General features: G+C 42.3%; 1 protein-coding gene and 1 long non-coding RNA gene across 2 annotated transcripts; one reads left to right on the forward strand and one right to left on the reverse strand.

Moving 5' to 3' along the window:
• Positions 1-20,687: 20,687 nt before the first annotated feature.
• Positions 20,688-139,767, reverse strand: LOC149458144 (uncharacterized). The gene is made up of 4 exons (XR_016313499.1): positions 139,384-139,767; positions 48,443-48,508; positions 45,529-45,581; positions 20,688-20,707 (listed from the first exon to the last, which is right to left on the reverse strand). It is a non-coding gene; the product is annotated as an uncharacterized LOC149458144 (long non-coding RNA).
• On the forward strand, positions 139,735-206,046 carry CYGB (cytoglobin). Its single transcript, XM_089682659.1, has 3 exons — positions 139,735-140,077; positions 195,020-195,251; positions 204,874-206,046. The coding sequence occupies exons 1-3, from the start codon at positions 139,935-139,937 to the stop codon at positions 205,036-205,038; spliced, it is 540 nt and encodes a 179-aa protein (XP_089538785.1). The 5' UTR covers positions 139,735-139,934; the 3' UTR covers positions 205,039-206,046.
• The last annotated feature ends 82,312 nt before the right edge of the window (positions 206,047-288,358 follow it).

Here is a 288,358-nt window from a genome sequence, read left to right on the forward strand (position 1 = left end):
GACTCCAATCAGTGTGATGATATTGGATGTGTTGCTGACACCTGTCCTGCCCTTAAAAAACACACACCTGTTTTGGGTTTACTGGTTTCAAGAAGCACTGTCTGATGTGAACCATGCCTCGCAGAAAAGAGCTCTCAGAAGACCTACGATCAAGAATTGTTGACTTGCATGAAGCTGGAAAGGGTTATGAAAGTATCTGCAAAAGCCTTGATGTTCATGTGTCCACGGTAAGACAGACTGTCTACAAATGGAGAAAGTTTAGCACTGTTGCTACTCTCCCTAGGCATGGTCGTCCTGTAAAAATGACTGCAAGAACAGAGCGCAGAATGCTGCATGAGGTAAAGAAGAATCCCAGAGTGTCAGCTAAAGACCTACAGAAATCTCTGGCACATGCTAACATTTTTGTTGACACATCTACAATAAGGAAAACATTAAACAAGACTGGAGTACATGGGAGGACACCACGGAGGAAGCCATTGCTGTCCAAAAAGAAAATTGCAGCACGTTTGAAGTTTGCAAAAGAGCACCTGGATGTTGCACAGCACTACTGGCAAAATATACTGTGGACAGATGAAACCAAGATTGAGTTGTTTGGGAAGAACACACAACACTATGTGTGGAGAAAAAAAGGCACAGCACACCAACATCAAAACCTCATCCCCACTGTAAAACATGGCGGAGGGAGCATCATGGTTTGGGGCTGCTTTGCTGCCTCAGGGCCTGGACGGATTGTTGTCATTGATGGGAAAATGAATTCCAGAGTTTACAAGACATTTTGCAGGAAAACATACGACCATCTGTCCGCCAACTGAAGCTCCGCAGAGGATGGGTGATGCAATAGGACAATGACCCAAAGCATACAAGTAATTCAACAAAACAATGGCTGCAACAGCACAGAATACGCCTTCTGGAGTGGCCCAGTCAGAGTCCTGACCTCAAACCGATTGAAATGCTGTGGCATGACCTTAAGAGAGCGATTCACACCAGACATCCCAAGAATATTGCGACACTGAAACAGTTTTGTGAAGAGGAGTGGTCCAAAATTACTCCAGATCGTTGTGCAGGTCTGATCTGCAACTACAGGAAACAATTGGTTGAGGTTATTGCTGCCAAAGGAGGGTCAACCAGTTATTAAGTCCAAAGGTTCACATACTTTTTCCTCCCTGCGCTGTGAATGTTTACATGTTATGTGCAATTAAACCATGGCAACATCTAATGTTTGTGTAGTATTATGTTCAGCAGACTGTGTTCTTCTATTGTTGTGACTTAGATGACGTTCAGAGCACATTTTATGCCCAATCCATGCAAAACTCCACGTAATCCCAAGGGGTTCACATACTTTTTCTTGCAACTGTACATCCCATAATAGTTTGCTCCCAAGCAAGCCACACAATAGAACAATGGGACCACATAGCAGTAAACAATGAACAACCCCCACACCAATATTAGAATATTTCACCCTGTACCCCTAACAAGCACAGGGTGACTTACAAATAATAGGGATATGGTGAGCTGAGACAGGGGTCTCCCCACCCCTCCAAAGAGGGCTGTGTTCCATACCCCCCCCAAAGTGACAATGATCACCAGTACAAATAGAGGGGTGAATCATGAGGGTCTAACCCTTCCCCACTCTATCCAACACTAAAAAAAAAGATGTACTTTAATATGGATGTATTTATAAATCATTTTCAGAAGTTAGCCTATGCCTTTGAACTTATTTGTTTACAGGTCCGTTTTCAGTGTGATCATTGTACAGGATCACAAACTGATCTGCTGCCAATAGTATGCACTGATGCTGAGAGCCAGCAAGTACTCCATGACTGGAACGAGCTCCGATTCGCCAGCATTCAATTTCTAGAAAGGTTCCAGATTTGTCAGGCTGACCCAGATTTGTGAATAAGAAAACTGCAAGTTCCATCCGTCAGCTTGGGTGAGAATAATAATTCTCAATGGAGCACAAGTGCGGTGACGTCACCACATTTGTAGTCAATTGATACCTCCTCCAGTATGTAGCTGAAGTGGAGGAAGAGTCTGCAGGAACCAGAGCATTGCACCCACAATCCTCTTTTAGGCTTTAGAGCAAAAAAATTAAAGCACACATTTTTGCTTGTGCAGTATGGATTCATTTATTTATTTAGTTAGTTATTGCAAAAGGTGGAATTAGCCTTTAAGGCCCCTTTCACACGGACGTTCCAATCGGGTCCACCTGCCTGTGGACAGGCGGACCCAAGTGAACCTCTATTCTGCTCTATGGAGCGGTGGGTGAAAACAGACGTGTCCATTTACACCCACCAACATGCAATCTGATCCGATCTGCCAAAAAGCGATGGATGGAGATCCCATCCGTCAGATTGGATCAGATGGCAGTCGGATGGAAATGGACAGGCGACCACCCATAGAGGACGCCTGTGTCTGTGTCCACTCTGCAGCATCTGGTGATGGGTCTTCCCTGTGTGAAAGGGGCCTAAGTGTCAGTGAGTGTATCCAGAAAGGTAAGAGATGAGAGGAGCAGTATTTTGTACCTGCTAAGACATGTTGGAGGGTATTCACTTTCCTCACTCTGTCCTTCTAACATCTCTGTCTATTTATACTCTGTGGTGATACCAGGGAGGGTGTGGGCGGTGAAGTAGACCATGTGTTGTGCCAACAACTGTGTACTACAGTGCCATGGTAAGTCTCTTCAGGACGCTGGTGCCAGCCTTTGCCCTGACAAACACAACCTCACTAAAAATGTCTACCATAGCGAGATGTGGAAGGGCTGAGGTGGACCATCATTATAAATGCAAAACAAGTTACATTAAATCTTTTATAATAAACTCTTATTTAAATGTTATTGCAATACACAATTAATGTATATGTGGGGCATTGTGTCATAGGATGTTATCTCACTCATGTACAGGAAGACCTTGGCAAAAGAAAGAATAGCCAGCAATGGACTGTCAAAATGATGGATCTCGTTGACAGATGAAAGAAGATAAAGGTTACAATCACATTTTCTTTATTTCATCACCCTTCACATTAACCTTTTGGGTTGGGTCGACCTTTAACTTATTTTTATGTTTCCAGTGAAAGGCAGTAAAGTGTATAGTCGTTTATACTTTAACTTACCAAAAATATTTATTGAAGCTCTTGTTTTTCCTATGTGAACTTAAATATTGCATTCCATTTTGTTGCACTGTCATGATGATACGCATCAACACTGTAAATTAATGCTATACATACCAGCTGATATATTTTAGGGCATTTAGCAAAGGTCATAGTAATAAAGACTGGTAAATCTGCAACGGCACTGCCCCCCACCACACCCAAGGCCCTGCCTACCGTAACCCCCCCATCACTGCACTCCTTCAGCCCTACTACCACTGAGGAAGTCACCAGAGTCTTCTCAGAAGCCCGCCTCACTACCTGCCCCCTGGACCCTATCCCCTCTCAACTCCTCCGGTCACCCCCCTCTTCCCTCATCCGCTCCCTTACCCACATCTTCAATCTCTCCCTCGCTACTGGCGTCTTCCCCTCCCCCCTAAAACATGCGCACATCACCCCCATACTCAAAAAGCCCTCCCTGGACTCCACTGACCTCAACAACCTCAGACCAATTTCCCTACTGCCACTCACGTCCAAGCTCCTTGAGCGCTTGGTCTACGATCGCCTAAGCGCCCACCTAACTGACAACAACCTCCTTGACCCACTACAGTCCGGCTTCCGTCCCCTACACTCCACCGAAACTGCCCTCCTCAAAATCACCAACGATCTACTAACCGCCAAAGCCAAAGGCGACTACTCTGTCCTCCTTCTCCTAGACCTCTCTGCGGCCTTTGACACAGTCGACCACCCCCTCCTCCTTAATAAACTACTCTCCCTTGGCATCAGAGACACCGCTCTCTCCTGGTTCTCCTCCTACCTATCCCAACGCTCCTTCAGCGTTTGCTACAACGGCGCCACCTCCTCTTCCCTCCCCCTCTCTGTTGGGGTCCCCCAGGGCTCTGTCCTTGGACCCCTTCTCTTCTCCATCTACACCTCCTCCCTTGGCAAACTCATACACTCCCACGGCTTCAACTACCACCTCTATGCTGATGATACTCAAATCTACCTATCCACCCCTCACCTCACCCCCACATTCTCCGCCCGCATCACTCACCTCCTAAACGACATCTCTGACTGGATGTCGCTCCATTTCCTCAAACTCAACCTCTCCAAAACCGAGCTTCTCGTCTTTCCCCCTTCCCGTGCCCCCCCCCCATCCTTTCCATCACTACCAACAACACCACCATCAATCCCGCCCCGCAAGCCAAGGTCCTTGGCGTCATTCTGGACTCAAACCTTTCCTTTCAACCTCATATCAAATCTCTCACAAACTCATGCAGGCTCCACCTCCGGAACATCTCCAAGATACGCTCCTTCCTTACCCCAGACACCACTAAACTACTCGTTCACTCCCTGATTATCTCACGCCTTGACTACTGCAACTCCCTCCTCACCGGCCTACCCCAGTGCAAACTCACCCCGCTTCAGACCATCCTGAACTCAGCTGCCAGACTCATCCACCTCACCAGCCGCTCCACCTCTGCCACCCCCCTCTGCCTCTCCCTCCACTGGCTCCCCATTGCCCAACGCATTAAATTCAAACTGCTCACTCTGACCTATAAAGCCATTCACAACACTGCCCCTAACTACCTCACCGACCTGATTCCCAGATACCACCCTACCCGTACCCTTCGCTCTTCACAGGACCTCCTTCTATCTTGCTCCCTGGTCTCCTCCTCCCACGCACGACTGCAAGACTTCTCCAGGTCCTCCCCCATCCTCTGGAACTCACTACCCCAACCCATCAGACTGTCACCTTCCCTCCTCACCTTCAGGCGCTCCCTGAAAACCCACCTCTTCAGGGAAGCCTACCCCACCCTCACCTAACAGCCGCTGCCCTTCCCTCCTCCTTCCACTCCATCCCCCACAGCCATTTCCTCCTGTACCTCTACCCCCTCCCTCCTAGATTGTAAGCTCGAAAGAGTAGGGCCCTCTTACCCCTTGTGTGCTGTTTGATGTTACTGTACTGTTTCATGTATTGTCCCCCCTCTGTACAGCGCTGAGCAAACCCTTTGGCGCTATATAAACTCGATAAATAAATAAATAAATAAATAAATCTCATCATCGTAGTATGAGATACACTATATGCTAAATGAAGTTCTGCACCGTAGACCCATCTTAAAGCAGCAACACTATCGACAGAATCAGGGAGATCATCCAAACTACTGGAGGCTATATGTGATGAAGATAAACAAAAGGACCAGATCTTATTAAATGTATTCATTCAACCCCTGTGCTTATAAATACACTATATTGCTAAAAGTATTGGTCCAGCCCTCCAAATCATTGGATTCAGGTGTTCCAATCACCTCCATGGCCACAGGTGTATAAAACCAAGCACCTAGGCATGCAGACTACTTCTACAAACATTTGTGAAAGAATGGGTCGCTCTGAGGAGCTCAGTGAATTTAAGCGTGGTACCGTGATAGGTTACCATCTGTGCAATAAGTCCATCCGTGAAATTTTCTTGCTACTAATATTACTAATATTCCACAGTCAACTGTTAGTGGTATTATAACAAAGTAGAGACAACTGGGAACAACAGCAACTGAGCCACGAAGTGATAGGCCACGTAAAATGACAGAGTGGGGTCAGCACATGCTGAAGCGCACAGTACGCAGAAGTTGCCAACTGTCTGCAGAGTCAATGGCTAAAGACCTCCAAACCAGGAGCGGACTGACCATTTGGAAACTCAGGCACTGCAGAGATGCCCCTGGTAACTTTTTCATAGGCTTTTTTGAGTTTGGGCAAGGACACAGGGGCCCCATGATCCCCTATTGCCCGGGGGCCCTATGAGTTGTCAGTCTGCCCCTGCTCCAAACTTCATGTGTCCTTCAGATTAGTACAACAACAGTGCGTAGAGAGCTTCATGGAATGGGTTTCCATGGCTGAGCAGCTGCATCCAAGCCTTACATCACCAAGTGCAATGAAAAGCGTTAGATGCAGTGATATAAAGCACGCCACCACTGGACTCTAGAGCAATGGAAATGTATTCTCTGGAGTGACAAATCATGCTTCTCTATCTGCAAATCTGATGGACGTGTCTGGGTTTAGCAATTGCCAGGAGAACGGTACTTGCCTGACTGCATTGTGCCAAGTGAAAAGTTTGGTGCAGGGGGAATTATGGTGTGAGGTTGTTTTTCAGGGGTTGGACTTGGCCCCTTATTTCCAATGAAGGGAACTCTTACATTTTTACTAAACCCACAACAGTAAAATCAGTCTTTATATGCAGTAAAGTATGCTTATTATACTCACTATGAAACCTAAAGGGTTAATCCTCTGCATTGTGTAAAAAGGCTGTTTGATCTTTTCTTCTCTGCCCCTCCTCTTGTTCAAATGCCCACACTGATAAAACAGACTGAATCATGCCCTTCTGCACATGCTCAGTTTAGTGTGTATTGCTAGAGAGGTTTTTATTTTTTTGGGAGAGTGCATGTGATCAGCACAGGGCCAATCAGTCTGGTCAGGGGATTTCAATCCTCCTAGAGAAAACTCCTCCTGCAAGCTTTAACCAGTGCTTAGCTGAACTCACAAGACTGCTCAAGCTGCTGATGAGAAAAGGTATTTAGCAGTTTATATTTACTAAAATAAGTGCGCTACCATGTTCTGTGTACAGTGGGAGACCAGATAGAGTGAATACAGGGTCCTGGGTTTAGTAACACTTTAAAGCATCAGCATACCAAGACATTTTGGACAATTTTATGATCCCAACTTTGTGGGAACAGTTTGGGGATGGCCCCTTCCTGTTCCAACATGACTGCGCACCAGTGCTCCCAAAAAATAAAACATGGTTTACAATGCTTCAGTTACAAATGAACACAGTGAGTGATCAGTAGTGATCACTCGTGTTCATTCAGCAAAAAAGGGTCTTGTAACATATTTAACTGAACCTTCCCCCCCACTTCATCCTGATGGATCCTATTGTGTGCCTGCAGCTGCAGGTATGAAGAAGAGGAGGGAGGCCAGTAGCACTGCGGGGAGGGGGGGGGAGTTGCACATAGAGGGGCCTGGGCAGCAGGAGGAATTGTATTGTGCATAGAGAGGGTGATGGATGAGGCTAGGGGGTGATTACTGGAAACAACCCCCTGTATGGCTCTCTCTACAGCAGCTGAAAGCCAGTGGGAGTGAGAGGAGAGGAAGCCAGCTTTCAACTGCTGCAGGGGGAGCCATACATGGAATCGGTTCCAGTAATCGCCCCTACAACCCTGCCAATAACCCTCCCTGCCCAGATCCTATTCATCCAGCTTCCTATGCTCTCCTGCTGGCCTGGGCCCTGTACAGAAGTACATGTGGTACCCCCTTATCCACGTCTTGAATGGGAGTAATAAATACTCCTGCATCTGGGCTCAGTGGTAGTAGTAAATACTTCTGTTGCAGAGGTCAGTTGGGGGGTAATAAATGGTTCTAAGTCAGTGGTCAGTGGGAGTAATAAACACATTTGTTTCAATGGGAGTAATACATGTGCCTGTGTCAGAGGTCAGTTGAAGTAATAAATGCACCTATGGTAAGTGGGAGTAATAAATGCAAATGCGCCAGTAGTCAGTGAGAGTAATAAATGCACCTTTGTCAGAGGTCAGTGGGAGTAAAGTTCTCCTGTGTCAGTTGTCACTGGGAGTAATAAATACACCTGTGTCAGAGGTCACATATCTCTTGTGGCCATCAGAATGTGACAATTGCACTCCCATCCTCCCCTTTCACTGGGTTCACTCTGTACACTCAGTTCACTCCTCGTTTAACCCGTTACACAATCAGTGGCCACCACCATGTTTTACCAAAACATTCATCTTTCACAAAATATTACAATAGCAATTCTAACCTTTAAGAAATGTCTATGACACTTGCAGCCACACCAGACAGGAATAACACAGAGTTTAAAATATGGTAGCTTTCTTCAAAGAGACATGGGTTCTTTTATTTCTGATTGGGGCATTTAGAGAATCAGTTTTTTGGGTGATTTTTAAAAGTTGTTTTAATTAAAAGAAAAATGGTGCAAGACAATATTTCCAGAAAAAAAATTACAAAAATGGACAATAGCAACAGTAAAAGGGATTGAAAGTGAAAAGTTCAGGTTTGCCTGGTCTTTGGTTTCATGCAGAGTAAGTTCAATCAGTCATTGGCTCTCATAAATTACTCTTCTAGTATCAGCAGGAGTTTTGATGGCAATCAAGAACTTCAGCTGCCAATTGCAGCAGCTTTATGTTGACCCTCCATAAGGTGTCACTGAGTAAACCCACCCAATCAAAAGAGCTGAAGAATGTGATATTGGATTGCTGAAGTGTTTTATATTACTTCCATAGGCCCTCCCTTATTGCCAAGTATTCGATCTATATCCATATTCTAGATGGCACAGGTTTACAATCCAACAACCAACATATTACTGAACAGAATGAAATTATGACTTGATAAAGACCAAATATGTCTTTATTACCTAGAAGATTTAATGTGACCAATCTGCCATCCGCACATTATAACATATACACTTTTTTTTATCAAACTGATTTTTAAACCCTTGTTATTAATGTAGCACAATCATAACAATTAGAGATGAGCGAATCGAACCAGGCGAAGTGGAATTCGTTTCGAATTTCAGGAAAAATTTGATTCGCGTCGAATCCGAATATTTGCATAATTCGGGTGCGCGAATCGGATTTTTCCCGATCAGCCGGCAAAAGTGTCCCTGCAGAGAGCTCCGCTATTTCTGACAGTTCTCTGACAGTTCCTTCACATGTACAGCGGTTGAAACATTGTATCTATTTGTTTCCATTTAGGATACAGATGTTTTTATTCGGAAATAAATAGATACAATGTTTCAACCGCTGTACATGTGAAGGAACTGTCAGAGAACTGTCAGAAATAGCGGAGCTCTCTGCAGATACACTTTTTGCTGTACTGGAATACTTCTTCTTTTCATTCTTCTTTTCATTCTTCTCATTCTTCTTTTCATTCTTCTTTTCATTCTTCTTCTCATTCTTCTTTTCATTCTCATTCTTCTTTTCATTCTTCTTCTTTTCATTCTTCTTTTCATTCTTCTCATTCTTCTTTTCTTCTTCATGAAAAGAAGAATGAGAAGAAGAATGAAAAGAAGAATGAAAAGAAGAAGAAGAATGAAAAGAAGAATGAGAAGAAGAATGACAAGAAGAATGAAAAGAAGAATGAGAAGAATGAAAAGAAGAATGAAAAGAAGAAGAAGAATGAAAAGAAGAATGAGAAGAAGAATGAAAAGAAGAATGAGAAGAAGAATGAGAAGAATGAAAAGAAGAATGAGAAGAATGAAAAGAAGAATGAAAAGAAGAAGAAGAAGAATGAAAAGAAGAAGAAGAATGAAAAGAAGAATGAAAAGAAGAAGAAGAAGAAGAATCTTTTCATTCTTCTCATTCTTCTTTTCATTCTTCTTTTCATTCTTCTTCTTCTTCTTTTCATTCTTCTTCTTCTTTTCATTCTTCTTTTCATTCTTCTTCTTCTTCTTTTCATTCTTCTTCTTTTCATTCTTCTTTTCATTCTGCTTCTTCTCATTCTTCTTCTTCTTCTTTTCATTCTTCTTCTTTTCATTCTTCTTCTTCTTCTTTTCATTCTTCTTTTCATTCTTCTCATTCTTCTTTTCATTCTTCTCATTCTTCTTTTCATTCTTCTTTTCATTCTTCTTCTCATTCTTCTTTTCATTCTTCTTCTTCTTCTTTTCATTCTTCTTCTCATCCTTCTCCTTCTCCTTCTCCTTCTTCTCATCCTTCTCCTACTTCTCATCCTTCTCCTTCTCCTTCTTCTCATCCTTCTCCTTCTCCTTCTTCTCATCCTTCTCCTTCTCCTTCTTCTCATCCTTCTCCTTCTCCTTCTCCTTCCTCATCTCCAAGGGCATTTAAATTAAAGGTACAGTGTTCTGCACTAATTTAAAGGCTCTCTGAAGCCTAGAAACCCTTTTTATAAGTTAAATTCGTAGCGAATAAATTCGCATCGAATCGAATTTCTTCCTCAAATTCGGCGAATCAGCCGAATCGAATTTTTGAATAATTCGCTCATCTCTAATAACAATCATTATGAAATTGATCAAACGTAACCCTGTGGAACTCATCTTTATATTAGTATCCCTAAATCACTAACCCCAGCCTGACAGATGAGTATTCCTCTACTGTTCATGATTGGGCTGTATTAAAGGTCTTTGGTTTTCTAGCCTCTGCTAAGTACTATTTTAGATAGCCAAAGATTTAAACTAGTAGTAATAAATGCCCCAATGTCAGCAGGAATAATAAATGCCCTGGTGTCTGTGAGAGTAATAAATGAATCTTGATTAGTGGTCAATGGGAGTAATAAATGTACTGGCAATTACAGATGTGGTCATCTTAGTGAAATCCACAATGTTTTAATTTTCTGTCTAAATTGTATCTGCTTGGTTGTGGTATAAACATGATGAAGAGTAGGAATGATTGGGATGATTTCAACAAAATTACTTATTTTACTGTCAGAACATTTTTTGGAAACTCTCACTTTTGCTCATTGAGGTTCTTAGGTAAAATATGCTTGAAAGAAAAATGATCTACTCATTTTTTTTTCTTTATTTAGGGAGAGTGTTGGTGGGGGTTAAATTTAGAATGGTTTATTTTATTTCATTAAGAAGCTTTTTTTCACTTTTATGTTCTGTGTGCATTATTTTGTGAATTAACATGCAATACTTTAGGCCAGCCTTTATAAATTAGTGGGTTGCCAACACACCAGAACTGACAAAAGAAAACACACATTCAACATGTTTTTCTGATGAAGCACATAACAACATGTAGTACAATACCGGGGGGGGGGGGGGGGGGGGTAATAAAACTGGTGCACACAGAATCTGGGGCAGCTGTGCATAGTAACCAATCAGCCTCTAACTTCAGCTTGTTTGATTAAGCTTTGCCAATAAAACCTAGAAGCTGATTGGTTACTATGCAAAGCTACAGCAGATTCTGTGTGCTCCAGTTTTAGTAAATCTCCCCCCATGTATTTAAATGTGCTGCAACTTATGTGCATCAGAGGTACGTTGCCTTAGTGTGTTGGGATTCCTTTGAAAATTAATGGCACTAGCAATGTATTAAAGCATTCATGGTGCATTGCTGAAACGTGCACATTAACAAGTTGAAGGCCCTTAGTGTTTTCTGTAGTTGTGTTTTTTTTCTTTTTTTGTGTGTTTTTGTTTATTTGTGTGCTGTCACTTTACAGAAAAGAGGTAAAAAAATTAGGCTAATGATGGGCTGTTTTTGGCACAAAAACAGGTCTAGGGTAGTTTAAAGACCATTGCACCCTTCACCATTTAAAGTGTTACTAAACCCACAACAGTAAGATCAGTCTGTAAATGCAGTAAAGCATGCTTGTTATACTCACTGTGGAACCAAAGGGATTAATCCTCCGCATTGTGTGAAAAGGCTGTTTGATCCTGTCTTCTGTCATCCTCCCCTTCTTCTACTGTCCCCAATCAATCTGCTGATAGTACAGAGCTCTAGGAGGCAATCTGCACATGCTCTGTTTGGTGTGTATTGCTAGAGAGTTTTTATTTTCTTTGGGAGGGTGCATTTGATCAGCACAGGGTCAATCAGCGCTGTCCAGACAGAGGGTCAGGGGTTATGCAGCCTTATAGGAAAGTCAGAGCAGAATGAAAACTCCTACAAGATTTAACCAGTGCTTGGTTGGTCACAGATAGATGTCACATGACTGCTATATACTGCTGATAAGAAAGGTATTTAGCAGTTTATATTTACTCCCGCTGCTCATACTGAGTCCTGTGAGGAGAGGAAGAGAAAGCAGCGCTGCTGCACTCGGGCACTCCACTGGATTGCGATAGGACTCAAGCAAGTATAAGGGGGGGTCCAATGGGACATTTTTTTACCTTAATTCAGGGAAAGCATTAAGGTAAAAAACATTATGCCTTTAGAGCCATTTGAAAGATTTTAAACAAGATATGCTGTAAAAGAAGTTCAACAAAGTTTCTAGGGCTTATCTCATATGTTCAGCCCCTCTTTCCCAACAATATTATTGGCAATTACCAGCTGTCCAAATGACAGTCAGGAATTGCTACATAATGCAACCCCTGGCAAAAAGTATGGAATCACCACTCTTGGAATATGTTCATACAATTGTTTAATTGTGTAGAAAGAAAACTAATCACAGACATGTCTCAAAACTATTTTCATTTTACATTCCAACCTTCTGGCTTTAAGAAACACTTAAAAAAATAAAAAAAGAAAGAAAACTGTAGTCAATTGCAACTTTTTTTTTCAGGTCAAGCAGAGGAAAAAAATATGGAATCACTCAATTCTGAGGAATATATTATGGAATCACCATGTACTTTGTGGTTCTAAAACAAACATCTGCATCACTTTACATCTGCTAATTAGTCTTTAGTTAATAAAAAGAGTGCTTGCACACCTTGGTGAGCTGTTGCACCAAGCTGATTGACATGGATCATGGCTGCAACACCAGAGATATCAGTTGAAACAAAGGAGAGGATTGAAACTTCTTCAAGATTATGGTGTCCGTTCATGAACCAGCAGTAATAGATCGCTGCTCAGTTCTCCGGCATTCTCGGAGAACACAGTTCTTCTGTGAATGCAGTTTATGAAGCAGTTCTCCGAACGAAGGGAGAACGGTCTCCAAACGCTGGATAACGGTCTACAAACTCTGGAAAACGGCTCATTTTACTATAATCTCGCGAGATTACAGTAAAAGATCAGTTTACTAAGCAGAGGTAAATTATCTCTGCTTAGTTTTCGGTCCCTCTGATTCTCCAGCTCTGGGCTGGAGAATCTGGAGGAAGAACACAGATCTCCAGAGAAGGGCTGACATGATCTCCTGAGTGTCATAAACTGTGAATGACCAGAGAATAGCTGAGATCTGTTGAATCGCAGCTATTCTCTGTGTCATAAACGGACACCTATGTTGGAATGATTGCAAAAGATGTTGGTTGTTACTAGTCAGCTGTGTCTAAAATCTAGACCAAGTACAATTCAAATGGGAAGGTTGTAAAAGGGAAGTGCACTGGTTGACCAAGGAAAACATCAAAGCATCAAGATAGATAACTTAAAGCAGTATGCCTTGAAAACAACAAAAAATGCACAACAAAACAAATGAGGAACAAATGGGCAGAAACTGGAGTCAATGTCTGTGAATGAGCTGTAAGACATCATCTAAAAGAAATGAGATTTACATATAAAAAAGCCAAATGAAAACCATCATCAATACCCAAACAGAAAAAAACAAGATTACAGTGGGCTAAAGAAAAACAATCATGGACATTGGATGACTGGATGAAAGTGATATTCAGTGATGAATCACGAATCTGCATTGGGCAGGGTGATGATGCTGGAACTTTTGTTTGGTGCCGTTCCAATTACATGTATAAAGACGGCTGCCTAAAGAAAACATGAAAATTTCCACAATCATTGATGTTATGGGGTTGCATGTCAGGTAAAGGTACAGGGGAGATGACAGTCATTACATCTTCAATAAATGCACACATTTATATTGAGATCTTGGACACTTTTCTTATTCCATCAATTGAAAGGATGTTTGGTGATGATGACATCATTTTTCAGAATGATAATACATCTTGCCATAAGGCTAAAGCCGTGAAAACTTTTCTTCAAGAAAGACATTTGGGGGTTTATTTACTAAAGCTGGAGAGTCCAAAATCAGACTCCCTTCTGCATAGAAACCAATCAGCTTCTAACCTCAGCTTGTTCAATGAAGCTTTGTCAATGAAACCTGCAAGCTGATTGGTTTCTGTGCAGAAGGGAGTCTGATTTTGCACTCTCCAGCTTTAGTAAATAAACCCCTTGATGTCACTGGCATGGCCTGCAAATAGTCTGGACCTCAATCCAATTGAAAATCTATGGTGGAAATTAAAGAAAATGGTCCATGACAAGGCTTCAACCTGTAAAGCTGATCTGACAACTGCAATAAGAGAAAGTTGGAGCCGGATTGATGAAGAATATTGTTTGTCGATAGTTAAATCCATGCCTCAGAGAATTCAAGCTGTTAGAAAAGCCAGAGGTGGTGCAACAAAGTACTAGCGATGTACTGTAGTGTTTGTTTTTCATGATCCCATATTGTTTCCTCTGCTTGATCTGCAAAAACAGTTGCAACTGACTGCAGTTTTAGTTCTTTTTCATTTTTTTAAGTGTTTCTTAAAGCCAGAAGGTTGGAATGTTAAATGAAAATAGTTTTGAGGCATGTCTGTGATTGTTTTTTTTCTACACAATTAAACAATTGAATGAACATTTTCCAAGAGTGGGGATTCCATAGTTTTTGCCAGGGGTTGTACAAAGCTTTGTAAAATTGCATATAGTCTGCAAATGTCATTGAAATACACAGTTTAACAAAGTATTGTTACATTGTATTTACCATTTTATTCATACAGAAATCAAAGGTGTGACTTGAATCTGCATTTGAGATTTGTTAAAGAACCCTTCTAAGAAAAAAAAAAAACATTAATAAAGTGTATGCCTATTTAACCTCGTATTAACCCTTTATTGTTCCTAATAAATGCCTTCTTTCTCTTCTTTCCTTAGCTATTATTTTTTTGCAGATTTTACTTTTGTTTTTTTTTTACCATTATCCTTTACAATTTTTTTTTATATTTCAATTATTATCAGTCAATGGTTATTGAGCTTTTCAGAAACGATAGTTATTGTTTTGTCATTATCCTTGGGGTCTGTGTATAAAGGCTTTCTCACAATGTTCTCCAAGGATCCTCACATTTTTCCAAATGAATCCAATTATAAAAATGGGAAAAAGCTTTGGGAATCTTGTGTGAAAACATTTATAAATAGATCCTTTAGTCATTATCACAAGGAAAGCTCAGATGAGTCCGTAGTTGCTAACATGGTAACATGGGTCATGCACGAGATGAATGAATTGGCCTGATCTTCCACAATGATCAACCCATATACACACTCCTGTAGCCTTTTATCATGCAAGTGTGTGTTTTATTCTTTGTTATTGGTGGTCTTTTGATGCTGTGTATTTATCCTTATTTAGTACTTCCCTGCCATAGATTCAAAGCTCCCTACATTGCATAAATTAGTTGTAGATTTTGTCAATGTGATGAAATGAATTTAATTGCTGCCAAATGCCTGGCTGAGCAGATGTGTTGGAGACTTCTTTTGAACACTTCCAGAGAAGGGTGTCTCTCAACTGCTGCCACACAGAAAATTCGATAGAGCTACTCCAGCTAAGGACAAGAGGATCACAGCATCACATACATCTTGCAGTCCTGTGAGTGTCATTTGCAGCCATTTAAGTTGCATGTGCACTTGGTGTATAACACTGGTGCATAGGGCTCTGGCCTTTAGCTGTGGGTGGAGGGCACAAGTGCACAGTTTAGCACTGCTGCTGGCAGACTGGCAAACTATTTGAGAGGCTGACAACTGCTACAGCTGGTAGGAACATTTTGGGCAGTATGCTCTCATGAAAGAATGCTCGAAATGCAAGAATTCTGCCTTCCAGGCATGTGTCCCTAGATTCATATTGCCCTAAACACTTGTACCACTGGGTGCACTGTCCAGCCGCAGCAGCTGTCAGCATTCCTCAGAGATTGACAGCCTGCTGGCAGTGGGACTGTCAGTGTATCTGTACCTTCTACCTGCAGCTAAAAGCCCAGGGTACATGGGGCCTTAGATGTAGAGACAGCAGTTTTACAGGAATGAAAATAAAGGCCCATTGCCTTCCATCCTCAACTAAAGGGTTGACATTTAATTAATATTCTTTTCAATGGAAGGTAGCAGTAAAGTGTATCTAAAGCCAATTTTTTTTCTCGTTTTTGTACAGAGAAGGGAAAGGTTAGACGCTCTGTCAAATACTGCCTGCGTCCCTGCTGGGGAAATCCATTCTTTATTTGTATTGGTGATCATTGTCACGGAGACTGAGAGAGAGAAAAAATCATACATTTGAGCTGTCATCAGTACAGGAACAGAGGGAAAATCATACAATGGAGACAAATGGTTTAGCAACAACTATCTAAGGTGGGATTTCCCTCACTTTGGAGAGGTTCCCTCTGACATCCTGTTGTGTCTGCATGAAAGGATTAAAGGGAGATCAAAGATTCCAAAAAAACATGAAATTTGATTTTGCAAAATACTAGATTTGCTTTTTTAACCTTTGCATTCTCCCCAAATGGACTATTAGAAAAGCTATAAATCTAACTCTCTACCACTTCATATGTATCACTTCTCTCTTATATACAGGTCTCTTTTTATAGACATATTGCTTTTGGCCAGTTTATTGCTCATGTAAAAAAAGTACACTTTAATGTAATACTAAAGCTTTACTTCTTTTTCTAAATGTCATCTGCTAAGACTTTACATGCTGCATCTTGATAATTACACGTTTCTCTTTCTTCTTGATTCAGCAAGTCTACTCAGCACGTGCCCCTCTTTCTGGTTTCAGGGTGGCTTCTTTCCCTTGCAGGGTCCTATGGAATTACACTTGCATGTGTATTTCTATCCAGAACTAGAGCCATATCTCCTTCACTGTGTGCGTCACCATAAATACAAGATCAACGTTCATATATGCCAGCACACCACGAATCCCCAATGTCATCCGAAAGGCTATTTTTATTGCAGAATGCTCACATCACAAAGAAAAGACACAAGGTTGCACCTTTTCTTTGTGATGTGAGCATTCTGCAATAAAAATAGCCTTTTGGACGACATTGGTGATCAGTGGTGTGCTGGCATATATGAACATTGATCTTTGATGGTTCCAGTTTCCAGCTGGATGTTGCTGCAGCACACGCTGCTTCTGATCCTGACCCAGGAACGTGTGCGATGGCAATATTGGCATGACCATAAATACAAGAACAATAAGTTACTCTCCTACTCCCACCTCCTCAAAGCTAATTGATAGACAACTGCAGGAGACTACACTGTCCCTTACAATATATTACACAGTGAGTGTGCTCTCCAACCGTAAATTCAAGATCTGGAACCTGTGCCCGTGAACCATGAAAAATGAAAGACTTTTGGGCACCAATTATGAAAACAAAATTGTACAGAGAAATGTTGCCCTGGTCAATGGGAATGGGTTTTTGTAAGTGGAGCATTTAATACTACTTTAAGATTTCACCTCTGGAGGGAAAGATTTGATGAAACTGGTCAAAACACCAAAGTTTATATTTTGGAATATCAAATTCTTTGAAAGACTATAGAAATCAATTTAAATAATGCATATATTACATCACTTGTAACAGGTATCTTTGTTTACTCGTATAAACTAATGTCGGCCATATATGGTTCGAATCTCGGCCAGTTCAGCAGGGACCGGTCGATATTTTAACCATCTATGGGCAGGCTGATTGTTGTACAATGGTTGTACAACCAGTATGTCAGATGTTTCATGCGATTATTGCCATACTATAGCTGCTAGCAACAATTACTGTATTCACCCAGCAGGGATGCCCAGCCCCCTCCACTCCTGCTGGGAAAACACAATGGCTCCACGGGAGAGATTCCCCCATCAACACTGAATGTGTTGATGGGGGGATCGAGCAATTTTCTTTCCTGGAACCTGTGATTGCAAGAAAGAAAATCACATTGTCTATGCCCTGCCTTAGTGCTGGGTTGGTGTTGTAGTACCTTCATGATAACATATCTGTCCATTTGTGTATGGACACTTGCTGAAATAGTTTTCCATTTGTTATAATGCTGTTTACATACCACTGATAAGGTAGTCACATGAGTAGGTCTCCTCACCTGATTAATCAAGAAATCCACACAAGCAGTTTTAGTGCATGCAAAATCCTTTAATCTCTCTGCAGACAAAGCCATCTGCTACTTGTCACCAGGGTGAGGGACCTTTGTCCTTGGCGCCTCTTGTATGCCTGTTTGCAACAAAGATTGTGCAGTGTCATGCTGAGATCTGATCATCGATCCCCTCTGTCCTGCATCAGGATGGGCTTCAGGACTGTCAGAAATGAGCCTTCAGTTGGTGTATAGGTTACAGTCCAGGTCATTGCACTGTAGAAAGGAATTTAAGGTTACACACTGAACTGAGTTTACAGCTTCTAGGGCAACATTTTACAACTTTACATTTCAGTATATATCGAATTTACTTGTCAATAATTAATGGACTTGTTAATACTTTGAAAAAGATTAGCTGAGCCATGCTATCAGTTTTAAAGGCCTGAATTGACACCATTCCAATCACTTATTAACATTCATAAATTGGAGCAGGCGCACATTAAAATGTGCATTCATATTTATGTAAATATCTACCCCTTGTGAAGTGACAATATTGTTTTTTAATAAAAAAAACAATTCCAGGAAAGTTCGGGTGCTAGATGGAGCAACCATTTTTCCTGGCATATATTCACACAGTTACTGCTGATGAAGCTGAAAAAGACAAGTTAGAAACTTCTAACCATATTGAATGGTGTCAGTGTGGTGTTAAAGCCCATGATGCTGATGTATTGTTTAGTGAGAAGGCTGCAGGTGGAGAGGTGTCATAGGAAGCTGCATTGCTGAACCAAAGTGTGTTAGCTGCATGGAGACTGACATGTGTAAATCATAAGATTGATTTTCTGAATTAAAAGTAAGTTCACCTTTTGACCAAAAATAATAAATGCACAGGGAGTGTCCCTTTCGCAATACACATACCTACCTGCGTTTTCTATTGAATGTACTTCAAGCTGTGCATATGCAGCTCAGCATGTATTCCCAGCACTGACTGATGCCCATGTGTATGTGCGGAATGTTTACATTTTTTGTCAGCCAAAGAATTTTTAAAGGATAAGTTTACCTTTAGGGACATGTTACATGCTCCACTCATTTCTTAGGGTGGAACATGTAACATATTACATGTTCCACCCTAAGAAATGGGTGAAGCATGTAACATGTCCCTAAAGGTAAACTTATCCTTTAAAAATGCTTTGGCTTACAAAAAAAGTAAACATTTAACTCTTCAATGGTCTATATTTGTTTCCTGGAAAGGGGCGGACTGACCATTTGGAAACTCGTGCACTGCCCGGCCCGGGGTCAGTAGGGGGCCCCATGAGATGTCCCTGGTACCTTTTTCATAGGCTTTTTTGAGTTTGGGCAAGGACACAGGGGCCCCATGATCCCCTACTGCCCAGGGGCCCCATAAGTTGTCAGTCCGGCCCTGTTCCTGGAGAACCTCTGTAATAAAATGCCATATGTGTAAAACCTCAGCAATTAAGATTTAAGCTGCACATATTTCCTATTGTACCATTCATAAAATGGAAAATAAAAAAAAAATTTAAGCTTTATTTATTAAACTTGTGCTCAAAGCAATCATTTGAAGACACATAGTAATCATTTTGGTATTCTGCAGACTATGGGGACCAGAATAGTGAAAAGAAAACCATTGTGTATGCAAACCATAAGGGCTTTTTCACATGGTTGGCCAGGGTGTGGCAAAAACAGGTGGTTGCACAACAATTTTACTGCCCTCCAACCACCTACCTAAATTCTAATATTACAAATGGGGGTGTACATATGCCACTGCCATAATGCTTTGCTTTGCCTCCATCGTGCCTGCCCACACCTCCATTTACAAAGCTGGAGGATTTGCCAATGAACTTCAAGAGCGCTCATCAGCACCCTCACAGTTCATTGAGATCTACAAGAGCCTTGTAGTTCATTCATTCATGAAATGCTGTGAATGAATGATGTGGCTGGGTGGGCAGACCTTGAGCATATTACACAGTATACCCCAGGGGCAGACTGACAACTCATGGGGCCCCCCGGGCAATAGGGGATCATGGAGCCCCTCTGTCCTTGCCCAAACACAAAAAAACCTATGAAAAAGGAACCAGGGGCATCTCATGGGGTCCCCTATTGACCCCAGGCTCTTGGGCAGTGCCCGAGTTTCCAAATGGTCAGTCCGCCCCTGGTATACCCTATATATGGGTGCAATGTATAACATGCTCCAAAAGGTTAACCTGTCTTATTACAGGTACTTCTATAGCACCATCAATTTATGCAGTGCTTTACATACATATATTGTACATTCACATCAGTCCCCGACCCTCAAGGGGTGTACAATCTAAAGTCCCTAACTCACATTCATACATACACATACTAGGACCAATTTAGACAGGAACCAATTAACCTACCAGCATGTCTTTGGAGTGTGTGAGGAAACCAAAGTACCTGGAGGAAACCCATGCAGTCACAGAACATACAAACTCCAGGCAGGTGGTGCTGTGGTTGGGATTTGAACCAGTGACCCTAGTACTGCCAGGTGGAAGTGCTAATCAATTAACCTACCAGCATGTTTTTGGAGTGTGGAAGGAAACCAGAGAACCCGGAGGAAACCCACGCAGTCACAAGGAGGACATGCAAACTCCAGGCAAGTGGTGCCATGGTTGGAATTCAAACCAGCAACCCTAGTACTGCCAGGCAGAAGTGCTAACAATTGAGCCACTGTGCTGCCCAATTGTTTGAGGGCCTTTTTAAGAAGATAGAGAAGTCACTACTGGTCTTGTTTTCTGCATATAATAGCTGTATCCAAGTGTAAGTTGTTATTCCAAAACACATTTTAATAAACTATGATCTCCAAAAAACCTTCAGTTATTAGGCATATATCAAACTTACCAATTCACTACTCATACTGAACATGGGGTACAAACACCTAATGACAAGACCTGCAGAAACACAAAGCAATGTGTAAATATATGAGTGATTTTTTGGTAGATCCAAGTACATTCCTGAAAAAAAAATTACAAAGTAATATCTAAGTTTTCACTACAAGAAGGGGAAATCTACTGTATTTTCAGTGAACACATATTACTGAGCTGCTACTGCAGAGTTTAGAATAAAGTGATAGTAAACTCTTCTTGAATAATTTCTTCAGCAGGGGATCCATCCAGACATGCTGTGTCCCTTTTGCCATAACACATACCTACTTGAGTGCTTGCAGATTTCTATTGAATGTAATTTGAGCTGTGCATATGTAGCTCAGCCTGTATTCCCAGCAATGATTGATGCCAATGTGTAAGTGCGGAAAAACACCCCTCAAACGCCTGCATAAAGTCTACTTACAAAGCTAGTGTGAACTGAGCCTTAGACAATAAAATGCAACAAAACTAAACAAAACACACTTTTTCTTTTTTTGTTGAGCAGTGTTAGTTTTAAAATAAATAGTGTTACTGCAGATAAAAAGTGCACATTGTATTCTGTAAGTTGTCCTGTTTAAAGCGACACTAACATTATAATTCTGGTACAAATTATTCACAAATTTAAATTTATGTTAAATGTGTAAAAATATTAACAAACAAACAAAACAAAAACAAAAATAATATTAATGGTTAATAAAACAGAAGCAAACAAAAAAAAGTCAGTAAGAAACCAATAGTTGAAGAGAGAATGAGACTAAGGAGTTAATTAGGGCTGCTTAGAGTATACTAATATTAGGGGTTGAATAGAGGAACATTTAAACCTTTCTTTTACTTGTCAGGTTGCTTTAACTGTGATTATTAGCAGATCTATGGTCATCTATTTGATCTGCTGATGAATGAAGAAAAAGATACAAAAGTAACATTATGCTACATTGTATCTCTCTATATTCACATCTGAGCAATTGTTATTTATAAAAATGGAGTCCGACTGCCGTTTTGACAGCTACAGCTGCCAACACCTTCTCTGAGTATACAGTAAAGCCAACAATTACTGGATACTGGGGTTTAAGCTAAAATTTCAGTTGGGTTTTAAAGCTGAACTCAAGGTAAATAACTGTTTTACCTGTCAAAGGATTTGTATTTACATCCATCCTGTCTTGAGATTTACATAGCTCTGCCCCACAGCACAGCCCTGTATAGCAGGGAGTAGACCTGATCTTTCTCTGTTGCATTTTGAATTACAAGTGACCTCTCCATTCCCAGCTTGTGACTGGACAGTAAAAAGAAAAGCAGCAGCCTGATAAGCTCATCCCTCTGTCACTCTGTTCTCCCCTCCTTTAAGCAAGGCTCCATGTAATGTAGTACACCCAACTGGTTCTTTGTGCTGCTTCTCTCTCACACTCTCTGGGCTCTGCTTTACAGACTGTACCATTGATTGCAAGTTCAGCTTTAAAGTAATTTTTGATACAACATTCACATTTTTTATTATTTTCTCTCTTCTATTTTTGTTATTGTATTAAATGTAGATAATTGTAGATTATTTTTTAGAGGAAGGGCAAATTTGCAACTGCAAAAATTCACCAACCTCTCTGATTTTTTGAGCTAAGATATCAGCCACAAATGGAGTGCATTGTTTTTAGTGAGTCAGCCAACTAACAGACTTGAATTGTGAGAAGGAGCAGTAAAGCACAACCATCATGCAGAACTGCAAAGCAGAAAGCAGAGCCACATGTATAAAACAAATATATTTGTTCCTCTGTAATATACTTGTTCCTCTGTATACGCACAATTGCAAAATGCACTTCTGCATATCTAAAAAACATTGAAAAGACTATATACAGCAGCCTTTTGAAACCTATTTACTGTACATAAAAGGAATCCCTAAAATAAGTCCAATTCTTAGGAAACCCTTACTAAAACAAATTGGTTGGGTGTGAATGGGCAAAATGCCCCTTACATTGGTGGTCGGTAGGGAGAATCCCCCCACTTACATTGGTGATCAGAATGCCACCCTTAAAGACAACTAGAATGAGCACTGGTGTCATGCTGCTGGCTTTGCCAAGTTGCATTGGTCCCGGATCTATGTAGGCACTATGAAATAGGAGGTCAATCAGTTACAGCTCAAGGAACCCCTAACAACCTCTGGAGTAACTCTGGTTGAGAATGCTGATATACAGTATTGACTTTAAAGGGACACTCCAGTGAAAAAACTACTGATGCATTTAATAAGACATTTGGAAATACAAGAAGAAGTCCTGCATTTCAGTTTTCCACCACTCATCCTTAACCCCTTGGCGCCGGTGCCTCCAAGCCCTTTAAGGGTTTCAGAAGCCAGGAGGCGGGAGTTTAGGGTCATGTGACCACCGTGATTCGCCATCACGGCGGTCACATGATCAGGAAAGGTCCCGGTCGAAAGAAGAGATCGGGACCTTTCCGTAAGTACTGGACATGTGTGCTGGGAGCGCGCAGGGCGCACGCTCTCAGCACATATGTTCTTCTTAATTGCACTCAAATGGCGTTAAGGCCCAGACGCTGGGAGGCCGCACATTTGCGTGCGGCCGGCGTGAAGAGGTTAAGGGACCGTTCACACCCCAAAAATGCACTCTGGATACATTCCAGATGTATTTTTACTTACAGTTCACACCACACTCCATTCCAGTGCATTTTTTATGTATTTTGGTGTGTTCCATTATGGTTGTGAGCAGAAAAAATGCAGCATGTTCTACTTTTTTCTGCTCTAGAGACTAACTGGAACTGACTGCACTGTTGTGAACTAGTGCATTTGGAATATATGGAAAACACTGTGCATGCATTTTTGAAGCAGAAAAAAAACACACTGGACTGCATCTGGTGTGAACCGGTCCATAAAGAAGAAGTATCAGTAAAAATGTTTTTCACTATTCTGTCCCCTATGGGACAAAATACATGTATTTGTTTGTGTCATGGTGGTAGATGCTTCCACAGTGTAGTTGAGGTCTGCCTGGGCCTCCTGCTCCCCCACCCCTACATATTCCTAGCCAGTCCAACAACATAGCTAGGAAGGAGACGGCTACTTTTCTAATAGCCGCTTGTCCTGATTCCAAGCACTTTCCGAGACAAACAACATTCAGTGGAATGCAGAGGGATGGGAGTCTGACCCGGACCCTCTTTCCTTCTCTTGCTGTAGCTTGTCTCGGGAAAGTGCCAAGAAATAAGACAAGGAACCATTATAGAGATGCCATCTCCTTACTACCCACATTGCCATAATGGGGTGGGGGTACCCAGTCCGTCCTCACAGCTACGTTTAGTCTAGGTTCACACCTACACATTTTCCATTGTATTTTGCAGAAATGCACAGCAGTCCATTTAACATGATTTCCTATGGGACAGGTTCACATCTCCACCCGCTGCATTTTTTGGAAAGGGCCAGGAACTTTTTTAAATGCAAAACATTGCATTTTTGGTTGTATAGACTTCAATTAAGATGCTGCAGAAAAGCATGTAGTGCATTTTTCATACATTTGTGATGCATTTTTGATGTGTTTTGCATTTTAATCTGCCCAACAACAAGTTGGAAAAAAGAATGCAAAATGCGGCAAAAATGCAACAAAAATGCATGTGTAAAAACACAAAACAAACCGCAAAAAGCACTGAAGAAACGAATCAAACACAAACTGCATAGTTGTGAACCTAGCCTTAGGAAGCAAATTACGAGTTGTACATGTACTTGGTTCCATTTGGGACAGAATAGTGAAAAAAAATTAATGATACTTCTGTTTAATGTGCTTTTATCAAAACCCATGTAAACTTGTAAGAAACTGTGATTGAATTAATCAGAGGATTCTCTATAATATTTATGTATATATTAAAGGTGGCTTTGCAAAATAAAACCCCTTCTTTTAATTATTTTTCTTACAATTCTATTGTAAGATATGTTTATTTTTGTAGCATTCAACCTAGACAGTACAATGATTTTTTTTTATTTCAGCCCAGCTTTACAGACCTTTGATCTTTTTTTTATTTGATAACTATCCAAATATTCTACTGTGATTTAAAATTTATTATAATTTAACAGGCAGGAGTACTTGCTAGCATGCTAGCCTATTTTTGTGATACACTGTGATGGAGCTTCAAATATTAGTGAGCATCACACATTATGTATGAAAATTGATAAACATGATATTACATTTTGAAGTCTATTTATAAATGTTTTCACCCACGTATCACACAGTTTTCACCAAGGATTTATACATTTTCCAATTAAATCCAATCAGAAAAATATGTGAATCTTGGAGGAAATTTATGTAAATCTTGGAAAAAACATGTCTAAATAGACCTCTAGGGGCGTATAAAAAGCTTCTAAAGCCAACATTTTTTCTTTAGTTTTGGATACAGTGGAGATATTTTTTAGTGCTGTGTTTTTGTTGTTTTGGAGATATTCCTTCACTTCCTTGCCATAGACACAGCAGGAAGTAAGACAAGATCTCTCCAAAGTTAGGGGATATCCTCTAACCGCTTGCCTGCTGCCCTATAGTAGAACTACTGCTACAGGGCGGCAGGACTACGCAAAATCACCTATATATACGTGATTTGCATTTCCAGGTAGGTGGGCGCCATTGGCGGCTATGGATGTCAATCACCAGATCCTTTGCATTTCCAGGTAGGTGGGCTCCATTGGCAGCTACGGGTGTCAATCACCAGATCCTGACCAAAGATTCCCCGCCAGCACCTGGCATTCGTTGTGTAAAGCTGACAGGGGAGAGACCGGTGTGTAAACAACACAGGTCTCTCTCCTGCCAGCAAGAACATGCTGCTTTGTATTTCTCTTCCCAGCAGAGAAATACAAAGCAGCATATCTCCCTAGTAAAACACACACAGCACTTTATGTAAAACAGCACACAACAGACAGATGGTTGATTGCCCCAAATGTTAACCCCTTCCTGCCCAGTGTCATTAGTACAGTGTCAGTGCTTTTTATTAGCACTGATCACTGTATTAATGCCATTAGGGTGTCAGTGGCAGTTAGTTAGTTCCGACCCAGTGTCAGAATGCCCACCGCAGTCCCGTAGTCCCACAGCCCCACTATAAATCGCTGATTGCTGCCATTACTAGTATAAAAAAAAAAATTCTAGTGTATATATACCACCATTTGTAAACGCTATAACTTTCATTTAAACCAATTAATATACACTTATTGTGATTTTTTTTTCACAAAAACATGTAGCAGAATACATTTTGACCTAAATTTATGAAGAAATTAGATTTTTACACTTTTTACTGGATATGTTTTATAGCAAAAAGTCAAAAATATAGTTTTTTTCCCCAAAATTGTCAGCCGTTTTTTGTCTATAGCGCAAAAAATAAAAACCGCAGAGGTGCTCAAATATCACTGAAAGAAAGCTCTATTTGTGGGAAATAAAGGACATAAATTTTCATTTATGTACAGCATTGCATGACCATGCAATTGTCAGTTAAACTAAAGCAGCGCCTTATCGCAAAAAATGGCCTGGTCAGGAAGGGGGGTAAATTCTCCGGAGAGCAAGTGGTGAAAGCAGAACTAGACTCTCTCAATCAACATTACCTGTTTTTATTCTTTATGCTCCTGGTCTTAGTAAATAGATAGAAAGGTATATCATATTTATCAGGGGCGGACTGACCATTTGGAAACTCGGGCACTGCCCGAGGGCCCGGGGTCAGTAGGGGGCCCCATGAGATGCCCCTGGTACCTTTTTCATGGCCCAATGAGTTGTCAGTCCGCCCCTGATATTTATATGTCTTCAGTTGCTTCCTGGTTTCTGGCCTAGGCCAAAATTATATCATACATTCCAGGAGTCTTCATGGGTTGTTTTTTTTTCCTTCATCTAGTGGAGGGAAGGAGGAGCTTTCTCAGCTAAGCACACCCTTCTGCCTGCATGTTTGAACTAGGGGCAGATCGATTCCAGTACGTAAATGCTACATTCATCAGCTGCCCTTATTTAAGATGGCCACAGTTAGAAATGCCAGGGGTGGTTTTCAAAGTGATTTCTCAACAAAATAAAGCATGAAGACATGGATGGATGGGTGAGTGTGCATTGAATATTAAAAATGAATTGAATAGCATTTTCACTTTGTGGAGCTCAGATACAGTTAAGTTCTGCTTTAAGCTGGCAATACGCACATAGATTTTTCTTGTTCAGCACGCAAGCTGAACAACAGAAGTCTAATAGATTCCTACATCCAGGCTAAAACAGAATGGATGGAGGAATCTCCCCTGCCAGCTGTTGTATTCAGACAGTAGCAGCACCTGCATTTGTCTGAATACCCAAACAAAAGCAGCATCTCATAGGATATTTAAAAGAAAACATCAACTAACATATGTTTTTATCTATTTTGAAAAAACACAAATGGCATACTTAAGGCAGTATATGATTATCTTCTAAAAAAAAAAGCATAAGATTCAGCAGACCCCGCCCACTACAGGTTCCCTGCAGAGAACTACAGGAGGGGCGGATACAAGACCAGGCACCTTGTACATGAAGAGGGAGCAGCAGTAACTGGTCTTTATTACAGGAAGCTGCCACACAGCTGCAAAGTTTCACACTGGATTGCTTCACAGATATAGAAGAAATGCCACATGTCTCTGCAATGTAGCTAAAATGAGAGCTACAAGACCCACACTGAACTTTGTTCCTTTGCTTTCCATTTGCCATCTTTTCTTCTCGATTACCTACCCAGAAATGTTAGGGCTTGCCCATTGCTGGCACACCTGCACAGCTGAACAAACAACCCCTGACATGGAACCTAAGTAACGCTCATGGTGCTATGGACAGAGTGCTTTAGTACTCACTTGCTACAACACCAATTGGTCTCACCATTCTATAGCGGCATCTAGATTCACATCAGAGGAACTGAAAGAGTCTGGACCAACTAGTGAGTTTTGGAATGAAAATGCAGCTTCTTGGTGCACTATATGTCCAAATGTTTGGGGACACCTGGCCATCATACCTATATTAGTTTTTAGTCCTCCCACACTAAATCTGTGGGTATTAATGGAGTGTCGTCCCCATCTTCCCTTTATGGCTATATCAACCATTACTCTTCTAGGAAGGTCTTCCAAAGGTTTAGAAGTGTGTCTGTCGGAATCTCTGCTCTTTCAGCCAAAAGAGCATTTGTGAGACCAGGTACTGATATTGGATGAGAAAACCTGAAATAAAATTGGCATACCAATTTATCCCTGCTGGCATGAAAAAGAGTTGTCGGCCTTGCCACGCCCACTGACATAACTTCCTGTTTCAACACTTCCTGTCCTTGCCTATGCTCCATTGATCACTTCTATTGCTTCCTGCTTTCTGCCCTGGGGCTGCCTGGTTACCCCTGCTACCACAATCCACCCTTTGCAACAGCAGCTCCATCTTGGGATTCTGGATGCCTCCTCCTCCCAACTGCAGATGAACCAATGACTGTAATGCATGAGATCATCCACACAATGTGAGTTGCCAATTATTGTGTGCTGTGTCCACCTCTTCACCTTGCTGCACTTAGATTGGCGCCCCCTTGCTGTATCTCTTAGCTATTAAAGGTGCCATCCAGACCGTATCCAATGTATCTATTGTGGCAGTTTCCTTGATGTCCTCCCCAGCTGGGAATCCTTTTGAGAACCATAATAAGCATAATTCATCTTTCTTTATGTGTGTTGCTAATTGTCTTCCTTTTTATAAATGTTCACACTCTCACTACACTGTCTGTACACTTTACTCGTTTTGTTTGTATACCAATTTATCCCAAAATATATTAAGTTTGGTTGAGGTTAGGGCTCTGTGCAGGCCACTCAAGATCCTCCATATCAAACTCTTCAAACAATAGCTTTATACATCTGGTCTTCCCCAAACTGGTACCCCAAGGTTGGAAACACAAAACTGTCTAAAATGTCCCAATATGATGTAGCATTAACAGTATCCTTCACTGGAAAACTGAACATAATAATTTGTAGGGGTGTCTACATACAGTATTTTTGGCCATGTATTGTAGGTGCAATGGTCACTTGTCCTCAAACCTTTGCCAATATTATATATATATGTATATATATATATATATATATATATATGTTGTGTTTAGTCTCAGCATATAAAATAAGTTAACACTGGTAACTTCAGTTCCTCTCATCTTGATGGCCACAAAAGGGAATAAAACAATCGCATGTGGCCTATAAATCACTATTATGCCATGCCTGCTTTAGGCACCTATAGAGAACAGAATGAGTAAGAAGAAAATGTAGATGCATGCAATATCTTCTCTGTGTATGCTGTGCTGTCAGTTGGTAGAATGTACTTATTGGGTAGAAGAGGCACCATTCTGACTCCAACGTTGTATTAGTGACTTATCCCTTGCGGAGACCTCTATGGCTGGCTTGTTTAAGCAGATACAGGCACTGCAGACTGAGCTGGAAGTGGGAGCGGGTACCTGTAAAAACCAGGTATCTACTTTCCCCTCCCCCTCAAAAAGTGCCACATTTATTACAGGTATTTATATAGCACCATCAATTTACACATATATTGTACATTCACATCAGTCCTTAACCCTCAAGGGGCATACAATCTAAGGCCCCTAACTTACATGCATACCTACACATACTAGGACTGATTTTAGACAGGAGCCAATTCACCTACCAGCATATCTTTGGATTGTGGAAGGAAACTAGAGTAAACCCATGTAGACGCAGGAAGAACATGCAAACTCCAGGCAGGTGGTGCCATGGTTGGGATTTGAACCTGTAACCCTGGTATTGCTAGGCAGAAGTGCTAACCATTGAACCACTGTGCTTCCCAAATACAGTTGTGGCCAAAATTATTCAACCCCCACTGAAATTGAGTGTTTTGGCCAGTTTGACATTGCTTTTGATCATTCAGTCATCTTGCTTACATTTACATTAAAGAGGCACTTGTAGGTCAGACAAATATAACATAACAGTTATAATGAAATAACCACAAATGTCTTTTCTGTGCTCACAGCATTATCAGTTTTATTCAACCCCCAAGTGACATTCAATCTTAGTACTTAGTACAGCATCCTTTTACAGTTATAACAGCTTTTAAACGTGAAGCATAGCTTGACACAAGTGTCTTGCAGCGATCTACGGGTATCTTCGCCCATTCTTCATGGGCAAAGGCCTCCAGTTCAGTCACATTCTTAGGCTTGCGCACTGCAACTGCTTTCTTTAAGTCCCACCAGAGGTTCTCAATCGGATTTAAGTCTGGTGACTGCGATGGCCACTCCAAAATGTTCCAGCCTTTCCTCTGCAACCATGCTCTAGTGGACTTGGAGGTATGCTTGGGATCATTGTCCTGTTGAAAGGTCCAACGTCTCCCAAGCCTCAGGTGTGTGACGGACTGCATCACGTTTCCATCCAATATCTCCTGGTACTGAAGAGAATTCATGGTACCTTGCACACGCTGAAGCTTCCCTGTACCTGCAGAAGCAAAACAGCCCCAAAGCATGATTGACCCTCCACCATGCTTCACAGTAGGCAAGGTGTTCTTTTCATCATAGGCCTTGTTCTTCCTCCTCCAAACATAGCGTTGATCCATGGGCCCAAACAGTTCTAATTTTGTTTCATCAGTCCACAGAACACTATCCCACAACTTTTGTGGTTTGTCCACATGGCTTTTGGCATACTGCAGTCGACTCTTCTTATTCTTTGGAGACAGCAAGGGGGTACGCCTGGGAGTTCTGGCACGGAGGCCTTCATTACGCAGTGTGCGTCTTATTGTCTGGGCTGAAACTTCTGTACCCACATCTGACAAATCTTTTCTCAGTTCCTCAGCAGTCACACGGGGACTTCTCTCCACTCTACGCTTCAGGTAGCGCACAGCAGTCGAAGTCAGCATCTTCTTTCTGCCACGACCAGGTAGCGTTTCAACAGTGCCCTTTGCCTTGAATTTGCGAATGATGCTTCCTAAGGTGTCTCTTGGTATGTTTAACATCTTTGCAATCTTCTTATAGCCATTGCCCTTCCTGTGAAGAGAAATCACCTCTTCTCTTGTCTTCCTGGACCATTCTCTTGCCTTCACCATGTTTGTAACCACACCAGTAAATGTCTAGAAGGAGCTGAGTATCACAGTCATTTTAAAGCTGCCTAATTGGTGCTTATTATGCTTGATTGCTGCTCGGTGACATCCACAGGTGTTTTCAATACCTGATGGAAAGCACCTGTATGAACCTCTGTTCTTCAGAGTGGTAGTCTTTAAGGGGTTGAATAATTGTGGCAATGAAGAAACCACATAAGAACCATTTACTACTGTATTACATAAACAATTGATGTCATTTTAGTTGCATTTGGGTAGTTACAACGTCCTTGTAGGATTTGATTCTGAATACAATTCCAAATGTACACTATAGTCCCTAAACCCCTTTACAGCATTGGGGGTTGAATAATTTTGGCCACAACTGTATAGAGGCAAGCAAGCAGAGATTCCACTTTTGGGTGGAACTATGCTTTAACTATATAAATCCTCAATTCACAGTAATATGAACATTGACCATGACTATGCATTGTGTTATATTTTCACACAAGTGTAACAGCGCAGGCATGCTATAGTAGATGGTGCTGGATTATAAATTATTTGCTGTACTATTTAAAGCTAGGAAGCAAATGTAAGAATTGCTTATATTAAATGACATAACATGACATGAACTGCCCCTTTTTCTTATTAAAGAACAGTGTTTTTCCAGGAATGTTGGAAATCAGGTAACTATGATCTAAATTTAGGCACCCAAATGTTCCTGCAATTTCTAGAGTTTTATAATTAGCCCCAAGTGGCATAATCAATGCTTGGAGTTACAGCAATGACCATATCCTGTCCCTACTCTCCATCCAGTTAATTCCAGGTGGCATCTTTTCAGGTTGAATAGGAATTTATATGGTCATCATTACCAATGCACTAAAATTAAGCAAAACCATATGTATTTTCTTTTGTTCCTTATCTTGTGTTTGCAGAGCATTTGGCATCAATAAAACTAGAATGTATAACTGGACGGGTTATGGTAAAGTGGCCCAAATTCAAACAAAAAGACATTCACCGAACCAGTCCTGTACGCCGTGACAGGACTTCCGGTGTGCGGTGACGTCACTTCCGGCGCAGGCGCCATATTGGGACACCAGGAAACCATACAGTACACCCATTATATGAGGTGAAAGGCTGATTAGAATCCTTTATTATGTGAGTGGGCATTCTCTGGCGTTTTTTGCTTTACTAAATTACTGATTTACACTATGGAGGATCTTTTTTGTTTCTATTATGATCCTTTGATGTGAGCGGCATTACAAGATTATCCAGTGGTTGGAGGAATATTGGCTCTACTGAGGTATCCAGTGCGGTCATCTTTCTAATGACGTGGTAGTTCCTGTGCGGAACGTGGTTGATCCATTAAGCGAGCTGGCCCGTGTGGTCACTGTAAGGAGGTGAGGGGGCACTCATGCCACTTAAGGATTATCATCATGATTGTTGGCACAAGTTTCACTTTCACGATTTGCTGTTTCATTCCTGTTCACAAGAGTTTGTCAGAGTGGACTTTTTATAGACTGAACAATATTTATGTATCACCTATTGTTTGTTGTGCTGTGATTAAGTGTTGTAACACACATCAGTTTGTATTGTATTGAATTGTTTCCCCAATAGGGGTGCATCTTTAACTTATATGTGTATTGTGTTCCCCAGAGGAGGGAGTCACTTTATTCACTGACATTATATTTGTGATTTGATCCCCCAGTTGGGGATAAGGGGGGTTTTGCCTGTGCATTCACTTTACAGGTTTGTGGCATTATTCACTTGTTGTGTGTCACGTGTGATTTATTATTAATATATTATTTTTTTATTTACTTCTCGGAATTTATATGTTTGTGTTATGCACTCGTATTAGTTATTTATTAGCGATACACCATTTAGTTATTTATTTGTGTTCACTTTTTGGTATAAAAGGTGGGTGTGAGCAGCTTAGGTTAGGGATTATCCATTGAAGTGCAGGAGGATTTTTTCTTTACAAACACTGGAATACACTCCTATACTGGGAACCCCACTGCACTTGTGGTTCCTATGTTGGCTGTGGTTCCAGAAATGGTTAAGGGACCTTTTCCCTGCATTTCGGGAGGCATGGCAGCCCATTCAAATAATTAGCCTATTGTGACCGAGCAAAACACGTCTCACAGAGCCGCAGCAATGTGAACCTAGTCTAAAGCAAAGAGAACTGTGTCAGATGCTGTAGGCTCCTCACTGGCCTGTATTTTAGGAATGGGCTATTAATGGATACCTTAGTAGATGCAGATTAGTATTTTTAATGGTTGCACGCTGCAACACATGGAATCTGCAGGGTCTAAGCAGAGTGGAGAGGATGGATGACAGGTCTGTGTCTGCTCCGCCCATGCAGAGTGAACATGGACACAGCCCACACTGCTCTATGTGGGTCAGATGTAAATGTACCATGTGTCCATTTACACCCAATTGCTCTCCAACCCACCCAGATGGAGGGGAACTAGTCCCCTTCATTTTTTTTTTCAGTGGATTGGATGGGATTGGAGGTAGGCAAATTTAATCCCAGAGGAAGCCATTTTTGGAGAAACGCGCGTCGGGTGGAGCATTCTGTGACGTCACTTCGTTCCGGCCAGTGGTCTGACACTGCGGGAATTTTAAATGTTTACACTGCCTTTATGCACCTTATCTATGTAAGTGCAATACTTTAATAAATTCTTTGCTGGTTTATGGGGTCACAATATGAAGGTTTCTTCTTCTGTTTTAAACCTTTCCTTGCATGAGGTGGAGAGCTCTCCGATGTGATGGATTCGTTCAAGTGAACCTGCAGTTGTCCATTCATCTCCTATTCATCTCCTTGATACGGCTAACTAGGGTGTCAGTGTGGGATCTGAACACCATCTGCTCATTTGATCTCTTGATTGGAGATCAAAGTGTCTGGTAAGAGGCTGATTTATTGTTTTGTGTCAAGCATTTGTGGACACGTATGCACTTTACATTGGAGGATTTCTTTAGCACACAGCACTGTGTTATTGGATTTTGGGACTTTTAATTATATAATATATGAATGTGGATTTATAGAATTTCAATTAATGTATGCACATTTTTATGTAGCAGTATTTATTTGACTGATTAGTGTTTATGATTATTTAGTGTACAGCGCATTCATTTTTTTATATGTTTTGTATTTTCTGGTGTTCAGGGAAAGAGTAGCAGCAGTTCACTAATTGTTTCAATATTGTTTCAGAATATATATTTTTTAACACATTTATTCACATATTGAATTGTCTGGGGTGCACCCTTTTTTCAGGTGTAAATGTACACAAGTCCGTTTACATCCGCCACTTCATAGAGGAGAATGAAGGATTCAGCTGTAAAACAGACAAATGAACCCAATTGTGTGAAAGGGTCCTAAATAAGGCAAGCAGAGGGCACAAGACTAGTCACCAGTGTTGCCTGTGCTCTCCCTGCAGCTGATCTTTTTCCCATCACTCACCTATAATGGCTTGTTCTGGTAAGTAATTTATACAAAACTCTGGTACTGCACCAGATTTTGCACTTTCCAGTTTTGGTAAATCAGCTCCACAAGGTGGAACAAGCCATGGTAAGTCAGTCTGCATAAAAAACAATCAGCTTCCAGTTTTGTCTGAAGTTGGGCTGGCCATACACTATACAATTTTCTGTCCAATTTCTGCCCAATTTCTTTTAGATTTACCTTCAACTATGTAGGGCAAGAGCCTGCCTAATTGGATACAATTGAAAGTGTTATTAGTTTTGACCTCCTATTATATGGTTTTTGGTTAATCTAAACCAAAAATCTCAAGAAAATTATATAATGTATGGCCAGCCCTAGAAGCTGATTGGCTACCATGCACAGCTGCACCAGATTTTGAACTCTCCAGTTTTAGTGAATCTACCCCAGTGTATGTGGAGGCAGCCATCTTGGTAGAGGCAGGGCTTTACTTCCACATTTCAGAGCCCCCAGCAAGGAGAACAATGAGCATCTCAGAAGTGACACTCAGTGATAAGTGGTGACTAACAGTAAGGGGCAGCAGCGCCTTGTTCTCACATTGGAAACATACAGCTAAGAAACTGTACACACAGGGTGCCTAGGCTCACTCACATACCAAGACATTTTTTTTCAAGAGGAATTTAACAAAACAGGATGCTGCATGGGCACAATAAACATTTATAAACATAAATTGGGTCTAAACATTTTTTTTCTTGTTCCTATACATATACACACAGACACATTGTTAACAGCATTTTGTTGATTAATGGGGCCCATCCATTTAAGATATGTTGTAGAGCAGCTGTACAGTGAAGAAGCCTTGTGTCTGTTTATACCGATATGACTATATGTGTATGAAAGGAAACAGTTGTCATTCCTTGTAAGACATCAAAAGTGTGTGGTTCCAGTTCATATGTGAATTTGTATATTATTTATTATTATTATTATACAGTATTTATAAAGCGCCAATAGTTCGCTCAGCGCTGTACATTACAAAGGGGGCAGAACATGTGACAGAACAATACCAATACAATGCAAAACATGAGGGGATCGAGGGCCCTGCTCTTTCGAGCTTACAATCTAGGAGGGAGGGGATAGTGGTACAGGAGGAGATAGCTGTGGGGGATGGAGTGGTAGGAAGAGTGGAGGAGGTCGGCAAGTTAGCAGGGGGTGGGGTAGGCTTCCCTGAAGAGATGGGTTTTCATGGTGCGCCTAAAGGAGAGGAGAGTAGGTGATAATCTGATGGGTTGGGGCAGGGAGTTCCAGAGGATGGGTGACACCCTGGAGAATTCCTGGAGGCGGGTATGGGAGGAGGAGACCAGGGAACTAGAGTATATATATAGAATATAGTATATAGAATATAGTGCGGGTGACCATATACAGGATATACCCCCACACATATAGACATGTGTTAACTGCCCCAAACTACATCACCGACCTGATATCCATCTACCACCCAAAACGCTCTCTCCGCTCCACACAAGACCTCCTTCTCTCTAGTTCCCTGGTCTCCTCCTCCCATGCCCATCTCCAGGACTTCTCCAGGGCTTCCCCCATCCTCTGGAACTCACTACCCCAATCCATCAGACTGTCATCTACCCTCCTCACCTTTAGGCGCACCCTGAAAACCCATCTCTTCAGAGAAGCCTACCCCGCCCTCAGCTAATTGCCGATCTCCTCCACTCTTCCTACCACTCCATCCCCCACAGCTATTTCCTCCTGTACCACTATCCCCTCCCTCCTAGATTGTAAGCTCCAAGGAGCAGGGCCCTCAAACCCCTCGTGTATTGTATTGTATTGTTACTGTGCTGTCTTGTGTACTGTCTCCCATTATAATGTATAGCGCTGAGCAAACTGTTTGAGCTACATAAATCCTGTAAAATAATAATAATAATAATAATGTGTTAGGCTGGCCATACCTTATACAATTTTCTTGAGATTCTTAGTTTAGATTTACCAAAAATCATATAATGTGAGGTCAAACCTAACAATTCCAATTGTATCCAATTAGGCAGGCTCTTGCACTACATGCTTGAAGATAAATCTAAAGGAAATGGGGCAGAAATTGGACAGAACATTGTATAGTGTATGGCTAGCCTTAGGGTTGCCACCTCATCCCTTTAAACCCGAACACATATTAATTACACAGCTTCTGAGGCTAATTTAACCACTTCCAGTCCACCCTATAGCAGAAGTACTGCTACAGGGAGGGACGTGTGTGCAAAATCACATATATATATATACACTTGATTTTGCATTTCCGGGTAGAGGGTACATGCTAGGCGGGTGCGTGCCCTACCCGCGCCACCATTCGCGGCCGCAGCTATCAATTACCGGGTCTCGGCCAACAATTACTCATCAGTGCCCGGTGATTGCCAAGCATCTCCGACGGGGAGGAGAACTGTTAGTAAACAAAACAGTCCACCTCCCTGTCAGCTCCTGCACACTGCTTTGGATGGCTGTGCACAGCACAGCCATCCACAGCAGTGTACTTACAGTGAAGCACACACACAGCTCCACAGTGAAGCACACGGACAGCACACGGTTAACCCTTTGATCGCCCCACATGATCAAAGCACTGATCACTGTATTGGTGTCACTGGGGATGTCAGTGACACCAAGTCAGTTTCCCCCAGTGTTAGAATGCCTGTTGCAGTCCTGCTATAAGTCGCAGCCATTACTAGTAAAAATATCAAACAAAATATAAAAAATCCCAGTATCTATACTGCCATTTGTAAACGCTATAACGTTCCCATAAACCAATTAATTTACACGTATTGGGATTTTTTTTAGCAAAGACATGGAGCAGAATACATTTTGGCCTAAATTTATGACGAAAATTGATTTTTGAATTTTTTTTTACTGGATATGTTTAATAGCAAAAAGCCAAAAATATTGTTTTTTCTCAAAATGGTCAGTCTTTTTTTTTCTTACAGGTGATCCAACCAAAGAAAGCTCTATTTGTGGGAAAAAAGTATGTAAATTTCATTTGGGTGCAGCGTTGCATGACCGTGCAATTGTCATTTAAAGTTTAATTAGCACCTTAATCAGCCCCAGAACCTGTGTCATTGATATGTGTTCCGTTTTTAAGGGATGAGGTGTCAACCCTAACGTGTGTGCGTGTGTGTGCACATCTGAGGTAAATCTCTGGACACACAGCCACCCCCCTCCTCTTTGCAGTGAAGATTTATGCTGTGTATTTGTAATCTGCTGTAGCACACAGCTCCCTGCTGCTCCCCATCTCCCAGCATGCTCTGCCTCCACAGGCAATGCGCTCTGGAGCTCAGCCTCAGCGTGACTGGACTGCAGAGTTCCCTTCCCCATCTCCACACCTCCCCCTGCAAGGCTTTGTTGTGCAGAGGGGGAGGAGGGGGCCTTTCGTCCCACTCCTGTCATACACCTGATGTACACAGCTGACAATGGCACACAATTTCTGTCAATAAAAGTTGCAGTTCAGTAACTGAAATATGGCACATTATCCAGGAAGCAGTCTGAGAATCCTGGGGACATCCACAGAATCGCTGTAATCTCACCCCGCGTCTCTCAATAGCTGTTCTGTAATGACAGAGGCAGGCTTCACCAGTCTATGACGTGATGCTTCGCTGACATTTGCAGGCCGCAACTTGAGCTGCCCAATATTTTCATCTGTTAGCTATTCGTTATGGTTGTAGAAATATTAATTGCTCACAAAAGGGCCTTTCTGTTGCACTGCCTGTTGTAGCTTGCAGCTAAACTGCATGAAGAGCAGTCCTCATAGAGGCTCCTACATGGCCACATACAAGCTCTGTCTTGTAAATCCCAACTGAATGGCACTTACTTTGCTGCAGCACTGTGTATCGTAAACAACTGACATTTTAATCGATTAAAACACACTGTTGTCACCTTGTTTCATCCATGTTGTATATCAGTACAACTGATCTGCTGCAGGCTCTTTGAAGCCACTTCCTGTCTCCATGCATAGGCCTCTGCGAATAGAGTTGTCACCTCATCCCTTTACAACTGAACACATAATAATTACACAGGTTCTGGGGCTGATTAAGGTGGTGAATAAACTCAGTGCCTTATCTGCATTAAATTTGCCTCAGAACCTGAAAAATGAATATGTGTTCGGGTTGTAGTGATGAGGTGGTAACATGGATGAAACAAGGTGACAACAGTGTATATTATTTTATAAAAATGTCAGTTGTTTACGATACACAATGCTGCAGCAAAGTAAGTGCCATTCATTTTGGGATGGTAGGGGTCTCCAAACTTTTTAAACAAAGGGCCAGTTTACTGTCCTTAAGACTTTAGAGGGGCCGCACGGTGACCATCGGGAGTAGAAAATGTCCCAGCATCAGTTGGCATAAACAATGCCCCATCCTTGGTGTCATTGGGAGGAATTGTGCCCCTTCATTGGTGTAATTGGGCCCCATTGTTGGTGTCATTGGTAGGAATAGTGCCCCATCACTAGTGTCATTGGTAGGAATAGTGCCCCATCATTGGTGTCATTGGTAAGAATAGTGCCCCATCACTAGTGTCATTGGTAGGAATAGTGCCTCATCACTAGTGTCATTGGTAGGAATAGTGCCTCATCACTAGTGTCATTGGTAGGAATAGTGCCCCATCATTGGTGTCATTGGTAGGAATAGTGCCCCATCACTAGTGTCCTTGGTAGGAATAGTGCTCCATCATTGGTGTCATTGGTAGGAATAGTGCCCCATAATTGGTGTCATTGGTAGGAATAGTGCCCCATCACTAGTGTCATTGGTAGGAATAGTGCCCCATCATTGGTGTCATTGGTAGGAATAGTGCCCCATCATTAGTTTCATTGGTAGGAATAGTGTCCCATCATTGGTGTGATTGGTAGGAATAGTGTCCCATCATTGGTGTGATTGGTAGGAATAGTGCCCCATCACTGGCATGATTGGTAGGATTAGTGTCCCATCATTGGTGTCATTGGGAGGAATAGTGCCCCATCGTTGATGTAAATGGGAGGAAAAGTGCCCCATCATTGATATAAATGGGAGGAATTGTGCCCCATCGTTGATGTAATTGGGAGGAATTGTGCCCCATCACTGGCTTCATTGGGAGGAATTGTGCCCCACCATTGGTGTCATTGGGCCTCATTGTTGTTGTCCTTGGGAGGAACTGTGCCTCATCATTGGTATCATTTGGAGGAATTGTGCTCCATCACTGGTGTCATTGGAAGGAATTGTGCCCCATCATTAGTAGGAATTGTACCCCATCATTACTGCCATTGGGCCCCATTGTTTGTGTCATTGGGAGGAACTGTGCCCCATTGTCGGCGTCATTGGGAGGAACTATAGTCCATCATTGGTGTCATTGGGAGGAAAATGAAATAGTGCCCCAAGGGCCAGTTAAAAGCGAACAAAGGGCCACAGTTTGGAGACCACTGCTATATGGCATTTCTCAGGACAGGTTTTCTGATCCTGACAACAGTAGTCCACCTATGCAATGTGCATTGGCATCACAGCTTACAGTCTGCATTGTCATGGTGTGCAACAGGGAGACAACACATGGAACAATTGGGAGGCAATGACAGAGTGTTGTCACCCTGTAACAGGAAGTGTCTAAAAAGATAATTTCATGTATTATTTTATGAAAGCTGAAGATTTAAAAAGAAAATGAGTTTAATATATTTAAGCTTGCATAAGATTTTAGCGTTTGGGTTTACATCTTTTTCAACCTCTGTTTTATTATAGTGTATCTAATGTGTCAACCCCATCTGAAAAGAAATGTCTGAATTGGTTTAACCACCAATGCAATTGCAGCAATCAATTTTCCAAGGGCAATGTTTCAGCTTCTGGAACCTGATTGATTACTATGGGTAGATACAGATATATATTTTTAGTTTGATACATTAGATCTCGTGCTTTTATGGCATTTCACTGTGCAGTCCCTCAGATCTATGTTAGGTTAGGCACACCCTACTGAGTATTTGTAAGGAAAAAAGCCTTGTACAGTCTTTTCAGTCTGGTCAGGTTTTGATTGTGTATGTTTCATTCATTGTCACCATACTGCACAGAAAATGTTTTCTAATAAAATGCTAAGGCTAGCCCATGCATACACATCCTTAATACACATAAGTATTTTTGTTGATTCATACATACATACAGTGTTTGTAAGTTACGTAAAGCAGATTTCACGACTTACCCCCTGGACACATCAAAGCCGATTTTGAAATTGCGCAACTTACAGTGAAGTCGCACAATTTCAAAATTGGGTAACCTGCCAATTTCATTGCGATTTGCATAGACATGTCTGTGCAAATCGCACCAAAAGTAATGCATGCACTACTTCTGGAAATCAGTGCGGCTCTGATCAAGTCAGAACCGCACTGATATGACCGCTCTGATAGCGGACAATAGGGTGAGACTTGGCATACGATTTTCAAGTCGCAGGGCATACAAATCGCATGCCAAATCGCACCCGATGTGACCAGGGGCTTACACACAAAAATATGCATAGATCAGGCTTGATCTGCTTGGTGTAAAAGTGATGTAAAATTTATAAAATTAGATTTTTGTACTTACTATAAAATCATTTTCTTGAAGTTTTCATTGAGGGGCACAGGAATTGTAAAAGTTCTTAAACAGTTGGGTTACACTGCCACATTCAGGAGGTGGGACACTGGCAAACAAAAATGCTATAAGCCAGCCCCCATAAAGCCCCACCTCTAAATGTCATGTCTACATTTGTGAGCAGTACATAAGGTCAATAATAAAGAGGGGTGGGACCTGTGTCCCTCAATGGACATCAAGAAAAAGATTTTACGGTAAGCAAAAAGGGGAAAGTCAGAAGTGGTAAACTGAAAGAAAGTTTCTTGACTTTTCGGAAAGACAGCGTAGTTACGAATGACTCACTCAACACTGTCTAGTATGGGGAATAGGTTGTCCTGTCTGTAGCAAGGACTGATTTCAAAACTTTCTGGAGGTGAAGCCTCCAGAAGCTCAGTGGAGATCAGATCGACCAACAACTTGGGAACTGTATGTGTATATCAATCCTGATGTACTAACATCATTTCTCGAGGCCCGAAAAAAAAATGCCAGGATAGCACAAATAACCCCCAGATGACCGCTTTTTGGAAAGTACACAGTCCAGGGTATTTAGTAAGAGGCATAGTGAGTTTTTTAAGTTGTCATTTTATGTCACAATTTTTGGGGAAAAAAAAGAAATACATAAAAATAGTTTTTTTCCCATACTGTCACCAGTGCAGTACAGCATCATCACATACCTGGTCTGGCGGTGACCAGGAACACTGACTGGTGACAGTATGTAAAATAAAAAAAGTAATAATCTTTTTATCTATTTATTACATATTTTTTTGATGATTTGATTATTACTATTATTATTATACAGGATTTATATAGCGCCAACAGTTTGCTCAGCGCTTTACAATAGATTAACTTTTTATTGATTTTTTTAAATACTGTGACCAGGGCAGTACAGTGTTAACACAGTGACACTCTACTACTCTGGGGAGGTGATCAGGATGGTTTTTTTTTACACATTATGATCGATTATAACAGTGATAATCAATCATTCATCCATTTTTCTGGTGCCTACTGTTGTGATTAGCTGTGATTGGCCACAGATATTTATATGGTACAGATGGGCTTTGATTGACCCTGTCTGTACCAAAGGCAGGCACACTGATCTATCTTCCACAGTGTTTGGTGGACACAGAATCACAGATCATGCTGCAGTGAGGTTTATGGGGCATGCATGAGGCATGATCCTGGGAGGATATCATATGACGTCCACGCAGGATGGCAGCACCCCCACTCAGTCATCATTTTATTATAAATGGGTCGAGAAGTGGTCAAACATTAAATTATCATCATGTTGACTTATGGAGTATTGATGTGAAGCTGGCATACGGGTATCTAAAGCCAAAATTTCTTTTTAGACATTTTAAAGTGATTCTAAAGCCTCCTTTTTTAACCTAAAATAAAAAAGAGCTTTATACCCACCTGTTCTGTGCACTGGTATTGCACAGAGTGGTCCCTGAACCTCCTCTTCCGAGGCCCCCCGCCAGTGCTTTCTGCTCCCCCTCTTTTCTGTCTGCTTATTTTGCAAGCGACTGTGGGCTCCCTCCCAAGCCAAGCTGTGTATGTTCATTGTCACTCACAGCGCAGCTCGAGCCCGCCCTCCACTCCCTCCTCACTACATTTGATTGACAGCAGCAAGAACCAGTGGCTCCTGCTGCTATCAACCTGAAACCCAGGAGAAAGAGCAGTGCTGCTGCAGACAGGCACAGTGCTGGATCAGGAAAGGTGGGGGGAGGGAACAATTACTGAAAGGTTTTTATCTTCATGCAAGCAATGCATTAAGGTAAAACTCTTTACCACTTTACAGTAAGAAGCGATTAAAAAAAATCGGTGTTTTTTGGCATGTGTTCCATTCTAGAATTTCCTTTCACTTCCTGTCCTGTAGACACAGCAGGAAATGAGTAGAAATTTCTCCAAAATAAAGAGAAATTTCTTATTAGATATTTGACATTGGAGCAGGTATCCTCATTGAATGATTTTCTCAAGCCTTTTTTTTTTTTACTAATTTTTAGTGAGTAGATTTGTAAAGTTACTGAAAGGTCTGCTAAAAGATATTGTATGTGCAGTTATTTATTGTAATCTGTAAGCACATTATATGTAGCTGGGAATGTATAAACTGTACAGTGTTGCTTAAAAAAAAAAAGTAAATATTTTCAAAGTACACAGCAAAGAACTTTGCAGCAGCCAACCAAAATCCAGGTTACAACAGTCTAGACTGGGCAGGCTAATAACAGCTGATTTCTGATTTGTCGCTATGGATTACTTTTCTTTATTGCTCTTATTTGTGTGTTAAAAGGGGTAACTCTACATGGCTCAGAAACAACTCAGAGGATTTCATGTGCTTCCAAGAAAAAAGGGCTTTTATTCTTGCATGTGGGATCCTTTTGGATCATGCTTGAAAACTATGGAGATGCATAACAAAGCAACAATTAATGCAACTTTGCAGAAAAACTCAAATGCCCATGTTTATTTATGAATAATGGCCATACACATAACACAATGTGACAGTGTAATTCGGAACTAAACCCTCCTATCCTTTTCAGCCACGAAAGCTGCCATCTTAGGGCTCCTGTACACGGGGCATTTGGAAAACTCTTCTGAACGATTGAAAGTGACTGCTGGAAAACGTAGGTAAAAAACATCAGTTTAGCCACGCTAGCATACCGTGTTTATGTACGTTTATGTGCGTTTGCGTTTAGAAGCGTTTTTAAAAGATAACCTCAGGATATCTTCTCAAATGCCCAAAATGCACTGAAAAATAGTAACAAATCAACTATTTCAGACATTTTGAGAGGAATAGAGAGAGCAGTATGTGTTGAGATTACCTATCTTTTCTGGTTGTATTCACTATGGATCCCATCATGAGCATAATGTGGCACGTTCTACCATTTTTTCCTTCACGCGAAACCTGGAACTGACTGCACTGGTGTACTGGGTCCATTTGAATACATGGAAAATGCTTTGCATGCATTACTGATGAAAAAAGGCTCTGGACAGCATCTGGACATGGAACAGTTAAAAAAAGCTTCTAAACACAAACGCTTATAAACACAGTTAACTGCATTTACAAGCGTTTACACGCGTTTACAAGCATTTGGCATTTGAAACGCCAGTAAAATCTACTCCCATTCACAAGTTTGGGGCATTAAAAAAAAAGACTGTAAACTCAACTGTCTGTAAAGGATTATGTGTACATGGACACATAGGAAAACATAAAGGAGAGTTCAGGGGCTGCTGAAAAAAATGCTGAACAGCTCCTGAATGTCAGTTTAGGAGCTGCAGTGTACATGAGCCATTAGCCTCTTTTTGATCTGCAACTGCCATGGTGCTGCACATGTGACATGTTTGGAATGTAACTATTTTTGGAAACTGCTAAATCAATGGTTTAGTTCCGCTTTACTATGACAATAATTTCAATAATAGTTAATAAATTAATAGACTTAAACCCAAGACATTCCCCCTTACCACTCCTGTCCAACACTCACACTCTCTGCTCAGGGGGACACCTGAAGTGTACCGTTCCTCTCCAAACCTCCGACACACAGGGGCTCCAGAATCTAAAATGGCTGCCGCGGCACTTCCGGGAACGTCAATATGTCACGTGCTCTGGACGCGTTTCGTCACTTCCGGACTTTGTCAACAAGAAACGGTACACTTCAGGTGTCCCCCTGAGCAGAGAGTGTGAGTGTTGGACAGGAGTGGTAAGGGGGAATGTCCTGGTTATCGGGAGACCTTCTACACATGGAAAGGGAATCGTTAGGAGCTGGATGCTGATTTGCTGATTTTATTGGTCTTATATGTAAGTGGCTACAATAAATTTTTTATATTACTGAGATTCATATACTGATTCCTGGTCTGTTTATGAGGTCCTAAGGAACAAGAGGATACCAATCTATGGACACTCTGTATACATGTGGTTGTTTACAAGCTGAAATTTTCTGACTGAGGGTAATTATGCACTTGGTATAAGGTGTGCAGTGACATTTATTTAGTAATATACTTTTCACATGAGTGCTGTGACACTGGAGTGTTCTCTGTGCATGATACACGTGTGGCACTTTGGGGTATATTATTTAAAAGGTAATATACTATGTCTAGATTTTGTTTTTTTTGAGGGATTTGAAGAGCACCTGTGATTGATTTGCATCTTCTTCAGTGGAGTAGGAAGCGTCTTCCTATCAAGATTTGATCCTAGTTTGGACTCATTATTTGGACACTTTGTGTTTTGGGACTTTATTTTATTTCATTTTATTTGATTGATGTATTTATATTTTTAGATTATTTTATTTTTGCATAATTTTTTGGGAAATTACTTTGGGACTTGATTTTGCACTGTAATTGTGAATTTTGAGTTTAAGTCTATTAATTTATTAATTATTGGTACTTCAGGGGAAGGATATTGATATGACTTTAAGGGATTGTTGAGGATTTTTTTTATTTATGTGTGCTGATTTATATTTATATAATTTCAATAATAGAGTCAACTCTTTAAACAAAAACTTCTTCTTAAAATGGGCAATTTGATCAGTAAAGCATCATCTCAATTGAAAAGGGAAAATCAGTACTGGTGGAAATTCCAACTTAATTCAAACAAATCAATCTTTATCTATGTTATTCGAACAATTTATAATTTACAATTTTAAATTGATCATACTGTATATTTACTATTACATGTACAGCCAGTGTCAGCCTACCTACAAACAGACTATGATAAAACATGCACGTTCTCATTGGAATTTTTTTCATTATCTGCTGGTTCTTTTTATATAATCTTTAAAGTCATTTTTCTCACATGGTTCCTACCTTTACAGCTTCCTGAGAAGAGCATATCTTCCAATCAGTGTCGCCCTGTAACCCTGCATACAACACAGTACACATGTTACATCACTTCATATGTCAAGCTGAAGCACAGCAGGTCTCTCAAACGTTGTACCCTCCCATTTTGGTTTTCACTAAGCTCTTGCTACATACGTAAAGGGTATGTGACCCCTAACAATGAATGTCTCCCATTTGGTCTGTTAAATATACAATTGAAAGCATTTTATTATATCTGTTTCATAAGTGCAAAAATATCCTGTTGATTTTGCTAAAAATCTTTTAATCTGGTAACTTCATGTTCCCTTTGCCTGTGCTGTTACCAGTTCTGTTGTTCTCAGCTAAATCTGAGGACTACAGAACCATGCCTCCCTATGTTATGGGCAATAGAAGAGGGGCAGAGTTTTGTAGTCCTGCTTTGTTTCTGTTGTGCTGATACAGAAATGTAGGGCTTCACGCACACTAGGGGCATACAACATAAGACTGTCTGTTTTGAGTGCCCACAGAGCCCAGGTGCTGATGAATGGCTGTTATATAGTTAGTCTGGCTGAAAAAAGGCAAAAGTCCATCCAGTTCAACCATTAAAAAGAAAAAAAAAAGTTATAATCCTACACCCACAGTTGATCCAGAGGAAGGCAAAAAAAAAAAAACCCAGCAAAGTATGATCTAATTTGCTTGTGCAGGGGAAAAAAATTCCTTCCTGATCCCCTGAGAGGCAATCGGATATTCCCTGGATTAACTTGACCTGGACCTGGTAATGAGTGGCTGTACATAGGTACTTTCTGTATTCGGGTAATATGTCCCACTTAGGATGACAACACTAAGCGTTGTATTGCAAGGACTTGAATAAGTTACTGACAGGATCCTCAGGTGACAGTAAAGGATACAAAACTTAAAAAAAGAAAACTAATATACAGCTACCACATCTAAGCTCTGGTAAGCTTTACGATTTTAACAATTTAAGGTTTCTAGAAGTGAGACAGAGCAGAAAAAAGACCAAGTGGTCCTTTGAGTCTGCCCCATCATCCCATTATATATATATATATATATATATATATATATATAGTGGGGAGTAAGCCTGGGGCAGGTTTAAGAGGGGGTTATTTGTAGAGGGCAGGTAGTTTCCCTCAGATCAGAGAGGCTGGTTGAGGTCAGTTTTGCTGTTTGCTGTGAGGAGATCTGGATGCAGCCTGGAAGTCTCCATAGCCTGACTTGACCTGCTAGGTGAGCTTGCCTCTAACAGTGACTTTGAAATACTATGTGTGCTGTGGTTGGAACGCTGAAAGTTATTCATATAACACTGTGCTGTACTGATGGGAAGATTTACCTGTCTTACTTGAGCTGAATCTGATGACAAAGCCTGTTTACTCCTCAGATCCTGACTATCTATCTATCTATCTATCTATCTATCTATCTATCTATCTATCTATCTATCTATTGTCTTTTGGTAAAGTAATACTTTCTAAACATAGTTTTGAACGTTCCTCCTACTGGTTTGAAGGCATGTCTTTAAATCCACTTTCGTGTTTTTAAATCCACTTAAAAACCCAGGCAAATAAACATTTTTAGGACTATCACCTCTTTACTGATATTCAATGCTTCTGAGAGCTCTCCTAGAAGATCTAGTAGTTTGGATTTAGTGTCTGATAATGGTCACAGAACACTGTACAGAGAACTATATTAAAGTAAGCATCTCTGGAGACCCTTGAGATGCCTCCTGCAGGAATAAACAATAAGCAAGAACAGCTAGAGGAAAGTCAGGATATTAGAACTAAGGGTGGTTTTTATCTGCTCTCGCTCCACTCAGAATTTTCTTCTCTTCAACTGTTTTCTTGCTAACACTCCTCATCCAATTATGATTTTCAAATTGCAAGCCTATGGGCACACCTCAGTTATGTATGTGAAAAAAAATAAAAAATGTTTTCTTAATTTAGACAAAGGAAGGCTTAGATTGTCTGTTGGTCTTCTTGCCGGTTGGGGAGATTTTGTCTCAACTTTATCCTTATGACAGCAGGACACAAAGCAATGAAACCGTTACAGGAATTCTAACCATTCTCAACATTGCTACAAAAAGTGATGGCTCTGTTCCCATTGGAGAGATTTCCATTTACTTTCTGTCCTTCAAGACAGCAAAACCCTCCTCTACTCTATCCAAAACAAGAAAGTATTGTGTGGAGATGGGCTTCTAATAAATGCAACAGCTATGGTATACTTCCACTTGCTGTAGATTGTGTACCTTGTGCCTCCATGCATACTAGGTTAAAAAACACTCCTAACAGCAGTATTATGTGTGTAACTGATAAGACAGCACACTTAAACAAAGAAAATGAGTCAAATTGGGTAAAATTAGATAGTCTGTACATTCTCAGTCATGAAACTCTGAAAAAACCCTGCTTTATGGACCTCTAAAGACCATACACAATACTAGATATCATCATTATCATATAATATAATAATAATAAAATTGAACTTGGAACCCTATAGAAGGTCTGTTTTAGTACACAATTTAAATCATATAGCATGGTATTGTTGTATATGATAATGATGCTATCTAGTATTTAAGTATGGTCTTTAGAAGTCTGAAAGACAGGGTTTGTCTGCATTTTTTTTAAGTACTCTAGACTATGAGGGGGTTCAACAACTTTCAAATAGAGAAATATTGACTGCAGGGATTTTTCTGCATTTTTTTTGGAATTATTAATACCAAGGACTCTAGACTATGAGGGGGTTGAACAACTTTGAAATAGAGAAATATTGACTGTCATATACATATGTGTAAGATGTCTATTTAACAGTAGATATACAAGCCTACCTATGGCTAGTTTCAGATACATCAATATAGTAGCCATGTGTTTTTGGAAATTATTATAAAATGCCAGCCAAATTATGTGGTTTAACTCACCCGCCTGGTGATGCTGATGCCACATGCGGCCCTCGAGTTGGGTTATCATCAGCTACTTCAGCAAGTCTAAAAAATACCAATAAATTAATCTCAAATACCCATAGCACAAGCTTAGTTTAAAAACAAAAAGTGTGAAAAAGGCCCAAAATGTTATCAAGATGCCAAGAGAAGATGTTTATGACTTAAAAGAGCAACATGTGTCCACCTTTGTCAGATAATCACAGATAGTTGGTACATGGGGTACTTAAAGTATAACTAAGGAAAAACTTTTTAAAATTTGGATAGAGTGGTGAGGGGTTATAACTCTGTTCAAGTTTTAATTGCTGTCCCCTTTAGGGAGATTTACTCTCTCTAACTCTCTCCATCAACAGTCTCACCAAGAAAGTAAAAGAGGGTAAATCTTGAGTTGCCACAAAATAGGCATATTTGGAAAATCTTCCAGTGGGACACCTGTTCTATGAAAACTGAATATCCTTCACATTAGAAAGATATCTTTGCCTCCTGTTGACTCTCTAGGACAGGAAGTAGAGGGGAATATCCCTAATGAGACACAGAGGGCAAAAAACTAACCCAACTCAACTCTATCCAAAAATGGCTTTAGATATAGTTTGATTTATTGCATTGCAAAAGATGCAATACTGAAGGAGCACTGATACAGAAGGTAAGGCACCCAGAAGGTTTGCAAATATTCAGCACAGCAGGGTACCTATAGGATGATTTAGAAGCTAGCTTGCTGCCAGTATAGAATGCTGGGTGCCAGTTTCTCAGAATACGTACGGCTGCACCTTGTTGAAGAAATGCCGTCGCAGTAGCAGAGCAAGCGTACTGATCACCATAATCGTGGTACACATTCTGCCAGGAGCATCACCGGCATGGCACAGGATGAGTGAGGAAATTACTGCATGGCTACCAGGACGAGAACCAGTGGAGAGATAAGAGTGGCAAAGTTCCAGGTGTATTGCTTGAGGATCCCCGAGCTGAGCCCTGTGGGCAGGCAGAGTTTCCTGCCACCCTCTGTCCCTGTGTGCACCTGTCAGAGGTTTTTAGAGAGGATTATGGATCAGCAGAGATTAGAGACCTTCATCACGTACACTGACCTCCACAGTGGCGTGAGTGACAGGGCGTACACATGCTCTTAGAAGACACTGTAATGTAAATATTCTGATTATCAGCGTCTGGCATCCTGATAATCAGCAATCTTGTGCAACCAGCCTTGTAAATGAGTTGATCTGTGTTCAGTTACATTCTAAGGCTGGTATAAAGAAAAAGGTAGTCTTAAATTGAATATTTTTGTCTCAAATAGATTAAGGAAAAATTATTTGTTCCAAACATCTTTTGTAAATGGACATGATCAGAAAATTGGTCAGTACATGTCTATCTCAAGACAGTAAAACTATGATACATAATACATATGTAGATTTTTTTGTACCAGGATCATTTCAGTATTATCAGGTACTCTGGTTTGTGTATTTGACAAGTAAAATCTTTCCAGTGTACAAGAACATTACGGTTTGTAAAATATTTTTCTTAAAATCCAACAGGTTTGGTGAGCAATGTCATATATGTATTATACAGTTAGTATACAGTAGGTAGTCTCTTTTCATAGATCAGGCAGATGTTTTTGTCTATTGTATATGCAACCATAGAGTGTGATGGCAGCACAGTGGTTCCATAGTTCTTCATCTTGACTTGCATCAATGGAGTCCTGGATTCAGTTCACACCAGGCTTATTGTTGCCATCATGCATAATGGCTATATTCCGGTGCAATTATAAGCTGTTCTTCCTCATCTTTTAACCCTTTGAGGACCGTAAGGTTGTGGAACGCCAAAAGAATCAATTTTTTTGTTTTTAAAGTTTGTACACTTCAGTTGCTGTAACTAAGCCATTTCATGAAATAATTGGCAAAAAGTTAGATCCATTTGTTGTTTGTTGATGAGAACTAATATTTTGACTCAAACCAAAAAAAAAAAAAAAGAGTTTTAAGTTCCTAATCAGATGATACACGTAATTACAAACATGGGACAAATACGTCCCTTGGTCCTCAAAGGGTTAAGGCTAATAGCCAATTGGGGGGGAACTTTACTTACTAGAAGAATGAAGGGTCTTAGGGACACTAGACACCATCCAAATGCCTGACCTGTCTATCCTTTATATACTATACACTCACTGGCCACTTTATTGGGTGACCCTCTTTTACCTTCAGAACTGCCTTAATTCTATATGGCATCAATTCAACAAAGTGTTGAGAACATTCCTCGGTGATTTTGTTCCATATTGACATGAGTTACTGTTGCCTTTCTATCATCTGGAACCAGTCTGTCCATTCTCCTCTGACCTCTGAAATCAACAAGGCATTTTCGTCCACACAACTGCCGCTCACTGGATATTTTGCTTTTTTGGACTATTCTCTGTATACCCCAGAGATGGTTGTGCATGAAAATCCCAGTAGATCAGCAGTTTTTGAAATACTCAGACCTGCCTGTCTGGCACTAACAACAATGCCATGTTCAAAGTCACTTAAATCCCCTTTCTTCCCCATTATGATGTTTGGTTTGAACGTCAGCAAGTTATCTTCAGCACGTCTAGATGTCTAAATGCACTGAGTTGCTGCCATGTGATGGCTGCTTAGCAGTTTGTGTTAGCAAGCAATTGAACAGGTGTACCTAATAAAGTGGCCGTTGAGTGTATATTGTATACTGTGTATATGTATATGTTTGTGTAGAAATGTTATCAGTAAATAGTTCGTAAAATCCATATGACAGCCTTCTGTCACCATCATACATCTGATTTTTGTATTGTCATCCTTCTAGCCAAGGTATGAAAGCACAAATGCCCCCAGTAACATAACACTTATTCTGGCTTTTATAAATGGCTTTAACCTGGCTTTAGTAACACCTCATATAACCTGTTTATTATATGTATTCTATCTTATGAACATTACAACTAAAAAATAAAAATAAATTAAAACACAAATTTTGTTTAGTCAGGTATATATTAAAGCCCAATTTGGGCTGTGCCCCCTAGTGCTCCTTCTTCCCGCTGTATTTTTTACATTTTTACTGGTCATATAACGCACAGGGTTCTATTTATCTTCAGAGCCTACCCAACAATTCCTCGGTGTAGAGAGCTTCACCAGCATGATAACCCACTTCCTGCATCATTACAGTGTGAGTACAGGTTGCTGTTGCAATTCTCCCTTTTTTGGAATGGATTCATGATGCCTTGCACTCACAGTATTACCTCAGTCTTCCAGGATGAATGACGCTCAGTGTCATTCAACTGAGGACATCTAGTGTCATAACGGAACTGTAGGGGGCAGCACAGGAGAAGAGAAGAGGTAAGTATTGCAGCCAGAGTTACTTTTTTTAAACTCCTGCTGGGGGCTATTTAGTTAGGTATGTGATTTAACTAACAAGCAATATTTGGTAATTTTAGCAAGTGATGGACAAACTAATTTTACCCACTTTGCTAAAAAAAAGTACTGTTAATTACATAACTCAGTAGCTCAAGTCTAATTTACACACACAACTGTATGAAGCAGACCGGTGTTTCATCCTCCTACCTCCCTCTTCTTCTAAATGTATACAGATGGCCCCTTATAAATTTACAATAATAGGTAGGTAGCCTGAAGACAAACAGCTTCTTCTCTCGTTTTATATACGCAAAAGAAAAACAAGTGTAAATTTGTACAAATCAAAGTCAAAGAAACAGAGGTAACAGAATGACAAGGTGCTCAAATGACATTTCACAAAAAGTAGACTGGCTAGGACTCTAAGAAGACTAGCTTCTTCAGAGGAGAAATAATAGTCCCTCTCCAGCCAAATGGTCTTACATTTTTCCCATGAGTCAGTCTCCCATGCCAAAAGCTCCTCCATCTGCATAATATCATTGATGATGTCGACCCATTAAGCAATGGAAGGAATGGAAGAGGACTTCCAGCAGGAGGAGAGCAACTGACGGGCAGCAAAAAGAAAATATCCCAGCAAACTTGAATTTTAAGATTGATATGATCCTGGCAAGATAGATAATGAAGCTATGTCTGGCACCGGAGCCAAGGACTCACCATAGATTTCGTTATAGATTGTGAAAACTGCACCAAAAGGGGGAAAGCTTGCCGCATTCCTACTACACATGCAATGACACACTAAAAATTCAAGACTGGGTTTCTATACCACCTACTTTATAATTTTTTTCCTGAGCATAACCAGAGATAGACAATTCATGAGTAATCGTAAAAGCTGTATGCCAGTCCTCAGGGGTGATCTTGTGTCCCAAGTCCCTACACCACTCTCTGGTGAATGTGGGTAAGGTCCCATGAGATTTAATTTGGATTCATTTATGCATGGTAGATAGAGTATGGTGGGGCACCTCTGAGAGAGCGCACAGCCCCTCAAGTGTAGTGAAGGGTCTATGTATATGATCAGTGAAATGGAAAGATTTACAATAGGAAGAAAGTTGAAATCTCTTGAGCCAATTTAAAGAGCCCCGGGCAGAGGTCACCTGGGGTATGAAAAGACTGGTGGAAGAGTGGACGCAAGCTTTGGGCCATTTTCTGCTCTCATTTTAAATAATCAATAGAACTCTTTCAATCCTGTATCATGGGGGCACCGTTTACTTGTAAAATTATTTTTTCTATATAAAAACATATTTGAGATATATGTTAAAAACCTTTAAAATAACAATTATGAATATACAAATTATAACCCAAAGCTATTACAGTTTCCCTTTAAGGACAGACTGACAAGGTTTTCTTGGGGAGCTTGTGGTTACTTGTGTTTGAGCTTTAGTAACAAGTTTACAACATGTGCATTTACTCACGTAGATTTGTTTCCCATCTGAAGCCAATTTCAAATCATTTGTTGATTCCTAAGTGTTTCACACCCACTACAAATCATCCTGATCACTCCTCACTAATCTTTTCATCATCTACCCACACACACTATTCCAAGGATCCACATTATTTGTGTAAATTGGGAATTTGCTTGTTCTACACACCATGGGTTCGTCTGTAATCCACATCACTGCAGTAGGAAGCTTTAATAAAAAAATATAGGGATTGTAAACTGAGTAAAATAAATTATCCACTGCATTTTTGGCATGGAATACATTTACTGTCATACTGTTTGTTTTCTTGTTCCGCATACTGAGTGCCTCTCAACATTTCATAGACATATTCCACATATTTCAAGCTGTAACGACTGTTTAGATTACGCAACACCAGGTCTTCGCTGAATCTAGAGAACTGGTGGGCAGACATTGCAATTCACAGGAAACCATAAGCATTAACGGGCACAAAACAATTTAATATGTTACTAACTTAGGGCTTTGCCCTCTGAAAAGTGATCCATAGCAGATCACGTTTTAAAGGGCATTTGACAGGCAGTAAGGAAGCGTTATGTTGCCTCCTCACCACCTGTTTACTCTTAAAACCCCTCAGCACCATACCACAGCCAATTTCGGCATGGCCCCATTCACTTGAATAAGTTGCGCTCAGCAGACAATACTGTCTGCCAACACATTGGGGGGAACATTTCTGCCACATGTGTGCATCTTTGCATCTGTACATCCTGTGCCTTTGCTGCCTAAGGGGGAGCAGTTGGGGAGTGATAACATAATGCACCATCCATGTGTTTTTACCCCCCAACCACAAGAGTAAACATAGCCTTAAAAGTGTATGTTACCCAACCCAAATTCATATTCCTGATATGTGTCTGTCTTACCATGTACTTGTATGAAAAAGTGTCCTATTCTCTTTGCATTGCTTCCTTTGTGTGAAATACCTTGTAATCCTGCCAGTCCCCTTGCTTTTCTATTTCAAACTGACCACACCAGACATGGAATCACATCCATCACAGCGTGGCCAATTTTCCTCTTTGCATTCTAATTGGGAGCACAATCTGCCTGTAATGCAGTGGTCAGACATTTCCCAGCTCATCTCTGGGAAGATCAGTGTGCTACTGTTTCTCTGTCTACATGTTGACACGCCTCCTACAGTCTCCACTCCCACCTCTCTAAGCCCCTTTATGCAGCTGAGAACAGAGATCGTGTGATCTCTTATAAAAAAAGGATAAAAAAATTATTTATAATTTTGTAATATATTTTTTACACAAATGTTTTGCCTTGCATTTCTATTTTCACATCAGGTGAAAACGCGGAGATGTGAATGTGTCCCATACGAAATCATGCTAAATGGACTGTAGTATGTTTCTGCAAAACACAAAATGCTGCGGAACACACTTAGGTGTGAACCTAGGATAAAGATGAGAGTTTAGACCACCGGTAGTGCCTGCCTAAACTACTGTGTAAAGCACTGGAGTGGGGACAATGCTTATCTTTGCAGTTAAAGCTGGTCATACACAGTTAGAAAATTGTTAAACACATTCAATACACTAGATCAGGGGGGTCAAACTCCATTTAATCGTGGGACATATCAGCATTATGGTTGCCCTCAAAGGGCCGGTTGTATCTGTAAGACTAGATTTCCAGAACACCCCACCCCCCAAGAATCCCACGCCCTCCCTAACATAAGCATGCACCCCTTTGGCAGCAGAGCTGGAAAGCAGAAAGTGCAGGGTCTGGAGGAGGACCAGAGGAGGAATGGAGTCAGTTACCAGAGTCTGCTGAATGTGGAGACCAGGGGAGGCAGAAATGAGGGGGTGCTGCAGCTGCCTTGAGAGGTGCAGGATTTGGCAGAGGAGTTCTACTCTTTCTGCTGCCGACTGCTGAGACAGGGTGGGGGCAGAGACAAGGGGGTACCTGCAGAAGAGGTGCAAGAGCCACATGAAATGGTCTGGAGGGCCAGATTCGGCCCACGGGCCTGTATGTGACACGTACACTAGATCTTTTAACATTCAAAACTTTAGTGGGTTAATTTTCGATTATCGAAATGCAAAGTTTTCTGGCAAAAGAACGAACCATCATTTCAGCTTTTGAAGCCTAAATGATCGATTTTCTAAACATTAGTAGTGGAATCAATCGAAAACTGTTTGAAAAAATCTACAGTGCATGCACATGTTAAAATGTAACACCATAAGTGTAATTGAACGACAAAACGTTACTATTTTTGTTGGTATCGATCGATAATATGTCAATAATTGGGGGTTGAATATTGATACAACGATGGCGTTACTGCATGCATATTCAACAGAGCTTTATAAATTCAATAATTTTTTTCAAATTATTTTCTAACCATGTATGGCTGGCATTATTCTGGGCATGTAGAGCATGCCAGAGTTGCAAATATTAGTACAAGGATTTCTTGTTGAGACCAAACTCAATCTGTAGTGGGTAAAATGATTTCAGAACACCCTTGTCATATTGTACAGACACTGTTGTGATCTTAACCCCTTACCACTGTGACACATTTCTGAGCTTGGATACCTTGGGGGGATTCATTTAGCCACAAAAGGGTATATTTGGAGAGGTTTCTAACACTGAGTAGGAGCTTGGCAGCATTCCACATATTCCCCATAAGATACATGGTGGGGCAGCTGGCATGTGCCTTGGCATACTATAGCTATTTGTTTCCAGGCATAGTAGTGTATGCTAGCCCTGGAGTATGAGAACAGTTGACCCCCTCCCAGCCCATCCAGGGGAGCTGTGAGGCCTCCCTAATCTTTAGGGGACTGCCGGATCATAAGGTTAAAGTGGTTGTAAACCTAAAGAAAAAAATGCTCCTGTTTCTTTAACCACTAGCCTACAGGGCACTTATACCCCCTCCCTGCCCAGGCCAATTTCCAGCTTTCAGCGCTGTCACACTTTGAATGACAATTGTGCAGTCATGCAACACTGTACCCATATGAAATTTTTATCATTTTTTTGAGACAGAGCTTTCTTTTGGTGGTATTTAATCACCTCTGGGTTTTTTATTTTTTCTTAAACAAACCAAAAACCACTGAAAATTTTGAAAAAAAAAAAGTTTTTTCTTAGTTTTTGTTATACAATTTTGTAAATAAGTGATTTTTCTCCTTCACTGATGTGCGCTAATGAGGCTGCAGTGATGGGCAATGATAGGCTGCACTGATGGACACTGATAGGTGGCACTGATGGTCACTGATGAGGAGACACTGGTAAGTTGCACTGATGGGCCTCGACAGGCATCACTGATGGGCACTGAAAGGCAGCACTGATACATGACACTGATACATGACACTGATAGGTTGCACTGATAGGCGGCACTGACTGGCACTGTTAGGCGGCACTGACTGGCACTGATGCGCACTGATAGGTGGCACTGATTGGCAGCACTGATAGGCGGCACTGACTGGCATTGATAGGCGGCACTGACTGGCACTGTTAGGCGTCACTGACTGATGGCACTGACTGGCACTGATGTGCACTGATAGGTGGCACTGATTGGCAGCACTGATAGGTGGCACTGATTGGCATTGATAGGTGGCACTGACTGGCACTGATGGGCGACATTGAAAGGCAGCTCAGATGAGCACTGATATGTGGCATTGATGTGCACTGGTATACACTGATATGTGGCATTGATGTGGCACTGATGGGCACTGGCACGTGGCACTGATAGGCACTGGCATGTGGCACTGATGAGCACTGACAGGTGGCACTTCTGGGGCCACACTGATCATCAGGGCACACTAATCATCAGTGCCCTGATGATCAGTGTACATGTCCCCTCCGTGGAAAGCCGATTACCGGCTCTCCTCTCCTCTCAAGCTGTCAGCGTGACAGCTCGAGAGGAGAGAAATGCCGATAACCGGCATTTCCGTGTTTACATGTGATCAGCTGTGATTGGACAAAGCTGATCACATGACCGAGCCGACATCTTCGGCTCTTTCCGTGATCCGCTGCGTCCAAGGGACACAGCGCACCGGCGATCGCTGCGCGCTTCCTGAGCCGCGCATGCGCAGTGAGAATGGTAGGACGTCATATGACGTCCTATCAGAACGAGAGAACCACCTTGCGCCCGTCATTGTACTATAGGGTGGGCGGAAGGTGGTTAAAGCATGATAAATCAAACAGTGCTTTTGCAGTGTCATTCATCCTAAAATAGTTGATCCTGCCTTTTCCTGTATTCCCCTGTGTGTACTGACCACACTAATCATGGCTGCTGATCCATGATAGAGTGGTCAGTGTACATCCTTCCATTATCCCGCTATGTGTTCAGAACCCCTGCCGGTCATTTCTGTAGTCAGTGTTGTAAGCCAATCTCCTCCTTGCCCCCCCCACCACTATTTCCCTGTGACTATATATATATATATACAGTTGTGTTCAAAATAATAGCAGTCAGACATCACTAACCTGATCAATCACTGTTTTTGGTAGAAATGATATTTCTACATGGCAAATAATTTACTATCAGGTGTAGTAGAGTAATAGAAATCCAACAGACCCAACAGTCATGACATGCATGCTGCTGATTCTGTGTAATTGAAACACTAATTGAAAGGGGCATGTTCAAAATAATAGCAGTGTGGAGTTTTATCAGTGAGGTCATTCATTCTTTGAAAAACAGGTGGCAATTATTGCCCTTATTTAAGGAAGGAAGGCAGCAAATGTTGTACATGCTGGTTACAATGTATTTCTCTCTGAAATTCTGAGGAAAATGGGTCGTTCCAGACATTGTTCAGAAGAACAGCGTACCTTGATTAAAAAGTTGATTGGAGAGGGGAAAACATATAAAGAAGTGCAGAAAATGATAGGCTGCTCAGCTAAAATGATTGCAAATGCTTTAAATGGCAACCATTATTTTTGGGTCTAGTGGCCAGAGACAGTTTGTCAGACGACCCCCAAACACTGAATTCAAGCCACAGTACACTGTGAAGACAGTGAAGCATGGTTGCGCAAGCATCATGATATGGGGATGTTTCTCATACTACGGAGTTGGGCCTATTTATCGTATACCAGGGATCATGGATCAGTTTGAATACATCAGAATACTTGAAGAGGTCATGCTGCCTTATGCTGAAGAGGAAATGCCCTTGAAATGGGTGTTCCAACAAGACAACGACCCCAAACACACCAGTAAACGTGCAACATCTTGGTTCCAGACTAACAAGATTGACGTTATGGAGTGGTCAGCCCAATCCCTGGATCTTAATCCAATAGAAAACTTGTGGGGTAACATCAAAAATGCAGTTTCTGAGGCAAAACCAAGAAATAGAGAAGAACTGTGGAATGTAGTCCAATCATCCTCGGCTGGAATACCTGTTCACAGGTGCCAGAAGTTGGGTGACTCCATGCAACACAGATGTACAGCAGTTCTCAGAAACAGTGCGACTACAACTAAATATTCATTAAGTGATTCAAAGGAAAGCAAAATCTTCAAACATTTTTCAGTTTATATAGTGAATGTTTGAGTTTGTAAAGAAGAATACAAACACTGCTATTTTTTTGAACAGTCTAATATTCACTTTTCTTCAATTTTTTTAGAGGAACAACACAAATTTGATATATTTTTCTTCATGTTTTGATTTGGAATAGAATGTGTAGTGTTCCCAATGTATTTGTGTGTATGGAAATAAAAGCTATTAGAAGGATTTTGAGCTTTATTCACCTTTTTCAACACACTGCTATTATTTTGAACACAACTGTATATATATATATATATATATATATATATATATATATATATATAATTATTATTATTATACAGGATTTATATAGTGCCAACAATTTACTCAGCGCTTTACAATATAAAGGGAGACAATACAGAAAATCCAGGATGATGCAGACAACACTATTGATGGTAGCAACCCTCTCTGCATCTTTACACTATGAGTCCAAGGTGGCTTGGTGATGCCCCCTCAGTGGCTGTGCTTATGATGCACTGCAACCACAGGATACCCTCAGTCTTTCAGGTTGAATGGCATTATTCAAACCAGAAGATTCAGGACAACGTGTGAATGAAAAAAGTACTGTGGAGGGGAAACAGTATAAAAAAGATTTAGAGTTAATAGAGTTATATTACAAATAATGCAAATGGGGAAATGGGGACAAAATTTGCATCATTAATGCTGCAGGCTCCAAAATCTTTAATACTGTCACGTGACCCATAATATTTAACCTTTAACTGAGATATCAGTATCTGTTCAAATGTACACAAATGGAAGAAGCTTGTTAAAGACAAAGCCAGCTATGAATTTTTCTGGAACAAATAAACTAAAGAAAGAAAACTAAAGACACTAAAAAATGCAAGTGTTTCTACTAGGCAACCATGGCTCTGCCCACAAGATATCTACCATTGGTACCACATGACTGACACACTTTAAGCAATGAAGACAGTGAGTTGTATATACAGGGAAGAGCTGGGAAGCCATACCACTACTGGGCAATGGAACATACTTTCTATAATGCAGCTAATTAAAACTCTATTTAATAAAAACAACATTAATGTGAAATACTAAACAAATCAATCCATTTTGAATTTTGCTTAGCGTTTTCAACATTATAAAAAGTTAGAATCCATAAAAATATCTGACAAAAGGCACGCTATGAATAAATTATGAAAAGTTATATATATATATAACTTTTATTCCCTCTGTTTTCTGCACCGCTGTGTGGTCACGTGTCCTCCTCTGCTAGCTTGTATATATCTGTACACCTTAGATTGGGAAGGAGAATGGAGGGAGGACACATGACAGGTATTTACAGCATTTTAAAAAAGGTGAAAGTGATGTGCCAGCACCTTAGCTGTAATTTTAACATCAATGTTTAACAGGGAGATTGGCCTATATGAGCCAGGCAGTAGGTGATTTGTATTTTTGTTCAACAGTACAACTATGACATCCTAATTTATGCGTTGCAAAAGCTTTGCCCAGCTCATATAACATTAGAGAAGAGTCTAGTGAATCACGGTCTGTCACAGGGGCGGACTGACCATTTGGAAACTCGGGCACTGCCCGAGGGCCCGAGGTCAGTAGGGGGCCCCATGAGATGCCCCTGGTACCTTTATCATAGGTTTTTTTGAGTTTGGGCAAGGACACAGGGGCCCCATGATCCCCTATTGCCCGGGGGCCCCATGAGTTGTCAGTCCGCCCTGGTCTGTCAGGTTCAATTGTGGAAGATCAAAGCTACACAAGTAGGCTTTCATCTTATCTGGGTAAAGTTAACCTTAGACATAAATCACCAAAGGCCTCCAGGACAGTCAAGGAATCCTTAACCATTGACTCTTCAGCAGCACTCATAGCCCCTACCATTGTTTTTCCTTCTTAGAGTGAACTGTTTGGGCAAGAAGTATGCCCCTGCATTCCTGTTCAATTCAGTATGTATGCTTTTGAAAAAACTGTTCACCATGTGCTTTCTGTAAATATATATAATAATAGTAGTAGTAGTAGTAGTAGTAGTAGTAGTAGTAGTAGTAGTAATATAAAGGTAGTTTGAAGGGTTAGCCAAGCAGCTTCCATATCAGGATTGAGGTTTGACAGCTAGAGAATTGTTACAGTAAGGGCCTAATGGCTGACATCCTTCTCCATTATCCTACTTCCAGACTTAATTGAGCCTACTTCTTATAGAATAATACCCTAAAAAAGGCTATAAGAGTATGCCATACTATGCCCTATGTGAAGGTTGAGTTACAAAGTTGGTTAAAGAAGGTGAGCTGGAAGTTGAATTTGTGGGGTGCATAGTTACTAAGGACAACATGAAAGGATTTCTTTTCCACTAGTTTCCACAACCCAAAGGCAAGCATACTGTGGCCTGCATCTAACAGCCCAGTTTTAAATTCAGACCATTAGATTAGAGCCTGCAGTATGTCATGATGGGGTGTACCTGGTTTACATGACTGGCTGAGCAGATATCCAAATACTTCAAAAAAAGGCTTCATTTACATAGATATCAGTTACAGTATACCAGGTTTACCTGAAGGATGCCACATCTCTGTCCTATGTCCCTATGATGCTATGTTTTAGGTTGTGGTCTGGGATCACATCATCACCCCATTCGAGTTTTTACAGAATAATTTAAAAAAGGGTACTGAGGGAATGGTGACTCTGAGTAGCAAATGTCTGAATAATTAGAGTGATAACACCCAGAAAGTGGGTATTATTTTGGTGGGACCACCCAGAAAGTTGTTGTGATCTATGCGGGACTGCCCAGAAGGTGGGTGTATCAAGTATGGGCCATTAACAGGAGTGACAATGTCCGAGGGGACTGGAATGAAGATGTTGAAAAGTATGCATTTATCTGTATAATATATAAATGCATAGCATGCTCCATATTAGCAAAGTGTAGACCTGATAAAGGCTGAACTTAGATGAAACGCATCAACAGATGTGAGATAATCAGCCTGGGACCCCAAATGCACCGGGCAGATGTGCATACATGATTGATCAAACTAAGAAGGCAATTGCCAGTTAACAACTCTCCATCATGTGTGCTGAAATGTATTATTCTAGACACCTTTTGTTTTATAAGTGGACTTAGTGGTTTAAAGAGACCATGTTATCAGACCATTCATTTCAACCAAACTTTTCCCATAAGATCATACGTATATTTGATGTACCATATTTACTGCATGTTTTTTAACCATCGAAGCCTCTCTTGTGTAGAAATTCAAAAGCCCGAGACTGCTACTGAGCACCAGCTTCTTGGATTGATGTCAGCAGCCCCAACAGAGACAGAGCTGTATGTGGGTAGGTGCAGCATGGTGTGGGCAGTAAATACGCACAGTCCAGTTGCAACAAAACCTAAAACTTGTACTCAACAGAATGAAAACATCCAGACACCCTGGCAGGAGAACACCACGAGGGAAATGACTCACAGTTCAATGGAGCCAGAAGTGTAGGAGGAGAGGTGCCAACAACAAGAGGGAAGCTCCTTTCCTGGATAGCGAGTCCCTAATCTTTTCCCCCTTACCAAGAACCTTTCCCCATTGCTAGTTACTTTCCCTAACATGCTGGGTCTCTCTCCCTACACTAGCCACAAGCCAGAAGCACACCAAAACCCAGGGACAGGGACTTACAGTGGGGCAAAAAAGTATTTAGTCAGCCACCAATTGTGCAAGTTCTCCCATTTAAAAAGTTGAGAGAGGCCTGTAATTGGCATCGTAGGTAGACCTCAACTATGAGAGACAAAATGAGAAAAAAAATCCAGACAATCACATTGGCTAATTTGGAAAGAATTTATTTGCAAATTATGGTGGAAAATAAGTATTTGGTCACCTACAAACAAGCAAGATTTCTGGCTCTCACAGACCTGTACCTTCTTCTTTAAGAGGCTCCTCTGTCCTGCACTCATTACCTGTATCAATGGCACCTGTTTGAACTTGTTATCAGTATAAAAGACACCTGTCCACAACCTCAAACAGTCACACTCCAAACTCCACTATGGTGAAGACCAAAGAGCTGTCGAAGGACAGCTGTGAATGCCACCTGCAGTGGAGACAACAACTACACCTACCTACAGGTCACTCAAGTGCCCCTTTACTCATCCCACGCAAGCTACATAAAAGCTTATGTAGAGAGGTGAAGGGAGGAGTGCGGGCGCTGGGACAGAAGAGTAATTAAAGTGGAACTTCACCCAAAAGGGGAGTTCCACTGTTCCTCCTCCTCCCCCCCTCCTGTCATATTTGTCATGTGTTTTTTTTGGGGGGGGAAGGTACCCGCTTCCACTTCTGCTCAGATCGCCTAGGCGATCCAAGCAGATGTTCTTCTCCCCTCCCTGCCCGCAGCTTTCTGGGATATCTCACAGGTCCCAGAAGATTTCAGGACCATTCACAAAGTGCAGTGTGGCTCACGCATGAGCACTGGGCAGCTGGCTCTGAAGTCGCAAGTAATCAGAGTTGGCTGTCCACAGTTAAGATGCCAAAACCGGGAACTGAAGACCGATGATGAAACTGGCTCGGGTGAGGATAGCGCTGGATCCCTAGACAGGCGAGTGCATGTTTATAAAAAAGCTACAGTTTTTGCAGCTGCTGCTGACATTTCATTTTTACACAGGTGACTGGAGAACCACTTTAAGCTGGCCATACACATGACATCCTTCCTACTGGTATATTGTAATCTGACAGTTGGACCCGCCAATCAAGAAAACATGTTCAACAGTGTCCCCTTGACAGATGTCTATTAAACCATCAACATCTGTTTAGCAAGGATGGCCACGCACTGTCCAAGGAGGGAGGGAGAATTGACTTGTGCAGGAGTAGGCAAATGTGCTAGCAATTTCAGGGACACATCATTTATGGAAAGGAAAAACACTACAAGAACATATTTTTTAAATATTCCATTTTTCTGTGTTTTTAACCTGCTGTTTTTTTAGTTGGTGACAGAGTCTCTTTAAGTGTTGGATTCACATCTGATGCCTTAATACACACTAATGCTAATTTTACACAGGTAGCAATGAAAACTTGACAGGGGAACTAATCCTTCTCTACATTATTCTATATAAAAAAATGCCTCAAACTTGAGAAATTCAAGAAGCCTATAGTGTTTAAAAAAAACAAAAAGCTCAGGGTTTAAAAATTTACAGCTGTTAGTGCTTTGGTTGTAGAATTCTTGTTTTTATGTTCTTCCAGTGTGTATACCCCCCCACGCGTTGAGCTACAGCCACAAATTATACCATTTATGCACGAAGCCCTAGGATGGCGAGAACTGTGCTTTAACTGCCAAAATCACTGGGAGGACTTTGTGTTCCATGTGTTAAAAAATACTTTTATGCTGTTCATGTGGCCTAGTTAGATTCACTCTATAAAACCATACAGGCATAGCTTTAGTCTCATTCACACAAGATTTTATTACAAGCTGTGACAAGAATCCTCTGGGTTCCTGTGACTGGATTGACAGGCTGGAAGGCTAGTTCCAGCTGCTTAGTTTGTACAAAGCAATGACAGGCTGACAGCTTTCCTGGGTGTTCAGATGTAATCGCACATGGAGCAATTACATGCAGTTAGGGACAGAAAATCCTATAATAATGCTGTTATGGACTACAGTCTACCAAAGGATCCTCTGGGTTTCTGTGACTGGATTGACAGGCTGGAAGGCTAGTTCCAGCCACTTAGTTTGTACAAAGCAATGACAGGCTGACAGCTTTCCTGGGTGTTCAGATGTAATTGCACATGGAGCAATTACATGCAGTTAGGGACAGAAAATCCTATAATAAAGCTGTTATGGACTACAGTCTACCAAAGGGTATATACGATCCGTATCTGCAAAGTTAGAAACAACTCTTTGAGGCCTTATTTATAAAAGCCTGAACTAAAAAACAAATTCTATCTTTTATCTCACTCGCTCACAGGAGCTAAGGTTGTAAAGGCCATTAGTCCTCCTCCCCTTGATCACAGGCTCTAGGTCATTTTCTACTCCCACTTGCCACCAGGCAAGAAATTGTTTACTCCAACTGGCCATTGATGCTGGGGAATTTTCTACTCCCTCTGGCCACAGCCTAGCCACCTAAGGACAGTTAACTGGCCCTTTGTTTACAAAGTTTGAGGACCCCTGCTCTATACCAATGTTTCTTAACCTTTTTTCAATGAAGTAACACGTTACAATTATGCAAATGCTCGGGGCACCAGAGTCTAAATTGTAAAAAATTAAAATGTTTCTTACCATCAGCAGAAACCTAAGCCAGAGATAATGTACACAACCACCCTCTTCTGGCAGACAAAGAGCTCCTGGTCCACAACCGTAAATAGCTTTCTGTAGCAGTTTTTGTAACACAGAGTTCAATGGACAGTATTTTGTAAAAGAGAAAACAGGAGGCGCAAACCCCTAGTGCATTAGCCAAGGTTTCTTTTAAGTAAAAAAGATGAAAACATACAAACATAGCATGTATGTAAAGCTTAGTAGGTAGAGATGGCCATAACAAAGGCGGGGTTTCTGACTGTAAGTATGGTCGGCCCTCTGATGCGTTTCGAGGACGATTCCCTTTCCTCAGAGCTAGTGACCAGCCTGGATGTAGGACAGTATTTTGTAATGCAGAGTTTAGTGGACAGTTTTTTGTAATGCACAGTCCAGTCCAGAGGTTAGTAAGTAACCTGGAGTGCAGGGGTTAGGAGTAGGTAACAGAGTGCAGAGGTCAGTAGTTTGTAATACAGAGTTACAGTGGATGTAAAGGCTGAAGGTTTTTTATCTTCATGTATTCAATGCATGAAGGCAAAAAACTTTCTGTGTGCAGCGCCACCCCCCCTCCCCCCAGCCCCCTCAATACTCAACTGAGCCTCATCACGATCCAGCAATGTGAATGACAGCCTCAGCTGTCCCGGGTCTCTGCCTCCTCATTGGCTCCCGCTGCTGTCAATCACAGCCAGTCAGCCAAATGAGGAGGGGGTGGGCTCAAGCCACGGCTCCGTGTATGAATGGACACACAGAGCAGCAGGTACCCCTATAGCAAGCTGCTTGCTATGGGGGCACCCAACAGACAGGTGGGGCCATGAGAGCTTGCGGGGGACCCGAGAAGAGCAGGATCAGGCTGCTCTGTGCAAAACCACTGCACACAGCAGGTAAGTATAGACATGTTTGTTATTTAAAAAAAAAAATGAACCTTTAGAATCGCTTTAAGTGCTCGGTTTGTAATGCAGTCCAGAGGTTAGCACGTAACAGGAGTAATGAAGTGCAGGGGTCAGGGGTAAGTACTGCAGAGTGCAGAAGTCAGTAGTTTATAATGCCAATTTAGTGCAGTTAGAGAAGTCATGGAGGGCTTTACTGTTAAACTATATAAAACGCTACACAGGCCCGAAAAAGGTTATCATTGTACACAAGACGTGTGTAGCGCTCTCAGTCTATTTGCCTGATTGCCAGGGTTCCCCCTTCCCCCTCCAGTAAACAATTGTTGGCTTTGATTGTGCATTGTTGTGTAGACAGAGAAGGTCAGCAGCTTCATCTATCAAAAAAGCAGTGTGACAGTGTTCAGAAATAACACTTGCTCAGATGCTACAAAAAGATACAATGTAATATTGTTACTTGCGTATCATTCTGTTCATTCATCTGCAGATCAAAGAGATTAACTTCTATCAGCAGATAATGTCAGGGAAAGCAACCTTTTTTAAAAAAAATAAAAGGTTCCTCTGTTTATCCCCTTATTAACCCTTAGTTTACTCTAATCAGCCCTAGTTAAAGTGGTTGTAAAGGCTGAAGGTTTTTTATGCATGAAGGTAAAAACATTCTGTATGCAGCAGCCCCCCAGTCCCCCTAATACTTACCTAAGCCCCCTTCGTGATCCAGAGATGTGCACAAGATCCTCGGCTGTCCTGGGTCTCTGCCTCCTCATTGGATGAGTAAACAGCTGCAGCCACTGGAGACATTAAAGAGAATCTGTCACCTTGCCCAGAATAGTTCTCTTGTGAGAACAATTCCCCCAATGATACTTTTGCTGTACCCCCATAACCCATTCCATTGTGCTGTTGGAGCCCTCTGTAAATACCCAGTACTTCCAGGTATGAAGGAGCATGTGAATACCTCCCAGGATGCAGTGTTTGTGCCTCCCAGGATGAATGCTAGACTCCAACGTGTCACATGAGCAGGAAAAAGTTAACCCTATGTAAGCTCCAACACCATCTTCTGACATAAGGAATGTTTCAGTGAGTGTGGAGTTATTCTTATAAGACTGTCACTTTGCCCCTAAATGACCAAAGTGGCATGGTAAAGTCCATGGGGAAATCTTTAAAGTAGGACTTTTACCTTACATTAATATATGCATTTATTGCTAAGCAAAACAAATGAGAATTAATACATACACTATATTGCCAAAATTATTGAGACACCTGCCTTTACATGCACATGAACTTTAATGGCATCCCAGTCTTAGTCCGTAGGGTTCCATATTGAGTTGGCCCACCCTTTGCAGCTTTTACAGCTTCAACTTTTCTGGGAAGGCTGTCCACAAGGTTTAGGAGTGTGTCTATGGGAATGTTTGACCATTCTTCCAGAAGTTAATTTGTGAGGTCAGGCACTGATACCAGATGAGAGAGCATGGCATGCAGTCTCTGCCCTAATCCATCCTGATGGTGTTCTTCATGCAGGCCAGTCACATTCCTCCACTCCAAACTCACTCATCCATGTGTTTATGGACCTTGCTTTGTGCACTGGTGCGTAGTTCTGTTGGAACAGGAAGGGGCCATCCCCAAACTGTTCCGACAAAGTTGTGGGCATGAAATTGTCCAAAATGTCTTGGTATGCTGATGCCTTAAGAGATCCTTTCACTGGAACTAAGGGGTCAAGCCAAACCCTTGAAAAACAACCCCACACCATAATCCCCCCTCCACCAAACCTTACACTTAGCACAATGCAGTCAGGCAAGTACCATTCTCCTGGCAACTGCCAAACCCAGACACACCCATCAGATTACCAGACAGAGAAGCGTGATTGATCACTCCAGAGAACATGTCTTCACTGCTCCAGTGGCAGCGTGCTTTACACCACTGCATCCTACGCTTTGCATTGCACTTGGTGATGTAAGGCTTGGATGCAGCTGCTCGCCCATGGAAACCCATTCCATGAAGCTCTCTACACATTTTTGCTGTGCTAATCTGGCAACACAAAGTTTGGAGGTCTTTAACTATTGACTCTGCAGACAGTTGGTGACTTCTGCGCACTGTGCGCTTCAGCGTGTGCTGACCCCGCTCTGTCATTTTACGTGGCCTATCACTTCGTGGTTGATTTGCTGTTGTTCCCATTTGCTTCCACTTTGTTAAAATACCACTAACCCCTGGTTCACATCTGTGTGGTCGTGCGGGCCACAATTTGCGTGGGCACAAGAGCCCATTCATTTGAATGGACTCCCGTGCCCCAGGACATGCAGGGAAGAAGTCCCTGCACTATTTTGGAAATCGCAGACCGCATGGGAACTGAGGTTCCCAGTACAGTTGTGATTTCCAGTGCGGGCGGCGTGCCATTAAAATCAATGGCACATGTTTGTGGGTCCCGCATTCCTCTGTGTGGGTGGCTTCGGCTGCAGGTATTTGTGCGGGTCCCGTAGCGGCACCACCCACACAGATGTGAGCCAGGGGCAACAGTTGACCGAGGAATATTTAGTAGCAAGGAAATGTCACGGATGAACTTGCACAGGTGGCAACCTATCATGGTACCACACTTGAATTCACTGAGCTCCTGAGAGCGATCCATTCTTTCACAAATGTTTGTAGAAGCATCCTGCATGCCTAGGCACGTAATTTTATACACCTGTGACCATGGAGGTGATTTGAACATCTGAATGCAATGATTTGGAGGGCTGGCCCAATACTTTTGGCAACATAGTGTACTTGTATGTTAAAAAATGTATCAATGGATAATGTTGTTGCAACTTGCCAATCTTTTAAACAAATGCATTTGCTTTGTACTTTACATTATATTGTGTTTTGAAACTGCCGCTTACCACCTTGATATGTCTCTTCCTTTCTTTCTGCTGCTTGTGGGAGGGATTGAGAGCAGAGGGAAGTGACATCAAAAGTGGAAAGCTACAGGGTGTGACTGGAAGGATTTTCATTGGTCTACGCAACAGCATGCACTGCCCCTGCAGAGAGCTGAGTATCCTGCTGTATAGAGAGAGAGGGGAGGAAAGCCCATGACCCCTGAGCCAGGGACCTAGAACAGAACAGGCAGAGAGGTCATAGAGCATATAAGGCTGTAGTAGCACATTCATGTAGCCTCTGTGAAGACAATATTGCAGGTCTAAATGAATGCAAATGTTTTTCTAAGCACTAAATGTATGTGCAAATGGCAAGACTGTAATTCTGCTATTTTCTCTGAGCCCCTTATGTTTCCGAATCCCAATTGCCTGCCTACTGACCACAGTAGAGATGAACTCCTGTTGCTGCAAATAAGCACTTTCAGACCTGGAATGTGCATGTGGGTCTGTCCTTCATTTATGTACACCTTTGAAGTTATGGAATATATTATGCCAAGCATAATATATTCCATAACTATATTCCATATATTCCATATATATTCCATATATAAATAAGAAAAGGTACATTTTTTTTAGAGATAACCACTAACCAGAACAAATCTGTAAACCAGGCTCAGTCACTCAAGCTGAAGCTTCAGATATAAACATAGATAAAGAAAAAAATTGATTCAGTTGTATAACAATAAAAAATCAAGTATTTTTAAATGTAACTAGTGTAATAACCTGACTTTGTCTTGAGTAAGGGCAGGAGCCCAGATGCGTTCCAGATGTGTTTCTGCATGGGCATTTGTGACTCGTTTTTGGCGCATTCCAGTGCGTTTTTGATGCATTTTTGAAGCATACCAGTAACATTTTGTTCCAGTTAATTTTTTCCCCTCTTTTCTTCAATTTAAAAATAGAGACATGTATGTTCTAGTGCATTTTGGTGTGTTCCAGTGCATTCCAGTACATTTTTAATGTGTTTTACCACAATCCAGTACAGTTCTGTGCAGGAAAAATGCAGCATGTTCCACTTTTTGTTCTGCAACTGGAACGCACTGGAACTGCAAGCACTGATGTGAACTATGACATTGACAACCATATAACCTACTTTCTGTGCATTTTGGAAGCAGAAAAAAGCACACTGAAGTTCATGTAGTGTAAACTGGCCCTAAAGCATCATGTTTCCCCCTATCCAGCTGAACTCTTACCTTAGGTTCACACCTAAGCCTTTTCCGCAGCGTTTTGCAGAAACGCAGTACAGTCCATTTAACATGGTTTCCTATGGGATATGTTCACATCTCTGCGTTTTCACCTGGTGTGTTTTTTGGAAAGGGTCAGGGACTTTTTTGAATGCAAAAAGTTGCATTTTTGGTTCTATAGACTTCAATGGAAATGGTGCAGGAAAATATGTATTTAGCTTTTGCTGAGTTTTTTTATGCATTTTGGGTTTCAAATCTGCCTAGAAAAATTTGAAATAAAAAAAAAACCCTCAAAAAATGCAAAACGCATCAAAAGCGCGGCGAATGAGTCAAAAACGTACGTGAAAAACCACAAAACGCAATGCAGAAGCGGCTCAAACACAACATGCATAGTTGTGAACCTAGCCTAACAGTGAAAAGGAGAGCCAGCACTAGGAGCCATTCATGCTCAACTGCAGTGCACATGTACTGAAAATAAACATGCTGAAATGAAGACAGAATATATGGGGGTTGATTTACTAAAACTAGAGAATGAAAAATCTGGTGCAGCTCTGCATAGAAACCAATCAGCTTCCAGGCCTTATTGTCCAAGCTTAACTGAACAAGCTGAAATTAGAAGCGGATTGGCTACCATGTACAGCTGCACCAAATTTTGCACCCTCCAGTTTTAGTAAATCAACCCCATGGACCAATGGCAATTAGATATCTTCACCAGTCCACAGTTGCTCCAGCATTCTTCATTCAGCAGGCTGGCATGTGTTCATTAGCAACAGGGGTGGACTGACCATTTGGAAACTCAGGCACTGCCCGAGGGCCCGTGGTCAGTAGGGGGCCCCATGAGATGCCCCTGGTACCTTTTTCGTAGGCTTTTTTGAGTATGGGCAAGGACACAGGGGCCCCATGATCCCCTATTGCCTGGGGGCCCCATGAGTTGTGAGTCCGCCCCTGATTAGCAATGTTCCTTATCAAGCTGGTACATAATCATAAATCCTTCTCCAGGTCCGTTCACACCTATGCAGTGTGCTTTTTGTCCATTTTGCAGTGCTTTTTCCAGTTCATTTTGCATTTTCTACATGCATTTTTGATGGTTTTTAACGTGTTTTTACTGCGTTTTGTGTTTTTTTTTTTAAGTAGAATTTTTTTTTTCAGAACCAAAAACGTGGTAAAACACCGCAAACCGGCATTTTTGGAAAAAATTTTTTACCCCCAAAAAATTGGGGGGGGGGGGGGGGGGTAAGAAAGTGCTAAAAATGCAAACGCAGGAAAAAGCCGCTAAATGCCAATGCAAACATGCTTAAAAAAGCTGAAAAACTCACATTTTTAAAGTGACTTTACACAGCTAATGTTACCAGCATTATCAAAACGTCCCGAGTGCATGAGGACTAATCACACCTGAAATCGCATCTAATGAATATGAATGTCAGTGTTTTAACATTTATCTTAAAGTAGTTCTTGCATTTCCTTTTCTGCAGTTTTGTTGCAATTTCACATACATAGAATATAATAAAAATCGCATTGTAAATTGCAAGAAATCGTTGAAAATCTTCACAAGTAGCAATAAAGTGTTCAGAAATCAATCTGAAATTGCACACAAATCGCACAATTTTAAACCACAGCGGTGTGACAAGTGCCTTAGTGCCTGGTCATACCGGTACAATTTCAGGTGCGATTTGGGTATTGTAATCGAACTTGACACTGCATCTAATGAATGTGAATGTGAATGTCTTAACATTTGTGATTTGCTGCAGCTTGATTTCTAAAGCAGTTCTTGCATTACTTTTTCTGCAGTTTTCTTGCGATTTCACATACATAGACTATAATGGAAATCGCACTGCAAACTGCAAGAAATCATTGAAAATCTTCACGAGTAGCAATAAAATTGCACAGAAATTTCACATAAATTGCCCGATTTTAAATTGCAGTGGTGTGACCGGTGACGTAATAGTAAGAGGTGGCTCAAGCTGCATGAACAAGCCACTCATTCAGACGGCCAGAATATCTCTTTGAATGAGTCCTTAGGGCTCATTCACAGTTGAGGTTGGGGAGATAAAAACCCCATGACTTAGATGCGCTTTTATTGCCCACCAACCACTACCCCCTTTATCAACAGAGGCAGTGGCCAGGACTGTATACAAGCAACGGCCACAGTGTTATGCTTCACAGCCATGGCAGAAATTATAGAGCATAGAGCACATGTGAATGAGTCCTTAATATTTTTAAATTATTTTTTTAAATTGAAATTTTTGGTTAGACTTTTTTTAAAAATGTATTTTAACATGTTTTTAACTGACCTGTTGGGGGAAATACAATGGATCTAAACAGAATATTTGAGACAGAGATTCCACAATCCCTTTCTCTGCAGCTACAGCTGCACTGGAGAAGAATGAATAGGAAGTTATCTGAGGCTTGCTGGTTTGTTTTACAAACTAAAGCATAGTAAACACAGTTTACTATGCTTCAGTGATGGATGGATAAAGGAGCGACTGATACTGGTCATGACATATTTGAAATCTGTACTTGTTTCTCCCCCTAAAAAATAAAAATTTAAATTACTCTTACTGATTTCCTTCAATTCCTGTTTTATTTCCAGGGCAGGAAGAAAAATCTTCAATTCAAACAGCCAAAAAAAAAAAACTTGAGAGAATTCATAGGTAGTGCTGGAACCCTGAAAATATTGTTAATTATTTATACCGTCTAGTATTATGGAGGTGGTGTTGGTATAGGGTGTCTGAGCCCTGGTTCACACTGATGCGGTGCAGAATTTGCAGCGTTTTCTGTGTGAATTCTGCACTGCATCAGAATCGCACCCTGTTCATGTGAACCACTGCGGGTGTGTATGATAAGTTAATGATATGCAGAATCAGATTTGAATGTGCAGAATTGGATCACACAGGTGTGAATACCCATGTGATCTGATTTTAGTGTGGACCAAAAAAAGGGTCCTGCGTGTTTTTGGTGTGGGTGCGGTGCGATTAGAGCCATAAAAAATGTATGGCTCCAATCGCACCACACACAAATCGCATGTGATTTGCACAGGAATGCGCTGCGGTTCCTGTGCGAATCACATATGATATATCGCACTGCATATATGTGAACCCAGGCTGAATGTTCAGCTGGTGGATTCTACTCACTTTGGTCTGGTTCGTGTCTGCATTCCTGCTGGTGATGACTTGGGCTTTTATTTATTTCAGGTACTTATATAGCGCCATCAATTTATGCAGCACTTTACATATATATTGTACATTCACATCAGTCCCTAACCCTCAAGGGGCGTACAATCTAAGGTCCCTAAACTTACATTCATATATACATATACTAGGGACAATTTAGACAGGAGCCAATTAACCTACCAGCATGTCTTTGGAGTGTGGGAGGAAACCGGAGTACCCGGAGGAAACCCACACAGGCACAGGGAGAACATGCAAACTCCAGGCAGGTGGTGCCATGGCTGGGATTTGAACCAACGACCCGAGTACTGTCAGGTGAAAGTGCTAACCATTTAGCCACTGTGCTGCCCATATTAAAGTAAAGAGCAGTGGCGGACTGACAACTCATGGGGCCCCCAGGCAATAGGTAATCATGGGGCCCTTGTGTCCTTGCCCAAACTCAAAAAAGCCTATGAAAAAGGTACCAGGGGCATCTCATGGGGCCCCCTACTGACCCAGGGCCCTCGGGCAGTGCCCGAGTTTCCAAATGGTCAGTCCTCCCCTGGTAAGGTGCACTGTACACTTGCAGGTGAACTTTGGTGTCCCGACAGGAAAAATTATGAGATGTTCTAGATTTCTGCACCACAGCTCACCTGTAAGCTATGTTTAACCCCTTGACGCCGATCGCACACAAATATGAGGCCTCTCGGCATCTGGGCCTTGACGCCGAGCAGCTACATATTTGCGTGCAATTAAAAAATACATATGTGCTTAGAGTGCGCGCCCTTCGCGGTCCCAGCACATATGTCCGCCACTCCCAGAAAGGTCCCGATCTCCCCTTTCAATCGGGACCTTTTCCGATCATGTGACCGCCATGACGGCGAATGACCCTAAAACCCCACCCCGCCTCTCGGCTTCTGAAACTCTTAAAGGGCTGGGAGCAGGGGCGGACTGACAACTCATGGGGCCCCCGGGCAATATGGGATCATGGGGCCCCTGTGTCCTTGCCCAAACTCAAAAAAGCCTATGAAAAAGGTACCAGGGGCATCTAATGGGTCCCCCTACTGACCCCGGGCCCTCGGGCAGTGCCCGAGTTTTTAAATGGTCTGTCCGCCCCTGGCTGGGAGGAGCCGGTGCCAAGAGGCTAAGTGTGAACAGGGCATACTGAAATATTTGTTTTCTAGTACAGAAAAACGCAGATCTCTGCACAGGTGTGAATGAGCCCTAAAGGATTTCCATGTCACTTTGAGTTGTAATAGGAATGAGTTAACCTTGAAGTGCCACACTGTGATATGAAAGTCCAGATACAAGTGTATTTCAATGTAAATAGGAAAGAGTATAGTACACAAAGCCAACACATTTCACAGGCTACAGCAGGGGTAACCAACCTTGAAGAGGTGGAGATCTACCTGAACAACATGGAAGAATCCAAAGACCACTGTGCACAGTGCCACTCAGTGTTGCCTCCTCCCACCTGATTTAAACCTCTAATTACTGTATTGCAATCGCATGGCATGGCAATCATGGGTTTAAATCAGGTGGTGAGGAGGCAACATAACGCCTCCTCACCAGGGGCGGACTGACCATTTGGAAACTCGGGCACTGTCCGAGGGCCCGGGGTCAGTAGGGGGCCCCATGAGATGCCCCTGGTACCTTTTTCATAGGCTTTTGTGAGTTTGGGCAAGGACACAGGGGCCCCATGATCCTCTATTGAGGTCCCAGGGTCAGTAGGGGGCCCCATGAGATGCCCCTGGTACCTTTTTCATAGGCTTTTTGAGTTTGGGCAAGGACACAGGGGCCCCATGATCCCCTATTGCCCGGGGGCCCCATGAGTTGTCAGTCTGCCCCTGCTCCTCACCACCTGTCAAACACACTCTAATCACTTTTCAAAGGAGTGGCAGTGCCTGCTGCACTTGTGAATGAACCCTTAGTTGCATTTGGCAGCTGCAACCTTAGGACTTGTTCACACATAAAGTTGGGGGGGGGGGGGTGGTAAAACCCTGCAGTAGCGTTAAGGTTACACCCCACCCAATTCCTATCCCCTTTAGCTGCTGAGGCAGCAGCCAAAGGTGTACACATGCCACAGCAGGAAATTAATCTCCTGTTGCTTTTGGTGGCTGCCAATCACAACCCATTCAAGTAAATGGGGTCACTCTGCAAGAGTACTGCAACTGCATGCTTCTGTGGGGTCCAAAGGGTTCAATCAGGTGGTGAAAAAGCTACACAATTCTGCCTGCTTTAACCCCTTCTTTGCTGTACTGAACAAGGTTGCAGGGCACTTGCAGATCAGCCTCATTCACTTGAATGGGTCTTGCTTGGCAGGTGCTGCACCCACTAACCATGACAAAGCGTAATCTCCTGCTGCGGCTGTGACATATGTACACCCCTGGCCACTGCAGCTAAAGGGGGTGTGGTCGAGGTGGTAAAAACACGTCTTAACTATGTGGTTTTACCACCCCCCAAATTGCAAACCTAAATGAACCCTCACTGTTCTGAGCCCCCTATAAGGCTGCTTTCACGCTGATGGGGCTGTGGTTGACCGTTACCGTGGGTGCAGTGCAGTGCATCCGCGACTTTCTTGGGTTGGCTGCACTTAGCCATAGACTTCTATTATATCTTGCAGATGTGGTGTGCTTTCTGAAAGTGCATAAAATTTGCAGGATATAATATAAGTCTATGGCTAAGAGCAGCAAATCCACAGGAAAACTGCAGGCACACTGCACTTCACCAGTGGTGTGGGTAAACCGCAGCACATCAGTGTGAAAGCAGGCTTATACTATTATGCCCAGTGTATTGCTTCACACTGACCTAAAGGTCTCTTTTTTTCCTGCTGCTGGCACCACTCTGGAGAATGCTAGCCAGGAGAAGGGGTGGAATGCAATTGGTATCACTCCGCATGGGACAGGAGCCAACACTACAGAGGAGGCATCGGCTTATGCGACTCTTGTTCTCTACTACAACTCCAACTTTACAAGTAGTTCCTCTGCACTGCACTTTGTTTGATGCTCTGGAATGGCGGGTCAGAAAGCCCAGATCGCAATCTACCAGTCACCTGGTCACGATCTATGGGTTGCTGACCCCCCAGGCTACAGGTTTGCCCCTTTCTAATATCGCCCAATTCCCCAATCACTAACCTAATATTTTTACAGGCACCAAGCAGTTCACTTATTACCAAGTCCACATACACTGTTTCATTTTAAGGTCAACATTCTCTTTTTATTTTACTTAAAAATGAGCTGTCATATTGTTTCAATCCTGAATACTATTACTAGCATGTTGTAGCCTGTATCTGCTGGTTTTGTGAAATTATTGGAAGCCTATACTATATCATTAGTGCTCTTTTATTATTAATTCTTAAACACTGACTGTATTGTATTCTGCTATTTTATTGTTGCATTTCATTATATGGCAATTAAGAAGCCTACTAGCATGTAAAGTCTTTACTCCAAATACACAGTATATTTAGCCGTGGCCCACATTTTTATTGGTTTAAATGTATGTGATCTATGACCCTCCATTTTCAAGAGAGGGGTTTTAATTTTTCACTTTTGTATTCAAGACCAAAAATAGTTTTGGATACACATTGTGCATACAGTTTAAAAGAGAAGTTTAGGTTTTTTCTTTCTTTTTTTTTAAAATGATACTTACATACCTAGGTGGATGCAGCATTGGTCCGATCGGCTCTAACACTGAGAACTGAGCAGTCAAAAACCGCTGATCTCTCAGTGCTCTATAAGCAGAGATTGTCAGTCACTGACTCTCAGCTCTACCTCCTCCCACACTCACTGGAGTGCAAGGCTGTAGAAAGGGAGGGAGCGGCTGGCACAGGCTCTCAGCAGATTTCTGAGATGCAGAACCAGGTGCCGGTCCAGGGGCGGACTGACCATTTGGAAACTCGGGCACTGCCCGAGGGCCCGGGGTCAGTAGGGGGCCCCATGAGATGCCCCTGGTACCTTTTTCATAGGCTTTTTTGAGTTTGGGCAAGGACACAGGGGCCCCATGATCCTCTGTTGCCCGGGGGCCCCATGAGTTGTCAGTCCGCCCCTGTGCCGGGCCATGGAACTGGGTTTAAAGTTTGGATCTTTCCCCAGTCTGGACCAGCTGAATGACGTCAGCTGACAGTGAACTTCAGCCCGCTGTCAGCTGAAAATGGATCACAGGAGTGCAGTGCAGTGCAGTGCAGAACTAACTGTGATCCATAGGAGACGTACAGCCAAAAGAGCTTTGACTGTACTTTTCCTTTAATGATTCACAAGCATTGGTCTTGGCCGAACTATCTTTTTAGGAAAATATCATTGTTCAGTTATGCAGATTCTCATCAAATTATAGAGATGGAAAAATTAAAGGGGAACATGCCCCCAATGAGACTCAGCACTCAAAGGACAACACAGTCATAAAAGCAATAAATATTTATTGGTATACAAAAAATTTTTGATCAGACGTACATAAATCTGTTCTGAAATCGCAGCAATTTAACAGCAAATTCTCACAGGTCACATAAATTGTGGTTGTTACAGCTCCACCCTTTATAGGCGATAATAATGACTCCACTACACGTTTCGTGGAGATAATCTGCTTCCTCAGGAGGAAAAGTCAACACTTACTCTGAAACAGAATCATAACAATCAGAGTACAATATCTCATAGCATTATCAGTATTACGTTACATACAGAGATCTCAAAATCCTCAGACAATTTGCTTGCCAATGTGAGCTCATGCTAGTAGAAATAGACCAGACAAAGGAACCAACTTGTCTCCCCCACGGTGTAACATGTAATAATTGTAATGCTATGTGATACTGTACTCTGATTGTGACCTGACTACTGCGATTTCAGAACATGTACATGTCTGATCAAACTATTTTTTGTATACCAATAAAAATGTATTGCTTTCATGACTGCGTTGTCCTTTGGGTCCATTTTTCTCATTGGGGGCATGTTCCCCTTTAATTTTTCTATAGTCACATGGGATGATGGCTCCCCCATTTTTATAATGGTGTTTACTAATATGAGGCTTGTCATTTAATTTAATTATAGAGATGGAAAAATCCAACCTGGCTGATGATTTTTTTTTTCCCCAAGAATGTCTGCAGGTATCAAACGCTGACAGTAATATTATTTATATTTTTGATTTATTACAGGTACTTATATAGCGCTGACAATTCATGCATTGTTTATATACTGTATATATGTATTATACATTCACATCAGTTCCTGCTCCCCAAGGAGCTTACAATCTAAGGTCCCTAACTCACATTCATACATACACTTACTAGAGCCAATTTAGAAAGGAACCAATTCACCTACCAGCATGTCTTTGGTGTGTAGGAGGAAACTGGAGACCCAGAGGAAACCCATGCAGGCACAGGGAGAACATGCAAACCCCAGGCAGGTTGTGCAACAGTTTTTCTTTTTATTTATTTATTTCAGGTACTTATATAGCGCCGTCAATTTTACGCAACACTTTACATATATATTGTACATTCACATCAGTCCCTAACCCTCAAGGGGTGTACAATCTAAGGTCCCTAGCTTACATTCATACACATGCTAGGGACAATTTAGACAGGAACCAATTCACCTACCAGCATGTCTTTGGAGTGTGGGAGGAAACTGGAGTACCCGGAGGAAACCCACGCAGGCACAGAGAGAACATGCAAACTCCAGGCAGGTGGTGCTGTGGTGGGGATTCGAACCAACGACCCTAGCGGAAGTGCTAACCATTTAGCCACTGTGCTGAGATTAAGGTTTTAAATGAATAAATAAAAGTTGATCATTGTAGTGGTAAAATAGTTTGTCTCAACCCTGGATGACTTAGTTTGTTAAAGGAAGTTGAAAAACAACAGACTTACTGGCTGAATCAGGTGAAAAAATTAAAAGAAGCCTAAAAAAGAAAACGAATACAGCCTCACATCTAAGACCAACATATTACATGTTCTTTTGGGTTTAGATGCACTTTAAGCCCAGGTATTTTTTTTTATTTCAGGTACTTGTATAATGCTGTAAGTTTTATGTAGCGCAGTACCCGGAGGAAACTCACGCAGGCAGAGTTCCATGGTTGGGATTCAAATATCTATTGTTTCCTATAGATCTTCCCAGACATCATAACTCTGGGAAAGGGTATTTATTACAGGCTTTTATATACCTCCAACAGAGCACATTTACATATTGTACACTCAAATCAGTATCTGCACTCAAGGAGCTTACAACCCAAAGTCTTTATCACACATGCATACACAGCATGCCTTTGGAGTGTGGGAGGAAACCAAAGTACCTGGAGAAAACCTACACAAGCAAATACTATCTCTATTCACTCTTAGATTGTAAGCTCCAAGGAGCAGGGCCCTCCTATCCCTCTTGTATTGAACTGTGTTATTGCTGTATTGTCTCCCTTTACATTGTAAAGCGCTGAGCAAACTGTTGGTGCTATATAAATCCTGTATAATAATAATTCAGATAGTGTCCTGGTTGGGATTCAAACCAAAGTCCCTAGTTCTGCGAGACAGCAGTGCCAGGAATATGTCCAGGTCTCTCATGCTAGTACAGAGGCTTCCAGTCACAAGCCCAGTTCCATTTAAACCGACAATACAGGCTTAGTCCAGGAGATGTCTTTTTAGAATTTAGGCCCCTTTCACATTGGGCAGACCAGTCAGTGGGGGATTGATCCACCGATCCCTGCTGAGAAAGTGGATGACAGGTCTGTATCCTGCTGCAGAGCGGACACAGACACAGCCCGTTGTTTTCTCTGGGGAGGTTGGATGGAAATGGACCGCCTCTCCATTTCCACCCAACTGTCATCCAATCCAATCCACCAGACAGATGGGGATTTCCATCCATCTGTTTTTAGCGTACAGGATCAGATCGGATGCCGGCGGGATAGTGGACACATATCTGCTAACACCCGCTGGGCTATAGATGGTCTGATCGGGTCCGTCTGAAAAACTTACAGGCGGACCAATTGGACCGTCAGTGTGAGAGGGGCCTTATTGCTCAGTAACTTGATGCAAGAGAGGGGTTTAGGGGTTCAGGATACTCCAAAATGATTAATTGAAGGACAAAAGTCAAAATTAGCACAAAGCATTATGACTGCAGACACACATGAAAGTGCCAAACATAGGTCTTACTTTCAATCTCCTACGAGCTGTCTGTCTCAAAGCTTTCACAAATAGATCTTCACTGAGGGAGCCAAATGATCCTTCTCTGGGCCAAGACTTCAGGACAGTGCCCTCCAGCAAAAACCCATCAGTGATCTTCTCCAGGTCCTCTGCTCAGCACCTACTGAGGCCCAGACTCCAATCATTGACTCAGTATAGCTGCCTCCCGGAGACTGCAGCCTCAGCAGAACATAAACCCTCCTTGAAGAGGAAAGAACACCCCAGAAAGGCCTCACAGATATTTATCACCTCCCTAGCCACCTTCCAGACTCCTTCTTCCAGGGATTGGCTGGGGTCTGATACAGATTCATTAATCAGTGGTTGACCTTGTTCTATTTTGAGGTTCCTTCAGAAGCAGACAGGAGCAATCAACCACTGACCTTAGGGAAACCCTGACCAGACAAAAAAAACTTAGATCATTGCTCCACTGAGCACAGTGGAGCCAAAAATTAAATTTAGCCTTTATGGAGGCAGGGTGCTACAGCTATAAGCCAGTTTGGACTTTGGAACTAATTTGGAGGGAATGGGGCATTTTAAATTAACAACAGATCTAACAACTGTGAGATTATATATTTGTCTCTTCCTCTGTTGTTGTGCTATTGCTTCTTCCACACCTCTGCTGGATTTCCCTTGTTCCAGCAGTGAATGAAGCTATATTTGTATGCAGTCATTGCTAATACACTGAATCAGGGGCGTACTGACCATTTGGAAACTCGGGCACTGCCCGAGGGCCCGGGGTCAGTAGGGGGCCACATAAGATGCCCCTGGTACCTTTTTTCATTGGCTTTTTTGAGTTTAGGCAAGGACACAGGGGCCCCATGATCCCCTATTGCCCGGTGGCCCCATGAGTTGTCAGTCCGCCCCTGCACTGAATAAACCTTGCATTTTTTTCCTAGCCAGTTTCAGTCTTTACCGGTGACCCTGTCCTGAAACCATTCTATTATTATTATTATACAGGATTTATATAGCGCCAACAGTTTGCGCAGCGCTTTACAAAATGAAGGTAGACATTACAGTTACAATACAATTTGGAATTGGAGGAAACAGAAGGCTCTGCTTGTTAGAGCTTATATGACAAGGGTAGAATATACACCTCCCAACTTAACCAAGCCTGCTAGGCCAATGCTCCAGCATTCCAGCTATACAAAATACACAAACCAAGTTTTTGGAGTCAAAATGGCCATAGCAGCTTTTAATTAACCAATAAATTATTTCAACATAACAATCCAAATTATAAACAGAGGAAAAACATGGTGGTCATTTGAGGGCCATAAACCCAACTTCACTTTTGCGGAAAATATTCCTTCAACTTAGGCCCCCAGCCGCAACCCACTGGCTAGGGGACAATCCTACTTATCCCCAGCCGCAACACACTGGCTCGGGGATAACCCTACTTATCCGCGGTGACCACCATTTTACCTATTCCAAATTAACCCCTTGTTAACTGGAATGTACCAAGGTCCCTATACCTCTGATGGGTCCCGAATCTGTCTCCATACAGAATTCTTTACTCCTCCAAAGACCAACCATCGCCAAGGCCGCCTTGACAATCCAAACCAAAGCACGAAGGGGAGGGAGGGTGGGAAGCTTCTTCTTCTTCCAACTTCCCCCACTGGACCTCCTGAGATCAGACACTCCTTTTCCTCCATGTGAGACCCTCAACATCCCCCCATCCAATAAGGTAAGCCATAATCCCAAAAACGTCTTATCCATCCTTTAACCCTCTGTTGTCCCTCTATTCCTCCTATACATGTTGTCCCTGCACTTATTTTTTTCTTGCTCCGGGCCTACCTTTCTATCCAAGTTCTTGCTGTTGGTTGCTTTTGTGTTTTCCTTTCTGCCAATTTTGAGTGTCTGATTACTTCCTCTGTGGCATCACCAGTTCTCTATGCTATAGTCTGGGTCCTAGCCTCTGCCCTGGTTGTCCAGAATTCTAGATAAGGCCTTTTTTTGGTTACATTTAGATTGATAGCTTACTATTTGCTGTCTATTCTGTCTCATCTGTCTGAGGCACTGTATGCCTATGCCCTGGTTCACACCAGTGCAACTTGTCATGCGATTTGACAGTTCGCACCCTATTGTCAGCAATGGAACTGTTCAAATCAGTGTGACTCCGACTTTGCAGTGCTGCACCGATTTTCCTGCACTATTTTTTGTGATTTCATGTCGACTTGCATAGACATCTGTGAATGAAGTCACACAGCTGTCAGGCAAGCCGCACCTAAAATCGCACTGACCTGCAGCTTTGAAATCATGCGACTTCAAGTGAAGTCACACGATTTCAAAGTTGGATTCAGTGTGAACCAGGGCGCATTCATAGTTTTGTAGTCTGTCTGCCTGTACTGTCCTGTTGGTCCATTGTTTGGCTTGTGCTGGTGCCCTTCAATTAATCCCTTGTGTATCTAACTTGCTGTTGCTTGCTTTCAACCCCAGTGTTAGCTAACATTAAGCGTGCTTTTATTTACGTTCTATCTAGTCTCTTTAGGCCATAGACTATTACCTGCTATGGGTCCAGTAAGGGGTCTACTGAACACTAAGAGGTCTATTTATGAACAATTTCATGTGGGGATGCCTCAGTGTTTGCACATCAGTTGCAAATAATACCCATCATCTGTCTAATACAGTTGCAAGAAAAAGTATGTGAACCCCTTGGGATTACGTGGAGTTTTGCATGAATTGGGCATAAAATGTGCTCTGAACGTCATCTAAGTCACAACAATAGAACACAGTCTGCTGAACATAATACTACACTAACGTTAGATGTTGCCATGGTTTAATTGCACATAACATTTAAACATTCACAGTGCAGGGAAGAAAAGGTATGTGAACCTTTGGACTTAATAACTGGTTGACCCTCCTTTGGCAGCAATAACCTCAACCAAACATTTCCTGTAGTTGCAGATCAGACCTGCACAACGATCTGGAGTAATTTTGGACCACTCCTCTTCACAAAACTGTTTCAGTGTAGCAATATTCTTGGGATGTCTGGTGTGAATCGCTCTCTTAAGGTCATGCCACAGCATGACCTTACTTACTGGACCCCTTACTGGACCCATAGCAGGTAATAGTCTATGGCCTAAAGAGACTAGAACGTAAGTAAAAGCACGCCTAATGTTAGCTAACACTAGGGTTGAAAGCAAGCAACAGCAAGTTAGATACACAACTTGCAACTCTATGTGTATTTCATGTGATCATCAGGTCCATCTAGTGACCCTAATGCAGTATTATCCTAAAATACAGCAATCAGGAAAATACTGCATTATGACCACTATATGGAGCTTATGATTAAAGGAGATACACATATTAACCACTTTCCGACTGCCCTATAGCAGAAGTACTGCTACAGTGTGGCAGGGCTGTGCAAAAATATATACAGCAATACAAAGCACCGTGCTACACAGTAAAGCACACGCAGACATTACAGTAAAACAGCACACAGTTAACCCTTTGCCCCAGATGTTAACCTCTTCCTGCCCAGTGTCATTAGTACAGTGGCAGTGCTTTTATTAGCACCGATCACTGTATTAGTGTCAGTGGGGATGTCAGTGGCAGTTAGTCAGTTCCCCAGTGTCAGAATGCCCACCACAGTCTCGCAATCTAGCTGATCGCTGTTGCTGATCGCTGCCATTACTAGTATTAAAAAAAAAAATTCCAGTATACTGTATATACCGTGATTTGTAGACGCTATAACTTTCATGTAAACCAAATAATTTACACTATTGTGATTTTTTTTTTAGCAAAGACGTAGCAGAATACATTTTGGCCTAAATTTATGAAGAAATTTGATTTTTTTTTAATATTTTTACTGGATTTGTTTTATAGCAAAAAGTAAAAAAAATTGGGTTTTGTTTTCAAAATTGTTGTTTTTTTTGTTTACAGCTCAAAAAATAAAAAATGCAGAGGTAATTAAATACCACCAAAAGAAAGCTCCATTTGTGGAAAAAAAGGATATACATTTCATTTGGGTGCAGTGTTGCATGACTGCGCAGTTGTCAGTTAAACTAATGCAGCGCTGTAATGCAAAAAATGGCCTGGTCAGGAAGGGGGGGGGGGGGGAATCCTCTGGAGGGCAAGTGGTTAAACACATTACAGAGATTATTCACAATGGTTGCGAGATTGCTGAGGCATTCACACAGCACATTTTTTATAAATAGACCCCAGAGACCAAAGCGCAAACAAATACTGTTGCACAGTAATTTTGTTTCTAAAACATGTCAGCTATCAGGGTAAGATCTCAACTGTTGGCCCTACTTGAACCATGACTGGGTTCCAGGTCTGCCTACACTCCCCTCTCCTATGTTCTAGCATCAAAAGGTCCGATAGGAGTCCTGATGGATTTGTACACATACGCCAGAGTGAGGAACGCAGAGTCAGACCACTGCCACCTTTCACCAATTTGTGACAAATGGCTGGTCAAACTCACATCTTGCTGTCACTGAAACGTGACAATGACACTCTCAGCCTCACCCTGCACAAAGGATTTCCAGCTCACGGGACCACAATCTAATTGTCAGCAGACTGAGAGGGATTGTCCCTGGGTATAGTTAACTACTCAAATAATCCTTTAAACCTCAAACTGTCACCAGATACCTTTCACCCCATCAACCCTTAATGACTTTATTAAGCGTCTGTAACACACACTATCACCATAGACAGGTATGTCCACAGATTTACACTAAAGTAGGGATTCTTTCAGTTCTGCGTTAGTCATTTTACCACTTTTGAAAACATTGTTTAATAATGTAAAGGTAAAAATGGTGCAAATAAAATATTTACATGAAAAGGGTATTTCAAAGGAAACAAAGAGACAATGCAATTGAAAACAAAAAGGGTTGAAGAATCAAAAGTACTTATCAAGCCATGGTTCAGCAACGTCCAATAAATGGACATGATGAATGCGGCTCTCAAGACTTTGCAGATGTTCCCTGGTTTGATGTTAAAGCTGAACTCCACCCAAAAGGGGAAGTTCTGCTTGTCTGGCTCCTCCCCCTCCACTGTCACATTTGGCACTTTAACTGGTTTTGACAGGTACCCGCTCCTACTTCTGTGTCAGTGCACTGCGGCAAAATGAGCCAGATGTTCGCCTCCCCCCCTTCTGAGCCCCACAGTCTTTTGGGACACTTCCCAGGTCCCGGAAGACTTTGGTCCCTTCACAAAGTGCAGAGCGCTTCACGCATGCGCATTAGGGAGCTGGCTGTGAAGCCTCATGGCTTCACTTTCGGTTTCCCTTACTGAAGATGCCAGCACCATAAGCTGAAGCCAATTAAAGAATCGACTCGGGGTGAAGATATCACTGGACCCCAAGACAGGTAAGTGCCCTTATAATAAAAGTCAGTATTTGTAGCTGCTGTGACTTTTATTCTTTTTTTGGTGGGAGCCAAAAGTTTGTTGATTGTATAAACTGAAGGGCGGGGGGAAGTCACTCCAGCTCTCTCTCTTATCTGACAAAATTTTATGTGTTCTGGGACTACATATTTCCCACACACAGCTTTTTTGTGTGCCCAGTATGCATTACCATTACAGCTGAGTATATATATATATATATATATATATATATATATATATTTAATAATAGAGATACTTCCAGATGAATGTTGCACCAAAGTACAGTTGCAGGGACTCCCGAGGATGATGAACATAAGTATTTGAACACCTAAGAAACAGCAAGAATTCTCGCTCTCAAAGACCTGTTACTGTGCCTTTAAAAGGTCCACCTCTACTCCACTCATTAATCTAACTTAGTAGCACCTGTCTGAGCTCTTTAAAGACACCTGTCCACCCCACAGTTAGTCAGATGCCAACTACTACCATGGGCAAGACTAAAGAGCTGTCAAAAGACACCAGAGACAAAATTGTGGACCTCCATGTAGTATATTGTGTAAATGAAGACACCTCCATTTTCAGCTCTTTCAGTTGCTCCATAAACTGATGTCTTTCTTGCTTTAGCTGACTATTCTCAGATTGTAACCTTGTTATTTGGGTTTTAAAAGAGACTTGGTTTTGTCTACTATAGCCTACATGCCTGGGAGAGTTGCCCCACCTTGCAGAGTAAACTTCTTTACATCTTGGTAGAGTTTTGGGGTACCGAGAGTTCCTTTGCTTACCACTATTACCATTAAAACAATATCGTGCAATGTGCCCCAACCTTTTACAAGCAAAACATCTCAGAACTGGCTTCCCTAAATAAGCCCTTCTCTGAGCACATGAGGACTGAGACACATTACAATGGCTGGAGTCCTGAGACTTCACACTCTCATTGTCTGAGGAACATTCACCCACAACAGACTTACTGGATGTGGTCACTGCTACTGCATTACTATTATCCTCAGACCCATTCTCTATTTCCAAGCCAGAGTCAGACTCAGCAGCTGCTACTAAACAATTGTCTAAACACCCATCATAGACCTTACTTGCAGCAACAACACTCTGCTTCTTCAGAGACATTATCTCTGCTAAACATTGAGAATGGTCAACCTTTGCACGTTTGGAACCTATCTCCCGTATAGCACACTGGGCATTCTCCAAACATTCTTTAACAAACGTAATCTCATTGCGTAACTTTGTATTTTCATTAGTAATATGCTTACTGTCTGCATTAAATAAAGCAGCCTGCTGGGCAAGAAATTTGACATGTTCAATTTCAGCTTTTAAAAACTCCACCTCAGTTTTTAATTTTTGCTTCTGCTGAAAAACAGATTTGTATTGCTCTGCTATCCAGCTAGCAGCAGAAATGAGTACATACTTAGCCTTATGCTTATTTAGCTTTTTGCTATAAAGCTTTTCATCCACCCATTTTTGTGCCTGCAACCATGGGTCAGCAGATCCTTGTATAGCATGAACAATAGCCTCATTGTCCTTTACTTGTGCCACCTTTTTCAAAATTCCCTCCATTATAGAGATACACAAGTACTGTATACTTAGCTCAAAAAGCAAGATTAATGCCACCAAACAGTGCTGTTTGTTGCACAACACACTTTAACTAGCAATCCAAAAAAAATTTATACTCAACAAAAGTAATGACTATCCATAGGACAATTAAAAAAACAAAACACCCATCTATTAATAAGGAACAAGGTACACTCACCAACTACTTTGGCTCCTAGACTTATGATCTTCTCCAGGTCCTTCTTGGGTCCTCACGGTCTTCTGTCACCTCATAGGATCATTGGATTCTCATAGAATTCGTCTGGTACACAGCACAGTCCTTTCTTTGGTTTTCCAGTCTCCAGATAATAATTCTGGGTTTCAATTTGTGAATCGGACCCCTTAAGTCACCACCAGACTTTTGAGTCTTCTGGATCCACCTCCCAGGATCATTGGATTCTCATAGAATTTTTCTTCAATTTGTGGGTTAGACTTTTAAATCAGAACCAGATTTTAGAGTCACAGCACAGCTTCAAGGTCTAACTCACAGAACTGTTGTCATCACCGACTTCTGTTACTAAATCCAAAAATGCTCTTCTGGTCACTTGGACGGCACCAATGTTGTCTTAAAATAATGAAGTCCACACAGAAACAGTTCATAAGACAAATCTGTTGTCTTATATCAATAATGGAGGACGTATGACCAGTGTATATTTATATATGTACTATTCCCGCAGCAACCAATAGTCCTTTTCCAGAGAGATGCTGTCAGGGCTCCCAGGTATGACCAGAGGTGTGTGACTGAAGCAGGGAAACGCAGACTTCAGATATGTTATAAACAATATAATTTATTAACACTAACAGTACAAACATAAACGCAGTGCAATACTAAACATAATACAGTGCAAACAAACCCAACCAACCACCCACAGATAACAGTACATACAAGCAAGCGTCGTCAGGCAGGCCGGGTCAATATCAATTGGGCAGGTAGGTACAGGGGGAGCAAGCGGAGAATAGTCGGGGTCACAGGCCAGGTTCAGCAGGTAGCAAGCAGCATAGTACAGAGGGTCAGACAGAGGAATGGTCAGGGTCACAAGCCAGGATCAGAGCAGGAGAAGTCAGCAAAGGAACAGAAACAGGATGCAGGACAGATACAGGGCCCAGGACAAACACAACACCAAGGCAGAGTCTGCAAGTCTGGCCATCCTTTAAATACCCCAGCATCATCAGTTCCAGGTGTTAGCTGGCTGAAAGGTTGAGTCTCTGATTGCTGGGAGCACCCGCTGGCCAGCCCTGGTACTGCAGATCAAAAGGCAGGTGAGTCCCACCATTGCTGGCCAGTCCATTCCTAACAGTACCCCCCCCTCAAGGAGCGGCCTCAGGACGCTCCAAACAGTCCTAGCTGGGCAAAATGTTCCACCGCCCGGGTCTGGCAACTGGCGGGATATCAAAGACTGGCACACCGGGCAGGACTCCGGGCAGCGGCACACCGGGCTGGACTCCGGGCAGAGGCACATCGAGCAGAGGCACACCGGGCAGAGGCACACCGGGCAGAGGCACATCGGGCAGAGGCACATCGGGCAGGACTCCGGGCAGAGGCACATCGGGCAGGACTCCGGGCAGAGGCACATCGGGCAGGATTCCGGGCAGAGGCACATCGGGCAGGACTCCGGGCAGAGGTACATCGGGCAGGACTCTGGGCAGAGGCACATCGGATTACCAGGCGAAGCAGCAGGCAGCGGGCCACCGGGCGGAGCGGCAGGCACCGGGCCCCCGGGCGGGGCGGCAGGCACCGGGCCCCCGGGCGGGGCGGCAGGCACCGGGCCCCCGGGCGGAGCGGCAGGCACCGGGCCCCCGGGCGGGGCGGCAGGCACCGGGCCCCCGGGCGGGGCGGCAGGCACCGGGCCCCCGGGCGGGGCGGCAGGCACCGGGCCCCCGGGCGGGGCGGCAGGCACCGGGCCCCCGGGCGGGGCGGCAGGCACCGGGCCCCCGGGCGGAGCGGCAGGCACCGGACCCCCAGTCGGGGCGACAGGCACCGGACCCCCAGGCGGGGCGACAGGCACCGGGCCCCCAGGCGGGGCGACAGGCACCGGGCCCCCAGGCGGGGCGACAGGCATCGGGCCCCCAGGCGGGGCGACAGGCATCGGGCCCCCAGGCGGGGCGACAGGCATCGGGCCCCCAGGCGGAGCGGCGGGCACCGGACCCCCAGGCGGAGCGACAGGTCTCGGGCCCTTAGGCGGAGCGGCGGGCGCCGGACCCCCAGATGGAGCGATAGGTCTCGGGCCCTCAGGCGGAGCGGCGGGCGCCGGACCCCCAGCTGGAGCGACAGGTCTCGGGCCCTCAGGCGGAGCGGCGGGCGCCGGACCCCCAGGTGGAGCGACAGGTCTCGGGCCCTCATGCGGAGCAGCAGGCGCCGGACCCCCAGCTGGAGCGACAGGTCTCGGGCCCTCAGGCGGAGCGGCGGGCGCCGGACCCCCAGGTGGAGCGACAGGTCTCGGGCCCTCAGGCGGAGCGGCGGGCGCCGGACCCCCAGGTGGAGCGACAGGTCTCGGGCCCTCAGGCGGAGCGGCGGGCGCCGGACCCCCAGGTGGAGCGACAGGTCTCGGGCCCTCAGGCGGAGCGGCGGGCGCCGGACCCCCAGGTGGAGCGACAGGTCTCGGGCCCTCAGGCGGAGCGGCGGGCGCCGGACCCCCAGGTGGAGCGACAGGTCTCGGGCCCTCAGGCGGAGCGGCGGGCGCCGGACCCCCAGATGGAGCGACAGGTCTCGGGCCCTCAAGCGGAGTGGCAGGTGCCGGACCCCCAGGCGGAGCGACAGGTCTCGGGCCCTTAGGCGGAACGACAGGTCTCGGGCCCCCAGGCGGGGCGGCGGGCACCGAGTCACCAGGCACAACAGTGGGCTCCGAGTCAACTGGGATGACCGCTGGCACTGGGTCAGACATTGGATCGTCTGGCTGGACAGCGGGCATCGGGTCACCAGGCATCAGGTCATTTGGCTCGACAGCGGGCACCGCGTCATCTGGCAAGGCGGTGGGCTCCGAGTCAACTGGTATGACCGCGGGCACTGGGTCAGACATTGGATCGTCTGACTGGACAGCGGGCACTGGGTCACCAGGCATCAGGTCATTTGGCTCGACAGCGGGCACCGCGTCATCTGGCAAGGCAGTGGGCTCCGAGTCAACAGGCACGACAGTGAGCACCGGGGCATCAGGTACCGGATTGTCTGGCTCGACAGCGGGCATCGGGTCACCAGGTATGACAGCGGGCACTGGGTCACCAGGCATCAGGTCATTTGGCTTGTCAGCGGGCACCGCGTCATCTGGCAAGGCAGTGGGCTCCGAGTCAACTGGTATGACCGCGGGCACTGGGTCAGACATTGGATCGTCTGACTGGACAGCGGGCACTGGGTCACCAGGCATCAGGTCATTTGGCTCGACAGCGGGCACCGCGTCATCTGGCAAGGCAGTGGGCTCCGAGTCAACAGGCACGACAGTGAGCACCGGGGCATCAGGTACCGGATTGTCTGGCTCGACAGCGGGCATCGGGTCACCAGGTATGACAGCGGGCACTGGGTCGCCAGGCATCAGGTCATCTGGCAAGGCAGTGGGCACCGCGTCACCAGGCATTGGATCGTCTGGCTCGACAGCGGGCATCGGGTCACCAGGTATGACAGCGGGCACTGGGTCACCAGGCATCAGGTCATTTGGCTTGCCAGCGGGCACCGCGTCATCTGGCAAGGCAGTGGGCACCGGGTCACCAGGTATGACAGCGGGCACTGGGTCACCAGGCATCAGGTCATTTGGCTTGTCAGCGGGCACCGCGTCATCTGGCAAGGCAGTGGGCTCCGAGTCAACTGGTATGACCGCGGGCACTGGGTCAGACATTGGATCGTCTGACTGGACAGCGGGCACTGGGTCACCAGGCATCAGGTCATTTGGCTTGCCAGCGGGCACCGCGTCATCTGGCAAGGCAGTGGGCACCGGGTCACCAGGTATGACAGCGGGCTCTGAGTCAATTGGCACGACAGCGGGCACTGGATCAGGTACCGGATCATCTGGATCAACAGCGGGCATCGAGTCAACTGGCCTAATAGGATCGTCGGGCTGGATCAGTTCATCCTGCTGAGTAGCGGCATCAGGCTGAATGCAGGCATCAGGCCGAGTAGAGGCATCAGGCCGAGTACAGGCATCAGGCCGAGTACAGGCATCAGGCCGAGTACAGGCATCAGGCCGAGTACAGGCATCAGGCCGAGTACAGGCATCAGGCCGCGTAGAGGCTTCAGGCTGAGGAGAGGCTTCAGGCCGCGTAGAGGCTTCAGGCCGCGTAGAGGCTTCAGGCCGAGTAGAGGCATCAGGCCGAGTACAGGCATCAGGCTGAGGAGAGGCTTCAGGCCGCGTAGAGGCTTCAGGCTGCGTACAGGCATCAGTCTGAACCACGGAAGGCAGGCTCACCGGTTTGGATACTGGCAGGATGGTATTGGTTGGAAAGAATTTTCGCTTTTTTCTGGTTTTAACTACTGGAGCACTGAAAGTAAACGCAGGTCTGCAAACGAATGGAGCAGCTGGAGACAGAGAAGAACTGGAGGATGGAACAGGAGAGGGAGCAGTTGCTACAGAGGGCTTTTTTACAGGGTTAAAGGCAGGATAGGTGCAGCGAGTGGGAACAGGGTACTGACATGCGGTAGATAGCCAAGTATACTGGGCTGTAACTGGAGGAGCTGGTGGGAATACAGGAGTAGAGTTAGAAGCAGGACTGGGTCTTTGTAAGCTGACTGAGGCTGGGTGCAACAAATCTGTCCATGTCTGCAGTAGGGGTTGAACAAAGCTGAGTTTACACAAAGTCTGTCTGGTCAATGACTGCACTGCGTTTATACAATCTCTCAGTGTCTGTGGTGAACATGTGGAATAACGCTCCAGAAAGTAACCCACATCATCCTCTAATAACCACACCAGGGACTCTACCTGGTCTGCACTAAATGGTGGCAAAAATTCATCCCTGCATTCGGGGAAACCAGATGAAACCAACTCAACACAAACCTGAATCAATGGCTGCACCATAGAGAAAACTGTGCCCTGATCTACTAGAACATGAGCGAGCCGTATACATTCTAGCAGTTCATCCCGGGTATACTCCTTCAGAGTCTGATAAGCATACTCTCTGTCATCAAGCACTAGCAGAGATAAATACTCAACCTCATCTAGATCCATCCTTCCCATCAACAAGCCAAGATGGCTTCCCTGTGCAGCCACTTCTGGTCAGGATTGGCCTTGGTGTAATGTCAGGGCTCCCAGGTATGACCAGAGGTGTGTGACTGAAGCAGGGAAACGCAGACTTCAGATATGTTATAAACAATATAATTTATTAACACTAACAGTACAAACATAAACGCAGTGCAATACTAAACATAATACAGTGCAAACAAACCCAACCAACCACCCACAGATAACAGTACATACAAGCAAGCGTCGTCAGGCAGGCCGGGTCAATATCAATTGGGCAGGTAGGTACAGGGGGAGCAAGCGGAGAATAGTCGGGGTCACAGGCCAGGTTCAGCAGGTAGCAAGCAGCATAGTACAGAGGGTCAGACAGAGGAATGGTCAGGGTCACAAGCCAGGATCAGAGCAGGAGAAGTCAGCAAAGGAACAGAAACAGGATGCAGGACAGATACAGGGCCCAGGACAAACACAACACCAAGGCAGAGTCTGCAAGTCTGGCCATCCTTTAAATACCCCAGCATCATCAGTTCCAGGTGTTAGCTGGCTGAAAGGTTGAGTCTCTGATTGCTGGGAGCACCCGCTGGCCAGCCCTGGTACTGCAGATCAAAAGGCAGGTGAGTCCCACCATTGCTGGCCAGTCCATTCCTAACAGATGCATTTATTCGGATAAAGATATTTGTTACAGATGACAGAAATCCAGCTGAATATTTGTAAAGGTTACAATGAACAACAGCTCTCAAAGTCCTATTCAAGATACCTCATATCAAGCATAGAGATACTACACCATCCAGCATATGTCCAATCTATAATATGCACCTAGGTAGCTGCCATACAACCTGTATTCTGTCCCATGTATCCTGACCTGTGCTCTATCCCATGTATTCTCTTATGCTCTGCCATCTTTGTATTCCATCCTGTGTTCTGTGTCCTGTGTTAATATACACATTTTCCCCATTCAGTACAATGGCAAGCAGTCTGATTGGCCACTTTTAGTAGCATGTTTGATCTTATGTGTCTAGACCTAGAAACTTCCCCTGACTCTCCATATATTTACCCAAAAACAGGTTAACCCAACACAACACAGGGAAGGTAATCACCTCCTGCATACATTAACATAGTAAGGTGTCCTTTTGGTGTGTAAAGTGGTCTTATCACTGGCCTGTCAGTATGTGTTTCAATGTCTTCAATATATATATTACACACAATATACTACACTCCACAAGGCTGGAAAGGGCTACGGGGCAATTGCCAAGCAGCTTGGTGAAAATAGATCAACTGTTGGAGCAATTGTTAGAAAATGGAAGAGGCTAAAGACGACTGTCAGTCTCCCTCGGACTGGGGCTCCATGCAAGATCTCACCTCGTGGGGTATCACTGATAATAAGAAAGGTGAGGAATCAGCCCAGAACTACAAGGGAGGAGCTGGTCAATGACATGAAGAGAGCTGGGACCACAGTTTCAAAGGTCACTGTCGGTAGAACACTACGCCGTCATGGTTGCAAATCATGCATTGCACGGAAGGTTCCCCTGCTCAAGTCATCACATGTCCAGGCCCGTCTGAAGTTTCCCAATGACCATCTGGATGATCCAGAGGAGGCATGGGAGAAAGTCATGTGGTTAGATGAGACCAAAGTAGAACTTTTTGGTCTAAACTTCACTCGTCATGTTTGGAGAAAAAAGGATGAGTTGCATCCCAAGAACACCATCCCTACTGTGAAGCATAGGGGTGGTAACATCATGCTTTGGGGGTGCTTTTCTGTGAAGGGGACAGGACAACTGCACTGTATTAAGGAGAGGATGAATGGGGCCATTTATTGTGAGATTTTGAGCAACAACCTCCTTCCCTCAGTCAGAGCATTGAAGATGGGTCGTGGCTGGGTCTTCCAACATGACAACGACCCAAAGCACACAGCCAGGATAACCAAGGAGTGGCTCCGTAAGTAGCATATCAAGGTTCTGGAGTGGCCTAGCCAGTCTCCAGACCTAAATCCAATAGAACATCTTTGGAGGGAGCTGAAACTCTGTGTTGCTCAGCAACAGCCCCGAAACCTGACAGATCTAGAGGAGATCTGTGTGGAGGAGTGGGCCAAACTCCCTGTTGCAGTGTGTGCAAACCTGGTCAAGAACTACAGGAAACGTTTAACCTCTGTAATTGCAAACAAAGGCTTCTGTACCAAATATTAACATTGATTTTCTCAGGTGTTCAAATACTTATGTTCAGCAGTGCAAGACAAATAAATTCTTTAAAAATCATACAATGTGATTTCCTGAATTTTTTTTAAATTCTGTCTCTCAGAGTGGGAATGCACCTACAATGTGAATTTCAGACCCCTCCATGATTTCTAAGTGGGAGAACTTGCAAAATCGCAGGGTGTTCAAATACTTCTGTTCCTCACTGTATCTTTAGCACATATTCCAGAAGGCTGCAGGTGTAGGGACACACAGCGGCCAGTAGGCAGTGCTGCCTGGCACACAACATCGGGGGGCGGCTGCCTGAACTCCAAAGAGGAAGTGGGATTCTGATAACTGAGGAGGACAAAGATGGCGGCATGGGAACTGGGCTTGGCACCTGAGCAGCAGAACAACTCTGAAACCACTAAACAGGTGAGAAAATCAGGGACAATCCAGCATATTAGGTAAGGGGGGAGTAAAAAAAAAAAAAAAAAAGTGAGTAAAGTTGCTTATTGATAAAATACTACAAACTACTACAACTTCCACCGACTCAAACTTACAGTAAAGAATTTCCACCTGAGTATTAATTACAGTGCCTCGAAAAAGTACTCATACCCCTTGACATTTTCTACATTGTGTCATGTTACAACCAAAAATGTAAATATATTTTATTTTTCAAGGCACTGTAGTTCTTACATCACTGAATGAACATCCAGACTCCAGAATTTTCAGTGGAACCCATTGGCTCCCCCTCTGTTCATTCCATCAATTTGTTAGCTGATTGGTGGAGTTTCAACAAATCAACTAACAAGTGGACAGGACCAACAGAAGGGGATGTGGGTGGAGTGAGGTTCTCAGGTGCTTAGAATGCTGGGACTTGTAGCACACAGGAAAGTATTTTCCTTGTACTTTTTCCTGATATCAGTGGCCGCCATTTTGTTTGATTTCAGTAACAGAGTTAAGTTATGTAGACCATGGCAAAATTTTAGAGTATGTTGGAAAATGGTTTAGAATTGTAAAGGATAGTTTCACCTTTTGCACAGAAATAATAAATGCACATTTTTCTCCAGGTAAAAAAATGTGCATTTATTATTTTTGTCTGCAGGAGCCTGGAAAGCATTGCAGCTGTGATCAGCAGATCACTGGTGCCATACAGGTCTCCTGAAGACCTGTCCGTGTGTCTGCTTGCCCAAGACAAGAAGATTCAGTGACCTACCACGCCACTCCACAGCGCCATGGTAGTTCATTGAAAACTACAAGCTGACAGCTGCTAAGGCCCTTCCAGTTCATTAATTCCCAGAACTCTGTGAATGAATGACGTGGCCATGTGGGCGAAGTCTCACAGGGACGCGCTGTTTTCAAATCTGATGTTACATGTTCCCAAAAGTGAACTTATCCTTTAATGCTGATTTTTAAAAGTAATCATTAACATTTAATTTAAATGTATAGCTGAAAGTCCATTCAGACACAAATACCCTCATCAAAGGGTGTATTTCTTGAACCCTTTAACGCTGGGGGTTTATGATCACCTGACCACAGTGATTGGCTTTCACAACAGTCATATGATCTCAAAAACTCCTGATCACAAGGTTGCATGTGCCGGTAACTGTGCCAGGAGTGTGCAGGGCGTGCACTCTCAGCACAGGTTTACTTACATTTGGGTATACAAATATGCAGCCTTTCAGCGTCAAGGCCCACCCACCAAGAAGCTGCATATTTGCGTTCTCTCGGCACAAAAGGGTTTAAAAATGTTTAAAGCTGAAAGTTAACTGGTCTATATTATGCTTTCCCTGGTTTATCCCATCAACTTGTTAATAACATTTTTAAATAAAACCTTTCATGACATACCTTATTTTAGACCTAGTAAAGCCATCACTGTGTCTTTGTACTTCTCTATGCAATGCAGACAGATCATGGCTGGTGGAAGGGGCTGGTGGGGTGCTGTACATTCCAGCTCCTTGAAAATATTACAAGCCTTGCCTCAGTACCCTCCTCAAGAGCCCTCAGCTCCAATGCAACCAGTAGGCTGGCTCTTGGAAGGAGTTATGTAAATATCAAAATGCCTTGATAGGTGGATGTCAGTCTGGCGGCATTGGCGCTCCTAGGCTGCATGTTTTTTTATTATTTTGAAGCATCTTACCACTGCTTACCTCCTGAAGCCTTTTTGCAGTCACTTGCTCTTTTGCACTTGTCTACATGCTCACAGTCCAACAATGGCTGCATGGCAAAACAAATTTCCACATAGCGACAACATTAGACCATGTCTGCATAATGTATGTGGAAATGGTCACTTGTCTTCCCCTGAGGCCTATGTGACAGGGTGACAACTCAGGAGCACAATTGGGAGATAAGGAAAGAGCGTTGTCATTCCATAACAGGAAGTCCCTAAACAAAGACCTTTGTGGCAGGAACACTAGGTATTTTTTTTATGAAATATGTAGATTTAAAAAAAATAAATAAATTACACAAATGTATTAAATGTTATATGAGATTTTATTAATTCTTTAACTGTAGGACACAAAGTTCAAATCAATGGTGGTCAACTTTTTAAATTTTCCTTAGAAAACCAACTTCTTTCAGTAGATTTTTATTGAAGTATTTCAAAGTACAAGTTGTAACAAAGAAACATGGATATAAACAATGCACTATTTCCAGAACGGTAGCCATCAGCGATATGAGTCCATGTATGACTATAACAGAAGTGTGTAAATGTTCAGAATGATAAGCTACTGATACAAGGGTGGTCTGTATGTTGGCAGGTGCAGTTAGCTCACCTGCCACTAGGTGGCTCTGGTCTCCCACTACTGTATAGTATGGTAAAAGGAAAGTGGTAATTTGGTCTTATGTCCCCTTATAGAGGAGTCCCTCCTTTGTGACATTGTGGGTATAGCTAGTGCCCATATAAATGCCAGATGTGAGGGGGGCATGGGAGCCAAACACCTCAAAGCTGCTAAGATGTAGTCCACTACAGAGTTAATCAAAAGAGCCCATTGCAGGGCTGAAGTCCCGGGTGAGGTGGCACAGAACACAGTAGGAACAGCTGTAGTCACCCTATCTCTCCTGACCTTCCTTTGAAGGTTCTGCAGCAAGGTGCATAAGGCCTTGGAGGTCAGGCTAGAGTCCTAGGGCTACCACCTCATCCCTTTAAAACTGAACACATTAATTACACAGGTTCTGAAGCTAATTTAATGCAGATAAGATGAGTTTAATTACCACCTTAATCAGCCACAGACCGTGTCATTAATATGTGTTTTAAAGAGATGAGGTGGCAACCCTATAGAGTCCTCTGATGTGAGTACTGGTGAAGCCTTGGAATGAGCGTGTCATCTGTGAGCGTGCATGGATTAGTGCTTGTATTCTGCACAAAAATGACAACTGCAGAATGTTTGTTCCTGTGTATGGCATTTCATGCTGAATAATTCTGCTGGTATGTCAAATATGACATCCGATGTCATGGAAATCTTTGTGAAGTTACAGTAAAGTGCGGAAAAGGCAATAAGGACTATGACTGGGGATGTCGAGAGTGGGCTTGTGGCCAGGAGTAGGACACAATATGGCTGAGGGTACCATCAACAACAGGTTGATAGTTGTCCTATCAAAGAAGCAGGGGGGGGCTTACACAATCTGGTGCCAACAACTGCCCAATCATAGGCTGATACACGTAGGTAGCTTGTGAGGTTTTAGATGGCTAGCAAGACAATGACCAGGATGTGCTGCTGAATCCAGTTGGAAAGTTAAGCCCGTTTCCAGGTTGAGATAAAAGTAAAAGAGCCTCCACAGTGGGGAGGTTTGAGGAGGTATCAGATGGGAGCCTACAAAGACAAATATCTTGCTATGGGCATCGAAGGATGGCCATATTGTATTCACAGATTCTATACCACTAGAAAAGTGTCTAGAAGAACACTGGTAAGTGTTTCATTAATAAAAGGGTGTTGAGGCATCAGCGAACTTCCACAAAGTAAGCAAGCAACTTCTTCCAAGCTTTTGCTTTAGTCTATGTTGCCACTAATAGAATGTAGGTCACAAGTCTGAAATGGCATTTAGCGAGACCTGGAAGTTTAAGATGGAGCAGACCATACTAGGTGTGGCAGGCGCAGCACCCTTTGGTGCCTTGTGCGCTGTGGCATTAGAAAAATTATGCAATTGCTGTTTCTTTGTTTAATTAGACTGACTTTACTCTGTAATTCCTCCAATGCCACTCTATGGATGCAGTAGGTTTAAAGAGCACACCGAATACTTTAGTTAACTTCTTTAATAACTTCAATCTTCTTCATATAACTGCTTACAATGGCTTGTTTCATTTATCATACAGTAGCTTATTTCTTTATATTACAGTGGTTTGATTTGATAGCTTGATAAATTTGTTAGATTCGGTAAATTCGTAAGTTCGATTCGATTCGTTATATTCGATAAATTTGTTCGATTATGATTACTCTACAGTGACTTGATTCGTTTAATTCGTAAATTCGATAAGTTCGTAAGTTCGATAAGTTCGGTGGAACTACAAGTAAAACACACACAACAGTTTCAACACACAGATCTACCTGCACTGTTAAACAATAGAGGAAAACACAAGTGCATTAAATACCTATTTGGCCTGCTCTGCTTCCATAAAGCTTTTCTGATTGGAACTGTCTGTTTCCTCTTCTGTCTGGTGAGCATGTGTCTCTAGAAAATCCTAGCAGGGAGTTTTACACAGGCATAAATGTGAAACTGGCTGGGATTGGTTAAGGCTCTGTACAGTGTGAGGCTGTCTGTGATTGGCTCATCTTTAACTAACTCTTAAAGGCATATTTTCCTTTTCTGCTTCTGCTAACACAATGAATATATAAATGTCATATAACAATCAAAGACATAAATTACAGCAATGATTTTGCTTTTGGCTTTAACATATGCACATATATACTATACTGAGGTTATTGGCAGGTTTGGTATACACATATATGTGAACCATATTAACAACCTAGGACTGGTCTTAGCTGGCCAGCTACACTAGGAATCTCTAGGGAAGTGGCAATTGAGCAGAGACTGCAGACGTTTGAGAACTTTGGTCCCGAACCTTGTGAGGATCGGACAGGCCCACCATATGTGTAAAAAAATTCTCCTGAAGCAGGGCAGCCATAGAAGTATGTGCCAGGAAGAGATGATTGAAGATACACAAATCAAGATGGAACCATGTACAAGATACATGCTTGTTTTCATCACAGACGACTTATTGGTTCTAACTAGAGATGCAAAATTTCTGGAGATGTTGAGTAGAGATGAGCGAATCGAACATGGCGAAGTGGAATTCGTTTCGAATATTGGGAAATATTCGATTCGCGCCGAATCCGAAAATTAGCCAACTTCGGATGCACGAATCGAATTTTCCCAAAAATGGCGGCGACATGTGTGGCGACGGAGCGGGGATGTCTGGGAAGGCGCGCAGACAAGGCGTGCTGACCCATAATGCATTAATTCATGACATGTGATCGCATTAGCCAATCAGCAGCCAGCCAGCCAGCACTGTGTAATGGTGGAGCTATAAATTGCGGCCATCTTACAATTCTCCATTAGCCTCCGGTCATTCAAGAGAGACAGACCTGTCTGTTTTAGGGACAGAGTTAGGGCCAGAGAGACTTTAGGGCCACAGAATCGTTACTTAGGGCCACAGAATTGTTACTTAGGGACACAGAATCGTTACTCAGGGACACAGAATTGTTACTCAGGGACAGACACAGAATTGTTACTGAGGGACACAGAATTGTTACTGAGGGACACAGAATTGTTACTGAGGGACACAGAATTGTTACTGAGGGCCACAGAATTGTTACTCAGGGACACAGAATTGTTACTCAGGGACAGACACAGAATTGTTACTGAGGGACACAGAATTGTTACTGAGGGACACAGAATTGTTACTGAGGGACACAGAATTGTTACTCAGGGACACAGAATTGTTACTCAGGGACAGACACAGAATTGTTACTGAGGGACACAGAATTGTTACTGAGGGACACAGAATTGTTACTGAGGGACACAGAATTGTTATTCAGGGACACAGAATTGTTACTCAGGGACACAGAATTGTTACTCAGGGACACAGAATTGTTACTCAGGGACAGACACAGAATTGTTACTGAGGGACACAGAATTGTTACTGAGGGACACAGAATTGTTACTGAGGGACACAGAATTGTTACTCAGGGACACAGAATTGTTACTGAGGGACACAGAATTGTTACTCAGGGACACAGAATTGTTACTCAGGGACACAGAATTGTTACTGAGGGACACAGAATTGTTACTCAGGGACACAGAATTGTTACTCAGGGACAGACACAGAATTGTTACTGAGGGACACAGAATTGTTACTGAGGGACACAGAATTGTTACTGAGGGACACAGAATTGTTACTCAGGGACACAGAATTGTTACTCAGGGACAGACACAGAATTGTTACTCAGGGACACAGAATTGTTACTCAGGGACACAGAATTGTTACTGAGGGACACAGAATTGTTACTCAGGGACAGACACAGAATTGTTACTGAGGGACACAGAATTGTTACTGAGGGACACAGAATTGTTACTGAGGGACACAGAATTGTTACTCAGGGACACAGAATTGTTACTCAGGGACAGACACAGAATTGTTACTGAGGGACACAGAATTGTTACTGAGGGACACAGAATTGTTACTGAGGGACACAGAATTGTTATTCAGGGACACAGAATTGTTACTCAGGGACACAGAATTGTTACTCAGGGACAGACACAGAATTGTTACTGAGGGACACAGAATTGTTACTGAGGGACACAGAATTGTTACTGAGGGACACAGAATTGTTACTCAGGGACACAGAATTGTTACTGAGGGACACAGAATTGTTACTCAGGGACACAGAATTGTTACTCAGGGACACAGAATTGTTACTGAGGGACACAGAATTGTTACTCAGGGACACAGAATTGTTACTCAGGGACAGACACAGAATTGTTACTGAGGGACACAGAATTGTTACTGAGGGACACAGAATTGTTACTGAGGGACACAGAATTGTTACTCAGGGACACAGAATTGTTACTCAGGGACAGACACAGAATTGTTACTCAGGGACACAGAATTGTTACTCAGGGACACAGAATTGTTACTGAGGGACACAGAATTGTTACTCAGGGACAGACACAGAATTGTTACTCAGGGACACAGAATTGTTACTGAGGGACACAGAATTGTTACTCAGGGACACAGAATTGTTACTCAGGGACAGACACAGAATTGTTACTCAGGGACACAGAATTGTTACTCAGGGACACAGAATTGTTACTCAGGGACACAGAATTGTTACTCAGGGACAGACACAGAATTGTTACTCAGGGACACAGAATTGTTACTCAGGGACACAGAATTGTTACTGAGGGACACAGAATTGTTACTCAGGGACACAGAATTGTTACTCAGGGACACAGAATTGTTACTGAGGGACACAGAATTGTTACTCAGGGACACAGAATTGTTACTCAGGGACACAGAATTGTTACTGAGGGACACAGAATTGTTACTCAGGGACAGACACAGAATTGTTACTCAGGGACACAGAATTGTTACTGAGGGACACAGAATTGTTACTCAGGGACACAGAATTGTTACTCAGGGACACAGAATTGTTACTGAGGGACACAGAATTGTTACTCAGGGACAGACACAGAATTGTTACTCAGGGACACAGAATTGTTACTGAGGGACACAGAATTGTTACTCAGGGACACAGAATTGTTACTCAGGGACAGACACAGAATTGTTACTCAGGGACACAGAATTGTTACTCAGGGACACAGAATTGTTACTGAGGGACACAGAATTGTTACTCAGGGACACATAATTGTTACTCAGGGACAGACACAGAATTGTTACTCGGGGACACAGAATTGTTACTCAGGGACACAGAATTGTTACTGAGGGACACAGAATTGTTACTCAGGGGCAGACACAGAATTGTTACTCAGGGACACAGAATTGTTACTGAGGGACACAGAATTGTTACTCAGGGACACAGAATTGTTACTCAGGGACAGACACAGAATTGTTACTCAGGGACACAGAATTGTTACTCAGGGACACAGAATTGTTACTCAGGGACAGACACAAAATTGTTACTCAGGGACACAGAATTGTTACTCAGGGACACAGAATTGTTACTGAGGGACACAGAATCGTTACTGAGGGACACAGAATCGTTACTCAGGGACACAGAATTGTTACTGAGGGACACAGAATTGTTACTCAGGGACACAGAATTGTTACTGAGGGACACAGAATCGTTACTGAGGGACACAGAATTGTTACTCAGGGACACAGAATTGTTACTCAGGGACACAGAATCGTTGAATTAAAGAGTATGTCAGACAACACGCAGAGGAGTGGCAGAGGAGGCAATGTTTCAGGAGCGAGCAGACGTGGCAGCAGAGGAAGGGGTCGAGGCAGCACTAGTCGCAGCCAGAGGCCAGTGCTCCCGGTGTCATCCAGCGGTCGTGTCTCCACCGACAACCCTGCCGTCATCGATTGGTTGGCTCGGTCGTCTTCCTCTTCCCAGGTCACCTCTGACACCTACAGCCAACGGTCGGTGGGTACGTCAGACACAACCGTTAGTTGGCATGGCCCGGGAGCAAGCCCACTGAAATCACGTGTCCTCTACCTGCCCCTGTCCTTTGGTGTTCCCTCACCAAGCGAAGTATCGCATGCTGTGGGCTCAGCCCCACTGTACAGTGAGGAAGAGCTAACAGAGGGCGGTCAGGAACGGGGGGAGACATCCGCCTCTTCAGCAGCCAGGCGAAGAAGTACTGGCGCGGAGAGTGGCTCGGTAGCCGGTCTAGAGACAGGTTTGTCTCCTGACCCACACGCAGCCGAGGGGGCTAGTAGTGAGGCAGAGACCCTAATTGATGATGATGAGGCTGATCGCACTTGGCAGCCTCATCGTCATCTGCCAGGCCCGTAATCTGCCATGGGCCCCCGTACCGACTCCTCATGCTGCTGCCAGGCCTGTAATCTGTCATGGGCCCCTGTACCGCCTCCTCATGCTGCTGCCAGGTCCAGAGTGTGTCATGGGTCCCTGTACGGCCTCCCATTGCTGCTGTCTCCATCGCCACACTCTGCCATGTGCCATTTTCAGGTCTCCTCACACTGCTGGTGGGTTCCATTTTGTCATAGGGTGCTGGCAGATTACGGGCCTCCCATTGCTGCTGCCAGGCCCGTAATCTGCCATGGGCCCCCGTACCGACTCCTCATGCTGCTGCCAGGTCCAGAGTGTCTCATGGGTCCCTGTACAGCCTCCCATTGCTGCTGTCTCCATCGCCACACTCTGCCATGTGCCACTTTCAGGTCTCCTCACACTGCTGGTGGGTTCCATTTTGTCATAGGGTGCTGGCAGATTACGGGCCTCCCATTGCTGCTGCCAGGCCCGTAATCTGCCATGGGCCCCCGTACCGACTCCTCATGCTGCTGCCAGGCCCGTAATCTGTCATGGGCCCCTGTACGGCCTCCTCATGCTGCTGCCAGGTCCAGAGTGTCTCATGGGTCCCTGTACGGCCTCCCATTGCTGCTGTCTCCATCGCCACACTCTGCCATGTGCCACTTTCAGGTCTCCTCACACTGCTGGTGGGTTCCATTTTGTCATAGGGTGCTGGCAGATTCCGGGCCTCCCATTGCTGCTGCCAGGCCCGTAATCTGCCATGGGCCCCCGTACCGACTCCTCATGCTGCTGCCAGGCCCGTAATCTGTCATGGGCCCCTGTACCGCCTCCTCATGCTGCTGCCAGGTCCAGAGTGTCTCATGGGTCCCTGTACGGCCTCCCATTGCTGCTGTCTCCATCGCCACACTCTGCCATGTGCCACTTTCAGGTCTCCTCACACTGCTGGTGGGTTCCATTTTGTCATAGGGTGCTGGCAGATTACGGGCCTCCCATTGCTGCTGCCAGGCCCGTAATCTGCCATGGGCCCCCGTACCAACTCCTCATGTTGCTGCCAGGCCCGTAATCTGTCATGGGCCCCTGTACCGCCTCCTCATGCTGCTGCCAGGTCCAGAGTGTCTCATGGGTCCCTGTACGGCCTCCCATTGCTGCTGTCTCCATTGCCACACTCTGCCATGTGCCACTTTCAGGTCTCCTCACACTGCTGGTGGGTTCCATTTTGTCATAGGGTGCTGGCAGCTTACGGGCCTCCCATTGCTGCTGCCAGGCCCGTAATCTGCCATGAGCCCCCGTACCGCCTCCTCATGCTGCTGCCAGGTCCAGAGTGTCTCATGGGTCCCTGTACGGCCTCCTATTGCTGCTGTCTCCATCGCCACACTCTGCCATGTGCCACTTTCAGGTCTCCTCACACTGCTGGTGGGTTCCATTTTGTCATAGGGTGCTGGCAGATTACGGGCCTCCCATTGCTGCTGCCAGGCCCGTAATCTGCCATGGGCCCCCGTACCGCCTCCTCATGCTGCTGCCAGGTCCAGAGTGTCTCATGGGTCCCTGTACGGCCTCCCATTGCTGCTGTCTCCATCGCCACACTCTGCCATGTGCCACTTTCAGGTCTCCTCACACTGCTGGTGGGTTCCATTTTGTCATAGGGTGCTGTATGGCCTCCCATTGCTGCTGCCTCCACCGCCACACTGTGGCTCCACACTCTGGTTTTGGCCCCGTGACTGCCCAAATGAGTGAAGTGTGCGGTGATTCTAAGATCGACGGCACTCATCTGCATGTCATACTGACTGACAGTATTATTTCTCTTCCCCAGCAGACTCCAAGGGCATTTAAATTAAAGGTACAGTGTTCTGCACTAATATAAAGGCTCTCTGAAGCCTAGAAACACCCTTTTTATAAGTTAAATTCGCAGCGAATATATTCGACTCGAATCAAATTTATTCCGCGAATTCGCCGAATCAGCCGAATCGAATTTTTGAATACTTCGCTCATCTCTAATGTTGAGCCATGGGAAATAACATTTTTTCTGAAAAAAAAAATGGAAATTCAGAAAAATGTTTTTAAAAAATTCAGTGTGGAGTAGTCCTATAACTTGAAAGTCATTTTGTTACACTGCAAATTGCAGCTTTGCTCTCAACAGAAATTGCACTGTAGGAATGTTTCCAGATTCTAGAGCAGGCTTTCTCAACCCTTTTACCTTTGAGGAACTCCTGGCAAAAAGTCCAAGATCTCGGGGAATCCCTGAAATCATTTTCATATGTACAGCTCACACAGCATTGATGTGATCACCGAACTGTAGATATAACAAGTTTTCTTAGAGCATTAAATAACAGAATAAATATTAAAACATACAGCCTTAATGTGAACCGTATGTTCCTTCTTTTTTTGCACAGATGCTCAATTTTGGGTCAAACTTGACTCAAGCAGTGTACAGAGGTTCAGCAGGGCAGAGCACAGGAGATCCAGGAGGGAATATTGCAGGGGGACCAGGAGAGAACTGTACAGGAAGGGGGGGGGGCAGGAGGGAACAGTACATAGGGGTGAAGAGCACAGCACAGAGGGGCCACGAGAGAAAAGTACAGGGGGGACATTATGGGGAAGCAAGAGGAAACAGTACAGGGGAGGCAACAGTGAACAGTATCGGGGCACCAGGAGAAAACAGTATAGGGGGGCCAGGAGGGAAGAGTACAGGGGAGACAGGAGAGATCCATATGGAGGTGCAAGAGGGAACAGTATAGGGAAGCCAGGAGAGAACAGTATAGAGGAGCCAATAGAGCACATTACAAGGCGGCCAGGAGGAAATAGTAGTGGAGGACACAATACTGGGGTCTGTAGCAGTTCCTCATGCAAAGTAGCTCAGGAAAGCTTCTGGATCATAGCTGACGTGCTGATCCCCACCTGCCCTCCTCCTCCCTCCCAAGTGATGTCACACACAGGCACTTGGGGCAGACAAGAGGGGAGAACTGGCTGAGATCGGCACAGGACACTGATGCAAGTTGTTTCCCTCTGCGGCTCTGCAGCTTGACTGTCAGCTATGTGGGGATGCGATCTACTCATCTTCTGCTTGTGATGAACATGCAGATATTGGTGGAACCCTTGGGGACCTCTCATGGAACCCCAGAACACTGCACTAGATGTTGGTCTCACTATTTTACCATTAGAGAGGAGGACAAGAAAAAAACTATTTACTAAGCAGACTGTAGGTAAACATTATGCTGTGATGGTGGAGAGCATTAATAGGATATTTTAAAGATTATAAAGATAAACTAATTTGTTAAATTGTTACTCTCTCGCCTGTCAGTTAAGGCCTGAGAGGAGGGCAGAAACTACTAATATCTAATACGATCTACTGTATCCCAACAATCACCCAGTTGTAAGAGGTACAAGATGGAACCCACAAGCAAACTAAATTGGAAGCCTTTCTCCTGCAGTTCCCCTAGTGGCAGAAATGCAGATTTCTCATGTCTGAGAACTGCATTGAGAAATACAGTGTTACTTGAATTGTATTCTAGGATTTGCTTGTCTTCCGTTGAGAGAACTTTACATAAAGCCTCAGAAATCTTTCATTAAGGTCTTCATTTTATACAGTTTGAATACCATGGCAAGAACCGAGAACATATTCCACACTTTTTTTTATTTTTTATGTTTTCCAATTTATCCGGGAAAAAAAAACAAAACTGGCTTTGGAAAAAAACAAAAAAAACCCCTTTTTTTCAAAATTTTCTGTTTTGTTTACAGGCCTCCCATCTCTAGTCCCAACACATGTCTAGAGGACATAATGTCCTTGTGCATGAGGCCCAAAGTGATTGTTTTAGTCCTTTCTTACTTTGTAACCATTTCCATAAATTAAACAGATAGCAATATTAAAATTAGTTTAAAATACTTTCAATGTATTTAGTATATACTGTATATTTTAAACAATGATGCAGTTTCACTTAAAGTAGAACTAAATATTAAGCTATTTTTCTTTTTATTGTGAAAAGGGTAAGGAAGAGTTATAATCCCTGTAGGTTGTTTTTACTATCTGTGTCCTGTTGGGAAGATTTTCCTTCACTTGTTCCATAGCCAAAACAGGAAGTGAAAGGAAATCCCTGTCAACAGGGTCACCAGAACTAGTGTGCCCACTGAAAGATTACCATTTATTTTTGTTCTGGTGACAACTTAAAATTTGGGATTTTATTTTACTTTCAAAGTAATAACTGTAAACAAGACAAACAGAGAGGGTAAATCTCTCTATTGGGGACACAGACAGCAATACAAATTTGACAGGGGTTCTAATCCTTTTCCAGCCTTTCTAGAACTAAAAAAAAAGCTTTGCATTTACTTATACTTTAAAGTTAACCATAAGATGTACCATAGAAAGACTGTGTAGCACCCTCCTAGATAGGTGCTAGGAGTAGATAGATTTAGTTCTCTGGCTCACTGTATCCAGTGGAGCTGCATTTCTGTTGTTAGGTAAATGTAGCTTGTCTCACTGTGCTCAATGTGGCTACAATCTGGGTTAGGCAAATGTAGTTATAGCTCACTGTAGTCAGTGCAGCTACATGTGATTATTTAGGGTTTGCTCTGTGTCTCACAGGCCTCAGATTTAATTGCTCTCGCTCTGTATTCCCAGAGCGACCTAGATGGAACATGGGCAGCATGAATATTTATACAGTCCCAACCAATCTTTGTGGGCCCTGCACAGGTGGCTGCTGGGAAATCGGTATGAATACCTGAGATCCAGAGTCTCCTTGTCTTGTCCTGGAGAGGAGGAGTCCAGCCTAATGGGCCTGCTTCCATCTGGGCAGTCCTGCTATATGCTTGCTGTTCAAGGAATGGAAGCTAACTGAGGGATTGTCTCTTCTTGGATCTGGTCTGGGATCACTGGTACAGATGTCTGGAGGACATTGGAAGGAGGCATCCATTCATCTGAAGACATTTGTGAGTACAGACAGTGTGAGAGATCCTAGACACTGTGAACTGTTGCTACCCCTCTGGTGCTAAAGAGTCAGCTGAGAGTGCAGGAAAAGAGGATACCAGCTGGTATCCTGAGGAGCTTAATCCATATTGTTCTTTGTTAAAGAGACTCTGCTCAAGTTTATGCCTTTGTCTACTTCAACTAAGCTAAGTCCATTACAGGCCCCTACAAGGACTGTGCTTGTAAGGGTGGTACCTCCTTCATGTTTCCCATCTCATTGGGCACCAAGTATAGATCACATAGGAAGCCTACCCCAGGATGGATTCTTCTGCAGGGCTGTCTTACCAAGTGGGCACTCCTGGGTACTGCCGAGGTGCTCCAGGTGCATATGTGGCCCCATCAGGACCGGCTCCATTACTCCAATGATCTCCGGGGGGATGCAACAGGCCAGTCATGCTGAGGTCAGGTGCTGACCCTTTTATTTGAATGGGTTGTGTATGGTGAGCGGTAGTGCCCACAAAATGCAATTGCAAAGCATCATGATTGCAGTATGTGTACACCCCCAGCTGCTGCCTTGCCAGCTAAAGTACTCTTCACATGGGCGGGCTGATCTGCCTGCCTTTTTTTCAGGCAGACCCGATCAGATCGTCCATTGTCTTCTATGGAGCGGCGGATGTAAACGGACTTGTGTCCGTTTACACCTGCTTGCATCCGATCCACTGAAAATAGATGGATGGGGGATCTGCTCCCCATCTGTCTAGCGTAAAGATATTGAATTAAAATTCAAGGAGGTTCAGTTAGTAAAACGTTCTTCCAGCAGAGGTCCAAGTACAAAAAGTTTGTGCAAGGACTCAGATCCTTCACATCACAGCCCTTCTCTCTTCTTAGCCTAGGTTTACATCTCTGTGGCTGGGGAGCATGCACAAAATTGCATGCGTTCTGACCCACAGAGAAATACACTGCACTTTAGCAGATTGGCACCCCACACATCAGAAGTTATAGCACATTTTGGTGCACACCAAATCACATGGTGTTGCAGCACCATGTAGCTTGAAGTGGTGTGATTTAAAAAAAAAAGTGTCAAGACTTCTTTCGCTTCGTTTCGTGCAGGTAGGGGAGTCCATTAAAATGTATGGACTGCTCTACCTGTAGCGTGTACGCACAAATACACCTGCACAGATCTGAACCGAAGCCTCATATTACAATCCCCTTCTTACATCCCCCCTTCTTACATCCCCCCTTCTTACAGTACCCCCTTCACATCACAGTCCCTCTTCTTCACATCAAAATCCCCCTGTCCACAGCCCCCCTCACATTACTGTTCTTAGACACCTCATTACTGTCCTCAGCCCCGCCTCACATTACAGTCTTCAGCAGCCCATGACAGTCCTCACCACCACCAATACAGTCCTCAGACCTCCACAATACAGTCCTCAGCCACCCATTACTGTTCTCAGGATCCCCAAGTACTGTCCTCAGCACCCCCATTAAAGTAATCAAACCACTCATTACAGTCATCAGACCCCCCCTATTACTGTCCCCAGACACCCCATTACTGTTCTCAGCACCCTCATTACAGTCCCCGGCACCCCCCATTACTATCCCCAGCACCCCCTATTACTGTCCTCAGACCCCCCATTACTGATCTCAGAACCCTCCACTTGCAGTCCTCAGACCCCCCCATTACTGTCCTTGCACTTCCCCATTATTGTCCCAGCACCCCCATTCCAGTCCTCAGACCTCTCCCCATTACAGTCCTCAGCACCCCCATTACAGTCCCTGGCACCTCCGATTACTTTCCCCAGCACCCCCTATTACTGTCCTCAGACCCCCCCATTACAGTCCTCAGACCTGCCCTGTTACAGTTCTCAACCCCCCCCATTACAGACCTCAGACCCCCCCATTACTGTCACAGTACCCCCTTATTGCTTTCCTCGGATCCTACATTACAGCCTGCAGACTCCCCCATTACTGTCCCAGCACCCCCCCCATTACTTTCCTCAGACCCCCAAAAGACCTCCCCGGCAACAATAAACTACAGTGCAAAAAAAATTCCCCTCCAGCAACAATAGATCCCCCATCAGCCAGTATCAACTGACCCTCCAGCACACCCCAGCACCCTTTGCCATTACATACATTCAGTGCTGGAGGTGCCGGAACTTCATTACCCCACCTTCCCGCTGAAAAAAAACCCTGTGTGTGTATATATATATATATTTATATATACACATTTTTTCATATATGAAGCACCAAGAATTTTGAATGCACTAAGCAGAATCTTACTTTTTAGAACATATGCCTATTTTATCTCCAGTGGGTAGCCCCGTTGACATCAAAGCTGAAAGGGCTTCTATGGGATACGTGACAAAGTGTAACAGAATGTTCGGGTCGTCAAAAGAGATGGAATTATCGATCACCTCTCCACCCCCAGCTTGTAACTGAACAGTGAAGGAGCAACCCAAAGACAAAGTTACCATTCTTCTCTTCCATCCTGTCAGCATGTTGCTGATCAGCACACATGATTAGCTCCTAGTGTTTCTCTTCCCTTTCTCACATACACATAGACTACTTCCCACATGGGTCAAAATTCAACCAATTTTTCATCCGAAAATCAGACCTAAGAATAATCGGCCGATTTTCACTCTGTTAGTGGGTCAATGGTACCGGACGATTTTTGTGGTTCCTCCCCTTTTCAGTGATCGGGCATGTTGTAAAATTCGTGAAAAATGACCGATTTTCGACTCAATGATGGTCAAATCGTACGCTCGTTGTTCCGAAAAGAACATGCGCATGAGCCGTGACCTGGAAGGAACAGAAGTTTTGCCTGTTATATGGGGGGAACTTTTGACTTGGTGGGCCAATTTTCGAATCATTGACGGCACCATCGGATTACCGAGTGAACAACGTTTTCGTTTTTCGGATGAAAAATCGTTCGGAAATCAAACCATGTGTGGCGGGCATAGGGGTCCATGCACACTGGGCTTACAATTGCTGCTTCTACAGGAGTTTTGCATTTTTCCTGTAGAAGCAGCTCAATGTTATCCTATGTGACCATGCACATAGGGATTTTAGCAGTTTAGGGGCAAAAAAAAAAAAAATGCTCCTAAACTTTATACAAGTATTTTTTTCTGTCAAAAGAACTGGCATTTTTTAAGCCCAGAGTGCATGGACCCTTATGCTAGCTGTATTTAAAAATATATTCCTTTTTTTTTAATGAAAACAATACAGTATTCATTGGTGTCTTTTCTACTCTGTTCAGAGTTTAGCTTTCAGTTAGGAAATGCATTTTAGGTTCATAACTATACTATAATGTGTAGAGGCCCAGTGACCCTAGAAGCTGACTTCCCCTTTTTTCATTCTTGGCTTCCTTTTAGAAATTTTGATAGACATGATGTTGAACTTAAAGCTAGTAAGTTCGGTTTGCTGCTGGTTTACAGCCACAAAATATCGTAAACATGCTTCTGAAGACATTCCATGTTACTCAATTGTAAACTGAGCCCAAATCTCCATCTGTCCTGTCTCTTAGGACCCAGAGACACGATTGGTGCCACAAGCGTTCATTTAAAGTGACCCTGTTGGAATAGTAACGTTTTAAAATAAATCCATACCTGATAAAGAAGTTTGTAAATAGCTTTTTTTCTCAGAGAATAGGTGCAGGTACTCCCCCCCCCCCCCCGCTCTTCCGAGTCACTCCTCAATTCCCCACCTCCCCACCTCTGAGTACTGTCCATTGGTCCTACCCCCTACCCACCTACCAGTACAGCCCCTTTTAGAGAACCAAGTATCATTATTTGGTGCTAAGTGATTTGTCTGGATTTTGTTATTTGATATGTAACAACCAAAAAAAACTGTAAAATAGATCCCCTACAGCCAGCAAAAATAGATCTTCCAAGCAACAATAGACCCCCAGCAGCAATAGATCTTCCCACCAACAATTGATCACCCCAGCAACAATAATCCCCCAAGACACAATAGGCCCTCCCAGCCACAAGAGACCCCCCTTGGCAACAATAGACCTCCTGCAACAAAATACCATCCCAGGAACAATAGATCTTCCAGCAGCCAGCATCAATAGAACCTCTAGCAGCCAGTAACAATAGGTCCCTCCCTCAACAGTGAATCCCTCCCAGAAACATAAGAAACCCCAGCAACAATAAATCCCCCGGCAACTAGTATCAATAGACCCTCCAGCACACTCCAGCACCCATTGCCATTACCAGGGGTGGATTGACAGCTTATGGGGCCCCCGGGCAATAGGGGATCATGGGGCCCCTGTATCCTTGCCCAAACTCAAAAAAGCCTATGAAAAAGGTGTAACAATCCCACGATCGCTGCCACCAATATGTCTCGATCGCGGCGTCAGACCCCAGACCTTCTCACCAAACTCGTGACTGAAAGACTAGCCAATCTAAAACCGCGATGTGATGTGTGTAGCAATGCCACACCCAGCTGCACCCTGCACAACGATTTTCCAGCTAACGGACCACAATCGATGCACGGCAGCCTGGGTGATTGTTACTGGGTCAGGTTAATTACGCAATTACCCTTCACACTGCCACCACCTCCTTTTTGTACAGAGAAAGAGGAAACTCGGCGTTATCAGCTATAACGCTATAATGATTGAAATAATCGACTGCACAACACAGTCATAACACAGGCCTGTTATACAGAGGGTTACACAAACAGTAGTGTTCTCTTTAGAGGCAGGGATTCGTGCGTTGCAATACAGAGCTATAGAAACAGTTCAACACTTTCAGAAAGAAAAATTTATTACTAAAAGGTCAAACGGGTACAATAAAAATATTCACAGAAACAAGATGTAACTAAGATATATATATATATAAATATACAAAGAACCATAGCACAGCAAAGAGATATCAGAGAGAGGTGAAAGGGTTAAGGTACTTGCCAAAGTCCTGGGTTAGCAGATCCAAGTTTCAGAGCAAGAGGGCACGTGTCTCCCCAGGTGGTATTGATGTTAAAAATGGGAGACATCTTCAACTTCTTACACTCTTAGGTCTGACAGCCTATTTTGTAGTCCCCAGCAGGGGGTGTCTCTTAAGTCAAGGCCCAATAACACGTTAGGGCGTGTAGTTATGGGCGGGTGCCTCAATTAGAGCAAAAATCTCCCATAACTCATATTGTGGCCCATAACTGTCCATCTGCACAAGGGACAGTCCACCCACGGGTAGATTACTATGCAGACACGTCTGAGGATTGATTAGATATGAATTATGAAATTATATACTGCAAGGTTCACGAGATCTATGTTTCTGCGTTCCTATGTGTCCGAGACAAGGCAAGTGATCCATCAAACTGTTTGCCTGCTCGTTGGCCATCTGACGATATGTCTGGTTTTTATGTCTCTCATATTTCAAGATATGAGACATAGGGGAAACAGGGATTTTAACAAAGGTTATCTGATTCTGTCACCTGCGCTGAGTTAGGTTTATGAGGTCGGAATCTCTTTCAACTCTTGGGAAAGCTTGCCTTATCTCTTCCGGGGTGTGAAATTGCACAGGTTCTTGGGACAGTGAGGCACCTCATGACTCCCTGCTGGGATCTGGCCTGTGACACTTTTAACACATGCACATCTGTCACTGTGCCTCTCAGAGTGAGAGGGGGGAAGAATGAGGGAATAACATGGCTACTCTTAACAAAATGGCAGACTGCGTCAGTCTCTGGTGCGCACGTTTGTGACAAAAGGTACCAGGGGTATCTCATGGGGCCCCCTACTGACCCCGGGCCCTTGGCAGTGCCTAAGTTTCCAAATGGTCAGTCCACCCCTGGCCATTACATACATTCAGTGTTGGATGTGCCGGAACTGCATTCCCCCAAGTGCCTGCTGAAAAAAAGCCCTGCTTTTAAAGCTGAAGTCTATCCACTATCTTTGTTGCAAAATCAGCACTTATCCAGCTTGGACCAATGTAAAGCTCCATGTACACTGCAGCTGGTAAACTCACGTTTAGGAGCTTTTCAGCAGCCCCTGAACTCTCCCTAATGTTTTCCTATGTGTCCATGTACACATCGTCATTTACAGGCAATTTTTACAGTCTTTTTTTTGAACGCACCAAACTTGCGTTCAGGAGTAGATTTTATCAGCGTTTCAAACGCCAAACGCTTGTAAACACATGTAAATGCGGCTAAACGCGGCTAACCGCGTTAATAAGCGTTTGCGTTTGGAAAATTTAACTCTTCCATTTCCAGATGCTGTCCAGAGCCTTTTTTCATCATGCAAAGTGTTTTCCTGGTACTCAAATGGACCTGGTACACCATACTTTGACGTTTCGCATGAAAGAAAATATGTTAGACACTGCTGCAATAATTTGTGCACATAAATGAGCTGGAACACATCCAAACACCACAAAAAAAAGACAGCTAATCTCAAAAAATACTGCTCTCTCTGCTTCTGCTCTCTCAATTCCTCTCAAAATAGTTAATTTCTTACTGTTTTTCAGTGCATTCTGGGCATTTGGAAGGTCTCCTGATGTTATCTTTAAAAAACGCTTCTAAAAGCAAACACACATAAACGCGGTATGCAAATGCAGATAAACAGACGTTTTTTAACCTACGTTTTCCAGCAGTCAGTTTTCATCGTTCAGAAGTGTTTTCCAAACGTCCCTAAACATGGAGCCTAAGTATGCTTATCTCATACCTGTGGGACCACCATAGAAGGTGATAATCACTGTAGTAGACAGCACTATTAAAGTGATTGACAAAATCTTCCAGGTCCAGTGCCGAATGTCTGTAATTCTGCATAGTGACCACTGGGGGTCACTCACTCGTTGCTGCTGCCATTCACAGAATGCCTTGCTTTTTTTAATGTATATGAGGCATTCTCCAATTGGACAATGTAAAGAGGCAGGGTGGTGATGTCCCAATCTTCACTTTGTCTGCCCTTCATTTGCCATTTCTCTTCCCAGTGTTCATGATGTTACTTTCATAATTATTACTAAAAATATTTTTTTTCATTCAGCTTGTGGACTGAGCTAAAAAAATTCAGAGGATTCCTCCATTCACGCTAAACTACACCAGTGGACGAATCTCCTGCTACAGTTATTGTATTCTGACATTTAGGAAAACCTACACCAAGCAGTCTACTTACAGAAACAGATGACACAGTAGTTAAGTAATGTTCCTCACTGAGCGGTATACATGTCACACATCCTGGGATAAATAGTTATGCAATAAACAAGAGGATCAGAATTTAAACCACAATATTCTTATGGGCTTAGTGCAATAGAGAGATGCAGCACTCAATACTTTTGTATGCAGGAAACAAACTTATATAAAAAGTGCAAAAACCTTTAAAATACAAAAGTGATTTAACACCCTAAAAAAAAATATATTTTCTATCAGAGATCCCAATTACTAATGCTAAAAAATCCTCATAGTATATATAAACAAAAACAGTGAAGATTAAAAAAAAGAGCATTAAAGATGAAAAAAATTAATGAAAAGTCCACTCCCTGTGGCCAAATAAGGCCTCACAGGGCAATGCAAACTATATGATCTCTGTATATATCAACCTGCAGTGCTCCCAGACCATCAGATAGCCAAAAGTGCCAGCTCCTTACTGGATTCCATTGATCTCTAAAGAGAAGAGCTCAAAAGTGCTTCATCTCATAAATAGAGTCACACCACGATCCACTGCCACTTTTCAACCGCGTCTGATCCACTGCCACTTTTCAACCTCGTCTTTCCAGTCACGTCTCAATTTACAGGGATAGACAACTCTCCTCAGGAAACTGGAAAAGAACAACAAGAAACCAGAGGGTAATATTGCTAAAACTCCCAGTTTATTACTAATAAAATATACTTGCAAGCCTCACAGGGCAAACAGAGCATATAATACCATGCAAGGACATCACAGGCCATAAGCCCCATCTGTCAAGTTTCGTCTACAACTGGATGTCTTACATGTTCCCTGAAACAAAGTCACATCAAGAGGAGTCTCTGTCTCTCCTCCCCACCTACCATATCCAACCACCTAGACCAGCCTTTTCAACCCTTTAACCCTAGAGGAAACCGTGAAATAACTTTCAGGTCTTGGAATACCCCTTCCAAAACAATTACTTTGAAGGTCAGTGGGAAAGTCCCTTTACATTGGTAGTCAGTAGAAAGAATGCCCTTACATTGGTAGTCAGTATGAAGTATTCCCCTTAGATTGTGGGTCAGTAGGAAGAATGCCCCTACATTGGTAGTCAGTAGGAAGCATGCCCCTTACATTGGTGGTCAATAGGAAGAATACACATTACATTGGTGGCCAGTGGGAAAAATGATCATCACAATGGTGGTCAGGGTGAAGAATGTTCCCTACATTTGGGGTCAGAGGAAAAATGCCCCTTACAAAAGTGGTCAGTAGGAAGAATGACCATTACATTGGTGGTCAGTAGGAAGAATGACTATTACATTGGGGTTCAGTGTAAAGAATGTTCCTTACATTGGGGGTCAGTGGGAAGAATGCCCCTTATGTTGGTGGTACGTAGAAAGAATGACCTTTACATTGGAGAAGAATGTTCCTTACATTGGGGTGTCATTGAGAAAAATTACCCTCACATTGTTGGTTAAAAGGAAGCATGCCCCTTACATTGCTGGCCAGTAGGAAAAATGCCCCTTACAATGGTGGTCAGTATGAAGAATGTCTCCCTTACAGTGGTGGTCAGTATGCCATCCTTACACACAGCTAAAAAGATCTTTGGTGTCATGCTGCTGGCTTTGCCAAGTATTTTTGGTCTTAGACCAATGCAGGCACCATTAAATGGAAGGTGAATCAGCTAGGTTTCAAGAAACCCCTAGCAACCTCTGGAGGAACCCTAGAGTTCTACAGAACCCTGGTTGATCAAGGCAGACCTAGATCATAAAAAAATGTGTTCCTTTAAGGAGAAGTATAGCCAAAGCTATTTTAGCTTTACATCTCCAAGGATCATAGGAGTTCAGTTAGCTGACATCACAGAGCTGGTCTAGGCTCTGCAAAGATCCCGACCATATGGTCAAGATCCACCCAGATGCCTGGACCAGCAGCTGGTTCAGCCTTTCAGGGATCCACTGAGAGCTTGAGCCAACCCCTTCCACCTCTTCTACAGCCCAGCACTCCAGTGAACGCTGGAGGGGCAGAGCAGAGAGATCATTGACAGTCAACGGCTCTCTGCTCAAAGGGAGAGAACTAAGCGATTGTAGTGTTTGATCACTCAGTTCTCACTGCAGAGCCAGAGAAGGACAGATGCAGCATTAGAATGATGCTGCATCTGACTAGGTGAGTATAAATTTTCTTTTTTAATAATGTCCATAATTCTCTTTTAATTGCACAATGACTTTCATATGTTACTTCTTTCATAGAAAATTAATGTATTAGGTTCAGAAATTAAGTCTGTTATGGAGTGTGGTGTATTTGAAACCCATATCAGGATTATCACCCCATGTGCTGCAGGGCAGTGTATCTAAGTTTAGTGATTGAAAGTATCCCAGAATGCAAGTTAAAGGATTATTGCTAAGGTGTTCTCCAAATGCACGATTAATCATAGTAAATACATTTTTTCCAGTATCTCACTAGCTGAGGGCATTTCCACAATAAATGAAGGAGGTTTCATTGATGTGAGCTACATATGACACAGCTAGTGGAATCTCATATTCCCTATCTTGTGTAGGAATTCAGAAACCTTGTAACCTGTCCTAAGATTAATTTCTTATAGAAAAAGTCAATAAATAAAAAAGCAATAACTTGGGAACTATTAATGCCTGCTCACACTATGGTCTTGGTGCATTATATGTGTTGGGGCAATGAGGCACCTTGCTGAGGGATTGCAGCGCAAAGCATGCAACACGCTAATGTAAGTTGCAGTGTGCACTATTTTTGGCAGGGCAACATATGTGCAATATACATTACGCATGGCGCATTGCAACAACACATTTAACGTATAATAAAACAAATTGTAGTGAGCGCTCTTAAATACATACAGCAGCTAGAACACTCCAGGTAACCATAATACCTTCAAAATATATGTATATAAATGTAAACAGTAAACAGTGCAGCGCTCAAAAATGAATTAAAGGCAGTATAAAGTCTATGCGATATCCACGGTGTTGTCTGGATTTGATGAAAAACTTCCAGAATATTTACTGCTTCAAATAATAGCAATGCGCACTCACCAGAAACGCATGGATTATGCGTATGTAGGAATAATCATCCCAGATATCAGATCCATCGAAGACCAAGTGGTGGGCATCCCTCTCACGGTGGGTCATCAAAGACTCCAAATCAGGTCCAGAGGTCCCCTTAAGGTTAGTCAGGTAATCCACACTGGTAGTAATGATCCCTCCTCTGGATGGTATAGGCACCTTCTCTGTGGGGTAATAGCTCCACAAAGGAGCCCCAAGAAACAGGTGCCAGAGATAGTGTAGTATGTTCTTTGATAATTTTATTGATCAAAAGCAACAACAGAGCAGTATGCACATCACAACATAGATTAGGAAGTGAAAGACAGCATTACTGACCCCAATAAATATGGCCGCCGGGCCTCCTCGTGGCTCCGGCGGTAAGAATGACGTCACGCTCTGCACAGCTCCTCCTTAGGCCTTTCGTGCTACAGGCACATCATCAGAGGGGAGGCTGTACTGTTTACATTTAACGTGCTTTGCCGCATGTTTTGGTAACTTGTGCGCTACAGCAAAATGATGCATGGCCACTGGTGTGGAATGAACCCATAAAGCCAGGAATACCCCGACAACTAGAAATTACAGAATTTGGTCAGCAACCGCAGCCCATATAAACATTTTATCTTAGTACAGTTTTCTTTTAAAGGGTCCATCCACTCAAAAGTAATAATTTAGTTACAGGTGGTGCCTAGTGGGCTGAGGCAGATCTGGACATTTGCATCTCATCTAAGTTACAAAAGCAATATCTGTTCTTGTCCTCCTGGGAGTTTTGCATATTCCAGCAACTCCTTTTGCTTTCTATATAATATAAAATGAACAAAAATGAAAGATAGCCACAGAAAATGTGTAAATACGGAAATTCAAACGCAGATCTTACCAATGGAAATCTCAGAGATTTATATAATAATCAGGTAGTTTAAAGAAGTCCAGGATAGGCAAAAAAATCACCCATTAGTACACCACCCTACACAAAACACTTAACAGTTAATACATTTTTGAAATTGCTTACTTATTGAAGAGAAAAATCTAACTGAATTTTCAGGAAGTCATCTCTGTATTTCAATAGATAACAGCATCTGCATTGCCAAGGAGGAGGTGTAACAGCAGGGATTACGTTATTTCCTCTCCTCTTTCTCTGCAGTAAAAGGAAACTACAGTTCCCATCAATCTCTAGGAATTGCATTGAATGTGGGCGAGTACACTGGGCCTGTACATGTTGAATGTGTCTGAGAGTCTTGGTCCTCCCACCACTGCTAATGGGGCTTCATTTTGTAAAGCGCTGTGCAAACTGTTGGTGCTATATAAATCCTGTATAATAAAAATAATATTACATCACTGCTTCCGGGAGAAAGAACTACAGAAGGGATGTGCCAAGTCCAGTGGCTGAGAGAATAAGAGGCATAGCAGCCACTGATCTTATGAACAGGAAACCAAACAGCAATAATGGTTAGATGTGAAAAGGAATGGACTATTTCAGAGCAACTACTGAGTGAACCAGAAGATGGATAACATATTCAGTGAAGGTAGAAACTCAGTCAAAAAGACATGTACAGAGGTTTTTGCTCGGAGTTCTGTTTTAACTGTCAGTTTTGGGTGGATTGTGCCTTTAAATAAATTACAAACGCATGCACAAAATTATTTCACTTTAGCACACATCTGTTGTTTTCCTTTTATTTATTAGCCTCTATTAGGTTTTGTGGATAATATAGATGTTTCATTACCTTAATTTCTGTTGATTACAACAGTGAAATGAATGATCAAAAATCAGCATGAGAACAAGAAACAAGCAGGGCAAAGGTAGGTCAAACAGAATAGGAGGGCGATTAATAAAAAAGAGAGATCGTTAAAGCAATGGGGGAAACAAGACAGAAGATAAACAAGAAGTGGAGGCCAGAGGGAGGGAGGTAAAGAAGATTGAGTATGAAAGGGAGTACTAGAATAATATTCAATGTTAGCCAATCAGGCAGAGCAAATGAACGGAAATTGAAAGAGCAAAGGCTATAATTGTAATTTTCAAGTGGAAAAAAAAGCCTAAAGAATGCTGAGAAATAAAAAAAAAAAAAGAAAAGAAATAAAAATCCATTTTACTCCAGAGACCAGATGGAAGGAAATATCAGATTTATGAGTGTCGGGGAGACAATCCTGCAGGTTCTCTTGTAGCCACCCAGCATTGTGAGAACATGGAACATGAAGTCATTAAGTCAAGTGTGATTACAGACGTTAGTAATTTTATATATATGTTGTATTGTGCGCCAATGGACTGTCATGTTACTGTTACAAAATATTCCCAGTGCAGAGGATTCTACAAGACTGATATGGCTGAATGAAAGAGGAGTTATGTGTGGCCTCACAACACAGAGAAGGGTCATGTCTGAAGGAGAATAAGATCAGCCAAGGGGGAGGGAGAGGATGGAGGGAAAAAAAAGAATAGAAAACAAGGGGGAAAACGTCCATCGGGGAAAGATTACAGGCACATGGTGACAAATGGAAATGCAGAGTTTACCGCAAGATAAAAAAAAAAACAAATTAAGTAATGATGAGAATCTTATTAAAGTTCAATTAAATAAGAAAGACTACATAGAATTAAAGGGGGACAAATAATTTGGCTTCAGTAAGAGCATTGCTACATGGGAAAATCTTCTATTGTGCTACTGTATTACTAAGAATTGCCAGTGCTCTCCCTCAACTTTTGAAAAAATGAAAACCTGGCATATTCCACATAGCGCAGGGACTGGCGACAACACCACACTGTAAGTGTTTATTCAGTTCCTAAGCTCTGTATAGCAGGTCAGGTTCTTAAAATATAACATGAGCCAGGTTATGGGCAATTAAATATTTACATATTCTTAACAATCTTTAACCACTTGCCTACCAGGCACGTATACCCCCTTATTTACCAGGCAAATTTTCAGCTTTCAGCGCTGCCGCACTTTGATTGACAATTGCGCGGTCATGCAACATTGTACCCATATGAAATTTTGATCATTTTTTTCTCACAAATAGAGCTTTCTTTTGGTGGCATTTAATCGCCACTGGGAGCTTTACTTTTTGCGCTATAAATAAAAAAAGTGCAAAAAATTTGAAAAAAAAAAAGTTTCTTTGTTTCTATTAGAAAATTTTTCAAACAGGTATTTTTTCTCCTTCACTGATGTGCGTTGATGAGGCAGCACTGATGGGCACTGATAGGCGGCACTGATGGACACTGATAGGCAGCACTAAAGGGCACTGATAGGCAGTACTAATGAGGTGGCACGGATAGGCGGCACTGATAGACAGCACTAATGAGGTGTCACGGATAGGCGGCACTAATATGCAGCACTGATAGGCGGCACTGATAGGTGACACTGATGATGGGTACTGATAGACGGCACTGACTGGCATCACTGCTGGGCACTGACTGGCAGCACTGACTGGCACAACCCCTGGGCACTGACTGGTGGCACTGACTGGCAGCACTGCTGGGCTGCACTGGTGGGCAGCACTGGTGGGTGGGCACAGGTGGGTGGCACTGGTGGGCACAGGTGGGTGGGCACAGGTGGGTGGCAATGCTGGGCACAGGTAGGTGGCACTTCTGGGCACAGGTAGGTGGCAATGCAGAGTGGCACAGGTGGGTGCACTGCTGGGCACAGGTGGGTGCACTGCTGGGCACAGGTGGGTGATCTGGGCACAGGTGGGCGGAGCTAGTGGGCGCACTGCTGGGCGGAACTTGCGGGTGGCACTGCTGGGCACCGATCATCAGGGCACTGATCATCAGTGCCCTGATGATCGGTGCCGATCCCGGCTCTGACATCTGCCGGTCCTCGGCAGTACTTTCCTCACGATCTGACAGCGTGAGGAAAGTGCAGCCGAGAACCGGCACTTGCATTTCCCTCTGATCAGCGTGTCATTGGACACCGCTGATCACGTGGTAAAAGGCCGCTGTGATTGGCCTTTTACCACATCACGTGATCAGCTGTGTCCGTAGGACACAGCGATCACGGAGATCGCCGGGTGCGCGCCCCCTGGGGCGCGCAGGAGAGCGCGTTCTGGGAGGATGTCATATGACGTCCACTCAGAACTGGCCGGCCGCAGTGTAGCCGTCATTCGGCTATCTGTGGTCGGCAGCTAGTTAAAAAGGCTTTACCCACCTCCCGCTCGCCGTAGAGGGAAATGACAGATGTGCGGGAGTTCTCTTGTTCATATGACATCTAACAGCATGCGCACCCCCAGGGGTGTGCAGTGTGGCGAATGGTGGTGGGCTGTGTCCCTAAGACACAGTGGATCACCGATTGTGGTAAAGTGCGGATGACGTAGGCTCTTTACCATGTGATCAGCTGTGTCCAGTCACAAGTGATCACATGTAAACAGGAAATGCTAGTTATCAGCTCGTGAAGAGAGAGGCGTTAGTAAGCGCCAATCTTCAGAGGGGACATCTACACTGATAATCAGTGCAGCTCCATCAGTGCCCATCAGTGCTGCCTTTCAGTGCCCATCATTGCTGCCTATCAGTGCCGCATATCAGTGCCCATCTCTGCCACATATCAGTGTCCATCAGAGCTGCCTTTCAGTGCCAATCAGCGATACCTGTCAATGCCCATCAGTGTCGCCTATCAGTGCCTCCTCATCAGTGCAGTTTATCAGTATCCATCAGTGCCAGTCAGTGCCACCTGTCAGTGCCAGATATCAGTGCCCATCAGTGCCACGTATCAGTGTCCATCAGTGCTGCCTTTCAGTGCCCATCAATGATGCCTGTCAGTACACATCAATGCCACTGGTGTCTCCTCACCAGTGCCGCCTATCAGTGCAGTCTCATCAGAGCACATCAGCGAAGGGGAATAATTACTTGTTTACAACATTTTATAACAGAAACTAAGAAAAAAACAAATTTTCTAAATTTGTTAGCAAAATATAAAAAACCCAGTGGCGATTAAATACCACCAAAAGAAAGCTCTATCTGTTTAAAAAAAGTGATAACAATTTTGTTTGGGTACAGTGTTGCATGTCCGCTCAATAGTCTTTCAAAGTGCGACAGCGCTGAAAGCTGAAAATTGGCCTGGGCAGGAAGGGGGGGGGGGGAAGTGCCCAGTAGGTAAGTGGTTATAAAATGTACTCACTGACTTTTTTAGTTACAGGCATTGTTGAGCAATTCATCCTAAAAGTGCACAAAAGAAACAGTAAAGCTGTTCAGGTTAAAGGATAGGTTCATCTTTTATGAAAAAATTATTAATGCACATCTTTTTGCAGATAAAAAAATTGTGCATGTATTATTTTTTTTACACTGGGGTGGGTTGGTGACATTACAATCTCAACCTCATCCAATCAGAGAACTCTTTGCATTCACTGAGAAAATGTAAAGTGCACCCGGGACCTGGGAACTGTTCGCTTCTACATGTATTAGTTAGACTTACATTAGTCCAAGGTGGACCAATGAAACGTTGCAAAAATATACATACTTGGAATTCAGCTTCAAACTAAAAAGGTTCGGCTACAAACTTTCAGGATGAATAAGGCCTCACGCAATACTCCGCATTCAGTTTATTTTATATATTTCTGAACGCAGCAGTATTGTATTTACCTTGAAAGAGGACTAGGGTTGGACCACGGAGCAATGAGCTTGCAAGAGACAGTGCAGAAGAGAAGGTGAATATTGCAGCAAATGCTGACAAAAACAAAAGGATAAAATCTTAGGCGTTTCCAAACTTCAAATAACTCACTGACTCACTGACAGTTCAATTCTCAAAGGTAAGCCTCAAAAAACAAAAGTTACCTTTGCAAATAGAAAAAATACATAAATAGTGCAGCGCTCAAAAAATAACCTATATACATAAATAAATGTGCTCACATGCAATGGTGACACACATATAGTGAAATAACCTAAATAACAAGTGCCACTTAATGATCTAAGGTGTCCACAGAATCATATAAATATATAAAGACGCATATATATAAATAACGTGTAAGAGCGCCTAAATATCAGACGTATAAATAGAAAAAAATGATTTTAAATAATTTATAAAGTGCTCCAAGTGTGGTGATATACCCACATACAATTAAATTTATTTCTCAAAAAATCAAAACAAAATCGAACAAAAAATTGTCCATAAAAAATAGTGGCCAACACATGCAAAGTGAAGAAGGTGCAAAAAATGCTAAAAATAGTGCAAAGCAAATGTGTCCTTGTTCCACAGCAGTGCAATTCTTCCCCTCCTACGGCTAGATTGCCTCCTCACCTCCTTACATCGACCCCTAAGGGCCACACAGCATTCAGGATCTCTCTGGATCCTTATCCCCTGGAAATCAGCACTTCTCCTGCCGTCCTGGATCACTTTGAGGGTATTTCCATTACCCTCACTCAGAAGCTTCTATAGGATAATTGCTCACCATCCAGTGAGCAAGAAAGAAAAAGATCCTCTAAGTGCAGTATTTTAAGGGCCAAACACCACTTTAATGACAGTGTTTACACAAAACATATAGCCACTCACATGTTTTTCATTCCTCTTGTCTCGACATGTGGGTGTACTGCATGTAATTGGAAGGACTTCCTGGGTATACCAAGATGGCGGTTGGCACCGGAAGTGCGTCACCGCGTACCGGAAGTATGGCGTACTAGCGTGCCTACGCGTTACGTCACTATTACTCGTGACTTCCTCTGGGCCCAGAGGAAGTCACGAGTAATAGTGACGTAACGCGTAGGCACGCTAGTACGCCATACTTCCGGTACGCGGTGACGCACTTCCGGTGCCAACCGCCATCTTGGTATACCCAGGAAGTCCTTCCAATTACATGCAGTACACCCACATGTCGAGACAAGAGGAATGAAAAACATGTGAGTGGCTATATGTTTTGTGTAAACACTGTCATTAAAGTGGTGTTTGGCCCTTAAAATACTGCACTTAGAGGATCTTTTTCTTTCTTGCTCACTGGATGGTGAGCAATTATCCTATAGAAGCTTCTGAGTGAGGGTAATGGAAATACCCTCAAAGTGATCCAGGACGGCAGGAGAAGTGCTGATTTCCAGGGGATAAGGATCCAGAGAGATCCTGAATGCTGTGTGGCCCTTAGGGGTCGATGTAAGGAGGTGAGGAGGCAATCTAGCCGTAGGAGGGGAAGAATTGCACTGCTGTGGAACAAGGACACATTTGCTTTGCACTATTTTTAGCATTTTTTGCACCTTCTTCACTTTGCATGTGTTGGCCACTATTTTTTATGGACAATTTTTTGTTCGATTTTGTTTTGATTTTTTGAGAAATAAATTTAATTGTATGTGGGTATATCACCACACTTGGAGCACTTTATAAATTATTTAAAATCATTTTTTTCTATTTATACGTCTGATATTTAGGCGCTCTTACACGTTATTTATATATATGCGTCTTTATATATTTATATGATTCTGTGGACACCTTAGATCATTAAGTGGCACTTGTTATTTAGGTTATTTCACTATATGTGTGTCACCATTGCATGTGAGCACATTTATTTATGTATATAGGTTATTTTTTGAGCGCTGCACTATTTATGTATTTTTTTGTATTATCACTGTTTGGGTAACAGATTAAGTGTTGGCAGCTTACAGTAGGGTTATTTCCCTTTTGCGCAGGAGGATCTCTGTTTATATACCTTTGCAAATAGAATTCCAATATACTGTATATGAGAAAACTAAACAGGTTGGGTAAAAAAAACTGTTTCTTTGTTGCTGAAACAGTATATTTGATTTGCACATCTCATGAACTCATATTTTTTCACAATAGAAAACAGAAAAAAATGAAATGTTTAAACTAATAAAATGTACAATTTTAAGAAGAAAATAAGGTAATTTTGAAATTGATGGCAGCAACATCTCTCAAAACAGTTGGGACAGGGCAGCAAAAAGCTGGCAAAGTAAGTACTGAAAAGGAAAAGCTGGAAAAACAGTTTACAACTATTTAGGTTAATTGGCAACAGGTCAGAAAAATGATTGGGTATAAAAAGAGCATCCTAAAGAGTCAGAGAGTCTCAGAAATAAAGATGGGCAGAGGTTCACTAATCTGTAAAAAGCTGCGTCTAAACATAGTTGAACAATTTCAGAATAATGTTCCTCAATGTAAAATGGCAAAGAATTTAAATATATCCTCATCTACAGTACATAATATCATCAAAAGATTTGGAGAATCTGGAGAAATCTCTGTGTGCAAAGAACAAAGCTGAAACACAATAGTGGATGCCAGTGATCTTTGGGCCATCATTAAAAACAGGCATGATTGGGTGATGGACATCACTGCATGAGCTCAGCAATGCTTCTAAAAATAATTGTCTTTGAACACAGTTTGTCATGCCATCCAAAAATGCAAGGTAAAGCTCTAGATAGAAGCCATATATGAACATGATCCAAAAGTCCTCTATGGGCCAAAGTTAATCTAAAATGGTCTGTTGCAAAGTGGAAAACTGTTCTGTGGTCAGACAAATCGAAATGTATCATTCTTTTTGGCAACCATGGTCACCGAGTCCTCCGTACTAAAAAGGAGAGGGACCTTCCTGCTTTTTATCAGCACTTAGTTCAAAAGCCTGCATCTCTGATGGCATGGGGATGCATTAGTTTGTATGGAATGGGGAGCTTGTACATCTAGAAAGGCGTCATGAAGATTTCAGGGTAGCATATGCTCCCATTCAGAAAATGCCGTTTTCAGGGAAGGCCTTGCATGTTTCAGCAGGGCAATGCAAACTGAATACTGCATCTATAACAACAGCATGCCTTCATAGTAGAAGAGTCCGGACCTGCAGTCCAGAGCTTTCACCAATTGAAAATATTTGGCTCTTTATGAAACAAAAAATGCCACAAAGAAAATCCACAGTTGTTAAAAGAAGAAGGGATGCTACGCTGTGGTATACATGGTCCTGTCCCACCCTTTTTGAGACATGTTGCTGCTATCAATTTTTTAATTATTATTATTATTATACAGGATTTATATAGCACCAACAGTTTGCTCAGCGCTTTACAATATAATGGGAGACAAAACAGCAACAATACAGTTCAATACAAGAGGGATAGGAGGGCCCTGCTCCTCGGAGCTTACAATCTAGGAGATTTAAAAATTACCTTATTTTTTTTTCTTAAAGTGGTACATTTTCTTAGTTTAAACATTTCATTTGTTTTCTATTGCAAATAAAATATGGTTTTAGATTTGGAAGCATTGCACATTGTTTTTACATAGATTTTTACACAGCATCCTAACTTTTTTTGGAATTGGGGTTGTAAAATTATTCCCATATTTGCAAAGACCGCACATATATGCATCAAATAGTGGGTGTGGTCAAATCTCACCAACAGATGGAGGTTCTTAAAGGGGTACTAAATACTAGGAGTGTATTACATACAGAGATCAGGGGTGTACTGCATACAGAGTGCAGAGTTCAGGGGTGCGCTGCACACAGAGTGCATCTTCCACACGTCTTACTTTTGTTTCTTTATTAAGCTGAAGCACCCAGCCGGCTCTAGTACCTCCCGGTACACTGTAGGTGGCTACGCCTCTCTCATTTGCATACAGGGAGATCATTCAGTGGGGGTGTTGGCAAGGGGGCAGAGGGCTTGAGCCAGAGGTGGTGGAACTAAGTTACAGCTGAAAAAAGCCCTCTTTGTAACAGTAAAAATGTATCTCTAGACAAAAAGTTTATTTAGTTTTAGGTAGCGTGTAGAATGCTTGAAACTTTGGTGGTGTTTTTTCTTTTCAAGGTTTGCCCTTGCCCAAGGTTCAAGGTTTGCCCTTGCTTTTTGTCCTAGAGGCACAACAGGGAGTCTGGAGAAATCTCTCTGAAGTGTGGGAAATTGCACTCTTAAACTTTTGTCAAAAGAACATGGGCCATTACTGAAAGATTTCTACTTACCTACTTTCTCAGTGACAACCAAAAAATTCTAGATTTCATATCACGTTGTATCCTAGGGGCAATGGAAACGCATGATGCTGTGCAAAAATATCAGAATCACCATGGCATCATTGACAACCCCAAATGGTAAACCTGGGTGACGCGGCACCCCCTATGGCAAATGCTGATCTACTCAAACTAGCCGTGGCTTTGACTATTTCAGTTTTGTTTCAAGAAAGCTGATTAAAATTGATACATAATTGCCAACATTTGAAAAAAAAACTTTTATAAGTAAAATTAACCTTTACATTTACGTATAGCCAATATTTTTTTGGTAATGGATAGATTAGAACCTGCTTTTTGCTTTCTGTATCCCATTGGCGAGATTTCCTATTCGCTTTTTTCTACTTCCATTTCACCTTCTGAGAGCAGTACAAGGCATCCAATGTGTGGTATATGTACACGGAGATAAGAAAACTAATAAGATATAGCCTTCATATCTAAGTTGCAGACATGGATGCCCCCATTCACAGAGTTTACAAAAACCTATATATAGATAGCAGATTTGCCAGGACAGCCCTACGGCTATGTGTTCTGTTCCATGCTGTGTTTGGGCTGCATCCTGGGGTCAGAGCATCACCTTTTTATGTTTGGACTATGGACAGTGGTGTCAGTGTCCCTGGGACTGGAATGAAGATGGTGGCAAGTACGTTATGTGCATAAAAAAGGTTTATAATACATTGCCATGCATTGATTTACATTAAAATGATCATGTTCACATGTATAGCTGAAAACAAGTCAACAGCCCTCCTTTCAGGAAGCCTTTTGTAAAACCGGAGGCTAGCAAGTACTTTAATGCAAACTCCCCCAAACAGTGTTACATAAATTTGCATAGTTAGTCAATGCCATGAAACAAGGATACCAACTATATATACCAACTATAGGGCCTCATAAATGCCTTAGTTTGTTCCAGCATTAAAGACTTTCCCTGGTAGGGGCCCACTGAAGAGAGCTATCCACATCCACCCCAGGGGGGGGTTACGGAAGTGAATGAGGATCGCTCTGCATTAAAATTTACTGCATTCAATGAGCACTTGTGTGTATTGAGCTGTACAGGTCAATATACATTCCCTAAAGCAGGCTCCAGGGAGCACTTGGTGATGGCAGTGCATCTTTTATTCTAATTTGATGCTTGTGTATACAAACCCTTACATTAATCAGAGGTCCTGAATAGAGGTTCTAAGTGTAAAGGGTGCTTGAAGCTCCCTCAGACCACAGACCTAGCCATAGCAGTGATCATTCTGGCCTCTGTTCTTCCTCTTTCATGCTATCTTTAAGCGTGTAAGATGGCTCTCCACCATCTCTCACCTTTGGTGGCAGGCAGATGCCTACTAGCTAATAGTCCTTGGGTGGGAACATCAACTGGACAGATTAGATTCTCGCTGAAATTATCTGCCATCTCTGCTCATTTCCCCCTCTTCCCTATGTGCATTATAATTGTTAGGCGTTCCTGAAGATTTGTGTCCCCCTATAGTCTTTCACAGCCAGGCAACACATATGTTCCACAGACATGCATACCAGAGACAGTAAACAGTCCTTGAGCTTGTTTTTTTTTAGTTTTATTAGGGGAATTGAACTTGGATGGGGTAAGGGGTGTATGGGATTCCCAAGGGAACAGTAAAGTGAGGACAACTTCCTGGCAACTATATACAAGTCCAAAGACAGAACTTCTCTTCTTGGAGAGCTTTCCAGCCACTCCTGGTATACCACCCCAGACCCCAGATAAATCCTCTTCTTTACACAGCTGTCTGGAGGAGTCCCTGGACATGGGGATCCAGTGCCTGCCACTTTAAGATGAACAGTTCTTAGAAAGGAGCTAGTCAGGTTTCCCACCAGAATGCTCTTTTCCCCTTAACTGGCCCGGGGGGTGTAGGATTGCTCACTCTCACACTGTGAGGAGGTTTAGGTAGGTGGATGCCTTCAGGCCTGCTGCAGGACTGGCTCCTTCCCTGGCTCTACAAGTAGTCCTCCTGGGGACTGGTGAGGCTGAGTGATCCTCCTTTCCAGGTCCAAGCCTGTAGGTAGGTCCCTTCTCACTGAGATCCCTCCCAGGCTTCTGCATTGCAGCCTTCCTCACATCTTCCACCCGAACTCTCTTACTGCTGAGCAGAATCAGTCACACTTTCTGGCTTTCTTGAAACAACAGAAATAGTAAAAACCGTGGCGAAGTTGCGTAGATCATTATTTGCCACAGGGGGTCGCCGCGACACCCAGGTTTACCACCTGGGGTTGTCAATGATGCCATGCTGCCCTGGCCCCATGCCAAGCCTCTTGCTTGGGGATTGGCTAGAGTCCTATAAGTGTGCCTTCGTCACCCCCGCCCACTGCTTCTAGAATCATCTTCAAGATTCTAGAGCAGGGGGAGGTATCAAGGAACTGACCTACAGAGCCTCTCAGCCCTGACCCAAATTTGACTTGACTATTTCCCTAGGCTGCTGCTCAGCCTCTCTATCTAAAAATGAGCAACTTGCTCCCCCTGGCTAGAGGGGTGCTACATAATAAACCTGCAAGAATGGTAGAGCTGACCTGCTTATCTAGCGCCTGAAAGATCTGCTACCCTAGAAGTGGTTGGACTGCAACTATACTTCTAACCACCTTATCTGCTTATCTCTTTTCTCTATCCAGGTCAGCGACTTAGTCAGTTATGAAGTCAAAGGATCAGAATGTCAGCCAGGGATCTCACATTTATCAAAGGAGAGTTCAGTAATGACAGCCTTCATTAATCTTTCATGACTGTGTCATGACAGTTTATGGGTAGTCTAAATCTAGCCATACAAAAAACACTCTTCATTCCATGGGTGGCCCTGTTAACATTGCCTGACTCAACAAAAGTAGATTTTCCAGTCAACGTCTTTGAATGAGCCAGGGCAGAAAATTGATCAATGCTGTGTTCCAATGGAAACTTTGACAAAAATGCCCATCTACAAATGTGAGATGTAAAGATATATAACTCTAAATTGAGAAGTCCGTGTAGAAACGATAGAGGAGAGAACGTCAAATGATTGTCTCAGGAGTCCAAGATCCTTTGTTGTTATTAGAGATGAGCGAATCGAACCTGGCGAAGTGGAATTCGTTTCGAATATCAGGAAAAATTCGATTCGCATCGAAACCGAATTTTAGCAAACTTCGGGTGCACGAATCGAATTTTTCCCGATCAGCCGGCAAAAGTGTCACTGCAGAGAGCTCCGCTATTTCTGACAGTTCTGACAGTTCATTTACAGCGGTTGAAACATTGTATCTATTTGTTTCCATTTAGGATACAGATGTTTTTATTCGGAAATAAATAGATACAATGTTTCAACCGCTGTAAATGTGAAGGAACTGTCAGAGAACTGTCAGAAATAGCGGAGCTCTCTGCAGATACACTTTTTGCTGTACTGGAATTCTTCTTGTTTTCATTCTTCTTCTTCTTTTCATTCTTCTTCTTCTTCTTCTTCTTCTTTTCATTCTTCTTTTCATTCTTCTTCTTCTTCTTTTCATTCTTCTTCTTCTTTTCATTCTTCTTTTCATTCTTCTTCTTCTTCTTTTCATTCTTCTTCTTCTTCTTTTCATTCTTCTTTTCATTCTTCTTCTTTTCATTCTTCTTCTTCTTTTCATTCTTCTTCTTCTTCTTTTCATTCTTCTTTTCATTCTTCTTCTTCTTCTTCTTTTCATTCTTCTTCTTCTTCTTCTTTTCATTCTTCTTCTTCTTTTCATTCTTCTTCTTTTCATTCTTCTTCTTCTTCTTTTCATTCTTCTTCTTCTTCTTTTCATTCTTCTTTTCATTCTTCTTCTTTTCATTCTTCTTCTTCTTCTTTTCATTCTTCTTTTCATTCTTCTTCTTCTTCTTTTCATTCTTCTTCTTTTCATTCTTCTTCTTCTTCTTTTCATTCTTCTTTTCATTCTTCTTCTTCTTCTTTTCATTCCTCTTCTTCTTCTTTTCATTCTTCTTTTCATTCTTCTCATTCTTCTTTTCATTCTTCTTTTCATTCTTCTTCTCATTCTTCTTTTCATTCTTCTTCTTCTTCTTTTCATTCTTCTTCTTCTTCTTTTCATTCTTCTTTTCATTCTTCTAATTCTTCTTTTCATACTTCTTTTCATTCTTCTTCTTCTTCTTTTCATTCTTCTTCTTCTTCTTTTCATTCTTCTTTTCATTCTTCTTCTTCTTTTCATTCTTCTTTTCATTCTTCTCATTCTTCTTTTCATTCTTCTTTTCATTCTTCTTCTCATTCTTCTTTTCATTCTTCTTCTTTTCATTCTTCTTCTTCTTCTTTTCATTCTTCTTCTTCTTTTCATTCTTCTTCTTCTTCTTTTCATTCTTCTTTTCATTCTTCTTCTTCTTCTTTTCATTCTTCTTTTCATTCTTCTTCTTCTTTTCATTCTTCTTCTTCTTTTCATTCTTCTTTTCATTCTTCTTCTTTTCATTCTTCTTCTTCTTCTTTTCATTCTTCTTTTCATTCTTCTTTTCATTCTTCTTCTTCTTCTTTTCATTCTGCTTCTTCTTCTTTTCATTCTTCTTTTCATTCTTCTCATTCTTCTTTTCATTCTTCTTTTCATTCTTCTTTTCATTCTTCTTTTCATTCTTCTTCTCATTCTTCTTCTCATTCTTCTTCTCATTCTTCTTCTTTTCATTCTTCTTCTTTTCATTCTTCTTCTTCTTCTTTTCATTCTTCTTCTTTTCATTCTTCTTTTCATTCTTCTTCTTCTTCTTCGTCGTGCCCCGTGACTGCCCAAATGAGTGAAGTGTGCGGTGATTCTAAGATCGACGGCACTCATCTGCATGTCATACTGACTGACAGTATTATTTCTCTTCCCCAGCAGACTCCAAGGGCATTTAAATTAAAGGTACAGTGTTCTGCACTAATATAAAGGCTCTCTGAAGCCTAGAAACCCTTTTAATAAGTTAAATTCGCATCAAATCGAATTTCTCCCGCAAATTCGGCGAATCAGCCGAATCGAATTTTTGAATAATTCGCTCATCTCTAGTTGTTATTATCATAAAAGTCAGCCAATGTGTTGGCCCCTGGTAACACATTGACTGTCTTTTACTTTCCTGTTGTTACACAGTGGCTTAATAGTTAGCACTCTTGCCTTGCAGTACTGGGGTCCCGGGTACACTATCTGCATGGAGTTTGCATGTTCTTCCTGTGCTTGCATGGGTTTCTTCTGGGAACTCTGGTTTCCTCCCAAACTCCACAGACATGCTAGTAGATGAATCGGCTGCTGTCCAACCTGTTCCTTGTATGTATGCATATGAGCTAAGGTCCTTAAAGAGGAACTCCACCCATACTATCAAAAATAAACATTTCTATTCCTAATACCTGTCCCTGGATGAAACCAAAAAACATACTTACTAGTTCATGAAGTTAAGTGTTGCCTTGCTTACAGAGATAGTCCTCCCTACACTGCCATCTTGAATTGAGATCTAGAACCCTGGGCCCTGCCAGAAAACTGACCAAGACCCTGCAATAATTCTGTGCATGTGTGATATTCCACAAACTGTCTCCTGGGATGTGTGATGTAGAAATCCCAGAAGGCAGTTCGCAAGATCTTGTGCATGTGCAGACATGTTGCAAGGGCTCCTGTAGTGACCTGCAGTATGTGTGTGCAGTCACAGGGTCAGGGTACGGGTCAGGGTACATCATCTTCACTTAGGTGAGGATAAAGGACATGGATTTAAAGTGGAACTATACTCGGCTCCAGAGATGCGGCTTCCCATTGCTCCACACCCAGCCACTGACATCTTCAGGCGGCCAGCTTCCAGGTCTCAATTGCTGGCAGCTGTCACTGGCCAGGTCAGGATGACGTTGTTTCCTCGCATGCACAGGAGTTCAGGCAAATTTGGCATTGTCAAATTTGTACAAGGAGCTGCGCATGCATGGCTCACTGTACAGGGGCAGACAGGCAGGTAGGTAACTTTAGAAGAGCCAAAGCATTTTTTTAAATCTAAAGTTCCACTTTAAGGAAAATAAGGTATTTCCCTTAAAAAAAAAAAAAATATATATATATATATATATATATATAGCAAAAGTGTAATAGGGATGGGGGAGGAGGCAAGAGAAAAGGGGTTAAGGTGCATTTAAAGTTGTTGTAAAGGTAGGAAAAGATTAAACACAATAGCTGCAACGAGAGATTTGCTTATCTCTGCTGCATAATGTGGATGGAGGAATCCACTAAAATGATCTATATGTGTCTGGCCAGCTTAGATTGTAAGCTCCTTGAGGCAGGGACTGATGCAAATGTAAAATATGTAAATTGTGATTATAGAAATACATGTAATAAATAACAACAACAAAGATTTTTGGACTCTTGAGATGATCATTTGGTCCACTTTCTTTCATCATTGCCCTCCTGAAATGCGTTGACTGCTTATTACCTTCAAGTGATAACAATGTACAGTAGGATCTTGGACTCTTGAGACGATTGTTTCACCTTTCACCTTCATCGTTGGCCTCCTAATATCTGTTAGCTGCCTATTACCTCCATGTTATAATACCAATAAAGGTTCTTGGACTTTTGAGACAATCATTTCAGCACTCTCTCTTTTATCATTGGCCCCCTGAAATGTGTTGGACATCTATTACTATCCTATGATAATAACTATATAGGATCTTGGTCTATTGAGACGAATGTTTGGTGCTCCTACTTTCATCACTGTGACGGGAGTCACTTTGGGTGGGGGGCCCATGGAACCCAGCTCACTTTGGAGAGGTGGGGAGACCCCTGTCTCAGCTCCCCATATCCCTCTAATGTGTAAAACACCCTGTGCCTGTTAGGGGTACAGGGTGATCTGTCCTAATATTGTATGGGCTTTGTCTCAGACTGTCTAGACATGTTTAGGAGATGAGGGGGGCTGTTGATTGTTTAATGTCATGTGGCTGCATCCCATTGTTCTATTATTTGTCTGGTTTGGGAGCAAACTATTATGGGATGTATGTGTTTATGTGTATTAGCTTAGTGGGGGGGGGGGGTCTCCAGCAGCCTTCCCTCCTGATGGGACTGTCTGCTGGTGTGAAGTTTGAATACCTGTGTGTCTCTTGTTACTAAATGTAGATTGCCCCGCCCTGTGTCATTATGCAGGGGGGGGGGATTGTCCCCTAAGTGTATATATCTTGTATCTGTGTTCAAATAAAGTAGTCTACCTCCTGGTGTACTTCAAGACGGGTGACATCAAGTCTTGTATAGTCGGCTGTGGTGTCTGTTGTCAGTGTTCGGACGGGGAAGCGGTAGTCTAACGGAAGTACTCAAGCGCAGTCTGGGTTGGTTCTGTTACAATCACTGGCTCCCAATATGTGCTAGGTGCTTATTACTTTCATGTTATAATAACAATAAAGAATCTTGGACTCTTGAGACATTCATTTGGTGCTCTATCTTTTATCGTTGGCCCCCTGAAATGCATTTACTTTTTTTTCACCTTCCTGAGATAATAACTATAAAGGATCTTGGACTATTAAAATGATAGTCTGGTGCTCCCACTTTCATCACTGGCTCCCAATACGTGCTGGGTGCCTATTATTTCCATGTTATAAAAACAATAAAGGATCTCGGACTTTTGAGACATTCATTTGGTGCTTTATCTTTTATCATTATCCCCATTAAATGGGTTGGATGTTTTTTAAAAAAAATAAATTACAAAAAGGCCCCATTCACATATGCGCTTCTTGTATATGTGCATGTTTCCAGTGTTTTCCCGCAACATGCATAGGGCAGCCCAATCACTTGAATGGACTGCCCTACATGCAACAAACATGCCAAAAGAAGCTCCCACACCTTTTCGGGCATTGAGCTTTGCACTTTTTTTTTTTACCACACTGCATCCAACGCAATTCAGGGGGCTAATGGTCAAAGATAGAGCACTTTTGTTGTCCGCATTTGGGGTGTCATTAACAAATAATTGCAAGTACGACAAACTTTTTTCACGTGTTTTAGATATGGAACAATTGAGATAATTGTTTGGTGTTCTCTCTTTTATAGTTGGCCCCTGATACATGTTGGCAGTCTTTTGCTTTCCTGTCATAGTAACAATAAAGAATCTTGGACTCTTGGGAGGATTATTTGCCGCTCTCTCTTTTTTTATCACTGCCCCCTGCTATGTATTGGCTGTCCATTGCCATTTTGCCAATAACAATAAAGCATCTTGGACAATTGAGACAATTGTTTAGTGCTCTCTCCCTTTTATCATTGGCCCTCTGAAATGCGTTGGCTGCCTTATATCTTCATGTGATGCTATCAATAAAGGAATTTGGACTCTTGAGAAAATGGTTTGGTGCTCTCTCTTTTTTTTTAGTTCCCTGAATTACATTGAATGTCTATTACCTTCATGAGATAATAATAAAGGAACTTGAACTGTTGAGCTGATCATTTGACACTCTCTATTTTATTGTAAGCCCCCCTGATACACATTGGCTGTCTATTATTCCTGTGATAATAACAATAAAGGATCTCAGATTATTGAAACGATCCTTTGTTGTTCTCTATTTTAACACTGGCCCTGAAACGTCCACCCTGAGGAAGTCACGTGTCTATCGTGACGCAACGCGTCGGTACGCGAGGAGGATTCTGGGAGCGCGGTGACGTCATTTCCGGCGTGGCGGCCATATCTGAAACCCCTATATTAAATACCCATGCAAGGCATTCATAGCATGTGGTAGAGGAGCCTGTTATTGAAGATTATAATGTGAGTGGACATTCTTATTTGTATATAGAATGAATAAATACAGTTTTACACTATGTAAGCTTTCTGTCCATATATGAACCGAGGAGGAAGCTGCTGATAAAGTTTATGACTCTGGGGAGGATCTGGTGATTCATCAGAGTGGTGTTTTATCCTAAGGCGAGCTGGCCCTGTGGGGTCTATGTAAGGAGGTGAGGGGCCACTGTAGCCACTGTTTGGATTCACATAGTGTGGACACTTGTCATCACATGCATGAAGATTGAAAGTTTTTTGGACATTCATTTGGACTTATCTTTTGATGATTTATATTTGGAGTGATTTTTGAATTATTGGTTGTGATCACTTTGAACACTTTTAATATTCCCGGTGGGAATACACGTGTTGCACGTTATTTTATTTGCACATTTGCACAGATTTTTAGCACGTATTTATATATTTATTTATATATTTATTATTTAAGATTTAGCGCTGCACTTTGGATTATTTATTAATAAAGGAACTTGTTCCATTGAGCTGATCATTTGGTGTTCTCTATTTTATTGTTGGCCCCCTGATAAGCGTTGGCTATCACTTCTGTGATCATACCAATAAAGGATCTCAGACGATTGAGATGATCCTTTAGTACTCTCTCTTTACAGTTGGCCCCTTGAAATGTGTTGGACTATTTTTACCATCCTGATGTAATTACTAAAAAGGGTTCTTGGACTTTTGAGAATATTGTTTGGTGCTCTCACTGATAAACATTGCCATCTATTCTCTTCCTGTGATAATAATAGTAAAAGATTTTGGATGATTGTTTGGTGTTCGCTCTTCTATTGTTGGCTCCTGAAATGCATTGTATTATTTTTACATTCCTGAGGTAATACCTATAAAAGTTCTTGGACTCTAGAGTAGATTATTTGGTGCGCCCACTGATACATATTGGCTGTATATTATCTTTCTGTGATAACAACAGTAAAGGATTTTGGACAATTGTTTGGTGCTCTCTGTTTTATCATTGGCCCCCTGAAATGTGTTGTTTTCTTTGTTTACCTTGCTGAGGTAATACCTAAAAGGGTTCTTGAACTCTTGAGAAGATCATTTGGTGTTCTCAATTAAACACATTGGCTGTATATTATCTTTCTGTGACAAAAACAGTAAAGGATTTTAGACAATTGTTTGGTGCTCTCTAATTTATCATTGGCCCCCTATAACGCATTGGATTTTTTTAAAATCTTGAGGTAATAACTAAAAAAGGCTCTTGAACTCTTGAGAAGATCATTTGGTGCTCTCACTGATACACATTGTCTTTCTCTTATCCTATGGTAAAAGTGAAGGATTTGGACAATTGTTTGGTGCTCTCTATCTTATTGTTTGGCCCCTGAAATGCATTGGATTTTTTTTCTTTTACTTGCTACAGGTTATAACTATAAAGGTTCTTGGACTCTTGAGAAGATCATTTGGTGCTCTCACTGATACACACTGGGGGGTTTATTTATTAAAGCTGGAGAGTGGAAAATCAGGCTCACTTCTGCATAGAAACCAATCAGCTTCTAACTTCAGCTTGTTCAATTACGCTTTGGCAATAAAACCCAGAAGCTGATTGGTTTCTATGCAGAAGTGAGCCTGACTTTCCACTCTCCAGCTTTAATAAATAAACACCATTGACTACCAATTATCTTCCTGTGATAATAGTAATAGAAATAATAATGATAATAATAATAATATTAATAATAATAATAATAATAATAACCGTAGTAGTAATAATAACAGCAATAATAATAAAAGTAATAATAATAAGAACAATAATAATGATAATAGAAATAATAGTAGTAGTTGTAATAATAGTAATAATAATAGTAATAAGAATAATAGTAATAACAGAAATTATAGTAGTAGTAGTAACAATAATAGTACTAATAATAGCAATAATAATAGTAATAATAATAATAATAGAAATAATAGTAGTAGTAATAATAGTAGTAATAATAATAGTAGTAGTAATAATAATAATAGTAATAATAATAATAGCAATAATAATAGTAATAATAATAGTAGTAGTAGTAATAATAATAGTAGTAGTAATAATAATAATAGTAATAATAATAATAGCAATAATAATAGTAATAATAATAGTAGTAGTAGTAATAATAATAGTAGTAGTAATAATAATAATAATAGTAATAATAGTAGTAGTAGTAATAATATTAATAATAGCAATAATAGTAGTAGTAATAATAATAGTAATAATAATAGTAATAATAAGAGCAATAATAATGATAATAATAATAATAATAGCAATAATAATATTAATAATAAAGGATATTGGACAATAGTCTGGCGCGATGTCTTTTATCGTTGACTCTCTGATATGTGTTGGCTGTCTCTTACCTTCCTATAATAACACCAATAAAGGGTCCCGACCCCCTTGGGACCATGGTTTGGCTCTCCCTCTCTCTTTTATCAGGTAGACACAGTATATGGCATGGAGGGGATTGGAAGGTAGTTGACAGGTAAGCATAGACATGAGAAAGCAATGTGGGGGGGATGGGATGATCAGAACCTACAGGACTGATGCAGAGGGGTGGAGGTGAATGGAAGGGGTGACACTGTGAGCATGCTGGCGGATGGGGAGAAGGGAGGACAAGAAGAAAGAGTTAAGAAAGAGAAGGTGAAAAGGGGAGGGGAGAAGGCAGGGACAGAAGGAAAGAGAAGGAGAGGAGGGGGGAGAGGTGGGACGGGAGATTGGCTCTGAGCATTGTGACAATGCCTTGAAATATCTTACTTTTGCTCAGTTTGTGTGCGGGCTGCCATTCACACGCAGCATAATATGGACAGAGCTGTGAGCGCCGACTACTAGAGGCTCTGTGCACAGCCCGGACCCCGACACCCGACACCCCCGACATCTCCGTGTGTGTGTGACATCGCATCCTGACGGCTCCATGGAGAAAGTCCAAGAGGAGAATGACACTGAGCGCTGGGAGAGAGCCGAGGAGATAACGGACACCGAGAAGGGGATCATCAAGGAGACCTGGGAGCGGATCTATGCCAACTGCGAGGATGTGGGGGTCTCCATACTCATCAGGTAATGGGGTCACCACCTGGCACAGGGGGTCACCCACCTTCTACAACCCCCGCTCATCGGCCACCCTCCGCCTATCATTCACACATGGACGGGGACTAGGGGGCAGCACATGTACGGAGCACCATCACTCCCCACCTACCTTCCTACCCACCTACCGTGCCCGGCCACCATGTACACAGCACGATCCCCACCTACCTGGATACCCACCTACAGTGCCCTGCCACCATGTACACAACATGATCCCCACCTACCTGCCTACCCACCTACCGTGCCCTGCCACCATGTACACAACATGATCCCCACCTACCTGCCTACCTACCGTGTCCTGCCACCATGTACACAGCATGATCCCCACCTACCTGCCTACCTACCGTGTCCTGCCACCATGTACACAGCATGATCCCCACCTACCTGCCTACCTACCGTGTCCTGCCACCATGTACACAGCATGATCCCCACCTACCTGCCTACCGTGCCCTGCCACCATGTACGCAGCATGATACCTACCTACCTACTGTGTCCTGTTACCATGTACACAGCAGGATCCCCACCTACCTACTTAATGTGCTCTGCTACCATGTACACAGCATAATCCCCACCTACCTACCGTGTCCTGACACCATTTACACAGCATAATCCCCACCTACCTACTGTGTCCTGACACCATGTACACAGCATAATCCCCACCTACCTTCCCACCTACCTACTGTGCCCAGCCACCATGTACACAGCATGATCCCCACCTACCTACCATGTCTTGCCACTGTGTACACAGCATGATCCCCACCTACCTACCTACCTGCCTACTGTGCCCTGCCACCATGTACACAGCATGATCCCTACCTGCCTGCCTACCTACCTACCGTGCCCTGCCACCATGTACACAACATGACCCCCACCTACCGTGTCTAGCCACTATGTACACAGCATGATCCCCACCTACCATGCCCTGCCACCATGTACACAGCATGATCCCCACATACCTACCGACCATGTCTTGCCACTGTGTACACGGCATGATCCCCAGCTACCTATCTACTGTGCCCTTCCACCATGTACACAGCATGATTCCCACCTACCTACCCACCTGCCTACTGTGTCCTGACACCATGTATACAGTATGATCCCTACCTACCTTATTACCTACCGTGTCCGGCCACCAAGTACACAGCACGATCCCTACCTACCTACTGTGTCTAGCCACTGTGTTCACAGCATGATCCCCACCTAACTACCATGCCCTGCCACTATGTACACAGCATAATCCATACCTACCTACTGTGCCATGCCACAATATACACAGCATGATCTCTACCTACCTGCCTTCCTACCTACCTACCGTGCCCTGCTACCATGTACACAACACTTTCCCTATCTACCGTGCCCTGCCACCATGTACACAGCACAATTCCTGCTTACTTACTGTGCCCTGCCACCATGTACATGGCAACGATTCCTACCTACCATGCCCTGCTACCATGTACACAGCATGATCCCTACCTACCTATCATTCCTTGCCACTGTGTACAAAGCATGATCCCTACCTACCGCACCCTTCCACCATGCCTACCACACAGCATGAATACTACCTACCGTGCCCTATCACCATGTACGCAGCATGATCCCCACCTACCTACCGTGCCCTTCCACCATGTACACAGCACGATCCCTACCTACCTACCGTGCCCTGCCACCATGTACACAGCATAATCAATACCTACCTACCTATCATGCCTTGCTACCGTGTACACAGCATGATCCCTATCTACCTACGGTGCCCTGTCACCATGTACACAGCATAATCCCCACCTTCCTACCTACGGTGCGCTGCCACCATGTACACAGCATAATCCCCACCTATCTACCTACCATGCCCTAACACCATGTACACAGCATAATCCCCACCTACCTACCAACCATGCCCTGCCACCATGTACACAGCATGATCCCCACCTACCTACCGGGCCCTGCCACCATGTACAGAGCATGATCCCTACCTACCTACCCACCTACCTACTGTGCCCTGCCACCATGTACACAGCATGATCCCTACCTGCCTGCCTACCTAACAACCGTGCCCTGCCACCATGTACACAGCATAATCCCCACCTACCTACCAACCTACTGTGCCCTGCCACCATGTACAGAGCATGATCCCTACCTACCGTGCCTTGCCATTGTGTACACACCATTATCCTACCTACTGTGCCCTGCCACCATGCCTACCACACAGCATGAATACTACCTACCGTGCCCTGCAACCATGTACACAGCATGATCCCTACCGTGCCTTGCCACTGTGTACACAGCATGATCCTACCTACTGTGCCTTGCCACCATGTACACAGCATGATTGCTACCTACCTTCCATGCTCTGCCTCCATGTACACAGCATGATCACTACCTTCCTACCTACCTACCTACCTACCTACCTACCATGCACTGCCACAATGCATAGAGCACCATAACTCACTATCTACCTACCGTGCACTGCTACCATCAAAACCACAGCAGGATGATTCATTACTTACCATGTACTGTCACCACACATCGTCACAACACTCCCCATGAACGCATACATGTAATGGTGGCCATACACTTTTATTATTTATTATCCAATCAATCATCTCAGCAAACTGTCAAAACTTCCCTTTCCATTAATTTAGATTGGATTGGATCAAACAGAGTCGAGTGACCAGGGTGGAAAGTGATCAATCATGTTGCATCGATTATGTACTGATATGTTTTGTTCATTCATTTGATTTAATTTGATTTGATTTCAGTCCATTAGATTTTGAGATTACATGGTGAAAAAAGAGATACAATTGATCATTAGATTATGAGATTACATGGTGAAAAAAGAGATACAATTGATCATTAGATTATATGGTGAAAAAAGAGATACAATTGATCATTAGATTATGAGATTACATGGTGAAAAAAGCGATACAATTGATCATTTATGATCTGGTCTTCCAACTATCGATCGAAATCTACTTCCCTGTATGTGACATACCAATTGAATGGGTTGTCAACTATCATAAAAGAGTGAGCAGAAAAGAAATCATTAGTCTATTAAAGTGTGAGTGACATCCATTAAACAAGCTTCTCTACCAACAAGAAGGGGCTCTGTGCATACCACCTTCACAGAACGGGAGGCCCACCAATTGCTCTATGCCATAGTTACAAAGAGGGGTTCCCTTTGCCTGACTGTCCTGATTTCCTTCCAGGTTTACATCCCCTTGGAATTTATATCCTGTATAAATTTCAGCCAATCTTTTAGGGTCATCACACACATTCCAATCTGAAGGCACAATTTGAATACCATAACAATTACAGTGGTCATACATGCTTTGATAAGTGATTGATTTGTTTGCCAACTGATCTCCCCTGATAGAAATAATTGATTGACAGTCGACAACACAATCAATCAATATGCCACAGACAGGAAAATGGATTTCGATCAAAGACATGCTGGTAGGTTAATTGGCTCCTGTCTAAATTGGCCCTAGGATGTGTATGTATGAATGTGAGTTAGTGACCTTAGATTGTACGCCCCTTGAGGGTTAGGGACTGATGTGAATGTACAATATATAGGTAAAGCGCTGCGTAAATTGATGGCTCTATATAAATACCTTAAATAAATAAATAATAGTTGGAAGAAACAAACGCAAGTTATTGATTATATCTCTGTTTCCACCAGACAGCCTCATAATCATATCGATTTGAAAGAATTTCTGACCATATAATTCTACTGCTGCCAATTGATGCAAAATGATCAATCGTTCTCTGCCCAAACCTATCAACTTGGTTGGGCCTAAATCAGTTGTAAGGGTAGTTATGGCTATTTGATCACTTTGATCAAATTGCACATCGATCAGAAAATAAAGTTGAAGCATGTGTGGCCATCAGAAGTTTTACCAAAACTATGTAAAATGAGGACTTGCCTCATCCTTCCAATCGATCTGTATCCAACTACTAATACTACTTAGCTGTTGGTAGATCTAAAGCAAATTGTACAATCAGATTGTAATGTGAGCCGTAGGCTTAAGAACTACTATGTAATACAAGGTCCTGCCTAGTTGGATACAAATGGATTGCATAGTTTAGGTACGTCCTCATATTACATAGTTTTGGTAGATCTAAAGTTGATTGTACGGTCAAATTGTCACATGTATTGTGACCCTTAGGGTTAAAATGGACACTTGAAGCAAGCTTTGGGATCCTGATGACAGAATATTCCAGGGAAAGTCATCCTGTGACTTCTCTGTTTATGTTACATCTTCTATTTTTTCCTCTTCCCTGGCATGTTCCAGTAAAGGGATTGTGACAAGTGTGTGTAGGGACAATGAGGACAGCTCAATGGTAACATCATTTCACTGGTGGATCTGATCAGCAGTCCTCTCTATTATGCCTAGCTCTATTTCCTATATTTGTTTAACCTGTTTGTTATTGAAAAGAAATCTCTTCTCTTTCTTCTTGTTTACATCTATAAGATCAAACGACAAAGCTAACACACCAGGATAAAAAGATTTCTTATTACAAAGTGAGTTATTTTCAGGATTTGATCATTACATTCATGTGGCTAAAAGAAAGATCCGTTCTCTTGCCTTCAAGGTTTGTGAATTCAGGCAAATTAGTTAAAGTGGTTCTAAAGCTAAAACGTGTATCTTAAGGTGTTCCTAAACACAACAGTAAAATCAGTCTGTATATGCAGTAAAGCATGCTTGTTATACTCACTGTGGAACCTAAGGGGTTAATCCTCTGCATTGTGTAAAAAGACCGTTTGATTCTATCTCCTCTGTTCCTCCCCTTTTTCAAGCGACCACATCTGATCTCCTGATAAGACAGACTGAACCGTAGGCATTTTTCACATGCTCAGTTTGGTGTGTTGTATTGCTAGAGAGGTTCTTTTTTTTTTTTTTGGGAGAGTACATGTGATCAGCACAGGGACAATCAGCACTGCCCAGATAGAGGTCAGGGGTTTTGCATCCTCCTAGAGCAGAAAGAAAACTCCTCCTACAAGCTTTAGCTAGTGCTCTGCTGAATACTGATAGAAGTCACAAGACTGCTCTAACTGCTGATGAGAAAAGGTATTTAGCAGTTTATATTTACTAAAATAATTGCATTTCCATGTTGTGTGTACTGTGGGAGACCAGATACAGTTGCAAGAAAAAGTATGTGAACCCCTTGGGATTACGTGGAGTTTTGCATGAATTGGGCATAAAATGTGCTCTGAACGTCATCTAAGTCACAACAATAGAAGAACACAGTCTGCTGAACATAATACTGCACAAACATTAGATGTTGCCATGGTTTAATTGCACATAACATGTAAACATTCACAGTGCAGGGAGGAAAAAGTATGTGAACCTTTGGACTTAATAACTGGTTGACCCTCCTTTGGCAGCAATAACCTCAACCAAACGTTTCCTGTAGTTGCAGATCAGACCTGCACAACGATCTGGAGTAATTTTGGACCACTCCTCTTCACAAAACTGTTTCAGTGTAGCAATATTCTTGGGATGTCTGGTGTGAATCGTTCTCTTAAGGTCATGCCACAGCATTTCAATCGGGTTGAGGTCAGGACTCTGACTGGGCCACTCCAGAAGGCGTATTCTGTGCTGTTGCAGCCATTGTTTTGTTGAATTACTTAGATGCTTTGGGTCATTGTCCTGTTGCATCACCCATCCTCTGCGGAGCTTCTGTTGGCGGACAAATGGTCGTACGTTTTCCTGCAAAATGTCTTGATAACCTCTGGAATTTATTTTCCCATCAATGACAACAATCCGTCCAGGCCCTGAGGCAGCAAAGCAGCCCCAAACCATGTTGCTCCCTCCGCCATGTTTTACAGTGGGGGTGAGGTTTTGATGTTGGTGTGCTGTGCCTTTTTTTCTCCACACATAGTGTTGTGTGTTCTTCCCGAACAACTCAATCTTGGTTTCATCTGTCCACAGTATATTTTGCCAGTAGTGCTGTGGAACATCCAGGTGCTCTTTTTCAAACTTCAAACGTGCTGCAATATTCTTTTTGGACAGCAATGGCTTCCTCCGTGGTGTCCTCCCATGTACTCCATTCTTGTTTAATGTTTTCCTTATTGTAGATGTGTCAACAAAAATGTTAGCATGTGCCAGAGATTTCTGTAGGTCTTTAGCTGACACTCTGGGATTCTTCTTTACCTCATGCAGCATTCTGCGCTGTGCTCTTGCAGTCATTTTTACAGGACGACCACGCCTAGGGAGAGTAGCAACAGTGCTAAACTTTCTCCATTTGTAGACAGTCTGTCTTACCGTGGACACATGAACATCAAGGCTTTTGGAGATACTTTTGTAACCCTTTCCAGCTTCATGCAAGTCAACAATTCTTGATTGTAGGTCTTCTGAGAGCTCTTTTCTGCGAGGCATGGTTCACATCAGACAGTGCTTCTTGAAACCAGTAAACCCAAAACAGGTGTGTGTTTTTTAAAGGCAGGATAGCTGTCAGCAACACATCCAATATCATCACACTGATTGGAGTCAAGGTTGACTCACTCCTGGCTCCAATTAGCTCTGGGAGAAGTCATTAAGCTAGGGCCTCACATACATTTTCCTCCCTGCACTGTGAATGTTTACATGTTATGTGCAATTAAACCATGGCAACATCTAATGTTTGTGTAGTATTATGTTCAGCAGACTGTGTTCTTCTATTGTTGTGACTTAGATGACGTTCAGAGCACATTTTATGCCCAATTCATGCAAAACTCCACGTAATCCCAAGGGGTTCACATACTTTTTCTTGCAACTGTATATTATTATTATTATACAGAATTTATATATCACCAACAGTTTGCTCAGCACTTTACAATATAAAGGGAGACAATACACCAATAATACAGTTAAATACAAGAGGGTTAGGAGGACCCTGCTCCTTGGAGCTTACAGTCTAATAGGGAGCGGCTAGTGTTACAAAAGGTAATAACTGTGGGGGATAAACTGATAGGAGGAATAGAAGATTCCGTTATTAGCTGAGGGCAGGATAGGCTTCCCTGAAGAGATAGGTTTGCAGAGATCGCCAAAAAGTGGGCAGAGTAGGCAATAGTCGGATAGATTGGGGTAGAGAGTTCCTGAGGATGGAGGAGGCTCTGGAAAAGTACAGGAGACAAGCATGGGAGGATAAGACAAGGGATCTAGAGAGCAGGAGGTCATGGGAGGAGCGGAGAGTACGATTTTGGTGATATTTGGAGACCAGATTGGTGATGTGATTTGCGGCAGAGTTATAAATGGCTTTATATGTTATTGTTAATGTTTTGAATTTTATTCGTTGGGCAATGGGAACCCAGTGGAGGGATTGGCAGAGAGGGATGGCAGAATGAACGGATATAGTGAATGCAGGGTCCTGGGTTTAGTAACACTTTAATGCTTTCCTTGCATTAAAGTAAAAATTGTTTAGGTAGCAGTATGCCCCTCATTCCCACCTTATATGCACCTGACTACTCACTCGATCCAGAGCTGTGCCCTTCTGTAGCTGCTCTCCCCACTCCCACAGGCTGGGGCAGCAGAAGCCATTGGCTTTAACTGCTGTCAGTAAAATCCTTTAATAATGGGGCAAGGCTGAGCCATGCTCTCTGTGTCTGTGGACACAGGCAGTGCAGCTCGGGAGCAAACCTGCAGGTGCACCCCCATAGCAAACAGCTTGCTATGGGGTCACACCAAGACAAGGAATCCCAAGAACACCAGCGGGGGACCCCAGAAGAGGAGGTTTGGGGCTGTTCAGTGTGACTGCATTGCACACAGCAGGTAAGTATCAACCTGTTTATTATTTAAAAAAAATAGTCTTTACAATCACTTTAAAGCGGTAGTATACTTCTTCCAATAAAAATAAACTTCCTGCAAGGTAAAATATTAATGTGCTAGTATGCATCGAATACCCAGCACATTATGAGAGACTTACCTTGAAACTAAGCCCTCCAGCGGAGCACTATCACTGCGACTGGGCTTCTATCTTCACCCGGTCTTCCTTTGGGGTTCGCGGGTTCTGGCTGTTTGAATGCAGCATTGACGTCACTCCATGTGCATGCGCACAGGGGCCACAGCCACGGCACAGAGCTCTGAAGGGACGGCATGAATAGTCCTTCAGAGTGGATGCGCCAGTGACGTCACCAGCAGCTGCTCACTGGAATATCCCCTGATCGGCGCACGTTTAGGAGACATGCATCTTACCTACGGGCAAGCTTTATTATAAGATTACCTGTAGGTGCAAGTAGCAAAAAAGAGTTCACTACCACAAGCAATGTTCACATTTGGCATTCATTTCACAACAAACTAAATGTAGCAAAATAGCCTTTCTCCAACAGGGTTCTGTGGAGCCCTAGAGTTCCTTTAGAACAGGGGTCTTGAATTCAAATTTACGGAGGTCCGCTCAGCAAAATTTCCTTCCAGCAGAGGTCCGAATCTCCTTAGAGATATAACACATCGCAGTCCCCCGGTACATTGTGATCTATGACCTTTCACACTGTAGTCCCCTCTACATCACAGTCTCCTCTTTAAAGAAGTCCCACAGTGTCCTCTTTTCACCTTTACATCACAGCACCCCTTAACATACCACAGCACCCCTTAACATAACACAGCACCCCTTAACACAACACAGGTTCCCTAACATAACACAGCGCCCCTTAACATAACACAGCGCCCCAAACATAACACAGCATCCCTTAACACAACACAGCACCCCTAAAACACACAGCACCCCTAACAACAGCACCCTTGAAACACACAGCACCCCTAACAACACAGCGCCCCTAACATAACACAGCACCCTTTAACACAACACAGCGCCCCTAACATAACTCAGCACCCCTAACATAACACAGCGCCCCTTAACATAACACAGTGCCCCTAACATAACACAGCACCCTTTAACATAACACAGTGCGCCTAACACAACACAGTGCTCCTAAAACACACAGCACCCCTAACTACAGCGCCCTTCAAACACACAGCACCCCTAACAACACAGCGCCCCTAACATAACACAGCGCCCCTAACACAACACAACGCCCCTAAAACACACAGCACCCCTAACAACAGTGTCCTTGAAACACACAGCACCCCTAATAACACAGCGCCCCTTAACACAACACAGCACCCCTAACATAACACAGCACCCCAAACATAACACAGCAACCCTAACAACACAGCACCCTTTAACACAACACAGCACCCCTAAAACACACATCATCCCTAACAGCACAGCACCCCTAACATAACACAGCACCCCTTAACATAACACAGTGCCCCTAACACAACACAGCGCCCCTAAAACACACAGCACCCCTAACAGCGCCCTTGAAACACACAGCACCCCTAATAACACAACGCCCCTTAACACAACACAGCACCTCTAACATAACACAGCACCCCTTAACACAACACAGCACCCCTAATAACACAGCGCCCCTTAACACAACACAGCACCTCTAACATAACACAGCACCCCTTAACACAACACAGCACCCCTAACATAACACTACACCCCTTAACATAACACAGCATCTCTTAACACAACACAGCACCCCTTAACACAACACAGCACCCCTAACATAACACAGCACCTCTAACATAACACAGCACACCTAACATAACATAGCACCCCTTAACACAACACAGCAGCCCTAACATAACACAGCACCCCTTAACACAACACAGCAGCCCTAACATAACACAGCACCCCTTAACACAACACAGCACCCCTAACATAACACAACACAGAACCCCTAAAACACACATCACCCCTAATAACACAACGCCCTTTAACATAACACAGCACCCCTAACATAACAGAGCGCCCCTTAACATAACTCAGTGCCCCTAACACAAAACAGCACCCCTAAAACATACAGCACCACTAACAACACAGCGCCCTTTAAGACAACACAACTCCCCTAACATAACACAGCGCCCCTAACACAACACAGCACCCCTAAAACACATAGCACCCCTAACAGCACCCCTAAAACACGCAGCACCCCTAAAATACACAGCACCCCTAACAACACAGCATCCCTTAACATAACTCAGCACCCCTAACATAACACAGTGCCCCTAACACACTAAAGCACCCTTAAAACACACAGCACACCTAACAAAACACAGCACCCCTAACATAACACAGCACCCCTTAACATAACACAGCTCCCCTAACACAATACAGCACCCCTAACATAAAACAGCATCCCTACAACACACCTAACACTATACAGCACCCCTAACATAACACAGCACCCCTAAAACACAGCACACCTAACACAACACAGCTCCCCTAACATAACACAGCACCCCTTAACATAACACAGTGCCCTTAACACAACACAGCGCCCCGAGGGGTGGTCCTGTCTAGACCGTGGCCGTGCCGCAGCTTCTGCTGGGTGTCCTCTTCCCGGCCTCCCGCCTGGGCGGGGTGTGGGGGGCTGCGGGTCAGGACTGAGGGGCGGGAGCTGGTGATTGCCCGGCTTGTTGGTGTGTGGGGACTTCTGCTCTCTGCAGCTTGAGGTGGGGGGCGGGAGTCTTTTTCATGTTGGTGGGCCGGGCAGTCATCCACTTGTTGACATGGTGATTTGGGCTGCTCCCACCCCTCGGTCCCGATCTGCAGCTCCTCGCACCCTGCCTACTGTGAGGATGGTGTCGGTGGCTGGGCAGGGGGCCCGAGGGAGGGCTCCCGGCAGTGACGGTGGCATGGCTGCGGTCCAGACGGGACTGTCCCTCGTTCTGGACCACGGTCCACCATTTAGTGACCACTGCTTTAGAGGTTCTCAGGGATTCCTTGAGCTGTGGTGGGTTGACCTCCCATGTGATAGTGTCTGCATAGTGCTGAAGCCAGTGTCACTTGGCAAAACCAACTGCATGGCACCAGTGGAGCCTCTCCTTGTACATGTCAGATAAGTCACAATTACCAGTAAGGGATGGATTCTTCCCATTGATGAAGAATGTAACCGAACATTCTTTCCACTGGCCACCATTGTAGCAAGGCATTCTTCGCACTGACCAGCAATGCAAGGGAGCGTATCTCCACAGACCACCAATACAAGGGAGCATTACTCTGATCACCAAAATAACAGGGTCTCTTTTCATTTCCTCTCTTGCCATTATTATTAGATGCATTTTAATTTAATAAATATTACTAAAAAATTACTTTTGTCGGACAAGGGGGATGTTAAATAATGATCCACCTTAGGTGTCAATTATTATGTATTATTTATTACAAGTATTTAAACTCTAAGAATGCCACATTCTTCATCCTTTGTTTATTATTAGTATATCTAAATCTTGCTGATCGTACCAGTGTTTCATGTGCTGTGGATGTAAATATTTTCAGCAAGAGATTGCTGAGAATTACTTCAAGATTTCTCCCAAGGTAAAAAGGTTGAGAAAAGTAAGGCATACACTCTGTTTACCAGTTGTTTTTCATTGACCAATGTGGATACATAGCACCTAGATTCTGACTAAAAGTGATTAAGAAAAAAGACTACTAAACTAGAAAACTGAAGTTATCTATGAATATAAGATGGTAATCAAAATATTTGACTGTCAAATAGATTTCAACATTAGCATGCATTTCTGTACTGACCGAGTGTGCATGTTTATGCCCTGAACAGCCAAGCTTACAGCCACCCTAATATGAATCAACTGACAAGGAAACAAACAGCTAAGCGTAGACTCTTCCATCAAAATTGCTTAGCCTGTCGTTGCCTGTATTGTCAATAGCCTTTTGGTAATTTTCCAGCAAGACCATAATTGGCCAGAATGGGTGACAATCATCTCATGTAACTAGGTACCTTTTTTTAAAAAAAAATCAGATAAAATAAAGAATGGAAGTTTATCAATTAGTAAATGGAAAATAGAGAAATATATAACAACTAAACAAAATAGTGATGGTTGTTTTCAGTTGATTTGAAAATTACAGTCACATGGCTAAAATAAAGATCCTTTTTGTCATGTTGAAGGTAAATTCAGCTTATTTAGTGGAAAGGAATTTTGACATTTTTATAAAATTTACATCAAATGTAGATGTTGCAAAATAGTTCAGATGCTCAAAAATCAAAGCATTAAAAAAAAAAAAGAACCATAAGGAAATAACAGATGCCTTTAATGTTTATAAGGTGCAAACATCAGAGATGTCCAAGCCTGCATCAAAACTAATTAGAAACCTACCTGTCTGAAGCTGCTAAAAGCTGAATTTTGATTGGAAAACCACTATTTCTTTGATATTAAAATAGGGTGCATATAGGAAAAAGCTTCATATACTATATATATACAGTTGTGTTCAAAATAATAGCAGTCAGACATCACTAACCTGATCAATCCCTGTTTTTGGTAGAATTGATATTTCTACATGGCAAATAATTTACTAGCAGGTGTAGTAGAGTAATAGAAATCCAACAGACCCAACAGTCATGACATGCATGCTGCTGATTCTGTGTAATTGAATCACTAATTGAAAGGGGCATGTTCAAAATAATAGCAGTGTGGAGTTCTATTAGTGAGGTCATTCATTCTTTGAAAAACAGGTGGCAATTATTGCCCTTATTTAAGGAAGGAAGGCAGCAAATGTTGTACATGCTGGTTATAGTGCATTTCTCTCTGAAATTCTGAGGAAAATGGGTCGTTCCAGACATCGTTCAGAAGAACAGCGTACCTTGATTAAAAAGTTGATTTGAGAGGGGAAAACATATAAAGAAGTGCAGACAATGATAGGCTGCTCGGCTAAAATGATCGCAAATGCTTTAAAATGGCAACCAAAGCCTGAAAGATGTGGAAGAAAGTGAAAAACTACCATTCGAATGGATAGAAGAACAGCCAAAATGGCAAGGACTCAGTCAACAATCAGCTCCAGGAAGATGAAAGAAGGTCTAAAGTTACCTGTGAGTACTGTTACAATTAGAAGACGCCTATGTGAAGCCAAGCTATCTGCAAGAAGCCCCGCAAAGTCCCACTGTTGAAAAAAAGACGTGCTGAAGAGGTTACAATTTGCCAAAGAGCACATTGACTGGCCTAAAGAGAAATGGCGCAACATTTTGTGGACTGATGAAAGTAAGATTGTTCTTTTTGGGTCTAGTGGCCGGAGACAGTTTGTCAGACGACCCCCAAACACTGAATTAAAGCCACAGTACACTGTGAAGACAGTGAAGCATGGTTGCGCAAGCATCATGATATGGGGATGTTTCTCATACTACGGTGTTGGGCCTATTTATCGCATACCAGGGACGATGGATCAGTTTGAATACATCAGAATACTTGAAGAGGTCATGCTGCCTTATGCTGAAGAGGAAATGCCCTTGAAATGGGTGTTCCAACAAGACAACGACCCCAAACACACCAGTAAACGTGCAACATCTTGGTTCCAGACCAAGAAGATTGACGTTATGGAGTGGCCAGCCCAATCCCCAGATCTTAATCTAATAGAAAACTTGTGGAGTGACATCAAAAATGCAGTTTCTGAGGGAAAACCAAGAAATAGAGAAGAACTGTGGAATGTAGTCCAATCATCCTGGGCTGGAATACCTGTTCACAGGTGCCAGAAGTTGGTTGACTCCATGCAACACAGATGTACAGCAGTTCTCAGAAACAGTGCGACTACAACTAAATATTCATGAAGTGATTCAAAGGAAAGCAAAATCTTTAAACATTTTTCAGTTTATATAGTGAATGTTTGAGTTTGTAAAGAAGAATACAAACACTGCTATTTTTTTGAACAGTCTAATATTCACTTTTCTTCAATTTTTTTAGAGGAACAACACAAATTTGATATATTTTTCTTCATGTTTTGATTTGGAATAGAATGTGTAGTGTTCCCAATGCATTTGTGTGTATGTAAATAAAAGCTATTAGAAGGATTTTGAGCTTTATTCACTTTTTTCAACACACTGCTATTATTTTGAACACAACTGTGTATATATATATATATATATATATATATATATATACTGATTTTTGACAGATTTTTAAATTGTACTTAGATAGGGAGAAGAACAGTCAAACTGAGCTGCATGTATAGCGTATAATAAGAAGATGAACAATATCCCATACCAGCCAATCAAATGTTATTCATTATCTGTGGGTTACTGTACTTTGTAATACTGTTTTTCATTTTGATTTTTTTTTTGTTAAGTAATGTAACATATAGTACTACAGCAAGACATATGTGCTCTTTCTACCAGTTCTATTCTTCATTGGCCAATGGGGATACATAGCACCTAGATTCTGAGCAAGAATGATGAAGGTTCAGAAAAAAAAGAAAATTAAAGGTGCCCATGAATTGTAATAAAAATATCTGTTCTGTATGCTTGTTTTATAGAACAATTGCAACATTAACATGTATGCTTGTACTAGCTAAGTATGCACGCTTATGACCCGAAAAGACAGTTCTGAAGCCAGAGTTACAATATGAACTGATCACAAAAGCTAGCTTATTAATGGACTCTTTCGCTGAGATCAATTGGTTTGAGGGAGCCTGCAGAGGTTCTAGACTGCCAGTAGACCTATAGTCATTTCCTCCCAATGACATCAATGATGGGGCACAATTCCTCCTAATAACACCAATGATGGGGTACAATTCCTCCCAATGACACCAATGATGGGGCACAATTCCTCCTAATAACACCAATGATGGGGCACAATTCCTCCCAATGACACCAATGATGGGGCACAATTCCTCCCAATGACATCAATGATGGGGCACAATTCCTCCTAATAACACCAATGATGGGGCACAATTCCTCCCAATGACACCAATGATGGGGCACAATTCCTCCTAATAACACCAATGATGGGGCACAATTCCTCCTAATAACAACAATGATGGGGCACAATTCCTCCCAATGACACCAACGATGGGGCACAATTCCTCCCAATAACACCAACAACAGGACCCGATGACACAAATGATGGTGCACGATTCATCCAAATGACACCTTGTGATCGGGCAAAATTCTTCCCACTGACACCAAAGATGGAGTGTTGTTTATTCCCACTGACATTCTAACCTTTTCTGCTCCCAATGGCCACAGTCCAGCCCCCCCCCCCCCCATGTCTGATGGAGAGTAAACCTGCCCTTTGTTTAGAAAGTTTGGAGACCCCTGCCTTAGGATAAGATGACAGGAACAACACATTAATGTCTAGAAATGAGTAGATGGAATATAGACATACAGCATTATCTTCTTATAACAAAATTGTATTTACACATCCTCACTTCCAGCACAAAAACTCAAGGAGCTCTCTCTCTCTGCTTATGGGTAAGTGGGCGAAATCATGCAAATGATTCCTTCTTGTCCCTTTTAGCCATCTGTGCATCCAGAACCCCGGATGTATAGAACACATACAGGCATCATTTTACACAGCAAGTATTACCAACTTGCATACAGCTGTTTCAAGCTTCTTAGCCCTCATCAGTGCAGGATATGTCTTTATTGGAAATATGGTGTAGGTAGGGCTTGTGAGTCCAGGATGTTGTAAATACAGTATATACCGTAAAAACTCTACAAAGTGGAAAAGCTAAAAACACGAGGTAATAGAACTAACGCTGAGCAAACTGTTGGCGCTATATAAATCCTGTATAATAATAATAACTTCCATAGTTTTCTTTAAAGCATTGAAATTTTAACTTGAACTCCCTGAATTGCACATATGAGGAGTTAAAATTGAGTTTTCTTTCATTCCACATGTACAAAATAATAAGCAGTAAAATAATATCAATGTGAAAATGTCATCCTTCCCCCCAACCCCAGGGGCTGTCTTGTTGCACAATGTCGCATGAAATATGGTAACTCATGGCTCCTTTTTAACCTTTTTTACTTGTGTAGGTAGGCGATTCTGATGTTTAATCTCATGAACACACAAATGTCTTTTCAGCAGGTTTTTTATCATAAGTTCTCCTGGGAGTAGGTTTTCTTAGCATCTGAAAGCATGGCGATGGAAGAAAGTTAATAAGGTGCTTTTGCTTAGTTGTTATGCCGTTTGTTTCATTTATTGCATGTGCTATTTATTATAAGTACTCATATATCACTGTGAACTTACACAGTGCTTTACATATGTATTTTGTACATTCACATCAGTCTCTACCCTTAAGGGGCATACAATCTAAGGTCCCTAACTCTCATTCATACATACACATACTAGGGCCAATTAACTTACCAGCATGTCTTTGAAGTGTTGGAGGAAACCCACGGAGGCACAGGGAGAACAAGCAAACTCCAGGCAGGTGATGCCGTGGTTGGGCTTCAAACCAGTGACCCTATTCCTGTCTGGTGGGAGTGCTAACCATTTAGCCACTGTGCTGCCATAGAGTATATTCATTTTAACATGTTACTAGGCATTTTCTACAAAACAGTCTAAGTAAAAATGGCAGTTGCTCAAATCAGTATATAACCAGCAAAATCCCACAGAACAGTCATAGCATTCGAATGCAAAGGTGTACACATCTTTCACATAGAATTATGATGGTGTTAACCAATAGCATGATATGGGAACACTAATTAAATTTTTGAGCTCTTACAGTTTCTGCACACCTGCCCAGTTGGGTTGCGTAAGGCACATCTGTCCGGTTGGGTTGCATAGGGCACACCTGCCCAGTTGGGTTGCGTAAGGCACACCTGCCCAGTTGGGTTGCATAGGGCACACCTGTCCAGTTGGGTTGCATAGGGCACACCTGCCCAGTTGGGTTGCATAGGGCACACCTGCCCAGTTGGGTTGCGTAGGGCACAGTTGCCCAACACAGTCCCAACACATAGACAAGGCAGTGTTTCCCTATGTCTTATTATTTCAGTTCACTCTGATGCACTGCATTGGTGTGCATTGAAAAAAATAAGGACAGGTTGCATTTTTATGCAGCCTGTTTTGATGCAATACACCGCTTTGCAACATGCTGTGGAGCCTAGAGTTGTATGAAATGGTAGATTTCAATAAAGTTAACAAAAAAGGTTAACAGTTTGAACCAGGGATGGGCTGATAACTCATGGGGCCCCTGGGCAATAGGGGATCACGTGGCCCCTGTGTCCTCACCCTCACTCAAACCACACCCAAAAAAGCCTATGAAATATACCAGGGGCATCTCATGGGGCCCCCAAGCAGTGCCCGAGTGCCTGAATGGTCAGTCCGCCTCTGGTTTGAACAACGCATTGCATGATCCCTTGGAAACGCACACCAGCAGACAGACATTATAAAGAGCATAAGTCACACCCATTGGCATGGATGGGCCCTTAGAAATAACACTGGCCATACACCAGTTTATTTATTTCAGGTACTTACATAGCGCTGTCAATTTATGCAGCACTTTACATATATATATTGTACATTCACATCAGTCCCTAACCCTCAAGGGGTGTACAATCTAAGGTCCCTAACTCACATTCATACATACACATACTAGGGCCAATTTAGACAGGAATCAATTCACCTACCAGCATGTTTTTGGAGTGTGGGAGGAAACCAGAGTACCCAGAGGAAACCCACGCAAGCACAGGAAGAACATGCAAACTTCATGCAGGAGGTGCCATGGTCGGGTATCAAACCTATGACTCATTTACTGCAAGGCAGACGTGCTAACCGCTAAGCCACTGTGCCGCCCAGTGCAATGTTGTTCATGAAATTCCATTTTTGTGTGATTTTCTAGTTCTTAGTGGACTCAAATTGACAATAGATTTCAACTGTAGTCATGAGAAACTTCAAAGGAACAGAATGAGATATATATATATATATATATATATATATATATATTTTTTTTTTTTTTTTTTTTTTTAATGAACGAAACTGTGAATGTGGTTTTTGCTCAGGAGAAATCTTACATATTGTATTCTTCATGTTCTAGGCACAAAAGAAACCTACTTAATATGTCTGAAATTTCATACTAGCAGCAGGTGTAAATGAAGTTTTAAGGGCTTATGCTCTGATGAACAATTTTTCAGAGTGTGTGAATGTTATGAAAATTTACTGGTGAATCACCAGCTTAAGGGAGAGAGTGTTTTTAACTGTGTCAGATATAAGGACAATTCCAGTATGTTATTAATCCCTCTAGATTATAGTGTTTCTTTTAAGAACTTTGATCATGAATTGCTCCACAGTGCCTGTAGGTATAGAGGTAAATAATGGCTGCACTCTGGGGAAAACCAAAAAAATTCCCTTGCAGTGGGTTTCTTCCTGCACTGCAAGGGTTAAATGCTCAGTTATGTCTAGGGTGCCAGTAAAAAGGACATTCGCTTACTTTATACCTTGCTCCTGCAGGCTCCCTCCATGCTATAAAACTGGACCTCACAGCCTCTTCTCCTTCTAGGGCCTCACAGCTTCTTCTCCCTCTAAGGTGATCCGACAGTCTCAGGTACTCTGATATTATCAAGTACAATGCAGGGCCAGCTGCCCTGCATTGTACGTGAGGACACTGAGGGACCTCCCACATCCTGGCATGCCAGGGAGAAATCTTGAATGTCCACTGCTGGGGAATTGAAGGTTTAGGTAAGTATAAGCTGTTTTTACTGGTACCCTAGGTATAACCCAACACCCTGAGCACCAAGAAGAAATGCTGAATGCTGACTGCTGGGGAAGCTAGGGATAAGTTAAGCAAAAACCCTTTTTACTGGTACACTAGGCATAACCATTGCTACGTGGGGGAGCCCCACTGCAAGGGAATTTTTATGTCCTCCCTCCCAAGTTTTAAAGCTCATATACTGTATCTAAAATACAAAATATAATACATTGCAGCTCCCAGTCCTTAGATGTGATGGCTATAATAGTTTTCACTTTTCAGGCTAAGAACGTTTCCGGCAAGTACAGGAAATACCTATTGATCTCACCAGATCACACTATATGTGTGAGATTAACAAAGGCTGGCATGTTGGAAGTCCAGCCTGTATGACATCCATGGTTTCCTCAATAGATACAGTAGAGAACAGGATTGACAGGATAACCTGGTGAAAAAAATGGTTGAACAAAGAAAATTGATGCAGATGAAATCTAAGGACTTGTAAGCTGTAGTATATTCAATTTTTTCTTGGTTTAACCACATGCTGCCCAGCCACTGTAGAAATACGGTGGCAGGGCGGCACAGCTGCGCAAAACCACGTTTTAAAATGTGCTTTTGCAAAACAGGTAGGGGGCGCGCGAAGCGTGCCACAGCCCTACCTGTCCCGCCGATCACGGCCACGGATGTCAGTCGCCGGGTCACAGCCGGTCGTTACCGGCTGTGTCCCGCCAATTAGCAGCAATCACTGACAGAGAGCAGGGCTGCAGTAGCTCTGCTTTCTGTCAGTTCCCTGTCAGCTCCTGACATGCTGAGCCGGAGAGGAGAGTATATCTCTCCGGATCAGCGTGTTCCCGTGCAGTACACCCCCCGCCCCCTAGTAAAACACTCCCCTCACACAGTTAACCCTTTCAGTAAATAAAAAAGTTAACCCCTTCCTCCACAATGCCATTAGTACAGTGTCACTGTTTTTTTTTGCACTGATCACTGTATTGGTGTCACTGTGGATGCCAGTGACCCCAAGTCAGTTCCCCCCCAGTGTCAGAATGTCCGCCGCAGTCCCGCCATAAGTCGCTGATCGCCGCCATAAGTCGCTGATCGCCACCATTATTAGTAAAAAAAAAAATTGTAAATCCCAGTATCTTTCACGTATACCAATTAATTTACACGTATTGGGGCTTTTTTTTTTAGCAAAGACATGTTGCAGAATGCATTTTGGCTGAAATTTATGACGAAATTTGATTTTTAAATTTTTTTTACTGGACATGTTTTATAGCAAAAAGTCCAAAATATTGTTTTATTTTCTCAAAATTTTCAGCCTTTTTTTTTTTATAACGCAAAAAAAATAAAAAACGCACAGGCGAACAAATACCACTGAAAGAAAGCTCTATTGTGTGGAAAAAAAGGACATAAATTTCATTTATGTACCGTATTGCATGACCACGCAATTGTCCGTTAAACTAGCGCAGCGCTGTATAGCAAAAAAATGGCGTAAATTGCAGTATCTATACCATAGTTTGTAGGCGCTATAACTTTCACACAAAGCAATCAATATACACTTATTGGGATTTTTTTTTACCAAAAACATGTAGCAGAATACATTTTGGCCTAAATTTATAACTAACTTTGAGTTTACTATATATTTTTTATAGCTGAAAGTAAAAAATATTGTTTTTCTTCAAAATTTTTGGTCTTTTTTTGTTTATAGTGTGAAAAATAAAAAGCACACAGGTAATAAAATACCACCGAAAGAAAGCTCTATTTGTGTGAAAAAAAGGACGCAAATTTCGTTTGGGTGCAGCATTGCATGACCGCGCAATTATCAGTTGAATTAGTGCAGCGCCGAGTAGCAAAAAGAGGCCTGGTCATTAAGGGGGGTAAATCCTCAGGAGGGCAAGTGGTTAAATATGCTTTTATGTACAGTTGTGTTCAAAATAATAGCAGTCAGACATCACTAACCTGATCAATCACTGTTTTTGGTAGAAATTATATTTCTACATGGCAAATAATTTACTAGCAGCTGTAGTAGAGTAATAGAAATCCAACAGACCCAACAGTCATGACATGCATGCTGCTGATTCTGTGTAATTGAATCACTAATTGAAAGGGGCGTGTTCAAAATAATAGCAGTGTGGAGTTCTATTAGTGAGGTCATTCATTCTTTGAAAAACAGGTGGCAATTATTGCCCTTATTTAAGGAAGGAAGGCAGCAAATGTTGTACATGCTGATTACAGTGCATTTCTCTCTGAAATTCTGAGGAAAATGGGTCGTTCCAGATATTGTTCAGAAGAACAGTGTAGATTGATTAAAAAGTTGATTGGAGAGGGGAAAACATATAAAGAAGTGCAGAAAATGATAGGCCGCTCAGTTAAAATGATCGCAAATGCTTTAAAATGGTAACCAAAACCTGAAAGACGTGGAAGAAAGCGAAAAACTACCATTCGAATGGATAGAAGAATAGCCAAAATGGCAAGGACTCAGCCAACAATCAGCCCCAGGAAGATCAAAGAAGGTCTAAAGTTACCTGTGAGTACTGTTACAATTAGAAGACGCCTATGTGAAGCCAAGCTATCTGCAAGAAGCCCCCGCAAAGTCCCACTGTTGAAAAAAAGACGTGCTGAAGAGGTTACAATTTGCCAAAGAGCACATTGACTGGCCTAAAGAGAAATGGCACAACATTTTGTGGACTGATGAAAGTAAGATTGTTCTTTTTGGGTCTAGTGGCCGGAGACAGTTTGTCAGACGACCCCCAAACACTGAATTCAAGCCACAGTACACTGTGAAGACAGTGAAGCATGGTGGTGCAAGCATCATGATATGGGGATGTTTCTCATACTACGGTGTTGGGCCTATTTATCGCATACCAGGGATCATGGATCAGTTTGAATACATCAGAATACTTGAAGAGGTCATGCTGCCTTATGCTGAAGAGGAAATGCCCTTGAAATGGGTGTTCCAACAAGACAACGACCCCAAACACACCAGTAAACGTGCAACATCTTGGTTCCAGACCAACAAGATTGACGTTATGGAGTGGCCAGCCCAATCCCCGGATCTTAATCCAATAGAAAACTTGTGGGGTGACCTCAAAAATGCAGTTTCTGAGACAAAACCAAGAAATAGAGAAGAACTGTGGAATGTAGTCCAATCATCCTGGGCTGGAATACCTGTTCACAGGTGCCAGAAGTTGGTTGACTCCATGCAACACAGATGTACAGCAGTTCTCAGAAACAGTGCTTATACAACTAAATATTCATTAAGTGATTCAAAGGAAAGCAAAATCTTCAAACATTTTTCAGTTTATATAGTGAATGTTTGAGTTTGTAAAGAAGAATACAAACACTGCTATTTTTTTGAACAGTCTAATATTCACTTTTCTTCATTTTTTTTAGAGGAACAACATAAATGTGATATATTTTTCTTCATGTTTTGATTTGGAATAGAATGTGTAGTGTTCCCAATGCATTTGTGTGTATGGAAATAAAAGCTATTAGAAGTATTTTGAGCTTTATTCACTTTTTTCAACACACTGCTATTATTTTGAACACAACTGTATATATGTTAAAGTTCATTGTTACACTTTAAGTTGGTGTGAAAACGCTGTACCGTTCAGCGGCCATGTGGAATGTTACGGTGTTAGTTGTATTGCTCCAAGACAGCCTTTCTCATCAAGGGTGCCGCCTGGGTGCTGCCTGTGGGCTTTGCACGGTAATGGGCGCTGTAGAAACCGGAGGCTGTCACATACACATTACACAATACACATTCACCATGCAAGGCACTTTCCTGCTGTGCCGGGGCCAGCTCATCTGTCCATTTACCACCAATGGGGGAGCCACAAGCAGGAACCCAATCATCGAGCAGATTATTCCTGTATGTGATGGATAGAAGCGCTCTGACTGGCTGCCAGATGGGGCCATAGAAAGGCATGAGCGCTGTTAGGAATAGATGGGGATAGAAGAGGGTCAAATTTATTATTATTATTATTATTATACAGGATTTATATAGCGCCAACAGTTTTCTCAGCGCTTTACAATATAAACGGGAGACAATACAGCAACAATGCAGTTCAATACAAGAGGGTTAGGAGGGCCCTGCTCCTTGGAGCTTACAATCTAAGAGATTAACTTCATTGTTAGTAGGGATAGTAATGGGGGTAATGCCAAGCTATATTTCAAAAGAGTGAAATATAGAAGCTTGTTAAAGTAATTGTCCGCATATAGGGAAATGAAAGTTAGCACACACAGGCCCGAGAGGTGAAAAAGATTGATCAAGGTAGGCTTGACCTCTGGCAGTATAGGGGATTTGCTAGAGTCTAGTTGTTAATCCTCTCCCATTGGTAAATATCATTTAGGTTTTTCACATTTTACTGGGGTGCCTCAAGCTGTTGCATAACATAAAAGGGTGCGGTGGCTGAAAAAAGGTTGAGAAACGCTGCTCTAGGCACCTTACTATTTGGAATATCTCTAAAATGTATTATTAGGCAGAAATTTCACATTCTGTTTTTAAGATCAAAGTGTGACATTTCTGTACTAAGGGCAGGTCAGCTTCCTTTGAGCCACCTCATACATGTGTTCCATACCATTGATCATAACAAAATGAATCTGAAACAGCTTCATGTAAGCTGGAATATACTATATTACATGCACATAAAGAATTGACTTGCATGGCTCTGCCCACTATCTTGAAATTAACACTGATGCACAGAGGCAGTTTGTCCTCTACAGCACAAAAACCCCGGCATTTTGGGGTAAGGGAAGGACAGGTGCACCATACAGTAATCACATTGGAATCGAGGGCAGAATATCCGCAATTCTGCCTGCGAATTCAAAACTCATAGCACATGTTTGGGTGCCATTGTCTTTAATAGCACCCCAAATTCAATGCGATTCTGCCACAATTGTTGCATGACATAATTATGTGGCAACCACGGCAAAACACACGTTTAAAATCGCACTAAACTTGTTGCTCAAATAGAGTAGAGCTTAGTTTCGGAGACAAATACACATAAGGCATTCCACCAGTAGCTTTCCATTGCCCAACGGAAAAAATTCAAAACATTAACAATAACATGTAAAGCCATTTATAAATCAAATTACATCACCAATCTTGTCTCCAAATATCACCCAAACCGTATTCTCCGCTCCTCGCACCACTTCCTGCTCTCTAGCTCCCTTGTCTCCTCCTCCCATGCTCTTCTCCAGAGCTTCCCCCATCCTCTGGAAGTCTCTACCCCAGTTTATCAGACTATCGCCTACTCTGCTCACTTTTAGGCGATCTCTGAAAACCTATCTCTTCAGGGAAGCCTATCTTACCCTCAGCTAATAATGGAATCTTCCATTCCTCCTACCAGTCCAACCCCCACAGTTATTACCTTTTGTACCACTAGCCCCTCCCTCCTAGATTGTAAGCTCTCAGGAGCAGGGCCCTCCTAACCCTCTTGTATTGAACTGTATTTTTGCTGTATTGTCTCCCATTATATTGTAAAGCGCTGAGCAAACTGTTGGCGCTATATAAATCCCATATAAGAATAATAAATAATAAGGCAGCTCATGGAAGTGAATGGGCTGGCCTATGTACGGTGCAAAAAAACACGTGAAAATCACAAGCGGGCCTAAGTGTTTAGGGACATGCAGTATGTTTCGAACGAGGATTTCCTGCATTTGGGGCATTCCTCACTTCAATTCAAGTACTGCTTGGAACAGCATCCAGTGTGCAGTTTATTTCAGCCTGTCATTGATTTTGACAGGCTTCCCTTGGGCCCAAAAAGACTGGGATTTTATACTTTAGAGGCCAAATCCCTTTTTGAATTTGTACTGGAAGTCATGACATGTAAACACATTGAGGGATGTTTATGAATAACGTTGCATGCATTAATGTGTTGCAGACTTGTAGCTGATTTTTAATAATCATAATATAATAAGGTACAGCGCTAAAATGATGTAAATCTCAATATAATAAAGTGCAATACAATGATGGTAAATGATCTTAATATCATATAAAGTGCAGGTAATGCTTAATTCAAGTGACAATTCAATCAGCAGGGCAAATGCATAAAGTGACTACAGTGTAAATGCACATTTATCAAAGTGCAAATAGTGCCTATAAGGTGATAAAGTCCATATATCAATCACTGAATAAACATGAAGCTTAAAATATAAGTGATCCTTAGTGAGTCTTCCGGTGATAAATAAATAGCAGAATTACACACTCACCAGATGCGTAATACCATCACGCATTTGAGAATAATTATATCTCAGTGGGCCAGCTGGATCATCATATGGATACCTGTACCTGGTATGGACTCCCCTCTGGGCCATCAATGGGATGCAGTACCTTTCACCTCTTCCTGCAGTACGCTCTGTGGGTGATGAGGCTCATCAAGAGCCGCAAGAAAGGATGCCAGAATAGTGTGATACTGCTTCAAAGGTTTTATTGATCCATTCACAGGTAAATGACAAATGTAAAGGTAAATCACAGACTGACCATAAGATGAGGGTAAAGATGGCCGCCGGACCAGCAGGAGCCTCGGCGGCGTGATGTCAGGACGCTGCAGCTCCTCCCTTACGCGTTTTGTGCTCTTGCACATACTCATAGGGGGTGTGCCTGCAAGCGTCTGATGTCCAGCATGTTCTATTCATAGCCATGGGCTCCACCTGAGCCCTGCCCCCACAAATGCATTTCACCCCACCAATGGGCGAAATGCATCAACAGCAGGGCTCAGGAGGAGCCCATGGCTGAGGCCATTCACATTTGTTTTCACCTGTTGAGCTAGTGGTGTGCGGCTTCTTTCATTCCCTCATGATTTTTAGTAATGTTTAATTTCATGTAACATGTGTTGGGTTGCTTTGTTCTCACTTGCATTATGCAAAAGTTTCAGCTTGTTGCAATTTGCCTAAAAGTTCAAACAAAACATAACACATGCCATTTTTGCCAAAGGTGCGAAAACAGGCAGACATTCACAGATTGCAAAATTTTGCAAAACCGGAAGTGGAGCAGCACTCAAAGTTCAAACGTGATAGGTAAAATATAGAATGCAAATGATTTGCCCGTATTGGCATGATTCAGCATTTTCAAATAGAAGACAACTGTGCCATTCAATATCCACCATTCTAGACAGATCAGAAATGTTACCGTCGCCATAGTTGAATGTTCTTCTTTCAATATGCTGACGAGCAATTGCCACAATAACTACTTCTAATCAAATTGTCCTTGCCCAGAGCATGCATTTTTAATTTGAGATGCATTCAATTTGCATTAAGGAAATATCACTGCCACCTAAAACATTCTTGCTGAATTTCCCAGGAGACCAAGTGCGTTTAGCATTTGATCAATGGCCCTGTAGCTCCACCCCAGGCTGAAGCCCAGTTTATGGACATTCCTATGGAGGAGCTACAGCACAAAACTGTAACAATTGCTCTCACTCTTGGATTCCTAGTAAAAAGAATTGTGCAGAGTGCTCCAGCTTGCACTTTGCGCACTTTGCACTTTTGCTGGCTGTAGCTCCGCCCCAGGCTGAAGCCCAGTTTATGGACATTCCTATGGAGGAGCTGCAGCACAACACTGTAACAATTGTTCTCACTCTTGGATTCCTAGTAAAAAGAATTGTACAGAGTGTTCCAGCTTGCACTTTGTGCTTTGTTCCTTGTGTCCAAAGAAGTCCATCCATCAATAAACATAAATAGCAGAGATTCCTGTATGTACTGGAAAATCTCCATGTGTAAAATCAAATACTTCTGTTATTCTGTAATGCTCAATATCATTTAAGAGATTACCCCCTTGTTGGCTTGGAACTATTGCAACAATGCTCAAATTGGTTGCATTGCTTTCATATACTAGGCTGTGTATAGCAGCTCTTAGGCTGGATTTACTGTAATGCATGCTATGTGTTTTGGTTCATTTTGAATGGTACCTCTCAAGCTCTACCTCTACCATGTGTTATGGTACGCTGCATTGCTAAAGCAAAATAGTCCTTGCACCCATGATTAAGCTCAGAGAGGCAGAGAGAAATGCGTTGGGGACGAGGCCTTGCTGGAGCCCAGAGTGAGTCTGCCATTCACTCTCTCAGCACGGGTTTGTTCATGATGTGCATATTACCTGCTACCTTTTGCATTAAGAAGTTAATTCAGATGAACAAGCTTCCTTAGTGCACATCACACACCACATAGGTGAAAATGGCCCCCTAGACGTCCATATTTTGTTTAACTATGAGAAAGTAGAACCTATGACTGAATGAAAAGTTAAAAGAATATTGGAGCTGCATTTGCTAACTTTTTAAAGTTTTTAAAATGTTTGTTTTTTGGTTCACCTAAAAAAAATATCATAAGCCATGTCCCATTCTATGCTGACATTATTTCTTTAAGGGACAAAGAAGACTACAAATGTGCAACAGAAAGTCTTATGTTCAGGCACATTTTTTCCCAGAACCATGAACAATCCAATATTTGCCATTTCTAAGAAAGATCATTGAGCATCATATATAAGACAGTGCTATGTTCCTTCACATTCAAAGCTAAATTTTGCTCTGCTGCATTCCAGTCACATTTCATTTCATATGTCTCACAATTGCAGATCTTTATCTGCATGTCATCCATCAAAAGGGATTAATGAAAGCTCTAATAGTTTTTTCTCAGTTTTATACATATTTTTTTTTAAGTTTTCACATTTATATACTAATCTTTCTTCTGTCAATTTATTCATTTCCTATAAAAAAAATCTTAATTTTAGAAATAAACATTTAATACAGACTTCCATGGCACTGTGCATGCAGAACATATTTAGCTTGATAAGATGACCCAGCACCAGCTAGTCGCTTTTAGCCCACCTCTCTTTAATTGATACTCCATAGGCTTAGCTGCTGCTGGAGAACACAGGCGCACCATCCAGCCCTGCTGCCAGCAGCCTGTCAAAATCTATGAAAGTCTGACAGCTGCTACGTCTGGACGGGGCTTAGTAGTGCAGTCAGTACTACTTCCATTTAGGGCAGCATGTGCCGAGGGATGAATGCCTGGAACACAGACTGCTTGTGTGCCAGACAACCGTCTCTGGGATCATACTGCCCTAAACATACATACTGCTAGGTGCACCACCCAGCCCCATCCAGCCTCAGCAGCACTCAACCTCTCATAGAGTTTGACGGGCTGCTGGCAGCAAAGTTGGATGGTGTGCCTGTGCCCTTCAGCCATAGCTAAATGCTAACATCCAATATGTAGTAAACCATATAGAGCTATATGCAAAAAAATTGAAAGGCAGCAGACTTTACAGTTCCACCTGTTGGTTGAATATGGTAAATATGAAATATTCAAGTTTTATATTTTAGATTTACCTGGTGAAAAATACCATTAAAACCACATACTCTGCAGATGTAAGAAAGATATTGGTGGAACATCAGAGGACAGTAATCTCACACAGGCTAGGATAGTGGATGGAAGGGTTGTTAGGAAGATGTTTTTGGAGAAACAGTTGCTATTCCTAGCATATGTAACATTTTTTTTTCTTGTATCTGATAATTATAAGGTCCAACACCTTGGTTAAAAATTTGGTTTGGTCCTTTGGATGTTTGATGGACACTCAAAGGAATGCAACCTGACCTGATGCTTTAAGGCCAAAGGCTTGAATTTCAGCTGATTCCTGCTGAATTGGCTGAAATTTGAGCTGTGAGTGCCCGTAGGTTCCACCTGACTTGACAAAAGTTGATTGTTCAGTTGACTTTTGTTGAAGGAACCAGGAGGTAAATTGTGAGCTGAACAGTGATGCAGCCATTGTTTGAGTATTCTTACAGTCACAAGTCAGGTGCCAGCTGTCAGTAAAACAGGCAGAGGAGATTCAGTCAAACACGCTGTTGAACTTGGATGAAGGAAACTGTATGCATGTAAAGCCACTTTTACCCTCGGTATTACAACTGCTGGTAAATGAGCCTCTGCTGAGCTCCGTTTCTTTTGTCATTACTACAGTAGTGGACCAAGTTCTTTGAGGGAAAAACACTTTAGGAACCTCAATCATGTTCAAGTGCTGTTTCAGCCTGCCCCTCACTGTCACCCTTAAGTGGTCATTGTGGGACACTTTGACAGACCTAGAAGTCTATTTTTTTTATAACCATTCATTCCATGTGATTGTGGCGCACATCTGTACATGGAGCAACTGAAAATTCAAACACTTTCCACCAATAAATTGTCCAACAAACATGGGCCTATCTTAAAATTGGCCATTTGCCCTCACCCACGCTCTTCTGCTTGATGCTTCTTCTGGGCTTTGAGAGATGTTCGCCATAGTAACACCTTCAAACCTGCAGACCGTGAGATAGAACCTTTACCTATCAAATTGAAAGTAAAGGATGGAATCAGTGGTTTATAACTAATGATCAGCCAGTGGCTTGCCTCTAAAGAGTTCTCCTCCTTTTACTTTTGCTCTTAAGAAGGCAGACCTAATTTCCAAAATTTCCTTTGTCAGTGACCAGCATTGTCTATAAAAGATTTGGCAGTCCAAAGCAGTTTTGGAATCTAATCAGTCTAAAAAGTTCAAAAAGTCTTGCTCTACCTTTTTATTCCAGAGGAACTGTTGAAATAATTTTAATGTCTCAGGGAACCCCTGTTAAAACAAGTTCATTGGGGTGTTAGTGGGAACATTGCCACTGACATTGGAAGCAAGAAGAATGCCTCCCTTACAGTGGAGGTCAGATTGCCACCATTACAGTCAGCTAAAACAATCTCTGATGTTATGCCAGTAGCTCTGTCAAGTGGTGATGGTTCTGGAACTATGAAGGTACTATCAGATGGGAGGTCAATCAGCCACAGCTTAAGGAACCCCTAGTAATATCTGGAGGAACCTTGTTTGATAACACTGTTCAACAAATTTTTATTTTTTGCCAGTTTTGGAAACAAAAGGATCCATTTCTTAATGAATTTCACATTCTGAGTTCAAATATAACAATGAAATTTGTCAATTGGCTCTAGTTTTTCTGTAAAAGGAAAGTTTTCTACTATAGGCGTAATGACTACATAATGCACAATAATTATATAGATAGATGTCTTTCCACAAATATAAAGCAAGTGATATTGACTACATAACAAAGCCTAAATGGCATAATATATTGCATAGGATTACCAAGAAAAATGATAGCCATAAGCTAAGTTGAATCATTTTAATACTTAGGATTCTCACTAGTTTTGTCTTCAGTTTGTGTCGGTTTTGCTTCTCTTGGCTTTTCTCTTGTATTCGAGGAAAGGGCTATCTCTTACAACTGCACGTGACTACACGCTTCAGGTTCTTCCTCACTTGACTCAACCACGAAGGATTCTGGTGCTTTAGGAATTGGTAGCCCCTCTCCATGAGGAACTGGACGTATTGCCGATGGAATATTTGGATAGTGCACAGATAACTTTTTCTTCTTATTTAGCCCTTTTACAATTGGAGGCACCATACAAAAGTAACAATTACTAACATGATCTGTTGGCTCTCTCCAAATCATTGGCACAGCAAAAGGCATAGATGCCTTTTTTCCATTCAACCATTGCTCCAGTGCCGTCCCACAAGAATTGCAGCATATATGTGGTGCCCAGCTCTTGTCCTGGTCTCCTATCTTGCAGCCAAAATACAAGTTGTAGGCTTTCTTAATCATTCCTGTTATCCTCCTTTTTTGTGAGATAAAAGTTATTTCACCGCAGATATAGCAGAAATTATCTGCTTTATTCACACAAGTTCGAGGCATTACTGAGTAGCCTATATAAGCATAAAACGAAATGTAAAGACGCTGTCGAACTACATTCAGCTACAGATACTGCAGCTTTTATGCAGTGAAGTGATGCAATTAAAGGCTAATATTGCATCATCTCAGTATACATGCAATTTTCTATTGGTCACCAGTATCAATTGCGCAATATGCAGCTGAAGTTGCATCATAATTTTGAATGGCTTACATCATTAGATGGGTGAATATATCATGGAAACTAGAGCCAATCAACATTTTTTAGGGTCATTTTCGTTTTCAGCACCCCAAAATTATGTAAGATTAGCTAATTTTATGCCCAAAACTTTTTACCTGTTGAACAGTGTAATGGCTGATTTAGATAGATGCCAAATTTCCAATTGAGAGCTTTACACATGTGTTACGCAGTTCTCAAAAGATACCATCTTCAGTCCCATCGAACAATATTGGAGCAGATAACTAACAGGCAAGGAGGTTGACAACTTTATAACTTTTATTACTTTATAATTAGAATATTGTAAAAAAAAAAAAAAAAACATAAAAATGCTTCCTATACTATTTGGCTATACAATCAATTTCCAATATAGCTGTTACATTTCGTGAATGATTATGGGTAAAATATATAAAAATATTCAAGTCTTGTATATTTTACAGATTAAATGGGTAAGACTGCCTTTAAGAAGAAGGTTGGGGAGCCCGGGGAAAGTATATTGGTTAGCATTTAAGCCTCATCATGTCTAATTTTGAAGAATATCCATAGAATCCTGGTGACCACATTGAAGAACTGCTAGCTGTTCATCTAGCTAGCTCATATGCATGCAGATGTTGTCTTAAGTGCCATGCAAATCTTCATCAGATCAAGCCAGTCACCTGGGCCACATGTGACCAGAATTAGTCACGCATTTAATGTGGAGAGAAGTAGGATTCACAGAAACACAAGGAATCCTTGTAGAATTGGGTTCTCCTGTCACCTCAGCCATTCTCCACGGTCTTCTCTTTCCTTCCTTCAGTACCTGTTCCCTCCTCCTACTCTGTTTTCCATCGGTCCCTTTTCTCCTCCTCTTCTTTAGCTGCCTCCTGCTGCTTCCTTAGCATCTCCTGGACCATTTGTGAATTAGCCGAGGGCGCCTGTTATAATTACATAGTTAATTAGCATCTGCTCATTAAATTGGAATTACATGCTGTCTGTGAGGGGCCAGGCCCTGCCACTGTGCAGATGTATTAATATATAATGTGTTTATATAACGTATATACTTGTGGGTATTCATGCAATTAATGAATTCTAGGCCCTCTGGCATTGAGAAGCGTTAACCCTTTCCGAGACGTTTTTTTTTCCCCCAGTAAAGTGTTTCTGTACCTTTCGTTGTTGATATTCAACCCGCATTACACCAGGGTCTTTAGCAGACCACCGGCAGTGTCTCCCTGGGTCATTCGTAGATTGTAATGCACATTAGATTTGCACAGCATGGGGCGGGAATACTCTTATTGCAAAGCAGCACCATCAATACATCAGAACAGACATGAATGCACACATTGACACTGACTACTACACAGTGTTTGTGCCAGCAGACCCAGTTACATATTCATCAGCACAGGACGTGTTCACAGAGACGTGATGGAAATCAAATTAAAGGGCCATTACAAGCCAAACATAAGTTGGTCTCTCCAATGAAACTTCTTTTCTGTATTTCACCATAAAACAATTTAACATGTGTAGGCATTCCAAGAATCTTAAAGTGTACGTAAATCCTAACGGTGAACTTCTTTTATTGCTGCCTTTTGGTCTGTTAAAAATACCAATGGAAGCATTTTATTATATCCGTTCAGTAAGGCCCCTTTTACTTGGATGCCCTTTGTTCCATTTCAGCGGGGGATCCTGGACTGATTCCCTGCTGTGCCGGATCAGAACGGAAATAGAAGGCTTATTCGTGACGTCTGTTTTTTTTTCGATTTTTCCTCCATTGTATGATGAAGGAAAAAGAGACCCATGTAATCCCTATCGATGGCCACATGTAGGCAAAAATGCATCCATCAATATTCGCTCACATCTGCTCAGGTCAGGAAAATTGGATCAAAACAGAAATGGATGTGATATCTTTGTCCATTATGATTTTTTTCCATTTTGTGATGGAGAAAGAAATTATCTATTTAATCCCTATGGGTAGTCAGATGTAGGAGAACTTTTAATGCAGGGTGCAGCAATAATACAGGTTTGGCAGAGCATTGTGGATTTTCTAAAGAGAGATCACAGCAGTAACTGTTTCCTTTCAGACTGCCTCTCTCTAACTGAAATTCCTTCCATGATTCAGTTAATAGACCATGGCATTTGAACTGCAGTTATCCATATCTGTACACAACATTTTCAGGAAAGCAGTTAAGGTTTGCATAATAAAGATATGAAAAAAAAGCCTACAGCACCACACGGTAGATGGAATTTTGAATCTGAATTTCAGGAAGGCAGTTAAGGTTAGCCCTATAAATATATGAAAAAAGCCTGCAGCTCACTGGATAGATGGAATTGTAAAACTGAATTTCACAGCAGGCATCCAGCACTTACATTGCAGCACAATGCATGGTAACACTCTATTGGGCATGTTCATTTCTTTTACATTGTACTGTGAGGCTGGCCATGACAAACGAGCAACAGAAGGTGCATCTAATACCTAGTACACACGATGAGAAAATCGTAATAAAAATACTGCATTCAGAGCGATCGTCCGATAATCTGATCATTAGTACACAGCAGGGGCGAACTGACCATTTGAGCACTCGGGCACTGCCCGAGGGCCTGGGGTCAGTAGGGGGCCCCATGAAATGCCCCTGAAGCCTTTTATAGGCTTTCTTTGGTTGTGCTTTGAGTGTGGGCAAGGACACAGGAGCCCCATGATCCCCTATTGCCTGGGGGCCCTATGAGTTGTCAGTCCACCACTGGTACACAGCTTTCGAGAACCAATCACAACAGTTCATGTGAAATTTTCCAATGGGACAAATATGAACATTTTTTGTACAATAACAGAGCAAATGATTTTCATTTAATCAGTACAGAATTCGTCTGTAAAAAATCAAGTGACCAGGACCACGCATGCCTGGAAATAATAGAATACATTATACCATCTCGGAACGTTGTATTCTGTCTTACAAGTATTTTTGTAACTTTAATAACCTATTTCTCTTTGATATGAGACTAGCATGCAAAAAAATCCAGATGATCATTCGTCCAATATTCTCATCCTGTGTCCGAGGCTTAAGTGCAGTGGAAAAAAAAACATGGGTTAAGAAAAACAACAATTGGCAACTCACATTTGATAAGGAATCAAGCGCTTGTCATATGACCTTTATCAGCTGGGGCTATCATCCAGACCACAACTACACATAGCAAAGGTAATCCAGTCCAGAGACTCTGTGCTTCCAATGACCAGGAAATACACAGTTTCCCTGATTATTTCCTGGCCATTGAAAACAGAGAGTCTCTGGACTCGATTACTTCTGATATGCGTTGTTGTGGTCTGGATGGGATGATAGCCCCAGTTAATAAAGTTCAAATGACAGGCTCTTGACTTGTTATCAATTGTGAGTTGCCAATAGTTTTTTATAATAAATGTACTGTAATTTTTTTACTGCACATAGATATGCCCACTGCTGTTTCTTTTTATTGCTTTAGAGATTCCCTCAGGCTCTTGAAGAACTGCATTGAGCGTAGCAAGCCAGCTGGGTCAACCCCTGATGTGCCACGCATGGACTTTATGAACTCTTTGCCAAGCGTCCATTTTAGAGGGGTTATTGTTTGACAAGCTGTGCCATAATATAGTGTGTGTGTATGTAAGGCTTTCCATACATGAGTCATTTTTTTTTAATTCAACCAGATGTGAATGGGAAATCCCTCATGCTATGCTATTGTATTCTGACAGTGAGGAGACTTTCCCCATCATCAGAATACACTGATCAGCACTGCAAACTATAGCTGGAGATGCTGATCGAGAGAAAAATGTTACATAAACTTGTGAACAACCAGCTTGCCCATACACAGATCAAAATTTTTGCGGGCCCTGCTGAAACAGCCAAATTTCGATCCATATGTGGCCAATTTATGTCTAAAAAGCATGAAAAGACCACATATTCTCTTTAATTGCCTTTTCAGCTTCAATCTCAGCTAGTCATTCCTTGTAACTCCTTTATGATATTTAAAGCCTAACTCTAAATCCTCTGCGAAGGTTTAAAAACAATAAAGCAAGTTACTATATTTCAGTTTTTTTATTTGATATGGAAAATCAGTGCTGACTACAGACTGAAACAGCCATTTTTTAGAGTGGACCTTCACTCCCCAAAAGCACTTTCCATCTTTTCAATCCTCCCCAACTTCGGCAATCTTAAAAGCCAATTTTTTTTTTACCTTGACCCGTTTCCATTCTCACTTAGACGGGAATGTAATGCACTCCAGCAACCTTCTGGGATATCCATGTCAAATACCCTAGGAGGCATCAACTTACAGACAGTGACCGGAGGAGGGCGGACCTTGCAGCATGTCTTTGGGAGCTGGTGGCAAGTACCCAGAAGAAACAGCCATCTCCCAATGGAGTCGAAAGGAAGATGGTGATGCATCATCAGGAACTGGTGGCAAGAACCCCGAAAGGACAGCTGGCGTCTGATGATGTCAGAAATGAAGATGGCAGGTGGAACATGGTGTGCGGCAGTGGATCACATTGGAACAGTGCTGAATTTTTTGGGCATGTGAGTATCTTTTTTGAGCATAAGACAGCAATAAAGGTAAGAGGGGGTTAAAAACAAAATGAACCTGGGGAGAGTGAAGTTCCACTTTATTATTGGTACTTGTGTAGTAGCTGTATATGTTGTGCCAGTATTATAATGAAAATGCTGTTTTCATTTAAACGCTTACTTTTGATCTCATCCTCTAGTACTTCCATTTATAGGCTTTCTGGGAATATCCCAGAGGACTTATTGCATTTTAAAATGAGTAAATGTAATGTGCATTGTACATGATTGCTGGTCTGCCGTGCTGTGATTACAGGTTTTTCAAAGTAATTTGAAAACAAGCAGTGAGACGATAGGGAATTATTTTGCTAAAAGAAAAATCAATTATTTTTCATTGTGTTTTTTCAAGAGAAAAAAGGTAGTTTTATGATCAGTACTCATTCTCACTATATCTGGTACTTATATATTAGATTAGGTATACAGTATATGAGTCTCTGCGGGGAGAGAAAATGAATAGTTGATCAGCAGTATCGGATGTTTTATTAATCTTCACATTATAAGAGTGAAAAGAAAGTGGCTATTAGCTCTAGGTTTACATTTAACAGTAAGACAGAAAACAGTAATGCAATAAAATTTATAGTGGTTGATAATTTAATAATGTGAACTCTAGGCAGATGTAATCAAATACCGTTTAATCCAGCTTTATTACTAAATACTTAAATGTATTTCTATATATGGCAAGTGTTAGTATCTGAGGGGTAATACCCCAAGCCAAATAAAGCTTTCCTAACGCCATCATTGTGCTGTTGCATATTCATTTTCCAATTAGTGGGCTAGGGTGGGTCCTTGACCAAACTTTTTTTTTTTTTTACTGCATTGGGGTCCAGGACTTGGTTATACGTAGTTGCAGGGGTGTCTGAATTGCAAGAATGACTAGGTAGGTAAACTATTTCCTAAATATATACTAAATTGCTAAAAGTATTGGGCCAGCCCTCCAAATTATTATTATTATTATACAGTATTTATATAGCGCCAAAGGGTATGCTCAGCGCTGTACAGTAGCAAGGGGGACAGTACATGAGACAATACAGTAACAATACACTACACAAGGGGTTTGAGGGCCATGCTCTTTCGAGCTTACAATCTAGGAGGGAGGGGAAAGTGGTACAGGAGGAGATGGCTGTGGGGGATGGAGTGGTGGGAGGAGTGGAGGAGGTTAGTTGTTAGGTGAGGTCGGGTGTTAGGTGAGGTTGGGGTAGGCTTCCCTGAAGAGGAGGGTTTTCAGGGTGCGCCTGAAGGTGAGGAGGGTAGGTGACAGTCTGATGGATTGGGGTAGGGAGTTCCAGAGGATGGGGGAAGTCCTGGAGAAGTCCTGCAATTGGGCGTGGGAGGAGGAGACCAGGGAGCTAGAGAGTAGGAGGTCCTGTGAGGAGCGGAGGGCACAGGTAGGGTAGTATTTGGGTATCAGGTCAGTTATGTAGTTCGGGGCGGCATTGTGAATGGCTTTGTAGGTCAGAGTTAGCAGTTTGAATTTTATGCGTTGGGCAATCGGGAGCCAATGAAGGGATTGGCAGAGGGGGGAGGCAGATGTGGAGCGGTTGGTGAGGTGGATGAGTTTAGCTGCTGAGTTTAGGATCGACTGGAGTGGGGATAGCGTTCGTTTGGGTAGGCCAGTGAGAAGGGAGTTGCAGTAGTCCAGGCGTGAGATGATGAGGGAGTGTACGAGTTGCTTGGTGGTGTCTGGGGTGAGGAATGTGCATATCTTGGAGATGTTGCGGAGGTGGAGCCTACAAGATCTAGATAGCAGTTGGATGTGGGGTAGGAAGGAGAGGTGGGAGTCCAGGGTGACACCCAGGACTTTGGCGTGTGGGGTGGGAGAGATGGTGGCATTGTTAGTAGTGATGGAGAGGATGGGGGGGGGCACGGGGTGGGGGGAAGACCAGGAGCTCGGTTTTGGATTCAGATGTTCCAATCACCTCCATGGCCACAGGTGTATACAATCAAGCAATTAGGCATGCAGACTGCTTCTACAAACATTTGTGAAAGAATATTTTGCTCTCAGGAGCTCAGTGAATTCACGCATGGTACCGTGATAGGTGCAATAAGTCCATCTGTGAAATTTCCTTGCTACTAAATATTCCACGGTCAACTGTTAGTGGTATTATAGCAAAGTGGAAGAAACTGGGAGCAACAGGAACTCAGCTATGCTGAAGCGCACAGTGAGCAGAACTCACCAACTGTCTGCAGAGTCAATAGCTAAAGACCTCCAAACTTTTTATGGCCTTCAGATTAGCACAACAGTACGTAGAGAGCTTCATGGAATGGGTTTCCATGGCCGAGGAGCTGCATCCAAGCCTTTCATCACCAAGTGCAATGAAAAGCGTTGGATACAGAGCTGGATAGCATGCTGCCACTGGACTTTAGAGCAGTGGAGACGTGTTCTACAGAGTGACCAATCATGCTTCTCTGGCAATCCAATGGATGTGTGGGGTTGTTTTTCGGGGTTGGGCTTGGCCCGTTAGTTCCAGTGAAGGGAACTCTTAAGGTGTCAGCATACCAAGATATTTTGGACAATTTCATGCTCCCAACTTTGTGGCAACAGTTTGGGGATGGCCCCTTCCTGTTCCAACGTGACTGTGCACCAGTGCACAAAGCAAGGTCCATAAAGACATGGAAGAGCGAGTTTGGTGTGGAGGAACTTGACTGGCCTGCACAGAGTCCTGACCCCAACCCAATAGAACACCTTTGGGATGAATTAGAGTGGAGACTGTGAACCAGGCCTTCTTATCCGACATCAGTGCCTGACCTCACAAATGTGCTTCTGGAAGAATCGTCAAACATTCCCATAGACACACTCCCAAACCCTATGGACAGCCTTCCCAGAAGAGTTGAAGCTGTTATAGCTGCAAAGGGTGGGCCAACTCAATATTGAACCATACAGACTAAGCCTGGTATGCCATTAAAGTTAATGTGCGTGTAAAGACAGGCGTTCCAATACTTTTGGCAATATATTGTATATTTTATCTTATTTAGCTGTTTGCCTAGGATTCTAATTTAGCCTAAAAACAAAACAAGTAGCGAATTTTGAAGATCACTACTTCAAAGTGCCTGCAACTACAGAGGTTAGTGAGGGTATGTTTAAAAGATAATTTCTTCTAGTTAAAGTGACACTAAACCGGTATAAAAATATATTCCTTTCAGTTAAGTATTTTTAGTTCAAAAAAGTGTCTTCTGTTGCTCTCCACCTCCTCCAAATCTGAAAACTGCTTTTTTTGCTGCTGCAAAACAACTTCCTGTTAAAGAGTGGTTACTTTCAATTCTTCATGCTCCCACTGTATGTAGGAACGTAGCCACCCTCTGTTGCTCACTCCCAAGATGGGCTTGGCACTATGGACTGTGGGATTTGTAGTGTGCATAGAGCAGTGCACATGACCGCAACTGACATGTGCTGTTCATTCCAAACAAGTGGCAGCGAGGGCAAAAAGGAGTGGTTCAGCAGGTCATGAAGGATGTTACAAAAAGGCAGAAAAACACAAGCTGTCTAATCAGGTCCACTTGTCAGTTTTTCAGATGGAACTGATTGAAAACTTAATGCAACTCTATGGACAGGTGGATGTAAATGGACTCTGTTTACACCAGCCTACCTCCAAGTCCATCCATGCCCCCCTTTCTCACTACCCATATTGGTTATATCAGCGGTATCACAATTTTGGTAGGTGGAGATATGTTTTAAAAATTATTGTGATATCACTTGTATAATGTAATGTTATTCTGAGCTGTTTTATATTTTCATCTAGCCAGGTTCCACCCTGTTATTGGATCCCAAGACATGGCCCTGAAGAAGCTATATATTAGAAACGCGTTGACCTTGTGGATCTAGATATGCAATATAAGTCATGTGATTTGTATACATGCCAATAATGCTGTATTGTAAAAATCCGCAATACTAATATTGAACCATGTAAAAAATGTTCCACTTTTAATTGTATTTGTATTTTAAAAGACTAATGTGTGTAAACATTAGGATTATTCCTTTTTAAATAAGCACTTATGTTTCTTTTTTCCATACATCTGTTCAAGTCTGGAAAAAGAAAAAACTAAAAAGGACTGCATCCTTTTTTGTTATTCTGGACCTAAATTTAATGGATCGGAGATAGCCTGGTGTAAACAGACACTGGCTGCCTATAGAGCTAACATGGGTCTGTCCCTTTTCGGTGGACACAAACTGAACAGGCACAGATGTAAAAAAAACTGACGTGTCCAATTTGGCTCCAGATTCAGCAGAGGATCTGCTCATGGATCCCCTGCTGATTAAAGTGAACCCTGCTCCATGTGAATGATCCCTAACAAACAGTTTACTAAAAAATAAATGTTATGGCCATTAAGTAGTGAATGGCTTTTTCAGAGAATAAGGATAATGTTTAGTGTCATTGTAAGGATATGTAAGCACTTAAATGTCCATAGCCTGGGCACAGGTTGCCTATAGCACAGGTTCACTAAATCACAAACATGTATATTTCACATACAGTATATATGTACTGTAAATGGACACCGTTTTCCCTTTAAAGAGTAAGACCACTTTTGTTAACAAAAAAAAAAAACATTCCCTTCTAGATGATCTGTGTAGATTGCAAGGATTTTAACACACTTTGTAGCAGACTCCTGCCTTTTGTTATTCTGAAGAAATAGCTGTTTGTCTGTGTCCATGTGCTAAGTGAATTTGTATGGGAGTGGTTTTCTAATTATCAATGAGCTGCTGCACCTGCAAGGCTGTAATGAATAAAGTGGCAGGGTCTGCATCCCTTTAGACCTGATTTCGCTTTGGGAGTATCTCACCAAAAATGACATTTTTATTGCAGAGGATTCTTAAAATCTAACTTAGTGCAGACTTCTTGGAAGATCAGTAAGCCAATCACACAAGCAGGAAATTAAATTTTAAAGGGGCGTTCTGTACACCATCTGTGTACAGAACGCCTCAAGGTAGCCATATTGCATTACATTTTACAGAAATTTACAGAGCTGCAGACTGAAAAGAAAAGGTAATTTTTGAACACATTCAATTACAATCTAACTTGATTTGCAATTGTATACGTTATATTATTATTTTTTTTATATGCTGTTTTTTTCCCACAAAAGTTGAGTTACCGTTTAAACTCAAAAGATAGTATTTTACTGTCAGCTCATTATTGATTAATACAGAATGTATTCTCATGGCTAATTTAGAGGAGTCATGAAAGAATTCTTCCTTTCCTCAGGCTGGGCTGGAAAGGCTTTAGTGTTGTTCTGTCTTCTGGCTCAGTGACAGTAGACATTGGGATCTTTGAAAGGTTCAACATCATGGACTTCCCCCAAATTCTCTTCACACAGAATGGATGTTCTCTTTGACAGTAAACTAGTTCCATGTGTTTTACAAGCCTCATACAGAGAAAAAAATATTTTTATATCTGACTTGGGATATGTATATGATGTCATGTATAGAAATGTCATATCATGACTAATATGCTATCAAAATGACCAATGGGTATCTTTTATGCCAAATGCATATTTATTTTGGCATTAAAATTCTGCAAAATAGGTTCAAGCAGATATCATTCCACATAGTAATAACTAAGAGCTAATTGAACTTTTATAATACAGTGCCTTGAAAAAGTATTAATACCCCTTGAAATTTTTGACATTTTGTCATGTTACAACCAAAAACGTAAATGCATTTTATTGGGATTTTATGTGATGGACCAACACAAAGGGGTAAATAATTGTGAAGTAGAAGGAAAAGGATAAATCATTTTCAAAATTTTTTACAAATAAATATCTGAAAAGTGTGGCATGCATTTGTATTCAACCCCCTTTACTATGATACCCCTAACTAAAATCTGGTGGAACCAATTGCCTTTAGAAGTCACCTAATTAGTAAATAGAGAAATAGAGTCCAACTGTGTGTAATTTAATCTTAGTATAAATACAGCTGTTCTGTGAAGCCCTCAGAGGTTTGTTAGAGAACATTACTGAACAAACAGCATCATGAAAGCCATGGAACACACCAGACAGGGCAGGGATAATGTTGTAGAGAAGTTTAAAGCAGGGTTAGGCTATAATAAATATCCCAAGCTTTGAACATCTCACAGAGCACTGTTCAGTCCATCATCTGAAACTGGAAAGAGAATGGCACAACTGCAAACCTACCAAGACATGGCCATCCACCTAAACTGACAGGCTGGGCAAGGAGAGCATTAATCAGAGAAGCAGCCAAGAGGCCCATGGTAGCTCTGGAGGAGCTGCAGAGATCCACAGCTCAGGTGGGAAAATTTGTCCACAGGACAACTATTAGTTGTGCACTTCACAAATCTGGCCTTTATGGAAGAGTGACAAGAAGAAAGCCATTGTTGAAAGAAAGCCATAAGAAGTCCCATTTGCAGTTTGCGAGAAGCCATGTGGAGAACACAGCAAACATATGGAAGAAGGTGCTCTGGTCAAATGAGACCAAAATTTAATTTTTTTGGCCTCAAAGCAAAGCGCTATGTGTGGCAGAAAACTAACATTGCACATCACCCTGAACACACCATCCTCACTGTGAAACATGGTGGTGGCAGCATCATGCTGTCGGGATGCTTTTCTTTAGGAGGGACAGGGAAGCTGGTCAGAGTTGATGGGAAGGTGGATGGAGGCAAATACAGGGCAATCTTAGAAGAAAACCTGTTAGAGTCTGCAAAAGGCTTGAGACTGGGGCGAACGTTCACCTTCCAGCAGGACAACGTCCCTAGCCATCCAGCCAGAGCTACAATGATTTAGATCAAAGCATATTCATGTGTTAGAATGGACCAGTCAAAGTCTACACCTAAATCCTATGGAGAATATGTGGCAAGACTTGAAAATTGCTGTTCACAGACGCTCTCCATCCAATCTGGCAGAGCCTGAGCTATTTTGCAAAGAAGAATGGGAAAGAATTTCACTCTCTAGATGTGCAAAGCTGGTAGAGACATCCCCAAAAAGACTTGCAGCTGTAATTGCAGCGAAAGGTGGTCCTACAGAGTATTGACTCCGGGGGCTGAATACAAATGCACACTTTTCAGAAATGTATTTGTAAAATATATTAAAAACCATTTATCATTTTCCTTCCATTTTGTAATTATGTACCACTTTGTGTTGGTCTATCACAGTGATGACAAACCCGTGGCACGCGTGCCACAGCCGGCACGCGTGCCACAGCCGGCACGCCGAGCCTTATCTGTGGGCACGCCAGGAGAATCCAGCGGCGCGCTGTCTTCCCGAATGTAGTGTGCGTGACATCCAGGTCCCAAGTGCGCATGCACAAGAAGCAGTGCTCTTTGTGAATGGTAAGGCGGTACCTGGGACACATGACAGATCCCAGAAGCCGCCGGACCAATCACAAAGCGCAGCGCTTCTCGCGCATGCGCACTGGGCATCCGGCTGTCCGACGAGCGCCCACACTACAGAAGCCGGGAAGACAGCGCGCGGCTGGATAAAGGAACAGGTAAGATAAAAAAAAAACTCTGCGGAAGTAAGAGCGGGTACCTGTCAAATTCAGGTACCCGCTCCCCCTCCCTCCCCAAAGGTCAGCAGTCATCTGTACTGTCCGCAGTCTCTGGTCATCCCTGTACTGTCCGCAGTCTCTGGTCATCCCTGTACTGTCCGCAGTCTCTGGTCATCCCTGTACTGTCCGCAGTCTCTGGTCATCCCTGTACTGTCCGCAGTCTCTGGTCATCCCTGTGCTGTCCGCAGTCTCTGGTCATCCCTGTACTATGTCCGCAGTCTCTGGTCATCCCTGTACTGTGTCCGCAGTCTCTGGTCATCCCTGTACTGTGTCCGCAGTCTCTGGTCATCTCCTGTACTGTGTCTGCAGTCTCTGGTCATCCCTGTACTGTGTCCGCAGTCTCTGGTCATCCCTGTACTGTCCGCAGTCTCTGGTCATCCCTGTACTGTCCGCAGTCACTGGTCATCCCTGTACTGTGTCCGCAGTCTCTGGTCATCTCCTGTACTTTCCGCAGTCTCTGGTCATCCCTGTACTGTCCGCAGTCACTGGTCATCCCTGTACTGTGTCCGCAGTCTCTGGTCATCTCCTGTACTGTGTCCGCAGTCTCTGGTCATCCCTGTACTGTCCGCAGTCTCTGGTCATCCCTGTACTGTGTCCGCAGTCTCTGGTCATCCCTGTACTGTCCGCAGTCTCTGGTCATCTCCTGTACTGTCCGCAGTCTCTGGTAATCTCCTGTACTGTTCGCAGTCTCTGGTCATCTCCTGTACTGTGTCCGCAGTCTCTGGTCATCTCCTGTACTGTGTCCGCAGTCTCTGGTCATCTCCTGTACTGTGTCCGCAGTCTCTGGTCATCTCCTGTACTGTCCGCAGTCTCTGGTCATCCCTGTACTGTGTCCGCAGTCTCTGGTCATCTCCTGTACTGTGTCCGCAGTCTCTGGTCATCCCTGTACTGTCCGCAGTCTCTGGTCATCTCCTGTACTGTGTCCGCCGTCTCTGGTCATCCCTGTACTGTGTCCACAGTCTCTGGTCATCCCTGTACTGTCCGCAGTCTCTGGTCATCCCTGTACTGTGTCTGCAGTCTCTGGTCATCCCTGTACTGTGTCCGCAGTCTCTGGTCATCCCTGTACTGTCCGCAGTCTCTGGTCATCCCTGTACTGTCCGCAGTCTCTGGTCATCTCCTGTACTGTGTCCGCAGTCTCTGGTCATCCCTGTACTGTGTCCGCAGTCTCTGGTCATCCCTGTACTGTGTCCGCAGTCTCTGGTCATCCCTGTACTGTGTCCGCAGTCTCTGGTCATCCCTGTATTGTCCGCAGTCTCTGGTCATCTCCTGTACTGTGTCCGCAGTCTCTGGTCATCCCCTGTACTGTGTCCGCAGTCTCTGGTCATCTCCTGTACTGTGTCCGCAGTCTCTGGTCATCCCCTGAACTGTGACCACAGTCTCTGGTCATCTCCTGTACTGTGTCCGCAGTCTCTGGTCATCCCTGTACTGTCCGCAGTCTCTGGTCATCCCTGTACTGTTAATTAGTTTGCACTACTGTACGAGTTGTTTTTTCTAAACCAAAAGCTCGATATTCAGGTTTCATTGCAGTGTTGGCACTTTGAAAGAAATAAGTTGGTTTTGGGTTGCAGTTTGGGCACTCGGGCTCAAAAAGGTTCGCCATCACTGGTCTATCACATAAAATCCCAATAAAATAAATTTATGTTTTTGGTTGTAACATGACAAAATGTGGAAAATTTCAAGGGGTATGAATACTTTTTCAAGGCACTGTAATACTCAAACATTTTGTAACTGTGATGAAATTGGAATATTTGCTCAACTTACTGTTAAAACCCAAAAAAATAAAATCTGGCTGACCTTTCCACTCCTTCCGCAAACATATTCAAGATATACTGTAATACTTTCTTATTATAAAGGGGTTCTAACAAGGAGATTAAGAGAAATATTTACCTTTAAGGTCAACTTAACCTTTTGTCTTTTACTAAATCCCCCCATTTCCCTGAGTGCAGACGGGCATTATACTTATCTTCAGACACAATCCGACACAGTCCTGGTTAGCTCCTCTTTATTCTATGTATGTGTGCTGCTGCCCCTTTTTTCTATGTGGAGATCCATACTCCAAGAGACCACTGTAGGTTGCCATGAGTAAGGCTACCCAGAAATATGAATGGGGCCGCAGCACACATGCACAGAATGAAGGGAAGATGGCCAACTGGTCGGAACGATGACAAAGACAAGATTGATGGATTGGAGCTGAAGGTAAGTATAATCTTGGGCTTCTTAAACTCAGGGGGATGGGGGGTTTTAATAAAAGTAATCTTCAACAAAGGTGAAGTTGGCTTTTAAGGCTTCCTCCTCCTGATTGTGGTATTGACAACAGGTTCACTGCCGATTGTGATTCTGTTTTATTTTGTGGACCAGCCTATAGTTTAGCATTCACCAAATTTCATATAATCCATCTTGGCTTGGATGGATTTTGCATTTTATTAGCGTTGCAGGCACTTATCACATGATTCCATGCTGTTTCTCATCCCTGTTTGAGAATTAAAGTAGATCTTATTCATACATGGCCATACATGGAGTAAATTTTGGACAGTTCTTGATAAACTGGACAATATTCAAGCAGTAGGAGGCCCTGTCAAGAACTATCCAACATCCTTCTATCTGAAAATGAATAGAGCTGGGTGGAAAATTGTCAGCTGCATCCAGTAAGATAAAGCCACTGTTCAGGTATTCTGACAGCCGCAGATGTCAGCTGTCTGAATGCAATAGTCTTCAGGGCTCTACAATTTCTCTATTGATTTCCTCATCTATGCCAAGCAGCATGTATGGGGGATATAATAGAGAACCCGTACTGTATATGGCCAGCTTAATAGAGTAGAATGTGACTGGAGTGTAACTTTATTAAATAGTTACAAATAACTTACAACTAGCTATTATTTTTTTTCTGTGAACCTTCAGTAGTAAAATGCTGTGTCAAGCTGTGTGGGTCCAATCATCAAACAGTGACCGTTTGATGCAATGTTTTACCTTTATCAACCATCCTTTCTGGGACGTGGGGGTTTTCTTGTACATGCGTGCACCTGGGTCTAAGTAATAGAACTTTCCCCTCACAGGCAACAGGGTTTTACTAGAACTAGTAAAGGCAGGGCAGATAGGCGGATGCAATACCAAAGGGTCGGATGAGTTGGTGGTCACTAAGCAAGTTACAGTTCAAATCAATGTGGTCAATCATGCTGGGCATCAGAAGCAAATGAAGAAACATTAGTCAGAATTAAGAATAAGCCAAAGTCAGCTCAGTTGTAACATAATCCTACATTAGGATTTAAAGTGTTGCTGAACCCAGGACCCTGTATTCACTTTATCTGGTCTCCCAGGACCCTGCATTCACTATATCTGGTCTCCCACAGTACACAGAACATGGAAATGCAATTATTTTTGTAAATATAAACTGCTGAATACCTTTTCTTGTCAGCAGTTAGAGCAGTCTTGTGACTTCTATCAGTGTCCAGCCAAGCACTGGTTAAAGCTTGTAGGATGAGTTTTCTTTCTGCTCTAGGAGGATGGAAATCCCCTGACCTCTGTCTGGATTGTGCTGATTGGCCCTGTGCTAATCACATGCACTCTCCCAAGAAAAAAAAAACCTCTCTAGCAATACTCACTAAACTGATCATGTGTAGAATGGCTATGGGTTTAGTCTGTCTTATCAGGAGATAAGACATTTATTTCAGGTACTTATATAGCACCATCAATTTACGCAGCGCTTTACATATATACTGTACATTCACATCGGTCCCTAACCCTCAAGGGGTGTACAATCTAAGGTCCCCAACTTACATTCATACATACACATACTAGGGCCAAGTTAGACAGGAGCCAATTAACCTACCAGCATGTCTTTGGAGTGTGGGAGGAAACTGGAGTACGCAGAGGAAACCCACGCAGACACAGGGAGAACATGCAAACTCCAGGCAGTTGTTGCTGTGGTTGGGATTTGAACCGGCGACCCTAGTACTGCAAGGCAGAAGTGCTAACCACTTAGCCACTGTGCTGCCCATGGACATTTGAACAAGAGGAGGATCAGAGAAGTCAGGCTCAAATGGCCTTTTTACACAATGCAGAGGATTAACCCCTTAGGTTCCACAGTGCTTTACTGCATATACAGACTGATTTTAATGTTGTGGGTTTAGTAACAATTAAGCTCAGATGTAACCACTACATTGCATCAACAGATATGATACCAAACTCTGTATCAGGCAGGGGGTCTATGCACAAGCAACACTTAAAGTAGATCTAAACCTAACCATGAATACATTTTATACAATGTAACATGTTAATGTAATTTCAAAAGTTTAGAATTTTTTTAATCTGCAGCTTTGGTGGTCCTCTATTAAAGGGCCTTGTTTAAACACTGTCTGTTATAGGGTGAAAATGTATCCCAGCTGTGGTTAGTGGGAACCCCGGACAGCCAGGGTTCCCATTAACGATCAGGAACCAATCAGAGTAGATCCTGATTAGGTGATTGCTCTAATGTCAGCTCTAATATAGTGATCACATGCAGGCTTGAGGCAAAAATAATTGCAATAAAAGCCTTTGGCCTGCTACCTTTAGTCTGCAGTATTCATTTCTGGTGTCATTTATTTAACAGTGCAACTTCAGTTGCATATTAAAAAAAGGCATACTATACTGTAAAACATTAATACAACAATAGTCAAAAAATGTATCAGCATATTCAAATCAGAGCAGGTATTGTTTTAATAAAACAGTTGTATCAAATAAAAGCTTTTTATGTCCTTTTAAAAAATAATTGAAAAATGTCTTAGATATGCAAATTACCGATAGAGATTTTTTTAGTAAACTGACACATGCTGATGCTTGCTAAGTTTGGCCTGGACATCAATGATTTCTGATTATGAAAGGGTTAATGAACCCACAGCCCCCCAGAATACAGCCCATGTGGTTTCATACTTAGCTTCTTCCTAATCTCTTTGATCTTTACCATGTGGCTTTCCTCAGTTATGCAAGGCCTTTGATCTGAAAACATCCCCAACATGATCCCAATCATTCCTATCAGGACGCTGCCTACCACCGCACTTCAGGAGGCATTTTTGAGGATGGCTCTTCCAAAGGAATGGATGGAGAAATGGAGAGCAGGGCCGCATGGCAAAAGGTGCTGTAATGGGGGAAGGAGGTGAGGTTGTAACCAGATGGGCTGCACTTAGGGGGTGGGTAGGAATCATTAAAGATTACTAAAGATTGTCCTTTAATGCTTGTAGATACACGGTTCCCCTGGAAAATTCATACAAACGTTGCGAAAATGCGTATCCCTAGGGGGAATGGTGCCATAACTACCCCAGCCATGTGACAGTGCTTGGACCTAGGGATTGGCTGCTATAGCTGAGCACTGTCACATGGGAGACCACATGCTTCGCCATATCTGGAACCAGCAGGTATTTGTGGGGGGTAGGGGGCTGGTAAGGCAAGCATCAGTTAGATCACTGTGCTACCCCCCTTCCCCAGACATTGCCTTTCTCTGATTTTTTCCAATAAGCGGATTAAGCCATCTTTTCCTATGCATCATCCAACATCAGAATCTGGTTCCCTGACTGACGTGCTGAGACGCAGTCATATAAAGACTTGTATAATCAAAGAATAAATGGTGAGTGCAAGACAAAAAAGAAAAAGTAAAGCAGTTAGCACAACGTGGCAAACCCTCTGTCTCCACCAAAACAAAATACTATAATATCAATGTGAAGCTAATAAAAATGTGTGTTATAATCAATGATGACCAGTGTGATTGTTAAAAAGAAAGGAAACATCATAAAAAAGAAATAGGGAATTGTGAACACTCCAATGAAGAAATAAAATGGACGGTATAACAAATAAACAAATTAAAATATATAAGTCCTCTGAATATCATAATAGTCCCAAAAATAGTGAAGTGATCAAAGCCCAGAGCGGAATGACACTAAGGGGTCACCGGCAGGAGGAACAAGCAGGAACACTCCTTAGTGTCATTCCGCTCTGGGCTTTCATGCTACTTACTTCTGGTGAGTGCATTATGGTGGAGGTGCAGTGCGGAAATCACAGAAGTCACTACATTTTGTTGATTGGATCACATCACTATTTTTGGGACTATTATGATATTTAGAGGACTTATATATTTTAATTTATTTGTTATACCGTCCATTTTGTTTCTTCATTGCAGTATTCACAATTCCCTATTTCTTTTTTTTGATGTTTCCTTTCTTTTTTACAATCACACTGGTCATCATTGATTATAAAGACTTGCACAGTACTCGTCTGTGTTTGCACTTTTTTGACACAGACCCTTACTTCAACCTCTTATTTTGTGACTTGCTACAAAGTTACACTGTTGCAGTCTGCATGATCAGCGGGGTAGAGGAGGCTTCAGCAGACTAATGACTGCTTGTTACTTAGAAAGAATACAGCACGGAAAATGATACTGTTTCTGTATATTGTGACATGTCAGGAATGTATTCATTCAGATTTGTAAAGTTACTGAAAGGTCCACTTGTACACATTTAGCTGCTCAATGTTATGGGTAAGTGGACAAAGTTCATGAGACGTGTTTGTCCTTGTAGTCTCATATAGTTATCGTGTGTGTAGAAGTGCAAGCTTGTTCATTAACTGCTGCAAGATTAATATTATAATTGTATAGAAAAAATAGTAAAGGTTCACCAGACGAACTTTGTAATCAATCTAAGAAAAGAATTAAAATGTTTTGTCATAAACCATTTTATTCATGAACTTGCATGAGATCAGTGGTCAACTACGAAAGAAAATAAGCCATAGAAGCAGGGGTGGACTGACACCTCATGGGGCCCCCGGGCAATAGGGGATCATGGGGCCCCTGTGTCCTTGCCCAAACTCAAAAAAGCCTATGAAAAAGGTACCAGGGGCATCTCATGGGGCCCCCTACTGACCCAGGGCCCTCGGGCATTGCCCGAGTTTAGATAGTGGTTTGTGCATGCATAAGTTAACCCTATCACATGAAAAAAATACAAGAATAAAAATGCATACTCAAATGTGTATAAACATTTATACTCCTATGTATATAAATTTGCATACTCATATGTGTAAAGGCATACATACTCAGATGTACTGTATATAAACATGCATACTCATATGTGTATAAACCTGCATACTCATATGTATATTGACATGAATGCTCATATGTGTATAAACATGCATATTCATATTTAACAAGCATACGTATGAGGCTCAGTTGCTATGAAGCTGTAAGAAATTCCTGGTTTTGTTGAAAAAAATCAGTACCTGTGCCCAGGTTATGGACATTGAACTATTTACATATATTTAGCAAGCAGATGAATCCATCCCTAATCTATCTAGCTGTTTATGATATGAAGTAATCTATTCTCAAACATCCTCAGAGATCACAGCAAATACTGTAAGGTCAGGTTTCAGTCAACTTCGAACAGCTTGGAAACACCTGTCTTCATCCATATGTTTCAAACATTTAAAAGTCACAGCACCCTTTAAAAGTATGAGACATTTCAAGGCACCCCAGTCTAAAATGTAAAAAATGTCAATGGGAAACGCCTTTGTGCTGGTTAGTGTACAAGTGCCCCCCTTGTGCTTATTAGTGGACAAGTGCCTCCTTTCTGTTGGTCATTTGACAAGTGTTCCCTTTCTGATGCTCAGTGGACAAGTGTCCCCTTTCTGCTGGTCTGTGGAAAGTGCCCCTTTGCCTCTTGTCAGTGGACAAGTGCCCCCCTTTCTGTTGGTTAGGAGACAAGTGCTCCCTTCCTGTTGGTCAGTGGGCAAGTGTCCCCTCTCTGCTGGTCTGTTGACAAGCGCCCCTTTCTGTTGATCAGTGGACAAGTGCTCCCTTTCATTAGGTCAGTGAACAAATGTCCCCTTTCTGTTGGTCAGTGGACAACTGCTCGTTTGCCTCTGGTCAGTGGAGAAGTGCCCTCCTTCTGTTGGTCAGTGCAAAAGTGCAACATTTCTTAGATTGTAACCCTCTTGTATTGAACTGTATTGTTGCTGTATTGTCTCCCATTATATATTGTAAAGAGCTGAGCAAACTGTTGGCACTATATAAATCCTGTATTATTATAATAATAATAATAATAACATTTGGAGGCACCCCAGTCTAAACTGTATAACGTCAATGGGAAACCTGAGTCCCCCTTGTGCTGGTTAGTGTACAAGTGCCCCAATTTGTGATTGTTAGTGGACAAGTGCCCCTTTGCTTCTCGTCAGTGGACAAGTGTCCCCTTTCTGTTGGTCAATGAACAACTGCCCATTTGCCTCTGGTCAGTGGACAAGTGCCCTCCTTCCTTCTGTTGGTCAGTGGACAAGTGCCTCTTATGAGACATTTCAAGGCACCCCAGTCTAAAATGAACAAAATGTCAATGGGAAACCTGAATCCCCTTTGTGCTGGTTAATGTACAAAGAAAAAAGAAAAAACTGATCACCTGCCCAGGTCTATAACTGGCTTTTTAAACAGTGAACATGGAGGGCATCACTTTGTGAAAAAGTAAAAAGTAGAACTATCCAGTTCAACTTACCAGCCTACCCCAGTCTAATAACGGCTATTGTCGGCAAGGAACATGGATATGTATAACCTATCAACAGAGGGGGATAAGAAAAGCCAGTTCAATCTGCCAGCCAGTTAGCCAACTATCAAAAACCAAATTAACCTATCTAGAAACATGCGTTTAAAAACGGGTTTAGTTAGCACACATTTGCAAATACATACGTAAGCCACAGAGCCACATCACGGCACCCTGAATATCTGTGGTCCTAACTCTACAAGTCTAAAGAGTCCTCACAGTGGAGGCATATGTGTACAAGTGTTGCCTCTCTGCTGATCAGTGGACATGTGCTCTCTTTCTGTTGGACAGTGGACAACTGCCCATTTGCCTCTGGTCAGTGGACAAGTGTCCTTCTGTTGGTCAGTGGACAAGTTTCCCTTTTCTGTTGGTTATTGGACAAGTTCCTCTTTTTGTTGGTAAGTGGACAAGTTCCTCCTTTGCTGTTGGTCAGTCCTATATCCCTCCTTTCACTGGTGCCGAGTGGAAACAATGTAACTTACATAATAACCCTCACCATCCACTGTTTTCCCTTGTAGCACTAATGTAGGTGTTAGCTGGGGCTGGGTCTATCTGGTCTTAAATAGACAGAAGTAGACAAACAGGCAGAGGGTGCTAACAGATAAGCATTTAAGCAATGGAAAGGTGGATTTTGTAATTAAGGCCTTTAAAGCAATGGTCCTAAAGTCAGGATGTGAATTTAGGGCTGCATTATGGTACCAAGAGTTGGCATTTAATTGATACTAGTGGCAGGGCTGGCTGTCAGTTTTGCAGAACAAGTGCACTTTAAACTCAAAGTAGGAAAATATACCAGCTTTAGCAATAAAAAAAAATCTGGTTGACATTCTAAAAAGGTTATTTAAAGTAGTGCAAATAAGCAGTGATCTTATGTTACAGTTCTGCAGTGGAGGAGGTACTGTTGGTATCTAGAAGCTATTCTGCTTTTTACAGAATTAAAGCAAACCTGTTATTTTGTCTGTGCTAGGACAAAGCAATGCACAATTATCCAGCAGCATAAACAGTACTTACCTTTCCATCACTTCTCTTTGTGTACTTTCTGGTATGTAGGAGCAGGATTCTCATGTGACACATGACCACATTGATACATAGTGACTGGAACAGCTCTGTCACGTGGTCCAAGGGGACAGTTCTCAACCCGGTGTAAAATGTGATTGGAGTGACTCATAACTTGTACAGCGCTTCCTTTCCTTACTACCAGTAGCAGAATAGAGCTGAGTAATTCATCCTGCTATCAAGTACACTTAAATAAACCCAAGAAGCTATGAAATCCAATTGAATTAGACCCTCTTAGTGCAGTGGCATTGATCAATCCCCTGCTACACAGCCCTAGATCCTGTACTGGAGTCCAACCTGTGGGACAAAGCGATTGTAAGGCCCCATGTACACGGGACACTTCGGAAATTGACTGTTGGACAATGTAGGTTAAAAAACGTCTGTTTAGCCACATTTCCATAACGCAGTTATGCTCGTTTATGTGCGTTTGCATTTAGAAGCCTTTTTTGTTTAAAGATAAGCACAGGAGATCCTCCCAAATGCCCGAATGCACTGAAAAATGGCAAATTATTAACTATTTCAGACTGTTTCAGAGAAATACAGAGAGTAGAAGCAGAGACAGCAGTATGTGTTGTGATTACCTTAGGTGTGAGTTGCTCATTAACATTTCTTTTGTTTCCAAGGGTGGGAAAGGTGTCTGGTGGAGTGAGTCATTAAGGTCACCTGGCAGGGGGTCTTCATGAGGAATTAGAGGTGTGAATGGTCATTAACATAGCTTTTGTTTCCAAGGGTGGGAGAGGTCTAAGGTGTGAATTGGTCATTACAATGTGTGACAAGCTTGGTAGGAACATCCTGTGTTCAGTGTTTTGTCCATCTGAGTACCTTGAAAACTCTACATGCATTTTACATGATGAAAAAAGGCTCTGGACAGCATCGGGAACTGGAAGAGTTAAAAAAAACTTTCAAACGCAAGCTCTTATAAACGCGATTTGCCACATTTAGCCATGTTTAGCCCCATTTTGCGTTTGAAACACTGATTAAATCAACTGCTGATCGCCAAGTTTTCTGCGTAAAAAAAAAAACTGTAAACTCAAATGCCTGTAAACGACGATGTGTAGATGGACACATAGGAAAACATTAGGGTGAGTTCAAGGGCTGCTGAAACAAATTCTGAACAGCTCCTAAATGTGAGTTTATCAGCTGCAGTGTACATGAGCCCTAATAGTAAACCACTGTACAATATGGTCACAAAGCAATGCCAGATTTCACCTGTTGGCGGTAGTGCAACTGCATGCTATTACTGCAGCTCTGCTGGCAAGGTCCCCTTCCATATTACCATATTGAGGTGTCCTGAAAAAAAACATTTCCAGTTTTAGAAAACATTGCTTTTGAGTTTAGCATGCAATATTATTTATAGACATTGGTTAAGATACTTGACTGTGATTATTTTTACCTTTTGTATTTCCAAGTTGCTTCAATTTAAATCTCTAAAGTTGTTCACCATACATAATTAGAATTGTGGCCAACTCCTGCTTAAAGGTTAAGTTCACCTTTTTTGAAAAAAATAATAAATGTACAAATTTTTGCTGACTGCATAGCATTGCACCCATGATTAGTAGATTCTGGGTGCAATGTCAGGCTGCTGCAGACACGTCCTCCAGCTTTGTGCCTGTACTTCTGCATGTGCTTTCTATTACAAAGTTGGAGGAAGTGTAAATGAACTTTCATGGTGCACATCAGCAGGAGGTTAGCAGGACAGGAGCTGGAGCATGTTACATGTTACACCCATAAATATGGGTGTAATATGTAACATGCTCCAAAATGTGAATCTCTCCTTTAATTGGCATAAATTCAAGCTATTGGTGGCCCTGTCCACACCACCTGGCTTGACAGAATTCAGTTGAAAAGTCAAAGGTGCCAGGTAGAAAATTGTTGGGTCGAACAATGACTGAATCCAGGCAGATGCAGTCACTGTTTGGGTATTTGAGCAGCCATGAGTGCTGTGGCTGCTTGAATACAACAGCTGGTAGTGCAGAATCTACTGATTGGGCTGAACAATTGAAACCTAGCCATGCATGGCTAGCCTGAAGGTGCAAGGAACAGGATCCTCATCTAATCAGCTCAATTATTTATTTTGCCACACCGCTTGCTAAAATTGGGTCATTTAAGAGTCAGAAAGTAGACAGCAAATTTCAGTAACCCTTATCTACAAATCACCAGACATCTTTCATTGTTTTGACTACGCTAAACTTTCAATATCATCTTCACTGTGTTGTATTATTAAAATTGACATTAAAATATTTAATTTCCCTTAACTAAAGCCTAATGATGCCATTAATACATTTTGCTGAGGTCCAACAGAGGCTTATGGAAATTAAGGTACACAAAAAGCTGACGCCATACTTGTTGATACCCATGCAACATTTTTGAGGATCTGGGGCCCATGGCTCTACTACAATGATCACCTGCGCCTAGACCACTCCCTTCTCTCATTGTAACGTTCCACCTTTAGCTAGGAGGACACAACCGCCAGGTGAGTCTCATGGGATCCCTCATGCCCACTCCTCCCCTCTTCCTTTCCAGAACTACCCCTGGTCTCCTCTTCTTATAACCTGCCCCCCCCCCCCTTCTCTCCCCCAATGAATCACCAGAACTCCCCCCACCATCCTCAAGGTGGCATTTACTAGCTTTACATACAAGGAATACATATGGGACTCAACACCCTCTACCTCTACTTAAGCCAATTCAGTGTGCTTCCGTAAATCCTCCAAACAAGCAGTCTTACTTATACTTGCACATTTTTATTGTTCTTTGATATGGTTAATGGCACACTCTTCCCTTCCGATGTAATTATTTTTTACATTTGCCTTTTGTATGTCAGTTTGCTGTACTTTTGGTCAGAAAACCTAATAAATTCTTTGTGACTAAAATATTTATTTTCCCTCTTCCTCTTCTTTCTCAAAAGGTTCTTTGTCAAGTTTCCAACCGCCAAGCAGTACTTCAGCCAGTTTAAGGACATGGAAGACCCTGTGGAGATGGAACAAAGCGTTCAATTGCGCAAACATGGCCGAAGGGTAATGACGGCAATCAACAGCGTGGTGGAAAACCTTGGGGACCCTGAAAAAGTGGCAACTGTCCTGGGAATAGTGGGGAAAAGCCATGCGGTGAAACACAAAGTTGACCCCGTATTCTTTAAGGTGTGTAGACTCAAATTCATAATGGATGGCTAAAATGCATATTCCCCTTGTGTTACATATGCATGGGAGTTCCTGAAGCTCCCATGTATAGGCAGAATTTACAATCAAAGGCAGAACTGGGAACTGCTATGTGTGATAAGTTGATAAGAGCAGACTCTCAGTAGTGTTTCAGAGAACAAAAAAAATGCTTAGTCCATGTCTACTGTTCTTTGAAAATATCAGTCATATCTGCCTGGGAATTTGCTTCTTGCTTTATGATTTATAGTTATTTATAGATTTCTTCATAGTTTTAGTTACAGGATTGGTGTATTATTTTATCTAGGTCCCCTAGAGGAAGCTTCATTAGCTATAAAATTAGCTGTCAGTGTCCCAGACCTATGCAGAACTGCCATGAGTAACCACTTGTAAAAAAATCTTTTATAAAACGTACAAGATTTAAAGTATACAGTGGGGCAAAAAATTATTTAGTCAGCCACCAATTGTCCAAGTTCTCCCACTTAAAAAGATGAGAGAGGCCTGTAATTGGCATCATAGGTAGACCTCAACTATGAGAGACAAAATGAGAAAAAAAATCCAGACAATCACATTGGCTGATTTGGAAAGAATTTATTTGCAAATTATGGTGGAAAATAAGTATTTGGTCACCTACAAACAAGCAAGATTTCTGGCTCTCACAGACCTGTACCTTCTTCTTTAAGAGGCTCCTCTGTCCTGCACTCATTACCTGTATCAATGGCACCTGTTTGAACTTGTTATCAGTATAAAAGACACCTGTCCACAACCTCAAACAGTCACACTCCAAACTCCACTATGGTGAAGACCAAAGAGCTGTCGAAGGACACCAGAAACAAAATTGTAGACCTGCACCAGGCTGGGAAGACTGAATATGCAATAGGCAAGCAGCTTGGTGTGAACAAATCAACTGTGGGAGCAATAATTAGAAAATGGAAGACATACAAGACCACTGATAATCTCCCTCGATCTGGGGCTCCACGCAAGATCTCACCCCGTGGGGTCAAAATGATCACAAGAACGGTGAGCAAAAATCACAGGACCACACGGGGGACCTAGTGAATGACCTGCAGAGAGCTGGGATCAATGTAACAAAGGCTACCATCAGTAACACACTACGCCGCCAGGGACTCAGATCCTGCAGTGCCAGACGTGTCCCCCTGCTTAAGCCAATACATGTCCGGGCCCGTCTGAAGTTTGCTAGAGAGCGTTTGGATGATCCAGAAGAGGATTGGGAGAATGTCATATGGTCAGATGAAACCAAAATAGAACTGTTTAGTAGAAACACAACTTGTCGTGTTTGGAGGAGTGAGAATGCTGAGTTGCATCCAAAGAACACCATACCTACTGTGAAACATGGGGGTGGCAACATCATGCTTTGGGGCTGTTTCTCCGCAAAGGGACCAGGACAACTGATCCATGTACAGGACAGAATGAATGGGGCCATGTATCGTGAGATTTTGAGTGCAAACCTCCTTCCATCAGCAAGGGCATTGCAGATGAAACGTGGCTGGGTCTTCCAACATGACAATGATCCTAAACATACCGCACGGGCAACGAAGGAGTGGCTTCGTAAGAAGCATTTCAAGGTCCTGGAGTGGCCTAGCCAGTCTCCAGATCTCAAACCCATAGAAAACCTTTGGAGGGAGTTGAAAGTCCGTGTTGCCCAGCGACAGCCCAAAACATCACTGCTCTAGAGGAGATCGGCATGGAGGAATGGGCCAACATACCAGCAACAGTGTGTGCCAACCTTGTGAAGACTTACAGGAAACGTTTGACCTCTGTCATTGCCAACAAAGGATATATAACAAAGTATTGAGATGAACTTTTGATATTGACCAAATACTTATTTTCCACCATAATTTGCAGATACATTCTTTCCAAATCAGCCAATGTGATTGTCTGGATTTTTTTTCTCATTTTGTCTCTCATAGTTGAGGTCTACCTATGATGCCAATTACAGGCCTCTCTCATCTTTTTAAGTGGGAGAACTTGCACAATTGGTGGCTGACTAAATACTTTTTTGCCCCACTGTATGTGAACCCTTATCTTGTAAAACAACCCATTTAATTTAAAAAAAGAAATGCAAGGCAAAACATTTGTGCATATATATATATATATACACACATATAGTTGTGTTCAAAATAATAGCAGTCAGACTTTACTAACCTGATCAATCACTGTTTTTGGTAGAAATTATATTTCTACATGGCAAATAATTTACTAGCAGGTGTAGTAGAGTAATAGAAAACCAACAGACCCAACAGCCATGACATGCATGCTGCTGATTCTGTGTAATTGAATCACTAATTGAAAGGGGCATGTTCAAAATAATAGCAGTGTGGAGTTCTTTCATTCTTCCTTATTTAAGGAAGGAAGGCAGCAAATGTACATGCTGGTTACAGTGCATTTGTCTCTGAAATTCTGAGGAAAATGGGTCGTTCCAGACATTGTTCAGAAGAACAGCGTACCTTGATTAAAAAGTTGATTGGAGAGGAGAAAACATATAAAGAAGTGCAGAAATAGATAGGCTGCTCAGCTAAAATGATCGCAAATGCTTTAAAATGGCAACCAAAATCTGAAAGACGTGGAAGAAAGCGAAAAACTACCATTCAAATGGATAGAAGAATAGCCAAAATGGCAAGGACTCAGCCAACAATCAGTTCCAGGAAGATCAAAGAAGGTGTAAAGTTACCTGTGAGTACTGTTACAATTAGAAGACGCCTATGTGAAGCCAAGCTATCTGCAAGAAGCCCCCGCAAAGTCCCACTGTTGAAAAAAAGACATGTGCTGAAGAGGTTACAATTTACCAAAGAGCACATTGACTGGCCTAAAGAGAAACGGCGCAGCATTTTGTGGACTGATGAAAGTAAGATTGTTCTTTTTTGGGTCTAGTGGCCGGAGACAGTTTGTCAGACGACCCCCAAACACTGAATTCAAGCCACAGTACACTGTGAAGACAGTGAAGTATGGTTGTGCAAGCATCATGATATGGGGATGTTTCTCATACTACGGTGTTGGGCCTATTTATCGCATACCAGGGATCATGGATCAGTTTGAATACATCAGAATACTTGAAGAGGTCATGCTGCCTTATGCTGAAGAGGAAACGCCCTTGAAATGGGTGTTCCAACAAGACAACCACCCCAAACACACCAGTAAACGTGCAACATCTTGGTTCCAGACCAACAAGATTGACGTTATGGAGTGGCCAGCCCAATCCCCAGATCTTAATCCAAAAGAAAACTTGTGGGGTGACATCAAAAATGCAGTTTCTGAGGCAAAACCAACAAATAGAGAAGAACTGTGGAATGTAGTCCAATCATCCTGGGCTGGAATACCTGTTCACAGGTGCCAGAAGTTGGTTGTCTCCATGCAACACAGATGTACAGCAGTTCTCAGAAACAGAGCTTATACAACTAAATATTCATTAAGTGATTCAAAGGAAAGCAAAATCTTCAAACATTTTCAGTTTATATAGGGAATGTTTGAGTTTGTAAAGAAGAATACAAACACTGCTATTTTTTTGAACAGTCTAATATTCACTTTTCTTCAATTTTTGTTAGAGGAACAACACAAATTTGATATATTTTTCTTCATGTTTTGATTTGGAATAGAATGTGTAGTGTTCCCAATGCATTTGTGTGTATGGAAATAAAAGCTATTAGAAGGATTTTGAGCTTTATTCACTTTTTTCAACACACTGCTATTATTTTGAACACAACTGTATATACTATATTGCCAAAAGTATTGGGCCAGCCCTCCAAATTATTGGATTCAGTTGTTCCAATCACCTCCATGGCCACAGGTGTATAAAATCAAGCACCTAGGCATGCAGACTGCTTCTACAAACATTTGTGAAAGAATGTGTCGCTCCAAGGAGCTCAGTGAATCCAAGCGTGGTACCGTAATAGTTTGCTACCTGTGCAGTAAGTCCATCCATGACATTTCCTTGCTACTAAATATTCCACGGTCAACTATTAGTGATATAACAAAGTGGAAGCAACTGGGAACAATAGCTACTTGGCCACGAAGTGGTAGGCCACATAAAATGACAGAGCCGGGTCAGCACATGCTGAAGCGCACAGGGCACAGAAGTTGCCAGCTGTCTGCAGAATCAATGGCTAAAGACCTCCAAACTTTGTGTGGCCTTCAGATTAGCACAACAGTGCGTAGAGAGCTTCATAGAATGGGTTTCCATGGTCAAGCAGCTGCATCCAAGCCTTACATCACCAAGTGCAATGCAAAGCGTCGGATGCAGTGGTGTAAAGCACGCTGCCACTGGACTCTAGAGCAGTGGAGACATGTTCTCTGGAGTGACCAATTACACTTCTCTGTCTGAAAATCTAATGGACGTGTCTGGGTTTGGCGGTTGCCAGGAGAACGTTACTTGCCTGACTGCATTGTGCCAAGTGTAAAGTTTGGTGGAGGGGGGATTATGGTGTGGGGTTGTTTTTCAGGGGTTGGGCTTCGTCCCTTAGTTCCAGTGAAGGGAACTCTTAAGGCATCAGCATACCAAGACATTTTGAACAATTCCATGCTCCCAACTTTGTGGCAACAGTTTGGGGATGGCCCCATTCTGTTCCTACATGACTGCTCACCAGTGCACAAAGCAAGGTCCATAAAGACATGGAAGAGCGAGTTTGGGGTGGAGGAACTTGACTGGCCTGCACAGAGTCCTGACCTCAACCCGACAGAACACCTTTGTGATGAATTAGTGCAGAGACTGCGAGCCAGGCCTTCTCGCCTGACATCATTGCCTGATGCTCTTAAGGCGTCAGCATACCAAGACATTTTGGACAATTTCATGCTCCCGACTTTGTGGGAACAGTTTGGGGATGGCACCATCCTGTTGCAACAGGTCCTGACCTCAACCCGATAGAACACCTTTGGGATGAATTAGAGTGGAGACTGTGAGTCAGGCCTTCTAGTCCATCAGTGCCTGACCTCACAAATGCACTTCTGGAAGAATGGTCAAACCTTCCCATAGACACTCCTAAACCTTGTGGACAGCCTTCCCAGAAGAGTTGAAGCTGTTATAGCTGCAAAGGGCGGGCCAACTCAATATTGAGCCCTACGGACTAAGACTGGGATTCCATTAAAGTTCAAGTGTGTGTAAAGGCAGGCATCCCAATACTTTTGGCATTATAGTGTGTGTGTATATATATATATTTTATAAATACTTTTTTTGTATTCTTTTTTTATAAGCAATGGCAAGACCTCTGTTCTCAGCTGCATAAGGGGCTTGGAGAGGAGGGGGTGGAGACTGCAGGGAGGAGTGTCAGCACAACACTAAACCTTTCAGTAAGGATCCGTGCAGGGTCAAGCACAAGTCTGATCATTGAAGGTCAGGCAGGCTGTGTTTCCAGCACAGTCAGGTAAATGACTGCTGGGGTGGATGTGCTTCTATGCCTGGCGTTGTCAGTTTTAAGTAGGAAATAAGGGGAACTGGCAGGATTACTAATTATTTCACATTAAGGAAGCAATGTAAAGAGAACAGGATACGTTTTAACACAAACATATGGCACAATAGACACATATCAGAAATGTCGGGGTAACATATATTTTAACTTGTATAAATGAGATTATATAAGTATATACAGTGTTCATAATATGTATATACAGTGCATTCATAACGCTTTCAGACCCCTTCACTTTTATCATTTTGTTGTGTTGCAGCCTGATACTACAGTTGTTTAAATTCATTTTTCTTCCTCATTAATCTACACTCATAATGGCAAAATGAAAACAGAATTTTAGAAATGTTTGAAGCGCAGGTGCCTCCAATTTTTCTTGCTCTTGTTTGCTGAGATGTTTTCTGCACCTTGATTGGAGTCCTCCTGTGGTAAATTAAATTGACTGGATGTGATTTGGAAAAGCACACACCTCTCTATAAAAGGTCTCACAGTTGACAATGCATACTGTATCAAAGGAAAAGTCATAGGGTCAAAGGAACTCACTGCAGAGCTCAGAGACAGGATTATTGCTAGGCACAAATCTGGAGGAGGCTACAAAAAAATTTCTGCTGCACTGAAGGTTCCCAAGAGCACAGTGGTTTCCATAATTCTCAAATGGAAGAAGTTTGCCACAACCAGGACTCTTAAAAGTGCTGGTCACTTTGCAAACTGAGCAATCGGGGGGAGAAGGTCCTTGGTAAGACAGGTGAACAAGAACCTGAAGGTCACTCTGAGTTCCAGAAATCCTGTGTTGAGATGGGTGGCTAGATGGAAACCTCTCCTCGGTGCAAAACACATGAAAGCCCACTTGGAGTGTGCAGAAAAGAACCTGAAGGACTCTCAGACTGTGAAGAACAAGATTCTCTGGTCTGATGAAATCAAGATTGAACTGTTTGGCCTCAATTCTAAATGTTATGTCTGGAGGAAACCAGGCACTGCTCATCACCTGCCCAATACCATCCCAGCAGTGAAGCATGGTGGTGGCACCATCATTCTGGCGGGTGGTGTTTTTCATCAGCAGGAGACTGGTCAGGGGAAAGGTAGATATCCTCGATGAAAACCTGCTCCACAGTGCTTTGGACCTCAGACTGGGTTGAAGGTTCACCTTCCAACATGACAACGATCCTAAGCACAAAGCCAAGACAACACAGGAATGGCATAAGGACAACTCAGTGAATGTTCTTGAGTGGCCCTGCCACAGCCCTGAGATGAACCCTATTGAACATCTCTGGGGAGACCTGAAAATAGCTATCCACCAATGGTCCCCCTCCAACCTGACTTGAGCTTGAGAGGATTTGCAAAGAAGAATGGCAGAAAATCCCCCCAGTCTAGGTGTGCAGAGCTTGTCGCATCACACTCAAAAAGGCTGTAATTGCTGCCAAAGGTGCTCCAACAAAGTACTGAGCAAAGGGTCTGAATACATAAATACATGTGATATTTCAGTTTTTTTCTTTTTAATGAATTCACAGACATTTCTAAAATTCTGTTTTCACTTTATCATTATGAGGTACTGAGTGTAGATTAATGAGAAAAAAATGAATGGAGTCTGAATACTTTATATACAGTAGAATCGTTCCCCATCCAGTGCTTGTTAAATGACCAAAGGTCTGATCACAAGATCTCTGCTGAAAGGGGGATCAGATAATCTGAATTCTGATTGTTTCTTGTAGAAAAATTCACATGATGTAGTGCCTAGGCCTTCAGACAAGTGCCAGACACCAACAGGAATCTGAAACAGTATTCTCTCAAATAAGGATTGTTGTAGCAAAGCTTTAAGTTAAAATTTAAGTATATGTCTAACTTAAAGCTGTATTAAATGTAAAAACAAAAATTTCTGGGGGATGGAAAAGCAGTTTTACTTACCGATCCTCCATTTCCCCAGCAGATGGCACTCCCCCATACTCAGGCGGTTGACTGTCCCTCGTTGTCTTCATGTTCAGTGTAAGGGCTATGGTCCTTGCATCAGTCTTCATAGTGCCAGAGGACCTTAGACCGCCAGAGTATAGGAGAAAACTTGTCTGTGGGGACTGGTCCAGCAGCACAGAGAAGCCCGAAGAAGCAGATGATCGGGTAAGTACAAGTGCTTTAGTGCATCCCCTAAACATAAACAAGCAGTTAGCCCTTGCAGTACAGGTGCAGCCAAATGCATGGGAGGATTTTTAGGTTTCCAGGAGTTCAGCTTTAATTCAATTGCAAGACAAACATAGTACATCACTGCAAAGCAACTTTTTCTTGGAATGATCTTAAAATGCTCCTGTGCCTGACAATGGACATTATACTATTTACATATTGACGCCTTATAGGGCTGCCTTGACCAAGAACTGTAGATGACAGCTCGGATAGTGTGCAGGGAGCACGTTCTCAGCACACAACCCAGTGTTGCCGTGGACGCATATGTTAGAGCCCACATTTGTTAGAGCCCACCTTTTCTGCCATTGCATATGCTGTATGCATTACACAGTTGGCAAGAGGTTAACATAAAGTAAAAGAGTTTTAAAACAAGTCACCTTTGACCTCTCATGCTGCTTTTAATGTGAAGTAACTCATTCTCAAATACCTTCAAAGATCAGAACACAGACACTAGATTTGGGTTATGGTATGTTTCAGATTAAAAACCCCCGCAGGTTGTTTGCACTAGTGGGCTGGCAGTCTGCCATGATCTGCTTTCATTAAAAAACAGTGCCTCTGTTGTGAGTTTTGAAAATTAATTTCTTCATAATGGTCATAGATACAGAGGTGAATGATGGCTTATTTCATGGCCCATTCACAGTATTGCATTGCAATTGCAATGCCAGCAATGGTATATGCACCTTTCTTGGTGCCGTTCAATGGGTTAAGTAACCCATTCAAATAAGGTGGCTTCCTTCACACAACACACATTAATGTGCGGCATAGTTCAAGGGCTCTTGAAGTGTTTTTATTGCTTGTTCAGATTATGTAAATGCTTTACTGTGCAAGACCTGAGTACAGCTTCACGTTAAACAGGCCTGCTTTAATGTCAAATATTCAGTAGATTTAATACTGAAAACAAAGGGACATCTGGATACAATAAAGCTGAAGATAGACAGCAGTTATACCAGAAATTATATATTCAATATATTTGAAGCTATAGCAAAGTATTTGCTGTTGTATAGCATTTACAATACTTTGGTTAGTGGTGGGTCAAAATAATGACTAATATCAATACACCATCAATAATGCTGCTGATGCCCACATTTTGGACTGAACTATCTGGGCATCATGTACCACGTTTCTACTCTGCCATACCTTCATGCTGTAATTGTGGAGTTTACCTCTTTTGGCTTTGCAACCACCTCTTTCTGCATTCCCATGGGCCTCAGTGCATATTCCTTTCCTTTCTGTACATTCCCTCAGTTGCTCATGTCTACTCCTTCCAGAGGGTAAGTTTATGGTGAAAGAAAAATGGTTACGACGGGCCATAGATGCGTATATTTCTAATCTATGGTTCTGTGCTCTATTTATTGTATGGCAGTTATCCCTAGAGTCTGTATATTCTTACAGATGTCAGTGATGATGTAAAAAACTATTAAAAATTTTGCAAAATAAGATGGTAAACTAGACATATCTTCTCCAGTAGGGGCCTTCTAGCCCCTGCTAGGTGCCATCTGGATATGGACTTGGAAAAATCTGGCGGACATCTCCTGCTTATGCACTCTCAGGTCACAAAGTGACCAACTGAGTTGATTAGCTATTGTTCTCCCAGGAGCTAAAAGTCAGCACTCCAGTGCCTCCTTCCTCCCTCCTCAATAGGCAAGTATGCCAATGTGCATAAATGAGAACACGTATATTTATAGAATGACCTTTGATGTGAAAGAGCAATAGCATAAAGAGATCTGTAGATAGCTTAATATTGAAGTTTGTCTTTGTAGATACACATTGAAGCTGATTTACTAAAACTGGAGAGTGCAAAATCTGGTGTAGCTCTGCACAGAAACCAATCAGATTCTACCTTCAGCTTGTTCAATTAAGCTTCGACAAGAAAACCCGGAATCTGATTGGTTTCTATGCAGAACTGCACCAGATTTTGCACTCTTCGGTTTCAGTAAATCAACCCCATCCACTGCATGATTGTATAATGCTGATCATTTAGATTGCTGTCTGTTATTAATAGCTTTGATTTTATTTTACACTAGATCCTAACTGGGGTGATACTGGAAGTCACTGCAGAAGCATTTGCCAAAGAATTTACCCCAGAAGTACAGCTAGCTTGGAGCAAATTACGGAGCCTCATATGCAGTCATGTACAAGCAACATACAAGGAGGTGGGCTGGACACAGTACCCCAGTAACTCAGTGTGAGCTCATCCATCTTCCAGCGAGGGCCCAGCCAAGAACTTCAGCTCCTGGCTGTCTCAGGCCTCCTGAACCTGGGGCAGCGAGGGAGTACGGGTGTTGGGAATACAGGGGTGGGTAATTGGGTGGGCATGCGGTTATAACTACAGGGTCACTACAACCAGGGTGGGATGGGCTTTTTAATATGGCAGTAAAGTATGGTGCATTTGAACTTGCCTCAAACTTCTAAAATGCAGGTGTTGTAAGAGCATGAGGAACAGGAAGGGAACAGAGACATATCAGACAGAGGAGCTAACGTTTTACTGTGTGGCTGCTCTGCACATCCACGTAGTATTATACCAGTGGAAAAATCTAGCATTGTAAGCCAGGCTATTTTGAGATTGTCCTTGCCCTGTTCTTCTCTGTCCCATATTTTCCACGTGTTCCAAGTACTATCAGGCATGAGAAACAGATGGTTCTTGAACACTTCCTAGTACAAAACAGACCCCTACAAGTGAAGGGGTTAACAGGTCTTCATGGCTCAGATACAACCCCACCCTAAACCCAACAGTTTTGCTTGGCATGCACTTGTATATGGTGATCCGTCTTCATTTCCCATAATCATTAGCTTTGCTGGTTCTCATTTGATGAAATGCTGTCATGAGACCGGCATGCAAAGGGTTCAGTCAGTTTTGCCCACCATTTAATTTTATGCCTGATTATCAGAAACTTCTATGGGACCAAATATAAGATGATATTAATGATTTTAGAGTATATGATATAAAGAAAGTATCTACTTAATATTACAGTATATCAGCTGGGAATCTTTACCCTGGCCAGGAAGTCGGCAGGCTCATGAGCCATGAAACCTAAAAGACACAGAGGCAGAATATTTTGGATGGTTTTTTTGAGCTGTGTTGTGGAATAGAGATATATACATTCCTGGCCTGTGAAATTTTGTGTCAAAATGTGTCTGTCCATACAATATACTGTTTTACTGTGATATAGAAATAAAATCATACTATTGGATCTGTACTGGAATCTGTTTTTCTCTCATTGTGTCATGCCGTCATTGCTGACTGTCGCTGTGTGTTCCCAACGGTGTTTGAATAACCTTAGCACATATTTAAAGGGAAATGAAAACATTTTTTTTCACTTTACAATTTAAAAAAAGAAAATCTAGCAATGACTGTGTTATTGGAGGCTTAATATGTAACTAACTGTCCAATAAAGCTTTACAGTTTATCTGACCTCCTGCAGATTTGCAGTCTGTCAAGTCAGAGGCTGGGCTCAGCAGATTGTAATTTTGACTGTTCAGAGGGGGAAATTATGCCTCATCATTTGATCTTTCAGACTTGTAGCCACCCTAGATCATTACTCAATTTTGCCAGATTAGGTGACTGTCATTTTATGTCTGTGAGAACCCTAAGTCACAGGGGTCACTATGTCTTAATTCTGCTGGTAGAGTGGTGGAGGAGGGTTGTATTTACCAATCTTGGAGCCCAACCCCTTGCTATAAAGAGTCTTCCTCACCCATTGATCTATTTTCACTGACCAGAAAAACACCATTAGGCTCCATGCACAATAGCTTAAAAAAATGCTCCCAACAGCAGCTTTTAGCATTTTTAGAAAGCAAAAAATGTTATCCTATGTGTTCATGCACACTTTGCAGTCCAGAGTTGTTTTTTGAACTCCGTGTTTAGGAGCAGCGAAAATAAAAAAACTCTATAAACACTCCTACAGGCTCCTAAATGCTTCTCACCGCTGCTAAGAACTGCTAAGTAGCAGGTTGTTAAGGAACAGGCAGCTGCCATGTCCTTAACAACCATCAGCGGAATTCCCAGCTGACAGCTGAATGTAAACAAGAGAATGGTGGCATTAAAAAATTAAAAAAAAACCTGCGTGGGGGTCCCACCCAATCCATTTCAGACCCTTCAGGTCTGGTATGGTTTTCAGGAGAACCCCACGCCATAAATAAAATAAAAAAAAACATTTAAAAAAAGAAACATTATGAGTTCCCCCCCAAAATCCATACTAGACCCTTATCCGAGCATGTAGCCTGGCAGCCCAGGAAGGGGGGGGGGGGGTTGAGCGAGCACTCCCCAAACCATTCCAGGCCACATGCCCTCAAACTGAAGGGGGTGCTTTGGGGCAGGGGGGCGCCCCGAAAGGACCTTGTCCACATGTTGATGGGGACAAGGGCCTCTTCCCCACAACCCTGGATGATGGTTGTGGCAGACTTATCGGAATCTGGAAGCCCCCTTTAACAAGGGGGCCCCCAGATTCCGCCCCCCCTAGTGAATGAGTATGGGGTGCATAGTACCCCTACTCATTCACAGAGCAGTGTAAATAAAGACAGTTTTTCACAAGACTTTTATTAAAATGGTCTCCCGGTGTAGATCCATATTCAATCACTACGCCACTCATCCGCATTCTTTTGTTTGCATTCAGCTGTCAGTGGGGAATCCCATTGACAGCTGAATCAGTTGTTAAGGATGTGACGGCTGCCCGCTCCTTAACAACCCATTATTCACTGCTAAAGCACTGGCACAATGCCGGCACAAAATTGCTAATATTGAGAGTTTTTCATCCAGTGTATTTCTGACTTTTTTTTAAGCTCCTAGTGTGCATGGAGCCTAAAGCAAAATAAGAGTACATCCTTGTGATTATTATTGCTTGCATAGTCAGTTAAAACAATGGTATACATTCCTTTTAACATCATGTTTGCAAGGGAATTTTGCTATTCATCAGTATCCAAGACTTCCATAATTCCAGCACCCCTTTCCCATAGCAGCCTTGCCTACAGTTCCCTAAAGTCCTAATGTAGAGAGATCTGTGTCTTCTCCTCCCATTGTTGTGCCACAAGCTCTGTGTGTGAACACTCCCGTGTACTGAAAAGGTGTAACCAAAAAGTGACGCAGTAATGCACAAAAGACTAAAATAGATAGATAGATAATAGATTTTCCCTTTTCTTGTCCCAAATGCCTCCTGTAAAGAACCACAAATAAGATCAATTATCTAAAGATATCACCTCCAGAATGTATAACATTTTAAACATTAATTTCACTGCTGATCTTTTTTGGAGATATCTCTGTGAATGGGATTTAAACCTACAGTGGGGATCGAAAGTTTGGGCACCCCAGCTAAAAATTTGTATTACTGTGCATAAAGAAGCCAAGGAAAGATGGAAAAATCTCCAAAAGGCATCAAATTACAGATTAGACATTCTTATAATATGTCAACAAAAGTTAGATTTTATTTCCATCGTTTACACTTTCAAAATAACAGAAAACAAAAAAATGGCGTCTGCAAAAGTTTGGGCACCCTGCAGAATTTATAGCATGCACTGCCCCCTTTGCCAAGCTGAGACCTGCCAGTGTCATGGATTGTTCTCAATCATCATCTGGGAAGACCAGGTGATGTCAATCTCAAAGGTTTTAAATGCCCAGACTCATCGGACCTTGCCCCAACAATCAGCACCATGGGTTCTTCTAAGCAGTTGTCTAGAAAACTGAAACTGAAAATAGTTGACGCTCACAAAGCTGGAGAAGACTATAAGAAGATAGCAAAGCGTTTTCAGATGTCAATATCCTCTGTTCAGAATGTAATTAAGAAATGGCAGTCATCGGGAACAGTGGAAGTTAAAGCAAGATCTGGAAGACCAAGAAAAATATCAGACAGAACAACTCGCAGGATTGTGAGAAAAACAATTCAAAACCCAAGTTTGACTGCACGATCCCTCCAGAAAGATCTGGCAGACACTGGAGTTGTGGTACACTATTCCACTATAAAGAGATACTTGTACAAATATGAAGAAAAGAAGAAGAAAACCTCTTCTACGTCCTCACCACAAAAATCATCGTTTGAACTTTGCAAATGAACATATAGACAAGCCTGATGCATTTTCTAAACAAGTTCTGTGGACCGATGAGGTTAAAATTGAACTTTTTGGCCGGAATGAGCAAAGGTACGTTTGGAGAAGAAGGGGCACAGAATTTAATGAAAAGAACCTCTGTCCAACTGTTAAGCATGGGGTTGGATCAATCATGCTTTGGGGTTGTGTTGCAGCCAGTGGCACAGGGAACATCTCACGAGTAGAAGGAAAAATGGATTCAATAAACTTTCAGCAAATTTTGGATGGTAACTTGATGCCATCTGTGAAAAAGCTGAAGTTAAAGAGAGGATGGCTTCTACAAATGGATAATGATCCTAAACACACCTCGAAATCCACAGGGGATTACATCAAGAGGCGTAAACTGAAGGTTTTGCCATGGCCTTCACAATCTCCTGACCTCAACATCATTGAAAATCTATGGATAGACCTTAAAAGAGCAGTGCGTGACAGACAGCCCAGAAATCTCAAAGAACTGGAAGACTTTTGTAAGGAAGAATGGGCAAAGATACCTCAAACAAGAATTGAAAGACTCTTGGCTGGCTACAAAAAGCGTTTACAAGCTGTGGTACTTGCCAAAGGGGGCAGTACAAGATATTAACTCTGCAGTGTGCCCAAACTTTTGCAGACGCCATTTTTTTGTTTTCGGTTATTTTGAAAGTGTAAATGATGGAAATAAAATCTAACTTTTGTTGACATATTATAAGAATGTCTAATCTGTAATTTGATGCTTTTTGGAGATTTTTCCATCTTTCCTTGGCTTCTTTATGCACATTAATACACATTTTTAGCTGGGGTGCCCAAACTTTCGATCCCCACTGTACATACAACTGAGGAGGCCTGGTGTCCACAAATAGTAATGTTCTCCAAAGCTTTTATTATGAACTTCTGAATATAATTTACTTGCTAAGTGGTACATTTAGGTGATACAACCAGGTTGTCCCTCTTCTCCATTTAGCTTTGCCATGAGGAAAACTCTTACTTAAATCTTCATATGTGGTAGAATCGTCTTCCACTAGAAAGAAGTTCTCTTCCACAGTAAGATCCAGGTGGTGGCATTGCAGGTGTTATGTATGAGGGTTTTTTTCATTTATTCTTCTCATTATATAGCCAGTTGTAGTTACTTACAGTAGTCAGCCACTAAACAAGATTAACTAAATGTACCTAACTAGTACAAATTATACTGAATTAACTGTGTTGTTCTGGCCAGAAAAAGAAGTAAGAGCCCAATCTTTGTTTCCAATGGCATAGTTCTCAAAACAAAATTTACATCTTATTATGTAGGAAAAATGCCATTGATTATTTACAAAAATTTCAAGTAGGAATTATGTTTCCCTTATACATTTGTAATATGTAACCTAGATGTAATTGAAGTTTGAAAATGACAGTACCAGTAGATTATAATGAGCAGCAGCACAGGACTGTCTACTATAGACTATTACATTTCATAGTCTTTGGAGGCTATATCAGCGAGAGTGTATTGACATGACCACTAGGTAAGTTTCCAGCACTTGTTATAATTGCACAGAGTATTTCAAATAGAGAGAAAACTTCTCCTTTGCAAAGAGCCACAGAAAACTCTTGTGCTTGTTTTGAATGACTAATAATCAATTTTCTATGAACCCCAGGATGTGGAATAATAATAAATTCTCTTACGTCCAGTAAAGGATTTTTGGCTTACATGTCAAAAAAAATTTCTGCGCCTCCCAGCTCGTCTTACCTTCTGATTGCCCCTAGGAAGATGCTGTGGTACTCCTCAGTTAGGATTTTTCTCCTTCCAGATGTGCACTCAGTTTGAGTTGGCTGTTATAAAGAAGAAGGTTTCTTATGTTTGGAACACTCTCTAAGTATCACTGGGAGCGGGGAGCCTACCACAGAGCTGACCATCTGGAGAAACAGAGGTCTGGTAGAGAATTTATTTTCTTTCTCTAAAAACATGTACTTGTTCTCATTGCGTCAATTTTATGTTCAAATTTTCTACATGAAACTGACCTATGTAGCACAGACATGGTCTTTTGATTATCTGCATACAAAACATAAGAGCTACTCTTTCTCTGTCTACAGTTCAACACGTTTGTATGCCTCCTGCCTGCTCTGCTGATACAAGATTTTATACCGCTCATCATTGAGGTGACGTTTCAGTTGGAAGGGTCTTAAAACAGCATGTGCTGTAATGGGGCTGTTGAGGAAAATTAAACAGAAAATTTGATTGTGAAGATAGCACAGACAGGGGCGTATCTACTGCGAGGCAAACAAGGTGTTTTCCTTGGGTGGCATTTTACGGGGGGGCAGTGCCACTCCCAGGCAGAAGGGCAACCCGGTTGTGAGCGGCAGGGGTGCCATCGGGGGGACGGGACACAAGTAGGGGCCAAGGGGACCAGCTGCAGAGGAGGGATGGAGTGGTGGGAGTATCCCCAGTGTGCGCAGGAAGCTGTCGAGGTCCGAGGCCCACTGTCAGGCAGGCTCTAGTCAGGATCTAAATCACCACAGATGAAAAGATATTGATGAAAATACCATAATAAATAAAACAAAGTCTCTGCAAAAACTCTTCAAATCCAGTGATAGTGGTGGCAAATGAAACCAGAACCAGAAAGAGAGAATCCTTCACCCTTCACCCAATCATTTGCCCTCTTACCGGAAAGTTTGACCACCCAAAGGACTGGTCAAACAAAGCAGATATCAAGCCCAACAGATGAGTCCAGGACTCCCAGAAGGATCTCCCCAGATATCACAAAGAGTTAGAGGCTTTTTACTGAACATTGTGGTCTAAGATGGCAAATGTCTTTCTACATAGTTAACACCACATAGGGAAAGAAATATAATCACTCATAGTGTAGTATTTATATAAAAGATATGATTTATTCAAGTATTACACTTACAACAAGCAAAGTGAAAATTAGCAGATATGAGTATTGTTTCCAACCAACAAGATGGCCGTGGTCCGTAGGGATGTGCGATGACGTCATGCATAGTAGCTCCACCCTATGCATTTTGTCACTCAAAGGACATCATCAGGGGAGTGGTCAACACGCGATGTCACGTCTATTAAGTAGGGACAGGAATAAACCACGCCCCACTTCAACTGCACTCCACACACCGGAACAAACCTTAATGGCCAGGAAATCTAACCCTTAACCCTGGGTATGACTGGTCAACAGACCAATATATGCGCTCCAAATGCCTGAAGCAAGACCACTAGCTAAAAAGGCACAGGAAAAAGGAGGTAAAAAAGGTATGGAAACATTTAAATCGACACACTAAATATACAAATAATAATGACTAACCAAAAGAACCAAAAAGAAAGTGTATTTATAAAAATGGAGATCAACAATGATTAAATAATAAATGAATTACGCCTACGGACGGTGCCATCTTGTGGTGGAAGCAATGTAATACAGTTGCAATAATGAAAAAATATGTAAAAAATAAAAAAATACATCTAAAAAGAATATAAAACACTAAAACATAAATTCGAAAAAAAATAATAACTATACAATCAGGAAAATGAACCATTATTAATTAAAGCATTCATGTCCCATTCAATATTAAGTCCATGCGGGACGTATGTTTTTAATAAATAAATTCAAAAAGTTTCTAATTTAGAGATTTCACATCTCACATGATTCCCTCTTCAACTAGGGTAAATTTATCAATGGCTAGAAATAAAGTTTCCTCCGGACTTTTATTATGGTGCAGTGCATAATATTTGGAAACACTGTGATTGGGAAATCCCTTACGTATATTCTTGATATGCTCATTAAATCTAGTATGTAACATAAGTGTAATACGGCCCATGTATTGTAGGCTGCATGGGCACTGAATCAAATATACCACATTCCTTGAGGAACATGTAATGAACTTTCTAACATCATAGACCTTAAAAGTGCAATTTGAATGAAAAGGACTAGGATTAGAGGGACATTTAGAGGCAACCCCCCCCCCCCTTCCACACACACACAAAAGTTGTGTTCAGGAGAAGAGCTTTTAAACATAAAAAAGCACCTGATGTCCCTAAACGTGGGTAAATTCATCTAAACATGCCTATGCACTATGAACGTTTAGCACTTGAGTGATTTTTCATTTCAGTGGCCAGATTAAATTAATATTCTAACCAATGAAATAAACAGCGCGTTTTTGAAGCTGATTTTCTCCTGATAGAAGAAAGGCGTTTAGAAAAGCCTCAGTGTGCATGAAGCCTAAAGATCAGAAAGGTTGCAGTTGAAAATGACTAGGAACTACTTTGAAATGTCCAGTCTAGAAAAGCTTCTGATCGACGCAAAGGAGAAATCTTCAGGATTACCATTACTAGTTACAGCTCTCCCTAGCTTTCTTTGTGCAGCAAGTAGCAGTGCAGCCTGGGCCGGGACAAGGGGTGGGCAGGAGGGGCAGCTGCCCTGGGTGCAGAGAAGCAATAGGGCAAATTATAGATGCAGGGTGGTACACCCATTCTATGGCATGCATTAACAGTGGGGGGAGGGGGGCGCAATTCTGGATCCTTGCCCTGGGTGCTGGATGACCCTATCCCAGTACAGAGTTCAGCCCTGCCCTTCACCCCATCTGAGAGTAGTTTAGTTGCCCTTATAGCTTCTGATCATCCTGACTAACACTGGACCATTCAAGGACAATTGCTAGAGAATGGACAATATGAGAATCTCTTCAGCTACTGTTAAGATTAGATATCAGCCACACAGGAAGTGTATTGCCACCTAATAGGCTTGCATTGCTAGAAGAGACCTGAACCCTTGTGTAGCACTGTAATATATATAATGTGCAAATATGGCTGCTCCCATGTATATAAATAATTACAAAATAAACACAGAGACAATTTGTTGTGAAATATGAACACACTGAAAGAATATTTACATCAAGGTGATCTTTTGTACATGTAAAGTATTTCTATAAAATCATTTTCCAAAACTACGATTCCTTCAAAGAGGCTACCTATTCAGTTCTATGATTATTTTTTAGCAGCACTTCCGCTAATATCAATCTTCTAAGAAGACTGATCAAAGATAATGACTTAGACATCAAACAACACCCGGTTCTCCCATGTACTTAATGAGCTGATGGATGTAAATCATGAAAAGTCCCCCTATGTGTGTAATTGGAAAGAGATTAACTCTTTCCTGGAGAACATCTTGAAGCTGAGTACGCTCATAGACTTGATAGTATGCACATCCACCTTCCAGGCTTCAACTGCTTTTCGTTCCAATGCTCACCACTTGGGGTGACTCTTCAGGACGTCGTAGTAAATGTAGACTCTTGCAACAACAGGCACTGAAGTCTGAGTTCATTTTAATGCTAAATAAAGTAAGGTGAAGTAAACACTTTGCTGAATGCTGTATGTATCGAGGAATGTGGCTCATTGCTGGAAATTGTTTGTATTGTTCGATGTACTGCCCTGCCCATGTGCACCTTTCCTGTTCTATAAATTGATCTGAGCAGCTGCCATTTTCCGCTGTTATTTACGCCCTTCATTACATACTGATTGTGGTGTACAAATATGTCATATAGTATTATATATACTCCTAAAATTGACAGTTTTAAAGATGCATTGCACTGTTTTAAGATAACTTTGCCTAATTTCATAGCTCTGATCCAACTGGACAGAAGCCAACCAGCTTGGAAGCACTACAATGTAGATTGTGATGGATGGGAAGGAGGTCATAGCTGAGTCATCTGATAAAGAAAACAATACCTCTTCTTTCAGGTTGAGTAATATGTTTCTATAATATAATCTCTTAAAAAGAATGTATGTTTGTTAAAGTTTATTTTAAAACATACATGAATATGATTCATTATTTGTAAATAATATTTTAATCAATAATTTTTAAATAGCCTCTTTTTTACATGTAGTTGTTATATTCTGTAGTTGGGGCAGCCATTTATGTTCACTTTTGTACACTTGTACTTTCTGCTTAGTAGTGCAGAATTGTGGATTTCCTTTACTATTCCCCTTCTCATAATGAAAGGTTGTCATCTCAGGTTAACAAAAAACAATATAATGTTTTACTATGTAACATTTTATCTCTGCAGTTGCTCAGCAAGAATGCTAAAAATGTTTTGACATACAGATAATTAGTAGATCGAGTTTGTATGTAATATATAACATAATTATATATGAATAAATAAATACATAATGATAGATAGATAGATAGATAGATAGATAGATAGAAAGTGCTGATGTCTTTAAATCCCATCAGAAAGCCCCTCCCAGTTGCAACTTCTCAAATAAAGCTGGCTATACCTTTCAAATATTTAGGAGTAGAGGTGTCCCTTAATGTGGCAGAATATCCTAATTTGAATATCTTTCCATTATTGTGTAAAATGCGCAAAATTTGTGCTATTTGGTGTAAACTACCATTGTCAGTAATGGAAAGGGTCAACTTGATAAAAAAGTTGTGGATGCCCAAGCTCCTTCTTATGTTACATAATTATCCAGTTTTCATACAACAACACATATTTAGACAGATAGATACAACATTTCGAGAACCCATATGTAAGCATGGGAAGGCCAGGATCTGTGCTTTACAGCTTCCTAAGAATATTGGTGGGTTGGCAGTTCCCAACACTAGATTATATTTTTTGGCATCTCAGATGCAACAGATGGCAGGATGGGTGGAAATTGACCTTCATTATCCATTCCAGAAAGTTCTTCTTTCCTCTTTTTCTATAGACCCTCTTGTCTCCTTTTTGGAGGCAGGTCAGTTTTGGAAGTGCTGTTCCTCCCTATCTTTTTTGTTGATACAGAAGGTTCGGGAGGCTGTGTCACTTTTGGCCATACAGGCTACATGCAGTAAATGCCCATATGGAATAAGTTTAATCTTCCAGAAGTAAATAAACCTAATGGTTTTGAGTGTTGGAAACAATCTGGTCTTGTACATCTTCATCAATTGTATAGTGGAGGTACTATGCTATCTTTTGCCCTTTTTGTAGAGCAGTACCATATATCAAATAGAGTATTATTCTAGTACTTACAACTTCGCCACGCATTACAGTGTCAGACTCGTTTGGATCCCATATATTTTAACTTTTTGAACATTCTTTCTATGGTGGTGACACTGTCTGAATCTAAAAAGGGTCTAGCTGGTGATTTGTATGAATCCTTAGTGGGGGAAGGCAGCTGTCACAAAACTAGTACTGCTAATGCTAATTCTAGTGCAACTAATGCTAATTATCTTGTGGCTAATGCTCGCCCCAGTGCTGCTCATGCTCATTTCTGTGCAGGTAAAGCTCGTGCACATGTTCCAGCACACAAACGAGCTTGGGCTAAAATCCAGAATGCACTGACACGTAGGAACATTCATGTGTGCCAGCGTGCATTGGTGCGCACGTCCTCCCGAATTGGCGTCAAGCTGCCTAATTAAAGGAGACTCTGTTGTGTGATAATCACTGGATGTTCTTCAACTCACCATGCATTTTGTGCCTGTGCTCCTGTTTATGCTGAATGATCTTCTGTTGCTGACCCGGCTTGTTCCTGACCTTGCTCTGTGGATTCTGGATTCTGACCTCGGCTTGCCTCTAACTATTCTCTGATCTCCTGGGACTGACCTCGGCTTGCTACTGGACTTTACTCTGCCTGCTTCCCTGGTACTGACCCTGACCTGCTTCCTGACCATGCTACTATCTCACTGTGTATGATCCTGGCTCACCTTGACTACATCAGTGACTGTGGTAGTCATCTGCTATCAAGCTATAGGCACCCATGCTTCTTTAAGCCTTGTTCCTCTGTTACCAGTTTTAGGGCCACAAGAGCAGCAGCTCTAAAATTTTGATAAAATGCAGACAGATATGGAGTTAGGATATCAGAGATTAAGATGAGGATCAGTGGACAGCAGCATCAGAGCTTCTCCCAGAAGTTTCACTTTCCTCCTCCCCAAAGCTGACACAGCTTTATATACTCCATAGAGTCTATTATACCCCTTAAAAATTGTATCTTTGGGGTAGTCAACCTTCACCTAATTGCCTTTGTTGTAACATGCATACGGGCACGTAAATTCATATGTGATCGCATTGTGCTAAACTATTTCAGCATTGGAAAGATATTTTTCAAATTCTATCAGAATTTTGCTCAATTCAGTTGACTTGCCCTGTTGCAGGGGCGTATTTTCCGCGAGGCAAACAAGGCATTTGCCTAGGGCAGCACTTTTTGGCGCTGCACCCCCCCCCTTTCCCACGGAAGGGACCCTTCTGTGGAAAGGGACAGGGGCCTACTGTGTCTTACCTGTGCCCACGACTCCCACTTCGTCCACGAGGCGCTGCTGGAGGAGGGCTGGAGAGGGTGTCTTCCATTCACAAAAAACTTCGTAATTATTTTAAATTAATAAAATGCATTCTCTGATTGGACACATTGGAGAGGAGGGGCAGTGGCTTCATAATCTCCACTGTGACAAATCAGAGAATACCTTGTATTGATTGAAAAAAAAATACAATGCAATCTATGAATGGCATGCAATGCCAAGCTGCGGTTTCTAAAGCAAGCAAAATCCTGTCTTGTATTAAAAGAGGTATAGACGAGAGAGAGAGAGATATCATATTAGCCCGGTACAAATCATTTGTAAAACCTCATCTGGAATATGCAGTTCAGTTTTGGGCACCAATTCACAAAAAGAACATTGGGGAACTGGAGAAAGTACAGAAAAGGGCAACCAAACTGATAAGAGGCATGGAGGAGATCAGCTATGAGGAATGATTAGAGGAACTGAATTTATTCTCTCTTGAGAAGAGGAGATTAAAGGGGGGATATGATCAACATGTATGAACACATCAGTGGTTCATATAGTGAACTCGGTGTAGAGTTATTCACCCTGAGGTCATCACAGAGGACAAGGGGGCACATATTACGTCTGGAGGAAAAGAGATTTCATCTCCAAACACGGAAAGGTTTCTTCACAGGGAGAGCTGTGAAAAAGTGGAATAGACTCCCTCAAGAGTTGGTTCTGGACAGCTCAGTGGATTGCTTTAAAAAAGACCTGGATTCATTCTTGGATACACAGAATATAACTGGATACTAATATTCATAGGTAAAGTTGATCCAGGGAATATCTGATTGCCTCTCGGGGGATCAGGAAGGAATTTTTTCCCTGTAGGAGTAAATTGCATCATGCTTTACTGGGTTTTTTGCCTTCCTCAGGATCAACTATGGGTATAGGATTATAACTTTTTTTTTTAATGGTTGAACTGGATGGACTTTTGTCTTTTTTCAGCCAGACTAACTATGTAACTATGTGTAGGTGCTGAGCAAGCAACCCACTGTGGTCAGTGTGCAGAAGAAAAGCCCAGGACCTGGAAGATTGCAGCTATCACTGTATGTAGCACGAACTACAATTACATTTACAACATCCCCAACAACCCTGTATATCATATATGGATACTTACATATGTATATTTACATCAAGTCAAGCTGGTCCAATGCAAATATGCAAAAAATATAATTCCTAGAGTTCAACATTACTTCTCAAACACAAATATTAATATAACAGACATAGCCTGAGTTAAGTCAATAAATAAACTGTAACATTGTTGTAACTCCAAATGGTATTTCTCAGCTGTGTGTGATGGCATCTCAAAGATTGTTTGGCCTTCAATCAGTATTCCAGCGCCAATCTGACATATGTATATGCTAACCATCTGTTCTGTAAATATATATTTTTTTAGTGATTTACTTTCTTAAGTTATTTTTCACATAAGCAGTTTTTCATTGGTGACACAAGGGTATGCAATTTCTACTAGTTCCCCTAATTGAGCAAAAAAAAAAAAATCCAGATGTTTTAAAATCTATGTATACAAATTTCAGAAGACTATCTACAATATGTATTTATTCATCAAGCCGAAACAGTATATTTACATGTCATATTGAATGTTTCAGTTTTCAGTTAAACAGACTTCTAACATATATTTTTTTCTTCTTGTTTTTGAGTTAGACTTATTCCATTCTTGCCCACTGGGTCTTATTCCATTCTTTGCCCAAACCTTTGTTCCCAGATCAATTACTATACTCCTCTCTATTCGTTAATCCATTTTCCTCTGTGACCTTTATTAAAATATGTGTAAATTCAGTCACTAAAAATATAATATTATCCTTGAGACATTGTGTAAATCCAGAGGTCATTTTCAGTATGTAAATTCAGAGGCCATTTTCAGTATTTCTAGATCTTATGTTTTCAATGAAATAGTAATTGGTGATTCTACTATAAAGTCCTTGCTCAGAGGCTTCTTGTTATAGGGTGACAACGCTCTGTCTCTGTCTCCTAGTTAGGGCCATAATGGGGCCCTGGACAAATATTTAAATGGCGGTCCTATTTGAATAAGTTCTGTACAAAGGTTGTGTTAATAGTGCAAGGTGCATACATATTAATCCATAGAGGCAAAACATGGGTATGTGTAGAAGTGGTGCAGGAATAGTGCTGTAAGTTTAAGCCTCTGTTTGCTAGGAATAACAAAGTTCCCAATACAGTTGTGTAATACCTTCTTTAATCAGCAGCATGACACATACACATTGACTAGAGACAGCAGTGCTTTGGATGAAAAAGATGTGGTGTGGTTTGCAGGCGGAGAACTTTGTCCAGGGGTGACTGGTAACTGTGGACAAACTCAACCAACAGGCCCTTTCATGCCCAGCCTAGCAGCACACAGAAAGTGATGGTGTGAAATTGGTCATTTGCAGTCCAGCGTATATGCAATAGAGAATGTACAGTACAGCATGCAGAATAAAGCTGCTCATACACATGTTCGGCCCCAGGGGTGCTGAACAAAAGAAATTGATCGATTTTGCCGTATATGCTAAACAGTGTGGATAGAGGAGTCCCTACTGCCAGCTATTGTATGCAGTGGTGTATTTTCTTTTTTTGCTGCCCTAGGCAAGACTAAAAGCAAGCACCCCCCCCATCTCAATTTGTCCTACCCCTTCCTGTTTAAGATCCACCTCTTCAGGACTGGACAGGAGGGGGGTAGTGTGACGGGGACAGCGTGACAGGAGGGGGGCAGTGGGACAGGTGGGAGGCAGCAGGAAAGGAGGGGTCAGCATGATGGGAGGGCTGTGGGACAGGAGGGGGAAAGGTCGGGGGCAATGGGACGGGGGGCAGCGAGACAGTGGGGGCAGCGTGATGGGGAGGCAGCATAACAGGAGTGGGGAAGCACCAGTCCTCCAAGCTCTTACCTGTCCAGCAGCGGCTCCTCCAGCTGGTGTCAGGATCGGTAACTGAGCCTGTGTCCCAGCTCCAGCAGGATCTGCAGCTGCAACAAAGATTGGAGGGGCTCCTCCCCCCTGACCTTGTCCTCTTCTTTATCCTCCTCTATATGCCCTCCACTCTGCTGGTACCTCCTGGTCTCACCCACCTCGGACAACTTCACGCACACGACTCACGACTGGAGCCTGCCTGACAACGGGCCCTGCCACTTGACCGCTCCTTGCACACACTAGGGAGCCGCCCACCACTCCACCTTCCTCTGCAGCCAGTCCCCTGGCCCATACTTGTGTGTTGGCTCAGCTGTCCCCTCCCCGATGGCGGCCCTGCCGCTCACACCCATGGTGTCCCTTCTACCTGGGGGCAGCACCCCCCCCCCCTGTAAAATGCCGCCCAAGGCAAACACCATGTTTTTCTCGTGGGAGATACATTCCTGATTGTAGGCACTGATTTGCCAAAATGTTTCCATTTAGCTCCTTTGACAAAAGTTGATGGAAAGATCAACTGTATGGTTGAATAAATTTTCATTTGAAACTGTAAAAAAAAAAGAAACAACAGGAAGAATCATTGCTTTGTCTAGTATGTTGTATTGCTGTGGATATGGCTTTTGCTGAACCCTGTGCTTGTTTTTGAAGCAATCTGTATGTAAAACTGAAAGAATGTTAAAAAAATGAGTACAAGCCAAGATTATAAAAAAAGGAAAATAGAACAAACATCAGGTCAAGCAAGACCATAAGAAATGGTATATGACAGAGGGAGCGTTACAACTGTGAAGAGAAACTCTCCCAAGACCCAAATATGAAGTTCCAACTCAATGATATCACAACTTATACCTGAAAAGAGAAGTGAGAGAGGTAAGGGTGAGTCTGGAGCAACATGCAGATATGCTAATATAATGTAGATATCCAAATGGTGAGAGAGCCAAAGAGACATACCTCAGTTCCACCTCAGCTCCAAGCAGCCCGTATCTTTCTTTCAAAAGATTCAGAGGAAGAATACAAAATCCAAACAGTCCATAAAGAAAAAAAATTCTAAAGTTTTTTGTTCTTGAGCAAGGAATTCTTCCATTCTCATGTCATTCATTACATGTACCCAATTAAAAAGAGACAGTGCACAAGAAGTCTTCCACAGGGAGGATATTAACTGCCTACCCACTGATAAGAAAAAAAGACAAGATTTTTGTTTACGTAATGAACCCAAAAGAATGGATAGGACGACAATTTCAGCTGAAGAAGAAAGTAACTTGTCATAGATGTCATTGTAAATGTCAAAAAAATTTTCCAGAATGGCTGAATCTTGCTACATTCCCACCAGATGTGTAGATAAGTGCCTCTAGCACATCTACACCTAATCACATCTCTGAGACCTGAAGAATTAGGCGATGGAGAGAGACTGGGTCCCTGTACCATCTGGTGAGTATCTTATAGTTCTTTTCTTGAGTATAAAAAGAAATGCTAGATTTTTGGGCAAATTGAAAACCTCGGCCCAATCGGCAGAATCAGTTACCCGGCCCAAGTCCTTATTCCACGCTGATAGAAAAAAGAGAGAATGTTGAGCAGTATTGGATTGGAGGATTTTATATATCGTAGATAGGATGTGCCTAGGGGGCACGGTTGTTCAAATGCAATTTGATGCAAGGATCGCCAGACAAAATGCAAAGAGCTTAGGTGTTTGCAAAAACTGATGGGCTGTCAACCAATCCCTGACATGGAGGTATTTTCTGGGGGAGAAGAGAGAAGATGCCAAGTGGAACAATGGAAACCACCTAAGGATTGCAAGTTGCACCCCACCCCTGCCCTTAGAATGAAGGGATGTCAAAGATAGGGAGAGAGGGCAAGGGTCTCTGGACAGGGAATAGAAGGTCCTATGCTTGTACCATATACGTAAGGTGGCCACAGTGAGAGGGGAAAGACATTGAAAGAGATGTATAGACATGGCTGTAGCCTATAAAAGGGCTCAGAGGTCATATGGGGACATCTCTCTTTTGATTGCAGGAGAGGCCTTAGAGTAAGGGAATACAAACCAGTCAGGCAGGAGTAGGCAATGTTGTGGAGATGTTATAACAGTCAAAATCCCACACCACCAGCGAGTTTCGGGAGATAAAGGGTACATAGCTTAAGTCGAGACATTTATGTGTGCCAAATGAATTGACAGCAGAGCAAGTGAAGTGTGTGGAAAAAATAAAGTGGAGAGAACAGTAGGGAGAGTTTGAAAGAGATAGAGAAGCTTGGGGAATGTGTTTATCTTTAGGGTGGTTATTCTTCCGAATCATGAGATGGGTTTGGAATGCAAAACATCCAGATCCCTGCAAATTTGAGATAATAGGGGTTCAAAATTAAGGGAATAAACATCCGAAAGGCGAGAAGGAATAACAGGGCCTAAATATTTAATTGATCAGACCACTGAAAGGGGAAATCAGAAATGCAGGAATTGGAGGGAAGCCAGAGGAAGTGAGATATTGAGAGCCTCCTTGGAAGGAAAGAAAATTACTTGAATTCCCCACACACTGTATTGGTGGGGGAATGCCTCTCTCAATGCTATTGTGTTGTGCTGGGGGGATGGGGGGGGGGGGAGGCGAGGAAACTTGACTCATTTGGCTAGTAAGGGACCCTTAGGGACCTTGCACAATTGCCTAGTCTGCCCATTCTAAACACTGGCCCTGTTGAGCTTCTGCACTGTCACTCTGTTGGATGGGCTTTCCATGGAGACTACAAGTTGCTTTTTCAGCACACAGTAAGTCAGTGACAGATGATGCGTTGCTGCAATAATTGATGGGGGAATCCCTCCCATGGATCTATTGTGTTCTCCCTGCTGCACCTTGACTCATTTGGCTAGTAAGGGACCCTTAGGGACCTTGCACAATTGCCTAGTCTGCCCATTCTAAACACTGGCCCTGTTGAGCTTCTGCACTGTCACTCTGTTGGATGGGCTTTCCATGGAGACTACAAGTTGCTTTTTCAGCACACAGTAAGTCAGTGACAGATGATGCGTTGCTGCAATAGTTGATGGGGGAATCCCTCCCATGGATCTATTGTGTTCTCCCTGCTGCACCGGCCGAGATTCAAACCATCTATGGCTGGCTTTAAGCAGGCATTGTCCACCACTGGCACTATTAGGGAACCTCCCCTGACAAATGCCACATAGCCATCGCTGGAGTTCATGTAGACAGTAAATGATTAGAAAGAGATTGCAGGGGTTCAGAATAACTGGAATCACAAAAGATCACACAGGCATTTTTATTTTTATGGTAATATATGATACAAAGTGCTATAGCCAACTAAATATCTTTCTGTTGTTCTGTAAGGCAACCCATCATAATGATGAGCCAATTAAAGTATAGAACTGAAAGGAACCAGCTAGCTCCTACAATACCAGGAAATGTTGATCTTCATCTAAGCAACCTGGCATTTTTGCTGAGGGTAGGGGGGCACTGTAAGTTGCTGTAGGCACAGTATGTTTAGGTGTCTCAACTTTATAACTGTCAGCAGCGTTTTTTTCTTTAAAAGTACGAGGGTCACAAACACTTTTTTAATTCCAGCCTCAAGGAGACCTGTGACAATTGTGCGCAATAGAGGCATGGACACTGTACATGACAGCCATCTTGTTAGGTCGCAGCCATGTAGTCTCACCTGTCCTCCCTCTTCCCTCCTCCCTTTTGAATGGAATGTGAGTCTGTAAGTGAACGGAGGTCAAAAGGGCCTCTTATCCTAAATAAAACACAACTAGATGAGCTCCATGGCTGTAAACCACTAATTAATCTGGTTCCAGGGGGTCTGGTTGAAAACCACTTTCCTCTGCCCAATCCTAAAACAATAACTCAGTCAGTCATGACCTGTTAGGCCATATACCGGCCTCCTGGATCCATACCCTGCTTCCTGGAAGACTTCTCCTCCTGGCTACCCTTCTTCCTCTCCTCTGAGCTACCCACTATCATCCTTGGGGATTTCAACATCCCTGTCAACCTCGACAACCCGGACACAGCCCGTCTCCTCCACTTAACCTCCTCCTTTGCACTTGCACAGTGCATACAATCCACCACCCACTCCGACGGTAATATCCTTGATCTTGTCTTCTCCAACCGCTGCGCTCCCCACAGCCTCACTAACACCCCCTTCCCTCTCTCTGACCACAACCTGATTACCTTCTCTATCTCCTCATCCTCCAACGCCTACCCCTCCAAATGTCACACTTCTACCAGCCGTAACCTCCGCAACCTTAACCCTGCCTCCCTCCACTCCGCAGCTGATCAACTCCATGACCGCATCCTCCCCCTGTCCTGCCCCGACTTGGCTATGACCGCCTACAACAATGCGCTGTCAACAGCCCTTGACTCACTAGCGCCTTTAACCACACGCAACATCAGACCCCGACCTCTCCAGCCCTGGCAGACTGATCACACCAAAACCCTCAAACGACACAGTCGTGCCCTGGAGCGACTATGGCGCAAAACCAAATCCCAACAAGCCTTCACCCGATACAAATCTGCCTTCCACACCTACACCTCCTCCCTCCATACTGCCAAACAAGCCTACTTCCTGACCCTCATCAAGGCCCTCTCCTCCAATCCTTGCCGACTCTTCTCCACCTTCAACTCTCTACTCTCGCCACCCCCACCTCCACCCAGCACCTCACTCACTGCCCTTGAGATTGCCAATCACTTCAAAAACAAGATTGACACAATTCGCAAGGACATTGCCGCAACTCACACGCCTTCTCAACCCGTCCCCTCTCACACAGCTACCCCCTCATCCCCCCTCCCCCTCGACATAACCCACAGGGACTTCGTTGCTGCTCAAACTCCCTCCAACCTCCTTCCCCCTCACTCAGCTACCCCCTCTACACCCCTCTCCCACGCCCCCACCACTGCTCTGACCTCCTCTCCCACCCCACCCTACATTCCTCATACTGAAGCTCCCCCAACACTCCGCACCTTTGACCTTACTACCATCGAAGAAGTCTCCAAGATCCTCTCTGATGCCCGCCTCACCACCTGCCCCCTCGACCCTATCCCCTCACAATTCCTACAACCTCCCTCCCCCTCCATCCTACGCTCCCCTACCCACATCTTCAATCTCTCCCTCTCCTCCGGCACTTTCCCTTCCCCTCTGAAACATGCACACATCACCCCCATACTTAAAAAGCCATCCCTGGACCCCAATGACCCGAACAACCTCAGACCCATCTCCCTGCTCCCATTTACATCTAAACTCCTCGAGCGCCTAGTCTACGCCCGCCTATGCTCTCACCTCAACGACAACAACCTCCTCGATCCCCTACAGTCCGGCTTCCGTCCCCTACACTCCACCGAAACTGCCTTACTCAAACTCTCCAACAACCTGCTAACCGCCAAAGCTAATGGCCACTATTCAGTGCTCCTACTTCTCTGCGGCCTTTGACACAGTCGACCACCCCCTCCTCCTCAAAAAACTACACTCCCTTGGCCTCAGAGATTCTGCTCTCTCCTGGCTCTCATCCTACCTGTCACAACGCTCTTTCAGCGTTACCTATAATGCCACCACCTCCCTCTCACTCCCCCTCTCTGTTGGGGTCCCTCAAGGCTCTGTCCTCGGGCCCCTTCTCTTCTCCATCTACACCTCCTCCCTTGGCCAACTCATACAGTCTCACGGCTTCAACTACCACCTCTATGCCGACGACACACAAATCTATCTCTCAACCCCCCACCTCACCCCCTCGGTCTCCGCCCGAATCACACACCTGTTGAGCGACATATCAGACTGGATGTCGCTCCACTTCCTTAAACTGAACCTCTCCAAAACCGAGTTTCTTGTCTTCCCTCCAGCCCGGACACCACCCCCCATTGACTTCTCCATCATGTCCAACAACGCCACCATCAAACCCGCCCCGCAGGCCAGAATACTTGGTGTCATTTTGGACTCCAACCTATCCTTCCAGCCCCAAGTCCACTGTTTAACAAACTCGTGCAGACTCCACCTCCGCAACATCGCCAAAATCCGCACGTTCCTAACTCCAGAAACCACTAAACAGCTCATCCACTCCCTCATCATATCATGACTCGACTACTGCAACTCCCTCCTCACTGGCCTGCCTCGCCGCTGGCTATCCCCGCTTCAGTCGATCCTGAATACGGCTGCCAGACTCATTCACCTTTCCAACCGCTCCGTTTCCGCCACCCCCCTCTGCCAATTCCTCCACTGGCTTCCGATTGCACAACAGATCAAATTCAAAATCCTAACGCTGACGTACAAAGCTGTCCACCATACTGCCCCGAACTACATCACTGACCTAATATCCAAGTACCGCCCAGCACGCACACTCCGCTCCTCACAAGACCTCCTTCTCTCTAGTTCCCCGGTCTCCTCCTCCTATGCCCGCCTCCAGGACTTCTCCAAGGTGTCACCCATCCTCTGGAACTCCCTGCCCCAACCCATCAGATTATCACCTACTCTCCTCTCCTTTAGGCGCACCCTGAAAACCCATCTCTTCAGGGAAGCCTACCCCGCCCCCTGCTAACTTGCCGACCTCCTCCACTCTTCCTACCACTCCATCCCCCACAGCTATCTCCTCCTGTGCCACCATCCCCTCCCTCCTAGATTGTAAGCTTGAAAGAGCAGGGCCCTCGATCCCCTCATGTTTTGCATTGTATTGGTATTGTTCTGTCACATGTTCTGTTCCCCTCTGTAATGTACAGCGCTGAGCGAACTATTGGCGCTTTATAAATACTGTATAATAATAATAATAATAATTAGAGCTAGAGTGTGCCATAAAACATACATTCCACATGAGTAATTTTTCATACAAATTCATAAACTTCAGCAGGAACTGGGCACATTACTATGAAGTATATATTCGGATAGGTTATTTTAATATGAGTCACACGAGACCTTACATCACTATGTTAGCACCTACAAGAGAGAAGAAAGCAAGGTTATGCTATATTTGATATTTTTGCGTTTGGAATATAATTCTAAATATTAATCTGCCAGTTGCTAGGATGCTATCTGTACCTATTGGAGGTTATTAACCTTAGTATGAAATTGTAAGGGATTTGGTCATAACCTTGGTTACCGCCTAACACCCATCCCCAAACTGGATGATTGGTCATTTGTTCTCAGGAGACACCCCTTTGAGATGATAGAAAAAGACTGACAGGCTGGAGAAAAATAAGCTCTCATTTACCTTCGATCAGGAACCATCTAAGAGACTTGAGAGCCAAAGCAGCCTTTTGTTTGGGCAATTGGACTCTGCTCAAACCAAGGACTTTTGCAAGTATTCTGCCTTCTGAACTTCTTTCTTTTATTTCTCTGTTGTTTTATTGCTCTCTTTATATCTTTGTTACATCTTTTTCTGTAAATATTTTAATTGCACCATTTTGACCTTTTTATTAATAAATCCTATTTTCTGAAAAGTGTTGAACTGTCTCTAAAGCTTTTAATGCAAACTAAAGAATCCCTGTCTCTGAAGAGTGCTACTGTATGTAATAATCCTCTGAACACATCTGTCTGTGGTGCAATGTGTATTACAGACGCTTATACTAATATCATAGTTTTACTGCTAAGATTTGTGAGTTTCCTCCTTCTCTGTAAAAAGGTGGTGATGGCAGTGTGAAGGGTTATTTGCGTAATTAACCTGACCCAGTAACCATTACTCTCAGGCTGCTGGCACATAGATTGTGGTCCCGCAAACTGGAAAATCTTTGTGCAGGGCGCAGCTGAGAGTGGCATTGTTACGCAAGGTACAGCGCAGTGTGAGATCAGCTGGTCCTTTGGTCACGAGTTGGTGAGAAGGGGTCTGATGCCGCGCACCATCACAAGACCAGCAAAGCTGGTCAGAGATCATCAGACCAGTCAGATTTTTACCATTGCAACAAGGTCTAGGTCTAGGTCGGTCTTGGGGATGTGGCTATATTTACAGTTGCAAGAAAAAGTATGTGAACCCCTTGGGATTACGTGGAGTTTTGCATGAATTGGGCATAAAATGTGCTCTGAACGTCATCTAAGTCTCAACAATAGAAGAACACAGTCTGCTGAACATAATACTACACAAACATTAGATGTTGCCATGGTTTAATTGCACATAACATGTAAACATTCACAGTGCAAGGAGGAAAAAGTATGTGAACCTTTGGACTTAATAACTGGTTGACCCTCCTTTGGCAGCAATAACCTCAACCAAACATTTCCTGTAGTTGCAGATCAGACCTGCACAACGATCTGGAGTCATTTTGGACCACTCCTCTTCACAAAACTGTTTCAGTGTAGCAATATTCTTGGGCTGTCTGGTGTGAATCGCTCTCTTAAGGTCATGCCACAGCATTTCAATCGGGTTGAGGTCATGACTCTGACTGGGCCACTCCAGAAGGCGTATTCTGTGCTGTTGCAGCCATTGTTTTTTTGAATTACTTGTATGCTTTTGGGTCATTGTCCTGTTGCATCACCCATCCTCTGCGGAGCTTCAGTTGGCGGACAGATGGTCGTACGTTTTCCTGCAAAATGTCTTGATAAACTCTGGAATTCATTTTCCCATCAATGACAACAATCCGTCCAAGCCCTGAGGCAGCAAAGCAGCCCCAACCATGATGCTCCTTCCACCATGTTTTACAGTGGGGATGAGATTTTGATGTTGGTGTGCTGTGCCTTTTTTTCTCCACACATAGTGTTGTGTGTTCTTCCCAAACAACTCAATCTTGGTTTCATCTGTCCACAGTATATTTTGCCAGTAGTGCTGTGGAACATCCAGGTGCTCTTTTACAAACTTCAAACGTGCTGCAATATTCTTTTTGGACAGCAATGGCTTCCTCTGTGGTGTCCTCCCATGTACTCCATTCTTGTTTAATGTTTTCCTTATTGTAGATGTGTCAACAAAAATGTTAGCATGTGCCAGAGATTTCTGTAGGTCTTTAGCTGACACTCTGGGATTCTTCTTTACCTCATGCAGCATTCTGCGCTGTGCTCTTGCAGTCATTTTTACTGGACGACCACGCCTAGGGAGAGTAGCAACAGTGCTAAACTTTCTCCATTTGTAGACAGTCTGTCTTACCGTGGACACATGAACATCAAGGCTTTTGGAGATACTTTTGTAACCCTTTCCAGCTTCATGCAAGTCAACAATTCTTGATCGTAGGTCTTCTGAGAGCTCTTTTCTGCGAGGCATGGTTCACATCAGACAGTGCTTCTTGAAACCAGTAAACCCAAAACAGGTGTGTGTTTTTTAAGGGCAGGACAGCTGTCAGCAACACATCCAATATCATCACACTGATTGGAGTCAAGGTTGGCTCACTCCTGGCTCCAATTAGCTCTGGAAGAAGTCATTGAGCTAGGGCCTCACATAGTTTTTCCTCCCTGCACTGTGAATGTTTACATGTTATGTGCAATTAAACCATGGCAACATCTAATGTTTGGGTAGTATTTTGTTCAGCAGACTGTGTTCTTCTATTGTTGTGACTTAGATGACGTTCAGAGCACATTTTATGCCCAATTCATGCAAAACTCCACGTAATCCCAAGGGGTTCACATTCTTTTTCTTGCAACTGTATTAGCAGTGGTCATTAAGGACTTGAAGCAGACAACCACCTCGCATATGATCCCATCAGAACGCTAAGCCCATTTCATAAAGTAACAATGCTATCAGTGGATATTTGCTATGGCCAAGTTTGATAAAAATTATAAATTTTTTTTTTTTATGCATGCCATGATTTGAGGTCAGACAATCAAGCTATCCAATTTTATTGAAATGAAATCACCATTTATTTTTGTGTTTGCTTCTATATGCTTGCCATTGCTTGTTCCAAAACAGCATAGCTGGGTGCAACAAAACTAAATTTATTAGTCTCATAAACAGTAATACATTTACGATGGTAATGGGAAAGCCAGTATTTTTGTTCTCCATCAGAAGTGACAACTTTTCTTCTGGCAAGCAGATAACAATTCTACTCCAAACAATAAAACATATTAATCTCAGCGCTTTATGCACAGACCTACCATTGCCTTAGTATGTCTTGATAATATGTGGCCTAAGGGTTACTGGACCAACATTTGTAATGTGTGTTCCGTATGTGGGAGAAAATTCGGCAAAATTGCTTAAGTGAGGGTTGTGATTTTCTAGCTCGCCCTGGCTACCATATATTAAACAAACGCACAACACAGTCTGATTCCATAACAATGTGCAGCCAAGATGTTATTGTTCATTAGATGGTTGATAATTTGTATTCATAAGGTCACACGCAAACCTAGTACTATAACCAAGCAGTAAAAGCAGCTGGTCTTTGTTGGATACACAGGATGTTTTTTGATTAGATGAGGAAACGAATAATTACACTTTAAAAAATGCAACTTTTTATAAAGGAATGTATTTTATCATTTGCAGTATTTTTCTACTTTCCAAGCTAGTGCTTACTGGATAGCTTGACTTGTTTTGTAACTTGTGTGCTAGGTTAACCCATTTACTCCCAGCGAAATCTAGACAGGGAAGGGTTAAGGCATCATCCTGTGTGATGTGTGCGTGGGTGACAGTTGGTGGAACCATGCAGAACCAGAGGTGACAAGCAGCATCTGTATGAGCTGTCACATCCCCAGCACCAGAGAGAAGAGGTCACTAAACAGGACTCACCCTCCCTTCCTTACGCATGGAAGAGCAAGGGAGCCAGCTATGGAACAGCTGAAAGGAAGCCTTGGACCCTTAGAGACCTGCAGAGCATTGCACAACTCATTACAAATTATGCAATGCGCTGCATAGCCAGTTGCTCAGGACGTGGAATATTATCTGGTCTGTAGCACATTCTGTAACAATAATGTCAGTTGTAGAGCACACAGCATGCATTTGAAATATTAGAATCAAGACTTTCTGGGTCACCTATAGCCATCTGATTAAAAAGGAATTTTTATTACATGCTTTAAATAGAAGTCTAATTTATACCATATATACAGTAGATAAATTCAGTTACTTTAATGATACTTTCTATGAACTGTAGTATCTTGCCTACAATGTTTTACCTGGTGCTGAGTTTTCAGCTTCTTTTCTCAGTGAAACTTTTTTTAAAAATTAGTAGAAACCTTAATTAACTAGCAAATCATTCCATACATTGATATCAGCTATCTTTGATATCGATGGACAGTCCCAAGTTGCGTCATTGTAGTCATGGTATATTTTTGTCCTAAATGACCAAGTCTTTGTAGCTTGCAAGAGTTCCTAGGAAACGTTCCTACCAATAATCCTACCAATTTTAGTGGTCCAGGTGCGGTCACCCCCTTACTACTGTGGAAGTTCTATTGAAGTTGTCATACAACCATATTAATAAACAGCAATGGCACACTAGCCAACTTGTCAAGGAAAACGTTGTGAAGCATAATTGTCATTGTTGTTTTCAGCATTAATACAGTGATGAAACCCAACTGCAGATGACCAGTCTACTAGACATTTTCTATTTCATTGATTAGCATTGAGTAAATTAATCAGTGAATCAAACTAGCTGACAAGCATCATTTAAAGTCCATTTCTGTGAGCCCAGGATGTCATATATCCACCCCCTGGGGTGCATAATAATGGAAGCCATGTGTGCACAGTACAATGCTTCATTGGAGTCATTGATAACTTTACATGATGGACACACTCTGCGGTATGCAGGACTAAGATTACTTCTATCTTAGAAAAGGACTCTGTCAGTCATGTAACCAGACAAATGGCAGCTGATAAAAGAATGTATATTACACAAAACAAAAAAGCATCATGGAGAGGGCCTGCAAGGGGGTGTCAGAGGACCAGGGGGTGCCCAGGCTGCAGCTGAGCTTTAAAGTATATTTCCACTTTTGCAGCAAAATTGAGATAAACCTACTTTATATTTGTTACAAGTTCCCATAGCACAACTTATATAAAAAAATAAAACTTGTGAAGCACTGCCCCCTTGAGGGCCGCTGAGCTGCTTTAGGGTTCCCTGTCATTCCTGAGCCCACTTTGGAAGCCCAAGCCCTGCTGACACCACCTTAGACCTTTGGCCAGAAGAACCTTCTGGCTGTTATCATAAAGTAGACTCACACACAGGTTAGAGTAAACTGATACTTTGATTTTATTGTTTCTTCCCAAGTGAGCAGAACGGGAAACAATTAAATTGGCAGGCTAACTCACGTTGGGCCCTCAGGTACGGTGGCTGGGTTTAACTCTGAGAAAAGAAATAGCTGTGTAACTAGATGGGTCAATGTCCCTTTAAACTGCAGTGTTCAATCTTCTGCATGCTTGATGGGGCCCTAGTTGGTGCACATAAGGATTTAAATCTCTCTTGATGTAAAGGTAGAAGTTCTTCAAAAGAGGGTGAAAACAAAGAAAAGGAAGCTGCTCTTTTAAGTGATGCTGAATTTGGATGGTGTCCCTTTAGCACACCCAGGGTGAAACCATAAGTTTAGACTGAGACTGAGTAAGGGGGCAGAACACACTTTTGTATGTGTGTGTGTGTGTGTGTGAGCCCTTCTTTTGGAAGGGCAGCAAACTATAGTGATAGAGACGTTCTTTGGTGAATAGTGCAAACTTAAACTGAAGCACTATAGCATATAGCAGATATGCTTTTTAACCTATAAAATCGTATTTTTAGGACAAAAAGGACAAGGACAAAAAACCATTGTGATTTTAAAGGTTGAGAGTGTGTAATGAACAGTGGGCCGCAAGTCAAGATGGGCCAAACAATCTAGGCCGTTTGTCACGTAGCTGATGGGAGACTGAAATGACGAGGTCGGCCTCACTTTTGTCACCAGCCCTGACCCCGCTGGAGTTGGAACAGAGGGAGTCTAGGACCCAGGGGAACAAGAGTGCTAGTAGTTGTTGTTTGTAGCTCTTGCAGATGAAGACCTTGGAAGGCTGATGATCCTCTGATTTTGGCACAGTAGTAGTAGGCAGCGCAGGTTTTGCAGATTGCCAAGCGTGCACCAGAGCAAGGCAGGTAGTGAGGACAAGAGACAGGAGCAATGTCATGGAATAACCGGGGTCATCAACAGTCGGGCAGCACGGTACAGAATCAGAAGGAAAAGCCAAGGTCAGGAGCAGAGCCGAAGTCAGGAACCAGTATCAGGAGAGCAATTAGAGTTAGGTGAGGTACAAACCGGGTCAGCAACAAAGGAATCATACAGGAACAAGCAGGACACGGGGGAGCTGAAGACCAGTCAGCACTGAACATGAGCAGAGGCACTTCTTAAATAGGTCATCGGGTGCCAATCTTCGCCGTGCGTGTGCACGTGCGCTTGCGCGATCGCACATTCCTGCGCGCATGCGCATTTCTGATCGCGATTCTTCTTGCTGAAAATCCCTTACACCGTTACTCGAATAACTTGTGAGATCACTCCAGATGACAGCACTCTGGTCCGCCTGTTTGCAAGGTTGCCAGTCCAGCTTGCCAGCGGTCAGCAAATCTTCCTCACTCCACTCTCTGCCAAGCCCAGACATCCGGAGTCCTACACAACTTTCCTCTCGCACACCTTCCCTCTCCAGCTCTCACTGTCCACTTCCCCCACAGGTTCACGGGCTTCACTATTTATCTGCCAACTCTTCAAAATGTAGTTTGTCAGCTCTACAGTAAACAGTAAAGTCCTGCTATCAGCCTACAAGTCCAACAAAGCTTTTCTTTGGCAGAATCTGTATAGCCGGGCTTCAGTACGCTGCCATCTTGTGTCCATTTAACATCATGCAACCAGTATTTCTGCAGGGTGTTACAATTGCAGCTTACCTTTTTAGAGGCTTCTTTCTGGAAACTCCAGCAATAAAAAATCCTACTAGTTCATTTTAAGAGGGAGCTGAACAGTTGTGTTTGTCTTAACTAACCCAGTTTGTACTGAGCATGCAGATCTTAATTATCATTTGTAAACATGATTTAAACACTGTGTGTCCTAACAAAGGGTTAAAAGTTTAGAAGCTAGTCTTTTTGCATTGTATGTTAGTGAGAGGAAACTCAACCTGTCCTTAGAACAGACTTACTCCATGAAGACTATTGTAGTGAAACATCTTAAATGTATGAAATATTTAAACAGTTTTGCTAGGTATGCTGTGTAAATGGGAACACATAACATATAGTGGGGTTTTCTCAAATTTTAAAGCATAAATATGGTTAAAGTGTATAGCCAGGTGCCAGCTACTACAGGCAGAATACAGAGGACATCATCCTCAGGACTATGGACCAACTAGTTCCCCTATAGTGCTTGCACCCAGACACTTACCTCACTTCCTGACTATAAAGCAGGGGAGTTCTTCTTCCTGGATCAAGAGCAGTGGACCTCGGGACTTGTAGTCCTTCGGGCAGCCATCCCTGTATTTCTGAGTCCCTTCTAAATGACACACCCCAGAAAGCTGCCAGCGAACAGGGTTCTGGGAGAAGCTAAATAAGAAACTGCTTCTGCCGGACTCACTGTCTTTTTCCCGGGATCATCCGAAGAGCAGTGGGACTGCTGTTCTGCACACTGTGAAAGTGAACTGTCTCGGCATTACACACCACAGCCCCACTTCCAGCAGAAGATCTGTATTGCTGGGCACCTCTGGGAGGCCAAACATGGTTCCTGTTGGGCAGCCTGAAAGCAGTGCTGCGGCCATTGCCACAGATCCCTCACTTAAATACTCGACCGGGTGACCAAGCAACCATTCTTCTACTCCACTGGATCACAGAGCCTGCATTGCATCCTTTGTTTCTGAGGAGGTTGCCCTTCAGCCAGGATTGATGAGCTGGTGGATGCCCAAAATCTCTCATTCTGCTATTCAGGGTCTGGTATAGGGACAGTGCATGCCAACATCATATGCTGGATTTTTTAAAGGAACATTTACTTTGCCCATTTAGTGATCACTTTGGCTCTCCAACATGCCAGTGAAGATACTACCTGTACTCAGAAACTGAACTGCCCCTTATATTATCATTAGTGGTGTTTGAACCTGCCCAAAGCAAGAGAGAGGTTTGAGTTTTCTACAGTATAAAGCAGGAGTTTCTCACAGTGGTCCAGCCTAGAGGGGGCTGAACTACCATTAAGTCCCTCCCTCTGAACAAGTGTTACCTTTGTCACAATCTCTCCCTTTCATTTGATATATTTATCTGCTTTTACACCAATAACTCAGTATATTTAGAGCCTTATACACAATTGGATTTCCCCAATTATGATTGCTTCACTTGTGTCAATTTGATATTACATGTTTATCTGGAGTCCAATCCAAACAATACTAGAGGTTGTTTGAGGAATTGGTTAATTGCCACTTTGAACCTGTTGCTATACACTTGTTAATATAGAACCTGCAGTGCCCAATTTAAATTGTGTTTGCTGATCATTTAACCCTTTTGCTGCCAGGCCCTGTGCTCCACTTTTAAACTCAGGTGGCCAGACCATTTTTGCAATTTTTCCATTTTTTTTCCCCTTACAGCTTGCAGAGTTTGTGAAAGACCCCCCCAAACCATATATTTTCTGAAAGCATCTACAGCATAAAAAGAAGGAACTGCGGATTTTTTAGGCCCATGATATTTGCACAAATGTTTATCAAAATACACATAAATCCTTATTTGCGGACACAAACACAGCACAACTTATGACATTCATTCTAAATATAAAAGCTAAAACTGTATTGAGTTAATAAATAACAAATATTTGTATATTTCAAATTGTGCCTTTTTGTATAATGATGTGAAAAACTGTAGATAAACACAATTTATTCAAAACAAATCTGAGGTTATCATTTTTCACTTAAAGCTTTCAGAGTTTGTAAAAGACCCCCCAAACCATACATCAAAACAAAATTTTCGCTACAAATACACAAAAATCCTTATCCGCAGACACAAACACAGCAAACTGTTCAAAATTCCTGCTAAATTCCTACTACATTTAAGAGCTAAAACTGTATTAAGTTAATATATAACAAATATGTGTGAATTTTAAACTGCACCTTTTTGTGATATGGTGAAAATTGGAGGTGGGCAAAACTGGAAACAAACACAATTTATGCTAAACATCTGGGGTTATCATTATTCACTTAGTTTTCAGTGATTGTAAAAGACCCCCAAAACCATACATTTTCTGAAAGCACATGACCTGTAGAATAAAAAATGTGCTACTGATTTTTTCTTTGGTGTGATATCAGAGATCTAAACAGACCCCTGATATCTCTTTTTTGAGACAAAGAAAGGGACGGAAGACATAAAGTTCAGTCCCCTTTCTCTGCAGCCTCAGCTGCAAATCATATGAATGAATAGACATCACTGCATAGAGGCTCCTATTCATTCATAAACTGAAGCATAATAAACACTGTTTACTATGCCACAGTGATGAATGAACATAGGAGCGATCGTTACCGATCACTCACTATGTTCCCTCAGGAAAGGAAGGGGACTGGTAAACACAGGTTTACCAGGCCCCCCTGCTCTCCATCCTGACAGCTTTCCCCCTCCCAAGTAGCAGCTGCAGCCAGCAGGAGGAGGGGAGGGAAAGCCAGCCAGATGCACTGCAGGAAGGGGTGCCAGGAGATGGGTGAGGGTGGGGCACTACATGGAGGGTCAGAACGATGGCTGGGGGATGCAATGGAATGTTTTTTTTTTCTGTGGCCCCCTGCAGCACAAAGGGACAAGCATAATCTAGCGGCTCCAACAGGGGAAGCTCTACATGTGGATTCGCCTATACTACATAGATTTACTGCTCAATCATTAAAAATAAATCAAATAAAGATTCGACCCTACTGAAGTCAAAATACATAGGTTATTATCTTAGTTTAGAGATACCATGCATTCTTTATGGAACTGAGTTGCAAGCATATTGTCACTATTTTTTCAGGTCCAATTTATGAGCTAGCCAATCTGTATGAAACATTGATCAGCTCCATACCAAGCCATGATTGCATCTTGTCCCGAGGGCCAATGTGACCTCAGATGGTTTTGTAGTATCTAGCAATTGTGTCCGGAATACTAATCAGACATTATAAGCAGATATATATATGTCCTTCCTAGAGAGCTAAAGATATAGAGATCATTCTAGGAGTATTTGTAGAACACAAGGAAATTCCTCAGCAGCACATTACACCTACAAATAGATTTGTGCAGAATATTACATCACCCTGTTTCTGGGAAGCCAGACTTGAACAGCTGCAGCAATATACTTTATTTGTCCAAGTGCTCTACATTACAACTGCACATCAAACATCATATTCTCCCTTTCATAATTTCAGTCCCCTCTCCTTTCAAAAAACACTTTCTCTTTTATCCTTCTGCTGCAGCCTTCTTCCTTTTATCCTCTGATTCCGGTTTTATTTCTCAGTATACAGAGAGCTTTGTACTGTATAATCACTTTTCATCCCTCTTTTTGGTGACTCTGTATGGCCCACTCTCCTTTCAGTGCTCTGCTGTAGGGAAAACCAACATACTTTTCAAAGGGAAAAACTGCTTTTCCTTTCACAAAAGTATATTCTTTTTCATATATATTTTACACACATACAGCATATAACGTATAGTAAGCATGTTATAGAAAAAGAAGGATATGGCAAGGGCCAATGTAGACTGATCACTAAACCTACACTGTAGCTAAACAAACCCTAGCAAAAGCCTGGTGGTCTTCTTTTTGTAATTGACAGTTTTTATTGATTTTCACATGTACTGTATATACATACATCACATTTGAAAGAGAAACAAGAGAAAGAAGCACATCGATGGTAGAAATCTGCAAAGGTACAGAACATATAATGTCACAAAATAACAGTGGAGAAGCAGTTAAAACCGGACATTTTGGGCAGGTTGAGAAGAAATAAAGACATCCCATGGGTTCCATACTGCCTCAAACACAGCAATCGAACAAGCATGTAGAGCGGTCAAATATTCCATCTGTGTTACATCAGCAATAATTTTAAACAAAGTTGGCATCAAAGGAGGTATAGAGGATAGCCAACACATAGGAATGCTTCTTATGGCCACAGTCAGAACATGCGTGAAGAGTTTCCTGGACGATTTGGGTAGGCCCGGAAATGGCGGGCTCAATAAAAAGTATAGAGGCTCTTAAGGGAGAGAGGTATGCAATAGCAATTGTAGTAAGGATAAAACCTCTTCCCAAAAAGGAGTAATGGATCCACATGCCCAAAAAATATGGTAGAGAGAGCGAAAGTCCTTCCAACAGTACCAGCAGGCAGAAGCATTCGGGTTACAGGCATGGAGTACTTCAGACGTTTCGTACCACAACATCATAATTTTGTATGTATTTTCCTTATAAACCATGCAAACAGAGGATCTAGGTGCGTTTTTCCAATTTTTTTTCCACAGTGTCAGATCAATGTCACACTAAAAACTGGGACCACTTGCGCATGTAATGATGAGTGTCATTAGATAGGGGGGAAGCGTCCATAAGGAGTTTATATGTATTAGAGATGATACCCCTTTGATGTGGGCCCTGTATACATAAACGTTCAAAGGGAGTGGGCTTCCCAAGGGTCAATGAGGGTGATATGGTAGAGAGAAAGTGGCGTATCTGAAGATAAACATATAGATGTTGGGAAGGTAGGAGATCTTTTTTCTGGAGGTCTGAGAATGGTTGTAGCTTAGTGGCGTAGTGGCGTAATTGGAAAACGTTGGCTGTGACCCAAAGGAGCACTCGGGACACGGCCAGACTATCCGGGAGATTGGGATTAAAAAGGATATTGGTCAGTGGAGAGCAATCGGAGGCCAGTGCAAATTTAGCCTTACATTTCTGCCAAACAGTCAGGGAGAATTGCATGGGACCAAGGAAGAGAAGACGAAAAGAAGCAACATCCACTGCCGAGGTCGACCAAAGGAGGGAGCCTGGTGGTCTTCTAAACCCACCATAGCTCAGGTTAAACAGAGAATAGTATCGTACTTAATCAGGGAGAAAATAGGAGCCACTTTAAATTACTCACAAATGTAAAAATAAAATTGGATACCTTGGTTAGAGTAATACCTAGCTGATACTTTTCACCACAGGCTGTTGACCATCTAAGGCCCTGGTGCCAAGCCTGTGATCCGAGGGCTATATGTGACTCTGTGGTACCCTTCATTTCTAGCTACTCATGTAACATATACCCAGCATCTGATCACATCTTGTAATGTATATGCTTGTCTTTACTGTCTTCTGTTTCTGTAAATAAACTAAATAATATATGTGGTCCATTGGTGATGTTGGGGGCTTCAATTGAGGCCAGCTAAACTTTGTAAGTTGATCACGTCAGACCTAAAGAAATCTAAGCCTGAAATGGGTGCCAGACCTGGTCCACCTTTTCCTCCATATCCTTTCTTTTTCTTTTATCCCCAATTTCTATTTCTCTGTCTTTATATTCATGTTTAGCTTTGTTAAATCATACATACTGGAAATTCAGGAGGAGACAATCATATCACTACCCCCTTGCAAATCTAACAATCCACCACAAATCTCAATAATGTTAATACAGAGATATTTCAAAATGTTAAAGTATAATTCAGGGGACTGTAGCTCTTGCTATAGACAATTTTGGTGATAAACTCAATGACATTGAATATAGCAGAAAACACATTTTCAAATTATGTTAAAGGGCAAATGACCTGTGGAACCTGCACTCAAAAAAAGGCTGTGGCAGATATTTTCCTCACTACTGATTACTATGCATTGTTCTGCAATGTTTTTGCTTAGGTGGCCTTTTGGTAGAGCAGCAGGGCTTTGCTTCCTCATGTCAGAAATGACCCCCTTGCTAATGGGTGCTTGGATGCCTGGTGGGCAGGCAAGCAAAACATTGAAAGCGCCAAATCTCATGAGACTAGAAGACACAGACACAGGAAGTGCACTGCTACTTTTTTAGGAGGAATTCCAGTAAAAGATACATTTTATAGGGTATTGCTTAGGCCTAACTAACATTTCTAGATGTTTCTTATAAGTCAACAAATCATACATTTTTAAATTCCGGTGTGCTTAATTTTCATTTTTAATGATTATGTTATACACTGATTAACCATAACTTTATGACCACTGACAGGTTATAGTGACAAGGAGATAATATTACCTACCTCATTACAATGGCATCTGAAAATTGGTGCAATTTGTTAGGCAGCAAGTAAACATGCTGTCCTTGAAGTTGATATGTTGAAAGCAGAAAGAAATGTGCATTCCAGTTTGCTGTGTATGGGGCTGCATAGCTCAGGCTGCCCATGTTGACACTGGTTCACAGACAAAAGCACAGACAATGGACATGTGAGCATCAGAACTGGACCACGGAGTCACGGAAGAAGGTAGCCTGGTCTGATGAATCATATTTTCTTTCAGTTCATGTAGATGGCTGAGTGTGTGTCTTACATGGGGAAGAGATGATACCAGGATGCAGTATGGGAAGAAGGTAAGATGGTGGAGTCAGTGGGTCCTGCCATTCATGTGGATGTTAATTGACACGTACCATCTGCCTAAACATTGTTGCTGAACAAGTACACCCTTCATTGAAACAGTATTCTGTGATGGCAGTGGCTTCTTTAAGCAGAATGATACACCCAACCACACTGCAAAAATTGGTTCAAGAATGGTTAGAGTAACACAACAAAGAGTTTGTGGTGTTGAATAGGCTTCCAAATTCTCCACATCTCAATTCAATTGAGCATCTGTGGGATGCGCTGGAAAAACAAGTCTCATCAGTGGATGCCCAACCTCACAACTTACAGGACCACATCATATCTTCAGAGGGCTATGGCTAGATCCATGTCTTGATGGGACTCGGCTGATTTGGTGGCAAAAGGAGCTGTTTTGGCAGCAAAAGGGGAACCTTATCAATATAGCGTGGGTGGTCATAAAATTATGGCTGATCGACATATGCCAAATCCTATGCCTTTTGTGACAGGCCGAGACCCTCCTGTAACACAGGATTTTGCATTAAGGGTTAAGGCAAGGTTCTAGACTACTATTTTTGAGCGGAGAAAGTGCTGTGCTTTTGGTTTTCTCAGGATTCTGTAGTTCTTGAACAGAAATTTCAATCCTATGTCCAAATTATACCAAGTGCCTGCAACCTGTCTGAATACATACACTCAGGTCCATAAATATTGGGACATCGACACAATTCTAACATTTTTGGCTCTATACACCACCACAATAGATTTGAAATGAAATGAACAAGATGTGCTTTAACTGCACACTGTCAGCTTTAATTTGAGGGTATTTACATCCAAATCAGGTGAACGGTGTAGGAATTACAACAGTTTGCATATGTGCCTCCCACTTGTTAAGGGACCAAAAGTAATGGGACAGAATAATAATCATAAATCAAACTTTCACTTTTAAAAAACTTGGTTGCAAATCCTTTGCAGTCAATTACAGCTTGAAGTCTGGACGCTTGGTTTCATCCCTGGTGATGCTCTGCCAGGCCTCTACTGCAACTGTCTTCAGTTCCTGCTTGTTCTTGGAGCATTTTCCCTTCAGTTTTGTCTGCAGCAAGTGAAATGCATGCTCAATCGGATTCAGGTCAGGTGATTGTCTTGGCCATTGCATAACATTCCACTTCTTTCCCTTAAAAAACTCTTTGGTTGCTTTTGCAGTGTGCTTTGGGTCATTGTCCATCTGCACTGTGAAGCGGCGTCTAATGAGTTCTGAAGCATTTGGCTGAATATGAGCAGATAATATTGCCCGAAACACTTCAGAATTCATCCTGCTGCTTTTGTCAGCAGTCACATCATCAATAAATACAAGAGAACCAGTTCCATTGACAGCCATACATGCCCACGCCATGACACTACCACCACCATGCTTCACTGATGAGATGGTATGCTTAGAATCATGAGTAGTTCCTTTCCTTCTCCATACTCTTCTCTTCCCATCACTCTGGTACAAGTTGATCTTGGTCTCATCTGTCCATAGGATGTTGTTCCAGAACTGTGAAGGCTTTTTTAGATGTCGTTTGGCAAACTCTAATCTGGCCTTCCTGTATTTGAGGCTCACTAATGGTTTCCATCTTGTGGTGAACCCTCTGTATTCACTCTGGTGAAGTCTTCTCTTCATTGGTCACTTTGACACACATACACCTACCTCCTGGAGAGTGTTCTTGATCTGGCCAACTGTTGTGAAGGGCATTTTCTTCACCAGGGAAAGAATTCTTCGGTCATCCACCACAGTTGTTTTCCGTGGTCTTCCGGGTCTTTTGGTGTTGCTGAGCTCACCGGTGCATTCCTTCTTTTTAAGAATGTTCCAAACAGTTGTTTTGGCCACGCCTAATGTTTTTGCTACCTCTCTAATGGGTTTGTTTTGTTTTGGCTTGCTTCACTGATAGTGATAGCTCTTTGGATCTCATCTTGAGAGTTGACAGCAACAGATTCCAAATGCAAATAGCACACTTGAAATGAACTCTGGACCTTTTATCTGCTCATTATAATTGGGATAATGAGGGAATAACACACACCTGGCCATGGAACAGCTGAGAAGCCAATTGTCCAATTACTTTTGGTCCCTTAACAAGTGGGAGGCACATATGCAAACTGTTGTAATTCCTACACCGTTCACCTGATTTGGATGTAAATACCCTCAAATTAAAGCTGACAGTCTGCAGTTAAAGCACATCTTGTTCGTTTCATTTCAAATTCATTGTGGTGGTGTATGGAGCCAAAAATGTTAGAATTGTGTCGATGTCCCAATATTTATGGACCTGACTGTAGGTGTGCAGGGTCGTTATATATGCAAGCCTGAGGATAGTTCAGAGCTCCCAGTTTGTAGGAAGCTCCCAGCTTGGGAGAAAAGAGGTCTCATCCAGGGGTCAGAGGTATCCCAGACAACAACCAAGAGACTGGAGGTTTAATATAGTGGTGAGAGGTGCCCAGGCAGCAGCCATGAGACAGGAGGTCTCACCCAGGAGTCTGAGGTGCCCCAGCCAGCAGGCAGGAAACAGGAGGTATTGTTCCAGGAGTCAGGTGGGCTCCTATTGGGGTGTCAGGAGAACCCATATCCAGAGGTCAGGATTGGACCATACAGCAGGGTGCTGCGACTAAATGCTAAGAGAGTCAAGTGAGCCAGTAGAGCTAGGCAGCACAGTCAGAGGGACTGGTGGGAAGAGCAACACTTCCAACAAGGGAAGTACTGCCAACAAGGGAGCCGGGTGGCTAGGTATTTTCATTTGTTCATATTTATGTGGAGGAACCCCTGCATGGGCAACTGATGTCTATGTGAACTTTCCATTTTGTTTAACCACTTGCCGACCGCAAATAGCCGAATGACGGCTACACTGCGGCCGGCAAGTTCTGGGAGGGCGTCATATGACGTCCTCCCAGAACGTGCTCTCGGGTGCGCACCTGGCGATCTCCATGATCGCTGTGTCCTACAGACATAGCTGATCACGTGATGTGGTAAAAGGCCAATCACAGCGGCCTTTTACCACATGATCAGCCGTGTCCAATGACACCAGGAAATGCAATTGCTGGTTCTCGGCTGCACTTTCCTCAAGCTGTCAGAGCGTGAGGAAAGTACTGCCGAGAACTGGCAGTTGTCAGAGCAGGGATTGGCACCAATCTTCAGGGCACTGATGATCAGTGTCCTGATGATCGGTGACCAGCAGTGCCACCTACCAGTGCCACACACCTGTGCTCAGAAGTGCCACCTACCTGTGCCCACCAGTGCCACCCACCTGTGCCCACCAGTGCAGCCCAGCAGTGCTGCCAGTCCGTACCACCAGTCAGTGCCCAGTGGTTGTGCCAGTCAGTGCCCAGCAGTTGTGCCAGTCAATGCCTAGCAGTGCCTCCAGTCAGTGCCCAGCAGTGATGCCAGTCAGTGCCACCTATCAGTGCTGTCTATCAGTGCCACCTATCCGTACCACCTCATTAGTGCTGCCTATCAGTGTCCATCAGTGCTGCCTATCAGTGCCCATCAGTGCCACCTATTAGTGCCCATCAGTGCTGCCTCATCAACGCACATCAGTGAAGGAGAAATATTACCTGTTTGAAAAAATGTTATAATAGAAACAAAGAAACTTTTTTTTTTTCAAAAGTTTTGCAATTTTTTTGTTTATAGCGCAAAAAGTAAAGTGCCCAGCGGCGATTAAATACCACCAGAAGAAAGCTCTATTTGTGAGAAAAAAATGATAAAAATTTCATATGGGTACAATCTTGCATGACTGCGCAATTGTCATTCAAAGTGCGACAGCGCTGAAAGCTGAAAATTGGCCTGGTAAAGAAGGGGGTATAAGTGCCCAGTAGGTAAGTGGTTAATAAACGTGTGCTGCCATGCCCTAAAATATAATTGATCTGGCGCAACTCATTAAAAAGCACCTACCACACGAGTTTAATCTCCCCAATTCCCCACTTCCTTTTATGTACAATAACATAGAGCTGAGAGGCTCTGCAAGTCAGTTCCCTGATACCTCTCCCTGCTCTAAAATCTTGGGTAAGATTTGGCAGGGGTAAGGAGGGGCTGGCCTGCACTCTTAAGGGACATTGGCCAATCCCCAAGCAGGAGGCTTGGCATGGGGCCAGGGCAGCCCTTAAATGTGGGAGAGCCTGCTCAGCAACAGGAGAGTTTGGGGGAAAGATGGATAGAGAAGGCTGAGGTGCAGGAAGGGGCTCACCTCCTTGCAGTAAAGCTGGAAAGGAGTAAAGTTCAGGACCTCATTGACCTTGAGAGTGAGGACCACCTGTGCAGCAGGGAAGGAGTGCCCCAGTAGAAGGTCTGAAAGCAGCCACCAACCCACCAGCTCATAGGCAGGGGACTGAGTGATTAGACCTACACTCCCTGGGCCAGTTAAGGGGAAAGAAGCACAGTGGGAAACTAGATTAGCTTTCTGAGTGCTGCCGTTCAGTGCCCATCAGTGATGCCTGTCAATGCCCACCAGTGATGCCTGTCACTGCCCATGTCAGGGATCACCGCAACGCACGAGTCTGCACATGCGTAGGTGTCCGACAAGACATGCGGGCGGGCACTAGGACCCAGGCGCGCCTGTCATCTATGACGGCGCTGGAAGGCACTAGGACCCAGGTGCACCTGTCAGCGCCGGGCGGGCTATTTAAACCAGCCCTGCACAGACACAAGTTGCCGTTTGGTCTTATGTTCCTGTTCCTGTATTCTGATCCTGTGAAGCTTCCTGTTGCCGACCTCTGCATTTGATCCTGACCCTGCTGATTGTCTCCTACTTGACCCCTGGCTTGACCCGACCATTCTTCTGCGTGATCCTCTGTACTACGTCCCTCAGTAACCAGAGATTGCTGCCAGGAATGCTGATGAGATTGCTGCCAGGAATGCTGATGAGATTGCTGCCAGGAATGCTGATGAGATTGCTGCCAGGAAGGCTGATGAGAGCAGAGGAACTAAGCAACATATACGGCAAGACCGCATGCTTGTTGGAGAGACATTTGTTCTGTTCAGAGTCACCAGCGGATGCAAAGCAGACCCGGGTCGGTAAGATCATGCACGCACCTCATTTCAGTGTTGGCGCCTTGAGACTGAGTCCAGGCCTATAGTTAGTTAGTTAGGGTCTCTGTTTGTATCAGGCCACAAATGTTGTTACTGATTATTGGAAGAACTCCACAACTTAAAGTGACATTTCACAGTGGAGAGCTGATAAAATCCTACAAACTCAAGCCAGACTGGCGCTTTGCTCAGAAGGAATACTCAGGCATGTGCTACAGGACCAGTTATGGGAGGGGGAATACTGTAGATTTGTGTAAGATTGTAAGCTGTTGTGCTGCACCGCAGGCTAGCCCATACCATACACCCATACACTGATTCCTGCTCTTTTAGGGTAATAACAGGTAAGGTGTGGCAGCTTATTTGTGCCCGCCAGTAGGTAAATTACTTCACTTTCTACCTTCATCCATCAGAAGGCGCTGTGCTGTGCAGCACAAGGGTCTCAGCCTTTGGGCTGGGTGTATGTAAATTTATTGTATGTTTCCAGCATTTGTGGTTGCGTTTATTTGCCACATCTAAGTAAAATTCTGTTGTGGAAAAAGCTGGTGCTGGGGTTGCTTTCCTCGTTCGTGACTTCACTGTATCCTGGGGAGCCCACCCCGATACACGGCTTACACAAATACTAACTTTGACAAAATGTGATGTTTGCATAGAACTTTCCATAAGCTTCAGCTTCACTTTCAATGGTAATAATGGTAATGTTGAAGGCAGGGGCGGACTGACCATTTGGAAACTCGGGCACTGCCCGAGGGCCCGGGGTCAGTAGGGGGCCCCATGAGATGCCCCTGGTACCTTTTTCATAGGCTTTTTTGAGTTTGGGCAAGGACACGGGGGCCCCATGATCCCCTATTGCCTGGGGGCCCCATGAGTTGTCAGTCCACCCCTGGTTGAAGGTAAACACTACCACGTGGTTTCTGAAACACATTATTGCACATGGATCAGAGAGGCCATTTTGCACTCTGGGACAGGTGAGAACACGTTCCCTGTATGAGAACTGGCAGCATTATCCGTTTATGGATATTGTTCTTATGTGATCTCTTTATGGACAGATCATTTTCTTTTTGTTTTTTTTTCCTCTATTTGTATAGTAAGATATATCTGAGAACAGTGACATGCCATATTATGATCTCCATCCCTGGTGTGGATCTTGAGTGCATTTTTGTCAGGCATCGGAAAAAATATCATAGACATTTTTTTCGGCCGGGTATGTTGATTTATAGGATTGAAAACTTTCTTTTAGCGTTACATATCTGGATGGTGATCATTTATGGAAATTTTTTTTCCCACAGACTTATTCTGTGTATTCCTTAGAGATTTTTGGGCTCATTAATGTGACATTTGTTCTTGCTTTTCTACTGTTCAGTGGCAGTTGAGGTAAGCCTGGAGATGTGGCCCTGTCTGAGTCCACTTAAGTTTCTCCTATTGCTCTTTTTTCGGTTAGTCTGTTGGGATGGGGGGTGGTTCAGCAGAGAGTGGTTAGAGTTTGGTTGTTTTTTCTTGGTTTTATGTTTCTCCCGCCTCCTTTCTTTTTGTTCCTTCAAGCTGTTTTTGTAAAGCCTATATAATATGGTTTTGTGTTTAAATTTGTGTTTGTTACTTTTGGACATCCATATCATCCATTTGAATATAGGCATGGATCCTGAGGAAGCCAAAACACTGCAAAGTGCGTTGATCTATTGCACCATTTTGGAATTGTAATTATGTGTCCACCACACTTGCAATCATATGGTCTTTAATGTACTTCGGTGCATGATTTTAACATCTTTTTAAATGATGTGTTGCACTACCCCCTTAGGAAGTGCAATAGATTTGGGTCCCCCTATAGTCCTGCATAGCCAGGCAACATGCATTTTACATTCATACTTGCATCCAGGAGAGAGTGACCAGTCCTTGAGCTTTTTTAGATGTGTTATTAGGGGATAAAACTTGGATGGCATTTGGGGTGTATGGGATACCCAATTGAATTGGAACTGAGGACAATCTTCCTGAAACTATTTACAAGTCTGTACAGCAAAAGTTCCTCTTCTGGAGAGCTAGCCAGCCTCTTCTGGTGTACCACCACAGACCCCAGACTTTCTTCTATCTGGATTCCTGGGGGAATCCCTGAGCAAGGGATCCAGTGCCTGCCAGTTTAAGACAATAAGACAGTCCTGTGGCTAAACTGGTTTCCCACCAGAGTTCTCCTTTCCCTATCTGGCTCTGGGGGTGCAGGTCTACTCACTTAGTCCTTTTGTGCTGCTGGTGGGTCGGTGGCTGCTACCGGGCCTTCTAGCTGGACCACTGTTTCCTTACCTCACAGGTGGTCCTCTCTCAGGGGGCCGGCGAAGTCCCCAGTTTTCCTCCTTCCAAGGTCCTCTGCCTGTAGGTGAACCCCTCTGTATCTGGCCCCCCCTCACAGGCTTCTATCTCCAGCCTCACATCCTTCTCTGTCTTCCACCTGAACTCTCCTGCAGCTGAGCAGGCTTAGTTACTCTTAAAGGTTGACCTGCCCCTAGCCAAGTCTCCTGTTGGGGATTGGCCAGGGTCTTCTAAGAGTACAAACCAGCCACTCCTCAGATCTGCCCACTGCTTCTAGACCTTTCTCCACAATTTGACACTGCTAGCTATTGCACCCAGGCTGCTAGTCAGCCCTCCTGACTAACAATTGAGCTAGAGCTCCCCCTATCTAACTAGGAGGGTGCTACAAATGTAATAAAGTTTTCATATATTAATAATAATGTGTTGCATGTCCCTGTTAAGACACATTTAAAGTCTCTCGTATTATTCAACTTCTCCAATTCCAATATTTGGGGTTTTGGAGAAAATAGATGGAAGTCATAAACACTACCATCTTTGGAATCATTCAGTAGATACATTGTTCTGAGGCATGCACCTACCTCATTTCTCTTTTCTTATTAATGTAGATCTATTTTCAAATGTTAGCTTTAAGTTGTGTTAATAGTTTGATGCAATAGTCATCGCTGACTTGCTTTGTAAAATGTAATAGAATCGATACTCAACTATTTTTTGAGTAAATGCTGTTTCAGGCTCCCAATAGTACTGGTGATATGACCAAACATCTAGCCATGTAGTCACACGATTTCTGCTGAAGATGAGGATCAGTCTGTTCAAACTGTGATTTCTCCATGCAGCAGAAATCATGCGACCAAATGCTTTGGCTTTTGGTCAAATTATCAGCACTAAAGAAAGCTTAGAGCAACATTTACTCCAGGAAAGGTAAGTATTTTAGCCTTGGATTACTCTTTATTTACCTATTCCAGCAAGTCTGCTAACATAACTTTAAGCTAATGTTTCAGTATATCTTTCTTACAGCATTTTTTAACATCCACTGCCCCCATGTATCCCCACTGTCCAGCTGTTCCTTGTTAGTTCTCAGATTCTCATGGTATCTTACGAGCTTAATTTGCAAGGGCCGTTTATTTAAAACAGTAATTTTCACTGCGGTCACAAGAACGTTGCCAGGAATAAGTTCAGTTAGTCTCTGGAGAGGTGCAAAGTGATTTCCTCTACTTCCAGGGAGAGGTAGAATTTGGGGAGCCCAGTTTGCTGACCCTTGTGCTGCTAGAGAAGTATGGTGGACACAGACCAGATGAGCGAGTTTATCACAATACACTCAACGAAGTGGAAGATATCAGAGGCAGCTGTGCAGCGAGACAGTAAAAATTATGAGGAGTCATAAAAAGATAATAGATGTCACTTCCCCCTGATATGAAATGGGAGTAGAAAAACAAGGGAAAGAAGCCAGTGTCATAATAAATGTGATAGACCTACAAGGAAATCATGCCCTAGAGACCCATTGATGCTTAGATAATGACTTACAATGTGCAGCGTAAATATTTCGCTTTTTAAATACACACTAACAAGTTAGTTGTCTGGAATGTCTGAATGATAGAAAAGTAAAAAAAAAAAAAAAACAAACTACCTTTTCTCATGGATTCATTTTATTAGGCATGCCAGAAATCCAGCACGTTCTATACTATGCTAAGCTTCAACATTAGCCAAAGCTGGATATACCATAAGTCAGTAGAGGCATATACCTATAGACTGCAAAGGTAAAGAGGAAGCCTTTACCTATAGAGTTATTGCTCACATTTTTACTTTCATCAGCAATGCTTTCATATTATTATTTATTATTATACAGGATTTATATAACACCAACAGTTTCCATAGCGCTTTACCACGTGAGGGCAAACAGTTCCTTACAATACAATTCAATACAGGAGGAATCAGAGGGCCCTGCTCGTTAGAGCTTACAATCTAAAAGGGGAGGGTCAAATGATACAAAATGTGATAACTGTGAGGGATGAGCTGATAGAGAAAATACATGTACAGTCATTAGATGGAGGCAGGATAGGCTTCTCTGAAGATAAAAGTGTTCAAGGATTGCCTAAAAGTGGACAGGAAATCTTGAGAGGAACGAAGAGAATGACTTGATTGGTATTTTAAGACTAGGTTAGTGATGTACTGTAGCTGGGGGCAAAGTTCTGGATGACTGTATAAGTTATTGTTAGTATTTTGAATTTAATTTGTTGGGTGAGTGGCAGCCAAAGGAGTAGCAGAGAGGGGTGGCAGACACTGAATGGTTGGTAAGGTGGATGAGTCTGGGAGCAGCATTCATGATAGAGTGAAGGGGGGATAGCCTATGTAAAGGTAATCCAATGAGGAGGGAGTTACAGTAGTCGAGCTGAGAGATGACCAGTGAGTGGACTAGAAGCTTTGTGGTGTGATTGGTTAGGAAGGGGCGTATTTTCGAGATATTGCAGAGGTTGAGGCCGCAAGCTTTGGACAGTGATTGGATGTGGAGATGAAAGGAGAGTTCAGAGTCCAGGATTACACCTAGCACCTTGGCATGCGAGGATGGGTTGATGGTTGTACCATTGATTTTGACTGAGAAGTCAGATGAAGGGGCACGTGGGGGAGGAAATATTTTGAGCTTGGTTTTGGATAAATTGACTTTGAGGAAGTGGTGTGACATCCAGACTGATATGTCAGTCAGTAAATTAGTGATGCGTGAGGAGACTAATGTTATAAGTTGAGGGGTAGAGAGACAGATTTGGATGTCGTCAGCGTAGAAATGATATTGAAAGACATGGAAGGCTATCAGTTGACCCAGGGAAGAATTGAGAATAGGAGAGGTCCAAGAACAGAACCTTGGGGGACCCTGACAGAGAAAGGAAGAGAAAAGGAGGAAGTAGAATTGTAAGTGACACTGAAGGTGCAGTGAGATAGGTAGGATGAGAACCAACTAAGAGTATAGTCACGGAGACTAAAGGAGTAACGTTTTTTGAGGAGGGGGGTGGTCAACTGTATCAAAAGCAGCCAAAAGGTTCAGAAGTAGGAGTACAGAATAGTGTCCATTGGTTTTTGCTTTAAGAACATAGCCACTTGCTTTCTTCTTTTTAAAAGCTTTTCTTGCCCTTTTTTATTATAAGAAAGTTTGTTAATCAAAATGTGAGTTTCCCTTACATGGGTATTAAGCATTGCTCTTCCATCAAAAAAACAAATGACATTCAGGCTCTTGGCTTACACATTCATCACTGTTTCTCTGGCCTTACTCTTTAGACCCTTGTCTGTTTCTTACAGGCAGTCTTCACACTTAGGTCTGTACACTTAGCAAGGTTCTTGCTCCCACCTGTTTCTCCTAGGTGGAGCCCTCCTGACTCCTTGGCAAAGACCTCTTTTGTCTGCTGGGGTGGAGCCCAGAACCCTAGTCAGGTCTCTCCTAAAAGCCCAGAACACACCTGCCCAATAAGTGTGCTAGTGGTTCCCAAAACATGGACCCAAGATTGGAGATTTCGTCGCCCCCAGATCTATATGAAAATCTCTGGGCTCTAAGTCCCAAACCAGGTTTTAACAACCATTGAGAAAACTGAAATGTCAGTTCCCTCTAAAGGACACAAGTTCTCTGAAGCAGATTTATATCACATGGTCTGTAAATATTGTAGTGTTTACTTGGATTCTGCTAGAGTTTGCTTCCCATATTAAGTTCTTCTGAATGCAGTTTTATAGCTTTAATAGAAAACCTATTGGCCGATGGACATGGACAATGTAACACGTATATGTGTGACTCTCCATGAATAGTTGCTGCTTGTTGAGTGTCTGTGCATGCATGCATGTTTGCTGATGGTGTTAGCTTTTGGATCAAATAGACTATTGAAAGCACAGCTCTTCTCAGTGTCTTTACTGAGTGGTCTTCAGGTGTACTCTTTGTTCTTACATGATGATGCTTGTTGTGATGGACCCAGCTATTGTTCCCAACCTGCCTTTGAACACCTTTCTGCTTATATCACTGACCTTCGGATCTTGTTTTGCTGGCTTAACTTTTTGACCCTTCGTTTATCTGCTGACTTTGTGTTTTGTTGCCTGCCAGATACCAACCTTGGCCTGTCTCATGATTTTATTTTGCCTGTTGCAAAAGTTATTCGCAGTCCATAGTTATTGACTTCTGTTACCTGCTGTATTGTGCTCCTTGATTCTAGTCCTTTACAGGCTACCTAATATATTCTCGTCCTGTAGCTCCATGATTGATTCCAGCACTAATGTTCCTGAGCTTCTATCCATTGACTATCTCCTATGAACAACAGTCAGGCACTTGTGTCCCTCCATTTCAGAAAAGATGGAGAAGCAAGAGAGCATGTCCTTGTCACCAAAGTCTTCCATAAGGCACATGACAAAAGCTGTCCCTTATTTGACAGTATTGTTCCTCTTTTGGAACCATATCCTTCTACCCCCTTTAATGCTTTAAATGTGCTTCTCTGATAAACAGACATAGGTATTTTTGAACACCCAGCATCATGAATCCCCACAGTGGGTGGGGTTGACAAATCCAGGTATGAATAATACACATGCAGGCTTCCGAGTGTCTCATAACAGGAAGTAACTTGAACATCTACAGGTCAGAGGTATTAACCTAGGGGGGTACAACTGGGGAATCAATGGTGGAGAAGGATCTGGGGGTTCTGGTAGATCACAAGCTTAATAATGGCATGCAATGCGAAGCTGCGGTTTCTAAAGCGACCAAAATCCTCTCTTGTATTAAAAGAGGTATAGACTCCTGAGAGAGAGATATCATTTTCCCTCAGTACAAATCATTAGTAATACCTCATCTGGAATATGCAGTTCAGTTTTGAGCACCAATTCACAAAAAGTACATTGGGGAACTGGAGAAAGTACAGAGAAGGGCAACCAAACTGATAAGAGGCATGGAGGAGCTCAGCTATGAGGAAAGATTAGAGGAACTGAATTTATTCTCTCTTGAGAAGAGGAGATTAAGGGGGGATATGATCTCCATGTATAAATACATCAGTGGTTCATATAGTGAACTCGGTGTAGAGCTATTCACCCTGAGGTCACCACAGAGGACAAGAGGGCACTCTTTACGTCTGGAGGAAAAGAAATGTAATCTCCAAACACAGAAAGGTTTCTTCACAGTGAGAGCTGTGAAAATGTGGAATAGACTTCCTCAAGAGTTGGTTCTGGTCAGCTTAGTGGATTGCTTTAAAAAAGGCCTGAATTATTTCTTAGATACACAGAATATAACTGGATACTAACATTTATAGGTAAAGTTGATCCAGGGAATATCCGATTGCCTCTCGGGGGATCAGGAAGGAATTTTTTCCCTGTAGGAGCAAATTGGACCATGCTTTGCTGGGTTTTTTGCCTTCCTCTGGATCAACTGGGGGTGTAGGATTATAACTTTTTTTTTTTTTTTTAATGGTTGAACTGGATGGACTTTTTTCTTTTTTCAGTCACACTATGTAACTATGAAGACCAAACACATGATCAATGGATATTGCAATTCCCACTAATACATGTTCTTCACAATTGCAGCCATTTATACTGTACTCCAGATACTTGTATTGTGAGGATCAAGCAAATGGGCCTTTGAAAGCTTGTCCTGAAAAATAAATTGTTAGTGCAAATAAAAAAGTATCACATAAAATACTGATTGAGAATTATCAAACTTCAGTAAGGCTAGGTTCACACCTATGCAGGTTGCATTTGAGCCATTTCTGTATTGCGTTTTTCATGCTGTTTTGCGTTTTTGCACCTGCTTTTTTGCCATGTTTTTGATGTGTTTTGCAGGTTTTTTTTTTAATTTTTTACATTTTCTTTTGTTGCTTGGCAGATTTAAAAAATGCGGCAAAAACGCAATACATGCTTTTCTGCCGCATTTCCATTGAAGTCTATAGAACCAAAAACACAACTTTTTGCGTTCAAAAAAGGCCCTGACCCTTTCCAAAAAATGCACCAGGTGAAAACGCACAGATATGAACATTTCCCATAGGAAATCATGTTAAATGGACTTGTTTGCGTTTTTGCAAAATGCTGCGGAAAATGCTCAGGTGTGAACCTAGGCTAAGACAGATAGCAGGAATCAGGATGGAGCTAGAATGTACTCTACATATACATTTTTAATTTGCAGGTTTTCAGGATATCTTTGTTGGCTGTGTATGTGTTTATTTATTAAACTCGGAAGTAGTTGGAAAATTCCAAATTCACACTAAAAATCTGCAAGCATAAGCTGTTTGTAGCTTTATCACAGTGCTGTCCACCCACTGCCATTCTGAATTGGCTAAGCAAAACTCCATTTTCTTAGAGAAGCAATTTACATAGCCAAAGGCATGCCACATCCTTTTTTGTATCTCAGTGCTGGTGATATCCTGCAGCTTCTTTGCAGTCACTTCCTTTCTACATGCATGCATTTCAATCATCGCTGTATGACATTGATGGTGACAACCATGGACCATGTCTGTATAATCCATGTTGAAATAGCCAGTTGTAGCCTGTGTGGCAGGGGGACAAAACAGGAGCCCAATTGGCAGTCAGGGGCAGAGCGTTGTCACCCTATAATAGGAAATGTCTTAATAGGTCCGTCATAGCAGGATCACCAAGTATTATTTGAATGAAATCTGCTGATTTAAAATATTGAAAATTACTTGTGAAATTAGATTAATGTTAAAGCTGAACTCCAGCCTTAGGATCAGTCTTGCACAATTGTACCGGCTCCTCTTCTGCCCTGAAATTGCTCTGATATCACTGCACACAATTAGAGTCTTGGTGCAGCAGGTCAGATAGAGGGTGGCAGCAAGTCCCCTTCATTTCCTGCCTATAAGGCAGCCTGCATCATTTTAGCCCTATTCTCCCTAGCCTTGCTGTCCCTGGCTCACCCCTTTCATTCATTGAATTTTAGTTCTCTTAATCGTGGAGGCCTAGCATCACCACAACTTCATGTTTTAACCACTTCAAGACTGGACACTTTCACCCCCTTCCAGTCCAGGCCAATTTTCAGCTTTCGGTGCTATCACACTTTGAATGACAATTGCGCGGTCATACAACACTATACTCATTAGCATTATTTTGAGACAGATAAAACTTTCTTTTGGTGGTATTTATTCACCACTGGGATTTTTATTGCTTTGCTATATAAATGAAAAAGTCCAAAACTTTTTAAAAAAAATTTTTTCTTATAAAAGTTTGTGAATAAATGATCTTTCTTCATAAATCTTGACCAAAATGTATTCATCTATCTTTTTAGTAAAAAAAAAATAATCCAAATTAGTTTATAACCAAAAATTATAATTTTTTAAAACATTTTTTTAAATTTTTATTTTTTTTTTATATTATTATTTATGTTTTTTGTTTTTTTGAACATACTATCACCCTAGCACCATAGTGACACTGTAATACTTATGGGGGGGGGGGGGTGATGATTGTTTTTCTTTTTTTACATTGATTGCTTTTACACCCATAAAGACTGTAAAAGCAATAATTTCTCCTTCTCTCTGGCTGCATTCCTGCAGTCATTGAGAATTGCTGTGAGAGCTGTGATTGGTCACAGCTTGTCACATGGTGCAAGGCTGTTGTGAATAGCCTTGTACCATGTGACCTCTGCGATTATTCACAAGTAGTAAGCAATGATGTCAGGAAGTGACAACTTGTGTACTACTATTTATATGATCACTGATTGGCCAATCAGTGATCACATGAATTGGGACCTCACACAGAGGTCCCATACAGCGATCTGTGTTCTGCTGTGTCTGGAGGACACAGCGGGCACCAATCGCGGTGCTGCGCACTCCCAGGCATCACGTACAGGTAATGGGTGTGGAGGGACATTTAGAAATGTCCACCCGCATCGGCAGCGCTCCCGTCCGACCGTTTATCGACATATGCCAGACGGGAAGAGGTTAAGGAAGCTATTACAGCACTCTATCTTTTGATGACAGAACGCGTTGTGTGGAGCCTCTTTCTGACGTCATCACGTTTTACCACATTGTAGGAAGTGTTTTTGGATGCCGGTCTGGTACATCTGTTTACATGTGCATGTATTTTTATATCAAGTGAGTACAATTCTTTAATTATAATAAAGTTTTTAAGAGATTTTACACTATGGAGAAGCTTTCTCTTTTCTGCCTTGCACAATGGATATGGTGATAATTGGTTAACATATGTATGAGTGACGGAGTTCCTGGGTTCCATTGAGCCAGTTACTGGAGGGGAGTCAAACACCCTGAGAGATCATACAAGTGCTTTAAGACCACTCTTAGTTTAAGCGGGTCAAGGAGAGTTGGTAAGAGACCATCTGTATATCACCTTGGGTGTCGGTGGCACTTTGGATACAAGCATCGGAGAAGAAGTGTGGTTTCATAATCCTGCATACCTTGGATGGGACTTTTTTTTTACTTTTTCTATTTTGATTTATTAGTTTTTTTCACAATCTGAGCGCAACACAGTTTATCATTATTTGTATACACTAGGTGGGATATTTTTCTAGTTTGTGTTTGCTGCTATTAGTAGATGGTTTATTTATGAACACTAGTGCGTGGTTTCTTTTATATTTATGTACAGCACCCTGTCAGCTCTTCCAAAGACCTGCCTGCATTGCATAGTGAAGCACGGAGACCTAGTGATGATGTCACTAGGCCTAAAATAAGGTAGATAATAAAAATTTTAAGATGTATTTAATCATTTCAACAGCATGCTGACGAGGGAAAAAAGGAAGAACCAGGGAAGGTAAAATACAGTATAAACAGATTAAATGTTAGCTTTAAAGCTTATACTGTATGTTATTTTAGTGTTTGGGTTTACATCTGCATTACAACCCACCTAAAAACTAATATATGTCTAGTTCTGCCAACATAATACAGTGTTTTCATTGTCTTAGAAATGATTTATGTCCTCATAAAATACTAATAAACATACATTGGTTTTATATGTAAAGTCTAAGAGTTGCTTGGTAAAGATACTTTCCTGTTTATGAAAAACGTTGTTATATTTGCTATGTATAGTATGTGTGCATTGAGCTGATCAAATTAATTTTCTAAGTTTACTGACTTGCTGCCTTTTTTTCCAAAGTCTGCTAATCTGGTTATTAATGTAGTCTGATTTTCTTCTGAACAAACAGGACCGATGTGCTGTATCTTTACAGGATTCATTTGGCAGTTCTTAGAAATTAACCCTTTCGGTACCTTTTAAAGAAACTAGTTCTGCTAACCTTGAGGTAACACTGCAGTCAAAGTACTGTAACAGTCTTGCAAGGTCTTTAGACATGTGCAGTTCGTTTCCTTCTGAATCGAAATTCGGATACATTTTCCATTATTCAGAAATTCTGATGTATCCGAAATCGGAATTTCAATAGTAACGAATTTAAACGAATCTGAATTAACAAAACAAAATTCGGATGAAATTCAAATCGATTTGAATGCGAAAACACATATAAAAACAAATTTGAAATCTATTTGAATTTGAAAACAAGAATAGAATAAAATAGAACAGAAAATAAAGAAATAGAAAAGAATATTATTATTATTATTATACAGGATTTATATAGCGCCAACAGTTTGCTCAGCGCTTTACATTATAACGAGAGACAATACAGCAACAATACAGTTCAATACAAGAGGGAAAGGAGGGCCCTGCTCCTTGGAGCTTACAATCTAGGAGGGAGGGGCGAGTGGTAAAAAAGGTAATAACTGTGGGGGATGGACTGGTAGGAGGAGTAGAAGATTCCAATATTAGCTGAGGGCAAGATAGGCTTCCCTGAAGAGAAAGGTTTTCAGAGATCGCATAAAAAATGAGGTAAAAAAATGACAAGCCCTGGGTGCCAGATGTGCCATTACCTGTGATTTTACTGCAGCTAATCTTTCCCTATTACTGACTAGAGGGAATTAAAAATAAAACATGAAATAACATACACGTAACATTCAGGCTTATGTCATTGTATTATACTGTATGGAGTGGTTTCTCATGTTCTAGATGTAAAGTGGGAATTCTTGGCATTATAATCATGGATCCCTATACTCTACCTATCACATTACAACTTAGCAGTGAGCCATAGGCATCTCTGCTTCATTCATTCTGTAGATCTCTGCTGTGTAAACCTCTCCTGATACCTTATGGTCATTATTCTACCAGTTATCAGATGTCTAGTCATTTGGGAACAGCTCTGATATGAGGAAGCAAAGCCCTGCTCATCTACCAGGATGGCCACCTCCAAACAGACACAGTACAGAACTAAACGTGGAAAGTCAGAAAGGAAAAAAAACAGCTGTAGAAATCTGAGGGGTAACCACTGGTAAGTGCACGTACGGAGCCCATGGTAAGTGCTCAGAGAGGCCCTGTTCTGCTACCAGGAGAGGTAGTGTAAAATGCTGGACAGGTGGATGTGGACAGGGCTAAGCGTGTCCCTCCTAATTGCCAGTCAACAGTGAAGGTGTACATTGCCACGAGAACCCAAAAGTCAACTGGAGGACAGGTATGGTGCAAGAGTACTTGGTGTACGTTCATCTTTAAAAGTGGAGGCCCACCTTAAGGTTGAGTATTCCCCCACGGGAAGGCCTCAGCCTTGTCCCAGGGCATTGATGAAGACGGCATGAGTAAAGGTACCCCCAGGGGCGGACTGACCATTTGGAAACTCGGGCACTGCCCGAGGGCCCGGGGTCAGTAGGGCCCCATGAGATGCCCCTGGTACCTTTTACAGAGGCTTTTTTGAGTTTGGGCAAGGACACAGGGGCCCTATGATCCCCTATTGCCTGGGGGCCCCATGAGTTGTCAGTCCGCACCTGGGTACCCCATATGTGAGGCAATGACCCTGTTATAGGTGCATACCCCAGAAGAACTCACCCCAGGGTAGCCTTCTCATGTGACCCAGACTTGGCACCAAACGAGTTAATGGGAAACATGGAAGAAGCTCCGCTATTTTCTACCTCTTTCCCTTCCACTGCCTACACATTTATAATAGATTTTTTAGCATTTCCACCAGGATCCCTGTCTACTTTGGACATGCACGTGTCCACCTAAAACAGAGGGATTATTGTAGGTGGAATACATTTTTGAAAGCAACTATTAATGCCTGTTATTTTTTTTTTCTAATTTTTTTTGTAGTAAAAAATAATATGATTCATTTTAGCTGTAGCTGCGTGTCATGATTGTTTTCCCAGAAGATGATAAACAGATTTTAGTTTGCTGTCATATACAATTACTTGAAATTATCAATGACTCTTAATTCTGTCCTTTCCTCTTTCCGTTGGCTTTCTATCCCAACGTTGCTAGCATAATATTTATTTATTAACTTATTTGTTATTTGGCATACCGTATTCCCACAAAAGATTATACTATAAGAAATTTTACTGTATAGAGTAAATGATAATCTACCAACATACAGACTTCTGTTTTTAGTGATGTGTGAATCTTCAGAGAATCTTACAATTCAAGAATCATGATCACCTGGATTCAATACACACAGTATAGAGCTGGAAACTGATGGTCGTTACCAACACACTCCATGATAGATGAAACAAAAAGCATGGGTGATAGAAAGGAACGTTCTGATGAAAGTACTGCAATTTACTCAATGCAGTCAAGATAACTAATAAGCTCTGAACTGTTACAGACCTTAAACCAGAAACCTGGAAGGATGTCATTTGGCAACAGTTAAGGAGCTGAACGAGAAAAGGTGACCTACTCAGTAAAACAAGTCCCTTTCAACTTTGAAGAATTTAGGCAACTGCATCATTTATTCCTTCTATGTACTTATTTCTGGGGATAGAGCTATCATCTCAAAAGGATATGGACATAAAATGCTGAAAAGGGCCTGTTAAGGAGTTCAGTGTTTCAAAACAAGAATGAGAATGGCTTGATTCTTGGAAAGCGTAAACTCTGTGTAACGTCTGTCAAGAAAACAGAACAGTCAACCAAAAAAACAGGCTTTGCTATCCCACAACATACCTGAGATACCATTGCATAAGCAGTGTTTGAAAGTTCAGGGAAAAAAATCCAGTTAGGTGTAGATTTTTTTTAAATCTAAACATGTATAAATATTTGAAATACCAATAAATGTTTTACACCATCACTGCCAAGCACAAGTTTGTATTTATAAGGGAGATTGTTTCAGATAAAATTCTTGACAAAGATGATATATGTCTTTTCTTCTGCTGTAGAATTCAGCGTACTTACTCTACCCCCAGTCCAAGGAAAAGGAGGGAGGATTTCAAAAGTCATAGGTGTTGATCCACACACACTGCTTCTTTACGTATGCAATGTACCAATTTTACCTGCATACACTATATTGCCAAAAGTATTGGTCCAGCCCTCCAAATCATTAAATTCAGGTGTTCCAATCACCTCCATGGCTACAGGTGTATAAAATCAAGCACCTAGGCATGCAGAATGCTTCTACAAACATTTGAAAGATGAAAGAATGGGTCACTCTCAGGAGCTCATTGAATTCAAGCGTGGTACCAGGATCAGAGCTGGTGCTTCCACTAGGCAAACTAGGCGGCCGCCTAGGGAGCACTGCCACCTAGGGGCACCTAGGAGCAGCACAGACTGGCACTCTCTCTGTTTGGGACACCGCCACGTCATGAATGATCCTCTAGCTGAGGGGAAGGGTGGCAGTGGGGAGGAAGAAAGGACAAAAGAAGATCCCGGTGTCTGGGGCCAGTGTAGCAGATGAGCTGCTGCTCATTCCAGTGTTCCTCTCAGAGTCAGTCCCTTACTGCAAGCCAGCTGGTGGCTGCTGATCACTGTGGAGTTCCAGCCCTTCTCTTTCCAATCATCAGCAGAAGCAGAGCTGAGCCTGCGAAGAAAGGTAATGTCTGACTCTGATGTCTTCTGTCTGTGTGACCCGGCTGACTGGCCATCCATCACATGTGCAATGTGTCATTGAGTGATGATATCATTACGCAAGTGTACAATCCAAACACACACGTTCATGTGTTAAAAATGGCTGTGTGTATAAGTTGGTGCTGAAGAGACCTTCGGCTGGAACAGAATCAGCAAGGGAGAATGTCACCAGCACACCAAGGATCACTAATATGGGTCCAAAAGTTTAAATGAACGATCACATAGTTACAGCAAGGCACCATTTTGGAGTCTCACAGGACCCCTTCATCAGGCATGTGACAAAGTCTTTAATATGGGTGCTGGTGGCATCTTTTTGGCACTTTTTTTTTTGCAAAATAAAAGAAATTTAGCAGCTTCACGTTTCGTTGATTTAATATTTCCTACTGTTTTTAAATGTATTTGTTTATTTTATTTTTGAGGGGGTGCAAGTAGCTGATCTTGCCTAGGGCGCAAAATAGTCCAGCACCAGCCCGGACCATGATAGGTTGCCATCTGTGCAATAAGTCCATCCGTGAAGTCTCCTTGCTACTAGACATTCCACGGTCAACTGTTGTATTATAACAAAGTGGATGCAACTGGGAATAACAGCAACTCAGCCACCAAGTGGTAGGCCACGTAAAATAACAGAACAGGAGATAATAGAGAGCTTCATGGAATGGGTCTCCATGGCTGAGCAGCTGCATCCAAGCCTTACATCACCAAGTGCATTGCAAAGCATCATATGCAGTAGTGTAAAGCAAGCTGCCACTAGATTTTAGAGCAGTGGAGATGTGTTCTCTGGACTGATGAATCACGCTTCTCTGTCTGGCAATCCGATTTACATGTCTGGGTTTGGTGGTTTCCAGGAGAACAGTGTCTTTCCTGACTGCATTGTGCCAAGTGTAAAGTTTGATGAAGGGGGGATTATGGTGTGGGGTCATTTTTCAGGGGTTAGGCTTGGCCCCTTAGTTTCAGTGAAGGGAACTCTTAAGGCATCAGCATACCAAGACATTTTGGACAATTTCATGCTCCCCACTTTGTGGGAACAGTTTGGGGATAGCCTGTTGCAACAGGTCCTGACCTCAACCCGATAGAACACCTTTGGGATGAATTAGAGCGGAGATTGCAAGTCAGGCCTTCTCGTCCGACATCAGTGCCTGACCTCACAAATGCGCTTCTAGAAGAATGGTCAAACATTCCCATAGACACTCCTAAACCTTGTGGGAAGCTTTCCCAGAAGCGTTGAAGCTGTTATAGCTGCAAGGAGTGGTCCAGCTCAATATTGAACCCTACAGACTAAGACTGGGATGCCATTAAAGTTCATGTGTGTTTAAAGGCAGGTGTCCCAATACTTTTGGCAATATAGCATATGTTAGACCCCCTTGTGGGTGGGGCCTAACCAGTGTGACTGGAAATTGGGAGGAGTCATTTGACATAGTTAAATGTTGGTTATATAATAGAATTAGAGTGATCACAGATTTGAAACAGTTTACAGCAATGGAACTACATATGTTGAAGGTTGTGCACATCTCCAGGCAGAAAAGGTAATGTTTGTCAGCAGGGCTGACATAAAATTATATAAAATGAGCCTACAGACCACAAAATGCCTAGGGAGCACTTCCCCTAAAGAAGATAAAAGATTACTAGGTCATCCTGCATTTCCCAAAATTTTTTAAGGTATCTGGCTGCTTAGGGGCAACAGGCCTACTGTGTGTGCAAGAGCATAAATTAAGCCCCACTGCTTGATAAAAATAAAACATTCGGTCTGCTTAGTGCACCACAGTGAAGACTGAGCATGGTTTTTATTGTGCCAGGGGCGTTGCTAGAAAATGAAAGACCTCGGGTACCTTTGGGCACAGCAAGTAGAAAAGTAATGCAGCACATCTAGCATGCTGTAGCGAACAGTGGGTGTAAACACATTAAAGTGTTACTAAACCCACAACAATAAAATCAGTCTGTATGCAGTAAAGCTGGTTGTTATACTTGCTGTGGAACCTAAGGGGTTAATCATCTGCATTGTGTAACAAAAGCTGTTTGGTCCTTCCTTCTCTGATCCTTCTCTTCTTCTACTGTCCCCAATCCATCTGTGACTCTGGAAATGCTCAGTTTAGTGTGTATTGCTAGAGAGTTATTTTTTTCTTTAGGAGGGTGCATGTGATCAACACAGGGCCATCCAGCACTGTCCAGACATAGGGTCAGGGGTTATGCAGCCTCATAGGACAGTCAGAGCAGAATGAAAACTCCTCGTACAGGATTAATAGAAGTCACAAGACTGCTGTATACTGCTTATAAGAAAAAGTATTTAGCAGTTTATACTTATTACAATAATTCCACTTCCATGTTGTGTGTGCTGTGGGAAACCAGATATAGTCAATGCAAGGTCATGGGTTTAGTAACACTTTAAGTTAATGGGTCGAGGAGCTTAAGGGGTATGGGTAAATAAAACAAGGTCAGTCTGTCCCCTAGTACAATCTCCCCAAGTCAGTCTGCCCCCAGTATACTCCCCCCCCCCCCAGGTCATGCTGTCCCAGTATAATCCTTCCTCCTCTCCAGGTAAGTCTATCCCTAGTATACTCCCCCCAGGTCAGTCTGTGCCCCAGTACATTCACCCCCAGGTCAGTCTATCACTCGGTATAATACTACCCCTCCCCCAGGTCAATCTGGTCCCCCCTGTATCATCCTTCCCCCCCAGGTCAACCTGTCCACAGTATAATCCCCCCAGGTCAGTCTGTCCCCCAGTACAATTCCCCCAGGTCAATCTGTCCCCAAGTATAATCCTCCCCCCTCTTCCCAGGTCAATCTCAAAGTACAATCCTTCCCTCCTAAGGTCAATCTGTCCCCCAGTATAATTCCTCACCCTCGGGTCAGTCTGTCCCCATTATAATCCTGCACTCCCAAATCCAATCTGTCCCTCAGTATAATCTGCCCAGGTCAGTATGTCCAGTACAAGACCCCACCAGTTCAATCTGTCCCCCAGTACAATCCCCCCAGGTGAGTCTGTCCCATAATACAATCCCCCCAGGTCAGTCTGACTGACCTGGGGGGATTGTACTGGGGGACAGACTGACCCCCAGTACAATCCCTGCAATACTTGATTTTTTAGGCCCCATAATAGTTGCCTAAATGTTTATCGGATCACTGTTTTCACTAAAAATACACTAAAGCCAGTTATTAGCACACATAGAAACAATTTAACTTACAAAGTCCTGTTAAATTCCTACTAAGGCCTTATTCACATGCAGCATACCAAAGTGTACGCCTGTGTGAGGGTCATGATTACATGCACGGGGATGCACAGGTGTTCTATTCCTGTCAATTGATCGATCTGACACCCATGTGGGTGGGAGTGCACAGCTCTGAACACGAACAGTGTGAATTCAGAGACATGCACCCATAGATTAACAGATTTCAAAACGAGATCAACAGCTGTGTCCGTGCAGCTACTGCTTCCCAATTGACATCAATGGGACTTCCTGCACAGGGTTGCACAGAACAACTGTGCATCCCTGCACAGGTAAACACGGTTTCACACAGGTGTATGCTGCAGTACACCCCATGTGAACAAGGCCTTAATATGGGTTTTTTTTTTTACAATATTATTTTTGATGTTTTTTTAACTTATTTTGGTAAAACATCAGGGGTGTAAATGGACCCCGATGTCTCTTTTTCAAGAGTCCTCATTCCCTTTCTCTGCAACCTCAGCTACACTGCAGATGAATGTACAGAAAACTCTGTACAGAGGCTTTCTATTCATTCACAAACTGAAGCATAGGTAACAGTTTACTATACTTCAGTGATGAATGAACACAGGAGTTACTGGCACCGATTGTTTACTGTGTTAATTCAGGAAGGGGCTGGTAAACATGACAGGTCTCCATCCTGACACTGATATCCCACCTCAGCAGCAGCTGCAGTCAGGGGAAGGAGGAAGAGAGAAAGAAGGGCAGCAGCATTGCAGGAAGGGGGTGCCCAGGGATCAGTGAGGGTGGAGCAATACCTGGGGAGTTAAAACCCCCTGTGGCTCTCCTGCAGCACCCAAAACTGAAAGCAGGGGAGAGGAGGAGAAACTGGCAGCAGCAGGAAAGCCACAGCACATACAAGCAGGACAGGGGGTACGGTCGCAGTTCCTCCATGTGCATGTGTTTGATGCTGGCCAGAAGACACAAGGGCACTCTTGCATCTGCAGGAAAAGAGTTTTTACTTATGCACATACAAATACTTTTTTACAATAAGAACTGTGAGTGGGTCAAAGAAATCTCAAGTGAGGGCTTAAAGCCCAACTTCGACTCCACCCCAGAGATTATCCTTCCCCACTTACCTTTCATACTTACCTTTTCTTGATGCCTTCAGATTGGCCACATGACATCCTGGGTCCTGGTCTACCCTGGATGATGCTGAGAGCAGTGCTGACTTGATGATATAAATACAATATTGCAGGGTACAGAGCATCTTAAAGTGATTTTAGGGAAACTTTCCATATTGCAGGCCACAGATTTTTTTTAAACCTTATGAGGAATGTTTTAACAACAAAAAAACTAGCTGTGCTTTACAGCAAACTTTATAGCAAACTTACAAGTTCACTGTAAAGACCAATCTTTCAGTAGCATCAATTTTAAAAGACCTCCACCCTTACAAACATGTCTATAGGTGCACTTGCATATGAAAACAACAATTGCACCACACCTGTTAGGTATCACCATGCAGAACCGAGTGAGATTCTATGACCATCATTTGCTGTTAACTCTTGTTTGATGAGCTGTAAAGGCTATTAAAGCTTAACCTCTGGACAGGGACGGACTGACTATTTGGAAACTCGGGCACTCGGGGTAAGTAGGGGGCCCCATGAGATGCCCTTGGTACCTTTTTCATAGGCTTTTTGGGACACAGGGGCCCCATGATCCCCTATTGCCCGGGGGGCCCCATAAGTTGTCAGTCCGCCCCTGCCTCTGGACAATTTTGGGTTCTTTCCTTTTTTGCTGTTTCACAATTACACACAATTTTAAGGTTTAATGCGTTTGGTATTTATTTACTCGATGCAACCCCATCTTTTATATTTTTCAAAAAAACCTTCAATTTATTTTTAATTATAGTATGGGTCTGATAAACAGGGTAGAGCAGATGCTGTTATTTTTTGAACTACTGAGATTACTTCCTAAAAATTCAAGTAGACTTTTCTCTTCAGTGGTGGGGACGGATGTTGGGTATTTAAGTGGCCGCCAGTCCAAGGTATACAGCCTTTGATGAAGTCTGAAGTGATGAAATGCATCAGGATGTAGTGTCGGACATAAACAGGAAGTTGCGGTGCGGCCATTTTGGAGAAGGTTTTACACACCATGCTAGTTTTATGAATGAATACATGCTGGGATACAAGAATTTTGTTTATGTCATCAGAGATCATATATACTCTGAGATGAGAGGATCCTATATCTATTCAATGCTGGTTGATTCTTACCGTCTGGTGCATCTCCTACGCTGAGGACGACGGATTGAGAAGTGAAGTCATGGAGTGATTTAAAAGTGGAGTTGATTAAAGCTCTTTCCAAGTTTACATAGAATAAGAGTAAGGATGACAGTTATTTAGAAGTGGTCACAAGGTCACAAGGTGGAATTTTTGCACAATTTGTCACGAGCTTGAAAGTGCATTTTGTGAAACATATCACATGTTGGGAATAATGCACTATGTGCGAATATAATTTTTCTTTTGAGGTTTATTGGAATAAGAAGAATTCTTACATTTTGGAGGAAGAAAATTAAAGAAGAAAATTATCATATTCACGGTTTTTAGGACATTTGCACATTTAGACGCTAAAAGACTTGGTCTGTATATTTTGGACTTTCTGGGGAGAAAGTGTATTATTTTGGTGTTTGGGGTTTTGTAGACACTATTGGTACACCGATATATTCACTTATACTGATAAACAGTTGCTCTAATATTGTGTGACATAAAAAATTGCATACAAGACCATTTTATTCTACAGGGTCCCTGCTTTCAGAAAATATACAATGATTTTAGGGGTTTTACATAATCTTTAGGTCTAATTAACATTAAAAAAATGCTAAAACAGCTCTGGCAGCAAAAGGGTTCAATCAAAACAGAAATAGAAGGCCACGTAGTGCATGTGATACATCTTTAAATGTTTCTACAGCAGAAACAGAGATGAAGGTCAGCTGTACCCTGCAGCTTATGGTAACAGTTCACAGTGCAAAGCAAGGCTTTGCTGTTGTTACAGAAATCATCTCTACTACCATCTGCCTCTTGATCTTTTATCAGCTTAAAGCTTTTCAAGCACAGCTCCACCTAAAATGTATTTTTGCTTATTTATCTAAAATGGTTGTTAGGTTCTACAAGGGGTAAGGGTGACCAACTTTAACCCTTTCCTTTCTGAGTTAGGTCTTATAATCTCTCTTCAGCTCACGACAACCCTTTTTTTTTTCAGGGTTTTTAAATAGTGACCTTGTCATGTATTCTTCTTGTTCCCCAAGCCCACTGTCTTTTGCCACCTTCTCCTACCACAACTGACCGGCTTGCCTTAAGCTAATAGACTTTCAAATGAACGTTCGTACAAAGATGAGTATGAAAATTCTCGGTACGTTCAATGACTTGACAAATGTTGTTCAAAAGCACTTAAAATTTCTTGTTCAATGTATTTTATTCACATTTTCAATACAAATCAGAGCATGAAACCTTTACATGTACATATATTAGTATAAGGTCTGCATTACGAAAGAATAATTTCCAAAATGTTTTTCACCATTAGTACAAAAAATGAGCATGTGTACATCAATAAAAGTAAGTTGTATAGCCATAATATCTTGAAGCCATGACGCTGTTATTCTGTGGAAAATTATTGCTTTTCAAAAGTTAAGACTTAAGACTGAGACTAGTTTAATGCAGGATATGAGTAAACTCAATGTAAGTATGTGTTGGGTTTACGTAAGCTTAAAAAGAGAAAGAGGTACACAGAGAAGAAGTGCAGAAGAGAGGAAAGATGGGAGGATTAGGTGAGGGAAACGTGAACAGAAGGGAAAGGGGGTTCAGTCCATCATCACTGGAAGTAGATCAATTCTCTTTTGAACATTAGAGGTCGTAAATTAAAGGTTCAGTGCTCTTTGTTTAAGTTGAGAGTAGGTTTTCCACGGTGTCCATATATTTAGAAATTTATCATGTTTATCCTCCATAATGGCTCTAAATTAATTAATCATTGTGCCGTTGAGCCAGGTTTTGACTTCTAAAAAAATCTGAGAAATGAGATTCCCAGGAATAGACTATAGTTTGTTTAGTGGCACTGAATACAAATCCAATAATTCTCTCTTTGTTATGACTGTCTGGGATTGGTTTGTTTAATAGGACTTCAGTTGCGTATTTTTGCAAATTGCAATTGAGAACTGTATGTATTAGGGAATATACCCTAGTCCACAGTCTCTGTGCTTTATGGCATGTCCATCATATATGTGACATAGTTCCTTCATGCCCACAGCAATGGAAGCAAAAAGGGAGAGTAATCAGGTACATACTTAGAAATAAGAGAGGGTTAATTACCAATGTAAAAAGGCTTTATAGGAGTTTTCTAAGGCTAAGATGTTTATAGAACTTTTAGCAATGGAGGAGCATATATCTTTCCAGGGCTAAGAGACAATGGTCTGAGGTTAGGTGAAAGCCAAATCAATGTGAAGGTAGCAGTGCTATTACAATAAATTACATTGGGTAAGAGAGTTAGCGTAGCTATTAGAGCTGCTCTATAGTAATTAAATAGAAGAGGTGTACCCAGACCACCGCCGGTTTTATGTTGATAGAGGGTAGCTTTGTTAAAATAAGACATATTCCATATACATTTCAATCATTTATTTTGAAATATTGGCAATACTTCCTTCAAGTTAAAATACCATGTTTCTTATTGTTTATTATTTTAGTAAAAAAAAAATGTCCTTTAGTCTTGAAATCTATATTTAAAAGGGAAATAGGCCTATAATTAGACCACATGGGAGGGGGGTCTTTCTTAATTAAGTATGAGGATCATCACTACATGAGCCCTTAACATTTTTGAAGACATAGTCTCAGAAACCCTGATTCATTGTACTTAGTTACCAATGAAAGGGATAGAATATCTACAAATTTCTTATAAAATAACATGGAAAAACCATTGGGTCTTATTTTTTCTAGATTTCAAAGCTAGAAGCTAGCTACATTTGGCCCCAAAAAATTCTGCTGAAATGGAATCAAATTGTATAGGATTGGAATACAATTTAACCAGCTGTGTTTTGAATTCTGCTAATAGTTTTAAAGGGCTGCTAGTGCCTAAGCATGTACTAGTTTGTGACTATAAAGGAGGAGTACTTAAAAATTAAATTTGCTTTTAATATGAATTAATGGGTTTTACTGAAAAAAAAACACTTACATAGTTAGAAATTAGTTTTTTTGAGAAAACTCTTCCATCGTGTTCCTTCAAAGTTTTATGAAAAAAAATTTGACCCCACAATTGATTTTTTAAAAAAATGAAAATTCTTAAATCAAAACATTTAGAATTAAACTTTACTAGTGTATGGTCAGCTTTAGTTTCACACTAACAAGATGAGATATTACTACTATGCAAAGCATCCTGAGAGTTAAGGGGGAGTCGCTAAAAAAGAGCATTTTCTCACTCCCATAGTATCAGTACACCTTGCAGGGGCAAGCATGTGAAGAGGCAAGTGTGTGACAGCATGCTTTTCTGTTCTCTATCCCAAAGGCAATTGCTCTAGTGATAGACAATCCTATTTAATGTATAGATTTCTTGTTGGGTTCCAAAATAGTATATACAGCGGGTAAAATAAGTATTGAATACATCACCATTTTTCTCAGTAAATATATTTTTAAAGGTGCTGCTGACATGAAAGTTTCACCACATATTGGTAACAACTCATGTACTCCATACATACAAAGAAACCAAAACAAATAAGTTCAGAAATTAAGTTATGTGTAATAAATTGAAATGACACAGGGAAAAACTATTGAACACATGAAGAAAGGGAGGTGCAAAAAGGCATTGGAAGCCAAGACACCAGCTTAAATCTATCAATAATTAGAAAGTAATCCTGCCCCTTATCAGTGCAAATTATTATCAGCTTGTTCAGTCTCAACTGATGGCTTATGAAAAGGTGTCTCATTACCAAGGTGTCACACAAAGGGCAAAGAGCTCTCTCAAGACCTTCACAACCTTATAGTTGCAAAACATACTGATGGCATTGGTTATAGAAGGATTTCTAAACTTCTGAATGTTCCAATAAGCACTGCTGGGGCCATAATCCAGAAGTGGAAAGAACAACCAGGTGCTCCTCAAAAGATTTCTGACAGAGGAGTGAAATAAATTATCAGAAGAGTTGTCCAAGAGCCAAGGACCACTTGTGGAGAGCTTCAGACAGATCCGGCATTAGCAGGTACAATTGTTTCAAAGAAAACAATAAGTAAGGCACTCAACTGCATTGGCCTGTATCCACACTCACCACAAAGAAACTGCAGTGGTGAAGAAAAACAATGTTGAAGTGTGTTTAACGTTTGCTGCACAACATTTAGACAAGCCTGTGAAATACTGGGAGAATACAGTCTGGTCAGATGAGACTAAAACTGAACTCCTTGGATGCCATAATACACACCATGTTTTGAGGTCAAATGGCACTGCACATCACCCCAAAAACACCATACAAACAGTGGAGTTTGGTGGTGGGAGCATCATGGTGTGGGGCTGTTTTTCACCATGTGGTACTGGTAAACTTCATATCATTGAAGGAAGGATGAATGAAAAAATGTACCAAGACATTCTTGATAAAAATCTGCTGCCATCTACCAGGATGATGAAAATTAAATGAGGGTGGACATTTCAGCAAGACAATGATCCCAAACACAAAGCCAAGGAAACTCAACTGGTTTCAAAGAAAAAAAAATCTGTGGAAAGAACTAAAGGTCAGAATTCATAGAAGAGGCCAATGGAACCTTCAAGATTTGAAGACTGTGTGGAAGAATGGGCCAGAATCACACATGTGCAATGCATGCCACTAGTTTCTCTATACAGGAGGCGTCTTGATGCTGTCATTACAACAAATGATTTTGTACAAAGTGTTAAATAAATGTAATTTAGCATGTTCAATACTTTTTCCCTGTGTTACTTAATTTTATTACCCACAACTTAATTTCTGAACTTATTTGTTTTGGTTTCTTTGTATGTATGGAGTACATGAGTTGTTACCAACATGTGGTGAAAATGTCATGTCTATAGCACCTTTAGAAATATATTTACTAAGAAAAAATGGTGTTCAATACTTATTTTACCCGCTGTACACTTGATTTACCCAAGAGCATAGCTGGCCATAGAACACAACTCTTAGCTTAACTGGACAAAATTTGCTCGTGCATGGCCAGCTTAAGGCAAACTGTCTCCTCAGTCTTGACCCTAAGTCTGGGAACACAAGCAAAAGAACACACTCTTCCACCAACAAAGTCTTTTAGTGGATTCTACATACAGTCAGGTCCATAAATATTGGGACATCGACACAATTCTAACGTTTTTGGCTCTATACACCACCACAATGGATTTGATACCCTCAAATTAAAGCAAATTAAAGCTGACAGTCTGCAGTTAAAGCACATCTTGTTTGTTTCATTTCAAATCCATTGTGGTGTTGTATAGAGCCAAAAATTTTAGAATTGTGTCGATGTCCCAATATTTATGGACCTGACTGTAGCAATAGCACAGCTGAAAGCTGATAAAATAACACAACCGTGCCAGGGGTGGAGGGAGAGCTTCTTGCTGGAGTCCTAACAAGCAGCCAACATCCAAAGAGGTTCAAAACCACCCATGATGAGAAGAATAGGTATAAGAATCAATTGTTTTTTGAGAGAACATCATTTAAACATTAAAAAGTGAAAGCTTTTAAGCTGCTATGCTAATCACCTGCACCTAACACATACTCAATAATATATACCACAATGTGCCACGCTTCACTTGAAATTATACATCCAGTTGCTATTACTTATATTGCATACCACAATAAATAAACAATTATATGAAATATGAAGAGATGAATACAAATTAATAAAAAATAATAATTAATAAATACTATATAAAAAATAAAAAATAATAAATATTATGAATACAAAATAATAATAAATAATAAAATATAGTAAAAATAATAATTAATATAAAATATAATATATATTTTTTTTTTATTCCGCTTTAGTATGCATTAAGTGCTTTTTCTCCAAAAAATTGTCTCCTTCATTAGAGTAGGTTCACAGTACAGCATTCTCCGAAAACCCCTCTAACCCCTGAAGGGACCTCACCCTGAGCCACATCTTCTGAATCAATAAGTAGGAAATGCCTTATTAGATGACGGAAAGGAGTTCCCCCACCCAGAATTGCATAATCACATATATATAAGTGATTTTGCGCATTCATGCCACCCTGTAGCAGTATTTCTGCTATAGAGCGGCGTGGAAGATGTTAATAAGGTTGGCCCTGCCAATCAAGGAGAGCCAGAGCTTGTTCCAAATCTTGATTTTGGCTCTAAAGTGATGTAGAAGGGGTATGGTATTAAGTGCACAGTAGTCTGTAATAATTGGGGAGATATGTATCCCTGGATACTTAAATGACTGCACCACAGGGACAGGACAGAAAGTATAGAGGGGTTGGGAAACCACCCCATCTAGTGGTGGAAGAGCCGATTTCGTCCAGTTTATTGTCAACTCAGAGAAAAAGCCAAAATCGGTTATTACCTCCATGACCTCTCTCAGTGAAGTATCCATGTCCCCCAGGAATAGAAGCATATCATCCACAATTTATTTTCTCGTGTAACAACCCATAGTGAAAGCCCACTATTTTGTCATTTGCCCTGATCATCGCAAAGGCTCGATAGCCAGAGCAAACAGGAGGGGGGAGAAGGGGCACCCTAGCCTTGTCCCCCTACCTAGACTGAAAGCCTGGGAGGACCTGACTCCCTCTTTAATGGAAGCAAAAGGGGCATGGTATAGGAATTTCACCCAGGAGATAAATCCTTCCCCAAAACCAAAGCTATGCAGGGTATGCCAGAGGTATGGCCACTCCACGCCATCGAAAGCCTTGTTGGCATCTAAGGAGAGGAGTGCCCTGTTCCCTATATTTTCTGACTGTGTTTGCATATTTAGGAATACCTGCTGGATGTTAATTGCTGTGGATTTTAGTGGCATGAAGTCAGATTGGTCAGCGTGAATTATGGTGGCTATACATTTGTTCAAACGAGTAGAGAGTATTTTAGCTAAAATATTAACTTCAACAGGTAGCATGAAGAAAGGCCTGTAAGAGCTGGGGTCAATGGGAGATGTACCAAGTTTCAATATTAGTACTATGCTCTTTTCATAGAATCAAATCCAGTAGGGAACCTCTTGCTAGGGCAGCCCAGTACACCTTCAGTAACTGTGAAGCCAAAGTATCTGCATACAGCTTGTACACTTCAACGGTTATCCAAGAGACCTTCTGTAGAATGGTGTGGGGGTGGGCGGCGAGCCAGGCAACCAGGGGAGTATGATCAGAAACAGATCTAGTAACATATTGTATTTTTGAGACCAGAGCAGCACAGTTAGCAGAGACCAAACAGATCAATTCTAGAGAGGGACATTCAGGTTTTGGGAGAGATGGCTTCTCTTAAGAGCTGTAATTCCTAAACCCTTCCTCCAATGTGGATGTACATATCCTCAAATTAAACCTAAGAGTGTGCACTTTCAGCCCATATCCATTATGTAACTATAGCTTGAATACGTTTTGGTCAATACTTGAAAAAAACTAAAATTGTGCCTGTGTCCAAATATATATGGACCTGTATATGTGTATATATATATACACACACATATATGTTATATGTAAATTGTTTAACCCTTTTTTTAATTTTTCTTTTTTTTTCTTTCTAGAGTAAAAAAAAAAAAAAAAGCAGTGATTATTAAGCAATGCCAAAATAAAGCTCTATTTGTCTTAAGAAAAATAAAATTAAATTCAGTGATGCATAACTGAGTGATTGTCAGTCAAACCAGAGCAACATGGAAAACTAAAAAATGATGTGGTACTGAAGGAATATTACAGGCTACAAGTCAAGTGCTTAAAGTGTATTTCAGGCTCAGCTTCTGTTTTGTAGACATTTTAATACATGTTCCAGTTTCATACAGGCTAAACGACCTGTGTGCATGTGGCCTTAAGAGTAAACCAAAAATGGTGACAAAGAAATAAACATAATTTACACCAGGTTCGAGAGAGAGATGTTTCCCTTAATAAAATGTGCTTGTATGATCTGCACATAAAATATTAATATTGTAATAAAAGGTAATATTGCACTCACATTAGTATATGCTAGAGTTTGACCCTGAGATTCTACATAGAGGTGACTGGCATGTGATGTAGCTCTGTCAATGCCAATTTCTGAGATAAGAGAGAAACCATAACAAGCACTTCAAACAGCCACAGTAAAGCCAGTATTGAATCCTTCATCATCTGGAATTTCCTTACAAGACTGTAGATAAAACAGTGCAGAAGCCACATAATTAACTTTTACATATCACTAGAACAAAGGTTACATAAGTAGCAATGCCTACTGGGTTAAAAAAAATGACCATGGCTTACTGCATGTGGCAGCATTTCTTAACTGAACATTTATCACTTGAAATAGATTTAAAGATGAAACTCTATAAAAACAGCGAAATACAGACATAATATATATATACTGTATTATATATGCCGTGGCAACCAGGAAGCTTCCTGCTCCAGCGATAAAAGACCGGAGCAGGACCCAAGCAGAGTTAGTACCCTGCTCACGTGACAAAGTGCTGTGAGAGGTCTGAGTTGCGGCCAGACCCCACAGCCAAGACTCTCTCAGACCCTGCAAGCCTGCCTGCTGCGAGTGTCCCTGCAAGCCCGCCTGCCGCTGAGTGTCCCTGCAAGCCCGCCTGCCGCTGAGTGTCCCTGCAAGCCCGCCTGCCGCTGAGTGTCCATGCAAGCCTGCCTGCTGCGAGTGTCCCTGCAAGCCCACCTGCCTCTGAGTGTCCCTGCAAGCCTGCCTGCTGCCGGGTGTCCCTGCAAGCCCGCCTGCTGCTGAGTGTCCCTGCAAGCCCGCCTGCCGCTGAGTGTCCCTGCAAGCCTGCCTGCTGCCGAGTGTCCCTGCAAGCCCGCCTGCTGCCAAGTTTCCCTGCAAGCCTGCCTGCTGCCGAGTGTCCCTGCAAGCCTGCCTGCTGCTGAGTGTCCCTGCAAACCCTCCAGCTGCCGAGTGTCCCTGCAAGCCCGCCTGCTGCTGTGCCTGGACTCTCTTTGCCTCAACTGCCCCTCTGCTGTGTGCCCAGATTACCTCTTGCCTACCTTAACTGCCCCTCTGCTGTGTGCCCGGATTACCCCTTGCCTACCTGAACTGCCCCTCTGCTGTGTGCCCGGATTACCTCTTGCCTACCTGAACTGCCCCTCTGCTGTGTGCCCGGATTACCCCTTGCCTACCAGAACTGCCCCTCTGCTGTGTGCCCGGATTACCCCTTGCCTACCTGAACTGTCCCTCTGCTGTGTGCCCGGATTACCCCTTGCCTACCTGAACTGTCCCTGTGTTGTGAGCCCGGACTTGGAAGTTGAATCCAATGCAATTTTATTCCACACAAGTACAGTACAAAGGATGTTTAACCGTCTCCCCCCCACCAAATAAGGAAATGACGTCCTCCCACTTTAGCTGCACATGCGAGCCCCAGCGATCGGTGGTGCGCTGTGTCCCTGGGACACAGTGGATCACAGATCGCAGTAAAGAACCAATGACACAGGCTGTATCACGTGATCAGCTGTGTCCAATCACAGCTGATTGCATGTAAATAGGAAATGCCGGTTATCGGCATCCCTCTCCTCACACTGACAGCATGTGAGGCTAGGAGAGCCAGTAAGCGGCATTCCTCAGAGGGGACATCTAAGCTGATCATCAGGGCAGTGATTATCAGTGTATCCCCATCAGTGCCACCTGTCAGTGCCCATAATTGCCACCTGTCAGTGCCCATCAAGCCACATACCAGTGCCATCAGTGCACATCAATGCCACATACCAGTGCCTATCAGTGCACATCAATGCCACATATCAGTGCCCATCAGAGCTGCCTTTCAGTGCTGCCTATTAGTGCCAGTCAGTGCCACCTATCAGTGCCCATCAGTGCAGCCTCATTAGCACACATCAGTGAAGGAGAAAAATTACTTATTTACAAAATTTCAGAACGGAAACTAAGAAAACATTTTTTTTCACAATTTTCAGTCTTTTTTAGTTTGTTTAGCAAAAAAATAAAAAAACCCAGTGGTGATTAAATACCATCAAAAGAAAGTTCTATCTGCCTCAAAAAATGATAAAAATGTTGTTTGGGTACAGTGTTGCATGACCGCGCAATTGTCATTCAAAGTGCGACAGTGCTGAAAGCTGAAAATTGGCCTTAGCAGGAACGGGGTAAAAGTGTCCGGTAGGCAAGTGGTTAACCATTCCTTTGAAATGTAAGCAGATAATGATTTTCCTAATCCCTGTCTCTGCAAAGAACTAACACTAACTGAGGGAACATGAAAGAAACAGGACTAAACACAAGCCCATTGGAACTGCAGTATTCTGGTAGCAATCAGGGAGGGGCAGCCTATAACAGGTGAGTCTTTGTAGAAGCTGCTTGCTATTAGACTCCTGCCCAGATGTCCACATGCAGGTTCTGACAGTGGAGGGCCTCTCACTTGGCTGCAGATCACTTGCTCAGATGCCTCTGCCTCATCAAGTGCAGTCTCTCTGAGATGCTGATGGAGGGGGGCTGCAAAACCTATACCTGGGTATGTCAAAGAACCCAGGGAATTTGGGGTAAAAGACTTAAAAGAATCTGTGCCTGCATTTGGGCATCAAGAGTGGACAATAAGCTACAGTTGTTGGCAGGGGTGGACTGACAACTCATGGGGCCCCCGAGCAATAGGGTATCATGGGGCCCCTGTTTCCTTGCCCACACTCAAAGCACACCCCCAAAAAAAGCCTATAAAAAGGTACCAGGGGCCTTTCATGGGGCCCCCTACTGACCCCAGGCCCTCTGGCAGTGCCCGAGTGCTCGAATGGTCAGTCAGCCCCTGGTTGTTGGACATATTAACTGGACCTGTTTTGTAATGTTAAAATGTTTTGCCGCTTATCCATTACTGACAGTTTTAACCACTTCGCCTCTCACACCTGTTCACCCCTTATGGACCAGAGCAGTTTTTACATTTCTGCTATGGACCTGTTTATTCAGCAATAACTTTGTCATTACCTAAAGTGGAACTTCACCTAAAAATGGGAAGTTCCACTTGTGTACATCCTCTGCCCCTCCACTGCCACATTAGGCACTTTATGGGGGGGAGGGCCGTGGATAAGTGGGTACCACCAGTCCTTATGTACAGGGCCCAGGCCCGCAATCTGATGTGGGCAGGGAGGGTGATTGGCACGATGGGCGGGGCAATTACTGGAATTGATCTCATGTATGGCTCTCTCTATAGCAGCTGAATGCTGACTTCTTCTCCTCTCCCTCTTGCTGGCTTTCAGCTGCTTCAGAGAGACCCATACAGGGGATTGGTTCTAGTAATTGCCCCCCCACCACTTTCATCACCCTCCCTGTGCATGATAGATTTCCCTCTTCAGGATGGAGAGTGGAGGAAGGTTTATAACTGAAGCATAGTAAACTGTGTTGTTGTTTTTTTTATTGGGGAGGGGGGGGTCAGGTTGGCTGTATAGGGCCCTGTGGTTTCTAACAGCAGCCTTGGGGGAGGGTACATGGTTTTTGACAGGTAGCCACTCCCACTGCGCTGTGGCAATCTGAGCTGAAAGTTTGTGTCTCCCCCCCCATCTTTCCCCCAAAGACTTCTGGGACGCATCACAAGTCCCAGAAGCCTGCGACCTATTCACAAAGTGCAGCACGCTTCACAAATGCACAGTAGGAAACCAACTGTGCACCTCAAGCTGATTGAAGAATCGGCTCAGGTGAGGACATTGCTGGATCACTGGACAGGTGAGTGTTCTTATTTTACAATTCAGCAGCTACAGTATTTGTGGATGCTGATTTTTAATATTTTGGGGGAACTCTTTAAGATAACAAGGTAATACATATGTTGTTTTTTTTAAGGACAAACAAGGCTTTATTTTTGTGAGTATTGTCTTGCAAAAATGATTTTTGTTTCACAATCCTTAGACAATTAAATATAACAAAATGAAACAAAGCACTTCCTGTCTTTTTAACGATTGTTAACTTAAAAATAAATAGAGTTACTGCAGATAAAAAGTAAGCATTTTATTCTGTAATTTGTACTGTTTAAAATTACACTAAAATTACTATTCTGGTACAAAGCATTGCAAAGTTATTTACAAATGAAATAAAGTTTTGTTTTTTGTTTTTTTTTTAATTTTGTGTTTTTTAAATGTTAAACGTGTAAATAAAGGTTAAATGTGTAAAAATATTAACAACAAAACAAACAAACAAAAAAGTATTAATGGGGTAGCACCAGAGTCATTGGTTCAAAACCCAGCCATGGTACCACCTGTCTGGAGTCTGCATGCTCTCCCTGTGCCCGCATGGGCCTCCTCCAGGCACCCCAGCCTCCTCTCACACGCCAAAGACATGCTGGTAGGTTAACTGACTCCTGCCTAAATTGTCCCTAGTATGTGTATGTATGAATGTGAGTTAGGGACCTTAGATTGTATACCCCTTGAGGGTCAGGGACTGATGTGAATGTACAATATATATGTAAACCTCTGCGTAAATTGACAGCGCTATAGAAGTACCTGAAATAAATAATAAATAAATAAAATTGAAACAAAAAAAAAATCAGCAGATAATAAGTGAATGGATAATCAGAATGAGGAATTAATTAGAGCTGATTAGAATAAACTAGGGTAAAACAGATAAACATTTTATTGGAAAAAAACACAAAAACTTTTTTTACTTGTCAGGTTGCTTTAACTGACATCATCTGCATCTCCAGTTTATTATTTTGATCTGCTGATGAATGAACAGGATGATGCAAATGTAACATTGAGTTACATTGTTGTCTGAGCACTGTTATATAAACATTGTCAGACTGATTTTCTTGACAGCTGAAGCTCCTGACCTTCTCTGCGTACGCAGCAATACTACTTTGATTAATCAGAGCTGAATTGCTGTGTACTGGGAGGGTGGAGGACAGAAGGACTGGGCGTGCTACACATGCCCTGTGTACAATGATGATGTATGTAGCTCGTCCAGAGTCTGCAGCTAGTTAAACCACTGTATTCTGTTTAGAATGCTAATGTAACTGAAGGTTGCATTTTATATTCCCGCATTCTATTTAGTAAAACTTTTGTTACTGATGATTGTGACAGTTTAAAGGGAACATAAGAAGACTTTTTTTTATCTGTAACTTGAAAGCTGAATTCCAGGCAGATATAAAGGAGATAAATGAATGAAGCTTGTATTAATTAACACATTATGAAAGCTGAACTCCATCCTTATTTTCACTCCTGCACAGCTGCACAGGCCCCTGTACTAAAAATGCTTACTCTAATTTCACTGAACACTGTGAGCTTCTTGCATTAGAAGCTGCAGCATGTCAGATAGGCCCCACCTCATTTCCTGGTTGGAGGACATTTAATGTAGTCTAGTCCCTTCATTCCCTGCCTGCCTCTCCCTTCCTCATCCTTTTTGTTCATTGGATTTCAGTTCTTGTAATCATGAAAGCTGAGCATCATATGTGGGCATTAGCTAAGATAGTCTACCTAGAAACACCCACTCTTCCAGACTAACACCCACCAACTTCCAGAATGACACCAACTTGCCCACAAAATGTATTTATGCTACCTCTGTGAAAAAAATATAAATGCAAAATACCCAATTGCTTTTGTAAATGAAACACGACAAAAAAAATGCCAACTGTCCTTGATTTCCAGGGGCAGTCCTGCATCCAGGTGCTCTGTCCTGATGATGCTGTGTCCAGAGCTGCTCCCTGAAATCACAGCATCACCCTTAAAGTGGTAATTAATTCAAAAGCAACAATGTATTATAGTGCAGTTTACCAATTAATACATGTGATGGTTGCATTTCTTTTCTAGCTTTCTTTCTTGTATTTTCATCTGGTGATCCAGCCAGTAAGTCTGTTGTTTTTTTTAAAAAAAACAAATTCTCTTTCAGATGTATCAGTTAAAAAGATGTGACAAACCATTTAACACTGACAGGGATGCTTACAATGATCAGATTTTATTTACTTATGTAAAACCTTTATTCTAAAAGGAAAAACATGCATGTTGGCTATCACTCCTTCTAAAGTGTAAGCTGAAATTTGTCTGCAAGTTGTTAGTGTATTTAAATCTCCTAGTGCATCTAACACTTCCCTCCTCCATAGACTGACAATGCTGCTCTCAAAAAGGTGCCCCTGTGTTTATTCATCCAGAATGGAGGCACTCTAATACAGGAGGTGTGTTACTGGCCAGATCATCAGATGAAAACAGAGGGAAGAAGCCTAAGAAAAGAAAACTGATGCAGCCACCACATCTAATGACAGGTAAGCTGCAATATATTACATTTTCTGTATTGGGTTTAATACCACTTAAATTGAGTTACTGGGTAACAAAATAAAAAATGTTAGGGTGGATGATTCTAGTCTGTTGTATATATATATATACATTTTTTTTTTCATTTTTTACATTTTTTTAGTTATGTATGTTTACTCAATAACAAAAGAGGGAGATAGAAATACCATTAGTATTGATACAGAATAGAAATTAGTCCATTCCCCTCTAGGGGGCAGATTCAGCAGGGTAGATAGAGGGTATGATATAAGTTTTACAGAATAGAAATTAGTTGATTCTCCTCTAGGGGGAAGATTCAGCAGGGTAGATAGTGGGTACGATATAAGTGAATATATATCTATGGTTGACTTTACATAATTGCTATGCCATGCTAATGGTAATTAATTGATTGTTTGAAATTGTCTGGTAATATGTGACACTGAATGTACTTAGCAATATTGTGTTATTGTATGATAAAAAATGGACGTCTGGCTGGTGGGCATACATACCACTGAAGGCGATCTTTGATCGAAACGCGTCGAGGTTTGAGGACGCAACTTCTGCTGACGTCACTTCCGAAGAGCACAGCGGCTTCCATACAAACAAATAAGGCTGAGTACATCAGGTGCTGGATAGAGGAACTATATTTATGAGTGTTTTTCTATATACTTATACTACAATAAAATATATTACGGTTTTACACTATGGGTTTCCCCTTCCGGTTCTTTTTGTGATATATTTACTCCAAGACTGTGGGACGTAGACATAATCAACTTCATTGGGAAATGCCCCAGAAGCACTGTAGACCACTCTAGAAATAGATGGTTATCTGCTGAGGGTGAGTTTTAGTCCATGTGGGGCACCTTGAGCACTGTGGAGCACTTTAAATTAGCTGAATAAGTGAAGCACCATGCTCAAGTTGGAACACAAGCATGGGCGCTTTTTTCACAATTTGGGACTTTAATTAACGGCAATTATGCTGTGAATACTGTGATGGTGTGATGTTTGTTTTCTAAATGTTAGAATTATGTTTTGAATTTTTTGAAAATACATAGAGGATATGCACATATGATATGTATAATCTAGATGCGCGGTCCAAACATATATATATATATTTTCTATAATGTGGTGGTATTGCAGATTTTTGAGACTGCTGCATTAGTTTTAGTGTTTGGTTTATACTAATCGCATTATATATTAACTAAGATATTGCAGATCCATAAGCGCATGAGCACTATTTTTTATCAAGGATTAGATTTGAAGTGTAGAGAGCTGTTGTTTACCAATGAACCTTTAAAAATATTATGGAGTCTTCTGCTTGTTGGGGCCCAGTTTGTATGAAGTTGGACTAGGGTGTAGACGATAGTTCCTCAGGATGATAACACAAAGGACAATGAGGGGAAAAGTGCAGATTTTGTACTTCTCCTTCTGATGGTAGTGAATTAGTGCAATGCCCCTTTAAGGCACTAAATAAAAGCAGATTTGAAATAGTGAGGTGTAACAATTGGCATAGGTGTCTATGTATATCAAGAACAACTCTCTCTGGGTGTCAAGGGCCAACGCAACAGTAATAGAGAATCCCGTTCTGCTGGAAAGGGTAAATTGTTGTTTCAGTTGGCACTGCTGTAATCTAACCTGTAGCTGTGTGTCTTGCGATCAGCATGGATGATGAGACTGTATTGCAGATGTATCCCAAGGAAGGGAGAACTAGGCTGCAAACTGGGGCAACTATGTGTAATGTCCACAACTATGTGCATGTAGATTGCTGATGTGATGAAACTGTCAGTGTTCACTTAGTGGGTGTATGAAACTCACCGATCAATGATATCCAGCAGATCATAATGGTCCATTTTTCTCTGCAGATGAGGGCCACCACAGACTCTCCGGTCCTGTTCCAGCATCCAGTATCCAGTTTGGTCTCCTGCTAACAGATTGGCTCGCTGGGCAGCATGACAAAACTGACAATCAGCAGACTCTTTCTGATCTTCCTCCCTCCTGGCTGCTACTGTTCTGCAGGACACTGCCATCTTGTATTGAAATTAAAGAGTTAAGTGCCGCGCTCTATACATTTTTCTTCTCAAAAAATATAATAAGAAATTACCATTTTTACACCTCGTGCCAATATTGAATATATAAGAATATATGCACATAAACAAAAATAAAAATAAACATGAAAATAAACATAAAAAAGTGAAAAAGACAAAAATTTTGTTTACAAATAAAAATCTGGGGGATGTTACGAGAAAGCTACGAGTCCCTGTAGCGTAACGCGTAGGGGAGGGGCAGTAACGTCATCACGCATCCGAAGCCAGACACGGCGAGTATTGACAGTGTGCGCAGGCACACCAACAAGGCTGGTCACACCGCTACCCGCGGTTGTATATATACAAAAGGCACATTTGATATTGACACTATGTGAGTGTACTACTAGTGTTTATTAAAGTCTTTTAACCCAGATAAAACACTATGTACATCTTTCTTCTTTTCCTTATGGTCCATGGGAGGAGAATCTAATTGAGGAGAGTGCTGGGGAAGGATTAATCTTACCTATGACAGTGACTCACACTACTGCAGCTATACAGCACGGGATACTATAAAGGAGAGTATACGGCATTCAATTTATAAGGAACCAGATATTATTCCAGGGCATTTGGGATTATTTACCACTTATGATTGGACTCTTTATTATTTTTATATGATTTTTTTTTTTATATGATTTTATGATTTTTTATTTTTATTTGTAAACCAAATTTTTGTCTTTTTCACTTTTTTATGTTTATTTTCATGTTTATTTTTATTTTTGTTTATGTGCATATATTCTTATATATTCAATATTGGCACGAGGTGTAAAAATGGTAATTTCTTATTTTATTTTTTGAGAAGAACAATGTATAGAGTGCGGCACTTAACTCTTTAATTTCATCTAACTAACGCACACCACGTGAGGGTGAGCAAAGACGCCTGCGACACATTGTTTATATATACACTAATAGCTTATGTGCAAGTAGATACTTTTAAACCCCCTAGTGGCTCACAAGGAAATTCCATACTAGCCATCTTGTATTGGCTTCAACATCCTGCATTAGACATTTATAGCAGGGTGTTACACCAACGTATGATCCCTGAGGGTCCCAGGATGCTCTCATTCTCCTTCCTTTACTCACAACGTCTAACATCCCCTGTCCCAGCGGCTCCCCACCACCTGCACTGAATAATGGGTGACAGACCTCGATACAGAATTGGATGCCCAAGCATGGGCCCAAATTTGGGACACCACCAAATCAGGTTCCACAAATCTGCATGCAGTGGAAACAAATTACAAAATTATTACTAGGCGGTATCTCATCCCCACTACAATGGTTCAAGGGACTCTGCTCAGTTTTTGCAACTGCACGCAGATCAACTAGTTTCTTCACATTTGGTGGCAGTGTCCCATAGTACACCACCTTTGGTCCACTATATGATCTTGGAAATGTTTGATACCCCTGTTCCACATGCCCCCCAATGCGCTTTGTTAAATCTTAAACTTCCAGGACCCAGGGTCGGATTTACATCTCAGGAACCTATAGGTAGAGAATTCTGAAGCGCCCCCCCCCCAGTAAGACCAACTTTTTTTCTTGATAAAATATTTTTAAACATATATTTTTATACGTGTAAAGGGAAATTCTGTGGACTTTGATGTAAAGGGGAACACTGTGGACTTTGATATAAAGGGGAATTCTGATGTAAGGGGGTCTCTGGTCTCCGGAGCCCCCCCTTACACATAAGTCTCCAGAGTTCCCCTAACTTTAGAGTCCTCAGAGTTCTCCTTTACATCAGAATCTGCACGGTTCCCCCTTACAGTGCAAGGGGGACCTCTGCAAACCCTCAAGGTATAAGGTAACTCTGATGTAAGGGGGACACTGCGGATCGTGATGTAAAAGAGAACTCTGATATAAGTTGGTCTCTGGTCACCAAAGTCCCTCCCCCATTACATCACAGTCAGCAGCGTTCCCCTTTACATCACAGTCCGCAGTGTTCCCTCTCACATCAGAGTTCCCCTTTACATCAGAGTTTGCAGAGGTCCCCTTGCACTGTGGGGCACAAGTGTAAAAGGGGGCTAATTCATCACAGGCAACAACCAGGCCACGGCCAACAACCAGGGCATTGCATTGGGTCAAGGCTTACAACCTTTGCTGTGTATCTTTTTCTTTGGAATTCTCTGCTGATGAATAGAGGATGGATGGAGGATCCCTGACTCAGTGTACTCCTGTGCCTGTGTGTTCATTTCACACTGACAGCTGCCTCTGCCTGCTGCACTGATGATGTCATGTCTGCCATAGGCCCACTTCCAACCTGCCACTAATTCCCTCTTAGCCTGAGCCTGCCCTTCTTTCAGTACTTCACTGAAAAAGGCAGGCAGTGAAGAAGCAGCTGTGAGTGATATCACTCTGCCAGCAGGGAATGTGAGGCGGAACTATAATTTTATCAGTAAATGCGGCACTGGAAACTTGTGTAAATCTGCCTGCAAGTCGATTTAGAAAAAAAATACTCTCTCTCTCTCTCCCCTCCAGACAGGGGCTATGAGGGATGACTGTAGGCACATGCCTACACTGCCTATTGGGAAATCCAGCCTTGCCAGGACCAAACAAGCATAACTTCAAATTGCTGCTATACATTTTTACAGCAGCAATACAAAACCTAAAGCATGGCACTTCCCCACTCTGTCCTATTTTTAGAACCAACGCTGTTCTTTTGCATGAAAAGTTCCAAGAACATCTTACAGATAGGGTCAAAAATACCAAGCAGTCTGAGGACCATGGACCTCACATTACCTTCTGGCAGGATTTTACTGAGAACCCCTGTCCCTACAGTTGGGCTAGTGGATCTATCCACTATCAATTCCCCCCTCTTCACACCCCCCACACCATCCTGGCCATCACATTGATCATGTTATCCTAGTTGCCTAAAAGCTTCCCACCTGTTCCTTATGGGAACTCAATACTATATTCGTTGTACACTATGTTTATTTACTTGCTGTACCTCCAAACTTTATGTACATTTATGACATCCGGTCTACAAAGCTGATCTGAAGATGCACACCTTTATCGTAATACTTGCATTCAAAACATTCAATAAACGAATTGAATAAGAATAACTAAATTGAGAGGAATACAGTCCAAGCTTGAAAGTCATTATGATGAAATAGAGTTATTTCGACCTGAAGTTGTATCACGTCTATCTTCCATTATTTTTACTGATTAAATGATAAGGGCTCTTGGTGAACTCTAATTCTGAGCTACAGTATTTCACTTACATGAGTAACTTGTTTCTAACCTGGTTCATTGTTAGAAATACACTGACCATTTCGTAGAAATGACATGTTTGATGTACATTGCTTAGTACATTTTCCATTGAATTGGGCATATGATGGAAGCCATATGAAGGCCTTCAGGGGCTTAGCACCTCCAGATGGACTTCATAAGATTTGTTTCTCATCATATGTTTGAATTTGAAAAAAAAGGATTTAAACAGATGTTAACCTAATGATTAGATCATTTGTTCCATCACTGCTACTAAACGATACAAATGCAAGGGGTTGCAATCTCTCTTGCCATCCCTTGATTTTTTAAATGTATTTAATCTTAAGACAGGTAGATGTTCAAGACATTTTAAACCTTCATATTGTTTTTTCCTCTGCATAAGATATGCCTTTATCATGTAGTTTCATGATATCATTTGTTGCTTTGTATGCACAAGTAAATCTTCACATTCCAGCATCAGAAATTTCTGTCCCAAGCCACCTGCTGGGTATACCTCCCAGGAATTGGCTGGAGCCAGGGGCATATTTTCCACAAGGCAAACAAAGCACTTGCCTAGGGCGGCAATTTTCAGGGGGGGGGCACCTCCCCCCAGAAGAAAAGATGGAAGAAGGAACACGGGCACCAAGGGAACCAGGTGGGATCTAAGAGAGGCTGAGGGCTGCTTGATGGTGTATGTAGAGCCTGACTCTCTTGATGTCCAGAGCTATGAAGATGGGTGTCTTTTTCTCTATCGATGGGGGAAATGGTAGTGGAAGGCTCACCCAGATGGGGGGCAGGGGTGTTGTTGGTCAATGCCAGGCTCTTTCCGCGGGAGGGGGAATGGGGGATAGTGTTGGTCAGTGTCGGTGGGGCAGACAATTTTTGTGTTGCCTAGGGCAGCACAAAACCTAAATACACCACTGGCTGGAAATCAATAAATATTTAGACATTCCTTCCTCAGGATATAACGATCAATTGCTAGAAATATAATGAGGAGGCATGGGGCATGGAGATGAGCACAAGATGGCAGAGGGTTAAAATCTCATACAGGTGGGTTGTTTTTCTGGTAGAAGAGGCATGTGTGCTTTCCTGCAACATTAATTCCTGATAGCCAAAATCTCTAGTGGTGAAAGAAAAAGTTCTAATTCCTCCTAATAACACACAGGGAAACTCACCTGTCCCCTGAATAGCTGGACTGGACTATGAATCATGTGTTGTGAATTGATGGTCTGGGCTCTATAGGGAGAACTCCTGCTGCCAAGAACAGTTTTAAATATCTATAAAAACAAAGATTTTTTACATGACAAATAATTCCCAGAGGACTATGGTCCTGTCCAAAAAAATTACCTGTCCAAATAATATTTTTTTTTAAAGGTTCTTTTTTTACTCCTGAAAAATAATAAAGAAAGAAGGAAACCGTAAAAAAAAACTAATTCCTTTTCATAATAAAATACACAAAAACTACATAAAAGATATAAAAAGGATAACAAACTTACATGATACTTATTTCGCAATTTTTACCTGTCCAAATAAATTATTTTTTTAAATGTTCTTGAGAAGAATAAGAAAAGGAAGAAAAAATGTAAATTTAAATGTAAATAAAAAGAATAAACGACTACATATTCTTTATAAGCCAATGTTCTCCTGACCAAATAAATTATTTTAATGTTCTATTTATAGTCCTGATATTAATAAAAAGAGCAAGCAAATGTGTAAAATAAATTACAAATTATTTTCAGTACGTCCCTTTTTTCTACCTAGTGATCCTGCCAGTAATAGTAATGAAGGGCAACTTACTATATAAGGGTGACATCCCCATTATAAGACCATGGAGTTTACCTACAGTGCTGCCATTCTTTCCAATTTTTGGGCTGCCTGAAAACTGTGACAGTGACACATCCTTTTCTTTTGGATTCTCAGTGTTGTCACCAGACCAAGAGGTTGGACACTCCCATACCCAGCAGCAACAGATCAAGACTGTGACTGATAGCTATACAGAAACACTGGAAATGATGTTTCAACCCACAGCCATAGGAAAGTGTGTGGTCAGAGAAAGAGATCATGTAATTGCCTAAAATTTCCTTAATTAAATGTACCTTGTGGCACAAATAGAAAAACAAAAAAAAAAATGCATGCAATTCCAAATGTTACTACGCCTGTCCTATGTAGGCATTTTTGTATATAGTACGCTTGGCTTGCTTTAAATTAAATACTGATTTTATTAATCATAATTTTATCCTTTTTGTGTTTTTATTATAAACCTAAATGGAAAAAACGATGGCTGTGGGTCAAATATTTTTTAATAATATACAAAACAAAATCAGTCTGATATTTTCCTCTCCATCCATGTGTGATGCCTTTATTGTATTATTTGCACATATACTACAATAGTATTGGCACGCCTGCCTTTATAAATATATGAACTTTAATGGCATCCCAGTCTTGGTCCGTAGGGTTCATTATTGAGTTGGTCCACCCTTTGCAGCTATAACAGCTTCAACTCTTCTGGGAAGGCTGTCCACAAGGTTTAGGAGTGTGTCTATGGGAATGTTTGACCATTCTTCCAGAAGCGCATTTGTGAGGTCAGGCACTGATTTTGGCCAAGAAGGCTTGGCTCGCAGTCTCTGCTCTAATTCATTCCAGAGGTGTTCTATCAGGTTGAGGTCAGGACTCTGTGCAGGCTAGTCAAGTTTCTCCACCCCAAACTCACTCATTCATGTTTTTATGGACCTTGCTTTGTGCACTAGTGCACAATCATGTTGGAACAGGAAGGAGCCACCCCCAAACTGTTTCCACAAAGTTGGGACCATGAAATTGTCCAAAATGTCTTGGTATGCTGACACCTTAAGAGTTCCCTTCACTCGAACTAAGGGGCCAAGCCCAACCCCTGAAAAACAAACCAACACCATATTCCCCCCTCCACCAAACTTTACACTTGCCACAATGCAGTCAGGCAAGTGCCATTCTCCTGGCAAAGGCCAAACCCAGACACGTCCATTGGATTTCCAGACAGAGAAGTGTAATTGGTCACTCCAGAGAACAT

This window comes from Staurois parvus, unplaced genomic scaffold, assembly GCF_062004578.1.
Source record: "Staurois parvus isolate SC_StPar_1 unplaced genomic scaffold, SC_StPar_1.0 ptg000293l, whole genome shotgun sequence".
NCBI classification, from domain to species: domain Eukaryota; kingdom Metazoa; phylum Chordata; class Amphibia; order Anura; family Ranidae; genus Staurois; species Staurois parvus.

Excerpts from the sequence above, each read along its gene's own strand:
- CYGB (XM_089682659.1), top strand. The coding sequence starts at position 139,935 with ATGGAGAAAGTCCAAGAGGAGAATGACACTGAGCGCTGGGAGAGAGCC. Across the intron at positions 140,078-195,019 it reads GGGGTCTCCATACTCATCAG|GTTCTTTGTCAAGTTTCCAA; the intron begins GTAATGGGGTCA and ends CTTTCTCAAAAG. Across the intron at positions 195,252-204,873 it reads TTGACCCCGTATTCTTTAAG|ATCCTAACTGGGGTGATACT; the intron begins GTGTGTAGACTC and ends ATTTTACACTAG.